At 43.3% G+C, this 288,358-nt stretch overlaps 2 protein-coding genes, 1 long non-coding RNA gene and 2 other non-coding genes across 8 annotated transcripts; 1 reads left to right on the forward strand and 4 right to left on the reverse strand.

Moving 5' to 3' along the window:
• The first annotated feature begins 18,815 nt into the window (after nucleotides 1-18,815).
• ACTR2 (actin related protein 2) lies at nucleotides 18,816-56,766 on the forward strand. The gene is made up of 9 exons (XM_061432816.1): nucleotides 18,816-19,166; nucleotides 26,121-26,231; nucleotides 31,697-31,912; nucleotides 35,286-35,358; nucleotides 38,855-38,991; nucleotides 40,282-40,431; nucleotides 43,596-43,741; nucleotides 51,697-51,829; nucleotides 55,173-56,766. The coding sequence occupies exons 1-9, from the start codon at nucleotides 19,119-19,121 to the stop codon at nucleotides 55,341-55,343; spliced, it is 1,185 nt and encodes a 394-aa protein (XP_061288800.1). The 5' UTR covers nucleotides 18,816-19,118; the 3' UTR covers nucleotides 55,344-56,766.
• Nucleotides 56,767-80,153: 23,387 nt separating this feature from the next.
• Nucleotides 80,154-85,054, reverse strand: LOC133257218 (uncharacterized). The gene is made up of 3 exons (XR_009739451.1): nucleotides 83,900-85,054; nucleotides 82,833-82,908; nucleotides 80,154-81,024 (listed from the first exon to the last, which is right to left on the reverse strand). It is a non-coding gene; the product is annotated as an uncharacterized LOC133257218 (long non-coding RNA).
• Nucleotides 85,055-101,891: 16,837 nt separating this feature from the next.
• SPRED2 (sprouty related EVH1 domain containing 2) lies at nucleotides 101,892-228,562 on the reverse strand. Of its 4 annotated transcripts, XM_061432812.1 has the most exons (8): nucleotides 228,471-228,562; nucleotides 224,743-225,413; nucleotides 210,008-210,184; nucleotides 136,641-136,818; nucleotides 127,859-128,027; nucleotides 125,228-125,292; nucleotides 107,411-107,560; nucleotides 101,892-105,215 (listed from the first exon to the last, which is right to left on the reverse strand). In XM_061432812.1, exons 2-8 carry the CDS (start codon nucleotides 224,766-224,768, stop codon nucleotides 104,550-104,552), a joined length of 1,431 nt encoding a protein of 476 aa, XP_061288796.1. In that variant the 5' UTR covers nucleotides 224,769-225,413; nucleotides 228,471-228,562; the 3' UTR covers nucleotides 101,892-104,549. The 4 variants fall into 4 exon arrangements, with proteins under 4 accessions (XP_061288796.1, XP_061288798.1, XP_061288797.1 ...); XM_061432814.1 differs by lacking the exon at nucleotides 210,008-210,184; XM_061432813.1 differs by lacking the exons at nucleotides 210,008-210,184; nucleotides 228,471-228,562 and having other exon boundaries at nucleotides 224,743-225,419.
• TRNAV-UAC (transfer RNA valine (anticodon UAC)) lies at nucleotides 114,442-114,514 on the reverse strand. Its single transcript has one exon. It is a non-coding gene; the product is annotated as a tRNA-Val (tRNA).
• Nucleotides 213,265-213,335, reverse strand: TRNAG-GCC (transfer RNA glycine (anticodon GCC)). Its single transcript has one exon. It is a non-coding gene; the product is annotated as a tRNA-Gly (tRNA).
• Nucleotides 228,563-288,358: the final 59,796 nt, after the last annotated feature.

A 288,358-nucleotide genomic window follows, 5' to 3' on the forward strand; every position in this document is an offset into this window, starting at 1 on the left:
TTCTTAGATCCACAACCCTAAAATGACTTACAAAGATATAGCTATATAGACACACACACACACACATACACAATCAGAGGAGGGTGGGAATTTGCCAGAGGGGATGTAAGGGACAGTTACCTAACTATTCATATCTATATCTCATCTCTACACTGTAATATAACTTCTGTGAAAGTAGAGACACAATACTATCCAAATGAGAAATTTTTAAAGTCTTCAAAAAATTTTTTTGCTCATTAGGCCAATTCTGACCCAATTCCAGTGATCATCCAGTCCCATGCAACTGGCTTCTAGTTGGGCTACCTAAACCAATGATGCTGCAAATGAGAGAGAATTACACTAATTGAATTAAACCCATCTGAGTGCTCCCTCTGCGACAGAGGATGAGATGGGTGGATGGCATCACTGACTCAATGGACTAGAGTTTGAGCAAAGTCCGGGAGTTAGTGAAGGACAGGGAAGCCTGGCATGCTGCAGTCCATGGGGTTACAAAGAGTCACACATGACTGAGAGAATGAACAAGTGCTCCCTAGAAACTGGGGATGGGCATCCACCCATACACCCTCTCAGGCCTTGTAGCTACTATATTATTTATAAGGAGTGGATGGATGTTGGTAGAATGAAAATCCTAAAGATGAAACTGAAGCCTATGACAGCAGAATTCAAATGTCAAGAGAAATTGCATCGTGTTGCAATGAGACTTTGCAGACATAATCATAGACCTGCTAACAGTCATCTGAAAAATCTTAAAGAAAAGATGAAATACCCAAAGACTAGACATATGTAGGCAGATGGTGGGGGATGGTGAGGGGTAGGTGGAGGATCAATTCTTGTCAACTAATATCGCAACTTTAAGACAGAGTCCTGAGTGTCAGTGAGACATTTTTAAATACTACAGTTCTTGATGACACATGTGACTGGATTGAAAGACTCCAAGTTACACTAAACAAGTCATCAGTAATTACAAGGTAATTGTGTAATGAACAGCTGTTGCTTTGGTTTCCCCAGCATCCATTCCCCATTCTTCTGGGAAAACACCATGCCAGAACATCCTGGAGAGCCACCTCTTGGTTCTCAATCGTGTAGTTGGAGCACCGGGCATGCTCCCTAAGTCAACAAGCAATTCCCTCCTCTCTGGACCAGCAACTGGTGCGAATCTGGCCAATCAGAATGTGGATCAAGGTTTTTTTTCTTTGACTCTTGTAGTAAAGAAGCTCTTTCTTTCCTTCAGGATTTGAAGCAGAAAAGATGTTGGAAAGAGATGCAGCCCTCTTTTGGGCATCACTTATCTGAGGGTACGGAAAAGGCAATGACATCCCACTTCAGTACTCTTGCTTGGAAAATCCCATGGATAGAGGAGCCTGGTAGGCTGTAGTCCATGGGGTCGCTAAGAGTCGGACACAACTGAGCGACTTCACTTTCACTTTTCACTTTCATGCGTTGGAGAAGGAAATGGCAACCTACTCCAGTATTCTTGCCTGGAGAATCTCAGGGACGGGGGAGCCTGGTGGGCTGCCGTCTACGGGGTCGCACAGGGTCGGACACAACTGAATCGACTTAGCAGCAGCAGCAGTATCTGAGGGTAGAGAAGGCAACAGGGGAGTCTGAAACTGCCTGGAGACTCTAGGTGGAGCCTGAGCATGATGCAGAGATAATGTTGTATGTATCATATCTAGCTATGTTGGGAAATTTATTTCTTTGAACTTTTCAGTTATAGGAGCTATGTTGACTATACTTTCTTATTTTTTGTGTTCTTGATGCTCTGGCATTTGGGGCCTTGATCCTGGAGAGACTTTCCTTCCTAGGGCTAGCTAATTCTTTACCTTGAGGTGATAAGACAGTGTCAACAGTTCTCCATCCTATATTATTCTGGGTTCAGAGTCAGTTGAAAAGAAGTCCTTTCCCATGACTCATTGTGAAGGCAAATTTGGCCAAATTACCTCAGATAGCAAATGATTCCCCTCCCCTCTCCCATACCCAGAGCGTGGCTTTGACATGCAAACCAAAGAAGCCAGAACCAACCTCTCCAATTATTTTCTTTTTTTTTTTCAATTTTTTTCCAATTATTTTCTTTATCAAACTCTCATGCGTGAAATCAGTATTCCCCCTGCCCTAAATCAATCCAGAGCCAGGACCAGCTAGAGACCATCCCAGAGCCCAGAACCTACTTCAATGAATCAAACTCTATAATTCTAAACTGAGTCAGTACCTACCCTATTTCACCCATTCTTCCCTATCAAAACCCTTTTAAAGGCTCTGGGCCACATTCACCCGCCTTGATCCTCTCTGCCCCCTGACCAGCCTTGGTCCTTCCCCAAATGGCCCTGTGTGATAGGCTGGCCCTCCTGTTTCTAAGGAACTATGAGTATAAACTTCTTTTATGACAATCATTTCCATGTGGGTATGTCTTAGCATACCTGACTAAAACAAGTCCAGGGTACATTTTTAAACAGAAGCCAATAAATTCCTTTATTTTTAAAAAGACAATTTGAGTTAGATTGCTTTTGTTACCAGTGTTCGTGGAAAATCGAATAACAATCAAGCTAAGAAGAAAAAAAGAGACAGAATTTTATTCGTGCTAAAATGAGACTTTTAACTCTGGAAACAGATTCTCTGGAGCTCTGAGAACTGGCCACTGGTCAGCAATTAAATACGCAGTTTTATACATTTTTGAGACAAATAATTTATGCAACATACTGACATTGTACACAAAGTTCATTTAAAAATGTTTTGGTCAGTTGTACAGGTACAGAGCAAGCCTTTGGTCAATGTGACCCCTGTATGGGATAAAAAAGAAATTTTAACCTTAAAATTATAATGCTGGTGTCAGAGGAAAGAGACCATTTTTCTCAAAGGTTGATTACATCCTTCTGTTTTGAGGTGGTCTGGTTAATGTAAAATGCAGATTCATACTATATGTTGGGAAAGGCCTACCACAAAGGGGGCATGTTATTTATTCTTTTCTTTGTGTCTTAGTTTGATTGCCCTACCACAGACAAATCTGTGATTTTACTTTAGCACTGTGTCAGAAAAAGTCCTAACTGATACAAATACTTTTATTATACTGCGGAGGCCTCCTGTGACTTTTTGGTTGTCCAACATACACCTATTTCCCCTTCTTTTGGTAACCTCACTCTGGTATCCGGTTAGAAATTCTTCCTGTTTTTAGTCCACGTGCAGCAAATGGGTACCTTGCGTCCATCAAGAGTTTAGCATGTGATCAGGACCAGCCAAGTGTTGGAATTCCATTCCTTGGTCACAGTGATTGATTCAGAGGAGGTAATTTGGCCAAATTTGCCTTCACAATGAGTCATGGGAAAGGACTTCTTTTCAACTGACTCTGAACCCAGAATAATATAGGATACAGAACTGTTGACACTGTCTTATCACCTCAAGGTAAAGGCTTGCCTGATACAAAGCCAGCACAAAAGAAATGTAACCAAAAGATGGGAAAAGAGAAGTTGAGTTCCGATGTCATTATTTGAGTTCCTGTCACATCATGCTTGAAGTTCACCCCTACACTTTCAGTTACATGAGTCAACTAATTCCAGATTCTTTAGTGACACCTTTGTCATTCTCAGCACAGGAAATTCCAAAGGCTTTAGGCTCCAAATATATGTTTTTATAAATCACAATTTCTGTTCTTCATCATTCAGTTACTCAGTCGTGTCCGACTCTGTGACCCCATGGACTGCAGCATGCCAAGCTTCCCTGTCTTTCACTATCTCCTGGAGTTTGCTCAAATTCATGCCCATTGAGTCGCTGATGCCATCCAACTATTTCGTCCTCTGTTTTCCCTTTCTCCTCCTGCCCTCAATCTTTCCCAGCATCAGAGTCTTTTCCAATGAGTCAGCTTTTCGCATCAGGTGGCCAAAGTATTGGAGCTTCAGCTTTAGCATCAGTCCTTCCAATGAATATTCAGGGTTGTTTTCTTTCAGGACTGACTGGTTTGATCTCCTTGCTGTCCGAGGGACTCTCAAGAGTCTTCACCAGCAGCACAGTTCGAAAGAATCGATTCTCCAGTGCTCAGCATTCTTTATGGTTCAACACTCACATCCATACATGACTACTGGAAAAAACACAGCTTTGACTATCCAAACCTTTGCCTTAAGTGGGACTTAAAGTGTATCTATAGTGCCTTATGTTTTAAAAGAAAGAATGAATTCATATATTGTTTGTGTAGTTAATTATTAACTAAAACCACAAAATAAAAAGTGTCAGCAGTATTTCATCAAAGAACTCAGACTTCAAATCAGACTTGGGTTTGAATCCTGATGTTCCTATCAAGCATGAAACTTTAAATAGTTAATTTTAACCCCCTTTAATCTCACTCCTCTCTCTTTTTAACTCTAAAGCATTTTAATTTTATTAATTTTTAGTGGAGTATAGTTGATTTACAGTGTTGTGTTAGTCTCTGTTATCAGTTATAACAGTGAATCAGTTATACATTCACGTATAATCACTTTTTTATTTTTATATTTAATTAGTTAATTTTTTTTTAGCCTCACCATGGAGCATCAGGAATCTTAGTCCCCCAACCAGGGAATTGAAACCATACCTCCTGCAGTGGAAGTGTGGAGTCTTAACACTGGACAGTCAGGGAAGTCCCATCTATGCTTTTTTAGAATTTAATCCCGTAAAGATAGTCTCACTTCTCTTGACTGTAAAATAGGTGATTATAGTACCTATCTCATAAGACTGTTATGAAGATTTAGTTAAATTAGATAATGTATTAAAAGGGCTAAGTATAGTGTATGGTGGAAAAGAGCTGCTCAATAAATAGTAGTAAGCTACTGTTCTTACAAAGAACGAAATTTTTAGTGTTTAATGTATTTAGACCTTTGATTCCTCTCAACTTCCAATAAATGGACTAGTGTTCATTTCCAGAAAAAGTATCATGCTGTGACATGCTTAGTGATCTCATTCAGTGCTTCCTAACTGAGTAATAAGTTATGCTTTGGGGTTGTACAAAGTTGATACTCACAAATCCCTAGTAAACTCTTTTCCTTGAGGTCCTCGAAATTTACAAAAATATCTATAATGCTTAACAAAGCCTTTTTCTACATCAGTGTCATTGTTAGACCAAATCAACACAGGAAAGCATCCTTGTACCAAAGTCTTAACCACAGAGCAATGATCAAGTCTTAAGAATGCTGAAACAGGTTTGAACAGGTCTGTTTCTCTGTGGCAACTTTATGTTCCAAGATGAAATCTAACACAGATCTTCAAAAGAAACTCAAGCTCTCTGTACTGTGTGATAAATGAAGGTGCCATATCATGAAAATTAAGTCAGAGGTCTCCAAGACAAGTTAGTCCACTTTAGCACACTTGGTTTCTCTGCCATTTTTGATGTCTGATCTATTATCAATGCTAACATTCTTCCAGGTGCCAACATGTCGAATTTCTCATTACAGTTCAAATTTGATTCAAGCGTAATTTGCACTTATCTATGAACTCCGGGAGTTGGTGATGGAAAGGGAGGCCTGGCGTGCTGCAATTCATGGGGTCGCAAAGAGTCAGACACGAATGAGCGACTGAACTGAACTGAAGTGTCAATTATCTATGTTTACCTGAACACACATAGAGTGATCACACTTCTAGAAATGTTAATAAAGGTTGTGGGGTGAACATGATGAATTTTATTCTGATAATAAAGGAGAAAAAAGAAACATGGGAAGGAGAATAAGGAACAAGTATATGACATGAGCCCATCTGATCATCTTAATGCTCACTCAATGAAAAAACAAAAGGGAAGATGAATTTCACTATTATAACTGATTTGCAAAAGCTACTACTAATAATGCCTTCTATAAATTAACAGAGTAGTACATTTATTGGGGACAAAAAAACAAATTGAACTCTATAAAATGAGAAAATTTTGAAAAGTCTGATCAGGATCACAAAATTAAACCTTCTAAGTGAAGACAAGAGCCCAGATATTCTCATTCATGGTTCAGGATGCTTTCCATTAGATTCATATTTCCATGATATAACTATATCCATTTAACTTCTCTGCACCTCTGTCTATTCATCCTTAAAAGAAGAGGGTGGGACTTCCCTGCTGGTCTAGTAGTTAAGAATCCACCTGCCAATGCAGAGGGCACAGGTTGGATCCCTGGTTGGGGAAGATTCCACATACCTCAGAGCAACTAGGCCTGTGCGCCCCAACTACTGAGCCAGTGCTCGACTACTGAAGCCCCAGAGCTGTACAGCCTTGCTCCGCAACGGGAGAAGCCATCACAATGAGAAGCCTGCAAACTGCAACTAGAGAACAATCCCCTCGCTGCAACTAGAGAAAGCCAGCATGCAGCAAAAGAAGGGCGTGGTAACAAGTTTGAAGGTAATCATGGGCATCTGAAGGGTGTTTTCAATGTTCTTCCAAAAACCAGCAATATTGTTATTTTGTATAATAGTGACACTGATTATTTCAGGGTGTGCCACAAGTTATTGGAACATGTGTCAGTCACAGAACTGAACACATAGAGGATGTGCTTTGTCTGGCAACAGCTCAGAGCAGTAGCCAAAATTTAAGCCACAAAGTGTACACCATGGGCTCCATGTGCTGGGAAGATTGGGAACCACTGGGCTAGACTATGATGTTGCTTTAGCAGTGGCAGAAAGAGAGTTACCTCCCTGCTCTCTCCTCTTGCTATCTACAGCTTCTCTAAAAGCCAGGACTAGCACATGAGTCAGGGGATGAACCCGGATGAGTCAGGGCTCATGGCTTCTTCTGAAGGTTGTAGGTAAAGACCTCAGCTGGACTCATAAAGACCAGAATTCAGATAAGATGAGATCCCAGGAGGGTAGAAGCAACAGCCCTAGGCCTCCAGGCCAACAAAGAGGCAGAACTCGAGCTTTGTCTTAGTAAGTCCTATTTTTATTTCCATAAAGTCACTTATTTTTTATTTCAGACTTTTTTGTTAAGCTTCAAGGCCCGAGCAGCTCATGCTGTTCTACAGGCTGCTTTTGGGGGATTTGGCGACGGAACCCATTCCTTTTTCATCCTTCATTAGAAATTTAAATCTATCACTGCCTCCACAAGCTTTGTGTTTCTTCTCTTTTCACTAGCAAATTATTAACATAAGATTTTAATCACAGTATGGAGGTAACAGAATATATATTAAAATATTTAGGTTCAAGATATATAAATTCTGAATTTAGTCACATTTAATACATTTTATGTATATAATTCAAATGATTCTGGAATTGAAACTTTTGCAATTCTGAGAGTTTTCTGTCAGTTAGTGATGATGGATCATTTGGAGGTTGGGAGCTTACATTTTGATGTTGGATACTAATGTCAGGCACTCTTTTCCCCCTAAATCACGTGAACAGAGAATTTCAATCCTACTTGGTTATTTTAACAACTTTTCAGTGGTGTTGGAGTCTTTTTAAAAAGTCATCTATTAATTAATTTAATTCGGTTTAATTCTGAGAGCAATGACAACCTCAAGCAACTACAGGAATGACTGACCCTCATAAACATAATGCCGAGCAAAAGAAGGCAAAAGATTATACAGTGTAATGATTCCATTTATACAAAGTCAAAACTAGGTGTGTGCTGTGTGCTCAGTTGTGGCCAACTCTTTTGCAACCCTATGGACGGTAGTCTGTCAGGCTCCTCTGTGAAATTTTCTGGGCAAGAATATGGAGCGGGTTGTCATTTCCTACCCCAGGGGATTTTCCCAACTCAGGGATCGAAACTGGGTCTCTTGTGTTTCCTGCATAGGCAGGCAGATTCTTTCCCACTGAGCCACCAGGAGACCATCCCCCACCCCCACCCCTGCAAACAGGCAAAATTAATCTTAGTAATGTTTTCCTTTAGAGTGGAGAAGTAGGGCAGTGACCGAAAGGAAGTGTAGGGGCATTTTCCGGGGTTCCTGAGATAGTGTAATTCCTGACCTTGATGTGGTTACTAGCTGTGTTTACTTAGTGATAGTCTTGAGCAGAAAAGTACCATTTGTGCACTTTTCCTTTTTTTTGGCTGAACCAGAGCTGAAACTTGAGCCCACTGGAGGGGAAGCACAGAGTCTTAACCATTGGACCACCAGCGAAGTCCTGTACCCTTTTCTATCTGTGTTATTATAGCTCAGTAGAATTTAGAATTTATTTTAAAGTCTACACATTTATTTAAACATTAATTTTTAATTTCATGGGAAATACATGAAAACATCCTCTGTAAAAAAAAAACAAAAAAAAAAAACTAGTATATTTTAGTTAGAGTAAGTGCTTTTTTTCCATGATCCAGCGGATGTTGGCAATTTGATCTCTGGTTCCTTTGCCTTTCCTCAAACCAGCTTAAACATCTGGAAGTTCACAGTTCACGTGTTGCTGAAGCCTGGCTTGGAGAATTTTGAGCATTACTTTACTAGCGTGTGAGATGAGTGCAATTGTGCAGTACTTTGAGCATTCTTTGGCATTGCCTTTCTTAGGGACTGGAATGAAAACTGAACTTTTCCAGTCCTGTGGCCACTGCTGAGTTTTCCAAATTTGCTGGCATCTTGAATGCGGCACTTTCACAGCATCATCTTCCAAGATTTGAAATAACCCAACTGGAATTCCATCACCTCCACTAGCTTTGTTCGTAGTGATGCTTTCTAAGGCCCACTTGACTTCACATTCCAGGATGTCTGGCTCTAGGTGAGTGATCACACTATCGTGATTATCTTGGTCGTGAAGCTCTTTTTTGTACAGTGCTTCTGTGTATTCTTGCCACCTCTTCTTAATATCTTCTGCTTCTGTTAGGTCCATACCATTTCTGTCCTTTATCAAGCCCATCTTTGCATGAAATGTTCCTTTGGTATCTCTAATTTTCTTGAAGAGATCTCTAGTCTTTCCCATTCTGTTGTTTTCCTCTATTTCTTTGCATTGATCGCTGAGGAAGGCTTTCTTGTCTCTCCTTGCTGTTCTTTGGAACTCTACATTCAGATGCTTGTATCTTTCCTTTTCTCCTTTGCTTTTCACTTCTCTTCTTTTCACAGCTATTTGTAAGGCCTCCCCAGACAGCCATTTTGCTTTTTTGCATTTCTTTTCCATGGGGATGTTCTTGATCCCTGTCTCCTGTACCCTGTTTAACTTATATGCAGAGTACACCATGAGAAACACTGGGCTGGAAAAAGCACAAGCTGGAGTCAAGATTGCCGGGAGAAATATCAATAACCTCAGATATGCAGATGATACCACCCTTATGGCAGAAAGTGAAGAGGAACTAAAAAGCCTCTTGATGAAAGTGAAAGAGGAGAGTGAAAAAGTTGGCTTAAAACTCAACATTCAGAAAACGAAGATCATGGCATCCGGTCCCATCACTTCATGGGAAATAGATGGGGAAACAGTGGAAACAGTGGCAGACTTTATTTTTTGAGCTCCAAAATCACTGCAGATGGTGACTGCAGCCATGAAATTAAAAGATGCTTACTTCTTGGAAGGAAAGTTATGACCAACCTAGATAGCATATTGAAAAGCAGAGACATTACTTTGCCAACAAAGGTTCGTCTAGTCAAGGCTATGGTTTTTCCAGTGGTCACGTATGGATGTGAGAGTTGGACTGTGAAGAAAGCTGAGTGCCGAAGAATTGATGCTTTTGAACTATGGTGCTGGAGAAGACTCTTGAGAGTCCCTTGGACTGCAAGGAAATCCAACCAGTCCATTCTAAAGGAGATCAGTCCTGGGTGTTCTTTGGAAGGACTGATGCTAAAGCTGAAACTCCAGTACTTTGGCCACCTCATGCAAAGAGTTGACTCATTGGAAAAGACTCTGATGCTGGGAGAGATTGGGGGCAGGAAGAGAAGGGGACAACAGAGGATGAGATGGCTGGATGGCATCACTGACTTGATGGACATGAGTTTGAGTAAACTCTGGGAGTTGGTGATGGACAGGGAGGCCTGGCATGCTGTGATTCATGGGGTCACAGAGTTGGACACAACTGAGCGACTGAACTGAACAAAACTGAAGTCCTTTTTGGTCCCTTTCAAATCTTATATTCTCCCAAGAGGATATTGGTTTATCCTTTTTACAGACATTATCTAAGTAAGGACATATAGAAAATATATAGTATCATTGTGTGTGTCTTTAAGTTCTGTGCTCTTTTAAAACTGTCTGGATTAATAGACTTCATATTGCCGCTTTCATTAGTACAGAGTATCAACACTATCTCTAAGAAACTTCTAATAATTGTCATTGCACTACACTGTATAAACAGAAGTTTTTATCATATATGTATGCTTACTTTTATATGTGTTCTATATGTGATATGTATTTTAATATTGATCTATTATACAACTTGTAATAAAACCTATACAACAAAAGAGTCATTGTATACCTGTCAGTTAGCAAGCCTCATGGACAGAATTAAACCTGGAGATAGAAGCATATAAGAATCAACAGTAAGTGGCTGGCATAACTTTCAAGGTAAGCAGAGCAAAGTTTGAACAGCAGTTTTGCCATTTACAGAAAAGTAAACTTGACTAGTTAATTTACTGAGCTTTAGTTTTCTCATTTGTAAAAATGGGACTGCTGCTGCTGCTGCTGCTAAATCGCTTCAGTCATGTCCAACTCCATGCGACCCCATAAACGGAAGCCCACCAGGCTCCCCCGTCCCTGGGATTATCCAGGCAAGAACACTGGAGTGGGTTGCCATTTCCTTCTCCAGTGCATGAAAGTGAAAAGTGAAAGTGAAGTCGCTCAGTCGTGTCCGACTCCTAGTGACCCCATGGACTGCAGCCTATCAGGCTCCTCCATCCATGGGATTTTCCAGGCAAGAGTACTGGAGTGGGTTGCCATTGCCTTCTCCAAAAAATGGGACTAACAATACCTATATATCAAGAGTGATGTGAGGACCAGGTGAGAAAATGCATTCAAGAGATTGAGCAGTTTGCTCAAGGAGAGAGCCTGGAAGCAGGGGGACCAGGTTTTAAATTCAAGTCTTTATGATGCTGGATCTTTATACCTTAACTTCTATACTATCCTGCCACTAAAATGGACCCCACGGCTAACTTCCTCAGTCTTATAATCTTAATACGTTAGAATATCCTCTCCCTAACTTAGGAAGAATACTAACATTTATTCATCCATCCATCCATCCATTCATTATTTTATTTATGTATGCCAGAAATCTCAGCTTTAATTGGTGATGCAAGGCTCACCATTTAGGGCCTGGGGTTTGCTCAATGACAGAATTAGAATACTTGATAGAAAGAACAGCCTTTGGATTGGAAGGAAGACTGACAGAATGGATGAGTTCAAGTTTTAGTCCACCATGAACATTAGGACAGTTTGCCCCTCAGTAAACTACTCTAATTTTTATCCTGAAAGTTAAAAAACCCTCACAAACATTTATTGAGATACACATGTACCATACAATTCACTTATTTAAAGTATATAATACTATACTGTATTATAGTCAATTATACCTCAATGAGGGCTTCCTGGTAGCTCAGCTGGTAAAGAATTTGCCTGCAATGTAGGAAATCCTGGTTTGATTTCTGGGTCAGGAAGATCCCCTGGAGAAGGGTTAGGCTACCCACTTCAGTGTTCTTGGGCTTCCCTGGTGGCTCAGATGGTAAAGAATCCACCTGCAATGCAGGAGACACGGGTTCAATCCCTGGGTTGGGAAGATCCCCTGAAGGAGGGCGTGGTAACCCACTCCAGCATTCTTGCCTGGAGAATTCCCATGAACAGAGGAGCCTGATAGCTACAGTCCATGGGGTCACAAAGAGTCAGACACAACTGAGCGACTAAGCAGTACAGCATATCTCAATGAAATTAGAAAAAAACACTATAAGAGTAGAGTTGTATAACCATCACCACAAGCAATATTAGAACATTTCATTATAGCAGAAGGAAACCTCATTCCCATTAGCACTCACTCCCCATTTCTCTACTTCTTCCCCACAAGCCACTAAGCTTAGACAATCTATCTTCTGTGTCTAAAGATTTGCCTAGTTGGATATTTCATATTAGTGGAATCACACAATATGTGACTTTTTGTCTCTGATTGCTTTTTTTAGTGCAATGTTTTCAAAGTTCACCCATGTTGTAGCATGTCGCAGTACTACCCTGCTTTTTTGGCTGAATAATAATCTATTATATGGACTTCCACTGCAGGGGCCACGGGTTTGATCCCTGGTGGGAGATTTAGGATCCCGTATCACACAGAGATTGGCCAAAAGAAAAAAAGAATGTTAAAAATTAAAAAATAAATAAAATGTCAAGTAAAACTGTAAGTCATATATACATAATGCCTATGAGAGGCTTCCCTGATGGCTCAGTTGGTAAAGAGTCTGCCTGCAATGTGGGAGACCCAGGATTGATCCCTGGGTGGGGAAGATCACCTGAAGAAGGAACTGGCAACCCACTCCAGAATTCTTGCCTGGAGAATTCCATGGACAGAGGAGCCTGGTAGGCTGCAGCCCATGGGGTCACAAAGAGTTGGACACAACTGAGTGACTAACACTTTCACTTTCACAATGTCTATGAGATTTGTTTTTTTGATTTAAAGAAACACTTAAGTAGTCTAGTTTCAAAACTGTAACTGTTTAACTTGAAAGCAAATGCAGTGGCTAATTAGGTAAAAACCTCTTAGCTTTGAAAATGAGAAATTGTGGGTCAGGCAAACTGTACTTGATTGTTTTTTGGTCCAATCTGGCAACAATAACTGATGGCTGCTTTAAACTCCCATCTGCTTAAGTGACAAGTTCCTGGGGAAATTCTGTAATAGGTCATTTGGGACCCCCAAAATCCAGTCAATATTCTTTTTTTATTTTTCTTTGAATGCCTTTTATTGGCTTCGAATAGAATCCAAACACATTTCTTTAGAGGTCTAACCTACTTATTTGTGCTCTTTCACCAAATGTTTGACTCTTGAGTATGTTTATATTTTTATTTTTAAATATAAATTTATTTATTTTAATTGGAGGCTAATTACTCAATATTCTTAACATCACTAAATATGGGACCCCCAGACATATTTCTTCAAATGTGACACAAGAGGAAGTACATACTGCTGCCTATGAAATACTTTTGCCAAAATAACTGAATCTTAATCTAATCATGCTTCTAGATCTAACTACCAGTTTACAAAAAATATGGAGGCTAATAGAACAAGAAAAATGATACTACATGTCAGCCAAATATAGAATGTTGGAAAATCCAGAAGACAAAACGGTCCAGTTTATTCACCCAAAATATAGTATAGAAAGGAGATGGGGAAGTAGTATAGACCAAAATAATCTTAAGAGACATATAAACCAAATAAATGATATGGATGTCCTCTTCCTGAGTTCTTCAGATACAGAATAAGATATAATAGACGTGGTAACACTATCAGTTTCCTAAATGAGAGGACACCTTTGGAAGGAATTAAAGTGTTACTCAAAACATTCCCAAGGTGACTTTGTGCTTATTAAATTAGAAACTGCAGATATAAATCACTGCATTTTTAAGGGAATCCAAGGAAATCATTCCTATCTATAAATTCTGGAGAGAAAATAATTAGGTTTTTTATTTTACTTTAATTACTAGGAGACAGTATTTTCCTTCTCAACTCAAGTAGGATACACATCAATGAGTAGGAGTGAATTTTAACAGTTATTGTATTACTCTATAACCACAAAAACATACTGACTCACTTCCATTTAAGCACAGAAGCTAAATAAGATCCAAGTGAAATGCTAGGAAAGTCATCTCCAACTGAGATGCCAACTAGAGGTTCAGGTTTTCATGGCAGTCCCAAAGTTCCCCTAAATCCTGAATGAATGAAACTTTGGAGTCAGTCACACCTGTAACTATTCCTGGTTCTGATAGTTTGGTGAATTTGGGCAGGTAACAATTATTAAAAACAACTCTGTGGAATTTACAAGGTATAATTTACAATTCTCAAATGTACAGTTTCATGATTTTCGTGAATTATACCATTGACTAACTATCACCAATTTCCATCACCCCATAAAGTTTTCTCCTGCCTATATTCAGCCAAACCTGCTCCCAGCCTGAGCGAACACTGATATGCTTCCTATATCTACACATCTGCTTTTTCTAGACATTTTATATAAATGGAATCATACAAAACAGAGTCTTTTGCAGCTGGTATATTTTTAAGTTTCATCCATGTTGTAGCATGTAGTTTCCTTTTAACTGCCAAACACTATTCTATTGTATGGATATACCAGTTTATTCATTCACAGATTCAAGGACATTGGAATTGTTTCTACTGTTCACCTATTATGAGCAATGCCACTACAAACATTGGTGTACACGTTTGTGAATACAATTTTTCATTTCTCTTGGGTATAGTATCTAGGAGTGGAATTGCTAGGTATAGTGACTTTATGTCTAACTTTTTGAAAAACTGCCAAACTGCTCTCCAAAGTTGCTGCACCATTGTACATTCCTACCAGTGATGTTTGGGGGTTCCAGTTTCTCCACATCTTTGCCAATAGGTGTTCTTTTCTCCTTTTGATTATAGACATTCTAGTAAGTATAAAGTGGTATCTCATAATCATTTCCCTAATGACTAATGACATTGAGCATCTTTTCACATGTATATCTCCATTAGTGAAATGTCTACTCAAATCTTTTGTCCACTTTTTGATTAGATAATGCATCTTCTTATTGTTATAAGTATTTTTAAATTTTTTTTAAAAAAGTTTATTTTTGGCTGTGCTGAAGCTTCATTGCTGCATGGGTTTTTCTCTTTTCTCTGCGTAGGTTTTTCCGTGGAGAGTGGGGGCTACTCTCTAGTTGGGTTGCGGTGCATGGGCTTCTCATTGAGGTGGCTTCTCTTGTTGTGGAGCACGGGCTCTAGGCACTCAGGCTTCCATAGTTGCAGCATGTGGGCTTAGCAGTTGCAGCTCCTGGGCTCTAGAGCACAGGCCCAATAGTTGTGGCACATGGGTTTCGTTGGTCCTCAGCATGTGGGACCATCTCTGATTGGGGGTCGAACCCATGCCTGCTGCATTGGCAGGCAGATTCTTTATCATTGAGCCACCAGGGAAGTCCCTAGGTATTCTGAATTTATTCTGGATACAAGTACTTTGTTGGCTATGTGATTTACATATATTTTCTTCTAGTCCGTGGCTAGTCTTTTTCTTAATACATGATTTAAAAGTGTTACTTTTTTACTAAGTATATAAATATATACTTATTTATATACTTATGTATATACTTATGTTTTTATATACTTATATTTTACTTATTTATATACTTATTTACTTATTTATACTTACACTTACTTATATACTTATATTTTACTAAGTATATATATATATTTTTTTTTATTAAGTATATCAGTTTTTTCTTTTATGGATCATGATTTTGGTGTCATATCTAGGTCATTTTTAACTCAACATCAAAAGATTTTTCCCCTTGTGATTCCCTGGGGGAAGTCCTCCCAATGTAGGGGCCTGGCTTTGATCCCTGTTTAGGGAACTAGATAGCACATGCATGTTGTAACAAAGATCCCAAGAGCCACAACTAAGACCCAGCACTGCCAAAATAAATAAAATTTTTTAAAAAAGATTTCTCTCCTGTTTTCTTCCAGAAATTGTGTACTTTTAGCTTTTTTACATTTTGGAGTACAATTCGTTTGAAGTAATTTTTATGTATTGTGTGAAGTAAGGATCAAAGTTCTTTTCCCACTATACATGGAAATTTGGGGCTTCCAGGTGTAAAGAATCCACCTGCCAATGCAGGAGATGCAAGAAACGTCGGTTTGAGCCCTGGGTCTGGAGGATCCCCTGGAATCGGAAATGCAACCCACTCTGGTATTCTTGCCTGGAAAATCCCATGGACAGAGGAGCCTGGTGGGTTACAGTCCATGGAGGCGCAAAGAGTTGGACACAACCGAGTGACTTGAGTAGCAGCAGCACACCTGTATGTTCAGTTATCTCAGCACTACTTGTGTAAAAAGAAAATGACTGTTTCCCCATTCAATTGTTTTAGCACATTTGTTGAAAATCAAATGACCATAAATGTTAGAGTTTATTTCTGGGCTGTCTTTTGTGTTCCATTGATCTATACATTTATCCTGTGCCAATACCACACTGTATTCATTATTGTAGCTTCATAGTAAGTTTTGAAGTCAGATAGTGGAAGTCTCAGAGAAGGAAATGGCAACCCATTCCAGTGTTCTTGCCTGGAGAATCCCAGGGACAGAGGAGCCTGGTGGGCTGCTGTCTCTGGGGTTGCACAGGTTGGACACGACTGAAGTGACTTAGCAGCAGCAGCAGCAGCAGCAGTGGAAGTCTGCCCCTTTCACTTTTCTTTTTCAAAACCGCTTTGGGTATTCTGGTTCCTTTGCATTTCCACATAAACTTTAGAATCCAACTTGTCAATTCTAAAAAGAGAAAGGACTGCTGGGGTTTTGATAGAGATTATATTGAATCTGTAGATCAATTTGAAGAGAGAACTGTCATCTTAACAAGTGTTCAATTTATGACAATGGTATACTTATTTACCTGGATCTTTGATTTCTCTCAGCAATGTTGTATAGTTTTCAGTGTATAGGTCTTGAATTACTTTCATTATATTTATTTGGATTTTTCTTATACTCTTGCAAATAAAATTGTTCTCTTTAATTTTTAGATTGTTCGCTGATGGCATATGTATTTATTTCTGTATGTAGATCTTGGTAGACTTTAACGCTCCCATTTTGTCATATGTAAAAAGGAAATACCTGCCTAGCAAGATTCTGTGCAGAATAATATACATAAAATTTCAGCAGAAGGCTAAAAATGAAACCCTCTTTCTCACTCACACACACATACACACACACACAATTCAATCACCTAAAATGTGAGGTCACATTATTTTGAGCAAAGTGAAATGATCAGGATGAGGCTGGTACAGAAGACAGTAGCATCACCAAGAGTATTATATCTGAATTTGCATAATCAAGGGGTTTTACTGCATTTTCATTAGTGTAGCAAATAGATGTTTGTTGATATTTTCTAACATCTGCATGTACTGATTTTATAATCAGAACAACAAATGCTACTTCTTAAAAAGTAAAAATTAGTAATCCATTACATTTCATAAAGAGGAAAAGTAAAAGGACACAGAAATGCTTGAATTCAATTTGCTGAGACCAATTAAATATACTTCCAGAAAAACTGCACAGTACTAGCACTCAGGCTACAAAAGTTGTTGGTTTTCTGTCGCTTAGTCATATCTGACTCTTTGGGACCCCATGAACTGCAGCACACCTGGCCACGACAGTAAGATGTGTAATTTATGAACCACTGCAAAGTTCAGCAGGCTGAGGTACCCCAATGACTACAGAAGCAGATGCAAGGAAGACAGATTTCCCTGTGGCCTTAACCCATCCTAAATTCTCAAACTTCCAACAACTATGGCAGTTTTATTTTGATTTTTTCCCCCCTCAAATTTTGGCTGTTCAGCTTGTGGGATCTCAATTCCCTGACCAGGGACTGAACCCCAGGCCACCACAGTGAAAGCACAGAATCCTAGCCACTAGACCACCACGGAACTCCCATATTTTGACCTATTTTAATATACTTGGTTTCCACTTGAAAACTATTGATAAAAGAACAGAGTGAAACTGAGAAGCAGTTTAGTATCAGATCAGATCAGTCGCTCAGTTGTGTCCGACTCTTTGCGACCCCATGAATCGCAGCACGCCAGGCCTCCCTGTCCATCACCGACTCCCGGAGTTCACTCAGACTCACGTCCATACAGTCAGTGATGCCATCCAGCCATCTCATCCTCTGTCGTCCCCTTCTCCTTCTGCCCCCAATCCCTCCCAGCATCAGAGTCTTTTCCAATGAGTCAACTCTTCGCATGAGGTGGCCAAAGTACTGGAGTTTCAGCTTTAGCATCATTCCTTCCAAAGAAATCCCAGGGCTGATCTCCTTCAATAAGGACTGGTTGGATCTCCTTGCAGTCCAAGGGACTCTCACGAGTCTTCTCCAACACCACACTTCAAAAGCATCAATTCTTCGGCGCTCAACCTTCTTCACAGTCCAACTCTCACATCCATACATGACCACAGGAAAAACCATAGCCTTGACTAGACGGACCTTTGTTGGCAAAGTAATGTCTCTGCTTTTCAATATGCTATCTAGGTTGGTCATAACTTTCCTTCCAAGGAGTAAGCGTCTTTTAATTTCATGGCTGCAGTCACCATCTGCAGTGATTTTGGAGCCCAGAAAAATAAAGTCTGACACTGTTTCCACTGTTTCCCCATCTATTTCCCATGAAGTCTAGTATAGACACATGAAATTGTGTCTATACTAGACTAAACAAGTATTTATTGTTACACTAGACACAGTCTAGTACAGACACATGAAATCGTGCATTTATACAGATCCCTCCGGTTCCAGTCCAACCCATCTCGTCCGGGATTGCCGTTAGTTAGGTGAGCCTCACTGCTCACCACTTACCTTTCAGCAGCACCATATTGCTTCACACCTCTACTGTACCTGTTTGAACCTAGGCTGTCAACTTTGAAATTGGGCAACCCTATTTTCAAATACGGCCCTGCCAACGAAGACTTACGTGATCTGGGCCTACCCCCGTCTATTTACATGTCTAGTTAATACACGTCTAGTATAGACACATGAAACAAGTAACAATAAATACTTGTTACACTCAACAATCATTTATTGTATGAATGACATTAATGTATTTAAAAATGCCATCATATTTGAGAGAAGTTCGGAAACCCCGAACTCCTTCGGAAACCCCGAACTCCTGCGAAGTCTTAGAAAGCAGGGCAAACCGCCTGGCAGCTCGGCTACCGTTATTGCCCACCGAAGTGTCGGGAACAAGACGCCCACAGGCAGAACCCGGAAGGGCGGCGACCCTAAAGGCGGAGCAGGCGCGGGAGCCGGGCTGGCGCCGTAGGTGGGGCCTCGGGCTCCTTTTTTCATTATTGGAGTGCACCACTGCCAGTCTCGGCCTCCTTCCTCCCGTCCCCGCCTCTTCCGCTCAGGCAGTTTGTTAGGTGGCGGGTGAAACCCGGCGGTTACTTCCGGTTGGGGGAGAAAAGTTAGGCCGAAGGCGGGGCCAGGAAGAGGGAGGAGGAGGAAGAGGAACGAGACGGACGGTGGGTCCTCTAGGTTGTTCGGCAGCGGCTGCGGCTCCGGCTCTCTTCCGGGAGGACGATGGACAGCCAGGGCAGGAAGGTGGTGGTGTGCGACAACGGCACCGGGGTAAGCGCTCGGCGGGGAGGCTGCAGCGGCCGTAGGCCGCGGCGCGGATGTGCGGGGAGCGCGCGGGCCTAAAGCGCCCGGAGCTGCACCCCTGGGCCCTCTGCCGCCCGAGCCGAGGGGCGCTGGCCAGCGCTTTCCACCCGCGTGGGTGTGGGGCTCGAGCGGGCTGGACTCCTTAGTAGCCCCGAGCTGGGCAGTCCCGCAGCTCGGGGTCAGGACGGCGGGCGAGGCCGGCGATGGATGGGGTTCCCACCTGCTACCGGGCCGGGGCCGGCCCAGCGCTCTAGCCGCAGGAATTTGGCTCGAGGGCTGGAGGGGTAAAAGGCTGGGCTTGTGCGTTGCGAAAGGGCTTCATTCTCCAGGGTCGCCGGTGTGTAAAAAGGAAAAAGACCAAGAGGCCTTGCTCTTCCTGTAGAGTTGAAGATACGGAACAGGAGGCAGGAAACGGGTTTAAAGAAAAAAGGGAAGTGCTGTCAGGCAATGAACCTCAGTCCTTTCGCAGTGTTTGAGGCTTTTGTTGTTTTGTTTTCTTGTTTTCTGAGAGGATGGAAGGCCAGATCGGTTGTGCATCATTTACTTTTTGTTCTCCATGCTGGATATTTGGCCCAGGTGCAGCCCCCCAGAGACCAGTATGTTTCCGTGGTTGATGTTGATCCTTTAAGGCCCAAGTATTAATTCTACTAACCTTAGGGGAGTTAATCAGTTTGGGTTACCCCTCCTCTTTTTTTCCCTTATTGGCAGGCTTATTGGTTAATGTTAGTATTTAAGATCCTAAAATGCAAATAATTGTAAAAATCAGAGTAAAACACTGATTTAGACATTATTTGAAAGTTGTTTCTTTCAGTCACCCCTCCCCCCAATTAAAAAATGTATTTTAGGCAGCGAAGTCATCAAATTAGAATACAGAACTCTTAGTTATTTTGGGTGAGTTGTGTGGTGATCACTTCCCCCTGCATTACAGCAATTTCTAACCATTTTGAAGCTGCAATATTTTGTCACTTTATCCCCTTCCTTCCATAAATGTAATATATGAATTAAAATAGATTTTGCATGAACTTCAAGTCACTTTGGAAACTGGATCGTTGAGGGGAGAAAAGAGTTGATATTCACCGCCATAATACTGCCTTTGATTGAATTTTTACAAGCAATGATTATACTAGCTTTATCTGAACTAAGTTGAAAATGGATGAGAGTAAGAAGAGTGTTATCATTTTTTTTGGTGGCTCAGATGTTAAAGTGTCTGTCTACAATGCGGGAGACCCGGGTTCAATCCCTGGGTTGGGAAGATCCCCTGGAGAAGGAAATGCCAATCCACTCCAGTACTATTGCCTGGAAAATCCCATGGACAGAGGAGCCTGGTAGGCTACAGTCCATGGGGTCCCAAAGAATTGGACACAACTGAGCGACTTCACTTTCACTTTGATACAAAACAGCATAGTACTTAAAAAGAGGCAGCTTCATCACCACAAAAACATTTAAAAATTTTATTTTCATTTATGTGTGTGTTCTTTATTAAAGTTATTTATGTGTCCACAAATGTGTATGTGTATGTGAAAGTTTTGAAGGGATTTGTGAGAAATTTATGTTCATCGTGGTTATCTGTGAGAGGAGGGATAAGAGTAAGGTCAGGTGGGAAGGACTTCATGACTCAGTAATTGGGAAAATGTTCTTTATTTTTTAACAAACCATTTAATGTTAAACTGTCTTTAAATGAAATTATAAATGTGTTCCTTTTACAGTTAAAACTCACTTTAAAGGTGCTTTTTAAAAAAAAATTGGCCTAATTCCCCCCTGTAGTCTCAAATTGACATCTAAATAAATGTAAATCTTTAAAAAATTGATACTAATGTATTTTTTTGTGACTATGCCAGTTTTTTTTTTTAGAAATTGAAGTCTGTTATATTTTAATGGATTCCTCCTCTTTGAAGGACAGTGAAACCAGTTTTTGTAGTATATGTTTTTTCATAATATTTAATTAAAAAAATTTTTTTTTTCTTGTTCTTAAACTTTTTTTTTTTGGCTTTGTGGCATGTGGGGATCTTAGTTCCCTGGCCAGGGACGGAACCCACGCCCCCTATAGTGGAAGCAAGTCCCGTAATTAGTTTTATGTTACTGTTTCATTAGCTTGTTAGAAAACTCATTGTATATCTGATTAGCCTTATGTCTAATCTATAATTTAAGAATCTTGTTCCTTAAGACAAAAGATAAGTTATTGTGACATAAGTAGAAAAGTGTAGTTAATTCAAACAAAACCTTGTGTAATATTTGGCATTGTATTTCTAGTTACTTTAAATATCCAAATTTTCTATAGGACATGATTGACTTCATGAAGAAGCTTCATGAAGAAAGCTCTGATGTAGTACGTAGTCAAGAATGCTTTGATATTTCTGAAAATTTAGAGAATTAGGAGCCACTTAGAGTCTGTATTTCTTATACTTCATAGTCCTCTTGATTTTATTTAGGTACTTGAAGGTCTAATGATTCTTCTGTGATTAAGAAGATACTAAAATTTAGTTTCTAAAAATTTATGAGAATAGTTGTTACTCTAAAGCAACTTGCCTCTTAACACATTTTTGGTTTTAAAATTATAGGCCATTTGAGAAGTTGATTTTTTTTTTTTTTTTAAGCCTCTCTGCTGCTGCTGCTGCTAAGTCACGTCAGTCGTGTCCGACTCTGTGCGACCCCATAGATGGCAGCCCACCAGGCTCCCCCATCCCTGGGATTCTCCAGGCAAGAACACTGGAGTGGGTTGCCATTTCCTTCTCCAGTGCATGAAAGTGAAAAGTGAAAGGGAATTCGCTCAGTCACGTCCGACTCCTAGCGACCCCATGGACTGCAGCCTACCAGGCTCCTCCGTCCATGGGATTTTCCAGGCAAGAGTACTGGAGTGGGGTGCCATTGCCTTCTCTGGCAGGCCCTAAATGGAAAGCCCTAAGGGTAGATGAGTTCTTACGATCACATGCCAGGTGGTGGTCCTGCTCTTCGACCTCTCCGGCTCCCAAGCTGACCAGTGCCTCTGTAGGGCCTCCTAGAGGAGGAAAGCTCATCGGATTCCAATACCTTATGCACTTCATCCTCATAACCATCCAAACCTAAAATGGAGCCTGTGTAAACCGCCACCTAAAATAAAGCTGGGGAAAGTGGCCAGAAAGGTGAAGATGTGGAGATCTGCTTCGGCTTAGGTGCCTTTCAGGGGTTGGGCCCAGGCCCCTGATATTGTGTATTTTTTGGCCAAACTTGGGTGATTTCATCAACATTGAGTTGGTTTACCTACAGTGAAGACTTCTGGAGCGCCTGCTGTGTGACTGTTATAATTTTTAGGGTCCAGTGATACAGAGTAGCTGGTAGTGTTAAGATAGTTACACTTTTTTTTTTTAAATTGTACTTACACAGTTCACATTTGTAGTTGATTACAGCTTGTTTTATCAGGCTTAAACAAATTTATATGTTGGATTTAGGAGTGTTTGAAGTAGAACCAAATCAAAAGTAGATGCTTTGGAATAAACAATAAATATTTTGGTGATCTAAGATCAGAGTAATCACTATGCAATTAAATTATTATATCAGTGCCATTTGTTTAAAATAATAAAGGAAAAATACAAATTAAATAAGCCCAAATGAAGCTTTATAAATCCCAGTTTGTTTTTTAAGGGGAGAAAGATACCTTTAGAGCAAATGTACAAGGGCTTTTTTTTTTTTCTTAAAAGAAAATTATATTGTTCATGTTCTTACCATTTGATGACTCAGTGGGAAGTAAGGGAGCCTGTTTAAACCACAGTGCTATGAAGAGGAAACTATATATGGTAAAGTCTGTTTCTTAAACACAGCCTTATTGCACACAGTGAGAGAACTAAGTCACGAGGTCTTAAAATGATTGAAGTGAGGGGAGGTATTTCAAGAATTAAAGTTATGCCAAACAAGTAGTTTAGAAAAGAATATTTTCTTTGTATATTATTACCTTATGGTTTAGATCTTAAAAAAAAAATACTGGCTTTTTTGCAAGAAAGGAAATGCCAGGTTGTCTGTTGGTTATATATGACTGAGAAATAGATCATTGTAATTATGTTCTTGTTATTTTAACTGCTAATGCCTTGACATCTGAAATAATGTGATATAGTGCAGCTATTGCCATTTTGACCAAACACTAGTTCCCTGTAGGAATTCTAGCACTGGATTACTGTGGCAGCATCTACTTCCAATAAGCTACTGCTTAATCAGAGTAAATAATCTCATTAATTAGTGATTGCTGTCTTTAATTTGAACTAAAAGCCAACTTTCCATTTTTTAAATAATTTTTAAAAATATTTATTTTTAAAAATATTTATTTTAATTAATGCATTTATTCGGTGGCACCAGGTTAGCTATGGCACATGGGAGCTTTAGTTGTGGCATGTGGAATCTAGTTTCCTGACCCCTGGTCTCCCTGCATTGGGAATGCGGAGTCTTAGCCACTGGACCTCCAGAGAAGTTCCTTCATCTTTTAATGAAGCACAGGATAGTAGTTTGGAGTTACTTTTATAGTTTTAGGAATTCTTAATTTTTGTCTTCTTACCTTAGGCACTTGGCAAATATGTTGTCCTGTGAAATATGCTCGAACAAGAATTTTACCTCCCCAGCCTCCTGACTGCCTGGGGGCGTGGGGGGGTGGGGGGATGGGACAGACACTTGACTTGGGCTCCATCCCAGGCTTCTCCTCCCACCTTCACCTAGTGTTAAGATTTCTCAGGTAAATCATTGGTTTGCATTTAATATGCTGAAATTGCCTTTACAAATGTGTAGATTCTTTTTTTTCATTCATTTTACAATTTTCTTAAGAATGTTTATACTCATGGACACTTTTGTCTCACCTAGTGTGTTTATCTGCTCATTATGTCACTACATAAAAATTTAATGTGTACATTGTATTTGCTGTTTATATTTGGAATATATGTATAAATTATGACTAAAGCTGATACTTGTCTGGTGGTCATGACAGATTTTATTTATGTAGAAATATGAATATAGTGGCATAATGAGAAGAGATTCTCTGGTCTTACATCTGATTTCAGTTCACATCAAGTGAGCTGGCTTTTGGCTTAAGGACTAGAGAGTTTGATTTAGAAGAGATGAGTGTAAGAGGTTTTTTCCTTTTAACTTGAATAGACTAGAAAATACTAAGTATTATTCTTTGTCTGCGGCAGTTGTCGCTCCAGCTCTTTCTGGGTCAGATTGATAAATTATTTGGGAAGATATTGTGGAAAAATGAACTAACACTTCTGAATTATGTTAAACACTTTTTTTTAGGGTGGGAAGTATATTGTTCTTTACTATCAACCACTATTCAAGTAGAAGTAGGTATGAGCAAGCAGGATATCTATTGCATATGCCATCATATCACACTAACTTCAGCCTTGGAAGGTAATCCAGAAAGAATCGTATCATAGTTTTAGGTTTTAGAAAACCTAGGTTCAGTGGCAAACTGAGCAGGACTAGGTTTTGTGGGTTTGGAAGAAAACCTATTTGAATGGTATATTTTATGTGAATTCTAAAATGTGAACATGAATGAGGGGATATGAACTCAGGTGGTATTGGAAATGTGCAATTTTTTAAATTTTAGACAGATTTTTTTCAGACTAGAGCTTCAGTCTGCTGAAGACATGATTTTAACATATTTTTTTAAAGTACTATTTTTAAAAAACTTGCAGTTATGAATGGCAGAATGTACTAGGCTATTTATAATTGAATGTGGTTCATCAACATCATTTCCAACAAGGTTATCTTTGAAATAGAAAAAATTTGTATTTTAGAGGGTTAGTCAGAAGTCAGTGAGTTTCAGGTTGTTGCTAACTTTTACCACCATCAAACAAAACAGTTCCTTGTATGTAACAGCTTTCTATCCACTTTCGTGTTATTTCTGTCATATGTCACATTCAGATATTGTTTTTCTCCTAAATTCTTCTAAGAGAATGTGGTGCCAAATCCATGGAACAATAGATTGTCTCAATTTTGAACATATTCTCTATATTAAAATAGTCATAATATTGTACTCTTGAGTCAGCAGCAAAACTTCATTTTTATTGATCAGTTAAATAATACGCACCTAGTTTGTGTCAGACTCTGTTCTAGGTGCTTGGGATTCATCAGTAGACACAAAAGTGTTTGCACAGTCTTCTGTACATTGCACAAAATCTTGTTAAGGGAATGGTAGAGGTTGATGACAGCTCCTCTCTCATATAGCTTCTTCCTCCCACCCTGAAGTTTTTAACTGCCTTCCTTGTAATGGCTGCTCTTAAAAATAAGGCTAAGCAGATTGTATTACTGATACAAGCATTAAAAACCCTAGGAGTCATTAAATCTCCTAGTGCATCCGTTTCTTATTCATAAAGTGGAAGTATTATTAGAATCAATGCTACATCCTCATTGGAGAAGTACACTATCTAAATATGAATTTATGTCACCTGGTATTACTAAATGTTTCTCTAAATATAAAAATGTAAATAGCCAAAAATGCCTAATAAATGTTTATTTTAACTTGATGCTGGTCCAGATGCCATTTGATTTTCCCATTTTGGGAAATGATGTTACTTAAGTGAATTGCCAGACATGAATGAAAGCCTGCTTTGGTTCTGTCCATTTTCTGACATTTCTTTTAAAACTCCTTAGCATTCTTTGAATGAATTTGTCCCTTCCTTGCTGTGCATCAAGGCAGCAGGTTCCAGCATGCACTGCTCAGCTTAGGTCCCTTGAGGCTTTCCCTAAGAGTTAACCAGTCAAGAAATGGGAACTCCAGTAGTCGGTCCATGAAGGAAACAAATGGAGGATATGATAGACCTGGTGATTACTTTGGGTAATTTGAAAGCACCAAAAGTTTAGAATATTATATAAATGCAAAGCAGTACTTTTCAGATGCAGTTGTTAAATGGATAATAGTGTAAATACTTTGACACTAACCCACTTTTTACTGTTCTTTTCCAGTTTGTGAAGTGTGGATATGCAGGCTCTAACTTTCCAGAACATATCTTCCCAGCTTTGGTTGGAAGACCTATTATCAGATCGACCACCAAAGTGGGAAACATTGAAATCAAGGTAATATTTTATTTATTGATAAATGAGGAGCAAAACCTACTGAAGTGTTCTTTGAATTAAGTAGTTTTAAGATGTTGATGCCTTGAAAAGCAAAGGAGGAGGGCCGAATTGCTTATATTTAAAATTTTTATCAACACGTGAAGAAAGGTACAGAAACTGAAAGTAATTTTGTCTGACTTTAAGTGTAGCCATTACTCTCTGAATACAATAAAAATAAGATTTTTATGTTGATGTGAATGCTGTATTAGGGACTTAAAGCCCTATAGTATAATTTTAAAAGAAATCAGCCTGGTATTTTTATGTCTTTCAATTTCATATATTTGTCATTCAGGGTTAGTGTCTCTTTGGGAGCTGAAACTTCTTCCATGTTCTCATGGCCTGATGCCCCTACATTTTTATATAGCTAGTCAGGAAAAACAGAGTGTGCATCTTATTGGTTCCTTTTTTCCCCAGTATAATAACTGATTTCCATAGTGTGCAGGAGGAAGCTGTGCAAGTCTTTATTTGACCTTGCATCTTTTATCTTAGGACAAGGAGAAGGGCGGGAATGTTGTCATCGCCTACGTACTGTTCTTAACATGAGATTGGACCTTAATAGATTTTTATCTTCTATTAAAGGAGGTGGAAATCAAAAGGGAGTTAACAATATTTTAGAAGGGGGGAAAAAAAAGAACAATCAAAATCAGTGGTTACCACTTGACTTAAAATCTTCAGATAGCCTAGGGATCAGGTTAGGTTATACGAAATGTAGTAGAATTTAGAAGCCGTTTTATGAATCATTTGTGAACAGACTAGCATCGTTGGTCATATCTGGACAGTCCTTGACAAGACTTCAGAGAGTGTGTTAGGTTCTAAGTTAAGGTACCCGTGGGATGTTTGTTTGAGGTGTCTAGAAAGCTGGTAATAGATAGTAGACATTTGCTGCTTAAGAGCTCTCTGCTGTTGGGACTAGAGGATTGAGTTACACGATGAATAAAAATACAAACTGAAACTTGGGTTCTGTGATAATGTTTTTAAAGACTTAAAAAAGTGAATGATTCTGGCCTCTGTTTTATTACAATCAGAAGGGATACTCAATATGAGAGTTTTTTGGTTTGGGGTTTTTTTTTTAGGGTCTTTTGGGAATTTTATAGAATCCCATATTCTCTTTTTGTTAACTCCTTTTGTTCTGATTGAATTCCATCTTAAATGAACTCAGCTAAAAATTTAGCTAGTAATAGTGATAAGGATAAAGTTTTTTAATAATGTTGAAAGTCACGTTTATTCAGTATCAGCCTTTTAAAGAAGAATGGTTTTTGAATATACTTTATGGATAATAACATTTTTGAGGTATTAAGCTACATCACATATAGCTATTTTTATTGTCCAGCATAGTCACAAATAATTACCTGTATTTTTCACTCCCACTTTTCTTGCTTTTTAAGGGGAAGTGATAGAAATGAGTCTAAGTGATACTCAAATGAGACATTTTTGCTAAGGAATTCCCCAGTAGCATTTGCTTGTATGGTTTGTCAGTCTGTTAAGTTGGTTTATTTCTGTTCAATCTGCTTAATCTTTTTAAGTCTTTCAAGTTAATTTGTTCTTCCAGTAGAAAACAGTGAAAGAAAAGAGAACTGTGTCAAATTTAACTTGACTACTAGAGCTTGGAAAATCACTCTACACACCCTTTACCTATTCAGCTAGACCTTTTCTGCTGTTTATTTTCCTTAATTAAGGTACTTAAATTCAGTAACAAATGAAAGAAATTTGACTTTTTTGGAATACCTATGCCTAGTGGATTGATTTATACTTTTTGTGTCTTGTTACCTAAAATGTGGTAGACTGAAAACTGGAAATTTAAATTGTTTAACGAGTTAACTTTCATTCAGGAGGTAATAACTGTCCGTGTTAATTTGGCCCTAATTATTAACTCCGTAAACTGTAGTAGTACTGCATCTGCCTCGACCTAATTTGTCTCTATTGCTTGTATGTTTAAAAATTTCAGTGAGGATTTTATTTAGGCCTTTTCTGACTCTCACTTCTACCTTCTCTCTCTTCACCTTTCTTGACCTGTTGAAGTAGAATAACAAAAAGATGGTAAGTGAGGTTACACACATGCTCTCTGTTTGTTTTCCACTTTTGCTTGGTGGGACAGTAGTTGTTGTTTTGTGTCCCTTTAGTATTGGGGAGGGGGGTGATTCCATATTTTAATTTCTAAGTACTTTGATTTTTAACCTTTTTCATTGCTTCAATTTGGTAGCAACTAATTAAGTCCTATACTCTCCTCATTGCATACAATGGACCAAACCAGAACTAATTACTAACATAGTTTTGAATTGTTTTCCTTGTGTTTTTTGTAGATGAATGTTACAATTAAAATGGAATGTAGTGTGCATTATGTTAGAAACCAAGTGGCTTTCTTTAGGATATGTGTGATCCAGAAAAGTGGGGTGAAGTTGTTGCACTTGGATCAATTCACTTTACTGACCACTGTTAAATTGAACATTGCTTGTCATAGCCTATATATGTATATATTTGCATCTGGTACAGTATCATATGTGTATTTAATAAACTAGGTAAGATTGTAATGTGCCAATGAACTATAAATAGTAAAGGAGAGAAAAAGAGATTGATTGGTTTCCTGTATTATCCTTATTTATGAGCAGATTTTACATTACCTGATTATAAATAAGAAAAAGGTCAAAGTCTTGTAAGACTTTTCCATTGACAGTGGATTTTACCTCTAAATAAAAACCATTGTGCCTTTTTCATTTGAACTAGAACTAGACACATCCCGGCAGTTGAGTCTTTTATTATATTTTTCTGTGATAGTCTTATGTTTTTCTATAGTAGATATTCTCATTTGTTTTTAATATTATTTGTAAGTAACTTTGACAGAGATAAATATCAGGCCTTTCTAGTGATAAGTATTTTAGCTAGTGACAGTAACTAGTTAAACTAGTGGCAAGTCTTCTTTTGAATAAAGAAAAACATGGAAAACTGGAAATTACTATATCTCTAAATAAAAGATCATACATTTGTCTTAAAATCCTAAGGAGAGTAAGAAAAGAGGGTACTTGCAGAGAACTCTTTAATGCTTTTTATGAAATTTCTTTCTTAGGAATTTAATTGTGGTTTTAGAGTATATTTGATCTGATTTCCAAGTTGTGGTGATATTGTTCAGAATGATTCTTGGCGTATCTCATCTACACTGCTTGCTTTTCATAAAATATAAATGCCTTTAAAATGGCATTTCAGACAGTTACTGTAATTTTTCATTTTTTCAGATAATAGGTGATGGTTTAGGCTTGAGGTCCAGTGATGAGGTGGGTGGTAAAAAAAAAAACAAAAAAACAAGGCCTGATCTGACCGCTTGTAATTTTGATCTTAAAGATGAAGGCAAGTTCCATAAAACTCTTAGCATTTTGGAGTTTGGGAAGTTGAAATGTTCTAGGGAAAACTATGTTTTAGGATTTTTTGGAATAAAATTTTAAATAAATTTTTGAATTAGGTAGCTTGAGTTACTCAAGAATGTTTGCACTAATTTGACAAGTTAACACTTGTTTTCTTTCCTTTTAAATGTCCTCTTTGTTTAGAGGGATGGTAAGATACTTGATGCCAGATGTTTCAGTTAATTCTTCATAGTATGTGTGCCCTAGAAGTAGACACATGACACTTTTGAGTTGGTATTAGATCAGACATATGTAGGCCCCTATTCTTGCATGGAATAAGAACTAAATAGTCAGATGTGATTAGACCAGATTTATACTAAATTTGTTGAAATATAGTTGTGAATATGTATCAGTGATATAAACCATCTTAATTATCTAATCTATTACTATCTTGTATAACACACAGAAAGATACATTCCAGAAAAAAGTAACTAACATTATATATTAAATTATATTGATGGCTGGAAGTCATATAGGTATTTGGAGATACAGATTCCTCCCCCTGACATTTTATTATGAAGTATTTGGAATACACAGCAAAGTTAAAGGAATTTTACCATGAAACCCATAGATCCATCACCTCGATTCTGACATTAATGTTTACTATACTGATATATCACATATTTATCGATTTATCCATCTGTCCATCAGTGTAGCTTGTCTTTCAATGTATTTGAAATTAACAGTATTCTTTTCCCTAAGTAATTCAACAAATGCATGTCATTTACTAGAGTTCTCTAATATAAGATTTTTAGTTTTTCATTTTTGTATCAGATAATTCTAAATAGTTAGTATTTAAGAAGTTTGAGTATTAAGGCATGGTATATTAATTTTACATGAAATTTAGTTGCAATAGAAACATTTTAGTGAATATTTCTAGCATCTGCTTTAACTTTGTTTTTCCTTTTTGTCGCTTTCAGTGGATTTTCCAGTGGTTTTTGTTTTTTGGTTGTTGTTGTCTTTAAATAGAGTTCTCACCCTGGTTTCTTTCTTATCTCTTTTTTAAAATCATTATTTAAAAAAATTTTAAAGTCATATATTTATTTAAACTTCTGTTTTAAAACATCTTAAGATCTTACAGCAAATAGTAGCTATTTTTGATACTAGCATTTTTTTAAATTCATCAATATATGTTTAAGTCAGGATCATTTAGTATTTTGACTAGCCAATTTTTAAAGTAAGTTTTAATTCTGAGACATCATTAGCCTTATACACATAAAATTTGACTTTTGAAATGTGGGTCATCTTAAGTATGTGCTCGTTGGAGACAAGACTTGTGAGTATTCTGCTTCCTGGGTGATAGCATAGTATACTTTAAGATTGGAAATGTTGCTTATGAGATAATTTTAAAGAAGAATTTCTTCTCTGTATCATAATTTTTTGTATCTCTACAAATTATCTTTCATCTTGGTGAGGCATATATTGAAGCTTAATTTCAGTTTTAATTGAGGCATATCTAGGTAGACGTTTGTGAAATTTACAAGTTTGTGGTGCATATATCCATTATTACAGTATAATAAAAATCATTTTATTTTTTGCTTCTCATTATGCTGTATGGTACTACACTTATCATTTTGATATTTAGTACAAAGAAATGTGCTGCATGCATTGAGCATTTTTCTACAAGTTTTTTTTCCCCCTGATGTGCTATCTCACATATCACAGGCCTTATTTTTTGAACATTTGAGCAAAAGAAAGAGATGAAACCTCATACAAACCCCTCCAAAATATGAAAATGTGGGGTTTATTTGTGCTAATACTCTTCTTTTGGAAACATATTTATTAAAGGTAAGGTCAATTTATTGATTTAAACCACATTGTACATAAAAACGTATTATTTATGATTAAGATTTGCAAGACATTGTTCATTAAAGGAGAGATCGACTTTTTAACTTGTGGAATGAAGAAATTTATCTGAAAGTGCCAGAAATATTAAAATTAATTATTCCCCAGTTTTCCAAAATATAAGGATAATTTTCTGATGGTATTTTATGCAAAAATTTGGTCTAAAGCTTTGATATTATAATTTTCTAGGATCTTATGGTTGGTGATGAGGCAAGTGAATTACGCTCGATGTTAGAAGTTAATTACCCTATGGAAAATGGCATAGTACGAAATTGGGATGACATGAAACACCTATGGGACTACACATTTGGACCAGAAAAACTTAACATAGATACCAGGAATTGTAAAATTCTACTCACAGAACCTCCTATGAACCCAACCAAAAACAGAGAGAAGATTGTAGAGGTAAGTTTTTAGATGGGTTGTGCATATATATGTTTCTGTGATGTGATATTAAAGCAAATTTTTTTGTTTTATCTTCCCTTGTTGTTGAGAATAAAGGAAATAAGAATAATTGTTACTTTCTCCCAGATCCTGTTTATTGAGCACCTAAGTATATGTTAGTCATTATAAGTAGAATATACCAGTAAACGAAGCCAAAATCCTGCTGCTATGGAATTTACCATCTAGCAGGGGAAAACAGACCAAAAAAAATGAATTAATTGAATGGTTTAGTAGAAGATACTAGATGCTGAAAGAGGGGTGGGAAAGAGTAAGGGAGATGGGGCATGAAGGAAGGCTGCGTTTTTCATAGGTTGTGGTAGTACGTATCTGTAAGGTGATATTTAAACGGAAGGAGTTAGCCAGTAACTAACTGGGGGAAAAGCATTCCAGGCAAAGGAGTAACCAGTGTAAAGGTCTTGAAATGGGAGCAAGTGTGGCATATTAGTCAACAAGGAAGCCAGTGTGGGAGAGCAACAGGAGATGAGGTGGGAGAAATAATGGGGCCAAATCATCTAGGGCCTTGTAGGTTCTTATAGGAAATTCGATTTAAACTCTGAGTGAAATGTAGGGCTGTTACAAGGAAGAGCTATTACAGATGGAGGTTTCTGTGGCTGCTGTGTTGAATGTAGAACATAAGGAGGCAAGGGTAGAAGAAAGACAAGTTTGGAGACTTTTTCAGTTATCTAGACACCCAGATAATGATGGTTAGGATTAGGGGTAATAGCAGAGAAGGTAATGATAAGTGGCCAGATTGTGGCTCTGTTTCGAAGGTAGGGCCAAAAAAAAAAATCCTGATTTCTTAAATACATGTGATAGAGAGGTAACTCTCAAAGTTTCACTTGAGCAAAGACAGAGTAGAACAGGATTTGGGAGGGAAATTGATCAGGAGTTCAGTTTTGGACATGTTAGGTTTTCGTTAGACATCCAAGCAAAAATGGTTATATATATAAGGTCAAGTTCAGGAGAAAAGTCTGAGACTGGAGGTATAAACTTGGGAGTCATGAGGATATAGATAATATAGTTAACCAAAGAAGTGATAGCAGACAGTGGGGGAATGCTGGGGGCCAGGGAGATGGGAGGGCTCGGGAAGAGAGGTGGAAACAGTAACGAGGTAGGCAGTTAAAGAGCAAAAAGTCTACATTCTTAGTACTTTAGATGGGTAACTTTGCAACAGTTATCTTTCATTGTGTTATATATGAGATAGGAAATTTTAATTACTTTGGATTTTATTAGCTTTCCAGATACTGCTTAATGTAAGTAAATGTTTTGTTTTACTCATTGACTATGTTGAGATGTTGATGGAAATTTTAGAAGAGATTTAAAATTTTTGTTTTTTCAAATTTTGAGATTGTGGTTTTAGCTACAGAATCCATATCATTTTTTATGGTTCATTTTTTTTCCCCCCTCCTAGCCACCCCTGAAACTATGAAAGATGGGCTTTATTGTATTTATATTTTAATTGTGCTTTATACTTTCTAAATGATTTATAGTTACTAATAGTTTGTAATGGATAAGTGGTCATTTATAATTGCTCTTTATTTTTAGCAATGCATTGCAAAAACAGAGTGTAGAGATATTTTTGTATTGAATCAAGAGGTTATGAGACAAGGAAACCTCTTTCAAAAAAATAATACAGTAGCAGAATGGAAACCAAGTTTTCTTTCAACTGAAAATTCAGGGAGATGGCATTTGCTATGTAGTGCATAACACCATATCTGCCATCCACTAACTAACTATTTGACTAGGACAGATATTTTTTTTAAACTGCAGAAATGACAAGAATTAGTTTTACTACACACTCTAAGGACTCTTCTTAGTTCAATGCTCTTTTTTACTTGTAAATACAAATTTGACTATGACTGATAATGCCCCATTTTAATCTCATTCAGAAAGTTGTTTCTGAACTACAAATACTTCTTAATGATCTTATGAATAAAAACAAATTTGACAGACTGTCAAGTTGATAAATGCAAATACAGTTGATAAATGCAAATGACCTTTGAACAACACAAGGTTAAGGGTGCCAATCCCCCTCAGTCAAAATTTGTGTAAAACTTTATAATTTGCCCTCTGTATCCCAGGTTCTGTATCCCTGGATTCAGCTGATCTCGGATCATGTGATGGTGTAGTATTTATTTATTAAAAAAAATCTTCAATTAAATGAACCTGCACAATTCAGAACAACCTGTGTTGTTCAAGGGTCAGCTATATACCATTTTCATCCCTGTAGCAGGGGGATAAAGGATGATGGAATAGAATACTAGTCAGAAAATTTAGTTGCTTAATTGATGAGTTTGTGTTTCAGAGTTGTAAAATTTATTTATTAGGATTTAAAAAAAATTTTTAATTTAGTTTTATTGAAGTATGGTTGATTTACAATGCTGTGTTAAGTTTCAGGTATACAGAATAGTGATTTAGAGGTTTTTTTGTTTTGTTTTGGCTATAGCATGTGGGATCTTAGTTCCCTGACCAGGGATCGTGCCCCCAGCAGTGGAAACACAGAGTTTTAACCACTGGACCACTATGGAATTCCCCAGAGTTGAAAAAATTTAAACTGAATATCATTCTCATTGTGATCGGTTGTAAAATTTCTAAATATCAGATGGTTCATAGTGGTAGTCTGCACTGCCAGTCAGTGAATGCTAACTGTGGATGACAGAGAAAATCCTACGGAATATTCCTGGCCAACCTGCGATATGGACAGTGAGCAGCATTGTGAGCAGAGAGGACGTGAAGGAGCTCCTCATCCCTGCAGTGGACCTCAGCACAGGGTGGAGCACAGACTCAGCAGCTAAGCAGCTTCTGAATCTGCCAGCATTCAAGAATTGTTTAGTTTTGTTTCCCTGCTGTACCGTTTATTACGTGGAGGTAGAGCCACAGTCTTGCTTGGCCCAGGTTGAGGGAAAGGGATGGGAAGGTTGGCAGTTAAGTAGTTTGTATAGTTTGTCTTTGAATTAAAAGACATTTCCCTTAAGGGACATGAGTTGAGAAGGTCTTGTTCAAAAACAGAACACTTTGTTTCACTCTTACCTGCCATTAGTTAAAAACTCTCAGAAATCTTTGCTTTGTAGAACTTAAGAAATGCTTGGGGACTCAGTGTGTATTTTAAAAAAAAAATCCGTCCTCAAAATTGGGGCTGCCTGACAGCAGGACTTTAGTAGAGGCAAGAAACAGCTGTAGAGAATGGAAGATTCTTTTGGGTCCTTTGATTCTATTTTGATCAGCTAATCCACTCTGGCCATCAAGAAAGCATATATTAATATATATATATTACATTATATGTATAATGTAATTTTAAAATACTAATGTTCTCCCTTTCCTTTTGCACTTTTAGGTAATGTTTGAAACTTACCAGTTTTCTGGTGTGTATGTAGCTATCCAGGCAGTCCTGACTTTGTATGCTCAAGGTAGGTGAAGCTTAACTTTCAGTATCATTAATTCAGCAAACATTTGTTACATGTATTTTATGTCAGAGGAATTTGATTTCTCAGGAAGTTTTAAGTCCCAGAAAGCTCAGTTTCATGTATTTATATTTATTCAAATACTCCACAGTTTGTCAAATAAAATATACACATTTTTATTTTCTTTACTAAACATTAATTAATTCAGCAAACATTTGTTACATGTATTTTATGTCAGAGGAATTTGATTTCTCAGAAAGTTTTAAGTCCCAGAAAGCTCAGTTTCATGTATTTATATTTATTCAAATACTCCACAGTTTGTCAAATAAAATATACACATTTTTATTTTCTTTACTAAACAATGAAGGACTTAAGAAACTTCTCAGTTTTTTTTAATAAGTAGGAAGTTTCTTCTTTTAGACTATTTAAGAAAATTTTTGAAGGAAGGAATGAACGTGGACTCTGTTCTCAGAATTGTCAAGAGTTTAAAAAAGCCAGAAAGGTTCATATAAAATTATCTTTGTCAAATACATAATAGATTAAATATAAAAGAAAAGACAGACGTTTGAGAGTACCTTCCCAACTTTGAAGTGGGTTGAATGGAGGGGACCTACTTTTCCTTTGTTTTCTTGGTACTGCCATTAGTAACTGCCTCTGTATCTGCTGGGAATAAAATAGTAGCCATGTAGGGAGAGCTCTGTATCCTGATGATCTTGTGGAGAACTTATGAGGCCATCAGATATGTGCTCAGAGCCTGTTGGGCACTTAAAATGTAAAGATCCCTCAAGAACTTACACTCTTAATGGGGGAAAGATTCAGAAATTGATTTAGCATGTCAGAGAAGGTTTCTGAAGGAGGTGACAACTAAATGTCAAGCCTTAGTACTTACGTGGTCTGTGACAGTACAGTCAACCCTTGAACAGTGCTGATTTGAACTGTATGACTCTGCTTATACATGGATATTTTTCAGTAGTAAATACTACAGTACTGCAAGGTCCATAGTTGGTTGAATCGGGATGCAAAGGGCCAGCTGTAAGTTATATGCAGGTTAACCCCCACATTGTTCAAGGGTCAGTTGTGTTAAGAAACAAATTTTAATATTATGGTGATCCATCTGATTCTACACATAGATGAGTAAAAATCACTTTGTCAAAATACATACTAGGTTTTAAAGCTGTCTTTACTACTTCATGTAGATACTAAGAAAATACCTGGGGAGAATTAAACTTTTAAAGAGGCTTTATTCATTCACCAAGTGTGTCATGAGCTTGGCGTTCTGTTTAGGACAGAGGATACGGCGGTGAGTCAGCTCCTCGATAAGCTACATGTGGTCTCCTTGCCCTTTCGTCCATTATAGCCAGGGTCTGAGGAGCTCGTGTTTGTCTGCATCTAGGAAATTGTGTTTCATTTTTTAAGTACATTTCAGAATTTATTTTAGAAAATACTTTGGAAAAATAGATATTAAAATTTTTGAATCTAAGCTTTGAAACTGGTGATTCCAGTTAGGGGGTGGAGATGGGACACTTCTGCTGAAATGAATTTTTGCTTTAATTAAATAAAATTGACCTTCACAGATATTTCTAGCAATATTCATAAATTTATTTCTGTCCAAGGAGAAGATATCCTCTCTTAACTCCTGATATTTAGCTGCTTTTGTTTAAATATTTAATTCTTAGTTTTGAGAAGTGATAATCCAGTAATTCTAATCAAAAGAACTCTTCAGCCGAAGAGAACTCTTCACCTTGCATAAAAACAAGGTGGCTAAAAGCTACCAGTTAAGTCAAAAGAGTAAGAAGCTACATTTGGAACCAGGAAAGGCTTTTGAATAAGAGAGGTGACATGGTGATTCAAGAAAGTGTATCTGACTGCATTTTGTGTACAGGATTGAGGGGAATAACTGGAATTATGGAGTGTGAGTTAGAGGTTAAAATGGTCAGGGAGGGTATGAATGAAAAGTTAAGAACTAGATTGAGCTTTAAAGAATCCTTCAGAATTGAAGGAGAAAGAGTGAGTAATCTAGTGTTAGTTGGTATTACTGGGAGCATTTTTGAATTAATGATACTGTGGATTCTTCTTTCTTGCAATAGAAAGTCTCTTGTTTAAAAGAAAGCAACCTTAAGAGGCAGCATATGATTTTTTTATGAAAATTGAAAAATCAGTCAAGGAAAAACAAATTATATGAACTTAGTAGGAGATGTTTTGAATAAATGTGTTCAGAGATAAATTAGATGTTTTGTGCATAAGAAAGAAGGAGAGAGTATTCAGGGATGGGACGGTGATAAAATAATAAGCTTAAGCAACTGTAGATAATACATACTCTGGTTAAAAGTATCATTAGACTTAAAAACTGCTAGAAAATGTGATTTAGAAATTTTTTTTTTCCTGAATTAACTCTGGCACAAAAGGTGAAACACTTTCAGTCATTTGTACTTTTATATATTTTTTTAAATTTCATTTTATTATTACTATTTTTGTTTTTGGCCATACTGCACTGCATGTGGGATCTTAATTCCACACCCCCCTGACCATGGATCAAACCCACATGTCCCCTACATTAGAAGCATGCAGGCTTAACCGCTGCACCATCAGGGAAGTCCCCATTTATACCGTTAAATAGCACATAGTGAGAAACAAAGAGACTTTCCAGGTGGCGCTAGTGATAAAGAACCCACCTGCCAGTGCAGAAGATATAACAGACGTGAGTTCCATCCCTGAGTCAGGAAGAGCCCCTGGAGGAGGCCATGGCAACCCACTCCAGTATTCTTGCCTGAAGAATCTCATGGACAGAGGAACCTCGTGGGCTACAGTCCATAGGGTCACAAATAGCTGGACACGACTGAAGCGACTAAGAACGCACGCACTCGCAAGAGAGAAGATAGCTTCTTTGCTGGTCTTTTTTTAAAAAGTTTAACTGACAGTGTCTTTCTTGATTTTGGTGAATAATTGAAGTGATTCTTTGGCTAGTTAAGATGAATTATTCTCAGATTTCTAGCTATTTTGTATGAACAGAAATTTTCCAAACAGCAGAGTTTTGAATATACTATATGACAAAAATAATAATAAAGAACTAGATTATTTTAGCAGATTCACTGTTAACTTGTGTAATTACCCTTCACAGTGGTTTTCATAAAAGTTATCTATGATACTTTAGAGAATTTGACTTCAGGGGAATTCAGGGATCAAGATTAAAGTTAGGATTAAAGACCATGTTGTATTTTTCAGTCCTCAGTCTGAGGGTCTGTTTCTTCCCATCACTGGGGGAGCACATGATTGGACTAAAGGTCTCACAGGAGGCATGTGAGAGAACACTGACTTCAGTGTCTGTGTGTTAGAAATAAACTGCAAAATAAGCAAATAAGAAAGAAGTGCTAGCTTTTAGACCATTTTGGTTGGTGATGTTTCTAATCAGAAGCCAGCATCTTTGAATATTGAAATACTTGAAATTTGCTGGCTTTGATTTCTGATTTGGCTTTTTGTTTACAACTTCATGATTCTTCTACAGGTTTATTAACTGGAGTCGTGGTGGACTCTGGAGATGGTGTGACTCACATTTGCCCAGTGTATGAAGGCTTTTCTCTCCCTCACCTTACCAGGAGACTGGATATTGCCGGGAGGGATATTACCAGATATCTTATCAAGGTAAGCAAAAGAGAATATCATGGAATTAGATTTTGTAAGTTTGTATATATATCTACTTAAAATTGAATGTATCACCTCAGGATTCTAGTGAATCTGCACCACCAGAGAAGTGGCCCAGTATTTTAAAATTCATATAAAAATCTGTATAAGATTCACACACATGATCTCTTGTGTACTAATGAGAGTTCATCATTACGTAATTATAATTTGCCTTTCCTGAGGAATGGGAAGAGAGGTATGTTAAAGGTGGAAGAAGACTCTTAAGACTTCCTTGAACAACTTGGGCAGCCTTTCAGCCGTAAAACCCTCTTTGAACAAGATGTATATTAAAATTTATTTGTGAATGAAATTAGTGATGCTATTCTTTAAAACATTGCTAGATACAGTATACATTTAAGGCCACTCTTTGGAAGCATGTGTGGTTTTTGTAATGTGGGGGGGGAAAGATTTAGAATATTGTCTGTACCAGAACTCTATAGTTAGTACATTCTCTCCAGGTCAGTGGTTCTCAATCAGGGATGATGCTACTCCTCCAGGGACACTTTGAAATGTCTGGAGACATTTTTGGTTGTTAACATCTTTGCAGGAAGGCTGCTAAACATTCTGCAATGAACAGGGCATCCCCCACAACAAAGGATTATAAGGTCCAATATGTCACTGGTACTACTGTGGGAAGACTGTTCTGGGTTGTGTTAAGTCTTCGTATTGACATTGGGTTAGTAATAAGATTGGTGATGAGAATTATACTATCATTCTAAGCCAGAATTCTGTTTGAGGGTGACTGCCAAAGGATTGTCCAAGAGTTTTCCTTTGACTGTAAACACAAAGATCAGAGGATTTGTAGTTTTTATGTGAAAAGTCTGATTTGTTTATGATGTATATCATGTGTGTTTTGTTTTTCCTGTCAGGTTGAATTCTCGTTTTTGTTTGTCTATTTAGCAAATACTATTGCCCCTCTTAATATGTGTCAGTCATATTTCACAGTTATGGCATTGACTGAGTAAATTGCAGATTATAGGAATCCAGTGCTAAAATATTATTTATTAATAGATATTTTGCCCATTTATTATTCATGAACTGTAAATTCTGTCACTCCCTATGAAACTTTTCTGTGAAAGTGAAATGTAAACTCTTACGGTGAGTAATATTCTCCTTTCTGAAATAGTAAGAGCTAAGGTTCTGCTGTCCATTGTATTTGGTATTGATGTGACATGCTTAGCATTAATCCCTTTTGTGGACTTGAACTCACTCAGATTAATTGTGGACTTAACTGCTGTTTTTTTGTACCAGCTGCTTCTGTTGCGGGGATATGCCTTCAACCATTCTGCTGATTTTGAAACGGTTCGCATGATTAAAGAAAAGTTGTGTTATGTGGGATATAATATTGAGCAAGAGCAGAAACTGGCCTTAGAAACCACAGTATTGGTTGAATCTTACACAGTAAGTATATCTGGTGTATGATATATATATATGGTTTTAAAGTGGGTGACAGTGACTGTTGGTGTGTGCTTAAGGAGGTTTTCTTGAAATCCAGTACTTTGGGTTTGGGTTGTTATAATTTGTATATATATGACCTTTAATGTCTTTCTACATTATGATACTATGATTTAATAAAGCAAGAATCATATATTGCTTTTCTACTTTAGGATACAGTTAGATATGAAATGTTATTTTGAGATTCTAGTACCTGGAATTGGAGAAGGCAATGGCACCCCACTCCAGTACTCTTGCCTGGAAAATCCCATGGACGGAGGAGGCTGGTAGGCTGCAGTCTATGGGGTCGCTAAGAGTCGGACACGACTGAGCGACTTCACTTTCACTTTTCACTTTCATGCATTGGAGAAGGAAATGGCAACCCACTCCAGTGTTCTTGCCTGGAGAATCCCAGGGACTGGGGAGCCTGGTGGGCTGCCGTCTATGGGGTTGCATAGAGTCAGACACGACTGAAGTGACTTAGCAGCAGCAGTACCTGGAGTAGCATTTTTCAGCATGGGTTTCACATAATGTTATTTCTCTGAGATGTTAGTAGATCGTGACAGAAATTAAAATGAAGGGTTACATTGTCAGATAAGTTTGGGAGAGAGTCAGTTTCACTTTATTAAAGGACTTCTCAGAACCTTTGATATGCTGAATTGTACATGATTACAGTATTCTTAGCATTTCATGGGACTGGTATTCTAAGATAGTTTGGAAAATGGTCTTCCTATAGAATTGCTTTAACAATTCAATAGGTGGCAGTCTTCCTGACTTAGTATTTTCTTAATGAGATGTTCATAACAAGTGTTAACTTGAAATTGTAACTAATGATTCTTAGAACCAAGTTATAATTTATATCAGAGGAGTTGAATTTTCAGTGTATTGCTGCCTTAAGTCTGTCATTTTCATCTGGGTATAAAGTGCTTCCATACTGTGTCTTTGATCTGCTACTGTTGTTTAGTCGCTGCTGCTGCTGCTGCTAAGTCGATTCAGTTGTGTCTGACTCTGTGCGACCCCATAGACGGCAGCCCACCAGGCTCCCTAGTCCCTGGGATTCTCCAGGCAAGAACACTGGAGTGGGTTGCCATTTCCTTCTCCAATGCATGAAAGTGAAAAGTGAAAGGGAAGTCGCTCAGTTGTGTCCGACTCTCAGCGACCCCATGGACTTCAGCCCACCAGGCTCCTCCACCCATGGGACTTTCCAGGCAAGAGTACTAAGTCATATCTAACTCTTTGCGACCCCATGGACGCCTGCCAGGCTCCTCTGTCCATGCCATTTCCCAGGCAAGAATACTGGAGTGGGTTGCCATTTCCTTCTCCAGGGGATCTTCCCAACCCAGGGGTTGAACCCTTGGCAGGCAGATTCTTTACCACTGAGCCACCAAAACTGAAATTGAGTGATAGGCAATAAAAGCAAGTATTCTTCCACCATTTAATTCATATAAAACAGAGCATATCATAAATATGTACAAAATAGTCACTTTAAAAATAATTTAAAATTTTTATAAGTTATGTTGTTTCATTTTAGAAGATAATGATCCAAATAGACAATAAATCAGTACTTTGCAACTCAATCATCTACAGATTTGCCCTAGGGATTCTTTCCTGAGGCCTTCTTGATAGTTCCCCTAGATTTATAATTTATTGTCTACCTGACTTTGGAAGAAAGTGTCATGAGACAGAGGATAAGGGAACTAGAAATATAAAACATATTTTATCTCTTCATTCTTGTCTCAGAATTTGAGGCAGGTTACAAAAGTATTTGTGACAAATAAACGGGGAACTGATGAAGAGGGAAAATAGTGGACAAATAGCGGATAGGATAAGGTTTGGTGCAGAGAAATTGGGAGGCATACAGTTTTAACAGTTCTGAAAGGTAAGTAGTTCCTAGGGTAGGTGGCCCCGGGCTGATCTCCAGCCAGAGCTTTGAGAAAAGCCACACTGTCCAGGTGTAGATGTTTTATGCTAGTGATACTCTGCCATGTGAAGTCTTCCCATATATCTTGGCTGAGTTCATGTGGTTTTTAAAGTCACTGGATGGTTGCGTTTATTTTGTTAAGGGTAAATTTTAAAAAATTTTTTTTATAAAGTTTATAAAAAGATAATCGTGGAGTTTTTGAAAGATGTGATTGTGTTGCACGTACTGTATACAGTTAGAGCAAACATGGAGTAAATGTCTTCAAGGACTTGCTTTGAGATACTTCGTCATGTTGGAAAGTGAGTTTGGGAATCTAAATATAGTTATTATAATTACATTATTTTAAACTGATACACTGTTAGAAATGTTAATGTAAAACTAATTCTGGTCTGTCACATAGAAATGTGTCAAATGCCAGTATATACCAGCATGCTTGTTACTTAGTCAATTCTGTGAATTGTGAGAGAGTTTTTGTTTAACATTTCTCATTTAATTAAACATAAACATGATGTAACTTAAGGGTTAACAGGGTCATATGTTAGTGGTATCTTACCAGTTGCTTAAATCTTGTTTTCTTAAAATTATATTTATCTACTTAAAAATTTAATAGAACCTAGTAAGTAGGATACAACAGAATTGCCTGCTAAAAAATAGATTAGCGTCCTTAAGCTTTTTTGATCATAAGATTTTCCTTGGATTAAATGATTTGATAGAAGTTTCACACATGATATAAAGTATTTGATGGCAAAAAAATAGTTCCCCAGAATAATTATTTGTTGAAAGAAATTTAAAATTTTTAATTGAATGTGTCTGTGCTACATGGTAAAAATCTCTATAAACTCAAAAATGTGTTAAAATGATAAAGAGAAGCAGCATTGACTCCGGCAAAAGTCCAGTTGCTGTGGGTGATCAGCACTTTCTGTAGTGCTCACTTGCACACACCTGTAGACATCACACATTTGTGTGTTGGTGACTCTTTAAGGAAATTCCTACTGTTTGGAAAGGCAGGACATATCATTTCAAAAGCAGAACAGAGCATGATAATAAAAACAGTTATTTTAATGTATTTTACTTTGTCTTTTTTCAAAAATGTATTTTGGGAGAAATATATTGCTAAGGATTTTGGTTATAAAACAGGCATACTAACATCTAAAGAATACTGGGAACTTTTAAAATCTTTTGCTGATACCTGATTGTTCTTGGTCTCTAGCTCCCAGATGGCCGCATTATCAAAGTCGGGGGAGAGAGGTTTGAAGCACCGGAAGCTCTGTTTCAGCCTCACTTGATCAATGTCGAGGGAGTAGGTGTTGCTGAATTGCTTTTTAACACAATCCAGGCGGCTGACATTGATACCAGGTACTTTAGAAATGGTTGTTTCAAAGTAGCTTATCAGAAATAGATGGAATATAAATAGCTAGAGTGACCAAGTTGTCTGTTGTCTCACCCGAGTTTTTGATAGGATGACACTGGTTGTTGAATGACACATATCATTGTGTCACAGATGCCCGTTTAAACTTATTTTGAAATAGTTTAAATGTTGCAAGTTTCCAGAATAGAAAGGAGGACTCCTGTACACTACCCAGTTTTCCATTTTTCTGATTTCAGCAATCTACGTGTTTGTGTGCTCTCCCTTTCTCTCTCTCCTATTCTCGAGTCATTTGAGAATAGGTTGAATATGTAAGTCCTCTTTACTCCTTAATGTTTACTTTGTGGCTCTTAGGAATGAGGCTGTTCTCTTAAAGCGGCAGTGCAGTTACTGAGTTCAGGGGATTGATTGCTGATGCACTTTTATCTGCCACCCTCATTTCAGTTCTGTTCTTTGTCCCAGTAATGTCCTTTATACAGTTTTTCTTTTTTCTGGTAAAGGGTCAGAACTGAGACCACACCTTGTATGTAGTTGTCATGTCTCTTAGTAACCTTTCATCTGTTGTAATTCCTCAGTCTTTCATGACATTGATATTTTTGCAGACTACAGTTTGGGTATGAATGTTTTCTCATGATTAAATTTAGATTGTGCCTTTTTGGCTGGAACACTACTTAAGTGATGTGTCCTTCTTAGGTTATCACATCCAGAAGTGATGTCAGTTTGCTCCTGTTTGGTGTTATTAGTGTTAAACTCTTAGTGAAGTTTCCTGTTTTCTCCATTGTATCAGTTCAGTTCAGTCGCTCAGTTGTGTCTGACTCTTTGCAACCCCATGGACTGCAGCACGCCAGGCCTCCCTGTCCATCACCAACTCCTGGAGTTTACTCAAACTCATGTCCATTGAGTCAGTGATGCCATACAACCATCTCATCCTCTGTCATCCCCTTCTCCTCCTGCCTTCAATCTTTGCCATATTCAGGGTCTTTTCAAGTGAGTAACTCTTCGCATCAGGTGGCCAAAGTATTGGAGTTTCATCTTCAACATCAGTCCTTTCAATGAACATTCAGAACTGATTTCCTTTAGGATGGACTGGTTGGATCTCCTTGCAGTCCAAGGGACTCTCAAGAGTCTTCTCCAACACCACAGTTCAAAAGCATCAATTCTTCGGTGCTCAGCTTTCTTCATAGTCCAACTCTCACATCCATACGTGACTACTGGAAAAACCATAGCCTTGACTAGACGGACATTTGTTGGAAAAGCAATGTCTCTGCTTTTGAATATGCTGTCTAGGTTGGTCATAACTTTTCTTCCAAGGAGCAAGCGTCTTTTAATTTCATGGCTGCAGTCACCATCTGCAGTGATTTTGGAGCCCCCAAAAATAAAGTCTGTCACTGTTTCCATTGTTTCCCCATCTATTTGCCATGAAGTGATGGGACCGGATGCCATGATCTTCGTTTTCTGAATGTTGAGCTTTAAGCCAACTATTTTACTCTCCTCTTTAACTTTCATCAAGAGGCTCTTTAGTTCTTCTTCACTTTCTGCCATAAGGGTGGTATCATCTGCATATCTGAGGTTATTGATATTTCTCCTGGCAATCTTGATTCCAGCTTGTGCTTCTTCCAGCCCAGCGTTTCTCATGATGTACTCTTCATAGAAGTTAAATAAGCAGGGTGACAGTATACAGCTTTGATGTACTCCTTTTCCTATTTGGAACCAGTCTGTTGTTCCATGTCCAGTTTTAACTGTTGCTTCCTGACCTGCCTACAGATTTCTCAGGAGGCAGGTCAGGTGGTCTGGTATTCCCATCTCTTTCAGAATTTTCTAGTTCATTGTGATCCACACAGTCAAAGGCTTTGGCATAGTCAATAAAGCAGAAATAGATGTTTTTCTGGAACTCTTGCTTTTTCGATGATCCAGTGGATGTTGGCTATTTGATCTCTGGTTCCTCTGCCTTTTCTAAAACCAGCTTGAACATCTGGAAGTTCACAGTTCACGTATTGTTGAAGCCTGGCTTGGAGAATTTTGAACATTACTTGGCTAGCGTGTGAGAGAGTGCAATTGTGTAGTAGTTTGAACATTCTTTGGCATTGCCTTTCTTAGGGATTGGAATGAAAACTGACCCTTTTCCAGTCCTGTGGCCATTGCTGAATTTTCCAAATTTGCTGGCATATTGAGTGCAGCACTTTCACAGCATCATCTTTTAGGATTTGAGATAGCTCAACTGAAATTCCATCAACCTCCACTAGCTTTGTTCATAGTGATGCTTCCTAAGGCCCACTTGACTTCACATTCCAGGATGTCTGGCTCTAGGTGAGTGATCACACCATTGTGTGATTATCTGGGTCATGAAGATCTTTTTTGTACAGTTTTTCTGTGTATTCTTGCCACCTCTTCTTAGTATCTTCTGCTTCTGTTAGGTCCATACCATTTCTGTCCTTTATTGAGCCCATCTTTGCATGAAATATTCCCTTGGTATCTCTCATTTTCTTGAAGAGATCTCTGGTCTTTTCCATTCTATTATTTTCCTCTGTTTCTTTGCACTGGTCACTGAGGAAGGCTTTCTTATCTCTCCTTGCTATTCTTTGGAACTCTGCATTCAAATGGGTATATCTTTCCTTTTCTCTTTCGCATTTCTTTTTCTTGGATGGTCTTGCTCCCTGTCTTCTAAACAGTGTCATAAACCACTGTCCATAGTTCATCAGGCACCCTGTCTATCAGATCTAGTCCCTTAAATCTATTTCTTACTTCCACTGTATAATCATTAGGGATTTGATTTAGGTCATACCTGAATGGTCTATTGGTTTTCCCTACTTTCTTCAATTTAAGTCTGAATTTGGTAGTAAGGAGTTCATGATCTGAGCCACAGTCAGCTCCTAGTCTTGTTTTTGCTGACTGTATAGAGCTTATCCATCTTTGGCTGCAAAGAATATAATCAGTCTGATTTCTGTATTGACCATCTGGTGATGTCCATGTGTAGAGTCTTCTCTTGTGTTGTTGGAAGAGGGTGTTTGCTACAACCAGTGCATTCTCTTGGCAGAACTCTATTAGCCTTTGCCCTGCTTCATTCTTTACTCCAAGTTCAAATTTGCCTGTTACTCCAGGTGTTTCTTGACTTCCTACTTTTGCATCCCAGTCCCCTATAATGAAAAGGACATCTATTTTGGGTGTTAATTCTAGAAGGTCTTGTAGGTCTTCATAGAACTGTTCAACTTCTTCAGCATTACTGGTCGGGGCATAGACTAGGATTACCATGATATTGACTGGTTTGCCTTGGAAATGAAGCGATCCTTCTGTCGTTTTTGAGACTGCATCCAAGTACTGCATTTCAAACTCTTGTTGACTATGATGGGTATGCCATTTCTCCTATGGGATTCTTGCCAACAGTAGTAGATATAATGGTCATCTGAGTTAAATTCACCCATTCCAGTCCATTTTAGTTCCCTGATTCCTAAAATGTTGACGTGCACTCTTGCCATCTCCTGTTTGATCACTTCCAGTTTCTCTTGATTCATGGACCTAACATTTCAGGTTCCTATGCAATATTGCTCTTTACAGCATTGGAACTTGCTTCCATCACCAGTCACATCCACAACTGGGTATTGTTTTTGCTTTGTCTCCATCTCTTCATTCTTTCTGGAGTTATTTCTCCACTGATCTCCAGTAGCATATTGGGCACCTACCAGCCTGGGGAGTTCATCTTTCAGTGTCCTATCTTTTTGCCTTTTCATACTATTCATGGGGTTCTCAAGGCAGGAATACTGGAGTGGTTTGCCATTTCCTTCTCCAGTGGACCACATTTTGTCAGAACCTTCCACCATGACCCATCTGTCTTGGGTGGCCCTACACGGCGTGGCTCACAGACAAGGCTGTGCTCCGTGTGATTAGATTGGTTAGTTTTCTGTGATTGTGGTTTTCAGTTTGTCTGCGCTCTAATGGAAAAGGATAAGAGGCTTATGAAAGCTTCCTGATGGGATAGACAGACTGAGGGGGATACTGCATCTTGTTCTGATGGGCGGGGCCATGCTCAGTAAATCTTTAATCCAATCTCCTGTTGATGGGTGGAGCTGTGTTCCCTCCCTGCTATTTACCTGGGCCAAACTATGGTGGAGGCAATGAAGATAATGCTGGCCTCCCTCAAAAGATCTCATGCATGTACTGCTACAGTCCGAGCCCCCAAGCCTGCAGCAGGCCACCACCAACCCACACCTTCGCCCGAGGCTCCTGGACACCCATAGGCAAGTCTCCTGCGGGGTCACTGTTCCTTTCTCCTGGGTCCTGGTGCACAAGATTCTGTTGAACCCTCCAAGAGTCTATTTCCCAGTCTTAACGTAAGTTCTGGCAGCTTTATGGTGGGGTTAATGGCGACCTCCTCCAAGAGGACTTATGCCATATCCACACCCAGAGCCCCTGTTCCTGCGGCAGACCACAGCTGACCCGTACCTCCACAGGAGATGCTCAAACACAGTTCTGTCTCAGTCTCGGTGAGGTCCCCAGGTCCTGTGTGCACAAGGTTTGAGCCCTCTGAGCGTCCTCTCCATTGTATAGGTTGTCTTTTTTTTTTCCTGATTTATAAGTAATTTGTGGGAAAGTATTTTCAATAGTGTCCAACTCTCTGCAACCCCATGGACTGTAGCCCGCCAAGCTCCTCTGTCCATGGAATTCTCTAGGCAAGAATACTGGAATGGGTAGCCATCCTTTTCTCGATCTTCCCAACCCAATGAATGAACCTGAGTCTCCTGCATTGCAGGCAGATTCTTTACCGTCTGAGCCACCAGAGAAGCCCGAAAATACTTTTGAGACTGTGTAAATCTCCTATTCTTCATCAGTTTCTGACTTCCACCCCTTTTATCATCAATTGATGGTTTTTGCCTAAATCCATTTTTATTGTGATGGTTGCAAAAAGATGATTTTTCTAATTCTGTCATTCCTTCTCTATCTATTAGTTGGCATTCTAGCATAAGGAACTGCCTTTCCTTCTCCCTTGTTTTTGTTAATTTTCAGTATGGACTTGCAATTTTATTCAGTGGATTATAGTTCTTATCCCTGCCTTATTTCATTTTGGTGCTGAATTGTTCCTGGTTTGGCCTGTGAGAGCCCCTGCAGCAGGCTTCTGTGTGCTTTGTCGTTTAGTTCCTAAGCCATGTCAGACTCGCTGGGACTCCATGGACTATAACCGGGCTCCTCTGTTGGTGGGATTCTCCAGGCAGGAACATTGGAGTGGGTTGTTGTTTCCTTCTCCAGGCGCTCTTCTTTGCACCTTCATCTCTTCTGAGCGTGTTCTATTTCATTCTGTTTTGTGGCACAGGATATTCCCAGTTCATCTTTAATTTTGGTTTCTGAAAAGGCTGTTAAAACTAAACAAAGAAAGGACACTCAGAAGTGTTACTCTCCCCACCCGTTGTCTTTCACCTTAGTGCTACTCCCTCTATTTCTTACTTTCTTACACAAGAGGTAGCATCTTGTGAATACTCTTTTGAACTTTGTTTTTTTCTCTTAATATATCTTAAACAATCTTATACCACTTCCTGTATGTTGTTATTGTTCTTTTTTCCAGTGTGTACATATAATGGCTTCTTCAGTGAATCCTGGTTATCTAGGTAGGGTCCATTATTTATGCTGACAGATAATGCTGCAATTAATAACCTTGTGCACACTGTATCTTTGTATTGTTGGGATATATGTCCTGAAAAAATGCCTGAGCGGGGAATAGTTGGGTCAAAAGGCGAATGCGTGTGTGGTTTTGTTATTGCTTAATTCCCTTCTCTTTCCTACAGTCATGTCTGAGGACACTACAGCTGTTCACAGAGTTTGTCAACATTTTACTTGCATGTCAGTCTAATGAATGAGAAATGATATCTCAATGTAATTTTAACTTGCATTTCTCTTAAGATTGAAGTTGCATATAGTTTTCTGTGTGTTGTATGCTAAGTTGCTTCAGTTGTGTCCAACTCTTTGCAACCCATTGGACTGGAGCCCCTCCGGCTCCTCTGTCCATGGGGATTCTCCAGGCAAAAATACTGGAGTGGGTTACCATGGCCGCCTCCGGGGGTCTTCCTAATATAGGGATTGAACCCAAGTCTTTTACGTCTCCGGCATTGGCAGGCAGGTTCTTTACCACTGGAGCCAACTGGAAAGCCCGATGGACCATTTTTATATCTTTTCTTGGTGAATTAATCTGTTTGTGGCTTTTGCCTGTTATCTGTAAGATTTTTGTAATTCTTTTTTCCTCTCAATTTTTAAAGAAGTTCATTTTATTTGAGCTCTGTGGTCCATTTGCAGATATTTTGTAATTTTTCATTTGTCTCTTCTGGTGTTTCTGGCCACATAAAATTTTGGTTTTATTTAGTTGTATAAGAAGATTTATAATCTTTTATTGCAGCTTGAGTTTGAGTCACAGAAAGCTCTCCTCTTCACCCAAGTTGAGAAATTCACTCAGAAACATTTTACTAAGCAAGTGTTTGCTTACTTCTTTATTTAACCCTAATGAAATAACTGCCAAGTTTTTGTGGGAGGGTGGGGAACAGGACAATAATGGTAATTAGTAAAAATAGCAATTGGCTTAGAACAAGCTATAAATCTAATGGAAGATGATCAGAAGTCTAATCTAGACTTCGTAATTATGATAAGTTCTCATAGTGGGGATTGGGTGGATGCTTTTGTCCCTTGATGTAATGATCACTAATAGCAAGATTATATATAAAGGTGCATACCTGTTGGTGGTGATTGAAGTTTTGGTGATGCTAAAGCACTGGAGTCAGGTTTGGTACCCTTTCCATGTTGCTAGCCTCGGAAAGTTGCAGCACTCAGATTTTGTTCTGCGTGTTCAGTGTATTGAAAGCATACATGTAGATGCTCACGGGCATATACCACATGTAGCTGTACTTCAGCTGCTTAGTTTATGTTACATTCATGCATGCATCTGCAATGAAATACAATACAAAACTTATGCTGCTGCTGCTGCTAAGTCACTTCAGTCGTGTCTGACTCTGTGTGACCCCGTAGACGGCAGCCCACCAGGCTCCCCAGTCCCTGGGATTCTCCAGGCAAGAACACTGGAGTGGGTTGCCATTTCCTTCTCCAATGCATGAAAGTGAAAAGTGAAAGTGAAGTCGCTCAGTCATGTCTGACCCTCAGCGACCCCATGGACTGCAGCCTACCAGGCTCCTCCATCCATGGGATTTTCCAGGCAGGAGTACTGGAGTGGGGTGCCACTGCCTTCTCCTAGAAGCTAGAATTACAATAGCCTGAGCTCTTGAGAACCTGAAAGGAAGTAAAACCGGGAAGTGAGTTTGAGTGAAGCCAAAATGGATACAACTTAGCTCCTGAGTTTTACTAAAAAAGCTCCTCCGACCCTCACTTAGATTATACTGTTAATACTTTTACTCCATCTGCACTTATTTTAGATTTGATTATCTGGTATCATGACCAACAGCATATTTAAGGAAGAAAGACAGGGCTGCTATTAGAAGCAAGCACATCAATCTAACCAAAAAGAATAGCCAGCGGCCTCAGAGCAGAGGAACAAAAGGGAAAACTACAAAAGGCAAATGGAAAAATTCAAAAGCTAGAAGTGGAGTCATGGTGGAATATAGTTTATTTTAGTAAACAACCACATCTAAGTGGCTCCGTGGAAGCACTATTACAGCCCAGCCCAAATACCGCTCCTTTGTTATGTGAACCAGTCGTTATTGAAAGACTTAATTACATTTGCAAGAAAATGTGTTATGTGCTTTAGGAGTATTGTCATCAAAATGGTAATAGATATTTTCTATATAAAGAGTTTGTTATCTGTTTATAGTAGTAATAGCAAGCATTCAGCCCTGCAGTTTACATGTTGAATTTTATTTAATTCTCCCAGCAACCTGAGGCTAATGTAAATAAAAGCAACTCTTGAAATACTGTTTTCCTAATCTGAAACCCCTAACGAATACCTGTTGTGTCTTCCTAGATCTGAGTTCTATAAGCACATTGTGCTTTCTGGAGGGTCTACTATGTACCCTGGTCTGCCATCCCGGTTGGAACGAGAGCTTAAACAGCTTTACTTAGAACGAGTATTGAAGGGTGATGTGGAAAAACTTTCTGTAAGTATCAGTCAATACTCCAACTGTTAGCATACTGTTAAAACCCTGTAAAATAGCTTGTGAATCTTGACAACCACCAGAGGGAGCAAGAAGTCTTCTAAACAAACGTCTACTGCAGCCCAGTGCAGCCTTGAAGAGTAGAAGTGGTTCAAGATGAGCTTTGTCCCAGCGTCCTAGTGCCAGCTGGCCTTTCTACTCAGTGAGCTGAGGCAGCCAGGTCCAGTGACACCTGTCGGTTCATCTGTAACCAGTAGCCTGAAGAACCTGCGGTACTGTGGAGGAAGGCTGTTGGGTTGTTTTTTTTTTTTTACTACGTCATCAACATTCAGTGCTACTCTTAGACTGTTTCATATTTCTGATTTAAAATTATTTTCTGGCTGTTTCTTGCGTATGTCTTTTATCTCCCCAATCACTGTCTCCAGTTCTTTTGCATCCGTGTCAACAATCATAGCTCTTAAAACAGACTTTAGATAGTTGTTGATACATAGAGTGGAAAGAAGTTTTTAAACCAGGGTGTAACAGTTGATGGTTATTTGACATTGATTTTTCTCTACAAACCCTGGAATGTGTGAAGTACAGTATCTGTACATACTACGTGCTCAGCTAGGAGTCATCTAATTCTAAGTTAATCTCTGAGGTTCACATGTACACCTGTGGTGGATTCATGTCAATGTAAGGCAAAACCACTACAATATTGTAAAGTAATTAGCCTCCAATTAAAATAAATAAATGTATATTTAAAAAAAGAAAAGCAGTTTAAAATAAAACATTTTAATTCTGTTTAAAAAAAACCTCTGAGGTTCATCTCACCAACTTTGGTCAGTTGTTTTAGATAATGAGATTACATCATACAGAGGGCTTTATATATTGGAGACACTATATTAGGACTTCCCTGATGCCTCAGATGGTAAAGTGTCTGTCTACAATACATCTTTCATTTGTGACTCAATTTATTGAAATTAAATTCTGTATGGACTCATACATTAAACCGATTAAAAGACTTAAAGGAGGCATGTTGTTGAAGTACTTCACTCGTCTGTCTGATGTTATTGAGTTATACATATAATTTAAAATCAGTCTTAGATGATTATTCAGCAAATACTACTTGAACTCCTTCTATGTGCCAAACACTTGTCTGGGCAAAACAGTGGTGAACAAAACAAAATCTCTACTTTTAGTCTATGAATAATACTTTGGTTAGTACTAAGCACTATGAGGAAAAGTCAGGTTAGGGGCTCGAAAGTGGTAGTGATTAGGGGAGATGGTGTGCTCCTTCAGGTAGAGTGATCAGAGAAGGAGCCCAGTGAGATAACTTTTGAACAAAGGCTGAAGGGAACGAGGAGCCTGACTCTGGGGGGAAGAATCTTCCAGGCAGTAACAGTCCTGAGTTACGGGGAGTGTGTAGGAGTGGCTGGAGCAGAGTAAGCAAGGGAGGGGACTAGGAGGTGAGCACAGAAAGGCAGTCAGGAGACTTCCGTGGTGTGGAGTTAAGACTCCACACTTCCACCGCAGGGGGTATGGGTTCGATCCCTGGTGGGGGAACTAATCCCACATGCCACATGGTACAACCAAAAAAAGAGGAAGGTAGTCAGGACGCAAGTCTTGTTCAGCCATGGTAAAGATTTTGGCTTTCCTTCTATTGAGATAGAATGAGATAGAGTCTTGGGAGGAACTTGAGCAGAGAAAGTAGTATCTGATTTGTTTAAAGGATCATTAAGTCTGATGTGGTGAGTACATGCTTGAGGAAAGGGAGGAAGAAAGGTGACCGTCTCAGGATGGGTTAGGAGGCTCTCAGAGGAGGGAGGAGCTGATGGATGTTTGTAAAATAAATGAGGAGGTGTGAAGTGTGTCTTAGAGAGTGGAAGAGAGAAGAGAAATGTCATGGGGTTGGCTGAGCATCTCTGAGGGGCCCAGTTGAGGTAAAGCTTAAAATGGATGTTGAATTTTTCTCACCCCACGCTCAGGTACTTGAGGGCAGGGGCAGAGCAGAGAGTTGATCACCTGAAATGGCATTCTGCCGAGCAAGGCAGAGAAGGACAGGGTCACTGAGGATGGTGTCAGGGCGTGGTGGAGAGAGTGCGCCCACGCGCCACCGAGCAGGTCTGAGGAGAATTCCTCCGCATGAGGCTCTGTAGACACCATGGGCCCAGAGAGTGGTGGCTGGAATGGTCCAGAAGGGCGAGTTTCTGAGGGTCTCTGGAATGGCAGTAGTGAAAAACAGCAGCCCGTTGCAACAGCTGCAGAGGCAGCGGTGTCCTCAAGGGTCAGCCAGGTTTCCCCAGGAGCAGGGTGGCCAGAGCACAGCCCAGGCCAGACCTGGCTGTTTGATAAATGGAGTTTTTGGGAACATGGCCAAGCGGACTCCTTTGTCACCTAATATGTTACCTGTTGTCACACACTGTCTCTGGCTGCATTTAGCTGTTGCCAGAGTAGACCCCACAGAGCTTCAGGTATTTATCCTCTGATCCCTGTAGAAAAAGTTTGCAGACCCCTGCCTAAGAGTGAAAAAGTAACTAGAACAGTTAGAACAGTAGGTTAGCCTCAGGATTAATCAGTAAACAGGTTTTTTCTATGTCATATATTATGACAGATCCTACAGTTCATGTATGTGACATAAAGACAGTTAAGATGACAGCTATTTTGAGTCTTTTTGCACGATTTGTGACTTTGTAAATAAAACTGCTACTTCATTTTAAGGTTTCTCTTGCATGTGTTGACTTACCATACAGAAGGAGGTCTCTCCTTGATGGCTACAGAGTGTAAAGCTTTTCCTGCTTGTCTTTAATTTTGTTTACTGTGTTCATTTTTTCCAACATCCTCATAATTTATCTTGACCATATTTGGCCTTGTTTATTCAAATATTCGTTTGAATTTGAAACAATAGAAAGTGAGCTTTGCTTATAAGAACTTAAATCTTTGTTGCCTGGGACTACGATCATAAGAGCATAAGACCTTGAAGGAAGTAAAAGTCCTCTTATCCCAACTCTTCACTTGATAGCTGGCTGGATGACTTGCCCATCAGTGAAACACCTGACACAGCCAGGACTCCGGTACTTGGGCTTTTAGTAGGGTGACCGTGGAATTCATTGTTCATATCAAGATGCTTTTGAGAGTGACAGGGGGTGCAGTTAACACTGGGGCCACAGGTGTAAGTAGGGAGCGTTCTAAACACACTGGGATGGATTTGCGATCTCCTGTGAGTGGGGCAAGTTACACAAGGTCTCTCTCTCCTTCACATGTATACATCACAGGAGCTTTGTGAGAATTTAAGAAAAAGTCATTTTCATAAGACAGAAAACACCATGCACGTGTGACATTTTACTATCTCCTCTTTCTCCTGTAGAAATTCAAGATCCGCATTGAAGACCCGCCCCGCAGGAAGCACATGGTTTTCCTGGGAGGTGCAGTTCTAGCGGACATCATGAAGGACAAAGACAACTTCTGGATGACCCGACAGGAATACCAAGAAAAGGGTGTTCGTGTGCTGGAGAAACTCGGGGTGACGGTTCGATAAACTGTGAAGCTGGTTCCCATCACGCCCTAACGTGCTTTCTTTTTTTCCATTACTGCCAGTCTTTGAACTCATTCAACTCCAGGACCTGGAAGAGGCCTGTCTGTCTGTGCCCCTTGACTGGAAAGGTCAGGTTTTATTCTGGTGTCTTGCGGAAGTTGTGTTAAGTTTGTGTTAGTGTGGGTAAATCTGACTGTTTAATTCTACCACTTCCCTGTGAACACAGGGAGAGGGCAAGGGTCCTGTCTGCTGCTTTGTTTCTTCTAAGTAGGCATTTAGATCATTCCTGTAGGCTTCCTATTTTCACTTTACTGCTCTAATGCTGCTAGTTTTAGTCTTTAGCACACTAGGTGGTATGCCTTTATTAGCATAAGAAAAACCTAACAGCATTTACATATTACTGGGGTGGGGGTGGTCAGGACTGGGTGGGCGGCTGCTGAGCCCTTTGTGGAGTTTCCTCTGTAGTGTGGTGCTTTCTACAGTTACTGCTGCAGCTTTAAGTACCTTAAAGCTTCTGGTGTTAACATTTTAGGGAAATGGTAGGCTCAGAACTAAACTGTTAGGGTGGGTTTTTGCGTGGAGGACAGGGGTAGTCTTTTGATATTCATTTTTTGATTTTTGAGCTTTTCTGCTCTAGGGTACGGGAGATGAACTTTATTTACAATACTTTGATTTGGCAGGTTTTCTTCTACTTTTGGTCTGCCTGGAACTGTTTCCATATGATGTAAAAAGCAGGTGTAGTGTCCCATTATTATGTGGTTTGGGGATTTTTCATTTGTTTTTTAAAATTAACCATGTCAGCTGGGATTAGACTCCCTAGAATCTATCAGTGGAAAAGTAACATTGAAAAAATGCTTTTGGAAATTCAAATTTCAGACAAAAAGTGCTTAAGAGCTGGTATTTTTTCTAAGTGCTTCTATTTATACCAGAAGCATTAAAGTAACCCAGTGCCAAGTACCATTCTTGAAAAATTCTTTTATATAACCGACCAGTGCTTATTTAATAAAAACAAGTAGATACATATAAATAATTACTGGCAGTAGGTTATAATTATTGGGTTAAAAATAACATTGAAATATGGGACTTTCTGCCAGTTGGGTAATTTTCACTAATTTTCTTTTGTTGTTGGTATGTTTTGATTTAAAACCTGAAAGTGGAGTAAAATATGACTATTTAAAATGTTGGCCCCCCAAAAATCAAGATTTAAATATGTACTTGTACTGAAAAAACTAATCATAACTACTAAATCTTAGCCATCTTAGGCTTGAAAGAAAAGTTGGTATTTTGTAAATGTTTGCAGACTTTCCTGTCAGAAAATCATATTTATGAATCTTGTCGGTATTGCTTGGTATCTGAAAAAAAATATCAAATAGTACCCAGACTTTAATTCCTTCTAAATTGAAAAATAAAGTTATAAGAGATTGTATCACTTCTGTTAATATTATGTATTTTTTTGTCTCTTTTACCTCAATTTGAACAAATAAAAGAAGTTTGCCTGCATGCTGGACATGCTTCAGTACACGTGAATAAGCCTGTGAATAATGTCTGTAAGATTTTAGGGATGTGGGTGTCAGAGTTACGCTGAAATTCTAAAATGTTCCTAAATTATGTACTTACCAGTCCCCCTAGACTTTTGAATACTGAGTTGTTAAAGGACATCAATGCAAAACTAGTATCTACCAGTTGTTTATTTCAGGTAAATGGATTGACTCCTGACCTTTGATCATCATTTTAAAATATGGAGATAGAAAACAACAAAGAATGGAATAGACTCTTAAATAAAACAGTGAAGACATTTGTCCCTTGAATGTAGAATTTGGTTTTAATTTTGTAATTTTGCTATCAAACATGACCGTTAAAATATTAATATATAGAGAGTGTAATTTTTTAATTACATTTTTAAATTTTCCTATTCTAAGGTGAAATAATGCATTTAGTATAGTGATTTGCGGGTGGGGTAGGGAAATATCATTAATTGGAGTTGTCAGGTATGAGCCCTTCAGAAATGAAAATGTTTTCTTTTTTAAAAGAGATGTGATTGATAGCTCTTGAAAACCATTGTCACTTAAATTCCCAATGATGTTTAAAATTCTTTTCTTTTAAAATTAGAATTGCCAGTGCCTTGACCTTCGAGAAGGGTTTCTTAGAAATAAGTCCTACATTTGAACTTTTTTCCTTAAAATGGTATTGGATGTTAACTTTTACACAGTTCTGAGCACTGTCAACAATATCTGGAAAGTATTTTGAGAGATCAATGGAAAGTCAAACATCCTGATTTTAACATAAATACACTTCTTTTTGATTGAGGGAAAAAATCAGGTTTTTCAAAGTACATTTGAATTTTGTCTTTGTTTTTCCTCTCGATAGTATTTCTCTTTGGTTTCATTTTCTTATTTTTATTCATATTTTCATTTTTGCTAACACAGGACAGATTGACAACTTTATGCTAGTTGTTAGGCCAAGTTCAGTTCACTGTCAAATTATTTGACAAAAAAGAACTTACCTTTTGAAATGATTTTAAATGCATAAGAAAAAAATAGAATAAGAGCAAGTCACAGCTAAAGCTCCATTAGAGACATTTTTCCCTCTAGGAGACTGTTTTGTCTCCTGGAAGATTTAAGGAGGCTTTGTCAGTGTTAGAAATGCTTAAGAGACCTATATGAACATGCCTCTTCTCATGCAGACTTTTAGGCATGTTGTTTTTAACAAAACAGCTAAAGACAGATGAAAATGTATTAAGCCAACCCTTTCTTACTTTTATACTAGCCTTTGAGGAGTACATGCAGGTGTTCTTGTTTCTCCTTCTCCATGAACTTGAATGCTTAAACCTCATGGCTCCCCTTCACTGCCAGAATTCCCAGGACATCCTCTGGTGTCTCCCATGCAGTCTCTTCCTGGTCACCTAAATTGTCATGTGACCTCTCTCTCCGTGTTACAGAGGAAGAAAATCTCAGGCCCTGTATTAGGTGTCATTGTGGATACAATGAATGTCTTGGTGCTCTTCACAGTTTTTTTTCCACCCACAAACTTTGTATAATTGAGTGTGGTGATTACTGCTAATTTTAGAACTTTTAGGAGGGTACCCAACTAAAAGTGAACTAGAAACTCAAGGATTGATTTTATCTCAATATTTAACATGCTGTCTAGCCTTGGACTTGTCCAACCACCCACAGTACCTGGGGTATTTGTAGGATCACTTTTTTCCTCCAGTTAAAATTTCTTGAACTATTAGAAGATTGAAAATGCTACATCCAAGGTAAGTGGAGGAGGTGGGAGAAGGACCTGGGAAAGTGTTAAGTAGTTCAGTTCAGTCGCTCAGTCATGTCCGACTCTTTGTGACCCCATGAATCGCAGCACGCCAGGCCTCCCTGTCCATCACCATCTCCTGGAGTTCACTCAAACTCACATCCATTGAGTTGGTGATGCCATCCAGCCATCTCATCCTCTGTCGTCCCCCTTTCCTCCTGCCCCCAATCCCTCCCAGCATCAGAGTCTTTTCCAGTGAGTCAACTCTTTGCATGAGGTGGCCAAAGTACTGGAGTTTGAGGTTTTAGCATCATTCCTTCCAAAGAACACCCAGGGCTGATCTCCTTTAGAATGGACTGGTTGGATCTCCTTGCAGTCCAAGGGACTCTCAAGAGTCTTCTCCAACACCACAGTTCAAAAGCATCAATTCTTCGGCGCTCAGCTTTCTTCACAGTCCAACTCTCGCATCCATACATGACCACAGGAAAAACCATAGCCTTGACTAGATGGACCTTTGTTGGCAAAGTAACGTCTGTGCTTTTCAATATGCTATCTAGGTTGTAAAGGCCAAATTACGGGCTTTTTAACCCCACCATATTGCAGTAACTTTAGCTATAGAATGAAAGTAGAATTGGGATGTAAATAAGGAAGCTCTTAGTTAGCATCAGCAGGGAATTGGTTCCAGGACACTACCCACGTGTCCCCCCAAGGCTGCCAGAGCCCCTTATATAAAATGGCATGGTATTTATGTGTAACCTATGTACATCCTCCTGTGTTCTGTAAATCATTCCTAGATTTTGTCTGATAATATAATGTGAAGGCTGGGTAAACAGTTGCTAGGCATGCAGCAAACTCAAGTTTTGCTTGTTGGATTTTTCTGGAATTTTTTTTCCTGAATACTTTCAATCTGCAGTTGATTGAATCCTCAGATGTGGAACCCGTTTTTTAGAGGGCCAAATGTAAGTTCCAGTGATTTTTTTTTTCACATTAAACTTAACGTTTTAAAAGCATCCTTAAGCATCTTGCTCTTCGTTGGTTAAATAACATACAAAGTTAAGGAAAAAGAAGATATTATATTTTCGTTTAAATCATCTTCACTGTAGCAATGACAAAAAAATAAATCTTATGCCTGCTGTATCTCAATTTTTGTTATGTGCAGATGTGAAATATTTTAACTGGCTAAAGTGAAAGTGTTAGTCACTCAGTCCGACTCTGTGACCTGTGGACTGTAGCCTGTGAGGCTCCTCTGTCTATGAAATTCTCAAGGCAAGAGTACAGGAGTGCCATTCAGAAATCTTCCTGACCCAGGGATCAAACCCTGGTCTGCATTACAGGCAGATTCTTTACCATCTGAGCCACTAGGGAAGCCCCATCTAACTGTAGAGGGAATCCAAATCCTCTTTCTCTTCCCTTGGGCAGAACAGAGTTTCTGGCCTGTCTTTCTCATACCTACTCTCAACTCCTACCCACTAGAGGAAAAGGGAAAGACTGGAAAGGACTCTGCAAATAATTTCCCCTGAAATAGATGAATTAGAGACTATTTTAACAAGGCTTGCATGAACTAGAAAGGTTTGGGATGTGCAGAAACCAATCAAGGATAAGGTACAGTTTTCAAGGCTAAGGTAGACCCCTGAGAACACTACTTTTTGCCATTAATATCAAGTTGTGCTTTTACCTGTTGAATGCTTTTTTTGTTGTTTAAGATGAGTAAAAAGGAAACTAGTCAGCTGCTTTGTACTTCCTTGAACAGAGGTTTGAAACAGGGCCCCAGCTCTCAAGAGTAAGAACTCCATGCATAAAAAAGTAATCACAAATATTCAAATGTAAAGGTATTAATACCAACTAAAGGTTGACATTTTAATTTGATCTTTTTTGTTAAATGAGTACCTTGATGTACAGGGGTGGTTGGAATTTTTATTATAGGTCTATCCTGCACAAGAAAATTTCCTGTCTATGGGAAATAAAATCAAAGGATTTCCTGAGTGAGAATTAGTTCTATTAACTTTTTATGTTTTCCTATTTCATGCCATCTTAGTGTTTGAAGTGTAAGAAATTTGGGCCTTCCTTTGCAGCTATGTGGATATCATATGATATCACTTATATGTAGAATCTTTTTTAAAAAAGATACAAGCAAACTTATTCACAAAACAGACTCACAGACTCTGAGGACAGCTTAGGGTTACAGGGGATGGGGAAAGTGGGAGGAAGCAGGCTAGATTGAGAATTTGAGATTGACAAGTACATACTGCTATGTTTAAAATAGATAACCAACGAGGAACTACTGGATTGCACAGGGACGGCTGCTCAATATTCTGTATTAACCTAAATGGGAAAGCAATTTGAAATAGATAAACTGTATATGTATAACTGAATTGCTTTATTGTATGTCTGAAACTAATACAACACTGTTAATCAATTATACTCCAATATAAAATAAAAATTAAAAAAAATTTGGGGCCTTAACTGAGGTTCAAATATTGAAAATAAGTTGATAATACACATTTGACCCCTTAATATGAAATCTTTGATATACCTCCAAATGTGTGTGTGCTTGTATATGTTTTCTTAGATCTATCTACATGTGAAAGCATCTGGCATTAGTTAAATCTAATAACTATTGACAAGAAATATAGGTTTAGAACCTAAAACTATTGTCTAGGTACAATTCAAAGGATTTTAACCAGTTAGGGAAGCTGTTTTGCTTGTTTTTACCTAGCAGCTCAGGTGGAATTTAATGTTTAAGTGTCCTGTAGAAAATGAAGTAACTAGGGTGTATTTACCTAAAATTTTTAAATATTCAAATTATTTGCCCCTCTATATCTTTCTGAAGTCAGAATCACATAGAGTATTTAAAAGTGCAGGTTTCTGGGCCCCACTCTGACATACTAAATTTGACTCTGGGATTTAAGTATTTGCTGGTTTCCCAGCTATGCTGGTGGTTCTGAGCCCTGCCAAAGCTCTCTCCCCCCTGCTGTAGGATATTAACAGGATATTTAACTCCCCGGGGCCCACACCTGCATGCCCTTGTCCTCCTCTTCTGAAAAATTCTAGCGCTTTCCACAAACAGGTTTAGAAGTGAACAAGCCCTGGAAGCCAACTGCCCTCCATCCACTGCCCCAAACATCCTCAGTTTAGGTGGTGATAATATGTTTCGCTCAAAATGCAAATACTTCTGGGCTGGTTAAAGCACATTTACACATTTGTGAGAGCTAAAAGGGAGTCCAGTAACTCAAACAGATGCCTAATGAAGATTAGCAGCTCTTTGTGATTTAAGTGGAGGGAAGGTCTGTAAGTTTGGCCTGAGTCTATTGGGGAAAGCAGGCAGGCTTCTGAGAAGAAGTCACGAGGGCAAGCTTGCTTTCCTGGAGCCTAGGTAGACAGATGCGACTTGGGTGCTGGAAGTGGTCAAATATCCAGTGCTTATTCCAAAATTACTGTTTTTAGAGATGGTTTCTCCTTGGCTTCTGACTTGCGTGGTTCCCAGCTCCCTGAACTCAAGTTAGTACAGCAGCTCTATGGATTGAAATGATTTGCAGTACAGTCAAGGAGCCCACCTACCACAGACTTAGTTTTACTCTGAAGAAGAAATCTGTTTCAAGTTCCATGCAACTAACATACAAGGGAAGGTGGAGGCAATGTGGAGACCAGCTGCACAGTCCCTGGAATTCTCCAGGCCAGAATACTGGAGTGGGGAGCCTATCCCTTCTCCAGAGGATCTTCCCAATCCAGGAATCAAACCAGGGTCTCCTGCATTGCAGGCCAATTCTTCACCAACCTGAGCTACCCAGGGAAGCCCTATATATAGTTGTTTCGGGTTTTGATTTTCTTCTTTTTCGAATGTAAGCTCAGTTTGTTACATAATTAGGAAGTTTGTGAAATTTTAATATGTTAATTGACAGCTACTAGAGAGAGAAACAAAAACTTACTCTTGCATTTGCTGTTTTTGGTGAGAACAGTTTTAGCCAGAGATTTGAATGGAGAGGAGACAGGAGGCCGTGTAGCTACTCTGTATCAGAATTAAGTAACCAGCTGCAGGTGAGTACCATGCACCAGAGAAACAAGCAACCAGCTGCAGGTGAGCGGGTGGTTAGTTTTAAGCGCAGGAACCGTCTTAGGAGTTTGGTGGACCCTCTGGGTGAATAGGAAGTGACTTATCTTCTGAACCTAATTCTTACATTGCCCATATTGGTAAGATTTAGCCTTTTCTGTGGATGGAGAGTGTGTGGTTGATGCTGGATGCATTTTCTTGTTTGCCTGCCTATCTCATTCCTACTGTTTTCACCATGATAGGTTCTCTTAAATTTAACATTTCACCCAAGAGCATACAGCAAGTATTGTTCAACCTTTTAAGCACCACGTCTGATAGTACAGTTAGCTAAAAATGCATATCAGATGTTTAGAAGCCTTGTTTGTTCTCAGTGTTGGCCCAAAGGTTGTCCAAATGTGGAAGTGTTGTTTATAAATGTCCAATAGTTATTTTAATGACTGCTATCAGTATATTTTCTTGGGACGTAAAAACTGATTGCAAAATTAAAAGGTTCCCCAAAGCAGAGTGCTTGCTGTTCACAATGTGGATTTGCTATTTGCCTTTTCTTGAACACAAGTGGAGGTGGTGCTTGGAAAACAGTCTTACGACTTTATGCTGCTATTCTTTTAAAATGGTGTGACAATTTCATGGTTGTCTTTTTTTAAGTTTTGAATAAGTCTATTCTCAGAAAAGAGTTGGCTGAAAATTATCTTTCTTTTCCATTTTATATATGTAGCATCCTTAGGCCTTAAACATGTTTCTGTTCATCCCATTCAAAAGAAGCCAAGATTTGTAGTGTCAGCCAGTGGAACTCTGCAAGGTCTTTTAAAAAAAATAAGAAAGTCTTCCTTGAGCATTCTAAATGAAAGTTCTGTTTTGTTGCATTTGTGGGTCTTTTGAACAAATATATGACAGGAAAGACTTATGTAATGAAATTCCCATGTGTTTAGAGTCTAGAGAGGCTTAGATTTATGGCCCTCCCTCCCCCATGTCTGCCATCAAATCATTGAGACTGGAAAACTTTTGAATACGGTCCCGATCACAAAAAAACCTTTGCTGTTCCCACATTCTATGAAGTGACACCTTAAACTCTTAGAACTCAAGCTTTGTTAACTGCCAAACGAAACCAAGTGCTGCTTCACTAGCTGATTGTTTTCAAAAGCTGGGGCCTTTCCCCATTCAATTTTAGTACAGTAATTACTTCCAAGAATATATCCTGTTTTCTTCAGGCTTGCAGCTTGTCTGCTGGAACAATTAGTTGTGAAGCAGACAGGGAAAGAGTTACATCTGCAAAAGGTAGGACAGGGTTAGGAGACGAAGAGGAGATAAGCCCCTCGTTTGTTTTTTTATTTTTTTGCAAAACCAATACAATATTGTAAAGTTAAAAAAAAAAAAAGCCCCTTGTTTTAACTCACAGCCGCCCACCCTGCAAGGAGAGGGCTGGCCAAGAACATCCATGCTGATTTACGAGGAGAAATGAGGAAACCTTTTACCCCAGATCTCCTGGATTTGTGACAGTGTCAGTGTAAAATGATTCCATTCAGACCAAGACAGAATTGCAAGTCTCCGAGGTGTTCCTTCCCCACACCTCCACTCTTCCTCTCCTAGCCTTTCTGGCGGACATTCAGGCTGGTGCTTCTCAAACTTTTGGGTGCCTGAGAACCTCTTGGGGAGCTAATGATGGCACAGATACCTGGCCCTCCTTCCAGAAATTGAGGTGACCCTCTCCAGAAGGGAACATTTGCTCTGAATCAGAAACCTGGGAAGTTTTGTTCAGAATTAAGCTACACCCTCAATGATAAAAATCTGGGCATTTTTCCTCTGAAAGCTTTCATTTAATCGAGAGTTTTCCAACAGAATGAAGATAAGGGCTGTCCAGTCTAGAACTTCGCCAACAGGGACTCTTGGATTTCTGATTAATCTCTGTCTTTTCTCCTCTCCCTACTATATGCCTTGAGAAACCCAGCTTCCTTTATTATTATATCTTAATTTTACTTACAAAGGAAAGCGTTGCCAGTCTCATCTGTTTCAAATGCCATTTGTTTGAAATTCCTTTTGGAAAAGGATCATGGTTTGCAGCCTTTCAGAGAACAAGAATACATCTTTAAAATTTTGGGGCCACTGGGCAGTATGCAAGATTTTAGTTCCCCTACCAGGGATTGAACCTCTGCCCGCTGCATTGGAAGCATGGAGTCTTAGCCACTGGACCACCAGGGAAGTCTTTGAACTTTTCAAGTTCTTTGGCTTTCTGTAAGCTGAGCCAACAGGGGTCTTCAGGCCCTACATTCGTTAATGGAGTCACACAGCAAGCATTAGCAACAAGGATGAAGTGGCGACACAAAGCTGTAATGGTCATCACCCATCACCCTTTCCTCAGCGCACACTAGGATCCAGGTGCGGTCCCTCAGGCACTTTACCAGCATTCTCTTGTAATTTAAGTCAGATTTATTACCTTCACTTTGCAGATAGGAAAACACGTAACAGATACAGTCACCGGAACAGGAGCTCAGAGCTAAGAAACTCGAGCATCTCTCTGACTGCACGACCTTGGCTTCAACACCACCCTGCAGCAGTTCCGCGTGATGGTCATCAAGTCAGCCTGTCTCTCCAAGCCTTGATGACCCCACCCCTCGGAGACCTTGGGAAAAAGCACTTGTCTCTTGTGTGCCTTTATTTAACCCAGGCCGATGAGTAAAGTGCCCCAGCCCGGACGGGGTGGTTGACATCCAAAGTGCCATTTAAAAAGCGCTTTGATATGAAGTGCTCCGTAAGAACTTGTTCTTCTGTTTATAGCAAACCATTCCCATGAAGAAAATTAAGTGGAGACTGGGAGTGAACAAGTGAGTGAGCGGTCGGCTGGGCAAAGGCATTTAGATCCGGAGGGGCTTGTCACACACACTTTGAGGATTTATCAAGCTCAAACTTTTTTGTGGGGCCGTGGGAAGGGGGGAGTCGTTGCCTAGCAGGTGTTCATTCTGGCCCTGAATTTAGATCAGAACTTGACAAATTCATCCATGGAGTTTTCAAAATCTCCACTCCCAACAGGAAGGCAAGAAATGGAAAGAATGTCAGTCAGTATGGTTAGCAGTGGCCCCTGGAATCCAAACGGCCCTTGAAAAGAACACTTGGGGAGGAGAAACATTTGAATCACTTAAATCTGCTGAGAAATTGCCCTGTGTGGAATGCTCGGGAGCGTGACGAGTGCATGAGCAAGCTCTCAGGGTGACTGTCACCCATGGGGGAACGACCTAATAAGAGGCCAGCCGTCTGTGGAGGCTAAACCATAGAAGAGATGTTGCCTTCTGGAGACCGTGACTCTGCTCCCATTCAGGGCTGCTGTGTGTCACTTAAAGTCAATTGCTCCCTGCATTCAAGGATGTCTCCCAGAGATCCCGGCAGTGCTGGTTAAGATGGCCATTACTGTTTTCAACCCCCTTTGGCCAAGAGCAGAGGGAGGAGTCTGGCTCTTGGTCTTCCTCGCTGCTGCAGGAAGCCTGCAGGAGGACGTGATTAGTGGTTAGCCTATCTCTAAAAGCCCTGGGGAGCCAGGGGTAGGAAGGAAGGAAGGAAGTTGTGTAGGATAAACAAAACAAAGCAAAACCAAAAAAAGCTGCAGGCAGAGTATTTCAGATGTGCAAGGATCTGTAATTCACATACTCATGGGACAGTTGAGGGTTAGGACCTGGGTTAAATGTTTTCATATGAAATGGAAATACCAGGAAAAAAGCAATGGAGAGGGTGGAGGGCCTGGCTTGGTTTAAAGAGGTCCTGGAAACAGATTCCTCTTATGCTTCTGAATCTTTAGATGCATCAAGTCCTATACAAAAATTGTTTAAAAGTGTATCTAGCAGATTTCACCACAAGGCCGTGTATATTGCTGGTCTGCCTTCAGTTTTCCATGACAGGATGAAATACACATTATTTGATTTAGTTGAAAATAACTGATCACTTTTTTAAAAAACTATGGTTTAAAAGAAGTGAATATATGAATAAAAAGTATGAAATGATCTCTCGAGTGCTCATCAAAACCCATTCCAAATGAAGGAGTCTCCAGCAGAAACTATTTTAGAGGAAGGGGACTGTTGCCTGGTGACCTTCACAATTCAGTACTTTTCTAATCAAAGATTCTTCAGGATTAATGCTGTGGGCAACACCTCAGAGATGTGGTTTTTTCGACATCTTAATGTTGAAAGATTTGGATAGAACCAGATAAACACCTTTAAAAAGTAGGAGTGGTGGGCATTTTAATAGGCTACTAAATTATCTCAATATAAAGGGTGCCAAGGATTATTAAGCCAAATGGTATGTTGCAATCGCAAATATCAGCCTAGTGCAGCTGTTCTGGTGAGAGGCTTGAGGGCCAGCTCGCATGGGAGCCAAAGCTTTTGCAAGTTTTGTACATGTATATGTGTTGAATTAATTTGAAGATCTGTCAAGTTGAACTTGACAGTGAACCAAAACAAGAAAACAACCAAAATCAACTCATGACAATGTTTGTTTCTGTTTGTGCAATATAAGCACATTTGAAAGTTCCTATGTACTGACTGTAGGAAACATTGTTTTTTCCTCACTGGATAGCATTCTTTTACCCTGTGTTAGTTACAGTCATTTAATCGTAAAGTTTGCATGTAAGTCTCAATTGTTGAAAACCCTCGAGCAGCATCTCCTAAATCAAACAGTGGAGGACATGAAGAAACTTCCCAAGGCATTCAAGAGAACTTGAAAGGAACTACGTGTCTGCAGGTGTCATCCTTTCTTCCCTTTTTAAGTAGCCCTCAAAACAGGTCTGAAGCCAGTGACATTTAAATCCACTTGTATTTGCATGAAAGTCACTGAGTGTTGAATTGGAAGAAGTTAAGTGTTCTGCAAGGGCTCTAACCTGGGTGAGAGACAGCCTAGGGTATTTCCCTAAGGGTATTTGGTGAAACCCAAGTCCCCACAAGATACCTTACGGCCCAGGTGTTCTGTGTGGTCCAGCGAGTTAGGGCATCACTGGCTGAGCCTCCCTTGCAGCATATTAGAATCTCAGGGAAGTCTAACAGGAAGGAAACGGGGGTGGACTTTTATCTACCCAGTGCAAAGTACCTCTCATAATCATTGCCTCCCTCTCACCTCCGCTCTCATTAATACAATGCAAAGCGCATTCTGGAAAACCCTGGTCATAGCCAGTAGCACAGATACAGTAGCAATAGTCACTCAGTCGTGTCCTACTCTTTGTGACTCCAAGGACTGTGGCCTGCCGGGCTCCTCTGTCCATGAAATTCTCCACGCAAGAATACTGGAGTGGGTCGCCAAAGGCTCTTCCTGACCCAAAGCTCAAACCTGTGTCTCCTGCATTGCAGGCAGATTCTTTATCGACTGAGCCCCAGGGAAGCAGCACAGACACAGTAGTTGTGGCCAAATCCCACATTTTTGGGCCCCTTCTCATCTGGAAGCAACAGATTTCCAGGTGCTTGAAACAGTTATTGCTTCCAGTCTCCTCAAAAAGTTCACTTTAGAACTAAGATTTGAGGAGTTTCCAGATTTTATTGTTCATATTCAAAATAAGCCTTGGAATGCCAGAACAAGAGAGAAGAAGGCAGTGACTGCAAAAGCAAGCACAGTAGACGAGAGCGCGTGAAGAAAGCCTAGCAGCTGGGCATTTTTCCTGGGTGGACTGTTGCCTCTCTGGTGCTGTATTTGGGGATGGTCATGATGCTTGTGGCCATCAAGCATCTTTGGAAATCTCTTCCCATATTTAGTGGCTTTTCTACATTGTAAGTGCTGCCTCCTTGAGACAGAGGTCACTAATGCCTCCCAGCCTTTCTTGCAGGGAGGGTCTGTCTATCAGACACTCCTTCTTAGTAAGCAGACCCCAGAAGAATAGTTTTTTGCCCAGGGGGTTGGATGCAGCACAGGACTGCACCAGAGCAACTCAAGGCATCTGGTCATAGATGTGGGCAGCAGAGGCTGTGTCTGGAAGGAGAGGTGGCAGGTGTCCCCTTAGTAATTGAGAGAGCTCCCAAGTATCCCTTAGTAATTTGTTTTCTGCTTAAACCATCCAGGGCAGGTTATGTTGTTTGCGGTTAAGACCCTAACTAATATACGTATACACAGGCGTGCTCAGTTGTTCAGTCATGTCTGACTCTTTGTGACCCCAGGGACTGTAGCCCACCAGGCTCCTCTGTCCATGGAATTTTCCAAGCAAAGGATACTGGAGTGGGTTGCCATTTCCTCCTCCAGGGAGTCTTCTGGACCCAGGGATTGAACCCACGTCTCCTGCATTGGCAGGTGGATTCCTTACCACTGAGCCACTTGAGAAGCCCATAGTATAGGTACTCTGTACCCCAAATGGCCAGGATGCAATTCTTTTTTTAATTTTATTTATTTATTTGGCTGCTCTGGGTCTTAGTTGTAGCATGTGGGATCTAGCTCCCTGACCAGGGATCAAACCTGGGCCCCCTGCACTGAGAGCTCAGAGTCTTAGCCACTGGACCACCGGGGAAGTCCCCAGGATGCAATTCTGTCTTATACTTTGCACTGAAGGACATGGAGGTATTTCCGAAACATTTAGTTCAGTAGGATAGAATGTGTTTATTCTTTCAAATGTCCGATACAAGAGCTCTGTGTACCATGCAGAGTAGAGGCTGGCTCAGAATTTGTCAAACTAAAGATGGCTTTCTATTTCAAGTGAGAGGCTCCACTCAGTCCTCCTCCATCTGGTAGAGTGAGCATCCGACTTAAGATTCTCATAGGAACGGAAGGTCAGAAGGAGAGCAGAGCGTGTACTCAGCTACGTCCTGCTGAGTTTGTTTTTTTCACCCTAGTAATACGGTGAGAGTAATAAAATCCCAAATAAATTTCCAGGAAATGTGGAGGAATTTATAAATGAACGTAAAGTAAGACAAGTTCATAGTAGGGCTTTCCCCCTTTCCTAGAAAAGCTGTGAGTCGAGTGAGGAGGCAGATGGTGAAGGATCAGAATTTTATTTGTGTCACCTCTGAAATTAAGCAGAAGTATTAGCAACTAAGAACGCCACACTGCAAAATATTTTCCTTGATGTCAGGGGACTGTAGAATTATTTAATCAAATAAAACCAAAGATTCAAAATTCGTTCTCTACTATATGGGCTTAGCTCTCTGCTGGCTACCGTAAGAAATACTGTTGTTCAGTCACTAAGTTGTGTCTAACTCTTTGTGACCCCCATGGACTGTAGACACCAGGCTCCTCTGTCCTCTATCTCCGGGGAGTTTGCTAAAATTCATGTCCTTTGCGTGCTATCTAGCCATCTCATCCTCTGCTGCTTCCTTCTCCTTTTGCCTTCAATCTTTCCCAGCATCAGGGTCTTTTCCAATGAGTCAGCTCTTTACATCAGGTGGCCAAAGTCTTGGAGCTTCCGCATCAGTCCTTCCTTGAATATGCAGGGTTGATTTCCTTTAGGATTGACTGGTTAGATCTCCTTGCAATCCAAGGAACTCTCAAGAGTCTTCTCCAGCACCACAATTCAAAAGCATTGTGGCAATATTTACTTTTTTCTGAACCATTTGAGAGGCATCGTGCCCTTTATCTCTTAATATCTCAGTGTGTATTTCCTAAGAACAGGATATTCTCTTACAGAGCCACTGTACGGCAATCAAACTCAAGAAATCTAACACTGTTACAGTAATTTTTTTCTCTTCTACACTCCATATACTTTGGCCACCTCATGCAAATAGTTGACTCATTGGAAAAGACTCTGATGCTGGGAGGGATTGGGGGCAAGAGGAGAAGGGGATGACAGAGGATGAGATAGCTGGATGGCATCACTGACTCGATGGACTGAGTCTGAGTGAACTCCGGGAGTTGGTGATGGACAGGGAGGCCTGGTGTGCTGCGATTCATGGGGTCGCAAAGAGTCGGACACGACTGAGCGACTGAACTGAACTGAACACTCCATATTTCAGTTTTATCAACTGGCCCAACAAACTTTCAGAACATGTCCCCCACCCCAGTGCAGAATCAAATCCCGCACCACCTACAGCATTTAGATGTCTTCTCCCTTGTTTCTTTACTCTGGAACCATTCCTCAGCTTTGACGTGGACATTGATATGTCTGAAGAACAGAAGCCAGTGATTTTCTATGATGTTTCAATTCAGGTTCATCAGATGTTTCCTTGTGACGAGGTTCAAGTTGTGTAACCTTGCCAAGTGACATAAGTCATTTTGGGTGATGTCTATCTGCTATGGTTCCTTTTGTTCACCTGATCAACGCGTGGGCAGGCTTCTCTATTGCAGAGTGACCGTTTTTGCCTTTTAACCAATAAGCCGTTTGTGGGGTGATATACCTTGTCTTCTAAGGGACTGGGACACTGCACTGATGGAGGAGGCTGCAGAGGGCAATTTTGAGAAGTGGCTTAAATTCTGACTGCCATTCGCTAGCCATGTGACCTTGGGCAAATCACCTAACCTTTCAGATCCACCTTTCCTCATCTGTAGAATGGAGTAAAAATATTTCCCTTCCAGTGTCATCAAGAAGATAAATACGTAAAGTGCTTGGTGCTCAGGAGGCCTTGCACAAACATTAGTGCACTTCTCATTTCCTACCTCCACCTTTTAAAGGTTACTGTAGAGCAGGTGGTTTGTTGATCCTATTCTTGTTTCCAGTGCTATGAAGGGACGTCAAGGACCAGCAAGTCATACAGTGCTATGCCTAAGGCGAGAGGCAGGAAACACCTTGCAATAGAGGCCCGATGGGAAACGTTGGAGCTGTCTTTGAAATGCCAGGAGCAGGGAGTGGAAGGGAAAGGAAAATGAAGTCACTCAGTCATGTCTGACTCTTTGCAGCTCCATGGACTGTAGCCTACGAGGCTCCTCCGTCCGTGGAATTTTCCAGGCAAGAGTATTGGAGTGGGTTGCCATTTCTTTATCCAGGGGATCTTCCCAACCCAGGGATTGAACCCAGGTCTCTAGCATTGCAGGCAGATGCTTCATCCTCTGAGTCACCAGGGAAGCCTCTAAAGCTAATATTGGTTCCCAAGTGAAGTGAAAGTCACTCAGTCATGTCCGACTCTTTGTGACCTCATGGACTGTATAGTCCATGGAATTCTCCAGGCCAGAATACTGGAGTGGGTAGTCTTTCCCTTTTCCAGGGGATCTTCTCAATCCAGGGATCCACTGCAGGGGGTGGAGGCAGCAACAAAACTGCTGTCTTGAGCTTGTGGTCACACTTGGCTGGAGAGGTGGCTGTCAGGAAAAGGGCCAATGGGACTCACGTTATGAGACTGACTTGGGCTCTAGGACTGCAGCTCAGCAACCTCAAGGACCCAAGGGTTCACTGCACACCCAGACCAGAATCTGTTCTGCCCCCACCCCAGCTGCATCCCCAGGAAAACCAACCTTCTCCTCTCAGCCTTCATTTCCTTATCTGTAGGATGAGGGGTTTGACCAGATCTGTTGCTCTCTGTCCAGGTTGGGTATTAGAACCAGGAGGGAAATTTTAAGAAAATGCCAGTTCCTGGGCCTATTCCTAGACCAATGAAATCAGAACCCAGACACATTGGAATTTTTCAAAAGTTCCCAGGTGATTCCGCTGTAAGCCAAATTTGAGAACCACAGGCCTCAATAATCTCACGTGTTCTTCCTTGCCTTCAGCATCTAGGAGTCATGAATGGAATATTCTGAGGAAGTGAATTTTCTGGTGAACTTAGAATTCATCACCGAAAATTCTTTCTTGTTTCTATTCCTTCTTTTGCAAATATTTCTAAAGTGGGTAAGTCTAACTAATTGTGAAGGTCCTTCTTACCTTGATGATTCTATGGCTACATGAGAAGAATATTCTGAAAAACTGGAGTTTTCTGGTTAACTTAGAATTGCACCAAAAATTTCTATTCATTTTTTAAAACTTTTCCGAAGTGTACAGTTTCCTGCCTAGGGAAGCAGCGACAATAACCTCCTGACATGAGGCTACTGCCTGCCCTTTCCCTAGCCAAGGCTGCTGCTGCTGCTGCTAAGTCGCTTCAGTCATGTCTGACTCTGTGCGACCCCATGGTCTGCAGCCCACCAGGCTCTTCCATCCACGGGATTTTCCAGGCAAGAGTACTGGAGTGGGGTGCCACTAATTGATGACACCTCCAACGTGCCTTAAAGGTCCTTCTCAACCTTAGGCAGCCACAAACGATCAATTTGCTGACTTGAGATGAAACCTGTCTGCCATTCTGGGTGTGGTGAATATAGCTCAATATTTCTTTCATAATGGGGAATCTTTCAGGGCTGCAAAGGTCACTTTCCAAATAGCCCTTCTTCCATTCCAATTCTTCCAAGTACATAGGACTATTGAACAGGTAATGTAGGGGACTGTGCTGAGGGTATACTGTGCTCACTCAATAAACTTTGGGTATAAACACATACAAATTTTTATAAAAGTATGCTTTGCTGCTATTTACATTTTTTTTCTCTTTTGAAATGTAGTTGATTTATAATGTTGTATTATTTTCTGACATACAGCAAATTGAATAAGATATATTCTTTTGCAGATTCTTTTCCATTACGGTTTATGACTGGATATTGAATATAGTTCTTTGTGCTATACAGAAGGACCTTGTTGTTTTTCTGTTTTATAAATTTGCATTTGCTTATCTCAAGCTTCTAATTTATCGCACCCACACAAGTTTCCCCTTTGGTAAATATAAGTTTGATTTCTATTTCTGTGCTTTTGTTTCTGTTTTGTAAATAATTTCATGTGTATCATATTTTAGATTCTACATATAAGTGATGTCACATGATATTTGTCTTTCTTGGTCTGACTTACTTTACTTAGCATGATAATCTATGGGTTCATCCATATTGCTGCAAATGGCATGATTTCATTCTTTCTTATGGCTGAGTAATATTCCATGATATATCCTCTGATATATGGAATATATCATCTTCCATTATATATCATCTTCTTTATGTACTTACATGTCTGGACATTTATGTTGCTTTCGTGTCTTGGCTATTGTGAATAGTGCTGCAATGAACATTGTGGTGTTTCTTTTAGAATTACAGTTTTTGTCTTTTCTAGATATCCAGGAGTGGGGTTGCTGGATCATCTGGTAACTTTATGTTTAGTTTTTTAAGGAACCTCCATACTGTTCTTAATAGTGGCAACCACAATTTACATTCCTACCAACAGTGCAGGAGGATTCTCTTTTTTCCATACCTTCTCCAGCATTTATTATTTGTATGCTTTTTAATGAAGGCTATTCTTGACTGGTGTGGGGTGATATCTCTCTATAGTTTTGATTTGCACTTGGTAGTGACGTTGCTCAGTTGTGTCCGACTCTTTGCGACCCCATGGACTGTAGCCTACCAGGCTCCTCCGTCCATGGGATTTTCCAGGCAAGAGTACTGGAGTGGGTTGCCATTTCCTGCTCCAGGGGATCTTCCCAACTCAGGGATTGAACCCTGTCTCCCACATTGTAGGCAGACGCTTTTACCGTCTGAGCCACCAGGGAAGGTTTGCATTTATCTAATAATTAACAATGTTGAGCACTTTTTCATATGCCTATTGGCCATCCATATGTCTTCTTTGGAGAAATGTCTATTTAGATCTGCTACCCTTTCTTAAATTGGGTTGTTTGGTTTATTTTGTTATTGAGTTATATGAACTGTTTGTACATTTTGGGAATTAAGCCCTTGTTGGTTGCATCATTTGCAAATATTTTCTCTCAGTCTGTAGGTTGTCTTTTCATTTCGTTTATGGTTTCCTTTGCTGTGCAAAAGCTTATACATTTGATTAGGTCTCATGGTTGGGAAGATTCCCTGGAGAAGGAAATGGCAACCCACTCCAGTACTCTTGCCTAGAAAATCCCATGGGCAGAGGGGCCTGGTAGGCTACAGTCCATGGGGTTGCAAAGAGTTGGACAAGACTGAGCAACTTCACTTTCTTTCTTATTTTTGCTTTTATTTCTATTGCTTTGGGAAACTGACCTAAGAAAACATTGGTATGATTTATGTTAATGTTTTTGCCTATGTTCTCTTCTGGTAATTTTATGGTATCGTGTCTTTAAGTCTTTAAGACATTTTGAGTTTCTTTTTGTGTATGGTGTTAGAGTGTGTTCTAACTTCATTGATTTACATGCAGCTGTCCAGCTTTCCCAAAAGCACTTGCCAAAGAGACTGTCTTTTCTCCATTGTATATTCTTGCCTCCTTTTTTGAAGATGAATTGACCATAGGTATAAGTTTGCCATTTTACTTACCTTGAATACAGAGAAGACAGTTCTGGGGAAATGGTGTAACAAATAGAGTACGAGCCAGGGTTCAAATTCTAATTCTGCCACTCATTAGTCAGGTCACTTTGGACCAGTTACCAAACCTCTCCTCTATAAAGTGTGGCTAACAATAGTATTCACCTCATAGGGTTATTGTGAAGCTTGAATGAAGTAGCAAAACTAACACATCCGGGGTCTGACATACAGGGAACACTCAACAAATGTTACCTATTTACCTTTGTTAGTACCATTCATGGAGGGTTTCAGTGAGTGAGTCATGATTAATAAAAATTGTGTAGAAGTATTATAGGTAGTAAAGATATTAGCAGTGGAGATAATAGAAGTACCCATGTTATGCCCCCAACACTAGCTGGTGGGAAGGACGTGTGAATCTGTGTCCATGAAGTGGATGCTTGTCGGTGAAGTCTTGGGTGGCAGTGACCCACATCTGGGATGTGGTCTCATAAGCCTGGGATAATCAGCAGAAGCTGTGGTGCTCCAGAGGTGGCATTTTTGGAAACTGGTGGATGTAGTCTTTGGTTGACCTGCCCATTGGCATCTGGGGATGAGGAGGAAGCTGGATGTCCCGCAGTGTTTGGGAGAATCTCACACAAGAAGAACTGTTTCACGTCTTATTTGACTTTTGAATATTCTCCCATATTAAACACTGCAAAGGTAAATCGGCAATACATAGAACATGATAATTCTGACAATAAGTTCTAAAAAGTTACTGAAAAGCCCAATAATTTAGAAGACCATCCCATAGAGAGAAACTTAAATGGAAGCAAGACCTTGTCTGGCAATGACGGTACGACTTATGCTGTACAGGTTGCTGACTCCATGCACTAAACATTTCTCTCTCTTTTTTTTTTTAAGATTTTCAGTATTTTCCCTTTTTAAAAGTGGTTAAGTTTTGGCTGTGTTGGGTCTTCATTGCTTTTCTCTAGTTGCGGTGGGTGGGGGCTACTCTTTGGCTGTGATGCACAGGCTTCTCACCGCGGTGCCTTCTCCTGTTGCTGAGCACAGGCTCTAGGGCACAAGGGCTTCAGCATGTGGCCTGGGGGCTCAGGAGTTGCGGCTCCCAGACTCTAGAGTATGGGCTCAATAGTTACAGTGCCCAGGCTTTGTTGCTCGATGGCATGTGGGATTTTCCCTGACCAGAGCTTGAACCTGTGACTGCTGCATTTGCAGGCGAATTCTTTACCACTGAGCCATCAGGGAAGCTCTCTTTTTTTTTTCTAATTTAATTAAAAAAATTTTTAAATAAATTGGTATGTATTTGGCTGCCTTATATCTTCATTGTATCATGTGAGGTCTTCTATTGTAGCACGCAAACTCTCTAGTTATGATGTGAAGGCTTAGTTGCTCTGTGGCATGAGATCTCAGTTCCCCAACCAGCGATCAAACCCACGTCCCTTGCATTGCAAGGCTAATTCTTAATCCTTGGACCATCAGGGAAGGCCCCGCATTAAGCATTTTTAACTACAAATTTTTCTGAAGAGGGTTTCAATGCAGTAAAGCAGTACTATGCAGTGAAATGAACTGAAACATGTAACAGAGATTTGAGATTTCTTTGAAAAGACCTCAAACCAGATAGAAATGAGCAGACTCGTGAAATGAAGCTCATGAATTTTGTTGTTGTTTTGAAAATCTTGTTATAATATTGCCATATATATATATATACACACACACACACACACATATGTATACACACACACACACACACACAGGTACACGATAAGAAATCTAGGTTGTAAGAATTTGACTTTCAAATTACTTTTCAGTTGGTTTATTCTTCTTCAACATCATTCTGATTCCTTCCCCAGAGGTCTTCCTATCACTTGGGCTTTTTTCAGTCCATCCTCTCATGGGATACAATCCCAAGTTCTTGTTAAATACTAGAGAGTCCATCACTATAGTGATATCCCTACTCATAAGGTAGGGAACCACTCTGATGCTGTACTGATAAAATAAGTCCCAGCTCACTTATGACTGAGTCTATAGCTGATCTTAGTATACTGTCTCCATTTTTAATTATAGTTATTTTATTCTTTCACTGATATACAGTTAAGTGTTCTCTGTTATTACATAGCCTAACAATCATTTTCCTTCTAATGTCCATTGATACCACTACCATTACATTTTCCTGTTTTTCTTACAGAAAGAACTTGTGATCTTCTTACGTCTCTTAAATCCAAACCCCTTCACTATCACTAGATACGAGAAAGTGGCTGCTTTATTGTGTGCCCCAGTATAGCCATACTTGAGCATGTATAGTTTGAAATATGTATTACTTAATTATACATTATCACCTGTTTATCTTTTATATCAGAGGAGTGGTTCTTGATGGAAGATGACTTTCCCCTCAGGGGACACTTGGCAATATCTGGAGAGTTTTTGGTTGTCATGATTGGGGGTAGAAGCTGGGGATGCTGCTGAACATTTACAAGCCTGGGATGAAGTACATGAGAGCACTTCAAGAGTTACATGACCCCACGTCAGCAATTCTCACATTAAAAACTGTGTTAAAGTTAGGGTATTACATTAATATTTTTTTAATGTGTATAGTTGGCTTATGGACTTTACTGGTGGCTCAGTGGTAAAGAACCTGCCTGCTAATGCAGAAGATGTGGGTTCGATCCCTGGGTTGGGAAGATCCCCTGGAGAAGGGAATGGCCACCCACTCCAGTATTCTTGCCTGGGAAACCCCAAGGACAGAGGAGCCTGGCAGGCTGCAGTCTGTGGGGTTGCAAAAGAGTTGGATGACTTAGAGACTAAACAGCAACAACAACAGTTGGCTTATATAATCCATGAATTTCATTTGGGATATTAAAAGGAGTTTACAAAATATTTGTTAAACAAGCACTAAACCACTGACCTAAATCAAAAAAAGTAGTAATCTAGGTAGACTTTGGATTTGCCATGCCCACAATTGCCCTTGAACTAGTTATGTAAATAATAAATGACTTTGAAAAGTTTTCTGTCCCTTAATCACGTTTGGAAGCCAGAGGTCAAATGTGAAACTCCAGTGTGTCTAAATGGCTGAGTACCCACCCCCGAGCTGTGTTCCTCAAGCGACTGTCACCAAGCACCTGACCATTTCCTCATGTCAGGAAACATTAGTTCAGCACTTGGTGGATCTCGTCTTCTCCCCTCCAATCTGACAATGAGTTTTGAGAGAACACTGAGGAGGGTCCAAGTCACCCACAGGGTTTGGTAGAAATACTTCAGTCAGCATCCAGCTCGGGCTTGCTATCACAGTCCGTAACCTTGAGCAGAAGGCAATGGCAACCCCACTCCAGTACTCTTGCCTGGAAAATCCCATGGACGGAGGAGCCTGGTGGGCTGCAGTCCATGGGGTCGCTAGGAGTTGGACACGACTGAGCGACTTCACTTTTCACTTTCATGCATCGGAGAAGGAAATGGCAACCCACTCCAGTGTTCTTGCCTGGAGAATCCCAGGGATGAGGGAGCCTGGTGGGCTGCCCTCTATGGGGTCGCACAGAGTTGGACACGACTGAAGCGACTTAGCAGCAGCAGCAGCAACCTAGAGCAACACAGCTGCCAGGAGGCAATAACGGCTTCCGCTCTGTGCCACAAATATCCTGAGAAGAATGTTTCAGAATTACTTAAAGGCGTGGCATTTCGTGTGGCTAAGATGTGGGAGAAGCGAGTTTGTATATAGTACCATTAGCACATTCCTTCCCAAGATGCATTGAGACGCTTTTGCTACAAATGGCGTAAAACAAATGGCATGGAAAATTCCAGAGTCTGCAAAGCAAAGTAGTGGTGAGCAGACTTCCAGCAGAGTAACTCAGCAGCACTTGGTCCCCGTGCCACCACTTACCGTTTTGTGTATCTTTGGACCCAGTCTATTCGTCTGTACCCTGACGGATGTCCTCCCTATGCAAGGGATGTGGAATACCTAGCAGATGTCTGGCACACAAAAAAATGTACCACAGACAGTTCTTGCTTCATCAATCCACTCAGGGCTGTACAGCACAGGAGGAAGATGGGGCCCCCAGTGTCAACACTGGATTTTGCTTTAAATGAATTACATCCACAGCAGCTTGGATAGCCCTGCAGGTAGCGGGGGCTCCTAGGCAGTAAGCCAGCCCTGAATGCTAAGCCACCTAGAGGCTACTTTCTCATTTAGGACTAGCTTTGGACCCTCAAACCATCTTTTTTTTTTTTTTTTGGTGTAGACCATTTTTAAAGTTTTTATTGAATTTGTTACAATATTGTATTATTGCTTCTGTTTTATGTTTTGGTTTTTGGGCTGTGAGGCATGTGGGATCTTAGCTCCCCAACCAGGGATGGAACCTACAACCCCTGCTTTGGAAGGCAAAGTCTTAAGGACCACCAGGGAAGTCTCTCAAACCATTTTAAGAGATACCACTTGATCATTATAAGCACTCGCTATGTGCTAGATTATACATCCATAATCTCATTTAATTCTCATGATAATCCAAAACAGAGGTGCTATTGTCCCTTTTCACAGATGGGGCAAGTGAGGCCCGAGGAGTAATAGGAATTGTCCTGGCTCACAGTGGTAGGGACCTCAGGATGAGGCAGGGCTGAGTCCAGGCATGACTCTTACCTGCTGCCTTTGCACCTGGTCAGGGCCTCATTCCTTCCTTCTGGGGAAATCACTGCCAAAAGCCAACTCTCACACCTCCTGGGAGGGGAATTTGTGGAGCTGGCCAGCCCTTCCCTGGGACTCCCAACTCACAGGGCCTCAGTCCTTTCCTCCAGCCTTGGCTCCCGGCGACCACATCTGCTTGGTGGAGAAACGGGTGGAGCCCAGAGAGCAGATTTATTGCATCTCCTGCGCCTTGGGCTCCATTCCAGCTGCACAGAATTGGAGAGGTGACAAGGATAAATGTGTTTGGCTCCGGGCTCCGTCACTGAGGATTTATTTAGCACCTGCAGTAATAAAAAATCACAACGCTGCAGCGTGCAAGGCATTGCACGGGCCTGCGGGAGGATGCTGAGGTGGGACACGGAGGAGCTTGCTTGCTTTCCAGCTGCTTGCAATCTAGAGACAGAACAGAGGTGGTTCCCGGAGAACCTCAGAGAGGGAGCGAGGTGGGGCGTCTCTGAGATGAGGAACTCGAGAGGCTGCGTGCTCTGAGGTCACGCGGTGACTGAGGAATGGGATGACAGCTGTAGAGTCTGTGACACTTATTTGAGTTTTTTTCCCTTTAAAACACACATGGAAAAAATTAAGAATACAGCTAATCTAAAAAGGAGGGAAAAACCACCCCAGAGCCCACTGCCCAGAGATAACTACCATCACCCTTGTGAAGAACAGACATCTCCCAGTCTCTTCTTTCTCTGTGTAGACGGATGTGAACTTGCCAGCAATGTGTCCGTATTTTACATACTGTTCAGGAACCTGCTTGTCTCCTTTAAGAGGCTCACCAGCTATTTAGTGCTTCCCTGCAAGGTGGCTACCTGCAGGGCATGGCAGAGGGGCACTTCCAGCTGGGCCTCCCAGCTGGGCCTCAGGAGATAGGCGGGAGGCAGGTGGTGAAGGCGATGCTTGGAAGAGGGAAAGATGAGCCTGGTGAGACGTGTGGAGAGCACAGAGATGCTGAAAGGAGCTGGTTCAGGTCTAGGGGACCTTGAAGGAGGCAGAAAGTATGTAGAAAGTATGCAGAAAGCAGTGTGCTTTGGGGTTCCTCCAAGAGATGGAGAATGCTGGCGAGCCTGGCTTTGTGGCAAAGAAAAGTCCCATCTCTGGGTTCTTTAGGTAAGCAAAGCAACCGGCAGTCCTCTCACATACCTTCAGATGGCACTTTGGGAGGAAGAAAGCATGAGACCAGTGTTTTCCAAATTGTGTTCCAGAGTACACAAATCCCACAAAAACAGTTCTCCAGAAAAGGGTTAAAAAAGGTTTGAGAAAAGAATCTAAAGTCACCCCACCTGGGAAAATCACAAGGCACAGATGCTTACCTCAGCCTTGGGAAGTAAGGAAACTGGCCTTAGCCAGGATTTCCCAAATGTATTTTCTCAGAACGGTGCTCACCATCTATGAGATTTCCCTCTTGCTCTGAGCCTAGTGATGGTAGAGAAGACACACCACAGAATACTGGGCTGGGAATCTCTCTCTCCATCAAGGTGGCTTCCTTACCGTCAGCAGGAAGTTCCAGGCCTCATGCAGGTGTTGGGTGTCCACGCTCCGGCCCCTGCAGGGCCCTACAAGGGCAGAAATTGACCATCTCAAAAGATCTCCTCTGGCTCTAATATTCTGTTTCTGAAATTTATACCAATCAAATCTCACTTGGAGAGAATCCATAGGAGGTATGGTAGCCTCGGCCATCAAATTTGTTGGTTAACTTCACTCATTTAATCAACAAATATTTCTTGAATTTCTGCTATGTGCCAGGAACTGTTCTAAGCATTGGAGATTCAGGAGGGAATCAGATAAGATCTTTTCCCTTATTGCTCTCATGAGGAAACAGGCTACAAATAAATAATAGCATCATATCTATATCTATCTATCTATCTATCTATCTATCTATAATCTAAATGTTATGAAGATAAAGTAGTGTAAGCATTGAATGTGAGACGGGGAGATGGAGAGGGGCCACTGTGTTAGATAAAGTGACCTGGGAAAGCTTTTCTGAAGTGGAAGTATAGAGCAGAGACCTACAGGAAGTCAAGGATGAAGCCAGGCATAGATTTCAAGGCAGAGCATTTCAGGCAGATGGCATAGCAAGTGCAAAGGTCCTGAGGCAGGAGCATGTCTGGGGAACACCAAGGAGGCCAGTGTGGCTTGAGGGAGTAAAAGAGGGGAAGGGTGGTAGGAGATGAGGTCAGAGAGACAGTGGGGGCAAGACCTTGTAGGACTGAGGATCACAGTGAGAACTCTGATTTTCTTCAGAGTGAGATGGGAAGCCACAGGAGGGATGGAGCAGGGGAGTAGTATGTGATACAAGGAAGAATTTCTATTCTCTCATGGGAGTAAACAATTTTCTAAATGGTGAGAGCCCACTCTCTACTTCTGAAATAGTAGAACTTATGAAAAGGAAATGAATTTTCATCTGATGACTGAAGATCTCACAAGGATTGGCTATTCATGCATTATACATCTACTGTGTGCCAAGATTTCTGCTGGGCCCCAGGGATACAAATGTAGTTGATATGACTTTTAGTTCCTGACTATTGATACAGAGCCATCATAATTACTTTGTCCTCCTTATTAAGTAGAACTCTGAGCTTCCACTGGCTATGGCAGCGAGGAGTTCACTTTCAGTCCTAGTTCAGGAGGCAGATGGTCTCCGTTTCCTCCATGGTTCTGTATGAATCCAGTAGCTCACAGCTGCCCGGAAGGGGAAGGGCCTCTGGTCTCTACTGTGTTGTGGATGATGCCAAGATGCTCACGGTCCAAGCCCAGTGGTCTTTTCAAAGGCAAGCACCCTATCCCTCAGTGCCAACCAGGGCTTCCAAGAGCATTCCCTTGGTTCCAGGATCACAGCTTGTAAAAACACAGTCTCCCTGGGATGCACTTCCTACTCTCAGCAATCAGGTCGTGAATGGATGCTTGATGGGTGTGTAAGGCACAGTTCCTTTCCGCAAGCCTCTTATAATCTTTGGTACAATAGACAAGCAAAGCAGCTGTGGCCAGGCTCTGTTGAGCAGTAGGATAGACTAGAGCCATTTTGCTTACAAAAAGAGTAAGACAAAGTAGACTATACAACCCATGTTCTTAAGTTGTTGCTTTTTTTATTTAGTGTAATGTTCAGTTTTTAATGTGACTGATAAACAAATGGGCTTCCCTGGTGGCTCAGATGCTAAAGAATCTGCCTGCATTGTGGGAGATCTGGGTTCGATTCCTGGGTCAGGAAGATCCCCTGGAGAAGGGATTGGCAACCCACTCCAGTATTCTTGCTTGGAGAATCCCATGGACAGAGGAGCCTGGTAGGCTATAGTCCAGGGGGTTGGAAAGAGTCAGACACGACTGAGCCACTAGCACTTTCACTTTCAATACAAAAATTACTCACTTATAGTTTTGTGCAGCAAAGGAAGGCGTACAACAGGCTGCTTCTGTTCCTGGAAATGGTGCTGAATTTCTTAAGACTGCAGAACAGAAACAGAAGTTTATCTTTTAGTTTTATTTTTTTTAATGTATTTATTTATAAATAAATATTTATTATTTAAAATAAACAGAAGTAATTTTTTAGTTTGCTTTTTATTTTTAAAAACACTTATGCACTGAGTCTTCATTGCAGCATGCAGGAGCTTTAGTGGTGGCATGTGAACTCTTAGTTGGGACATGTGGCATCTAGTTCCCTGACCAGAGATTGAACCTGGGCATCCTACGTTAGGAGCATGAAGTCTTAGCCACTGGACCACCAGGCAAGTCCCCCAGAAACAGAAGTTTATATTTTTACTTTTTCTTAGAGGAAGGACTTTCAGGGATCATTTTGATCAGGTGAGAAAACTGGGTTTGTCACTTAACCTTGTCAAATTACTTGACCTCTCTAAGCCTCAGTTTCCTCCTCTTTTGCTTTTATTCCAGAGAGTATTTACCACAAATCACAGTCAGTCTTTTACTAGAAACGATAATCAGCTGAATAGAATTTCCTCTGTGTCTTCGTGTATGTTGTGCTTTTGCTTCTTTCCCTAATTATTTAGGGAACATTTCTCTCTCCCTGGCTTCCCTGGTGGCTCAGAGGTTAAAGCGTCTGCCTCCAATGCGGGAGACCCGGGTTTGATCCCTGGGTTGGGAATATCCCCTGGAGAAGGAAATGGCAACCCACTCCAGTATTCTTGCCTGGAGAATCCCATGGATGGAGAAGCCTGGTAGACTACAGTCCATGGGGTCACAAAGAGTCTGACATGACTGAGCGACTTCACTTTCACTTTTCTCTCTCCAGCTCTCTTTTGTCTTCACTCTTTGGCCCTCCTTTTTTCTTTCTTTACCCCCTCTTAATTTGTTTACCAGTTTATCATGAAGGATACAGATGAACCACCAATGTGCAGTCTGAAAGGGTCCCAAAGGCAGGAGCTTCTGTCCCCTGGGAACTGGGGTGGCCCACCCTCCCCGCGTGGAGATGTGTTCACCTACCTGGGAGCACCAAGGTTGTTTCTAAGATCGCTTGAAACTCAGTGATGGGAAACAGGCTGGGGTAGGGTTGTACTGGGCCCCCCAAACTCACGTGGGCCCTCCTCTCAGCCTGGGAGGCCCCTTTTTTTCAGGAGGTAGAAATGCTGCAGTGACTTGTCATAATGGAGTTTGTCCTCTGTGGTGTAGGACTTTCAGAGAAGGGTGGATGGGGCAGCACTGCAGCACTAATGAAGTTGAGGAAGTGCTGGCTGCATAGGCCATGGACAGGGTAATTGAATTGGTGTCAGACACATAATGGCTTCAAGAGTCTTTTCTCTCTAATTGGTAAGAAGAGCCCTTCCCCTCACATCCTCTGTAAAAGCTCAAGGAGAAAAGGATGTCCACCCAGCTATACATCAACCCTGTCTATTGAGTGGGAGTTTTAGGAAACCATATGGAGAAGCACACTTTTAAAGAAGGCTTTGGAGACTGTTAACAGCACCCTGGGCAGGGCACAGGAAGAGGCAAATGAGTGTTTTCCAGAAGATGCTGCCAGGTGATAAAATATTAAAACCAATACCAACACTCGCTCTTCAAGGAATGGTCTTAATGATTCTGTCAGATATCTGGGCCCTGTGGTCAAATGGACATTGAGCTTTGTGCTTGATCAAAAATAGCTTTAATGGGTATCATGAATGGATGCCAAGAATGCTTAATGGGTGCCAGGCCCTGGGCTAAACAACTCTTACGCATGATCTCATTTAATCCTCACAACAATCCAGTGAGGGAGGCACTACTGTTACCCCATTTTACAGATGAGGAAACTGAGGTTTGCCCGAGATCACCATCTATGATGACATGAAGCTTGGCTTGAAATCTAGGATTGCAATCCAAAGCCAGTGTTTCCTTTCTTTGACAAAAAACTATCAGATCAGATCAGATCAGTCGCTCAGTCATGTCCGACTCTTTGTGACCCCATGAATCGCAGCACGCCAGGCCTCCCCGTCCATCACCAACTCCCGGAGTTCACTCAGACTCAGTCCATCGAGTCAGTGATGCCATCCAGCCATCTCATCCTCTGTCGTCCCCTTCTCCTCCTGCCCCTAATCCCTCCCAGCATCAGGGTCTTTTCCGATGAGTCAACTATAAGGGTGAGGAAAACCAAATGTACCTATATATGGTAAAAGATGGGCTTCCCTGGTGGCTCAGATGGTAAAGAATCTGCCTGCAATGTAGGAGACCCGGGTTTGATCCCTGAGTTGGGAAGATCCCCTAGAGAAGGGAATGGCAATCCACTCCAGTGTTCTTCCTTGGAGAATCCCATGGACAGAGGAGCCTGGCGGGCTACAGTCCATGGGGTCGCACAGAGTCGGACACGACTGAGTGACTAGCACTTTCACTTTCACATGGTAAAAGATAGGATGAAAGAGTTTACAATTAAAATTAGTTCTGTCTCCTCAGATCCCAGGGCACTGCAGCCACCACTACTGATTGGTTGTGTTGCCTTCCAGCTGTAGAGAAAACACACAAAGACGTGTACATGCTTGTGTGTCTAAAGGTGTGCGTGTGCAGTGGCCGTGTGCTTTCCTTACTGCACGCACTGGGCTTTCTTTCATTCAATACAGTGTTGGATGGCTTTATCGTTAGTGTGGAGACAGCCGCCTGGCCTTTAAATGGTTGCATAGTAGTTCATAACACGGATATATCCAAATTTAAGCAGTCTGCTCTTTAGAGACATTTAGGGCTTTCTAGATTTTTCTTGGTCTTTCTCAGGTAAATGCCCCTACTTGTGTGTGAGAGCAACGTTGTGCTTCTGATCACAAGAGCAAGATGACATCCTGGGATAGTTGGGGTCATTTTCAGATCACGGACGTGGCAAGTGCACTTATCTCTAGGGTGTTGCGGATGGCACCCAGGGGACACGCAGGCTCTTGGCTTTGGGACATCCCCTCTGTACTGCCCTCTCGGTTTGATAGTAACAGACACTGCCAGGTACCCCAGGGACACTTCTGCATGAGAACAAGAATGCTGAGTGCAGGGGATCCTCTCTCCAGCCACCATCTCATCCCATCACCCTTAGGCAGCAGAGGTCATCTGTTCTGCTGCCACCCCAGGCTGGTGGGGACGGTCACACCTCAGGGGGTGTAGGCTGAAGTAGAGAGAGGTGGAGCAGCTTGCCAAGGTCACACAGCAAACACGGTGGGGAGGCCTGAAGGGCAGGGCAGAGCAGGGTCTTCATCTCCTCATCCACTGCCCCCTCCACCACCTCCTCATGAATCAAGAAAGGCTGCTCAGCGGAGTTTTGCCTCTTCTCTAGGCCGTACTGAGGCTTGAGAAGCCCCTGAAGCCCCTCCGGAGACCAGAGGAGGATGTGCAAGAGCCATTAGAAGGGGAGGGGTCATCCTCTGGTCACCCTTTTGTCTTCCTTTCATTTGAGTGAAGCTGACTTTTTGTCTTATTTGAAAATTTCTCATAGAAACTGCTGCTGTCTTTGTATCAGTCAGGACAGTCTTTGGTGGTAAAAAAAAAAAAAAATCCAAAATTATATTGGCCAAATACCAAGATTTATTTTTTCTTATTCATCCAGTTTCTGACTCAGGCTGTTCCCCATGTCAGCTGTTCATTTTGTAGTGACTCAGTGACCCAATCTGCTTTCCCCTCATGGTTCTTCACCTTAGTGGGTGGCTTCTATGATTGCTCTGAAGGAGGGCTGTGCAGTGCTGTGGGTGTGTGGAGAGAACACAGGAGGGTCACGCTAAGAGCTGACTCTTAAATGTCTCTCTAGGTCATTTCCACTCATTGTCCATTGGCCAGATATAGGCAGGTGGCCACACCTAATTGCAAGATGAGGCAGTGGGGGGAGGGTGTTCCACGGGTCACCCTGACCAGTACATGTGTCTGTCAAGCCACAGCCTAGTGGGGCCAGGTGAATGTGGGTTGCATGAATAGGTCTGTGGTAACTATTGCTAATAACAGTAGAGTTGGTTAAGAATCTGCCCGCGATGCAGGAGACCCCGGTTCAATTCCTAGGTTGGGAAGATCCGCTGGAAAAGGGATAGGCTACCAACTCCAGTATTCTTGGCCTTCCCTTGTGGCCCAGCTGGTAAAGAATCTGCCTGCAATGCAGGAGACCTGGGTTCAATCCCTGGGTTGGGAAGATCCCCTGGAGAAGGGAAAGGCTACCCACTTCAGTATTCTGGCCTGGAGAATTCTACGGACTGTACAGTCCATGAGGTCTCAAAGAGTCGGACACAACTCAGCAACTTTCATTTCACTTGGGAACCAATATTAGCTTTTAGGGGCTACTCAATTGCTAGTTCTTCTGCAGAGGACTTTTATTTTTCTTAACTATCTTATTACCAAATAAAATACACATACAGAAAACCCACACAACAAATTAACCTTAGAATATTATTACAAGGCAAATATTTTTTTCTATATAAATTGAAATTTATTGTCAATTTTATGCCTTCAATATGGGTATTTCTTTTTAAAAAAATTTTATCAATGTATTTCTTTTTGGCTGTACTGAGTCTTCATTGCTGCTCGGGGGCATTCTCTAGTTGCTATGAGCAGGGGCTCCTCTTTGTTGCAGCGTGCAGGCTTCTCACTGCAGTGGCTTCTCCTGTTGCAGAGCGTCGGTTCTAGAGCCCGTTGGCTCCGGCAGTTGTGGCTCGCGGGTCTAGAGCACAGGCCCAGTAGTCGTGGTGCACAGACTTGGTTCCTCAGTGGCATGTGGGATCTTCTTGGATCAAGGCTCGAACCTGTGTCCCTTGCATTGGCAGGCAGATTCTTAACCTTTGGACCACCAGGAAAACCCTCAGATTGTGTTTATTTTCAACTGTGGTACACTAGCACATTTTCAAGGCTTAATACAATATCAGGTTGTGTTTTATATGTTAAGAGAAGCAAAGATAATATCATATTTTATGACACAAATACATTTTTAATCTTAACAACTCTTAATTGAAGTTAATTAAATAATGTTGATTATAATGTACTAATTTCTGCTGTACAGCAAAGTGACTCAGTTATATACGTACATACATTCTTTTGTAAATATTCTTTTTTCATTATGGTTTATCCCAGGAGATTAGACAGAGTTCCCTATACTACACAGTGGACCTTCTTTTTTATCCATTCTAAGTGTAATCATTTGCATCTACTAACCCCAAATTCCTAGTTCATCCTTCTCTCTCCCCTCTCCCTCTTGGTAACCTCAAGTCTGACCTCTACGTCTGTGAGTCTGTTTCTGTTTTGTAGCTAAGTTCATTTATGCCGTATTTTAGATTTTACATGTAAGTGATATCATACGGTATTTGTCTTTTTCTGACTTGCTTCACTTAGTCAGATAGTCCCTGGTTGCATCCATGTTTCTGCAGATGGCATTATTTTATTTTTTATAGCTGAATAGTATTCCATTGTGGGCTTCCCAGGTGGCACTAGTGGTAAAGACCTTGTCACCAATGCGGGAGACATGAGATGTGGGTTTGATCCCTGGGTTGGGAAGACCCCCTGGTGGAGGACATGGCAACCCACTCCAGTATTCTTGCCTGGAGAATCCCATGGACAGAGGAGTCTCTATCCATGGCGGTCTACAGTCCATGGGGTCTCAAAGAGTTGGACACGACTGAAGTGACTGGGCATGCACACATGCAGTGTTCCATTGTATGTGTGTACCACATCTTCTTGATCCATTCATCTGTTGATAGACATTTAGTTTGTTTCCATGTTTTGGCTACTGTGGGGATCGTGCTACTATGAACATTGGGGTGCATATATCTTTTTGAATTATAGCTTTGTCCAGGTATATGCTCAGGAGTAGGATTGCTGGGTCATAGGATACTTCTTTTTTTAGTTTTCTGAAGAACCTCCATACTATTTTCCATGGTGGTTTCACGAACTTACATTTCCACCAACAGTGTAGGTTTTCCCTTTTTTTCCACACCCTCTCTAGTATTTATTTGTAGACTTTTTAATAATGGCCATTCTGACTGGTGTGAAGTGGTACCTCACTATAGGTTTTATTTGCATTTGTCTAAAAATGAGTGAGGTTGAACATCTTTTCATGTGCCTACTGGTCATCCGTATGTCTCCTTTGGAGAAATGTCTATTATTAAGATTTTCCGATAAAGCAAATACGCTTGAAACTGCCTCTCAAGGTAAGAAATAAAAACTAACGGTAGAGTTAATTATTTTAACTTTTGGACTCAGCTCTCTGTTTTGTCCAACTTGAATCTAACGCAGATTTGGAAAAGTGAAGTTCTGAATTTCCGTAGTATGAGGCTCCAAGGGCTGCCTAATTTTGGCAGTGAACTTGCAGTGTGCCTGTGACTGAGGCCATGAAGAGGTCCTCCCCGCTCACAGTAAATGTGAGCGCGGGGCTGTGGGGTGCCTGGGCCTGCTGCTGCCAGACTCTCCCCTGGTGCCCTAACTGTGCCCTTGTTCCCAGGGTCAGCCTGCTTCTCGTGGCCCCAGTGGTCCCAGAGTGTCTGTCCAGAGAGGCCACCCCAACCATCCACTGTTCAGCCCTTCCTCCTCTGGGCCAAACTGCAGCCTGAAGGTCAGTCTGACCCTGGGGACTCCCAGTTCTGGGCAGAAGCCCCATCGCCCCTGCCAAAGTATGTGTCAGCCTCAGTGCAGCGCACCATGGTTTGGTGACTTTGCAAAGGCTGAATCCTAGAAAGACTGCGTGTTCCTGGTTGCCGGCTGCCCCGCCTTGGTGATGCTCGGCCGCCTCCCGGGAGCCCAAAGCACCTGCTGGGAGGCAGCAAGGGCAGGGCGCTCCCATCTCGCGCTGTCAACACATACTTCTAGGCTCAAGTCAGACCGGGAAAGCCTGGCTTTCTCCCATCCCCACACCCTGGTCCCCCTGCACCCATGGAGCAGCTGACCCAGTTTTTGATAGGAAAATGAGAATTTTTGTAGTTGGACGAGAGGAGCAGAAGTAAAGCCTCGCTGCCCTAACCTAGCCCAGACACGGCCCTCCTTCTGAGGAAGGGGCGAGGAACCTCTTCTCCCTGTCTTTCCAGAGTATTTGGAACAAACTCCCGAAATACCATGCAGCTGAGTGCAAACCTTGTTTGCTATCATCAGGAGGAGTGATGAATCATGCAAAACATGCAGTTTCTCTCGTCCAAAATACAGCATATACACTTACATCTAGTGTCATTTTACATGTGCAGGGTGTTTTTTTTTTAAATTCTTTTCTCTCTCTCTCTTTCTTTTTTTCCCCAAACCAAAAACACCAGCTGTAAAACCCACTGCTTCCTTCCCTGCCAAGTCTGCAGTGGTAGGAGGTGGCGGCAGCAGACAGCCAGGCCCCCTGCGCTCTGAGTCAGGCCTCCCTCTCAGTGGCTCGCTGCCTGCAAAACAAACTTAAAAGCTGATGAATGGCACTTAGGGGCCCGCAAGCATGCAGGGAGGCCTAAAATATTTGCAGAGGCGCACACTGTTCGTAGAATGAAAGGCCACTATGTAAATACCTGGGCCCCATCGAGTTGAGGCATCTTCAAAGTGGCTCCTACTCCTTGCATCAAGCCAGCAAAGAAGCAAAGACATTCATTCAAAAGCAGCATGCAGGAACCACACCACAACCTGGCCCCAGAGGGGAGAGTCAGAAAGGGACCACAGCCGCGGGTCCCGTGTTTCTCCTCCACTGCACACTGCACAGGATGGTTTTTGTGATGGCCTACAATGTCAGCTTTCAGGCCGAGCAGACATGATCAGTTTTCTCCCTTTTGGCAAGGAAAGGCTCTTTTGGAAGATGCTCAAAAGGCAACCACAGTTGCTAATGGAGCATGGTGAGCATGAGACAGAGGTAGCTATTACCCAGGCTTGACAAAAGAAGACAAAAACACGAGAAGGTTTTTGCATCAAGCCACAAATATAACTCCCAAAGACACCCAGGTGAGTGCAGGAGCAGACCAGACACACCTGATACCCCGCACAGCATTCCCTAAGATTCCCAGAAAGTCCCACACAAATATGAAACCTGGCAACAGCCCTATGACCAAAGAGGAGGCTGGGAGCCAAACTCCAGGCAGATTTTTCACTAACCACATTGTCCACTGGGATGCATTTAGAACATTCTTGGATTTCATACCACTTGGGTTGCCCCCTCTGAGCCAGAATGGGACAGACATCCCCCATGCAGGAAGGAAACAGTTTTGTTTTACTCAAATGGTGATCTTTTACCTGGGTAGGCAGGAATTATCTTCAAGGTCAAAGCCTAGTTTCATCCTCCTTTACTGCCTCTCTCTAAATGGCAAGGCGGCAGCACAGTGAGAGAGAAGGATGGCTGAAGGCATGTGTCATCTTCAGAGGTTTAATTGCTAGAGGAAGTAACGTCAACAGTGGTAAAACAAACAAAGCCAGGAAGGGTGCTAGGAATGGTTGCTCAAAGATCTGCAAGCTGCATTTGATTCTCCAGCCTAACCTAATCAGAGATCCTGAGAGCTGAGCAGAAGAGTAGCCCTAGTGTGGTGCAGAGACACCCCAGACAAGGCCCGCCAGCATGAGTGTTTGAGTCCAGCAGGCTTCGATTCCCGAGAGAAAACCGCCAGCACCCAAGAGGGAGGCTGAGGACACTGCATTTACCTCGTCAGATGGCCAAGACTGAATCTGAATAAAGGGCTCTCTTATGTGATGGAAAAATTCCAACAAGGGACCAATGGAAAGACATAGAGCCTGAAGGAGAGAAAAACTGTCCTAGAGACCCGAAGGCAGCAGACCTCTCTGAACATGACTGTTTTTGACTTTTCTACAAGAAACAGATGCTGATCTTAGATAAGGGCTGCAGTGTGTCCTCTGAGAGATGCAAGAAGATATGGTCTCAGTGGAACTAGCCGAAGAAGGAAACAGAAGGAACAAAACAGTCTGAGATATAAGAAGAGATACAATGAGAGCTGGCAAAAATAAGAAGATAATACAGTCCCCAAAAGAGCCAGAGTCAAAACTGCATTTGAAGAGGAAAAGGGCAGAATTAAGAAATAGCCTTTTAACCAAAGAGAGGAAGAGGCCACAACTTTCTGTTCTCAGGATCCCATTACAAAAATTATTGAAGACTTCAACAAGCTTCAGTTTGACTAGGGTATAGTTATTGATATGATTACATTAGAAACTGAAATTGAGAAATTAAAAGTATTTATTAAAACTTTATTTTAGATAATAAACCCTTTGCATGTTGACATAAATAACATTTTTAAAGAAAAATAACTACTTTCCAAATTAAAAAAATATTTTAGTGAGAAGAGAGTCATTGGCTTACATTTGCAAGTCTCTTTAACGTTTGACTTAATAGAAGAAATCTGTATTCTCATAGTTTTTAAAAAAATTGAGCTATAATTGACATATAACATTGTACTAGTTTCAGATGTACAACATCTGATTACGTATTTGTATATATTGTGAAAGGATCAATACAGTAAGTCCATCACCACATGTAGTTACATTTTTTTTTCTTGTGATGATGAGAACTATTACAGTTTACTTTCTTAGCAACATTCAAATATACAGTATAGATTATTAACTATAGTCACCATACTATACATTATTCCCAGGACTTATTTCATTATTGGAAGTTTGTCTCTTTTGACTCCCTTCACCCGTTTGGCCCTCTACACACTCCCTCCCTCAAGAAACCACCAATATGTCCTGTATTTATGAGATCATTTTTTTTCTTCCTTTCAGAATCCACATAGAAGTGAATTATATGTGCTTATCTTTCTCTGACTTATTTCACTTAGCATAATGCCCTCAAGATTCATCCATGTTGTCACAAATGGCAAGCTTTCTGTCTTTTAAATAATATTGAGTGATGTTCTAGTGTGTGTGTGTGTGTGTGTGTGTGTGTAGTTGGCTACCATAAATACTGTTCATAGAATGAACACCGGGTGCATATATCTTTCTGAGTTAGTGTTTTTCCTTCCCTTGGACAAACACCCAGAAGTGGAATTGCTGGATCTTATATTCTATTTTTAAGTTTCTGAGGAACCTCCATACTGTTTTCCATAGCAACTGCATCAATTTATATTTCCATGGTGCACAAGGGTTCCCTTTTCTCCACATCCGTGCCAGCACTTGTTATTTCTCGTCTGATTCCTAGCCCATTCTGTGATAGCCATTCTAACCAGGGTGAGGTGATATCTCATTGTGGTTTGGATTTGCAATTCCCTGATGCTTAATGTACTGTTAATATAATAAGCTCTGTTTCACGCACCTGTTGGCCATCTGTATGTCTTCTTCAGAAAGATGTCTATTTATTTCCTTTGTCCATTTTTAATAAATCGGATTGTTTGTGATTTTACTATTGAGTTGTATAAGTTCTTCATATATTTTGGATCTTAACCCCTTATCAGATATGTGATCTGTAAGTATTTTCTCCCATTCCATAGGTTTCCTGTTCACTTTGTTGATGGTTTCCTTTGTTGTGCAAAAGCTTTTTAGTTTGATGTAGTCCCACTTATTTTTGCTGCCTTTGCTTTTGGTGTCAAATCCAAAAAATTATCACCAAGACTAATGTCAAAGAACTTTTCACCCACGTGTTCTTCTAGAAGTTTTATGGTTTCATGTCTTACGTTCAAATTTTTAGTCCATTTTGACTTAATGTTTGTGTGTGGTATAAGCTAGTGGTCCAGCTTTATTCTTATCCATCTGGTTATCCAGTTTTCCCACCACCATTTGTTACAGAGACAATTCTTTCCCCATTTTACATTCTTGGCTCCTTTTCTGTAAATAAATTGACCATGTAAGTATGGGATTATTTTGGGGTTCTGTATTATAGTCCATTGATCCACATGTCTGAATTTATGCTGATGCCATGCTGTTTTTATTACTATAACATTGTAATACAGTTTGAAATCAGAGAGCCTCCAGTTTTGTTCTTCTTTCTCAAAACTGCTTTAGCTATTCAGGGTCTTTTGTGGTTCTACACAAATTTTATGATTGCTTGTACCATATCTATGAAAAAAGCCGTTGGAATTTTGATAGGGACTTATTAGGTCTTTAGATTGCTCTGGGTACTATGGACATTTTAACAATGTTAATTTTTCCAACCCATGAGCACAGAGTATCTTTCCATTTATTTGCATCTTCTCCAATTTATTTCCTCAATGTCTTGCAGTTTTCAGTGTATAGGTCTTTCACCTCCTTGGATAAATTTTATTCCTAGGCAGCTTATTCTTTTCACTGTGATTGTAAATGGGATTATTTTCTTAATTTGTCTTCCTGATAATTCATTATTAATGTCTAGAAATGCAGTAGTCATTTGTATACTGATTTCGTAGGGAATTTTTGCATCTATGTTTATCAGGCTTATTGTCCTGGAATTTTCTTGTGGTGTCCCTATCTGGTTTCAGTATTAGAGCACTGCTGATCTTATAAAATGAGTTTGTGTTTCCTCCTCTTTTATTTATAATTTTATTTAGGTTGTGCTGGGTCTCTGTTGCTGGGCAAGCTTTCTCTAGTTGCGGTGAGTAGGGCCACTCTCTAGTTGAGGGCTATGAGCCTCTCATCACCCTGGCCCCTCTTGCTGCAGAGCACAGGTTCTAGGTGTACGGATTCGGTAGTTGTGGTGCATGGGCTCAGTTGCTCCACAGCATGTAAGATCCTCCTGGACCAGGGATCAAACCCAAGCCTCCTGCATTGCCCAGGCAGATCCTTTACCGCTAAGCCAACAGGGAAGCCTTAGTTTTTATTTTTTAGGGGAAGAATTGGAGAAGGATTAGTATTAATGTTTCTTTCTCCTTCTTCCTTCCTCGCTGTGTAGCACAGCTTGTGGGATCTGTGTTCCTTGAGCAGGGATTGAACCCAGTCCATAGCACTGAAAGCACCAAGTCCTAATTACTGGACCACTAATGAATTCCCAATTCCATCTTGATAGGTTGCATGCTTCTAGAAATTTAGATTTTTTTCCCCTAGGTTATACAATGTGTTGGTGTATAATTATCCATAGTAGTTGCTTAAGACCCTTTGTGTTTCTGTGCTATTAGTTGTAAAGTCTCCTCATTTATTTCTGATTTTACTTACTTGAGTTCACTCTCTTGGTGAGTGTACCTAAAGGTTTGGCAGCTTCATCATTTTAAAGAACTTTAAAGCTTTTAGCTTTCTTAATCTTTTCTATTGCCTTTTAAGTCTTTGTTTCATTTCTTTCCACTCTGATCTTTACTATGTCCTTCCTTCTGCCAACTTTGGGCCTCATTTGCTCTTTTTTTTGTAGTTTCTTTTTTTAATTTTTATTTATTTTATTTATGGCTTCACTGGGTCTTTGTTGCTGTGTGTGGGCTTTCTTTAGTTGAGATGAGCAGGGGCTACTCTGCTATGGTGCTCTGACTTCTCATTGCTGTGGCATCTCTTGTTGCAGAGCACGGGCTCTAGGTGACCAGGCTTCAGTAGTTACAGCGCACAGGTTTAGTTGCCCCACGGCATGTGGGATCCCCCTGGACCAGGGATTGAACCCGTGTCTTCTGCATTGGCAGGTGGATTCTTTACCACTGAGCTACCAGGGAAGCCCTTGTAGTTTCTTGAAGTATAAATTAAGGTTGTCTATTTGAGCTATTTCTTGTTTCTTGAGGTAGGCATTTATTGCCAGAAGCTTCCCTCTTAGAACGGCTCTTGCTGCACCCCATACATTTTGGTTGGAGAAGGAATGACAACCCACTCCAGTATTCTTGCCTGGAGAATTCCAAAGACAGGGGAGCCTGGTGGGATTGCAAAGCCTGGTGGGATCGCACAGTTGGACATGACTGAGCACACAGCACTCATACATTTTGGTATGCTGTATTTCCATATTCACTTGTCTTGAGGTATTTTCTGATTTCTCTTTTGATTTCTTCTTTGATCATTGGTTGTTTGGTAGTATAATCTCCACATATTTGTGAATTTTCCAGCTTTATTACTGTAATTCATTCTTAGTTCATACCGTTATGGTTGAAAAAAATGTTTGCTATGATTTCAATCTTCTTAAATTTATTAAGACTTGTTTTATGGCCTAACATGATCTATACTGGGGAAAAAAATCCACACGTGCTTCAGAAGAACATGTATCCTGTTACTTTTGGATGGCATGTTCTATATTTTTCTGTTACATTCCCATGATCTGACATGTTGATTAAGGCTGTTTCCTTGTTCATTTTCTGTCTGGATGATCTATTCATTGAAGAAAGTGGAATATTAAAGTCCCCTATTGTTATTGTGTTGCTGTCTCTTTCACACTTTAGGTCTTATAATATTTGTTTTCTATATTTAGGTGTTCCTCCCAGGTGGCACTAGTGGTAACAAACCTGCCTGCCAGTGCAGGGGACACAAGAGATGTGGATTCGATCCCTGGGTCGGGAAGATCCCCTGGAGGAGGGCATGGCAACTCACTCCAGTGTTCTTGCCTGGAGAATCCTATGGACAAAGGAGCCTGGCAGACTATAGTCCACAGGGTTGCAAAAATCTGGACACGAATGAAGCGATTTAGCATGCACGAACCCTGGTGGTTCAGCTGGTAAAGAACCCATCTGCCATTGCAGGAGACACAAGAGACATGGGTTCGATCGTTAGGTCAGGAAGATCCCCTGGAGAAGGAAATGGCAACCCACTCCAGTATTCTTGCCTGGGAAATTCCATGGAAGAAGGAGCCTGGTGGGCTACCGTCCATGGGGTTGCAAAGGGTCAGACATGACTGAGCATGTGCGACACACACACACACACACACACATTTGATGCAAAAATATTTACAAATGTTATATCATCTTATAGGATCGACCCCTTTGTCATTATATAATGGTCTTCTTTGTTTATCGCTAGTCTTTGTTTTATTTATTTATTTAGCTACATCGGGTCTTAGTTGCGGCGCACAGGATCTTTGTTGCATCATGTTGTGCTGCCGGGCCCAGCAGCTGTGTTTCATGGACTCTCCAGTTGTGGCACATGGGCTCCAGAATGTGCGGTTCAGTAGTTGTAGATCATGGGCTCTGTTGCTCCATGGCATGTGGGATCTCAGTTCCTTGATCAGGGAAGCCGTGTCCCCTGCACTACAAGTTGGATTCTTAACCACTGAGCCACCAGGGAAGTCCTCTATAGTCTTTGTTTTAAAGTCTATTTTATCTGATATAAGAATAGATTATCCTAGCCTTTGATTTCCATATCATGGAATATACCCTTTTCCATTATTTCACTTTCAGTCTCTGTGTGTCCTTATATAAGAAGCGAATTTCTTATAGGCAGCACATAAGATGGGTCTACAGAGACACTTTATAATTAAAATGTCAAAAGTTGAAGACAAGAAGAGAATCTTAAAAGCAGAAAGAGGAAAACAACTTGTTGCACACAAGGAACTACTTCACGACTATCAGCTGACTTTCAGCAGAAACTTTGTGGCCCAGAAGGCAGTGGCCATGATATATTCAAAGAGCTCAAAGAAAAAATTTCCAACCAAGAATACTCCATGCCCAGAAATGTCCTTCAGATTTGAAGGAGGGATAAAGTTTTTCAGACAAAAAAAGTTAAAGGAGTTCATTGTCACTAAACTAGCACTATAAGAAATGTTAAAGAATGGGCACTAATTAGTAAAGAAAAACATATGAAACTATAAATCTCACAGGTAAAGATATCTATATAGTAAAATTCAGAATAATTGAATGCTGTAAAGATAGTAGATCACTTATAAAGCTAATATGAAGGTTAAAAGACAAAAGTAAAAATAACCATAATTACAATAATTAGTTAAGGAATACGCAAGATAAGGAGTAAAATATGAGAGCAAAAGCAGAAAACATAGTGTGGGGAGATTAAAAATGTCAGCTTTCAGAATATGTTCAAACTTATATTGTAATCACCTTAAGATAGACTGTTATAAATGGTTATATGTGTCATGGTAACCACAAAGCAAAAACCCATAGTAGACACGCAAAAGATAGTCTAACCATACCATGAAAGAAAATTATCAAGTCACAAAGGAAGAGAGCCAGAGATGAAAAAAGGGACAGAGAAACTACAAAACAGTCAGAAAACATCGAAATGGCAATAGACATATCAAATAATTACTTGAGATGGAAATGGACTAAATTCTCCAATCAGAAGGCACAGAATGGCTTTCGAGCAGTGTAGGTAGATGCACAGCTGTATTTTTGTTCCTCTCCAAAGAGAAATATATGTGCACATACACACATCTGTGTACAAATACACAGAAAAATCTAGAAGGATGCACAGAGCTTATTTTGGGTAGGACAGAGGAGTGTTATGGGTTGAATTGTGTCTCTTCCAAATTCATATGAAGCCCTGATCTCTTTCCTCAGAAAGTGAGCTTATTTGGGGATAGGTCTTTACAGAGATATAATCAAGTTAAAATTAGGCCACAGAGTGGACCTTAATCCATTAATGACCGATACCCTTAGACGTGCACGCGTGCTAAGTCACTTTAGTTGTATCTGACTCTTTGCTAACCTATGGACTGTAGCCCACCAGGCTCATCTGCCCATGGGATTCTCCAGGCAAGACTACTGGAGTGGACTGCCATGCCTGCTTCCAGGGGATCTTCCCATCCCAGGGATTGAACCTGCATCTCTTAAGTTTCCTGCATTGGCAGGTGTGTTCTTTACCACTAGCGCCACCTGGGAAGCCTCGATACCCTTATAAACAGGGGAAATTTGGACATAGAGATACACAGAGAGGGAAGATGACGTGAACAGGCCCACAGGAGATGCTCGTTTTTATACTTCTGTGGCCTATGACATTTTTATAACTGTGTATTAATTACTTTTATAATAATCAGAGCCCTCCTTCAAAACTAGGGGGAATAAAGAGATAAGACACAGTGAGAAGAAAAGCGTATGAAGCGTGACTGTCACATAACTGGCTTGTTTCCTCTTTATAAATTTACAGAGTATGTCACTTATTCTCCACCCTCTAATCCCAGCCGCACCCTGGTTCCAATACTGCCCTTGAAGGGGTCAACTTGCCTGCAAGGAACCGCTAACACTAGCAGCTTCTTTAGCTGCTGCTACTGCTGAGTCACTTTAGTCGTGTCCAACTCTGTGTGACCCCATAGATGGCAGCCCACCAGGCTCCCCCGTCCCTGGGATTCTCCAGGCGAGAACACTGGAGTGGGTTGCCGTTTCCTTCTCCAATGCATGAAAGTGAAAAGTCAAAGTGAAGTCGCTCAGTTGTGTCCGACCCTCAGCGATCCCATGGACTGCAGCCTACCAGGCTCCTCCGTCCATGGGATTTTCCAGGCAGGAGTACTGGAGTGGGGTGCCATTGACATGGCAAAACCCTGATTTGCAAGGTCACCTGGTATCTGGTGGTGCAAGATGTCACCACGGTCCTCTCCTTTCATTCCACCCATCTGGTTTGCACCTGAAGAGGTGGCTCAGACAGTAAAGGATTGCCTGCAATGCAGGAGATCTGGGTCTGAACCCTGAGTTGGGGAGATGCCCTGGAGAAGGGAATGGCAACCCACTCCAGTATTCTCGCCTGGAGAATTCCACAGATAGAGGAGCCTGGTGGGCTGCAGTCCATGGGATTGCAAAGAGTCGGTAATGACTGACTGACTAACACACACACACTCAAAGTGTGATATTTCTAACCAGCTAACCCCACAAATCAGAAAGCCCAGTGGGCCTGCTGTCAGAATACCTGCAGGCAGTTGCACACTTCTATAAGTTCTGGCCACTCTTTCACAAGGATGCACTGTGACAGCCTGCTCGAAAGCTGTGCTCAAATAACAAACCACCTCTAGTCCCTGGGCATCAGAATTCTTTACCAACACTCTCTTCCCTGGGAAGGTCTGATTTTCTGGGGGGTGCCCACCATGAAGAGTGAGTGGTAACTAGCAACGGGAGAGCAGTAGGAGAAACAGAGGCCCAGAAAATGAGGCCACTGACTCACACCCCAAATGCCACAGAAGGGGCCGGGGGTTCAGGAGGCAGTTGGTAAGGCAAGTTGTGTGCTCTGGCTCCTGAGGAATCAGCCAGCTCAGTGCCCTTCTGCAGCCATCACGAGGGCTGTGAAGGGGTCTGGGAGGGCCAGTCAGGAATCGAAACCTAGTTTAGTATTGCAGAGAGGTTAAGAAAAGGAAATCTCAGCACACGTATTTTGTAGGTCTAAATACTCACAAAATTCCATAATGGCTTCAGCCTCCTTTGCTTCAAAAGACGGTGTCCTTTCCAGTTGCTGGGGTTTCCCAGAGTTCCAGAACAGAGGAGAAGCTGAGGAAGGAAGGAGTACCCTGTATGCTGGGCATACAGGGGCACCTCCTGTATGCTGCGCTGTAATGACAGGCGAACTGTAATCACGGAGTCCCACGACGTGCTTTGGGTGTGTATTATCTCACTTGCTACACCTGCGGAGACCAAGGCTCAGAAGGGTGACATCACTTGCCCAAAGGCTAATGGCTAGTAACAGCAGAAAGACAGTCCAGGGACCAGTTCACGTGGTTTCTCTATCCCTGTGTCCTCACCTGTGAGGTAGAAACTCTATTCCACAAAGGGTTGAAGGAGATGGTGGATAAAGTGTGCCCAGCTCTGGCCGAGCACGTAGGGCACCAAACTAATCCTGTAGCAGCCTGATGGGCCCCAGGAAACAGGGAGGAGTAGGCAAGGCTCTTGCCTGGTGCCCATTTTTTAAGCCCACAAACGGGGAGGGGATGAGCAGAGCTATCAGTGAGGCCTGGCAAGGACCTGCAGTCAGTCAACCCAAGCTGGTTGGGTCATTGCCTCTTATGACTGCAGGTTACTTTAGTTCCTTACCCTTTCTTTCTTTTTAAAGAAAGTAGCTATTTTATTTCTCGGCTGCACTGTGGGACATGTAGGATCTTAGTTCCCCAACCAGGGATCAAACCCATGCCCCCGGCTTTGGGAGCACAGAGTCTTAACCACTGGACCGCCAGGGAAGTCCCAGTTACTTACCCTTTCTAAACCTCCGTTCCTCAGCTCCAAACAGAGATGCCAGGAGGGACATGCCTTGTGGGGTGGCATGAGGGCCAGGTGATCTTGAAACTCTGGATGTGTCTTCCAAGTTTTCTTTTTAAATCAGAGCAATTTATTCAGATTGTTATGAGTAAATGTATGCATATTGTCTCAGCAGATATTATTTTTCTTCTTGTCCTTCAGAGCATTCCCACCATTCCTTTACCATCAAACTTCTTGAAAACATGTTTTACATTTGATGTCCATGTTTCATGTCCTTCATGTTGACTTTTCACTCCCTATAATCTGGTTTGTGTGCCGCCTAGTTTATGTACGAACTCTCATGAAGTTCTCCAACGATCTCTTAATTACCAATCTTCATGGCTTCTTTCCCCTCACTTTCTAATTTCCAGCATCTCCTGTTGCTTTTCATCTTTGCCAGCAGTTTGGAAATGTCACGCCTTTCGGGAAGAGTTGAGACTAGGATGAAGGGGCCCCTCTACACATCTCTTTTTAAGGCCCCTACTTGGCTTTCCAGAGAATAAGCGGAAACGCTCTTCTGTGACCCTTAAAAGACCCCACACTTCATTTTCTCCAAGGTATTGTCACTGCATGTAACGTTTGAGCATCCAAAGAGCCCATTTAGAACTGAAAGTGGGCCAAATATCACTAAAATCGAACCACTCTGAGGAGACTAAGGATCTTGTAGTTTTAACAATTGAGTTCTGTGAGAAACTGTGTTCCAAACTTCACACACACACACACACACGCACACACACTCTAAAGGTTCAGCAGGAATCAGTTGAAAACAACTCAGAGGAAGTACAGCTGTTCCCTCTGAGGAGCACGCGTGGGGGAAGCCAGGCGAGGAGGAGGGGTGTTCCCCGGGTGGTGACATACAGCATTCTTTTCACTTGAGTCTTCTGAGCCCGAGGAGCTGCTGTCTCCCCTGGGGAATATGACATAACCAGAGGCGGGAAGGGCCTCACAAAAACAGACCGGTGTCCACACATCCTTCTCCAAAGGAAGCCCCTTCCCATCCTGTGTGCGAGAGCTCCCACGTCCGCAGAGACTCAAATGCCACCCTGTCTCCAGCCAGAGAAACAGCCCAAAGCCAGCGATCTGATAGGATGTGTTTATATTTACATGGTACATTTTAAAGCAATGGCTACATTGGTCATACATATTAGAAACCATAAAAAAAAGTTAAGAACTAAAATGTACATCATACACTTGTATATATATTTTTTTACACAGAGGTAAAAAGGCTTATTATAAAAAAATCAATACAACGGGGTTTTCAGTATACAGGTAAAGAATGAATTATGCTTCAGGCACTTTAATTTGTTAATGTGAGCAAATAGCTTCATAGTTGGGGTCAGGGGAAGCTTCCAAACAGAAAATCTTTTGGTTAATGTTTTGTTACCACAGATACAAAAATAAAATCTGAATAATTTCTCTCAGATGATTGACATTAAGTATGGCAAAGCGGACTGGGAAAATACTACACTGTTTGGCTGCAGTGTGGCAATTAGAGAGACATATTTACATAAAGTGTCCCCACGGCTGTCCTTGTGCCCTTAACCGCTGCCTTCTTCACAAACCAAAAAGGATGCGCGGCCTAAGATTCACTAGCGTTAACTCTTCAAAGGGGTGGAAAAGGACAAGGGGCGAAGGAAGATAGAAACAGATGATGGCTAGACAGACGTGGCAAACAAGAAGTGGCCAGAACAGGTGTGTTCTTATTGAAATAAATAGGGACACTTGAACTGAGGTCTAACAGAACATACATTAGTGTTGTGCTTTGTAGAGAGGAGACCTTGAGAAAGACCCTGAGGAGATGCCTCAGGATGGGGGTTGAGGTGGGAGAGAAGATGGTCTCTCAACAGCATCTGGAGGCTGGCTGAAGGTTTTCTAGATGTTCTCCAAGCTGGGAAGTGGTTCTTGTCTTGCACCACCAGATTAATAGATCTCTGCCCCTTTCCCAGACCGGAAGACCCAAACCAGTCACTCCAACAAACGAAAACACCTACCAAACAAACTCATAAGCACACTGGGTATTTACATGGATAATCTGAGGAAGAAATGCAGAGCACTCTCAGGTAAGCTGAGAACGTTCCCATGAAGGTAAGCATGGCCAGCACTTTCCCAATGATTGGCAGACTGGGAAAAAAGTCCCTTTCCTTGGAGACTGATGTCCTGTGTGCAGTAGAGAAGGGATGGTTGAGGGCGGGGAGTGGGGAGAGAGGAATGAGGCTGTGCGCTCAGCTGGCAGCAGCCACAGGAAGATCATGGCGGGAAGAACAGCCGGTGCAGACGAGCCTGTCCCCTGTGCTCTCCACGGTGTTCTGATTGTACAATGCGAGGTATAGGTAACCACTCTTCACTTTTTTTTTTTCCCTTTCTGCAGTAAGATTTGGCTATTCCTTGCACTATATTAGAAAAATACTCTTTTCCAGCTAATTAGAAGCCTCCTACGTGGCAAGGCGACAGGTGGACCCAGACTGCTGAACTAACCATCTGAGCAGTCAAAGTGGCAAGTCTGGGTTTGGGGTTGCAGGAGAAAGACACTTAGGCATTTGGAAGGATTTTTTATATATGGCCTTGTTTTTTCCCAAGTATAAACGAAGAATTTGGTGACGTGAAATTGAGTCCAAAATGAAAACAAAACGACAAACCCAAGAACAGAATGCAACCCACCACTCTTCAAATTGATGACATTTAAAATCCCCCAGTTAATAGAAAATAGCCACTGGGGGGAAAGAAAGCTCCTTTCAAGTTTTACTTACCACAATCTTAGTGTTTCTTAACCGGACCATGTTCGGGAGAACACTGGTTTGTTTGAAAGAGACTATTTGGTTTGCAAAACAATGAGCAAAATTTCTTACTTCATTAGCGTTTTCTTCTGGTATTGCTAAATTTTTACAAGTGGTGGTGACATAATTTTAAAAAGATCTACTACTTTAGGGTCAGTGGGGAGGCTCAGAGAAACCTGAAATCCCCTTTCTAGCCCTGGTCTGAGAGGATACAATGCAGTTTAAAGGATTTTCCTGATTCTCACAAGATTCTGAAGTTAAGGCTCAATTCTCAGTCATTTTAGGAGTGAATGTTTTGCATCAGTGAGTAACTGATAGATTTTGGGGGTGTTGGTCGAGAGAGAGACAAGATGATGGGCTCTAGACAGAAACTGCAGCTTACATGGGAAGTTTGGCTTTAGAAACGTTAAAGCGATCTCGTTTTGTGGTAGAATTTTGTTAACTAGATCACCTCCTATACATAGTAACTGACTGCAGGTTCAAAAATACATCTGGTAGGGTTTCACCATTCCGACAATCCATTACCACAGGAACTTGAGGAAGCAAGCTCGTTAGCAACAGGCAAGCTAGAACCAAGAGGAAGATGGCCTTTGGAGCTCTTGGGAAAAAAAACGACAAAACCCACCAAAAAATCAGCAGTTTCTGCTGCAGGCGCCTTGAAACTGGACAAGGTGGGCAGAAAGGACATGAAATCAACACCTGTATGAGATAGTTAGCTTGATTACAGATTGTTAATAATACAGGAGCGTCTAGGCAGAGGGTCCTTTTCTTAGAACACTGTGCGCGCGTGCCTGGGTGTGGCCGATGCAGAGTGGGCGGCGGGGGTGCTGCAGAGTCCACCAGGCAGGCTCCCCAGGCTGGAAAGGCGCCTTGGGTACCTGGGAGCTGGGGGAGAGATGAGAAGATGTAGAAGACGAGTCCCCTTGGGGCTGTGGACGCGAGAGGGTTGGGAGGGAAACCGAGTCACACGGCCGCTTTGTGCTTCCCTCCGCAGCACCTGCACATCACTCCGCAGTGGTAGCAGGCTCGCAGAGGCAGGTAACAGCACATACAGGGGGCCAAGAAAGACAAGGCAATAAGAGCCATCCACCGGAGGCAAAACTTCTCGTCGCTGGTATCGCACGAGCACGGGTCTGTATAGTCCCCCTCGGGGTCCGACATACAGTGATAGAGCATGCTGTCTGCACACCACATACAGCTCACCCGGCGGATGCAAGTTCTCACGGAGTCGGGGGCGTCCTGACAGTGGCCCCTCCGGTTCTCTTCGTGGTTGAACATGTCCCGGCAGTACTCGCACCGGGAGCGCTCCCCGTCCTCTTTCCGCCTCCGGGACTTGCCCCGGGAGGGCTGGGTCTTGATCACGCTGCCCCCACGCCCTTTGGGGTCCTCGCCGAGGCCAAAGTCTGACGAGTCCACGTAAGGGTAGTTGTAATCGTGCTTGGGCACCTCGCCCTTGGCGAAGCGCACGTAGGAGTCCGCGTCCTCCGTGTGGTCCAGGTATTTGCCCCTCACCGGGGCATGCCGGTAATCCTCGTAGCCGGTCATCCAGATCTTCTCCCGGGGGTTGATGCGCACGATCTCCTCGTCGTCGTCCGGGAAGCTCACCTGGCGGTAGGGTCTTGGCATCGGCTGCCCCAGGAAAAAGGAGACGTTACTTTATCGCAGCAGCTAAACAAACCAATCTTCAAATAATGCATCCTTCACCTTGGCAAAGGGCAATTCTTGAAGAAACAGACCCATCCTGTACTTAACAGCTTGCGGGCCAAAGATGTATTTCAAATTGTCTCAATCCCTTCCTGGGTCAGGAAATCATCTTAATGGGTCGAGACCGGCATTTCCCCCCTTTCTGTTGCAGTTTTGCCATAGATGTGGGTAGGTATACACACTGTGAGAATAAAGTTTGAAATTCCAGAAGCTGAACATGCCCAGATCAAAAGCAGACCTGAGATGTCCCTAGAATATGCTTATCTCCCTTCTTGTGACCTCCCATCACTAAGGTGATGGTGACTGGCACCATGATTTCTAACAGCTTAGTTTCACCTGTTTTTGTCGGCCATCATCTCTCAAGACTTTTTTTTTTCCCCAGAGAAGCAGAAGATCTCTGGAGTGCATTGACCATTATGAGGTAAGTACATTTGTTATCTGTGTGTACTTAACAACTGCATACTAGTCCATGATATAGAATGTGTATCTCACTGTGGGTCATGTTCAAAAAAGCAAAAGTGGATACCAGGGACTATGAAGGCTCATAGGTGCCTTGTAATCTGGTTGGGGAGATAAGATGCTCAAATACACAGAAGGTAAGAGTACAAGTTCCAGAGGCCAATAGTGTTTGAATCCTGCCAGGATCTCACAGGTGGTGAGTGGCAGAGTGGAATCTGAACCTGGGATGGCTGGACCCAGAGCCACACTGTCTAGACTTCAAACCTAACCTGCATTCTCCCTTAGGATGAAATTGTTATCCCTGTGGTTGGCCTCCTACAGTTTGCATCAGTGCCTTGTCCAGAGTGGCAGGTGCTGAATACAGTTATTGAGTGGATCCAGGTAAGCCTGCCTTGCACAGGGCATCCCAGTTGTGGCAGACAATGACACTGCCCACCTTAGAAGCCCTCTGAGCATGAAGGCTTTTTAAGAAGTGAGAAGCATGGCTCTGACTGGAATTCAGACTATAGAATTTACTAGCAAGTCGCTAAGCCTCAGACTTCGCTTCCCTGATGATCAAACTGCATAGGGCTATTGTGAGAACAAAGAGAAAGAATCTAAACGGTGTAAGCGCAGGCTCTGTCACACAGGATGCACATGATAACTGTTGCCAATATTGTCATTATAGTATTATCCTAGAATTTAGCACATACTAATTAAATTTACCCATCACTTCCCACCAGACTGTGAGCTCCTTGAGGGCAAGGGCCACGTCTCACAGGCTTTGTCCTAATTCCTGCCAGATTCTTGCCGTCAGAGTTTCCCCAGCTTTGGAAAATACAATCCTGCAGTATTTCAAAACAAAGTTTGGGAGCTGACACAGTCTTTGCTATTAATTTATTTCGAAAGAGAGTCAAAAAGTCAATTCCCATCTATTGCTACCATACTGTGATTTTAAAAAGAACGTTTTCATGCCAAAATATTAGGAAGCACACACCCAATAAAACAATTTTGAAAAAAAGAGTCATATAAATCTAGCTTTATGTTATAAAACCTCAGTGCCTCGTGCTTTTTCTCTTTTCAAAGCACACTGGTGGCCACATCACCCACATGGGCACCAGTCCACGCCCCACAGTTTGCGAACTTGTTCCAAAAAACAGCCGCTGGGTAAATATTTGTTATATTACTGAATTCCAGCTACAGCTCCCCAAAGAAGCTGGGGCCTACAGCCCGTGATGCCAGGCCTTCGGCCCAAACATACAGTATTCTGTGGTACCAATCGTGGTTCTGTGCTTTCATACCCTTTGGACAGAGGAATGCAGGAGGCAGGGTAGCATCCTGGGTGAGCAGAGTCTGCCATCTAAATCTTGTTCCACCAGGGACCCTCTCCCTAAGTCTCAGCCTCCTCATCTATCAACTGGGGATGCAGAAGACCTGCTTCTGGGTAATTTGTGAGCATTAAAGGAGATAAATCACATGAAGGGTTTGGCAAGGTGCCTGGCACACAGAAAACCCTTGAGTGAGGGTGAGTTGCCTGTACCACCTCCAATATGGGATGGGGGAACAGAGTAGGAGAACAGAAGAGGCCTCGGCTCGGGCATGCGGCTGAAGGGAGGGCAGGGCAGCTGTTTCAGATCAGAAGGTCACCCCTGTGACCTCCAAGGAACAGGATCCCCGCTCACCTGCTCGAGGTGATAGTGGTCCGTGGGGTATGGGTCGTGGAGGTGACCCAGGGTATAAACCTTCCGGTGCTCACAGGATGTGGGGGAGGAGATTGTGCGAGTAGGTTGTTCCCTCTTCTGAGACGAATTAGAAGAACTGTCTGTAGCTGTCTGTGTAGAAGGAGGTAACCATGAGTTAATTAAAAACAAAAACAAAAACCAAGTCCGCCCCAAAACTAACACACCGTCTACCCCCACTTGTGGCGTCTCGCTGGACTTCCCGAAATCTTGAGTTTATCCTGGCCGTGGGAGGCAGGAGGACCCCTGAAGGGCCTAGTTGTCTAAACACGACAGGCAGAGAAACCCAGCCACCAGCCCCTGGAAAGTTGCGTTTGTTTTCTCAACTGTGGGAGCAGCGACCGGCTCTGGGGCAGGGCTCACCACACCAGGCCACTCGCGGGTGCGTTCCGGTTTGATCAAGAATGGTCTCTCGTTAGTGGCCCTGGTTAAGGTCCTTGGGCAAGCAGAGGAAATGCAAACAAGCCAAAAATCAAACCCATATGTTTCTTTGTGGGGTTAAGCCCAGCCTGAGAAAGTCTCAGAGATAAGGATACCTGAGGGGTATCATGGGTACTGGCTTTCCAGGAAGAAATTTTGTAATCTTTGGCTTGGAGGCAAGCCTGAGGGTCACTGTCTCTGGAGGGTGAGAACAGAGCTGTTTTCCCAGTAGAGGTGACGAGTTCAGATTGGAGCCTCCATGAAGGTATCTTAGGAAGGTGATCATATATCAGAATAGACTGTGGCTGTGGGCAGAGCACGGGCCCCACTGTCTCCCAGAACACCTCGGGTGCTTCACACCCCCCAGGTGATCCCAGGTGTGATGGTCACTGTCCACAACCTTGGGGCCCAGCAGCCACATGCTCAGAGAAGGCTCTGTCAAATGCAGCTGGGTCAACTGCCTTGAAAACCAGGGCCCCTGTGAATCCTATCCTCACTCCACTCCACCTTCTACTTCCTTAGAGTAATGGACCCTTCTTCTCCTTTTTTTTTTTCACAAATGAAAAGATTTTCCTTGATATTGAGGTGTCCTATTTCTGGTAAATATCTAGAAACTCCTTAGTTGTTGCTTCTCATCCTTATATCCCCCTTACCCCATATGCTTATTTATATCCTTTTATTTTACTGTTTTTTGTTAGTGTCATCGATCCTTTCCAGGGCAAGGCAAGGTTAAAACAAATAGACTTATAAGAGTTATTCTCCTCCCCTCCACTACGTTCACTTATACAGTAATAAATGCTCAGGAAAATAGGAGTATAAGTGTTCAGGAAAAAGAAAAGACACTCAGGGACTTCTCTGGTGGTTCAGTGGTTAAGACTCTGTGCTTCCACTGCAAGGGGTGTGGGTTCGATCCCTGGTTGGGGAACTAAGATCCCACATGCTGTACAGTGTGGCCAAAAAAGAAAAGATACCCGCATTTCCACTGTGCAGCACAACTGACATTAATTTTTAAAGCTTGGTGGACATGTGCAGCATGCTTTTGGAAACCCAGCCCTCCTGGATTTTTAATTCTGTTTGGTTTGTGTGATGTGGGGGTGATGCCTATTTCCAATCCCACAATCTAGTGGCTAATTCAGATATGGACACACACTTCTCCCCTGAGGCAATCCAGAGAGACTTCTGATGGACAGGTCAGAAAAGATACTTGTCTCTACCTAGTTAAGAGCTAAGGGTCCTGTAAGCCTAGAATCCTGGTGAAGGTACAGGGAAAGAAAGAACCTGAGGATGGAGTGAAGCAAAAAACCAAGGGAAGAAGGATCCCACAGATACCACTTGAGCTTCTGGATCCAGCCAAGCCTGAATCCTGATCCACCCTAGGCTGTCCCATAGAGAGGAGCCAATTCCCTTCGGTAATTTAACCCAGAATGCACTGGGTTCATCCGTTGGGTGCACTTTCTTTTTTGTCACTGCCGATCCCTTTTCTGGGGCAGCCTTCCACCTGCACCACATTCCTGGCCTCTCTCTTGTCCCTTTCAGTCCTCTCCACAGCAGGTAGAGTGGAACAGGGTGTTCAGAGCCTGCTACTTCTCTCCTCTGCTTCTTGGGAGCCACCCAACTGGCAAACAGCATGTGCTGGCAACCTTGCTTGGGACTGTGTGGTCTCCTTGGAAGGTTGAGGGCCCACCCACTGTGGGGAGGGTATGGAGACCCAGCACATGAGTGCCTGGTAGGGCAGGTCTGTCTAATCTCAGGGTCCAGTCCTGGGATGTCCACTTCCTGCAGATGTAAGCTGGGACTCACATCATCAGTAATAAAGGGTCTCTTCACTTTTTTTCTCAATTGGTTTAGAACCCTGATAGGAAAGAGTTGCTACTTACCCCTCAAATCCTGGAAACTGAAAGAGACCAAACTGAGACACACAGAATTTTTACTTCCTTTCAAATTCAGGTCCGTCCTCTCTCACCCACCCTCTTTCCTTATGTGTTTGGAGGTACTGCTGCCCTCTTTAACACATGAGTGGTTGCAAGTTGACAGTACAACAAAGCATACAACCCTTCACAGTCTCACACTATGTGAAGGCTTATGATGCGCCAGGCACTGGCTACACGGGACTCCACCAGTGCAGGTAAAATACTGTCTCCACGTCATACACAGGAACACAGACACCTGAAGAAATTCGGGATCCTGCCAACTATGGCAAGCAACCACTGGCAGAGCAGGACTGAAACGCAGCCCCCGTCCGCCAAGCCCAGGGGGATCTCCGTGCAGCGCACTGCGGCTTATCAAGCCCAGGAGAGCCACCTGCCCTGTGTTCATCTTGTGAGCTTAACACAAGTACAACGCTTCCGAGTAAGACGACGTGCCCTGATTTATACAGACCCAGGTGGTAATGGGTGGTGTCTCAGAATACAAAGGTTTCTACAGATCTCAGTAAATACTTTCTGAATGAGTAGATAAGGGCCTTTCTGTATGATTCAAATCCAAGGGTTAAACTCTTATCCAATACCCACGTGACAGCCACATCTTAGGTTAGAAGCTACCTCAGCATTAAACACGGTAATACGCACTTGGCATTTAGTTCTCAGAAACCCAGTTCACACATCACAGTCACCTCTGTGTTAGTCACCTGTTTACCTCAATCCACCCTGTTTTCTGTGACCTGTGTCCAGGTTAACAATGTATGGAAAGTCATTCTGAGAAATGAGGCATACCCAGTACTTCCTAGTCATCTTCAGCCAATCCGATGCCTCCTTCTGATGCTCCCAGCCTTCCTCCCCAGCCTGGACCAGCCTCTTCCCATTGCAGAGTCAAGTGCAAAGTTTCCTGGACCATTTTCTGACAATTCAGAGAACGTGAGACTGAGAAAGGCCTTTCGACATCTCCTAATCTGATGACAAATCTCTACAGAGGAGCTGGGAGGCCAGAAGACTGAGGCGGGCTATCAGTTCACTGCCTCGCTCGCCTGACTGCTCTGAGCTAAAGCATGCAGAAGAGGCTCCATCGGAAGCTGAGGCTTATTCCATATCTGTGATATCAGATAAATCTTGTCAAGAGGCAAGTGTCTACCAGCAAAAGGAATGTATTATTAGGCTATTTCCAAGAAAAGGCAAGAGGGAAAACCTTTCACCATACGCACCTCTGGACGAATGCCCCTGTTCTCTACTTGTGGAAAAAAGCAGCCACTGGACTGTGCACATACGCACCTCAACAAGCCAGATTCTAGAACATGCCTGCCACTTGTGCGCACAAGCTCATGACACCCACCCACCTACTAATCCGAGAGCTTCACCTTCAACCTGGAAATACTGGCTGCTGTTTTCAACTCGCCTTCCTGGTGGGGCGGGGGAAATCTCTGAAGTGCTGTAGGTGTGAGCTCAAGAAGAACAAAAGCAGAGGTCCTCTGTGCTTGGGGACCTCAGCCTGCTTAGTGGGCTGGCTTTGGTGCAGGCTTCCTGAGTCAGAGCGGTGAGAAACAGCCTTTGATGTCACCCACTGTGAACACGGCCAGACACTGCCATGGGGTGCCACCTACTTGTGGGAGGTCCTGGGCAACGTGAAAGTGTGAGCACAACCACTGCTACCTCCGTGTGTGCTGCCAGAAAACCTTGCCTCTGGGTCCGGGTGTGACTCCAGCTCAGTGTCAAAGCCTGCTATTAAAGATGTGTCCGATTAAGAGGCCTGTAACCTAATACGAAGCACCGAACAACAGAAATGCAAGGGAATGTCATAATGCTAAATATCATGGTCTCAATCCAGGCAGACTAGATTTGAATCAATTCTCTGCTAATTCTAAGTTGTCTGATTTTGGACAAGGTGACCTCTAACTCCAGTTTTCACATCTGTAAAATGGAGCTAAAATTGTCCTCAGGGTAACTGTAAAAACAAAATGAGATTAATCGTTTCCATTTTCTAAACAGTTACTACTGATTTTATAAAAAATCAGTGATCCTGTGATCCGGTCCCCTTGCTTAACTCCTTATAAAAGTTCAAGTGTTTTATCCAGTGATTCTCTGGGTTTTTCTAAGCAAATTCCTATCACCCACAAAAGACAGTCTGGTCTCCTTTCCAATATTTGTAACTGCTTGTTTATTGTATCTTTGCCAAGGTTTCCAGCATGATGTGGAAAAACAGAATGGCTCTTGCTGTCTTGAACTTGACTTTGATGGGACAACTTCTAACAATTCTCTATTGTATATAACGTTTCCAGATAACTGGAGTGGCTATAAAGTTCCAAAGTCTCTCTGTATTCAAGATTGCAAAGTGTGTGTGCTCAGTCGTGTCCAACTCTTTGTGACCGTATGGACTGTAGCCCACCAGACCCCTCTGTCCATGGAATTCTCTTTTCAACCCAGGGGCCAAACCTGCGTCTCCCTGCACTGGCGGTGGATTCTTTATCGTTGAGCCACTGGGGAAGCCCAGATTGCTATGGATTGTCACCAGAATGTACTGGATGTAATCAGATGGTTCTTCTGTGTCTATTGAGATGACTATGGTCTTTCACCTTTGTCTCATTAATATAAGCTTTTTTAATATTAACTGTCTTTGCATGCCTGGGATATCTACTTTACTGGTCTTTTATTAAGTTTGTTTTACAAATATTTCATGTGATTTGGTAACATTTTACTTTAAAACTTTACATCTACATTCATAAGTGAGTTTGACTCCGGTTTTTCTCTACTTGAATTCTTCTTGCCCATTTTTACAGCAGGGTTATGCAAGTCCTACAAATTGAGCTAGGCAGTGTTCCACTGTTTTCTGTATTTTGGGGAGTTCTTTCTTTTTTTAAAATAATTGAAGTATAGATGAATTACAATATTGTGTTAGTTTCATGTGTACAGCAAAGTGATTCAGACACATATATATTTTGTCAGATTATTTTCCATTATAGGTTATCAAAAAATATTGACTATGGTTCCTTGTGCTACAAAGTATATCCTTCTCGCTTATCTATTTTATGTATGGGAGTTATGTTTTTAACCACCTAAATTTAGTCCTCCTTTTAAGGGGTATACCTTTGACTACATTTTCAAATTTTTCTATGGTTATAGAAAAACATGTATTTTGAGTAGTAAGTTTTGCGTGGCCTGGTTCTAAAGCCCTCTAACAAGGCAGTAAGACAAGACTTTAACAAGGAAACACAGGAGGCTGAGAAAAGAAAGGGAAGGGAGGTGGAAGCAAGAGTCAGAGGGTACAGACATGAAAGAGTGGGTGCCGGGAACCTCCATGTAATAAAGAGAGATGCGACCAGCCCGGCCAAGTCCACACTGGTAGCAGAAACACTGGAAGGCTGGCAACCATTCATTTTCTTCTCCTTCTTGGGGATGGAGACAAATGGGATGAATGCCACCTCCAGAGAGGCAAGCACACAAGTCCAGCCACCTCATCCTCCCTGTGTCCTCAGAAGCACATGAGCTGTTGTGAACACACAGCGGGCGGAGCCGAGCCTGCTCCGAGCAGCTGCTTCTGGAGGGTGACAGGCCTACGTGTTTTGAATAAGGCACAGAAAATAAAGTGAAGGCACTGCTTAAGAAGCCAATCTGCGTCATCCAGGAATCATACAGAAACGTTAAGCAAAAATAGCACTTCTCGGAGAGAACTGGGGAACCTTGACTCCAGGCCAGGCGAGGACGTATGTCTCGGGATAGTTGTTGAAGCTCTGTGGGCCTCTGTCCTCGGGTGTAAAGTAAGGAGTTGCCCTGGATGATCTCCAAGGTTTCTTTGAGCTCTGAAAATTGTATGTGTGATCCTTCTGCCTTCCTCCTCAGAACGTTACAGAGGAGTTTGGCTAAGACTATTGCTTAGTTGATGAAGAGCCACAGGATGTGTGTCAACTGCTGCTGCTGCTGCTAAGTCGCTTCAGTCGTGTCCAACTCTGTGCGACCCCATAGACGGCAGCCCACCAGGCCTTGTCGTCCCTGGGATTCTCCAGGCAAGAACACTGGAGTGGGTTGCCATTTCCTCCTCCAATGCATGAAAGTGAAAAGTGAAAGTGAAGTCATTCAGTTGTGTCTGACTCTTAGTGACCCCATGGACTGCAGCCTGGTAGTCCTCCGTCCTACCAGGCTCCTCCGTCCATGGGATTTTCCAGGCAGGAGTACTGGACTGGGTTGCCATTGCCTTCTACAGCTCAATAAAAAAACAAGAAGTTATCGCCACAGGGGAAAGAAAAGCTGCAGGACTGATTCAGATTAATAAAAGCAGGACTCTGCCCGGTCTTATAGGAGAAGGCAATGGCACCCCACTCCAGTACTCTTGCATGGAAAATCCCATGGACGGAGGAGCCTGGTGGGCTGCAGTCCATGGGGTCGCTAAGAGTCGTACACAGCTAAGCGACTTCACTTTGACTTTTCACTTTCATGCATTGGAGGAGGAAATGGCAACCCACTCCAGTGTTCTTGCCTGGAGAATCCCAGGGATGGGGGAGCCTGGTGGGCTTCCGTCTATGGGGTCACACAGAGTCGGACACGACTGAAGCCACTTAGCAGCAGCAGCAGCCCTGTCTTATAGATGATTTATTTATTTATTTTTTGGCCTCCTGGCTTGGGGGATCTTAGTTCCCTGACCAGGGATTGAACCTGGGCCCTCTGCAGTGTAAGCGCAGAATCCTAACCACTGGATCACCAGGGAATTCCAGATAGTTTGAATTTTTAAAGATGGCTAACTTGTAGTTCGGAGAAGGCAATGGCACCCCACTCCAGTACTCTTGCCTGGAAAATCCCATGGACAGAGGAGCCTGGTGGGCTTCAGTCCATGGGGTTGCTAATTGACTTTTCACTTTCATGCACTGGAGAAGGAAATGGCAACCCACTCCAGTGTTCTTGCCTGGAGAATCCCAGGGACAGGGGAGCTTGGTGGGCTGCCGTCTATGGGGTCGCACAGAGTCGGACACGACTGAAGTGACTTAGCAGCAACTAGTAGTTATGACCCTAATTTGTGTTATTTTTATTGCAGCTTACCACCAAAATGTAGTTCAGCCACTGATGCCACCAAAGCAATATTCAGAATTCTTCCTATTGCAAGGGTTTCCATTTTATTTATACACATGAGCATTTGAAATTGAAAGTGTGAAAGTGTTAGTAGCTCAGCCGTGTGCAAACCTTTTCGACCCCTCATGGACTCTAGCCTACCAGGCTCCTCTGTCCCTGGAATTCTCCAGGTAAGAATATTGGAGTGGGTAGCCATTCCCTTCTCCAGAGGGTCTTCCCAACCCAGGGACTGAACCCTGGTCTCCTGCATTGCCGGCAGATTCTTCACCGTCTCCACCTTGGATGGGGAGGTGGCACTGATCACATGGAACTCTGGGCAGCTATTGCCTCTCAGGAGACAGTAAAGTGGATGGATGCGGGTGTCAAGAGGCTGCTAGCTCAGGTGATCTGGGGTTGAACAAAGCAAGCCTTTCCACTCAGTAGCTATTAGAATGGCAGGCCTATCTATGGTCAATCCTTTTTCCCTCTGGTAAATAGAACGTCCCCCATTCTGTCAACAGGTCTTTGGGAACAGACAGCACTGGCTCACCTGTCCTCAGGGCTTACACTGGTTCCAGGTGTTCTCTTTCGAAGAGGCAAGTAGAGCAGGAAACTGGGCTAGCTAGCAGGCAGTGTGGTCTGAGAGGGGCAGCTGGTGGGGGGAGAGGAGATGACTCTGTCCTAGACTCTAAGACATTATCCCATCCAGGACCCAGAGGAAAAAGTGGGCATTTGTCAATTGTGAAACAAAACCAACAAAACCAAAATTCCCACACATTAAAAAAAAAAAGTTTTATGTTTCTAAATTTTGAAGTTAGGTAAAATATTGACATGAAAGGAAAGGACTCTCAAACCCACAGCTTAGTTTCACTGGCAGGGCTGTGAGCAGGAAGTGGGTTTTGGGTAACCTTGAGCATGTACTCTGCATGAATTAATAAAATGGAAATAGTAGTATATTACTATCCACAGCTTAAACAGATGAGATGGTACATGTGTAAGCAAAGACAGACACAAGCTGGTGGGCTAGCAAAGTGCCTCTGCCCTTCCTGAGATTGGGAGCATTTCAAAGCTTTTGTTTGAGCCTTAGACATTTCAATGCTTTAATTTAGCCACTATAGGTATTACATGTTGAATAAAAGATCCTCCTCTTACTATGCAATGTGAGCTTGATAATTATTGGCATTCAGAAGATAAAGCAGCTCTCATCTGTCTTCTGAGAACTTCCATGCCATCCTATGCAGGGCTGGGTCTTAGCCAGCAGCATTTATGGGACGCTGTTCCCTGGTGTCAGTCACAAAGCATAGCTGTTTTTCCCCCCAAAACATTTTTGCTTTTCTTAAGACACCACCATAGATTAGTTTTACTAGTTAAACTTTGTAGAATTAATTTACATTTGCAACCTATTTTCTCCTTTACTTATTCTCTCCCTACCCCACTCTATCCCAGTCCCTTAATTCCAAGGGTAGAAACAAGTTTTGACCAACTGATTTTCTAAAATGAGACTGGGGCTCCCAGGAGGGCAGCAGAACCCCACATCGCACTGAAGAGTCAGCTGAGGTTTGGAGCCAACGCACTAGTTGCAAAGTCCATTTTAGGTGGCTTTTTGGCAATGATGAGAATATGGTATATTTAATACATGTGAAATCTACTGAAACTTATTGAATAAATATTTCCCTTTCTCAACGTTCTCTGAAAGGCAGCAAGCAGATCTGGAGTTTGCATTCTAGGTGAACAAAGGATGGAGCTGGGTACAAGTTGCTTCACCTCTTCAAGTCTTGGTAACTTTATCTGCAGAAATGGAAGTGTCAAAAATGTTTAGAATCCCAGCCTCTCCCCAGCCTCTGAACTCTGCCTAAGCAGGAGTCACATATCCCCTTTCCAGACTTCCCTGGTGGTACGGTGGATAGGAATCCACCTGCCAATTCAGGAGACACAGGTTCTATCCCTGGTCTGGGAAGATGCCACATGTGGAGCAGCCAAGCCCATGCGCTGCACCTAGAGCCTGTGCTCTGCAACGAGAGAAGCTGGAGCACTACAAGGAAGAGGAGTCCCCCGAGGTGCGACCAGAGAAAGCCCAAGTGCAGCAATGAAGACCCAGTGCAAAGAGAAAAATTAAAAAAATAAGTAACTAACCGCCCCCACCCCCCACCGAAATCCCCGTAGAAAAACAGAAAACAAACCCCATTTAGTACAAAATTGGTAGATTTGCCTTTGGATTTCATGTGTGTTGGGGACGGATTAAGTGGAAAACTCGAGAAAAGGAAAGTTCTGTGGCATTCTGCACTCTTCTGCTTCTGTTAAGTAAAAGCTTGACATTTACAAAATTCCACAAATTTATTTTTTCTACTTAATCAAGAATGAAAATAACCACTACTTGCAAAGACTCAAAAGCTCACCTAGGACAAAAAAAAAAAAAAAAAACAACCCTGCTGCTTCACACTTTGGTTTCAACTAGTTCTAGTCATCGGAGAAGGCGATGGCACCCCACTCCAGTACTCTTGCCTGGAAAATCCCATGGACGGAGAAGCCTGGTAGGCTGCAGTACATGGGGTCGCTGAGGGTCGGACACGACTGAGCGACTTCACTTTCACTCTTCACTTTCATGCATTGGAGAAGGAAATGGCAACCCACTCCAGTGTTCTTGCCTGGAGAATCCCAGGGACGGGGGAGCCTGGTGGGCTGCCGTCTATGGGGTCACACAGAGTTGGACACAACTGAAGCGACTTAGCAGCAGCAGCAGTAGCAGTTCTAGTCATGCTTTAGAAACACCTGGGGTGGGCAGAAGGGGTTGGAGATGTCATTAGGAGCAAGTGCTCTGAAGAGCCAGAAAGTAATCAGATGCAGCTGGTAATAAACAGGATGTCACCAGTTCAAGCATAGGGCACAAGGAAGAACTACATTTTCCAGTCTCAGCAAACATGTGGCTAAAAGCTGATGATGCTGTAAAAGACATTTTTCCTACACGAAGGAGGACTGCCTACCTGAGAAATTAAAGGATGATGAGACAATGCAAATATAACCAGCCTTTCTTAACTGGGTTCTAGGAGAGAATTCCAACCCATACAAGATGCTGTGAATGACTCTTCCCAATGCCGCAAAGGACCGTACACAGTTAGTGCTATTCTGGGTGCACAGAAGAGAAGATAATTCATTACAGATGATGGATGCTGTAAAGTGAGGAATCCCTATGGAGAAGGGCTGCCCAAATCCAGCAGCTATCCTGAGGTGAGAGAATAAACCGAAACCTTTTTTAGGGTATGCCTTCCTATTGCTATTCTGGGGACTTTGGGGCTGTAACACTTGCTCAGGCTTCAAGTCTGTCATATGGATGTGCCACATGGGGCACTGGTCACATATTTATTCTCTTATCTCTTCTCCCCTTTCCAACTTGGGTCCAAGAGAACCTAAAACTTCACTCTTGTATAAGGACGATGTATAAAAAATAGGACAGCTGAAAAACCATAAATATAATTATTCAACAGAGGAAGAGAAAAATGGTAGTGATGAATGGGAACGCTGAGGAGATGGTGTTCACTGCTCCTCTGCTGTGAACTAGCTGTGTCATCTCAGGCAGGTCCTCCATCTGACACGGAGTGGCTTCCATGACTGTGTCTACAAAATGGGGCCAATCTTACTTTGTCTGCCAGAAGGAAGGAGGCTGACTTATCTGATGTGAACTCAAAATCCCTTTCAATTCCAAGACCTAGAATTCTGAGGAGCTGGCATGTCTACAGCTGTTCTTGCCTCCCCGCAAGCCAAACGTTTCCAGCTAACTCACATCAGTTCTCTTACTTTTCATGTGTCATTAGGACACACTGCTTCCTAACACAAGGCAGAAAAAACAGTGGGGAGGAGCAGAACACCGAGAGCACAGAACTCAACCTCTGCTGTGTATCTTCAGTCCCTTTAGCCCCCAGAAGGGAAAATCAGGGCTTCTGTAGCTAATCAGGATTACTGGATTCTCCCTTCTCCCTTGACTACATGCCCCCCCTTTCCTGAGAAAACTCCCTCTCATTTTCCTTTTTAAAAAAGTCTCCAAATGGCCATCATCAAAAAATCTACAAACAATAAATGCTGGAGAGGGTGTGGAGAAAAGTGAACCTTTTTGTACCGTCGATGGGAATGTAAATTGATAAAGCTACTATGGCAGTTCCTTAAAAAATGAATAATAAAACTACCATATGACCCAGGAATCCCAGCTCTCAGCATATACCCTGAGAAAACAATAACTGAAAATGACACACATACCCCAGTGTTCATTGCAGTACTGTTTACAACAGTTAGGACACGGAGCAACCTACATGTCCATCGACAGATGAAGGGATAAAGAAGCTGTAGTACATATAGACGATGGAACATTACTCAGCCATAAAAAGGAACACATTTGAGTCAGTTAAAGTGAGGTGGATGAACCTAGAGCCTGTTATACAGAGTGAAGCAAGCCAGAAAGAGAAAAACACATATTGTATATTAAGGCATATATATGGAATCTAGAAATATGGTACTGATGAACCTATTTACAAGGCAGGAATACATACAGAGACACAGAGAACAGACTTGTGGGCACAGCGGGGAGAGGAGAGGGTGGGACGAATCGAGAGAGTGGCGCTGAAACATACGTCACCATATGTAAAACAGAGAGCGAGCAGGAAGCTGCTGTGTACCACAGGGAGCTCAAGCAATGCCCTGTGACAACCCAGAGGGGTGGCAGGGGGGTTCAGGAGGGAAGGGACATATGTATACTTTTGGCTGATTCATGATGTTATAAAGCAATTATCCTCCAATTGAAAATAAATTAAAAAAATCAGTACATGTGTATCACTTAATACCTCAAATAGCAGTCTTGCCCCTCTCCAAGTGAGACAGCTTCTCACGCCCCAGAGAAATAAACCCAATTCTTGTGGTTCTGTCTTCTTGCATTTCTCTCCATCTTTTCAATGGCATCTTATTATACTCCTCATTCTTGATTTGCAGATTGGGATATTATTTAAGACCTTCTTATTATGGAAGATGAGGACTTAGCTATTTTATACACCCCCAAGTATCTTTCTATAAAGCAAATATTTCCCTAATCCCCCAGCTTTAGAGCCAGAATCCAGCCACTCAGCACAATGACAGCTGAGGCACCGACAGCACTTGACCACAGATTCTCAGTGAGCCTGCTCTGAAGTCCGTGTGCCCTGCAGCTGCATTCTCCCAAGATGGTATTAAAATTCTCCCTGTCTAGCTATGAAGATGCTAGTAACATTCAGAAGTGATTTTAGAGCTCTGTGGCAGTAAAGAAACCACCAGGTTTCAATGGACCAAAGCCTACAAAATAGGAATTTAGAAAATTGTTCATTAAATGACCATAAAACCCAGAGCCTCTCTAGTTCTATACAGTCCATTTTCTCTACTCATTCTCTTCCCATCTTCATTGAGCCCCTTCCCCAAGGGCTCCAAACCCTCTGGCCCCAGAGGCTTCAACTGAAGGGATCTGGGTGGCCAGCCCCAGGCTGCGGAGCGAATCAGCTTGGCCCCTCCAAGGCACCACACTGCTCATCTCTCAAGTTCATGGGGGCCTTCTCCACAAGATACACTAGAGCACGTCTCCCCCACAAGACAAAAGCAATGAGAGGGAACAGAACTGAAGGTCCTTCCATGCTGTCCCTCTCAAGGATCCTGGTTCTGAAGAGAGAAAGCCGTCTGCCAGGGGCACGGATGGGAGTATGCTGACTCTCAGTGATGCCTCCAAATGCCCACTGCAGACTGCTAGCCTTTGTTGTCACTGCTTTATATTCTTTGCATGACTCATAAATCTGCATCACGTGACTCAGGCATCGGAATCCACGCACCGCCACCCCCCCCCCCCCACCTCATCCATATTTAATGCTTAGCCAGCTAGGTATTTCTGTTCACCTGGATGGATTACAGTAACTGAGGTCTGCCAGGGAGGAGAGATGATGGGGCTGGATGGGAGGTGACAAGGAGCATTAACAGCCAAAGGGTGAGACTGGGTGGTGATGCTCAAACCTCGCCTCCTAGCTGTGGACGCAACAGAAAACACGGCAAGAAAAATATGACATAAAGCTACTGAAAATCCCTCAAAACCACCAACTGAAATGGCAACCCACTCCAGTATTGCCTGGGAAATGCCATGGACAGAGGAGCCCGGCAGGCTATAGTCCATGGGGTCGCAATGAGTTGGACACGACTGAAATGACTAAGTATGCAGGATAACAAGCCAATGAACACTTTGGCCATAAGATGCAAAGAGCCGACTCATTGGAACACATGGATGCATGTTATATGTTGGAGGATGATGTGGAGGAGGGGGCAACCCCAACCCCCTCTGGTGGAGAAGTTGTTGGGCTTGGGAGCTCAAAAAGCATGGGCTGATGCTTTTTGAAAGCCGACTCTTTCCCTGATATGGGGAAAGACTGAGGGCAAGAGGAGAAAGGGGTGGCAGAGGATGAAATGGTTAGATAGCATCACTCACTTAATGGACATGAGTTTGAGCAAATTCTTGGAGATAGTGAAGTCAGAGAAGTCTGATGTGCTACAGTCCATGGGGTTGCAAAGTGCTGGACATGACTTAGCAACTGAATAACAACAATGAATGAAATATGAAACCCTGTGATTGTTATACAGTATATTGGGGTTCAGATCACCCATTTATTGAGCACCTATACAGCCAAGCTTTATAGGGTTACAGAGACTATAACGATGAATAATCTGCTTTGAGCTAAGTAAAGTTACTTGTTCAGCAGATAAAATGTGCAAGTCAAAAAAGAAGCAGGTTTTTAAGTAGCAAGAGAGGGATAAACAAGAATGCTATAGAATTTGAAAGAAGAGAAAACAATCATAATTGGTTGAGGGTGAAACAGTAAGACACATGGATGGATAAACAGTCCAAGACCCAGAAAATCAGAGCAGTTGCTAATCTGGAGTCTCTGGTGGTGGCTCCGTCGGCAAAGATGTGGACACACACCAGGCTGGTGGCAGGAGGGGCGTGGGAGGACTGTAAAGGCAACTAGCAACGCATGGGCAGTTACGTGTGTGTCTGCACGAGCGTTCACACATGCTGAGCTGGATGCTAATTTCACGTGGAGGACTTGCAACATGGTTCTACCATCCTGAGAAGACAGGCTGGTTTAGGGGCTGGGAGTCAGGAAACTGTGAGCAGAGACAGCCATGCTTTTTGAGCACTCAAGCCCAGCAACTTCTCGACCAGGGGGGTTTGGGGTTGCCCCCTCCTCCACGTCATCCTCCAACATATAACATGCATCCCTGTGTTGTTCAGTGTCCTATTTTCCTCCTGGTCCCAAGGAATGCCTTGGAATAGAGGGAACCCTTGGCTCCAGCAGCACAAACAGAGATCTCCTTCTGGTTCCTTCCTCTGAAGGTTTTCTCCTATACACACTATTCTCTTAGAAATTCTCCTTCTGGCTCATCGTAAGTTGTAAGAGGGTCTATCACCACTTACACTCTTTCTAAATGAGTTCAAAGTCCTAATCCCTGTCTTACCCACATCAGCTTTGCTGCTGCTGCTAAGTCACTTCAGTCGTGTCCGACTCTGTGTGACCCCATAGAGGGCAGCCCACCAGGCTCCGCCATCCCTGGGATTCTCCAGGCAAGAACACTGGCGTGGGTTGCCATTTCCTTCTCCAATGCATGAAAGTGAAAAGTCAAAGTGAAGTCACTCAGTCATGTCCGACCCTCAGCGACCCCATGGACTGCAGTCCACCAGGCTCCTCCGTCCATGGGATTTTCTAGGCAAAAGTACTGGAGTGGGGTGCCACTGCCTTCTCCGACCGACATCAGCTTTAGAATGCAACAAACCTCGGGAAGCTGTAGCCTCTATAGGTGTTAACCTGGCTGCTCACTTCCACGGCTCCAGCTTTTAGAGACATCCCTGACTTCTTAGGACAAAAAGTCTCATGACAGGGAACTTGTGAACAAACAGGAAACCTGGTGTGTCAGCCCCTGACGACCCTCCCAGCCTTACACGGGATGTTGCTAATGGTCACTGGCCTCGTGGCTGGGCTTGTCTTGGGGAAGGGAGGTACTGTTATTAAAAGGCCCCTGTGTGTAAACAAGTGGAATGAAGGTAAGGACTGTGTATGGCAGGACCCACAGGGAATACAATGAAGCCGGCTTCTCCCGCCATGAGTTTCCAAGTGCCAGGAAACAGCAGGGCAGTTCCTACATGTCCTTCCAGGCGTTTGGCACTACCCTGAACAGCACGTCGATTCCCTGTGGATTAAAGGACAAAGCCAGCAGGGATGCCGGCTTCTAGGGCCCCAGTCCCTCTTGCCCGCTCCCGCTTCCATAAATCACGCTGGCAGGTAGCTGGGAAGCAGCTGTGGATGACAGGGTTGCTCTGGAGCACAGGAAGCCACCTTTTAACCCGCCTGCTGTTGTTTGTCTCTCAAACGTGACAAAGGAACAGATGTAAGCAACATGCCAACTGTTGAGAGGATCTGCTTGGAGCGCTATAGGAAGCCTGCTCAGAGTGCATCACACCAGCCGCTCCACGGAGGCACAACTGAGTTCATTTCCTGACGCTCAGCCCCCAACTGCCACCGACAAGCACTCTCTGCTCATGCCAGGTTGGGGTCTGCAATGCTTAGACTACTCACCACGTACAGCCTGCTGCCGCCTTCACCCCACGCCCCGAAGCCCCTTCCCAGCCCTGTTCCAACACCATCGAAGTCCAGCCTCAGCTCCCAGGGGTCTTCTCTGACCCCCAGGCCCCATCCTGGGCCAGAGCATTTAACAGTCTGTGCCGGTTTCTAAGCCTCTCACAGGGCCATATCCTCCCTGTCCAAACCACCTGGTTACCTCCATGAGGGATGGAGGCGGGTTCACCCACCTCTGTCTTCCCAGAGTTGCGTTTTTTAAATCACTAGTTGCAGGATGAATGGGTCAGGAATCATGTTTACAGGATTGCAACTAATATTTAAAATACTAAATTAAAAAACAGCTTATAAAAGATACTTTTGGGACAACTAAGGAATTATTGGGGAACTATTAGGGGATATTATGAAATTCCTATTAATTTTCTTAGGTCCAGTTACGATGTTGTGTAGGAGAATATCTCGGAGAAGGCAATGGCACCCCACTCCAGTACTCTTGCCTGAAAAATCCCATGGACAGAGGAGCCTGGTAGGCTGCAGTCCATGGGGTCGCTAAGAGTCGGACACGACTGAAGCGACTTCACTTTGACTTTTCACTTTCATGCATTGGAGAAGGAAATGGCAACCCACTCCAGTGTTCTTGCCTGGAGAATCCCAGGAACGGGAGAGCCTGGTGGGCTGCCCTCTATGGGGTCGCACAGAGTTGGACACGACTGAAGTGACTTAGCAGCAGAAGAATATCTTATTCTTTAAGAGATGCATGCTCAAGTTATTTAGAGGTGACTTACTTTCAACTGGATCAACAGAAAAAATACCTGTGTGCAAGCTGACACAGAGATAAGGCAAATAGGGTAAAACATTATCACTGCCGACTCTAGATACAGAGTCTACAGGCTTTCACTGTACTAGGCTTTAAATTTTCCTGTGTGCTTGAAAAGTTTAATAATGAAACAGAAGAAAATAAAAAAGAAGAGGGAAAAATCAGAATGCAGGGCATGAAATATGATCTGGTTTGGGGTGTCTACTGGATGTGTATCCTAGGTGACAATTTAAATGTATTTCCTCCTTTGCATCAAGGCCCAGACTCTGAAATGCTGCCCTGCAGTTCCTCACTGCCCCAAGCACATGGCAGGTGCACTCTGAACTGTTTAACTTCTAGAAGCACAGAATTTTAGTGAAGGGGCAAGCTGAGAAATCATTTAGTCTCCAGTTACATCCCATTAACGCCAGCTATGTCAAAATATCCAAGCCATTTCCTGCCTTAGCACATTTGGCCCTAACCTCAACTCAGCCTTCAGGACTCTTATCAGATATTTAATCACTCATCAGGAAGGCTGCTCCCCTGCCCCCTCCATGCCAGGGAGGTGGTTAGTGGAAGACTCTAAGAGTAGGGTGCCAGTTGTTGCAGCGTGCCGGGGACTGAAGTATGTCTTCTGTGGGACTAAGGACTTTCAGTGCTAAAATTAGGACAGTCCCAGGCAAACCAGGTTGGCTGTTCACCCTAAATGTGAAGGAAGACTGGGAGAGGGCCTTGAACAGATCCAGGAAGGTGGACACCATATGCCTTGTAGCATCATGGGAACACGAGCGGCTAGAACAAATTCAGGGCAGCGAAATTAAGACGAGACAGAGATCTCCCTGACAACATCCCAACAGCAGCAACAAATGCCAAACTGCCAAGTGTCTCTCATGCCCCTAAACAGAACCTCTGATTATTCACCAACTCATGTGGAAAGCAAAAGACCATGGGAACTTACTGTAAAAACGTCATCATCACCAAGCTCAGCCTCATTGTGGATGGTGGAAGATGATGTTGTGGAGCCTAAAAAAGACACAAAAACCACAAAAAAGTGTTTCCAAAGAGGATAAGTCAAAGCCACTCATTTAAAGAAACCACATCCTACTCCTTTCATATGTGGATCACCAGCAGAAATGTTACTTGGGAATTAAATGCTTTAATTTTAAAATATAATTTATTTATTCATTTATGGCTGCACTGGGTCTTTTTTACTACATGTGGACTTTCTCTAGCTGTGGCAAGCAGGGGCCTATTCTTTGTTGCGATGCATGGGCTTCTCACTGGTGGCTTTTCCTGTGCAACACAGACTCTACGTGTGGGTTTCAGCAGTTGTGGTGCTCGGGCTCAGATGCTCCACGGCACGTGGAATCTTCCTGGACCAGGGATAGAACCTGTGTCCCTTGCATTATCAGGCACATTCTTAACCACTGTACCACTAGGGAAGTCCTTACACACTTTTAACTTGCTCTTCTTTAATTGATTCTAGCCAGCATGTTTCCTAAATGAACTTTGCTTACTGTTGTTCCCAAATCGATCCCTCAAACGTCCTCACTGATCAGTAGAGAACAGGCACATGGAGAGGCGCCGAGGAGGTGGTGCTCAGAGAGCCTACCCCCAGCTCTGAAGGACCCCCTGACCGCTAAGCACTGGACGGAGAAGCCCAGGTTAGACCTGCCACAATTGCACTGTGAAACTGGACTTGGATCTCTGGGCTTTTCATTTACCCACAAAGGGACATGAACTAAAGAGCTAGTACGGTCGCCTCCTCTTCTGAAATTTAGACACTATAAACCCCAGACTGTGGGAGAAGCCACCTTCTAAACTGGTACCTGGGCAAAAAGGCTTTTTTCTTGCAGTACTGGCAGTGAGTTTTGCAGGTCAACATTTAGGATAATGTCAAAAAAACACAAAAACCCAGTTTATTCTATCAGGGAATGAAATGGTTATTTACAGTTCAACTGATTTATTTGTTCATTTCTTTCTTCATTCTGGTAGGCAAATCATGTAACTTCTTCCTTTTTCTCCTAATAGCACCCCATTTATGTGGATCAAATTAACTAACCCTGTTAATGGCCAAAAAGGGAAAACATGCTTAAATTTGCATAAGTGATAGAGTACCAAAAAAGAAATTCAGTCTGTATCATCTCCTTTTTCTTGGTTAGGCCTTATGAAATGCACATTTAGAGAGTATTTTGCTATTAACATAAAATTGAACTCAAAAGACTTGATCAGAAAGGGATGAGAAATATTTAAATTCCCAATGAAGGCTCAGAGGAGAAAAAACAAGTTCCATAATACCATGTGTGCAGTTTCTATTGCTCTGAGACTCTTAGATCTCTACTATTTGAGTCACTCTAGTCCATCAATGTTTAAAGCAAGTTTGATAGAACAGAGCTAGGTAGAATGTATGAGAAAAAATTAAGAGAACCAAATTTTGTGTGTGGCTTCAGTGATTAAGCACATGGATATAGTACAAACTTCTCTCAGTAACACAGGAGTGGGCTTCCCTGATAGGCCAGTGGCTAAGACTCTGTGCTCCCAATGCAGCAGGGCCGGGTTTGATCCCTGGTAAGGGAACTAAATCCTACATGCTGCAACTAAGACACAACACAGCCAAATAAATAAATAAAATAATACAGGAGCTATTTTCTCATCTAAACATTTAAAAGCTATGTTTAATAATAAGATTTTAAATATTATGCACTTGTGTCAGACTTATGGTGTACACACTGGTTTCTACTCATTTTGTCCACCCGCCGTGGTTGTAGTTCTCAGATTCATTGTTCCAGCTAGAATTGTCTCCCTGATGATTTTAAGAGATTTTTTTTTGAGACCTGCTTTTCTCTCCTCCCCCAAATGAAGAAAATGACTTTAGAAAACATTTCTCTCTTATACACATGAAATACATATTCTTTTGTGATGAATCTAACCAATTCTGAATATGGCTTTACTGTGCCTTGCTTGATACTTCTTTGTTCACAGGTTGGCTATGACACCTTGAAACCTCTGATTTGATAACTGAATGTGTCGAAATGGAGAATTTGTGTGTTTGCATCTGTGGACACTCGAAAAGCCCCTGAGAACTGACTGCCCGAGAGCCTTTCAGGCCATGATTAAATGCCACACAGTGTCCACCAGCTGCTTACTCACAGACTAAGGAGTCACAGATTCCTTCTCCTATCCCCTGGGCCCTCGTTACACAACAGTGGGAAGGCCTACAGCCTCTTCTGGGCCCATTAGAATCCATTCTCCACCTCTGGACCAAGACAGGTTGCACCCAAGCTTTTTTCTCAGGAAAAGGTGAAATATATCAAAAAGGCATTTACATGGATGTCAGAACTTGTCTTTCTGGAGCAGTCTAAAAAACCAGTTGGAATCACTCATTATTCTGAAATCCATTTCCTTCTCCGCTGCACTGTCACTTAGAATATTTTTCTCCTTGGATGTTCCTACAGTTTTGGCCTCAACCAACCTGGCCTCTAGCCCTCCTGCAAATAATCCACAAATATGTGATGGCAGACAACTGGGATTAAAAAGAACCTGGAAACTTCCCACAGACCCACTGAGAATGCAGTGATCAATTCAATACCTTCTATTAGGTCTTCGATTGCTTTCCTCACTCCCCTGTCAAAGGCTCGAGCGTCAGCAGGGCTTTGGAAAGTAAGTCCAAACTTCCTATTGTCGACCTTCCAATGATGAAAGGTTGGGTTGGCTTTGGTGTAGACCAAGTCCTTTCTCACATAGCATTCCAATACCACCTGGAGGATTGAAACACACAGGTGGGTTACTTTTTAAATAGTCACGATGCTGGCTGGTTACAAAAATCTAACTAGGAATGACTGTTTTTGATGGCAACTGATGACCCCCCCTGCCCACTGCCTTCGTGCATCTGTGAAGGCTTCTTAGAAGAAGGCTTTCCCTGCCTCTGTTGAGCATCCACTCATTGCTGCTCCCCCCATCCCCACCTTGGTGGTCCTTGCTGTATTGCTCCGCTCCTTAACCACGCTCTACATTTCTCCAGCCCCTAGCTGGGGGTGGAGGGGTGGAGTGGGGTGGAGTGGGGCTCTAAGCTGAGGCCCAGTCTTGGGGCTTTGCTCTATTCTAGGCTGACTGCTTTTCCCTCAGGGCCTTTGTATTCATGACTCTCAATCCTCCTTCTCTTGTCCTAATGCCCTTTCTCAGTGACCTCAAATTCAACAAGCTGGGAAAATAACTAACTTGCTCTGAAATTGCTGCCCTTAGTTTCCTATGCCAGCTTCTTATCTAGCAATGCCAACCTCTGTTAATTTTCTCTGGCTTGAATCTCCATGGTTTCCTTTTGCCTCTTCTGCTTGTTCTATCCCCTGTTTATGTTAAACACCAAGTACATTTCATTTTCCCTTCAGTATATTTTGTATCAACCCTGGTTCAATTGCTACCACCCTGATCTAAGGTCTCTAATAAACCTTTTATCTGGATTATTAGAACATTCTAGCAATCTAGTCTCAGAACTGCCTTTTCACTAGGCTATGACTTGGAGGAGATTGTCTCAGACCTTTGATCTTTTTATCTCTAAAGCGGAAGTAACACCAACATTATCAATGAGAACATATACACGAACATGCTCTGCAAATACTTAACAGTGAGGAACCTGAAGGGTTGTACGTACTTACCAGGATATTGCATCATGTTTTTCTACTCTTTTACTTCAGTTTTTATCACCTTCACAATTTAGTACTTGATTTCATATTATTTTCTAAGAGTTTCATGTGCTTTAGTCTTGTTCCTTTAACTAGACTGTAAAAAGATCAAGATGTCTTATAAAATAACTCCCTCTATGTACAGAGTGCTACTGCTGGCAAAGATATCAGAGTTCAATATTACAGAATAAAAGAGGCATTGAAATCATGTGAATGTAAACTCTATTCTTTATTCATGGATAGCTCCAAAATACCAACAATATTTATTTCTATAGTTTCATTATGTATATATCAGATGATTTCACTAAGTTTTACCAGCTTTGATCTTGTTCAGCAAAGTTCTACATTTAATGAGATACTATTACTTTTAGACTAAGTGAAAGAGTGAAATTAATAAAAATTAGAGAATATCTTTAAATGAATAAAATTTCAAGAATACATCTAAGCAAACAGGAATTAAGTATTGCCTAATAAATGTTCTCTAACTTAATAGATGAGAATAATAGTCAAACTGGCCTATCCAAGCATCGCAAGCAGTTAACTTTATTCCATTGTGTTGAAGGAAGACAATGGTCCCCTCACACAGTTCTATTTATGATTAAATTGCTTATTATGGCCATTTTCCCCTAAGAATAGCGCAATGATTAAATGTCAGCCCAGCCCCATTCCAAATTGGGGAAATCCAAATAACCAAGGCTTTAGCTAACAAATGTTATCTATTTTAGAATTTAATAGTCTCAATGCAAAATCTCAAAATAAACTTTTTTGTAAAAACAAACATTTCCAGTTTCTCCATATTTTTATGGCGAAAAAGTTAGTCTTTCGTTGACATTTTCTGAGTTTAAGATTATCCCAAAGGTACATTTTCCTAGAGAAGTGTAATAAATTCTTAGAAAAGTAAAGTTTAGCCACCTAAACTATGTGGGAAGAGGGATGGGGAAGAGACCAGATACCATCTCTTTATCCTCTTAAATCTCTTTATCCTCTTCAACAAAATTATATCATTATATATCTATGTAAGTTTAATGACAAAAATGATAACATTCAAATGCTGTAATCTTCATAACAGGTATAACCCCTTAGTGAAGTTTTGGCATAATAGGTATTAATCCTCTAAAATGAAGTTTGGGAATTTGACTAAAACTTGAGAAAGGGTTTTAAAAATGGCTTTTTCAATGAGAGGCATGGGGAGAAAAATAAGTGATTATATATTCTTGTTGAAGGTATTTCATCCCTCATTTGATGCCTTCTGAACTGTATCTGTTGCATTTGACAATAAAAAATTACATTAATCTTCACCTGAATTCATAGAGTTGGCTTTATTTTAGAGCACCTGCTTTCATTAAAATCTAAGCACATGCAAGAAAATGCAAATACAGTTCCTAATAAGCACTCTTGGATGGGAGAGAGGTTTTTAACAAAATTTCTTTGTTTTGTCCCTTCCAGCAAATATCATTTTGCTGTTTCACAATCTGTGATGAAAGTAAATAACCTTCTAGATGATGAACCAAACAATACATTTTGTGAAACTTGTGGTCATTTAGTTGGATTAAAATGAAATAGTCACTGGTGTTCCTTTATTTTTTTCTTCCATTTTTAAAAATCTTACTAGCCTGTGAAGTGGAGAAGGAAATGACAACCCACTCCAGTATTCTTGCCTAGAGAATCCTGTGGACAGAGGAGCCTGGTGGGCTGCCGTCTATGGGGTCACACAGAATTGGACACGACTGAAGCGACTTAGCATGCATGCATGCACTGGAGAAGGAAATAGCAACCAACTCTAGTGTTCTTGCCTGGAGAATCCCAGGGACGGAGGAGCCTGGTGGGCTACTGTCTATGGGGTCACACAGAGTCAGACACGACTGAAGCGACTTAGCAGAAGCAGCCTGCGAAGGGGCCTTCCCAGGCGGCGCTAGTGGTAAAGAACCCGCCTGCAGGTGCAGGCGACACAGGAATCACGGGTTTGATCCCTGGGTCAGGAAGATCCCCTGGAGAAGGGCATGGCAACCCACTCCAGTATTCTTGCCTAGAGAATCCCCATGGACAGAGGAGCCTGGAGGGCTACACTCTATAGGGTCTCAAAAAGAATCCATACTGTAGAAGGTTCAATATAGCGGAGTCCATGAAGGTTCCATTCTTGCTCAGCTCTCTGTCTGTCCCCTCGACACCTCTCTACCTCCAGAGCTGCCCACTGACAGTATGGGCACTATCTTAGTTCCCTTCCTGCAGCTTCTTTATGTACTCACATAAGTTTGTGTGTGTGAGTCTGTTTAAATGTAGCCACACCTATACACTGGTCTTCAATTTGCCTTTTCCTCAAAAATATGTCTCAGAGATACAGGAAGGTAAAAAAGGACTCTGTTTAGTGGCTGCGTAATATTCCTCAGAACAGATATATGAGAATTGTTTTGCCATTCTCCATACTAATGGGCATTCAAGGTCATTTCTAACTAGTCACTTAAAGACAACGCTGAAATGAACATTCTTGAACATGTTCTCAAAGTTTGGTATTTGGGCTCTTGGGAGCCTTCCCTCTACAACCCCAGGTCCTTTCAAGGGGTTCAGGATGGCACAACTATTTTCATATATTAACACATTTTTGCTTTTCCATTGTGCTGCCAGCTCTGCTAATGCTGCAAAAGGAACGGTGGGTAAAACTGTTGTGCTGAGGCTCAATCAAAGCCAGGCAGTGGCACCAAATAGTACCAAAGCCACCGTATTCACCACTGGCACACACAGTGGAAAAAAGCCAGTTTTATGTAGGGTTGTCCTTGATGAACCAGTTAAAAATGACTGAAATCATGACCCAAGAATACACATCTTTCATTTTGTGTGATGAAATGGATGTACATGTAACTGGATTCTCCTATCTGTGTCCACACTTGATCTGCTGTAATATGTTGCTTTGGTTGAAGCAGAAGAAACTCAGGCTTTGCACAAATGCACAGTTGGAAAGGGAAGAGTATCTCTCACAGCCTTTTTACTTCCGCTGTGTATGGAAGAGTTATGACTATCTCAAGGAAAACGTGCGTAACTGCTGCCGTTGGGAGTTGAACTAACTGCTTTTCTCATGAATCATCGGGTTTACTTGAAAGAGCAACCTACAGATGAACTATGGTTATTCAGACTTGGGTACTTTTTTTGAAGATGAACACAGTGAACCTGTCACCTCAAGGAAAGCAAGGAGGTATTTTTTGACAATAATAAAATTTGAACTTTCAAGTGAAAATTAGAATTTTGGACAGCTTGGCAATACTTAAAAAGACTTTTCTAATGATATTAGTGGTGATATTAAGAAATGTGATTTTTTTTTGATACTGTAGACTTAAGTGTATCAACATTTGGAAGATCTGTGTAACTCAGTAAACCATTATTTTCCAAATGACCAATGCATGATGTTACAAAATCAGGAATGAGTAAAAGATTGATGCAAAGAGAAAGGTGAATCAGTGGATTTTAATGTAATAAGAGTCTGAAAAGGTTTCAGAGTCTGCATTTAAGAAACTACTACAAACTGAGTTTTGGTTTAGATCGAAGTGTTAATATATCAGTAATGATCTGAAAAGGCTATTAAAATAGTTCTACATCTTCCAACTGCATATCTGTGTGAGGCTGGATTTTCTTCATATACTTCAGTCAAAACAACATATTACAACAGACTGAAAGCAAGAGTAGATATTAGAATCCAGCTATCTTCTACTAGGTTAGATATTAAAGAGCTCTGCAGAAATGCAAAGCAATGCTATTCTTCTAATCATTTTTTTTTTTCCTGGAAAATAGCTATATAGTTATTTGCCAGAAACAATGTCATTTATGCTAACCCTACTGTTTAAGATTTTTAACAATTTCAGTTTTAATTGCTAGTGTGGTAAATAGTAGTAGCTTATAGCCTATCAGACAAAAGCATTTTAGCGTCCTCAATAAATTTTTAGAAAGTAAAAGGATTCTGAGGCCAAAAATGTCTGAGAACTGCAGCTATCTATAAAGCTTGGTAAGTCTATTTCCATAGGATAGGGTTTAGATGTAGAATTGCCAAGTGAAAAGGAATACACATTTAAAATTAATATCCTGCCAAATTGCCTTTCAAATAGTTTTGCCAGCTGGAACTCCCACTAAATGTGTGTGGGAGTGCTCACAGACCTGCACTGGAATGATCAACCTTTTAGATTCTGTGATTAATCTTCATAAGGTAGTTTCTCATAGGATTCATTTAAGAAGTAAAAGCATCTAATCCATCAAAATAAGATTCAACTCAGCAATTTTTAATTTGCATATAACTTCTCAGGAAAACTTGACTGTCTCCAACTTAGAAAAAGTAACAACTGTGTGAATGAATACTTGGAACACAGACTTTTCCCATAGAAACAATGGCATCAACACAAGTTCACAGGTGTCAACACAAAATTCAAATAACAATAACAAAAACCAATGTGCTGAATTCTAGAACTGCACTACCTTGGAAAATCTATTGACAACACGGTTTCTACCAGAGACAGTACTTCATGTTCTGGTTGGAATACCAAGAACTCTGATACTATCCATTCTCTGTATTTCCAAAATGATCTCCACCTTCTCCTTGCCTTTCCACTGCTGAGGGCGGGGGTGGGGGGGTGGGGAGTGTCCTTCAACAACCTGTCCTGTTTGCACAGCTTCCAGGAGTATTCATACCCTCCAGTGGGCAGAAGTGCTGCATTATGGAAGCTGGAGGCCAAAGAATGAGTCATCATTTGACCAAAAGCGTGTGTGTGTGTGTGTGTGTGTGTGTTAGGAGTCCAGAATTTACCAGCACGTGAAACTGGAAAGTTTCATGTGAAACGGGGAAGTGAGGGATGGAAAGATGAAAGAGCACACCTAGGTGTGCGGGGGTCTGACTTAACTAGTGACAAAATTTATAAAAGTCCCAAAGTGTAGAGTCACAGAACGTAAAGGGGACAAGACGAGGGAGGGAGTGATGGAGAAACACAACAGGAGGGGATGAAGCATACAGTCCTTGTGCAACAGCCAACACACAACAGAAGCTGGTCCACAGCCAGGACTGCCTTCTTCCCATGCCGAGCTGGAATGGAGGGACCAAGATTTAGCTTCACAATGAAATGGTCCAAGAGCTGTCTCTAATGATTACATGCCCAAAGACTGGGGAAGTGGATTCTTTCCTGGAGCACTGAGTTTCCCACTACAAACTGGAAATAATAGTGTCCTTCTCCTTTAGAATGTGGCAGGAATGTAACTGAGATTATTTACATAAAGGGCTTCAAACGAAACTGTAGAACTTTACAATAATTATGTTCAAGCCAGTGATAAGAAACAAGTTTATAAATGTATCTATAAAATGAAGGGGCTGAATTATTAATAGACAATCTAAAGGCTATTTCAGGTTGACATATTCTAATGACAAACCACAGAAATACCAGGAAAAAACAGACCTAAAAATATATAACTGTTCAGGTTAGATAATCTGCTAACATAAAAGTAGTTAACAATAAAAATAAAAAGGAAAAAGTGAAAAAAATTTTTCTATCAAAATTTTTGTAGGAAAACAACACCAACTAAAATAAAAAAGGCAAGCAACAGATTATAAAAATATCTGCAGTAAAAATGGCAGATGAAGATGATTATCTTTGTTATACTTGGAGGGCATACATATCAAGGAGAATAGTCAGGCCCCAAAAAGTAAATATGCAAAGGACATTGTCAGATAATTCACAGTGTTTAACAGAAAAACATTTGCTCTTATTGCTCATCAAAAATAAGATACCACAGTTATCCTAATCAAATTGGTAAAGATTTAAAATATCTGAGAAAATTCTCATATATGGTGGTAACAGCTCTTTGTATAAGTATCAAAAACCATAAAAATTTGACCTCCCCGCAGATTATTACAAGTAGACAGCAAGTGTGGAAAATGCAGGTAGATAAATACAGGGGTAAGGGGGAGGGAGACAATCTTAATATTTGACACTAAGGAGATCATCAAATAAACAACAGAACATCAACCTGATACCAGCAACATGGAAAATTTCTGATGAGATATATAAAACTGTTTATGAGCTCTGATTACAGCTAGGTAAAAGTAAAAATATGCACAAAGGGGAAAAACTATACCAAAGGGTTAAAGGTGGCTGTGCACATGTGACTTTGGCTCAGTTTGGGTTCAGGGTGTTAGTCACTCAGTCGTGTCCGACTCTGTGAACCCATGGACTGTAGCCCGCCAGGCCCCTCTGTCCATGGAATTCTCCAGGCAAGAACACTGGAGTGGGTAGCCATTCCCTTCTCCAGGGGATCTTCCCGACTGAGGGATCAAACCTGGGGTCAGGTGAGAGGGAATCAAACACTCGTTTCAGGTTCCCTGATGGGACCCAGAACAAGTAGTCTTTCTGAATCTTAGTTTCTTCAGATATAACTATACAGGCTGCTGTAAGGATACAGTGATGTACCTTAACTGAAGGGCTAGCTTTGTCCTTAGCCCCTAAGGAAATGCTGGATAAAGGGTATTTTACTTTTTTTGGGTTAGTGTATAATGCCTTTATTGTGAATATCTAATAAACGAGAATGTTTTAACTATTTGACTATTATGTAAGGAATTTCTTGAATGGCCACATTTCTTAAAATATTCTCCCTTTAAATTTTTGTTTCATTTTCAGAAATGAATCAAGTGTGAAAACACCATTTCTATTAATCCATATATAATGTTTAGAAATTGTTCTGCCTTATTTATTTTGAAACCTTTATAAACCCTAAGAAGTGGTGGCAAAAGAAGATTAAATTTGTATACCTAGCACATAAAACTCAATAGATGCCACTGTTAAGGGTCTCAAATGTACCAGGTATATTCCTGTGGTGTCTTTGTATTTTTCTCTGTTGGGGTCCTGCACATTTTGAATCAATGGTTGGCTGTGGAGTATACATTCCAGGATCAAATATACAGAGGACCATGTTCTTCCAGGTCCAAGGCCACCAATTAAAAATAGACTTAGACACTCAATTTCCCTTCATATCATAGATTCCTTCGTAACAGAACTGGACATTGAATTCCTTCATGAAAATGTATGTTATAAACTACCAATGCCCCCATCCTTTGAGATCATGAGTACTCTCCAAAGTGCATATTTTTTAGCATACAGAATTATCACAGAAGTGTAATGCCACTGCTTTCCATTACTTTCTTTCCCCAAATATGTTTTATTCATTAGCTGATGAAATAGAAGCTGCAGTATCTTTAGGATAAACATTAATTTAGAGGTAACAAAATTATCAGGACGACACTTCCTCCTTGCCTTCTACCTCTCACCAGCCCAACCTTGATGGCATGCCCCATGAATAAACCCAACCGTTTAAAAAAACTCTGACTTCACAGATTACTACAATGTGATTCATAATAAAGAACACACTTCTGTTTCGAACATCTTGTTAGAGTAAGAGAAAGACAGCTTAATTAATCGAAGACGCAAATAAGACCGCCTAATGCACCACTTCTAAGCATTATATGGTGTGTAGTAGAAAGTGACTTCACTGGAAAGCCTGGGTTAGGTTTTGCAATTTGGTACCAGCTCTGGGAGTTCTATCTTTGGAAGCTCTTGCAAGATTTTGAAGTCAGAGAAAGAAGGGGAAAAATACCTACAGGAAAAGGGCTATGGTTTAACATCAAGAAATCAGTCGTTACTATGTAACCCACGCGTTGACGTCTGCCATTACCAGTTTGTCTTTCTGTCGTTCACCATGGATGAGAAAGCCGCTTCGTCCATTGCCTTCGGGGTGCATGACCTTACAGACCCCCACGCGACTGATCCCGCCTCCTTCCTGTGGGAACCATCCCCCGCTGGAGTCATCTCTGGTCATAACCACAGCCTTGACACGCACAATATAGCTGTCACTAAAACGACAACAAGAAGAACGGGGCATGACAATGGTCTGGAGCTGAAGGATGTGTTTCACAGAGCAAGGCTACCACAGCCAGCTTTTTTGGGACTCATCAAAAGAAAATCTATGCCTGGCAGCAACCTTAAAAGGTAACCCATGTCAATGCTCAGGGAAAAACCCAAACTCTTAAACTCAGTATAAAATTTAAGTTAAAAAGGAAAGATGCCCGGTTGTTAAAAAATATTTGTGAGTCTTTGAGGATGTATGCAAGCATAACATTCTCCAGTTTCGGAAGTATTAACAATAAAACGAAAGAACTGCTATCTACAGTTTAGTATCTTTAAGTTAGGAAAGACAAATCTATTAACATAAGAGGACATTATGGTTTCAACCCTTAAAACTTGGTTTATAATGAATGACCATGGTTTAACATTTTATAAAGCTAATAATCTGATTTAGCATAAGAAGAGAATAACCCACTCCCAAATCACAAATTCACCATGGGATCATTTATACAGGTGGGAAAATATTTCAATTCCAATATCCTTTATACATGTGAAGCCTTTTGTTTACGACTTTATTTTTTCCAGTCTAAACTTCAATTTCGCAATAAGTTCTTCTGCACATTGGCCAAAAATCCTCTTTCTCCTCCAGAGACCAACTCTAGCTTCTTTTCATTCTCCATCACTTTTGGGGAAATTTACAAGGCTATTGAATTCTCTCCTGCTGTTTTCTTTCTTGTTATAACATTCCTTTTTTTTTTAATCCTTCAAACATATATTCCCAACTTCTATATGTGAGGTGGGTACCAGGTTCTAAGGAAACAAAAATGCAGAGTAACACAGAACCCTCTTTCTACCCTCCCAGATCCAGTGCTCAGAGCCTGACCAAGCGCCCTGCAATCTGCCAGAGACCACTCAGACCACCCCTCTGCACCTCACTCACCCCTACAGGCAAAGCCACCCAGGTTCCCCACCACCCCCTGCAGCTTATCCACTACTGTGACCCAACTCCCCTCCCATGGTGCCCCTGGGACTCCAGAGCCAACATCCCTTTTGCTTCCTCAATCCTCCCTTTCACACTTGTTTTTACTGTGGTAAAACACATATAACGGAACATTTACCATTTGAGCCATTTTAAGTGTATCACTTCGTGGCATTAAGCACATTTGCACTGTTCTGTGGCCATCACCAGAACATCAACCATCCATTTCCATAACTTTTTTCATGGAAACTCAGACTGTGCCCATTCGACAGTAACTCCCCATTCTCCTCTCTCCCAACCTCTGACAACCATCATCCTACTCCTCATCTCTATGAATCTGACTACTCCAGGTATCTCATATAAGTTCCTTTCACTTAAAAAAAAAATTCTTTATTATAATTTGGCTACACTGGGTATTAGTTGCGGCAGGCGGGATTTAGCTCCCTGTGCAGGGATTGAACCCGGGCGCCCTGCATTGGCAGCATGGAGTCTTAACCACTGGACCACCAGGTAAGTCCCTCCTTTCACTTTCTTAACAGAAATGAAAATGTGCTCTGGCTGAGTCACGTGGCCCATTCACGTGGCTGCCTTCCTTCCCCGCTGAGCCTAGATGATGGGTGGGGGTATTCACCTCTACTGCAGGCTACAGGGCTCCCTCCAGTTCCTCTGAAGCTCACTAGTCTGACCATGGACTGCCCCCCGCCCTGCATTTCTTCAATCTTCTTCAGATCTCTGGTCTTGTCCCCTCGTTCCTTGGAGATATTAGCAAGTGGGCTGACTATCCCTCCATCTCTTCATCATGACCTCTGGTATGGTTCTTCATAATTGAGTTATTCACACCTAGGATCCTTCCAAGCCGCTGACCTCTCAGTTTCTGGAACTCTTCTCCTTCAATATCCTTGTCTTAGCCACTCATGCCTAGGTCACTCTCTTGACCTTGTCAGTCTTCAGCATCCTACACCCCAGCCACAATTTCTCAACAGTGCAGTTCACTCTCTCTAGATTGATCTCTCTTTTCCTTTTTTCATTCCAATCTGTCACCCCACTGGGGCCAACGATCTCTTGTGCCCTACTCTCTGCACACTCATATTCTCACTTGATTCTTTATCCAATTTAAATTCCACGGTCTGCTGTGACGCTCTCATGCAAAACCTAAACGTGTTTGCCTTCTCTTTGCTCAGTGAAGTTGCCTGGTGAAGTCCTACCATCCACTTAACTCCATACCTGCCCTCAGGCTGCAGCACATAGAGGGAAACACCGCACTCTTCTCTGCTCATAGGTCTAGTTTTGACCACTAAACCCGAGTGTGTCTACCCAGCATCCTGCTACATTTCCCTGATCCATCCCCAAGAAAACTGCTTCACATGTTCTCTTGCCCTCGCTCTCTCAGATGATGGAAGAGCTTGCTTTCATTTTACTAAGAAAATAGACCTATTCTGAAGAGACCCTGCACTGGCACCCAAGAGCATGCCTACTACTCGGTACCAGTATTTGCTGCCTCTCCCCCTTTAACTGTGGCTAAACCATCCCTGATCCAAGCTAGGGCTAACAACAACAATTAAATATTTCCTATTGCTAACAGTGCCCTAGTTCACATCTCTACACCCAGACCTCTTCCCTAGGTTCCTGATGAGTAATGCCAACTGCCCATGAGATTTCTCTGCTTTTGCATCTAGCAGGCACCCCAATTAACACATTTTAAGATTGAACTCGTGATTCCCGACGCCTCTGATCCTGTTGGTTCTTCCTTTGAAATATGTCCAGAACATTTCTCCGGCAATTACAACAGCCTTCTAACTGGTCTCTTTACTTCCACTTTTGCCCAGCTTTCTAAACATGTCGAAAGGTAACTCAGATTAAGACAGTCTATTCAAACCCTCCCATAGCTTCTTATATTACTCTGAGTAAAAGTCAAAACCTAGGGCTTATCTTACTCCCCTCCTTGCTCCACCCCACTTCAGTCCTGCTGTCCTTGGTAGTCCTCCATATTACACACTCTACCCCAGGGTGTGTATTTGCCGTTTCCTTCACTTCTAACCCCTTTTCCCACTCTTCTCTCCACACACCAACCAGGCTCATCTCCTTTCATTCCCATCTCTGTCCAAGGTTATTCCATCAGAGAAGACTTCTCTGTCCGCTATGTATAAAGGAGCACCCTCCACCCCTATCTTAAACCTTCTCATCGTGTTTTGTCTCTGTTGTTGTTCAGTCACTCAGTTGTGTCCGATGCTCTGTGACCACATGGACTGCAGCATGCCAGGCTTCCCTGTCCTTCACCATCTCCCAGAGCTTGCTCAAACTCATGTCCATTGAGTTGGTGATGCCATCCAACCATCTCATCCTCTGCCGTTCCCTCCTCCCTTTTGTCTAAAGTGAAGTCGCTCAGTCGTGTCCGACTCTTTGTGAGCCCTTCTATGTGTTACTAAATCAACATCTGCCTATTTGTCAGCCCATTCTGCCCAATTAGAATGTAAACCCTACATGGGCAGGGACTCTGCCCTTCTTGTTTCCTGCTGTATCCTGAGAACATAGAGTGACGTCTGATACGTACTGGGTTGTGAAATGATAGAATTAAACTGACAATATTTGTAAACAGGCTCAAAAAAAAAAATTTGTAGCTAACAAAATCCCCGAGAAAATACAGTGTTCAATACTCATTTGCTTATGAGCCACAACAGCTTAACTGGGATACGCTAAAGATTTCCTTTTTATTAATAGGAACACTGAATTTCAAAACTCACAAGGCTTCTATCATTAATCCATTTACCTCCGGATTCCACATACATATTACTTTAGATCAGAGAGATTAAGAACATTTGTTTAGTTACATACAATTTGAAAATATGCTCCTCTTCCTTCCCCATTTATTCTAGAAAAATTAGGGGTTTCCAGGATGTGTCATTCTCCAGTATGAAACAGCTTTCTCAAATCTTCTATGAACATATTGCGGGTTCATCCCAACAGGAAATGGCCAAGGTGAGTAACAGAAACTTTCTATACCTTTTGCTGAAGCACGCTTTTACTTATTTGGTTGCAGCTGTGTGCTTTTCTCCCTTCCTTTGAAGGGATTAAGTAAACATGAAAAAGGGAAGTTTGCATTACTTATGTTAGTGCCATCAACTTATTTCCAAAAAGTATTAAAAAAAAAAATTATTCATCAAAAAAACACCCCAATCCTGCCTTCCAGAGTGGAGGGGCGGTGCATTTTGGCCTTTGCTTGTGGTCTGCAGCATTTTCTTTGCTGCCCTGACTTCTCTGATGCCCCTTCCCAAGGGCAGACCTCTCTGTGATGTGCTGTGTATGTTGGGGGTGAGGTGGGGCAAAAGCCCCCATCTCCTCTGGCAACAACCCTAACAGCCAGCATTAACTGAGGCAACTGGCTATTTAAAACAAGGCAGGGGGATAAAGTGCTGCAGTAAAAGCTGTGAAGGATGTCTGGATAACCCAGCTGCATGGCCGCACGCCAGCTGCTTCCTATCTGTGGTGTATTTACGTTATCCAGGCCCTCACCCCACCCGGAACAGAGAGGACAATGAACTCTCCTACCAGAAAGGTATAAAGAAGGTACACTGCCTTCCCACCTTCCCTGCCGCCTTCTGGAAAGAATTAAACAACATGTTTAGACCAGATGTGGGGTTTATTTGGGGGGCAGGGGGATGCAGCAGGAAAGGCAAAAGCAGATTCATTTCTTCATTTGTACAAGGAAAAAGCTGCTGGTATGCTTAAGAAATTTTCCCCAAAACGCTATTGTCAAAAACAACCACCACCTCGTGCTTCTGAAAGTTTCAGCTATTTAAACCAGTGTAACTGATGAGGACCTGCTGAAGTTCCAGGCATGGGTCCAAACACCGACTGAATGGAGCCCTAGTGTCTGAACTTGAGTTAAACTGACCGTAAGAATCAATGTCATTACACAGAGAAGGAGAAATACAGTATGACAATCCTTATACGTGGAATCTAAAAAGAAACGATACAAAGGAACTTACAGAACAGAAAGAAACTCACAGACTTTCTCACTCACAGAAAGAGAACCAACTTACGATTGCCGGGGGTCTGGGTGGGGGGAAGGGATAGTTAGGGAGTTGTGGATGGACGTGTACACGCTGCTATATTTAAAATGGATAACCCACAGGATGTACTGTGTAGCACATGGAACTCTGCTCAGTGTTATGTGGCAGCCTGCATGGAAGGGGAGTTTGGGGGAGAAGGGATACACGGACATGTATGGCTGAGTCCCTTCGCTGTTCACCTGAAACTATCACAACATTGTTAATTGGCCGTACCCCAAAACAAACAAACAAAAAGTCATTACAAATGGTGTTTGACCACCACCCAAACACCACCATATTCTTTAGGTGCATTTTGAGTAATACTGGCTTTTCCAGATTGGGCTGGGGATCTGACCAAAGGTGGTTCCTTTAATGACTAAGCTTTATGGTCCCCACAGGTGGCCTTATTTGTAAAAACAGGACTTGCTGTCTTGTGATCACTCAACATGGAGCAGACATAGGTGACATCCTTTGGCAGGATGCTGCTGCTGCTGCTAAGTCACTTCAGTCGTGTCTGACTCTGTGAGACCCCATAGATGGCAGCCCACCAGGCTCCCCCGTCCCTGGGATTCTCCAGGCAAGAACACTGGAGTGGGTTGCCATTTCCTTCTCCAATGCATGAAAGTGAAAACTGAAAGTGAAGCCGCTCAGTCGTGTCCGACTCTAATCGACCCCATGGACTGCAGCCTACCACGCTCCTCTGTCCATGGATTTTCCAGGCAAGAGTACTAGAGTGGGGTGCCATTGCCTTCTCCATTGGTAGGATGGGGAGGGATAGAAAGAACAAATTCAAAGCTAAATTATTTTGGGGTGCTGATTCCCAGGTGGTACAAGTAGTTTTGGATTGCGGGCCTTTATGTTCTAATAAGTTCTCCTCAGAAGAAAAGCAGGCCTTGTCTGGACCATATTACAGAAGTAAACAAAGGAATTGTAGGAAATGGTGATGAGGCATCATCCTGTCTGTAAACAATGTTTAGAGCCAGACAGGTCAGCACTGCTTTGGCCTCCACAGTAGTTGAAGAAGATTCTTTTTTGAGCTTCAGTTACCTCATTTGCAAAAAACAAAGAGAGGATACCTCGCTGGGATGTCCTGAGGGTTAAAAGCAGTAATAGAGGTCAAGTGCCTGACATGAGAAGTTTGGTCATTGTAGCCATCGTAATTATTTTTGCTGAAAGGCTGACTTTTAACTACAAATCAGGTCCTTTAATGGAGAAGGAAATGCAAATCCACTCCAGTATTCTTGCCTGGAGAATGGACAGAGGAGCCTGGCAGGCTACAGTCCACGGGGTTGCACGCGCGTGCGCGCGCACACACACACACACACACACACACGCACACACACTTTACAGTCCATGGGGTTGCGTGCACCCGTGCACACACACACACCCTTTAAAAACCATCCTCCTGGGAATTCCCTGGCAGTCCAGTGGTTAGGAGTTTGCATTTTCACTGCTGAGGGCCGGGGTTCAATCCCTGGTCGGGGAACTAATATCACCGTGCTCTGTGGCCAAAAACACAACAAACAAAAACAGAATAAAAGTAAATTCTCTCAAAAAGATCAGCCTTCCTAACCACAAAGGACTGGGTTTCCTGACTGCCTGCCTTTTTCAGCTGTCAGAGAACAAACAGAGTGACAGGGAAGTTGTCAGACCTTGGACAACAGGAGGAAACCCCAAGTGGACCTCCAGCAATTATTAATGCAATATTGCAAGGCAGCTTTATGAAGAACAGGTTCGAGCCTTTATTTCAGGCACACCTGTAGAGAATCATTCCATCTGCCATCTGGGAACTGGCCCTCTGCTCTGACCCCGCCCCGATCGTCTTCAGAGATGGAGCCTGGAACTTTTACATCCTCCATAAATACTCCCCGCCCCCCCTCCTTAGCCCGCTCTTATCTGATTACAGGGCTCCTTTATCTCTCCATTATGCTAAACATACATTCACTTCCTCCTGGCCCTCTTTCCCATCCTTCTCCACTTCACCAGACCTTGAGAGGGATTAGCAAGGATCTCGCCTCTCAGGCTCCCTCTTGGCCCCAGCACAACCCCTAGCCGCCCGCTGAGCCAAATATAACACCAGGTCCTGGGCGGGGCGGGGGGTGGGTGGTGGATGGGTTGGGGCGGGTGCGGCGGGCACTCTTCATTGCAATCAGCCCCCCAACCATACCAACCTCCAGTCTTCCTTGTGCTTATAGATTTAGAAAAGCTCTGAGTTCACCAAATTGTGTATATATATAAAGTATTAGGTATATGTATAAAATATAGGTGCATAAAATATATATCTTGTCATCTTTTTAAAAAGAATCAACAGACTATGTCAGCAGGATCAAATGAGCTAAGAAGCCAAAGGTATGGTTCATATTCTATTTAAGTGGGTGGTTCTTGAGTTCTATTAAGTATCAACTACTTAAGAATTTTTTTAAAGTACTGTGCTGGTTTTAGAAATGTATATAATCCATACTTTACAGGCAAGGAAAGCTGTACATAACGGAGTTTTATGCATGGTGATAATGTGGTTTTTCAGCTCTATTCAAACCCCTGGAGGTAGAACACGTGCTCACCTGCTTCAGTTCAGTTTAGTTGCTCACTCATGTCCGACTCTTTGTGACCCCATGGACTGCAGCACGCCAGGCCTCCCTGTCCATCACCAACTCCCAGAGTTTACCCAAACTCATGTCCAATAAGCTGGTGATACCATCCAACCATCTCATCCTCTGCTGTCCCCTTTTCCACTCGTCTTCAATCTTTCCCAGCATCAGGGTCTTTTCAAATAAGTTAGTTCTTCACATCAGGTGGCCAAAGTATTGGAGTTTCAGCTTCAACATCAGTTCTTCCAATGAACATTCAGGACTGATTTCCTTTAGGATGGACTGGTTGGATCTCCTTGCAGTCCAAGGGACTCTCAAGAGTCTTCTCCAACACCACAGTTCAAAAGCATCAATTCTTCGGTGCTCAGCTTTCTTCACAGTCCAACTCTCACATCCATACATGACTACTGGAAAAACCATAGCCTTGACTAGATGGACCTTTGTTGGCAAGTAATGTCTCTGCTTTTGAATATGCTGTCTAGGTTGGTCATGACTTTTCTTCCGAGGAACAAGCGTCTTTTCATTTCATGGCTGCAGTCACCATCTACAGTGATTTTGGAGCCCCCCAAAATAAAGTCAGCCACTGTTTCCACTGTTTCTCCATCTATTTGCCATGAAGTATTGGGACTGGGTGTCTGCTTACTGTCTAAATTTGTATTGTTAGGCCATTACAGGCAACAGTGATAAGAAAAGCAGCTACAGATGTAAGACCTGCAGGAGCCATTTCTGGTGAAGGCACCAGCTCTCCTCTCAAATACTAATGAGCAGCCACTAAGAAGCAGAGGACTTTTCTGAACATTAAGGAAGAGGATGGTTTACGTGAAATTAGAGTTGGGGGAGCTAAAACATGAGCTAAGATCACTGAAGAAAAAGGCTTCCTCAGTTACTTAACATCCATGAAATCAGCCGTGAGGTACACTTGATGGAGTTGTCTTGGAAACCGCCCTACCCCATTATTTGCTAGTAAAACAATCCTTGTACCTCCAACAGGTACCAACACTGTACTTTAGGATGACGCCAGGGCCCTCTGCCAGGGCATCAGATTTACCCAGAGAAGAAAGCAGGCTCTTCATCCAATCTTCGTTGTGTCCCTGCATTTCTGAGACGTTGTAGCTCATCTTATCTAATCCCCAGAAGATTATAGCAGTGCTTTTCCATCTTTTATCTTTGTGATCCATTTATGTATTTTTAAAATGGCATGTAATGAGTTTTTAGAATGGAACCCCAATATATATGATACCTGGAAGGTGGTGGTGGTGGGTGCTTGCCTTGCAATGACAAGGGGATATAACCTTCATCCAGGAATTAATTAAGCTGAAAGCGAGAGGTTCCTGCTTATACTGTGGAGTGTGAATAGGTTTTCCTCCTTTACTAGTGCTGGGCTCAGGATCTGGGGAGTGAAGACAATTAGAAAATATTTTAGGGATTCCCACTTTATTTTTTGGCAGGCGGCTTGCAGGATCTTAGTTCCCCCATGAGGGATTTGAACTCCAGGGCATGGCAGCGAAAACAAGGCGTCCCAACCACTGGAAGTGAAAGTGGAAGAGTTGTGTCCGACTCTTTGTGACCCCATGGACTATACAGTCCATGGAATTCTCCAGGCCAAAATACTGGAGTGGGGAGCCTTTTCCTTCTCCAGGGGATCTTCCCAACTCGGGGATCAAACCCTGGTCTCCTGTGTTGCGGGTGGATTCTTTACCAGCTGAGCCACCAGGGAAGCTCAAGAATACTGGAGTGGGTAGCCTATCCCTTCTCCAGTGGATCTTCCTGACCCAGAGCTCGAACTGGGATCTCCTGCATTGCAGGCAGATTCTTTACCAGCTGAGCTACCAGGGAAGCCCCTCCTAACCACTGGACTGCCAGGGAATTCCCTAGGAATCCCTACATTAATCTTGCATCATACGCAGTGAGTTCTGCTGTCCCGCAAGGCCACTGGAGCCCTCCTGTCCAAGTTCCACCCTGACACTGAGGGGGAGGTATGGGCGTGCCCCTTCTCACCCTCACGTGCCCCATGTAAGTCAGCATCTTTGTTGTTCTTGCTACCTAGCTACCCTGAAGCATATAAATAGACCTCCTCACCCACACACTTTTTTCTAGTGCACATATAAGGGGTCATTTTCTCTATTATTATAAAAGGCATCGCCACACAATTGACACTTGAAATAGGAATGATTCTTAAATTTAATAATTTATAAATTATTCTTTAGAACCAATCTGAGCAAGCTGAACTTTATTAGACATGGGCCTCTAGTATTTTACTTTCCTACTGAAATTTTAATACTAGTGTTTCAGTGATTCAAAATAAATGCCAATGCCTTTGCTTACAATATTATCTGCAGTTTTCTCCTTTACGTTACAATGTACTATGAAGAGATGTGTTTTCCAGTCTCCAAGTGCTACCTGACACTTTCAGGCCACGAGAGCCAGAGAAATACATGCACCGAACATCCCTGACATGTGAGGCTGAACACACACCCAGAGGATGTCCACAGGCATGGACTCTGCCGGCTGCCCCCAGTAGAGGGTAGCTGCTGCTCACATGATCCATCATGGCCAAGAAAAGGAAACGAAGCCAAGACACAAAGGAACAAAGATCAGGGCTAGAAGTTAAACATATGATCTTGACAGAGGCTTAAGAGGCCTGGGAAGAAATAGTTGAGGAAATTCCAGAGACAATTAGGGGTCCTCTGACATCCCTGAGGCCTGGAAACACTGACCATGGAGCACTCTGATGAGCTAGAAACACTTACAGCTGGCTGAAGCAAGCTAGAGCTTCTGGTGGCCCCCATTCCCTCGCCTCAGTAACACCGCCAATTTCAAGGGCAAACCTTTCCACACTGTGAATGGGAGGTGATGATGCACACGGCAGTGCCCAGGTGTGCTGGAGGTGACCTCATAAAACACTGGTTTTGGGGCTTCCTTCTCAGCAAGATTTACAAAGTAGTATCAGAATCGCTCCACTGTACTGTCTTTAAAACACAATTTAAAATTTAACCTCTAAGCTTTTATCACCTGCAGTTTGAGGATGCATACAGCCTCCACAGAGAAAGAGTGATTCAGCTAGATTCTATTTCTGTGGCTCTTGACTTTTTGTTTCTTTTGGAAAAATCTTACCCAAACCTTTTGATTTTACTTATTTAACATATCCAATGCCTTAAGGATGGAGCTATAGTTCTTTTTTTTTTCTTCAGCCAAAAAACCTTTCCTGCCTACATTTAAATTCAGAAACCACAAGAATACTAACTCTATAATATCCATAATGACAGACCACTTCTAACTGGGGCACAATAAAGATAAAGGCATTAGGGCTGTTATGCTGTTAATGTACAACGTAAAACCATAACACTGGGCAGTTTCAAACCTGGGCAATGAAGCGTTGGCTGAAGTAAATCTTAGCACCCAAAAGGCAATTTTAGGAGTTGTGTCCAAGACAGATTTTTTAATGGCTCTTTGGCATCTCTCCCTGTGTCAATATAACTTTCCTGAGTGACTACCTCTTGAGGTGAGTAATGCTCCCTGCTAGAAGACAGGCCTGGCTGAGGTCAAGTCTGGAGAAGATGGGGCAGGACAGGAGTGGTCGTTCATCATCAGAAATGAACAATCAATGAAGAAAGTAATCATTTTTTCTTGAAATTTGAAAATGGCTTGCTCTAATCTCTACTAGTAGAAGAAATCCTAATTTCCCCACCCTTGCAGGTCCAGGCAACTAGAGACTTCTGGTACCCCATAGATCCTAGGTGGATTATCTGCTTGACCGACCACTGGGACCTCTGTATCCTTATCTGTCAAGGATCTATGCATGCATGCTAAGTCTCTTCAGTTGTGTCCGACTCTGTGACCCCATGGACTGTGGCCTGTCAGGCTCCTCAGTCCATGGATTCTCCAGGCAAGAATACTGGAATACTGGAGTGGGTTGTCATGCCCTCCTCAAGGGATCTTCCCAACCCAGGGATCAAATCCTCTTACGTCTGCTGCATTGGGAGGCAGTTTCTTCACCACGAGTGCCACAAGGGAATCCCTTCAAGTATCTCAATTCAATTCAGTCGCTCAGTAGTGTCCGACTCTTTGTGACCCCATGAATTGCAGCACGCCAGGCCTCCCTGTCCATCACCAACTCCCAGAGTTCACTGAGACTCACGTCCATCGAGTTGGTGATGCCATCCAGCCATCTCATCCTGTCATCCCCTTTCCCCCTGCCCCCAATCCCTCCCAGCATCAGAGTCTTTTCCAATGAGTCAACTCTTCACATGAGGTGGCCAAAGTACTGGAGTTTCAGCTTTAGCATCATTCCTTCCAAAGAACACCCAGGGCTGATCTGCTTTAGAGTGGACTGGTTGGATTTCCTTGCAGTCCAAGGGACTCTCAAGAGTCTTCTCCAACACCACAGTTCAAAAGCATCAATTCTTCGGTGCTCAGCCTTCTTCACAGTTCAACTCTCGCATCCATACATGACCACAGGAAAAACCATAGCCTTGACTAGATGGACCTTTGTTGGCAAAGTAATGTCTCTGCTTTTGAATATGCTATCTAGGTTGGTCATAACTTTCCTTCCAAGGAGTAAGTGTCTTTTAATTTCATGGCTGCAATCACCATCTGCAGTGATTCTGGAGCCTCAAAAAATAAAGTCTGACACTGTTTCCACTGTTTCCCCATCTACTTCCCATGAAGTGATGGGACCAGATGCCGTGATCTTCGTTTTCTGAATGTTGAGCTTCAAGCCAACTTTTTACTCTCCTCTTTCACTCTCATCAAGAGGCTTTTTAGTTCCTCTTCACTTTCTGCCATAAGGGTGGTGTCATCTGCATATCTGAGGTTATTGATATTTCTCCCGGCACTCTGGATTCCAGCTTGTGCTTCTTCCAGCCCAGCGTTTCTCACACTGCAGGTAATACCTGCTGCTCTGGATGCATTTTATTGTTTTCTAAGACTTTTTCTTTGTTAATGCGGACCATTCTTTTTTTTTTCCCTAAATCTTTATTGAATTTGTTACAATATTGCTTCTGTTTTTATGTTTTGTTTTTTTGGCCCTGGGGCATGTGGGATCTTAATACACTGACCAGGGATTGATCCCACATCCCCTGTCCTGAAAGGCAAAGTATTAACCACTAGATTGCCAGAGAAGTCCCTGGGATGGATTTTAAATTATTTTTGATTTTAAAATACTGGCTCTAGGAAAGTAACTCATACTACCCTCCTCCATCAACAAAAATTTTTAGAATTGGAAGTAAATATAATACAACTAAAGCTTTTTTTTTTTTAATGTACAATTCCACTGAATTCAAAAAAGTTAAAAATTTTTTAGTAAAGACTTTTTAAAAACCCAGCATCAAACAATTCTCTGGGATGTCACATTGCAAAATACAATTATACTAGCATGAGGGGGATAATTCTGATTTAAGCTCTTTCAAAGCAAGTCTCCTTCACCAGGCAAGGCTGTCAGACCCACCTGAATGTGTCCCCAATCTGCCTAGACTTCTCATTCCTTTTCTCATTCTGGGTACATTCAGGAACCACATAGGCTGTAGACAGTTATTGAAATAAAAATCTTGTTATTTCAATATATATATATATAATATATAATTATTATATCAATGTAGTTTTGTTTTGCTTTTTTAATAGGTAGATCTAATGATTGTCTTATTTTTTCCCAAAATTTTAAACTTTTTATTTTGTATTGAGATATAGCTGATTCCTTGGTGGCTCAGACAGTAAAGAATCTGCCTGCAAATGCAGGAGACTTGGGTTCAGTCCCTGGGTAGGGAAGATCCCCTGAAGAAGGTAATGGCTACCCACTCCAGTATTCCTGCCTGGAGAATTCCATGGACAGAGGATCCTGGCAGGCTACAGTTCATTGGGTTGCAAAGAGTCAGACACGACTGAGCAACTAACTAGCCAATTAACAATGCTGTGGTAGTTTCACAGAAAAGGGAGTCTGCCATACATCTACATGTATCCATTTTCCCCCAAACCACCTCCTATCTAGGCTGGCATATAACATTGAGCAGAGTTCTATGTGCTATCCAGGAGATCCTTATTGGTTATCCATTTTAAATATAGCAGTGTGTCCATGACCTTCCCAAAGTCCCTATTTTAATGTTAATTCTATCATAGGCTTATACACAGATTCTCTAACATGGCTAACATGGATATCTTAAGACCACCTAAAACATTTTAGGAAATTATAGTAAAATTTTATCACAACAGTTCATTAACATTCAAGGCAATCAATGGTGATTTCTGAGTTATTCTCAAAAATCGTTAAAACATGAACAATTCTGACATGAATATTCCACTTTAAAAAATGAAATTTATTTTATTCAAACCAGAATAGAATGACTCTACTTACAGACTAAAATGGTTCTGTCCTAAAGGGTGAGTTTCAGGGTGATCACACAGTGCTAAGTGGGGAGAGAGTTCTGGCAGGCAAGAGGCCAAAGTCTGAATCTAGGTTTATGATTTTGCTTTTATTGTCTGCTGCTTCACTGAGCCTGGAGTTCAGTGGAGTTCATAATTAATCAAGATCAAAGGATTACCAACTTGAAACAAACAAAATGACCCGCTGCTGAAGAACCCTTTCTTCTCCTACTTTTTTCTCCGAAAGCAATAATTTTCTTTGACTTTCCCTCTGTTTTACACACCCTTCCAAAAATGGTATTTACGATCCACATTTAAACCCCCAAAGGCCAGCTAATGGAAATGTTAGGTTACTAAACAAAATTAACTCACCACATTAAAGTACACATGTAATAGAAAAATTGGTGCTTCAAAACACAAATGGCAAAGGGAGTTGTTTCAAGTTAATAATCTCCAATTCAGGTCTTTAAATTGCAGCCCTTGAACTTCCGTGCCTGACTTTCTCAAAAATCTTCGCTTTCTTTCTCAACAAATTAGAGAAAACAAAAAGGAAGAGAGAGCTTAATGACTGCATGCTGAAACGGTTAGGGAGAAAGCTCACAATATCGGCAACTTACTTTGAAATGCATAAAAAATAACACGGCATCTTGGATGGACCAAGGGAGGGAGGAGGGATGGATGGACAGATTATGTTGTGATAAAGAAGTAACAGTAAAATGCTGGTTGTAGGCTGTTGTATTGACTGTATACTTCTTTCAACTTTTCTGAACACTTGAAGACATAGGAGAGAGAGAAAATTTATAGTGTTCTATCCCACGGACAGAGGAGCTTATCAGGCTACAGTCCATGGGGTTGCAAAGAGTCGGACATGACCGAGCGACTAACACTTCATTCTAGATGGTGATCAACACTAAACGTAGAAGATGCTGATAATGGTAATGAAAAATCTGGTTACTTCTCCTCACGCTATCCAGGACACATTTCCTGTTTTTTCACCTGCCACCTACCACTGTCGCTCTGTCGTGTCTGACTCTTTGTGACCCCATGGACTGTAGCCTATCAGGCTCCTCTGTCCATGGGATTTTCCAGGCAAGAGTGCTGGAGTGGATTGCCATTTCCTTCTCCAGGGGACCTTCCCAACCCAGGAATCGAACCCGGGTCTCCTGCATTGCTGGCAGACGCTTTACCATCTGAGCCACCAGGGAAGCCCCACTCCAAAGCAAACCATGGCCAAAAGGTTGTGCTCAGTCGTGTCCTCTTTCAACCCTATAGGCTGAGCCCGCCAGGCTCCTCTGTCCACGGGATTCTCCAGACAAGAATACTGGAGCGGGTTGCCATGCCCTTCTCTGGGGGATATTCCAGACCCAGTGATCAAACCTGCGTGTCTTGTGTCTCCTGCACTGTGGCAGATTCCTTACCCACTGAGTCACCTGGGAACCCTGGCCAAAAGGTTAGGAAACTACTTTATCAACCTATGGTAGTACGAAATTCTAAACCTACAAAATCTCTTACAAGTCAGCCCTTAATAAGACCTGTTTTCAAAAGGAGGTGATAATTTAACCCACAGGGAAGAAAATCAGCATGTTCTGTTAGTGACAGGCAGATTGGATTATGATTCATTGAACATGGACACCGTTTCAGGAGGCAAGAATTACCAATTCATTTAACTCCTTTTCTCCTAAATTCTGCCACCTCCCTCATCAGAGATGAAAAACCGAACAAACAAAAGCACAAGTGAAGCATTTGTTCTCCCTAAAGAATTCTAGATCCCTTCCTTTCCCAGATGTGTAGAGGTGGGCCTGCAGGGGCAGTTCAGGTCTTCAATTATCACTAGTCAAGAGCCACACGAGTTAGTTACACACCTTTAAAGCAAGAAAGAATCATTGAAACCATCTGTTTCAGATCCCTCACTTAGATGGAAAAATTAAAGTCCAGACTGGAGAAGGGACTAGTTTAAGGTTACTGGCATTAGGGACAGATAAAGGACTAAGATCCAATCACTAAACAATCCCTACCCCAGACCTCTTACGCTTTGTTTTAAAGAGGTCCAGAATTATGGCACAGGTCTCGTATCTCAGCTAGGTTGTCTAGAGTATTTAAGAGAAGTTTTTCTCATGGGTCTCTTAAAATACACAACTGACCGTTAAAAACATCAAAGAGAAAACAAGAGGTATCACTAATAGCATCGCCACGTGCAGAAAGGGCAGAGCTGGTGGGCAGGACTGTGAAGTCCTCCTTGGTTTGGCAGTTTCTCACCAACAGAGGCAATTTTTGTTTTGGGATCTACATGGCGTAACTAGTGCCCTAAACAAAAATGACCTCTTTTCCCTCCTGGCTGAGACCGTTCAGATTCTACCACCGAGTCCCAATTTCTCATGTATTGTTATAAAATGAGGGGGAGGGGCCCCATGACCTTTGAAGGTCCCTTTTCATCTTTGGCCTCTTTTTAACTTTGCATTAAAAAAAAAACACATAGCCGAGGACTTCCCTGGTAGTCCAGTAGTTAAGACCCTACGCTTCCACCTAGGCGGGGGCGGGGTGGGGGGTGGGGGGGGCCTCGGGTTCCTGATTGCTGGTCAGGGAATTAAGATCCCACATGTCAACAGGTGTGGCCACAAAATAAATAAATAAACAAAATGAAGTGTTTAAAAATAAAAATAAAGTGTGTCTTTAAAAAGCAAAACAAACAAAAAATACATGGCTGTAAAGTCATGTCAGAGGGGTTAGGAAATATTCTACAAAAGCGTATCAGAAAACTTTCAGCAGTAAAATGCAACTGAAAACATCTTTCGAAGTGAAGAAAAAGTCTGAAACCACAAAGATCTGAAACCATGACAGATGAACAGATATGTTTTCTCACTGCAAGTGATATTATGCAATTATAAAGTTCCCAGGAACAAACCTGGTTTATTGAAGTACTACAAAAAAGCAAGAAAATGATGAAAATTGAGTTTTAATAAGTTTAATAAGATCTTTGGGTTTCCCTGGTGGCTCAGATGGTAAAGAATCCACCTGCAGTTCAGGACACCTGGGTTCGATCCCTGGGTTGGGAAGATCCCCTGGAGGAGGGCATGGCAACCCACTCCAGTATTCTTGCCTGGAGAATCCCCATGAGCAGAGGAGCCTGGCGGGCTACAGACCATGTGGTTGAAAAGAGTCAGACACAACTGAGCAACTAAGCACACACAAAATAAGATCTTCGAACAAAACAGGCGAAATCTAGCCATCTAGCTGGGTTTACACATCCATGGATGTGAGATTTTCCTTAGCCACATGGAGGAAAATCTCCAAAACATACTTATGGAGCCAATTCAGGCAAGGAAGAGAAGAGGGATCTGCCTCTCTTTTCCCAAATGGTTCTTCCTACAGGCTTTATCGTTTGACCCAAGACAGTTGCTCCGGTACAAATTTTTCTACTTTCAGAGAGAAAGGGGGACAATGTTAAGAAAAGGTAATGAAGCAACTGCATAGCTTAAAGATAGAGCGAGACATTTACTTGTAGACCTCTGACAAACACTGTGTACTTCACATTTCACATTGGGGCCCGGCTGCTTCAATGTCACAAATGAGTTCCGGCCCAAAAGTTTTCTTGTAAATTAGCTGTTTGAAACTAGAAAACATATTTTCCCCACAGAACAACATAAAATGGTGAGCAGCAGGATTCCCAAGTCAGTGCTTGAAAGCCTAATCAATTCCTAAAATACTTGAATCACAGACCCATTCCCAAATGGTTTTCACTACTCACTGACAGTCTCCTTAACAGACACCTCTTTCCCTCCTTGGGTGGAAACAGCCAGTTCTACTTGGCTCTGGCTGGGTTTTGCCAAGAGTTTTCCTACCTGGGTGTGGGGTAGGGGAGACAGGACAAGCGAGGACAAACTCCTAAACTCCAGAGGTAGGCCTCCTTTTGGAGCCTTGGACTTTGGCACTACTTGAATAGCTCAAAACAGAGCAGCCTGACAGTCACCTGCTAATAAGGTTGAGGAATCTTTACACCAAGCTTCCCTGATGGCTCAGAGGGTAAAGAATCCGCCTGCAATGAGGGAGACCTGGGTTCGATCCCTGGGTTGGGAAGATAACCTGGGGGAGGGCATCACAACCCACCCCAGTACTTTCTACCATCTGAGCCACCAGGGAAGCCCCTGCTCCAGTATTCTTGCCTGGAGAATCTCCATGGACGGAGAAGCCTGTTGGGCTACAGTCCATGGGGTTGCAAAGATTCAGACGTAACTGAGCAGCTACGCAGCAGCAGCAAGCAAGCAGACAAACCAAACAGAAAGCACTTAAGTGATCTGGACTCCCAAGGACTGGTTTCAATGCAGTGTGACAACCATAACAGTACCAATGCTTTAGGAATGTAAACAAGTGTCACCGTTTTTTTTCTTTTACAATGGCAATGGCAGCAATTAATTAGAAAGGCAGAAACCAGGCAAGGCTCACAGGGTCATCACGCAGTAGCCACCCTTGGCTAGTCCTTGACTTACACACAGAGGGACAGGATTTGATCTATGAGGGCAATTTCCTTCTGAGATATTATAAAACAGAGCCATGCTTTTGGTACATGTGCTTCCGTGAAGTTTCTTTCCTGCCATAAAAAGAATTGGGAGGTAAGGAGAATGTGTAGGCCAACTACCTACCAAGATGGTCCACAGTTTAACACCATCTCCTTAAAATACGGTTTCATTTGTAGGAGAGTATTCTAGTTTGAATTCAGAAAGAACTTCCAAGAAACACTAGGGCTAATGAGGAAGACTGACAGCCATTTGATTTTAAGACTTAGGATCTTCACAGAAAATGAGAGCTTTGGAGGCTAATAAGCTGCTGACCTTGGACTTTCTTCCTGGCTATCACCAACACACTTACTCCAGGGAGCCCAACCAAGCTCTTGGTCACGCATTCAGCAGTACCTAAAAACTACTGCCCAAGGCAAGTCAACCCAGCAGCCAGGGCCAACTTCTCCCAGCAGAGAGCTTTACAGGTAAGGTGGCAGTCTGGGTGGCCCAACAGATGCAATCACAACACCATGAAGCCGTGCTGCAGGCTGTCGTCTAGTATCAGGAGAGAGGATGAAAGGGCTCCTGTCCTAACGTCTCATCAGGAAGAACTACCCAGAGTCCAGCTCATTCACCAGCGTGTTTCAGCCACCGCCCAGGACTAAGCTCATCCCTAGGGATGTCATGATCCCTGACGGAAGCATAAATACCCCATCTGGGACTGAAAACTGCTCCATATCAAGCCATTTCCCACAGTGAGAAACTCAGGATATGGGAGCTCTTGAGCAAACTGAAAAGGGTGATTGGACATGATGATACCTTTTCTTGTGCTTGTACACAAGGAATTAGCCCTCACATTTATTGAAAGTCAAATCCTATTTCAAAGGGCAATTAATTTCACATCCATGTTCACTGAAGCATTATTCACAATAGCCAAGAGGTGGGAACTACCTCAATGTTTATCAGGGGATAATGGGTAAAGAAAACACATTCAGCAGAATATTTTTCAGCTTTAAAAAGGGAAGAAATCCCATCATATGTTACAACATGGATGAACTCTGAGGATATTATGCTAAGTGAAATAAGTCAGTTACAAAGAGACAAATACTGCATGATTCCACTTTTAAACTCCAGTAAAGTAGTGAAACTCAGAGAAACAGAAAACAGAATGGAGGCTGTGAAGAGCTGGGGTAGGGGGATATGGGAGTTGTTTAATGGTTACAGTTTCAGTGTTTCAAGATGCAAAGGTTTCAGAGATGTGCTGTACAATAATGTACATACAGTAACATGAACACACTGGACACTTAAAAATGGTTTAGATGGTAAATTTTATGTTTTTTTTGCCCCTTCCACACACAGAAAGTCATTTAGCTTGAGAAATAAAAAGGGGGCTCTTGAAGTAGGTATACTCAAAAATGACCTGAAATTCATAAATTTGGGGTTTTGGCTAAAGAACATTTCTGTTGTCCTCACATTACCACTGTTTAAAAAACCCCTACAAACTCTCCCCTAATTATGAAAGTAGTATATATCCGTTGTGCAAACTACACATATTATAAGCATGCTTTTAATCTAAGAAATATTCTTCTGTACCATGAGGAGAGATTAACAAAGGGTCATGAAAAACACAAACATTTCCTTCGTAATTGGCTTCCCTGAGTCAAAAAATAGCTTTTCTTTCAAAATCCTCTCAAAGAAGAACGGAAGTTAAGCATAGCAGGCTTTCCCCTAGTTGGTAACTCTTAACGAATTCCCCTAATCCTTGGCCAATTATGTTCTAATAGAAAGCTTGTCGTGTTTACCAAATGAGCGACAGAATCCCTAAAAACTATTTCTTATGATGAGTACCTTTTTATTTCTTCTATTCCAACCTCAGTTTTTCAAATTATTTAAAACCTACATACACACGCACAGATGCATTTTTAACGATTCCATTTCTTTAACATGGGGGCTAGTGATGTTTTTTTAAATATTTTTCAAAGCAGAAAGAGGGGCTGTTTTATTTTTCTTTGGAATGAGCTCCTGCCAGATTTTGCACACTGCAGTTCTTTGGCAATGTGATGAGAACACATGCCCACCCACAGACACTAATTTTGCTCCTCACCCTTCCCAAGCAGCCTCTATGACACATGCTGTCTGCGCTCCATTTGATGGAATTCAAGAGGCCCAGTCAAACAGCAGGCCCTGTGGGGCCAGAGCAATGGCAGGCACCCCATCTCTTCCACGGGATGGGCACAAGGAATGAGTGTTTAAAAGAAAGCCACAAAACAGCCAAATCCAACTTGGACATCTCCAATCTGAGTATCTTTACAATTCTATGAATTAACACTAAAAATGAACAGTCATCTTTGGGGCTGAAATCTGGAAAGAGAGAGTATCTTGCTGTGGTTCTCTGCAAAGAGCTCTGTGAAGATAATGCAGAGAACTCCCCGGGCTTCGCTCAGAATGTGCATAAGGAAGGCAGCCTGTCCCGCGGGCCAGGAGCTTTCTCTGAGGGCTGAAGTGCCATCCAGGTGCCAAGGCATGTGCTTGCTCTTTGGTGATCATTAGCCATGAAGAAATGCTGGAGGACTTCCCTGGCAGTTCAGTAGTTAAGACTCTGTGCCGCCAATGCAGGGGGCATGGGTTTGATCCCTGGTTGGGGAACTAAGACCCCCATCTGCTGCATGGTGTGGCCAAACAACACAAATATTAAAAACAAAAAAATTAATTAAAAAAAAAAATTCTGGTGATTTAGAATCCAATTACGAATGGGCATAGCTTCTGTAACTGTCCCTTCTCTATCCTAAGTCAATCTGGGCATAGATGACAAGGCAAACAGGCTATCAGCAAACTTATACCTGGAAGAATGCTCAGGATTATTAAGAGTCCATGCTGGTCTGATAAGAGTGGTCATCCACCCCATTCACATGTCCTTAAGAGCAGGGTTGATGCCATAAGCCTGTTCTGTATTTGTCTCTGGCTTTACTGAGCCACACAGAAAAGTTGGTATTTCCAGATAAACGATACAAGATTTATCTACAAGTGCTAGTAATCCCAGAGAAGGCGATGGCACCCCACTCCAGTACTCTTGCCTGGAAAATCCCATGGACAGAAGAGCCTAGTAGGCTGCAGTCCATGGGTTCGCAAAGAGTCAGACACGACTGAGCGACTTCACTTTCACTTTTCACTTTCATGCATTGGAGAAGGAAACGGCAACCCACTCCAGTGTTCCTGCCTGGAGAATCCCAGAGACGGGGAAGCCTGGTGGGCTGCCGTCTATGGGGTCGCACAGAGTTGGACATGACTGAAGCGACTTAGCACCAGCAGCAGCAGCTAGTAATCCCACCCACTGTGAGGGCAGAGTTGCCATAAACCCCGGATGTGGGGAGGACAGTGTAACAGCAGAACAGTGAGCAAAGGACAACAGGAAATGGACAACAGGCAGATCCAGCCTTCCCCTGGGGCCACAGTTATAACCCGACATCCATAAATCATTCACCAAGCACCGCAAGAGCAGACTGTAGGCTCACTAAACAAGTCTTTCTAAATACAAATAAGGATTTTAATTTGATAGATAATCTATAGTATTTTTAAATGGTTACTGAGCTCATTATAGCTTTGAGTCATTAGAATATAATTTTAATAGATGCTCCATCTAGTCAAGGCTATGGTTTTTCCAGAGGTCATGTATGGATGTGAGAGTTGGACTGTGAAGAAGGCTGAGTGCCGAAGAATTGATGCTTTTGAACTGTGGTGTTGGAGAAGACTCTTGAGAGTCCCTTGGACTGCAAGGAGATCCAACCAGTCCATTCTGAAGGAGATCAGCCCTGGAATTTCTTTGGAAGGAATGATGCTAAGGCTGAAACTCCAGTACTTTGGCCACCTCATGTGAAGAGTTGACTCATTGGAAAAGACTCTGATGCTGGAAGGGATTGGGGGGCAGGAGGAAAAGGGGACAACAGAGGACAAGATGGCTGGATGACATCACTGACTCGATGGACCTGAGTCTGAGTGAACTCCGGGAGTTGGTGATGGACAGGGAGGCCTGGCGTGCTGTGATTCAGGGGGTTGCAAAGAGTCGGACACGGCTGAACGACTGAACTGAACTGAACTGAAAAAGGGGAGGGGTTTTTAAAACTCAAAGATTGGGAAAGATTGCCCCTGCTGTTTACTAATCAGTGTCACTTGAACATCCATGATACTATAAACTTTGAGAATTCACTTTCCTTGACTGCCACTCCCCTCAAGGAAGAAGGGGGAAAAAAATTCTTTGTCCAAGGCTACCGATCTACTTGGCTCAGAAAACACAGCCACCAAAACTATCAAATGAATTTTTCAGTAGGGCAGTTCTTTCTCTGATATGAGAGCCATCCAAGAAAAGATAGATTCATAAGAATCAGAAGGGAAGAGCTAAAAGTTGCTTCTATACAGAACAATTAGTGGCTCTGGAATATGGACTCTTAATAAGCCCAGGAGGAAACTGTTGCCTGTAATGACGGATCTCCACTGAAGAGGGAATGAAAGCAAGGATGGGGCTGGGCCCAGATCACAGCCTTTTAAAATTTAACATCACCCAGCACAGAGCTCCGAACAAGGGCGGCATCTCATTCAATATCTATTAATCGCTTCCACGTTGAATGATGGGAGACCCTAGGTACCAACTGTGCTCTGTATCCCCCCTCCCTCAAAAGGGAGAGAAGGCATCTGAAAACCAGGTGGCCACTTTGAACTGTGGCTCATGGGGCTTAACATCCCAGGGGCTCCCAAGAGCTGCCAGAACCTGTAGCGATGACTATCACCACGGATGGTAGAGATCAATATGCCATGAGGGTAAAAAGTAACTGACGTCAAAAGAAGTCTACGCTGCCTTGAAATAACATGGACAAGACCTGAGTTAGTCTCAACTGCACCAGTCACAGGAGAACAAGACCTTTTCACAGACATAGAAAAACACTAATAAATCAAGAACTGTAAATGTTTTCATACAGTTGCCTGAAATACTTTCTGTAGGCCTCAAGGGGGGAAAAAGAAAAAAGATATCAAAGTCTAAGATTTTAGCAAAATCAGGACAAATTAGCTAATCTCTCCTTAATTCACATTAAGTCACATTATTTTTCTGAAGACTTTTGATAAAACGAGCTCTGGGCTGAGTGTAGCATCCCACCAAGGCTTGGAGAGACAACCCTGCTCACTATTAAATGGCAAAACTCAGGCTTCAGCTCAAGCTACATTTTTAAAGAAGAGTTTCTTCCATAACTTCAAAAAAAAAAGTTAATGAGGAGGAATGAAAAGGACTCTCACTTTGAATCTGAAGTATTTTTTAATATCACCAAGTGCTATTATTAAATACTCACTATATATGCATGTGTAGACATACACATAAAAATAAGCAGTACAGATGTGGGCAGGAAAATTCTTAGCAAAACCCCCACATATTTCAAATACTGTTCTTCCTCATTATTGTCCTCACCATAATTAGCATGTTACAGCCTGACAGGTGGCTTTCATTTATAGAAGACAAATTTAATAAAATTTGGAGATGGTCCTGTCTCCAGAAACAAACTGGCCATTCTAAAAAAAGCGTACCCCTTAATCTACAAAGGGCTTCCCTGGTGGCTCAGTGGTAAAGAATACCCCTACCAATGAAGGAGACACAGGTTCGATCCTTAGATTGGGAAGATCCCCTAGAGAAGGAAATGTCAACCCACTCCAATATTCTTGCCTGGAGAATTTCATGGACAGAGGAGCCTGGCAGGCTACAGTTCATGGGGTCGAAAAGAGTTGGACACAACAGAATGACTAAACAACAACTAATCTATAAAACAAACAGAAACACACGGAGCAGACCCATTTCGTGCTGGTTCACCTTATCATCCCAATTTCTGAGTGTATTAAGATAAGTAAATCTAATACATTTACTGACAGTTTAAAGTACACATACCTCAAGGAAAACAAGTCATTATTACGAGCTTTACAAGAAAGGGGAAGAGAAAAAAAGACTGCCTTTTTTTCCAGCTTGGTAACCCCAGATCTGTTTAACACTCTCCAAGTGATAACAGAATTTACCACCACAGACAGGGCTGCTCTACAAATACTAAATCTTAGGCAAATTTGTGGGCAGTTGTGTTTCGGGTCCTGACCCAGTCATTCTGGACAGACAGACCAGAAAAGTATAAATAGTACTGCTATAAACTAACCATAGCATCTGTCCCCAACAAGTAGGATACAAAAAGTATTTTTATAAAATATGAGGAGACGCTGAATGGACTGTCAACACAGATAGGAATGTTTAATACACTCAAATAAACAAGATATGTGCCTTAACTAGCCAGGCATTGTTTAAATTTAGTGAGTGAAGAGAGGGTCAGACAGGCGACACAGCCTCCCAATTATGCAGAACAATCCTTCAGATCATGTGAAAGCTATAATTAAATGTTGGTACCAATCTCCTCCACTCTTTCTCCCACCTAGAAGTTAATGCATGAATTCAGTATGAGCAAATTTTAATTTGCAAAAAAAGAATTCACTTAGTAGAGGAATCAAGCTTTCTGGCACTAAGTCATCCATCTTGGAGGAGAAGAAAAAGCACAATATTAAAAACAAAAATCCAACACAATAAATACAATAGTTTTATCATTAGACTACCTCCTTAGTGCATCTTCTCTTTATTCTTCTGTGTGTTTGTTTTAAGCTACCCTACTCCCAGCCTTAAAAGGTATATACCACCTCTGCTGTTTCCTAGGCAGTATCATTTAAGGCTTACTAAAAGGTTTGGGTTAACACCATTTCTATCTGAACATGCAAGGAGAAATTTGTTTCCAGAAAGGGAGATGAGTGGATAAGACATCTGTGTCGATTAAAAGAACAGTGGTTACCTGTCTGTCCTTGCACGTGGGCACACACACACACACAAACACACACACACACACACTTTAGTTACTTAAAATCAGAATAATTCCCCCTCCCTTAAAAAATGTTAAAAGCAGACGCCAGGAAGGTTAGGCAGAGGAGAAACCACAAGAAAATAAAGTTCATGTAAACAGTAAGCACATACCTGGCGGGTGATGCCATTTCCTCTACATTGTAGAGTCCAAGTGCTGGATATTAGCATTATTGCTACTACAGTGCTTCCGATAAAAATGGATCAGCTCTTGTGGACCTGAGAACCAGCTGGCTGCTTGAGAAGTGGTTTCCCCCATATATGATTCAGTCTCCTTGACAAATACACTGCATCGCACTGGATGAGTCATCCGAGGGTTAGTCCGCATTTTATAGGCCTGTTGTGTCATTACTCACATTCAACATCCTGCTTCTCAAAAGTGGAAGCTGGAAGCCTGACAGCTGACAGATGCTTTTTCCAATTAAAATATTGTTTAAAAAAAACATTCCTGTAAGTTACGACGATCAATCATGGATGATACTGTGAAATGACCAGGGGAGTAACTGGCAGAGCTCAATGCCCAAGACTACAGTCTAGAGAACCACAGTATATACGTTGTTTACCTGCCCCATCCCCGAATAATTTTGTTCGGGACTGAGAACAAAGACCCCTCCCCTCCTCTTTTAAGTTGTCAGTGAAATTAGCACAGGCATTTTGGTTCTTATGTTGTATGGTTACCAAGTTGCAGGAGCTTTGTGGAAAAAAAAAAAAAAAGGTACATGTCAGAATTTTGTCCCTGGGATAATGCTGTTAGGTGGGTAGTGGCGCTGTGTTTACAAAATGTCTAAAGAAAAAGTATGCTTGGGATGAAATGCTATAATATCTGAGACTCGTTATGAAATAGTTTTGGCCCCCAAAAAGGGAAGTTTAAAGAAATGTGACAAAATCTTGATTACTGTTGCATCTGTTTCGTGAGTATATGGGAATTGTCTCCATTATTCTCTCTTCTTTTGAGTACCTTTGACACTTTGCATAACAAAAGGTTTTCAAAAACTAAAAAAGAAATTCAGTTCCCGTGGTCTAACAGTACTGACATTTTTCTAGTTAGTATGAACTCACCATACATGTCAATGGGGGCATCATATGTGGCCCGGTGGGTGTGGGGGCTCCCAGCTGGAAGGCATGATACACGTGTCCTGAGGCCACTGTGAGGGCTGCTCCCATCCCCTGAACCAATGCCTGGTGTCTTCACCTCCCAAGCCTGTCTGGTGGCTGTTCCTCACGCCTTCTTTGAGGATATAAGCCCCAGCTTCGTTGTGAGCTCAATGTGGACATTACGAGGGAGAGGTGACCTGCCAGCTTCCTTATATGGTTCTGGAAAGTCTCCAGTTGAGGTTATATAAGTCTGATTTGAGTCCTCTCACACCAACCAGGTGGCACAACGTTTGCACAACTTACTTTATACTCAAATTGGATTACTTAAACCACCGGAAGGAGGAAGAGAGCTTTGATTTTATGGCCAGGAAAAAACCATATATGGAAGCTCCAGTGTATGTTACAGGCAATCACTCTTGAAACTAGATGTTGTTTAAAAAAACATCTGTGTCGCTAGGTACGTTCTCAAAGTGTGACAAGTCATCACAGGACACTGGAAAGACAGAGGTCCTAGGATAGGAAAGGAGGAAGGATCAGGCCGAGGCTCCCACCTCAGTTGATAGCCAACCCAGTCCTCAAGGGACTGGGCCCAAGAGGGCTGCAAACCGGCTGCAAACGGTCATGATGGCCCCCATACCACATCACGTGACCCTCACAAATCCAAATGTTCAGAACCGTGTGGCCCGGAACTGAAGCCTTTCTAGTTTTGAGATTCTTTCCTCAATTAGACTGTAAGCTACAGGCTTATCAAAAGGTCCCCTTGATTAAAAACAACCTTTCACATACTTGCAAAGTAAAACTGACCTTAGCGCAACAGGTAAAAATGGGAGGGGGTGGAATTAACTTCCAGCCTAATCTGAGTTTCCATGAGTAGTGAATAAATAAATCCATAGTTCATTAAAGAACTATACAATTCATATTTCATTAATTAAAAATATAAGAATAATAACAGTAATAATGTAAATACAAAGAATGAGAATATGACAAATATGGTAAAATGTTAACAAATGGAGATTTGGATATAAAGGAGTTCTTCATACTATCCATTTCACACTTAGAGAAAAGTTGCAAGTTTCAAAATAAAGTTAAACACAGAAACACAAGAAAATATATAACCCTTGTTACCAAAAGATGTTTATGGATTTAATAACCACCATAGTTTTGCTGCTGCTCCCCTCCCCTATTAAAAGAAAAAAAAACTTAGACCTAAATGTAAACATTAGGAAGGGTTTCCCTGGTGGCTCAGTGGTAAACAACCTGCCTGTCAAGGCAGAAGATGCAGGTTCAATCCCTGGGTCAGGAAGATCCCCCACAAGAAGGAAATGGCAACTCACTCCAGTATTCTTGCCTGGGAAATTCCATGCACAGAGGAGTGTGGCGGGCTACAGTCCAAGGGGCTGCAAAGGGTCGGACACAACTTAGTGACTCCACAACAACAATGAACGTTGGGAAAGCCTCTGAATTAGGACCCTTCACTGGGTCTTCCTTGCAGACAATTTAATAATAGGCTCCAAAACCAAAGTGAAAGCTAAACAACCCCCCCAAGCACACATTTTGGGAAGAAAGCATTCTATATCCTCTAGAATATTATTTGCTTGTTTAGTCTTGCACCTCACAAACTGATTTGACTGCAGGAACCCCTCACCCATTTCTATCATTAAGAGTTGAAGAAAGCACTTTGGGAACTACTGCTGTAGATCATGGGTTACAGAATGCTTCCCCCCTCCCAATCTTTAAGTCTTCTTCAGAACTTACCTCACTTGTAACAACAAAATAGATGTCCAGACTTGATTTCTGTGCTTTATAATGGAGATTTCTATTTGGCTGACTTCCTGGTGGCTCAGACGGTAAAGAATCTGCCTGCAATGTGGGAGATGCCAGTACAGTCCCTGAGTCGGGAAGATCCCCTGGAGAAGGGAATGGCAACCCACTCTAGTATTCCTGCCTGGAGAGTCCCATGGACAGAGGAGCCTGGTGAGCTACAGTCCATGGGGTTGCAAAGAGTTGTACACGCCTGAGTGACTAACACATACACACACATGCTGATGATTGCTGGAGGTTTCCCGACCACCCAACGGTGCCCTTGCCACCGTCCGTGCCAGTTGAGGACCCTGCACCTGTGCAGGGCAGGCTGATGGCTCACACTGGATGTTGGTGTTTCTGTTAAGAGGGGGCAGTCCCTGGGCAAGAACATCTGAAGGAGCAGCGTGGGCCCAGCTCCACTTCACCTTACTCATTATCAGTACTGGGCCTTGGAATGTGAAAGCCAGCCTGGAAATCTTTGACTTCTTAATCCCCTAGGTCTTCACACATTCATCTCTTAGCACTGATTTTGGGGTGTTAAAAAGCAGAACTCGCTGGGAAGAACATTTTAATTCTTGCAATATATTAAATTATATAAGAGTTGTAGCAATTATCTGATGTATGTATGGGGGGGGTGGTGGTAGCTAAAGTACAAATACTGGTTAATGTTAAGATTTAAAAGCATAAAAGTAAATGTGAATGTCAATGATGTAGATACCAAAGACTGTGTGTGTAGTGGTAAAGAACTTGAAAGTGAAAGTGAAAGTCGCTCAGTTGTGTCTGACTCTTTGGGACCCCATGGGCTATGCAGTCCATGGAATTCTCCAGGCCAGAATACGGGAGTGGGTAGCCTTTCCCTTCTCCAGGGGATCTTCCCAACCCAGGGATCAAACCCAGGTCTCCCGCATTGCAGGCGGATTCTTTAGCAGCTGAGCCACAAGGGAAGCCCAAGAAAACTGGAGTGGGTAGCCTATCCCTTCTCCAGGGGATCTTCCTGGCCCAGAAATTGAACCAGGATCTCCTGCATTGCAGGTAGATTCTTTACTAACTGAGATATCAGGAAGCTTGAGCCTGGAGTTAAATTATCTTGGTTCAAAATCCTGTATGGCCCTTACTTATGTAACTTCTCTAAGCCTTTTCTTCTTTGTAAAATGTGCATAATACTATTAACAACCTCAGAGAAGCATTCTGAATGGGATAAATGTGATCATACACAGTAAGTACTTAGCATATGGCCCGGCCACTTACAGAGCATTCGTTCATTGATGCAAACAATGATGAGGATGTCTGCAAGTTTTATGAACCTAGACTGTCAGGGGCAGGCACATCGTGGCCAGTCACCACACTGGTCTGGTCACCTATCATCTGTGGCCGCTTCAGAGGTATAAATGCAGAGCTGAGTGGTTGTGACAGAAACCATATGGTCCCCAGAGCTGAAAATAGTTACTATCCAGACCTTTACAGAGAAGGTTTTTCGACCCCCTGGTGACCACCATTTGGGTGGATAAAGAACCAGGTCTTCTCCCTATAGAAGTTTTGGTCATTGCTCCCTTATTCTGCTTAATATCTCAATTTAGAACCAGATGCATGAGTATTATTTATCTGGTCCACATGAGCCGTGTAGCTCATGCTTTCCTTAAATGTAGAACACTCACCATAGCACTCTGTCTCATGGCGGGTGGGGAAATCTACAGAGCCTGAGGTTGTCTGCTGGTCTTTCCTGCCTCCCCTCCTTCCTGACCTCCCCTATTTCAGAGTCCAGTGACCCCAGCTGATGTGAGTCCACAGCTGTAATTCTCCTCCCCCAAGTCACATCTGTGCATTATGTTGAAACCACATGTGTCCCCAGAGCCTCAGGCAAGAGGTGAAAGATGATCTGGAAGAGGCATTCAGGAAGCTGTGCCAACAGAAATGAAGGGTGCTTTCAAGAGAGCTGGACAGCCATGGGCGGGATTTATACTGCCTGAGGGGCCTTCAGAAATGGGGGGCTGCTCCAACATGGCCGCTGCCCGCAGGAGTCCAGGAAGGAGACTGTGGACCAACCCAGAAAAATGAAGAATACGCCTCAAAGGCAGGTCCCAAGATGTATCACTGCATCCATCGTGCTATTTTCTTTGGCAGGAATGCTTGTTTATTTGGGGAAAATAAACCCACAGCATTAATGGATAACACAGGTGAAGGGACTCTTGGGACTGGTCTCTGGGAGAGGAAATTTGAACAAAAGAAACCATTCACACTGCTTTCAGTTAGTTATCTTATTAAAAAAAAAACAAAAAACAAAAAACAGTCGTAGCCAGCTGCTGGGACAGAGACTGTATCTGGGGTGCACTTTAGAGTCTTTCTGGAGGTCACTTGCCTTCCTGGCAAACATCAACATCCCTATGAGGCCAGTCCAATAGAAAACGGCCTATGTTACATACTAAAGTGAAGGATGACGGCTGGGCCGGGGCTGGTCAAGGAAGAGAAGGGAGGCAGACGGTTTCTGTTGTTACATCTTGAGAGCAGCAGTTCAGAGATGGCACACAAAGCGATGTATATCCCTTGAAGCCAAGTCAGTGTTCAGCTGTGTTCTTTAAAGTGTAACTGTCTAGCACAGGGGTAAAGTAAGACTCTCCAAAGCTCATGGTTAATTTAGGGATGTCTTTGCTAAGAGCCGGAAGATCTGCAATGATTAAACACATATGAGCTATTAACCTAAGTAGATTTTTTTTTTTTAAAGAGACCACATGATGTGAAAACCTTTCAGAGCTGGGCTTATGGATTCAGAAGTGAAGTGAAGTCGCTCAGTCGTGTCCGACTCTTTGCAACCCCATGGACTGTAGCCCACTAGGCTCCTCCGTCCATGGGATTTTCCAGGCATGAATACTGGAGTGGGTTACCATTTCTTTCTCCAGGGGATCTTCCCGACCCAGAGATCGAACCCAGGTCTCCAGCATTGTAGGCAGACGCTTTACCGTCTGAGCTACCAGGGAAGCCCTATGGATTCAGCCAGGTATCTTCAGGGAAAGGCAACAGCAACTCACATTTACCCAGTGCCCATTTGAGGTGGGGTGCTATATGACTATATCAACACAGCCACAATTTTTGTTCCTGGCCTGTGTGGAGAAAAGAGGGATGAGTGACTAGGTCGACTTAGGTTAGATAGTCTGAGTTTTTTCAGAACAAGATGTTCTACAAACAAGACTGATAAAAGAAGAAGGACTCTGAAATACATCAGAAATATGGCAACGTCACCCTGGAAAATTACTAAAGGAGCCATGGACTTGATGAGCAAGGAATACATAAAAGCATTCTGGGTCTGGGTCCATGGTAGGGTCACAGGCCAGGCGTCCATCAGATCATGTTACCTTCCAGACTGGACTAACAGGGCAACAGGACTTGGCCTCAGAGATCTGGGCTGGAGACAGAAGCCACACTTCCAGGGGTGGAACTTTAAGTTCAGGGGATGAAGTCGCCTCAAGATGTAGAAAGACACACATACATACATACATACATACATACTCTCTCTCTCTCTCAACACACACAGGAGTGCCTAAGGGGTAACTATCTAGTGAACTTGACATCCGCCAGGCTGAACAGTGAGGTAGGTCTATGCTTGAAATCTCTGCTTAGGCTTCCCTGGTGGCTCAGATGTAAAGAATCCACGTACAATGCAAGAGACCTGGGTTCAATCTCTGGGTCAGGAAGATCCCCTGGAGAAGAGAATGGCTACCCACTCCAGTATTCTGGCCTGAAAAATCCCATGGACAGAGAGGCCTGGCGGGCTACAAGTCCATGTGGTCACAAAAAGTCAGATACGACTGAGCAACTAACACTTTTTCACTTCTTCACTTCATGCTTGAAATCCGCTTAACACTTGAGGCTTATTCCTCAAGGTACACTTGTGTCATGAGGATCACAGCACAGACTGAACATACTGGACCCAAATCTCCATCAGTTCAGCTCGGCCCACCCTGCTGTTTTCCTAACTTGCAGCCAGAATTAGATGCGAAGCCGCTCAAACATTGTATAGTTTCAGGGATAGTCTTCAGACTTGAGACTAACCACTCACCCTGATTGCTGCTGGTCACCAAAAAATTATCCAAGACAATGGTAGCCACCTGTTAGTCAGATGGCTCTACAGATATTTGGCTATGGAAACAGAAATCTTTTCTGGGAACTCCTAACAGTAACTTTTTAATCATCCGCCTATGTACATAGCACACATGCATGAAACCCTGCAAATTTATTCTATTGGGAAGCAGTAGCTTGGGCCACAAGTAGGTTCCCTTGTGGCTCAGCTGGTAAAGAATATGCCTGCAATGTGGGAGACCTGGGTTCGATCCCTGGGTTGGGAAGATCCCCTGGAGAAGGGACAGGCTACCCACTCCAGTATTCTGGCCTGGAGAATTCCATGGACTGCATAGTCCATGGGATCGCAAAGAGTCGGACACGACTGAGCGACTTTCACTTCACTTCACAGCTTGGGCCTGACTTTACCATTAGTTGTATGACCTCAGGATGCAGAGAGCCTTCCTTGTGTAGAAAACCCAGGGCTTAAACTACTTTAGTCTCTCAAACTCCCAAGTTGTACAGAGAATGGACTGATAACAAGAAAATTGCCCAGTGATGCAGAGAAGACAGGGGAGTGGAGAGCTGGGCCATGCCAGAGGATCAAGACTGAGGACCTGGGGGCACAGCTATGTTCCTGACCCTGGATTTCAGAGGCCAGCTTAAACTAACCCACTTGTTTAAAGGATGTGAATCTCATGCCAAAGCTAGAACTGACTTTTCCTTACCAACATTAGTCAACAATAGCAGCTAATGTCAACATTAGCCACGCTTGTGTTATAGGCAGGTGCTGAGCCTTACAATCTCACAGAACTTTTAACCACAGACAGACTGGAGAGGGAACAGCCTAGCATACCTTCTTCTCCATCTTCGTGGCTATCAGTACCACAGTGACAGCATCTCTCTAGGATTTGCATGTTACCTTTGCCATTAGACTTGAGATGCCTAAGTTTTTTTCCCCCCTTTTTTTTTTTTTAACTTTTGTAGCTCAGCATATGGCAAATGGTAAACCCTTGGCAGATTGAATTTCTTTCATTCATTCAACAGACACATTATCCTTTATTGCTTAATAGAGGGTGGAGATGAAGATAATAGAAAGGGAAGAAATGACAGAAAGGTGGTGACAAACTCTTGAAATGAGTATTTTTTTCTTCATTACAGAAGTATTAGGTTTACTGCAGAGCATTTAGGGAATACGAAGAAAAATATTCACCTGAGTGACATCTCGGTGGTAGAACTTAAGAGCGTTACCTGCGTCTAAAGTTATGTGATGCATGTTTACTAATTTAAAGTATTCTTTGCCACTACCTGAATCCTGTTAATAAATAATTGGGAAATAGTATTTTCCTGTTTTTCTATTTATTCATTTCTGATGTAAAAAACACAAAAGATAATGTGTGCAGGGCTTAGCCAGATTTTTTTCCCCCCGTTTTAGTTCAGCATCCCCAAAGGGCAAGTAAGTAATTTACGGGTTTAGCACCTTATAAGCCTTAGAGGTGCTAGTGCTAAAGGATCTGCCTGCCAATGCTGGAGACATAAGAGATATGGGTTCAAACCCTGGGTCGGGAAGATCCCCTGGAGGAGGGCATAGCAGCCCACTCCAGTATTCTTGCCTGGAGAATCCTCATGGACAGAGAAGCCTAGCGGGCTACAGTCCAAAGGATCACAGAGTTGAACATGACTGAGCGACTTGGCATGCACACAAGCCTTAGATGTTAACTAAAAACCAGAAGAGCAGTCTAGAATTCTAAAATGAGTCTCAGAGGTATCTACTTCTACACCAACCACATTTGACAGAGGAGGCAACTAAGACCAGTGGCCATGTTTCTTATGCAGATATAGCCGTACCAGCAGGAAAGCAATGGGCCTGAGACCTGTGACACCCAGCCCATCACTCCCTACTGAGAATTACCTACCTGGCTGAACCCCAAACCATCCCTACATTCTGTCACACTGTTAACTTCTGGTTTTTGAAAAGCATCCAGATGATTCCAAAACAAGAAAAGCAGATGACAGTGTCCAGAATATGTCCCTGCACTAGAATCCTCAGGTGGCAGGTTAAGTAAATCACCATCAGGTTAGCTAAAGTCACTCATTATTCTGTAAAGTGCTTCTGATTATTTAAAAACCGGGCCAGTGAACCTGAGTTGGGGCTTGCTGGTCAAGGTACTGCAACTATCAGATAAAGACTACAGATCACTGCCACAGGCACCCACTTCTCGAGGTCTATGAAGGGAAGGCACAGGTGGTGAGCACACAACTTGCTTCAGGTGTCTCCCTTTCCCAGGAACCCCAAGAGTGGTCACGATAAAACCCGCTGGAAGAGGGGAGGAAAGAACTCAAAGAATTTCACCAAACAAAGGACCTTGCTCTGGGTGGAGCTAGTTAAGGTGAAGGTGGCTTCTAGGGAACTCTCACATATTCACGGTTAACCTTCCAAATTCAACCTGCTCAGCCAGAGAACAGAAGCAAGAGGCTGGGTATATTTAAAGACAGAAGAGGCTCTCCCTCTGGAGGGAACACAGCCCCAGTGTCGGCAGGGATCTGGGGACCCTTCGTCCACGTGTGTCTCCTGGTCCACTGCTCCCCTTGATGTGACTCTGGTATTTAAAGACGCAGTACAGGGACTTCCCTGGTGGTCCAGCAGCTGGGACTCTGCGCTTCCACTGCAGGGGGTACCGGTTCCATTCCTTGTAGGGAAACTAAGATCCCACATGCCATGTGGCATGGCCAAAAAATGAAATAAAAAAATAAAGATGCAGTACACATTCATCTCTCAACATGGACTCTAAATGCTAGCCGACCACCTCATTTCCTGCTCCATCGTAAAAACAGTGGTCCTAAAAACAAACAAACAAACAAACAAACAAAAACACACGAAACAAAGCAGTGGTCCTTCTTCCTAAGGCTGGAGGGAGGAGGCAAAAGATTGCATGCTGGCCTCCTATAGAACTGTCAAGGGTACTTATGACCACGAGTGATTCTCATCATGTGTAAAGCTCAACTCAGAGGAGGAAGAGACCTGTGGGAGAGATAACATGCCCCTGATCGAACCTCAACTTGACCGGCACCCACCCCTAGCACGGTACTCAGTATGGCACTCACCGGAGGAAGAGCAGGGACAGAGGAGGACTTACTCACTCTCTTCACTTGGTTGCCATTTAAAAGGACAGCCTTCAAGTCTTATTAAAACAAGTATCGGATGGCTAAGATGGAACAGTGAGGGGGAATGGACAATGAATGCGGGTCCCACCTATTTTATAAATGAAAAACCAGAAAGTAAGCCCCAAACGCACACACTAGAATAAAATATAAAAGGTATGTTTGTGGCAGAGCCAAGAATAGGTCCTGCGTGTCCTTGAATTTCATCTTTCAGAGTGCTTTTGAACAAGGTTTGTTCCTATGTGTTCTTTGTTTGAAGTCACCCCAAATATCCTCTCTGCTCCTCTTTCTCCACTCAACAGGGAGAAAACTGTTCCATGGACTTCATTTGTTTGTTTCCTTCGGGCCCTGAGGAATTGTCTCTGCTACGGAGAATGTGCAGGATATGAAGAGCAAGTCTTAACATTAGAACATTCCACATTATGAGGGTGGGACCAGTTCAGCTCAGAGGGATTCTGCTGCCACTGAATAGAAGCTGAAAATAAACACAAACATAGACAACACGGTGCACAGGATGCCAACGTTTGCAAAAGATTACACCCAGAGAGACTAGAACAGGAAGGGAAGCCACGCCCACCCTCCCCAGCTCTACCCACCACGCCTCCTCCTTGGAAGACAGCCGCTAACTGTGCAGGAGGACACAGGCAGCCCACTTTCCCTGTCCCCTACATTTCAACTTTGGATCTTGTCAGCTTGGTTTATATTTCAGCATGAGGAAGGGGGAATGCCTGTGGGCCGCCGAATAGCACCAAATATTTATAATCTACTGCTGAGCAAGGCATCATGGGAAGAACATGGCACACATTCCCTGGGCTGGCCAGAGCTTCACTGGCCGATTTCACAACAGACCTGGCCTGTTTAAGTAAGGGTAATCTGTAAAACAGATTAGCCAGGGCATAGTAAGTAATCAATTTATCTGCACAATGTTAAGTATAGATGTATCTATTCTTTTTGACTTAGTTAACTCTTCTGCTTAGGTAACATATTCATGATTCATAAATCAAACTATAAAAAGGTATTCTACCATGACATCCCATCTGTCCTATTCCTTCTTCCACCCAACAAACCTGTAGTAACCACCTTTTAAAAGTTGTGTATCCTTCCAGGGTTTACGCAAATTTATCTTTTCTTACCCTTTCTCACAAAAAAGGTAGCATGTCATTCACATGTTCTGGATTTTGCTTTTTATCCACTGGAGATCTCTCCACATGGGAACAGAGACAACTGATTCATTCCCTTTTTACATTTGAACAATATCTACTATAAGGATGCACCATGGTTTACTTAACTGGTCCCTTATTAACGAACATTTAGGCTCTTCTGAACCTTTTGCCCTTGAAAACAATCTTGTGATGAACAACTTTATATATCAGAGTTGCCTTTATACACTAAGATGCCTACTTACTGCTCTGTAACTATCTGACCATGGTATAGAGATAGAAAGAAGATCTTACAACTGCAAATCCATCTGAAATCAAGACAAAGCCCCTCTAAAGCAAAAACACACACATTATGGAAGTATATAAAAGGACATTTTGATTTGGTATGATACATATAGACTCCATCCATCTTTATAGAAGGAGTGAGATGGAATTCAATTATTATTTAAAAGCTTGCTCGTTCTACATTCTTTTCCTTCTCCTGCTCACCAACCCCCACCCAAAGCCTCACCATTCATTCATTCTAGAGGCTAACCATTCTAACAGCATTCTATCTCACAGACCCTGTGCCCAAGCAATGACTATGAGGTGTCTGGTGCTACCTGAGAGAGCAGAGAACAACCCTGTCTGTCCCTGGTCATTATCTGAACCCAAACGCAAAGGTCCAGCTGGAGATGCAGGCACAGAGCTATCTGCACCCCTGGGGATGGCTGGAGGCTGCTCCTTGCATCAGAGCCTACATCCCAGGTAAACCCCCCCAAAGTCAACAGCAAACGGGACCCCTCAGCAGAGCCCAGAGAGGGCCCAAGGGGCAGTCTGAGCCCTTTCCAGACACCGCCTCCAGCACAGAAGCAGGAAATTCTAAGCTGTTCATGGAGCTGACTCATAATCCTCTTTTCACAAGCATCCTGAAGGTTCTATTCTAAGTTTACCAAAGGGAACATGCCTTCAGGAAGCAGCAGAGCAGCACAAAAGTGGTTGCGGCTGGGCCCTCAATGAGCATTTCCTCCATGACAGGTCAAGGTCCCACCAGAAGGGCTAAGAAAAGTACCGAAGAGACCAAATGCCATTTACACCTTCTTGCAGAGGTCACACGCATCATTACCTGTGTTTGCACACAGTGATGGCTTAATTACCCCAGGGTTATGGTCAAACATTAAAAATGAATTATGCTTCTTTGGGCCCTAATTGGAACAAACCAAATGTATAAGAGTATTTTTAAAATAAATGGGGAAAAAAAAAACTGAACATGGATTTGCTATTACATGAAATTACATAATTACTGTTAATTTTCTTGGGTGTGACGATAAGTATTATGGTTATATTTTTAGGTCATTATTTCTTAGAGATACATATTGGAAGATTTATGGATGAAATGATGCATGAAATTTGCTTTAAAATACCCCACCCCACCTTATTGCACACCCCCCCCCCAACAAAAGTGTGTGATGAATGACTGCTGAGTCGTGAGTACATGGTGTCCATTATACAGCCTTCTTTATCTTTGAGATTATGTAAATCACTTTATAAGAAAACAGTTGTTATAATAGCTAAATTCCACTGAGACCTCACTACTGATGAGACCAGGCAGCTCAACCCCTAGGGGTGATAGGCTGGTCACCCCTTTTGGGTGACCACACAAAAGCAAGTCAACTCAGTAAATACCCATAACAGAAGAGTCTTTTTCCTGTCAAGTAAGACATGGTTCTCAAACCCGGCTGCACGTTGGGAGTTCTGTGGGTTTTGTCTTTTTCTTGGTAATTGTTTGAGGGCATGATATGGTTTGGATTTCTTGATTTTTTTTCAGTTACTTAGGCAATTCTAATGGACAAGCAAAGTTTGAAAATCTTTGCTCCAGAAACCTGACAGAGTGGCTAAGGAAAAAGAAGTAAACGTGAGAGGACGGGACAGCTGGCTGCTCTCTGCTTGAGTCTGCCTGTGACCCCCACCCCCACCTTAGTCTACTCAGTTGGCTCTCCAGGGCCCCCAAGTTTGGGGTCTGGGCCAAGCTTCCCTGAATTACTGGTGCAATTAAAGATGACACTAAAGCTATATAGTTAAAACAAAACAAAACAAAACAGGGACTTGGCAAATAGATAAAAACCAGAAGCTGGGCCTACTTTAAATCCAGACAAGCAAGGACCTGTTATCTGGCTTGCAGTTCACAGGCAGTGTTCCACTGACTGTACGCCCTCACCCACCCAGCATTAAGGGCCAACGTGTGTCCTGCTGATGCCAGACTGTGTTTGTTACAGAAAAGCTTCTGTGGCTGGTTGGTCTTAGGCAGCTTAATGGGTGAGAGCTGCTGGGCGATGGAGCCCTAACAGCTGGCCTTATTCAAAGCAGAGAGGAAGTGGCAATTCTCCTCTTGGGAGTGTGAGCCTCACCTCACAGAGGGACTGGGGAAATTCTCCTGCAACAGGTGGCATATTCTGCTCTACAACTATGGGCCTGTGCCCACATTCCTGTGGCAATGGGGTTCATTCTGGTGTCATTCTCAGGGCCCTGGGAGAGGTGGGGGGCTTCCATCTGTGGATGCTCCTCATGGATGGGAACCCTCTGACCCTCCCTCATGACTACCCTGAAGTATTCTCTCTTTACACAGGACAGGCAACGCGATGACATCATCATCAGCCTGGCCATCGGCAAGCAGAGCAAATTCCAAAGCCTATTTCCACAGCCACATCCTCCAAGATAAAGTGCACACGGCACCACGCACTCTCACCTGTAGGAAATCATCCAAAGGCTTCTGGTGGCCCAGCCTTCCTGGATGAACCTGTGAGTCACCATGAGCCTTAGGATACAAAACCCTTGAACTTTTCTTCTATTGCTTCACGGGAACATGCAGCTGTCCTCTGCCCTGGTGAACCTCAGCTGAGAGCCACTCTCCAGCTGCTCCATGGAGCCCGGAAGGAGAGAGGAGTCCTTCTCATATGCCCAGCTTTAGAGTCCCGGTGAAGAACACCAAGCTGAGGACCCTCACCTACAGAAACACACACGCACACACAGGCACACACTCACACCCTCAGATTTGAATTCTGTTTATCACAAAGGGTAAACAGAACTGGAAGACAAGTCAACCCAGGGCCAAAGCCAGACTTTGGCTTCTACTCCTTGGATGCGGGACACCTCCTGCTCCCAGCCAGCTCCATCAGAAGCTACACAAGTACCAAAGGCAAGGCCAACTCAGCTGGTAGTTAATACAGTGGGTGTGTGTGCATGTGTGCTAAGTATCTTCAGTTGTATTCAACTCTTTGCGACCCTATGGACTGTAAGCCACCAGGCTCCTCTGTCCAAGGGACTCTCCAGGCAAGAATACTGGAGTGGGTTGCCATGCCCTCCTCCAGGGGTCTTCCTGACCCAGGGGTTGAACTTGCCTCTCCTGTGTCTTCTGCATTGGCAGGTGGGTTCTCTACCACTAGTGCTACCTGGGAAGCCCACAGTAGCTGTAAGTAAGACTAATTTTTACTTCCAAAACACAGCCTGACAGGTCTTAGTCAACACTGCCCACTCACCCTCAAACCCCTGCCTTTAAAGTTTTGTCCTAGAAGACTCTTGCTATTGTTTCAAAGATGCTGTCCCCGGCCAAAGCTGCCTGGAATCCTTCTTCTGAAACTACCTTCATGGCTAGTCTTATAATAAATGAGCCATTAAAAAAAAAAAGAGCAATCTTTACTTTTTGGCTAAGCACGATTTCTTAACTTATTAGATCCATCCACTAAAGCTTATTCTTGACTTACTCACCAAACTTAGCTCTGATGAACTTAAGGCCATTTCCAAAATCTACCTGCCTTAACAACAGAAATATTTAATATCATCATCTTTTTTTTTTTCTTCTGAAGAGTTCCAAAAAGGTTTCTGAAAATGTTTCAAGAATTGGGTGGGAGATGGAGATGGGTATGGAGGCTCCTGATCACAGCTTTGAAAGATAAATGCCAAGTACTAAGGTATATACTCAGATACAAAACTATATGCTCTGATACAATTGCATTATAATAACCAAAAACTCAAGCTATATGCTCATATCTTATGGTACATTTTATGTGATTAAAGTCCATTATGCAGCATCAAATGGCATTGTCATTGTTGTTCGGTCGCTCAGTCGTGTCCGACTCTTTGCAACCCCATGAACTGCAACACATCAGACTTACCTGTCCTTCAGTATCTTCCGAAGTTTGCAAATGGCATTAATAGTAATCATAATGAAATGTTAGTTGACACTGACCTGACGTGCCAAGGACACTGTGCCTCTGTGTGTCCTCTTGAAACCCCACAGCAGTTATCTGAAACAGGGCCTGTGAGGATCCACCCTTTACTGGTGGGGAGACTGCCACCCAGAGAATGGAGAACCCAGCCTATGAAGCCACAGAGCAGCAGAACCAAAAGAGTGGTCTGACTCTGGAGCATACAGCTCTCAACCCCTGGGCGCACTGCCAAACCTCACCCAGTCAGCAGCCACAGCAGAGCCAGCAGTGGCAGGGCACCCTGGAGAGGCAAAGAGAACATCTATCAAGGCGGTCCTGGGCCTTCCACCACGACACATGGGGAGGAGGTTGTGTAGCACATAGCATTTCAAAGACCAGGTGAGCAGCTGTCCTCCCAGCAAAGATCAGAAGCACCCACGATATTCAATTCTCAGCCCGGCTAGTTCAGCAACCCAGGACTGAACCCTCCCCTGGTGTCTTGCCCCAGCCTACACCAGTGATGGGTAGATAACCAACCAATGCTTGTACAGAATGGAGCAACGCATCCATGGGCTGGTCTGGGCGGTGCTGAGAGACACCCTATGGTTAAACACTTGGAGCTCGAGTCGCACAGTCCAAGCTGCTCTCCCTGCCCCATCGATTTCTAGCTGAGTTCTCAGACAACTTATTTCATCTTTCTAAACTGCATTTTCTCCATCTGTAAAATGGAGAGACAATGGCACCTACTCTGGGGTATCTTAAAGTCTGCGATGCCAATTAAGTGTACGTGTAATAAAGAGCATCACACCAGAGTAAGCACTTAATAAATGCTGCTGCTGCCGTTAAGTCGCTTCAGTCGTGTCCGACTATGTGCGACCCCATAGACGGCAGGCTCCCCCGTCCCTGGGATTCTCCAGGCAAGAACACTGGAGTGGGTTGCCATTTCCTTCTCCAATGCATGAAAGTGAAAAGTGAAAGTGAAGTCGCTCAGTCGTGTCCAACTCCTAGTGACCCCAGGGACTTCAGCCCACCAGGCTCCTCCGTCCATGGGATTTTCCAGGCAAGAGTACTGGAGTGGGGTGCCATTGCCTTTTCCGTAATAATAAATGCTAGTTCTCAGCAAAGGTTCAGTATACGACAGACAGTGCGGACTGAAGATGTAATAATCACAGAGTACCTTGGGGCAGGGTTCTCCTCCCCACTCCACTGGTTAGCACCAGTGCCCAAGCAGAGAAATTCGACTGTGTCATATCCTTTGGCAAATGATAACTATACAATCCATCAGGTTCTTCCTGGACCTCTGAAGTCAACCTGAAACTCCTCCCTGTAACAGGGAATTACTTGGGGCTTTCAAACACCAGTGGAATTTCCCCCTTTTCTCTTGAAAGGCCATCCTGACATTAGGAGGTTGGCTGTGGTTCTGTACTTCTCAAAGCAGGGGTTTCCTAAGCTTCACATCTACTTCGCGTTTTCCCAAGATATGTTACATTTGAATAACCACTCTAAAGGTGGTAGGGAGTGGGGGAGTGTTACAGACCTGGGGACTGGTCTAAAATAGTGGCTTCCCAGGCCCATCTGGAGGGTTCCTGGGCTGGCAGCTACTGGAGCCTGAACTGGGGGTACAGGAACAACCTAAACAAGAGAATGAAATGAAAAAACAAGCCCCCTGGACCTCACCACGCCTTCCAGGTCCCAAGATGACAGAGAGGAAGAGCTGTGAATTTGGGGGGAAAAAAAAAAAAAGGCTTCTTCCCAGAAGCCTAAGGAGAAAAAAGTCAGTGAGGAGGGGTGCTTTTGAAAGGATTTTTAAAAATTCCTGCTGCTGCTTATTAAGCTGTTAACACTCTACCTGGAAGAAGGGTGTCTCACCCACAGCCCTGAGCGATCTTAGGTTAGGGCTGGTCACCGCTCAGCCATGCCACCAGGGAGAGGAGCTTCTAGGACTTGTATTCACCTCGAAGCCCCACCTGGCAGCTGACCTTACAGCACCATCCTATAGATTGTAATGTGAGCCCCACATGTGATTGAAGTTTTTCTAGCAGTCACGTTAAAAAAGCAATGAAACCGTGGCAAAACTCATTATTAGAAAATAGAGATGACATAATCCAGTATATCTAAAATATTTTCGTTTCGACACTCATCAGGACGAAAGAATTACCAACGAGGTATTTTACATTTTTTTTCTTGGTGCTAAGGCTTCAAAATCCAATGTGTATTTTACACTCACAGCCCGGGTTGGGTTCACACCAGCTCTGTTTCAAGTGCACAGCAGCCCAGGTGGACAGCAGCTAAGGCAGTGCGGGTCTAGAGCAGTGGGGCTGTTCCCGATCTGGTCACCGGAATTGCCAAGGGGGAGGGGGCGGCGCCTGGTGCAAAACATGACACCCCAACCCCACCTGGGAAGAGCTCAGCCAAAGGCCCTGGCTGTCCTCCAAGTTCCGCTGCGGCGCAAGGCGCCACCCACACAGCCTGGTCCCCACGGCCTCTTCCCTCTGAAAGAATTATACAAGGCTTCCATTTAAAATAGACCCACCAGTGGCTAGCTTGGGACTGGTAAGCACAAAAAACAGGGAGACCAAAGACAGTCTCCCAGAGGTGGACTCACTGGGCTGAGGAGTAAGGTGCCCAGGCCTACTGAACCAAGCTGGTCTAATTTGTCTACTGGGTCTGAGCTTGGCCCCAAGCTTCAGCACGACTCTTCTCTTTTTCTTTGAGTAGTCATGAACACCGTGTATACCTCATCTGTGAAAGGAAGAGGAAAGGCGGAAGATGATGCAAGAATACATTATGGTCCTCTGAGGGGTACTTTCAACACTTCAAGGGGGCAGAGATATTTCTAGAGCTATTATTCTGCAGTGGATATACAGCAGGGGATTTACTATCTGTTTGTTTTTTACATTTATTTATTTGGCTGTGCCGGGTCTCAGTTGGGATGTTAGTTGCGACATGTAGGATCTAGTTCCCTGACCAGGGTTTGAACCTCGGCCCCTAGCATTGGGAGCATAGTGTTAGTGAGTGGACCACCAGGGAAATCCAAGCAGGGCATTTAAATGCCCTCAGACAGGGCTCTATGCAGCTGTCATTTTATCTCCTGAGGACCCTGGCCAGAAAGAGGCCACCTTTAACCTGGTGGAGGTGCGCTGACCATGCCCATCAACATCCCCTGCAGGTTCCACCATCACCTGGGCTTCCAGAGCACAGGGCTAAGCTTTTCTGGTTTAGCCTTACTTGCTGGGAAGCCTAAATCGAGATCCTTCAAAGGAAAAGCCTGACACACCGGGTATGGAAAAGTTCTCTTATCATTTGGAGAAAATAATTTAGGGCTGGGTAGATAAACATGTACAGGAAATACTTCTATAGAGGTCTTGATCCTCTGAAGATTAATAACCCACAGAACTGGAGACCAGCCTCAAACTTGGAGGAAATAGGCAAGTTATAAAAACAGGAAGAACGGGAAGTTTATTTTTGGATGAATATTTGTTCTAGTGAAGCTCTCGATCCTGACAAAAACCTTGATCTGCAGGTCATTTGCTGTGGTGGAGCAGCTGCAGCGTGTGTTTCCACAAGCTGTCCCACCAGAGATTTCCGGGTCTTTCTGGAAAGGGCCTCGCCCCACTCCTGCAAAACATCTGCCTCGCTGCCACCACTCAGGGCCTCTTTCCTCCCACATTCCTGCTAGAAAGCCTGGCCATCGCCACCAGACCCCTCTGCTTCTGTCCCGAGGGCTCGAAGCTGGCCCATCTCCCCCCAAGTGTTCCTCTGGGCTTCTGCCATGTCTGTTCCTATGTGATATGATCAGCCTTCCTCCACGACTGCCAGCCCGCCTGGCCCCACCAGCCTCTCCGTTTCTCAGTCTATAACCCCTGTCACCATACCTTCCATGGCTCCTGGTTGCTTTGAGAAGAAAAGCCAAATCTCTTCCAGTTTGATAAGAGAGAGCTCTACAGAGTCTGGTCCAGCCCATCTTTACAGCCCTAACTCTCTATGTAGGCCTGGGATTTGTGGGACCCTCGAAAATGGAAATTAATTTGTAGGACCTTTGTTCGAAAATTATTAAGGATTTTACAATGGCAAGAGCAGAGCATTAAATTGTGGTGGGGACCTTGTAAGCTGAAGTGCCATGCGATGGCAATGGCTGCACATCCATGAGGCGGGCCCCCACCAACCCGCCTCCCTCAGACCCACCCCAGCAGGCAGTGGGCATGGCCACCACTAAGAACCCTTCTCACCCTCCTCACCCTCACTGCCCAGCATCCCTCCCCTCCATCCTCTCAGGTAACCAGTTCAGAGGCCCCTTCCACTGGTTCACGGTATGGTTTAATCTACCTGTCTCTCCTTCACATCTGAGTTAGGCCAAGAGTCCCAGGGCTTCACGTTCATTGCTTAGCCATTTCTGCGCCCTTCCCTCCCACCTTTCCAAAACAAAACTTGGTACACACATTAGAAAAGAAAGTGAAGTGGCTCAGTTGTGTCCGATTCTCTGTGACCCCATGGACTGTGTACCCTGACACACTCCTCCGCCCATGGGATTTTCCAGGCAAGAATACTGGAGTGGGTTGCCATTTCCTTCTCCAGGGGATCTTCCCGATCCAGGAATTGAACCTGGGTCTCCTGCACTGCAGGCAGACTCTTTACCATCTGAGCCACCAGAGAAGCTAGGTCTCTACAAATTTCTACTAAATAGCCACTAGGAATACTGCCCTCTGCCTCTAACAGCCAATTACAAAGCCTCCTACGACCTTGCCAAGTGACCTGTTAAAGGAATAATTTTTAAAAAATTCCCTCAAGATTTGCTTTTCCATAAGAGATGCCCAGGTTCTCCAGAGAAATAATCACACGAGTTTTGAGGATGTCTGAACAGGAACTTCCATTAACCACCAGTTATGAAACCTACTGGCTGGACACCAAGGCTGCACACACTGACTTTGGCAGTAGCTTCACAAGTGGCCCAGCTGGCACAGAGTCAGAAATCTCACCACCCTGCTGGCTGCAGCCAGCTCTGGGGGTGGGGGTGGGGTGGGGGTGGGGGTAGGAATGGAAGAGGGACAGGAAACAGGAGAGCCAGGATACCCTCCCACCTCTCAAGGGGAGAGGGAGCCATGTTTAATTTAATGCCCTATAAACTATGAATGGGAAGTTAAGTTCAAAACAAGAAACTTGGGTTCTCACCTAAAAGCTTGAAATGGTTTCTTGTTTCCATTAACATGATGAACTTCTCAGGGAAAATGCTTATGGGCCCTTAAGTTCCTTTTGAGTGAAGAAGCAGAATGAGACAAGGGACAGAAAAGAGGGACAATGATCACCACTACCCCTTAAAGGTTGACCCAATATTTTATTCTTTAAAGAAGAAAAATATTGGAAATCCCAAACAGCTTTCTACATATTCAGGCGAGGTAGATTTTTCCAGCAATTGTCATCTGATCATTCTTATGGGAGATGGTGAGGCTGAGGAAGGGAAGGATATTATATCAGAAAGCACAGGTATTAACTATATGTGCCCTCTGGTATTAAAAGATCTTCAAGGAACCTCCTCTCCCAATAAGTCACTCAGTAAGAATAATCATAGTAACAGCAGCAGCTATGATTGATGAGCAGGTTAATCATGGGGTGAGGGCTGGACCAGTTGTTCTCAGTCACATCTTTCCTGGCATTGAGATCATCTATACTTTCCTCATTTATTGGTTCCCCTGTTTATTGTGCAGCTCCCTCTTAAGAATGGAAGGTTACCTCTGATTACCCAAGACCCCAGCCCAGTAAGGTCTTAACATCATCATGGATTTATCAAGAGGATATCTCCTTCCTTACAGTCTGGTTCCCAGTTTAGAGAGAAATCAAGGCTCATGGTGTGTGTCTAAGGAAGGACATTGCAGGTTTTGACTCTTCGGATGTCACTCTGTGGGTGTTGAGCACTTCGTTGTTTCAGAAATTTCAGGCCTCCCATCTGTTACAACACCCCCTCAAGAGCCCCGCTTTCCCTGCCATGCAAACATTTCCCACTGTTGGCTCTTTAAGAGGTACATTTTTTTTTTTAACCTGAAGCTGATTTCAATATTAAAGAAAAATAACTTGATTGTGAAGTATTCAGCAAATACTCTGAATATCTAAAACCCCTATATGTGGAATCTAGAAAAATGATATAGATGAACTTATTTGCAAATAAGAGAGACCCAGATATAGAGAACAAACTTAGGGATATTACAGGGGTAAGGTGGAGTGGGATGAATTGGGAGACTGGGACTGACATATATACACTACTATATATAAAATAGATAACAAGAACCTCCTGTATAGCACACAGAACTATACTCAAGGCTCTGTGATGACCTAAATGGGAAGGAAATCTAAAAAAGAGGGGATGTATGTTCATGTATAGCTGATTCACTTTGTTGCACTGCAGAAACACAACATTGTAAAGCAACTATACTCAATAAATTTTTAAAAAAAATAATACAATAAAATAAAGCCTCTAAGTGGGGTCTGGGGGGCCCTCCACTGTGATGGGGTAATTTTGTGGGGAAGTATCCTAAAAAGGGTTAGGGTTAGGGTTAGTTCTGTAGGGGGGGTTATGTGGTCATTCACTGCTGGTTTCCCCAGCTGTCAGTAAAGAATGCAGGAGATGGGAGTTACAAATGGCTACCAGAAGAGTCTCCTCCTTAGTCTATGCTCCAGCCTCTTGGCTGTACTTTTTGTGTAAGGAATATAGACACCATTCTCCAGCTATGACCACGGAAAAAGCAGTGGGAACTCCCTCCATTAGAGGCTTCTGAGTTTTTTATCTAATAATTTATAATCTTCATCAATTATTTTTCACACAAAATGATGGCAAGCATACTTAGTTCTCAGTTTACTGAACGGAAAGTATCAGCTAAATATACTCAATTCTGATATGAGTGAGTGAAAAATAATGCAAAAATTGCAAATATACTGGGTAAGTGCTTCCAAATTATATTTGAAATAAATAGGACTTAAGCTGGAAAGGTTGGGTAATACTGCACATGTAAACTCCAGAGTGAAGATACTATAGCATTTAGTTAACCAAAATTAGAAATATTAAAGTAATGAGCCCTATGAAACACAGACTGCAGAGTTGTTTCCAATTCAGGATCTGTCTAGACTAAAATACTGGGCTGGAGGAAGCACAAGCTGGAATCAAGATTGCCGGGAGAAATATCAATAACCTCAGATATGCAGATGACACCACCCTTATGGCAGAAAGTGAAGAAAAACTAAAAAGCCTCTTGATGAAAGTGAAAGAGGAGAGTGAAAAAGTTGGCTTAAAGCTCAACATTCAGAAAACGAAGATCATGGCATCCGGTCCCATCACTTCATGGGAAATAGATGGGGAAACAGTGGAAACAGTGGCAGACTTTATTTTTTGGGGCTCCAAAATCTCTGCAGATGGTGACTGCAGCCATGAAATTAAAAGACACTTACTCCTTGGAAGGAACATTATGAGCAACCTAGACAGCATATTCAAAAGCAGAGACTTTACTTTGTCAACAAAGGTCCGTCTAGTCAAGGCTATGGTTTTTCCAGTGGTCATGTATGGATGTGAGAGATGGACTATAAAGAAAGCTGAGTGCAGAAGAATTGATGCTTTTCAACTGTGATGTTGGAGAAGACTCTTGAGAGTGCCTTGGACTGCAAGGAGATCCAACCAGTCCATCCTAAAGGAGATCAGTCCTGGGTGTTCATTGGAAGGACTGATATTGAAGCTGAAACTCCAATACTTTGGCCACCTGATGTGAAGAGCTGACTCATTTGAAAAAACCCTGATGCTGGGAAAGACTGAGGGCAGGAGGAGAAGGGACGACAGAGGATGAGATGATTGGATGGCATCACCGACTCGATGGACATGGGTTTGGGTAGACTCTGGGAGTTGGTGATGGATAGGGAAGCCTGGTGTGCTGCAGTACATGGGGTCGCAAAGAGTCGGACACGACTGAGCGACTGAACTGATACTGACTGACTAAAAATGCAAATTTTAACCTAAACATATAAGTTTAGGTAAAAAGGGAATCTACAAACACTGAAAAACTAGGGAGAGCAAACATCTAAAAGCCACCCTGAGTTAGCAATCAGGCTGGTGTCAAGGCCAAGGTTAGTGCATTAGCCAGCCTTACCCAGGAGCCGTGTGCAGGCCCGTGTATTTTAACACTGTGTGTTTGGAGGGGAGAGGTTTAACCTGAGTCAATCCAGAGCATACCAAACTGAATCTGAGCCCTTGAGGCAAGGATCTCCCATGATGAGATCCTAATGGCAAGGATGAGGTAATGCCAGCCCAGGGCGCCTTGAGGGCGGGCCGTACCATCCCCACATCTGCCTCCCATCCGTTCTGGGAGGTGCTCAGATTAGCCAAGGTCCTGGCCACGGACTTGTGACTCCATTTCTGGAGACTTGTCAAACAGTGAGGACCTTCATGAACAGCTCTGCAGTCTACCTTGGTGAGGGTGTCTGGGAGGGCCTAGTGTCCCTCACTGGAGGGTTTATCATGTGCTCTTAGGGGCTGTTATCAGTGGCAGAGGAAGTCCCTCCGTTTCCTCTGCAGACTCTACCAGCACAGACAAGGGGTCAAAACGAGGGTGGAGGGAGAGGTGGTGAGAAAGTAATTTTCCCCTTACATACACATACTCTCTCCTGGTGTGTCCTTGGTTATTTCCTAGGTCCCCAAAACAAAACCCAAACTCTTGAGCATGTGGTCCAATATTACAAATTTCTGTACTTTTATCATGTATTGAGAATATGTTATTATAAATTTAATCATATGATCTTCCTCAGTCTAGCGCCCAGCCCATGCTCCCCCACTGTGTCCCTGGCTGAGAGGTAAACTGCTATCCTGAGCAACCACGCAAGCCACCAATTCAACCAGTGTTCACAAGCAGTGCAGGCCAATCGTCTAGGGATCTGTCTCTGGTGGGGGAGGGGGACACGAGACCCCACATTTCTAACAGCTCCTCAGGGATGTTGGCCCTGTGGAGCGAGCTGTGGGCACCAGCACCTGGCCATCCTGACTGGCCAGCTGTTCCCTCGCTCCACCTTCTCAGGCCCCTGTCCCTCTTTCCTCTGATGGGTGAAAAGGCCCTTTGCCACAGAGCTGTGCCCCAGCGTCAGGAATTCACCTGGCAATTCTCCCTTCTTCTTGCCCCAGCAGATGCCTCATCCCCTTTCCAGGGGCAGCAATACAAAGATAGATTAGTCTTTTTTTTTTTTAAAGGGAACATCTTGCCTTGGGAAGCACAGTCTTTCCCTTGAAACTTAAAAGATTCTGAAGACACCCTACTTTTACAATTAAGAATAATTCTGCTATTTTATTTCCCTCTTACCTCCTTAAAGTGTGTTAAGGGGCAGGAGGGAGACTCATACTTTGAACTTTTGGGAAGGAAGAGGACAAGGAAACACGTAGATTTTTTGAAAACATTAACATAGGGTTCAACTTCAAACTTTGTTTTAGCCTAAACACCTCAGTCTCCATAAGTATCTAAAACTTTGTCAAATAACAGATTTCTAGATTTGAAAGCAAAACAAATCCCTCCCCATCAACAAACACCTAAAAAGAAATGGAGATTTTGTGTTTCTGCCTCAGGGGTGAGGAATACCAGTGCCCTCTCATTGTTCAATTAATGTGACAAAACAAACAATTATCAAGAAACTTTGGCAGGGTTCTCAGCAAGGTACAAGTTCAGACAATGGCTGAAGGCATTTCTTTCAGGTACAGAAATGGAGCTGCTCAAACTTGAATGAGGTCTAAGAAGCTATCAGCTATGCACAGATTTTGAAGGAGCTGGAAATCTTGCAGGGGCAAAACTGCATAAGTTTAACAAAAATGTAGTACATGTTTAATATCTGGAAAGTAAAGCAAGTTTGTTGAAGAAATATTTTAAGCAAGCAAAAAAGATATATTCTACCTGTGATCCACCACCTAGAGAACACTACTGCTGACAAAGCAACCTGCAATCAAGAGTCTTAGTTGGACAAAGCCGGGTATCCTGATTCCCTGGTGACTCAGTGGTTAAGAATCCAACTGCCAAAGCAGGAGATGGGGGCTCAATCCTTGGGTCAGGAAGTTCCCCTGGAGAAGAAAATGGCAACCCACTCTAGTATTCTTGCCTGGAGAATTCCATGGACAGAGGAGCCTGGTGGGCTACAGTCCAGGGGGTTGCAAAGAGTTGGATACAACTGAGTAACTTGCACACACACACGTCTGATGGTCTGGGGAGAGGAACCAAAATCACCTTCAGAGAGAATGACTGGTGAGCCAGACTTGACAAAAAAAAAAAAGGAAAAGGAGAAGTGTTTCCTGAAATAACCAAAGCTGCACCTGGACCCAGCCCTTCACCACAAGATCATGCAGCAAAACTGAAAGAACGCTATCTCCAGAGGTCACTGACTCTGCTATGGAAATCCCCACCCCAGTCTCCGGATGGGGGGAAGGTGTTTCCTCTACTGGAGGTCAGTGGCAGTCCTGGCCATGGCAGGGGCTGGAGAGAAGCAGCACTAACATGGTCTAACATGGCCAATACAGTGGCCTGTGGAGGGCAGCAATGACATAATTGTCAAGAGGGGCAGTAAAGGGCTGGAATGGGGGGACACCTGTAGAGATGCACGGGTTCTACAACCCTGACTCTGAGTTCACATCCAGACTCTGTCAAAAACTGTGGGGACTGTGGGCAAATTACTCCGTCTCTGTAAAAGAAGGTGGAGCACTGAAGAATTGATGCTTTTGAACTGGTGCCAGAAAAGAGTCCTGACAGTCCCTTGGATTGCAAGATCAAGCCAGTCAATCCTAAAGGAAATCAACCCTGAACATTCATTGGAAGGACTGAAGCTGAATCTCCAATACTTTGGCCACCTGATGCGAAGAGCTGACTCATTGGAAAAGACTCTGATGCTGGGAAAGACTGAAGGCAAAAGGAGAAGAGGGTGGCAGAGAATGAGATGGTTGGATGGCATCAATAACTCAACCGATATGAATTTAAGCAAACTCTAGGAGATGGTGAAAGACAGGGAAGCCTGGCGTGCTGTAGTCCATGGGGTCGAAAAGAGTCAGACACGACTTAGCGACTAAAGACAAACAAATGCCTTTCCAAAGAGGGATGTGACAACAGAAATTATTTGAATAAAGATGAACTTAGTGATATATATCACCAAGTTTCTTTCCAGAAAGGGTACACCAAATTCTACTTCCAGCAGCAGTGTATGAAAAATGCCCCCTCACTAAAGCCATGCCAGTATTAAAAATATTTTTCTATATGATAATTAATAACCATTGAAAGGGCTATAGTTTCATTTGCATTACTTTATTAGTTGGGGAATAACTGCTATAAAACTGCTACTATGTTTCCACTGCATTACTTTAGTAATATGTTGGGATGACTATTTTGTTTCATGTTTAACCAACTTTATTGTTCTCTTTTAGCCAGTTAGCTTAGCATTTTTTAAAATATTAAGTTGTCTATTTTTCTACTGGTTTTCTTAGTGTCTCTTTTTATAATTTCCTGAATTCTTCAGAGTTTATATTAATTCTATATATCACAAGCGAGGCAAATTTTTTTTTTTTTGCTTTTTATGTCCGTTAAATTGTCTTGTGATATCACACAAACCCAAGTTTGGAGATGTATCACTGAGTTTCTGTGTAATTTCTTCCAATACTTCTATTTGTGGGCAATCATTCTTCCCTTAAAGATGAGTTAAACATCTACCTATGAGTTCTTCTAGTTTACTATTTTAAGGTTTTCATTTTTTAAATATTTACTTCATAGTTTTGAGATAAAATGTGAGGTGAGGCTCTACGTTCTAAGGAAATCATAAAACCCATGGTACAATGGAGTTATGTTGAAATGGGGAAATTGTTAAGAAATTACAGCCACAGGATCGAAATGGGATTTACATGGGACCTACTCTCAGTAATTAGCTCATTAAAAAACTGTATTTGACAATAAATAGGATTAATCAGAACACGCCAGGGACACTCAGTCCTCCTCCTTCCCAGCCCTGTGCTTCCTCAATGTGGTCTGGATTGTTGGGAGCTGAAGGAAAAGGCTGAGGGATAAAAGCAGAGGGCAGCACAATGAGATGGGTGGGTTGGGGATGATCCATCAGGCCCTTCCGATCCCAGAACTCAAAGGATGAAAGATGCTACTTTTATTAAATAGTAGAAAATAAGGAACCATGAGGAGCCGGTTAGGAGTTTAAAACCAATTTCTCCTTTGCCTCCTTCTCAAAAGGCAAAAGATCACGGAACTAGCTACTGCTGCTGCTAAGTCGCTTCAGTCGTGTCCAACTCTGTGCGACCCCATAGACGGCAGCCCACCAGGCTCCCCCATCCCTGGGATTCTCTAGGCAAGAACACTGGAGTGGGTTGCCATTTCCTTCTCCAATGCATGAAAGTGAAAAGCAAAAGTGAAGTCGCTCAATCATGTCCGACTCTTAGCGACCCCATGGACTACAGCCTACCAGGCTCCTCTGTCCATGGGATTTTCCAGGCAAGAGTACTGGAGTGGGGTGCCATTGCCTTCTCCACAGAACTAGCTATTAACTAGGTATTTTTCTTATACAAAGTTATTGGTACAGAGATCAAAACAATGTAGCATCATGTTATCCAAAATAACACTGAGGACAGCATTCAGCCACCTCTTGGCTGCCTGCACAGAGATGCAGTACTGTTGCGGGGAGCACAGTACGTGGGGAATGGTCACCTCTCCCCAACCTGCCCCTCCACCCGGGCCTCCAACCCCAAATCCAGAGCTGCAGACTACAGTTTTACTAAATACCTGTTTGTTGAACAATCATAGTTTTGGCCTTTGTGATAATCATAATAAAGGGATTTACCAGATATAAAAGAGACTTTGATGTCTCCTGGTCTGTGGCCCCCTTCTCCAAACAACCACCTCAAATATCCTCTCATACTGGGGAGCATATGGACTAGTCTTTTTGAAGAAGTCATTCATTCATTCAACAACTGTCATTGCCAATTGACAGGCTACTCCTGATAAAGGGAGAAGAAAGCCATGGTGCAGGCAGAAAGATCTGGGATCCAGACTTCAGCTCCCGCATTACCAGCTGGGGGATCTTTGTAAACTACAAAATTTCTGAACCTGGGTGCCTCCTCTCTAAAATGGGCTTAAAACCACACAAGTAAAGGTTGCTGTGAGGACTACTTAAGGAGGTGGGAGAAGTACCCAGGCAAGAAAACTGTAAAATGAAAATCAATAGTGACTGTTACCTGTGGGGGCTGTGGGGGTGGGGGGTTGGGGGGAGGGCAGGGCGGGAAAAGCTTTCCCTGTGTCATATGCATCTGTGGACAAGACGGCTCCTGAGATGTAAATTTTTTAAAGTCCAGCAAATAATTTAAATTCTCATTTCCTCCCAGGTAGCTAATCTGCTAAAAATAGACCAACCACAGCTCAACAACTAAACAATTACAAATCATTAGGTTCGGAAAGACAAGTCCGCAGATGAATCCCGGCTTTTAACATTCACAGGCGTCTGGCAAAGTGCGCTGCTTTTAGAGGTGGGTCACGGTTGGGAGGTGGCTGCTGGCACCCTGCACAGGCTTCTCTGTTGGGAAGCCGCTGTGAATGGACACGAACAGGGCTTAATGGACCTTCTGTTTTAAAGCAGCCTCAATAAACCCCTGAGCTGAGGACTACCTTTGAGCCAAATCTGACGGCGGATCACACACTATCTGAAGACTGGTTTCTTATCAGTATGTTTCATAGACACTCATCAAACCCTCACCTGACCCACTTGAACCTGAGGAGAGAAGTGCACTCCCCTGCAGTTTACTGAATGCCCGTGGGGGTGGGGCTCCTCCCTCTGTGCCTTCTGTCCATTTCTGATACTGGGCTTGCCAGGAGCCCTGAGCTGTCTGGCTTATTACCTCCTGGCACATCAAGCCCGGTTCTGACCACAGTGAGACTCAAAGAAGGTGGAAGGGATAGTCCTTTTATAGGAATTAAAAAAAACTTTTTTAAACCACTACGTTTTCATATGATGTTACTTCCATGTCTTATTTTAGGTAACTTTATGCCAATCCAAGTGATGTTTATTTTCTAAACGAGGAAAATGAGACTGCTTCAGGTTGGTGTTGACTCTAGCCACAAGGGGTCCAGAGATGGCTGGTGACCAAGACTTGCCACATCTTTCAACTTCCCTCTATCACCAGATCCTCCTAAGGGGTCCAGCCCACTGGCCGCTCATCCACGTGCCCCTCCTCAACTTCCTTAATTTCATCCTAGGTTTTTGTCCAACCTGGGATCTAAGTATCCAGTGTTGCCCCATCTGCGGCCCCATTCCCCGCGCCTCCAAGCTCTTCTCTCACCAACTTTAATCCTCCACCGATTTCATCAATCACTCATCCCAGCCCAACCATCCCTCAAGGACACTCCCCAGTTTTCCTCCAACAACTGCATCCCTAAGACAGAAGTCGGAAACCTCTGCCACTGGACTCACCCCATCTTTAGCTGCCACCCTAAGTGTCCCATGTTGGCGCTTCCTGTCCTCCCAGCCGGTCCTTACCACCATCTCTCATAGGCTCCCACAGGGGTCTGGCTGATCTCTCTGCCTCTGACCTCAAGTCCATCTTGCACATCACTCCCAATTCCACTTGAAGCAAGTCATTTAGCCTTGCTAAACTTTCAGTTTCCCCACTGGTAGTAGGGGGCATGGATAACACCTTCATAAAGGGCTGTTATGAGGTTGCGAGACATTAGAGGTTGTCAGGCACCTGGCATCAAACTCAAATGTCTCTGCCTTACAGTCTTGCAGCAATCCCTTTACACCTTGTGAAAAACCATCCATGGCTCCCTATGGCTTACAGAGGAGTGAGTTCCGCATTCAAGGTGTTTTCTTCCATCTGCCCCAAACCACTGTTTTTAAATCTTACCTTTCATACTAGTCCTTTTCGCCTCAAATGTCTTGGCCAATACCTGCTCTGTCTTAAGAGGCCAACGGTTTGAGATTTGGAATCAGACTGTCTTGGGTTCAAATTTCCATTCTAAACACTTACGAGCTTCCTTGGGCAAATTACTGAAGTGCTCCAGGTCTTAGGTTTTTGGTTTTTTAAAAATATTTACTTATCTATTTATTTACTTGGACGCTCCAGGTCTTGGTTGCGTCACACTCAATCTTCAGTCTTCGCTGCAGTATACGGGACCTTCAGCTGTAGCATGAGGGACCTTTAGTTGGTTCATATGAACTCTTGGTTGTGGCACATGGGATCTAGTTCCCTGACCAGGTATAGAACCTGGGCCCCCTACACCGGGAGTATGGAGTCTTAGCCACTGGACCACCAGGGAAGTCCCTTGGCTTTAGTTTGTTCACAGGAAAGAAGCTGCTCTGAGGATTACATGGGATAACAAAGGTGAGGCCTCAGTCAAGCGCCTGGAGTGCAGGGAGCACTCAGTAAGCACTGACTACTCCTTCGGAGTCCTATCCATCCTCTTGCTCTGCAATCTGAACATGTGTTAAATACTTTGACCTACAATACCTCTTTCTCTGCACAGCTAAGCCTGTACTGCAAGGCTCAACCCAGATGTGACCTTCTCCATGAGGGGTTTACCTGAAACCCACCCATCTAATCTCCTTCCCCTTCTGAAAACCTACAGCAAGTGGCCTTACTCTCGGGCCCTTCACGGTGAAAGCTCCTGAGTGTCTGCCCCACTGTAAGATGCCCTGGACTTGGCTGATGACATTTACGGACAGGCCCCGTGCCTGATTCATCTTTGTGTTCGCCACACAGTCCTGCGTAGGGCAGAACGTTGGTAAATATTTGCTGAGCGAAAGAACAAATTTTTGGAGGAAAGGCAAGAGAGAGTTCCAAGCTTTGAAGACTAAGGACCCAGCACCATGGTGTAACTGAGCAACAGGACAGAGATGAATTTGTCCCGGGACACACCGGAGAAGTAAAGAAAGTTTTATTCCAAAGGAGCACTCAAGCCAAACTACACAAAGTAAAATGAAGTCAGCCTCCTCCTGTCTACTGCAAGTGAAGCCTAGCTGCCCCTACCAGAGCCAAGAGTGGCCGCCATTTTAAACAAATAAGTCATGCTGCCTCTGGGCACAAACAGCCCTCCAGGCTTCAATCCTGAGGGGAGGGGACTTATATATCCTGTGCTTGAAAAACTAGATTTTGGATCCCAAGAGGCTATTCTAAACTTCTACCAGGCATGTCTGCTTAGCAGTTCACTCCTTAAAAGCCTGTGCTGGTAACAAGTACAGCTGCATTCTTAATCACTTACACCCCACAACCAACTAAAGATAGCTTGAGGAGGTCTGCCATATGCCAAATTCTTCTTTTAAATAAGAACACAAGAACCGTTCATGCAAGAAAAATTCAGTCATGGCCGTAAGAAAAGGGAAAGACTTGGCTTTTCTTTGTTTTGAATGAAATACTGACAGAGAAAAATTTTGATATAGAAACAGATGCTCACTATATCCTGATCCTCCATTCGCCAGACTTATGTGATCTACACGGCCTGGCCTATGAGACCCTCACCCCAGCACGGATGGAAACCCTGAAGATGACCCAGGCCGGCCAGAAGTCAGCCAGCAGCAATACCAAGTAATAGACCCAGGCCTCGTAGCCACCCTCTTGAACAAATAAGATACATTAACTCTTCTTGGCAACCGGCATAGGTGGTTTAGGACATCTTTCTTTTCCTTTTTATCCAAATACTACCAATCTATCAAGGCAAAATTGAATCCCCTTCTCTTCTGTGAAGCTTCTCTCAAGTGCCTAAAACCAAGGTAAAAGTCTGACATAGAGGGGTGGGATGGGACGGGAGGTGGGAAGGAGGTTCAAGAGGCAGGGGACATCTGTAAACCTATGGCTGATTCATGTTAATGTTTGGCAGAAACCAACACAAAACTGTAAAGCAATTATCCTTCAGTTAAAAATAAATAAATTTTTAAAAAAGAGATAAATCTCCCCTTTCTCCCATCAAATTTCTACAATGTTTTTGGCACTTTTTTGACCTTTGTTCACAAAACAAGGTAACGTAATTATATTTAATTCAGACTCTGACCTTTCTAACCAGATTGCCAGCTTCTTGAGGATGGGACTCTTAGTTAGACTTCTTCAGACATGGCACTTCCTCCAAAGCATGTGAGAGGGTTATCTGCAGCCTCAGAGGATATACAGGTGCAAACACTTTTCCAGTGAAACCACTGATGCACAGCCCTTCTGCCATCAGTTTTAGTGATTATCCACTGACTTTCTCAGGCTTAGCTCTCTTACATCACCTTCCACAATTTCACTCCTCACTCCTCCTTAAATAGTATATGACATTTTAATTAAATCAAGATTTGGGGGTACAGTGGTATGATTATTGGCTTCAATGGTGGCTCAGATGGTTAAGAATCTGCCTGCAAAGCAGGAGACCTGGGTTTGATCTGTGGGTCGGGAAGATCCCTTGAGAAGGAAATGGCAAACTCCAGTATTCTTGCCTGGAGAAATCCTTGGACAGAGGAGCCTGGGAGGCCCCAAGCCATGGGGGTCACAGAGTCAGACATGACTGAGCAACTGACACTTTTACTTTAGTATGATTATATAAATATTTAAAGTGGACCTTGTAAAATGTGATGGTTATGTTTTCTTTCTTATAAGCTTTGTTTTATTCCTACATTAAAAACGGGCCTTCTTTTAAAATGGTTGCTTACTTTTCAGTGTATCGATTACTATTTTATCTACACCCTGGGCCAGAGCTGAAAAATGTGCTCTCAATAGGATCAAAAGCATTTCTGCTCCAAGTGCCACCCCTTCTGGGACCATCCATCCTGCACCATGCCCTCTGGACTGGCTGCATGGCTGCAGCTTCTTTCCTCTATTTCTGTTCTGTGCTGGATTTCTGGATTGTGTGGTGTTCTCTTTCTTTCTCCCAAGCCCTGATGGAATGGCTTTCACTCCCAGTTTTTGGTTCAGGACTGCATTGGAACCCTAGCCTTTAGAATTCTGTAGCAGAAACTGCCATCTATCCCACCCCCAACTTTGCACCACCCACCCAGCAGGCAGTCTGCTTTAAGCTTTCTCTGCTAAGCCAACATTCACACACTGGCATTTCATCTTGCAAGATTTGGTTGCTATCTCTCTGGGAGGTTTCTGGGTTCATACTGTTTTCATTCCTCAATGTCATCTTATTAGGGTTTTGGGAAGAAGCAGATATATAAATACATACACTTGTTCAGTTTACTATGTTTAACCAGAAGTCAAGGACTGAATGTTTACAAATAGAATTACAAGGTCAGTCACCATGTATTATACCATTTTTTCTTTTCCCTTCTAGCATCAAGTACAAATATTCATAAGTACTGGGAGCTCAAGAAGTATTTGCCAGTAATGGTGGGTCAATAATTTAATTAAATCAATGCTGACATTTAGACCACTCACTGATTATAAATGGTAAAGCAATCAGGATATTAAAACATAAATATCCATTCATTTTCTTAGGTAACTTTAAAGGTATATGTAGCAACTTGACCACTACTGGGAGCACCTGGGAGAAGGCAATGGCACCCCACTCCAGTACTCTTGCCTGGAAAATCCCATGGATGGAGGAGCCTGGTAGGCTGCAGTCCCTGAGGTCGCTAAGAGTCGGACACGACTGAGCGACTTCACTTTGACTTTTCACTTTCATGCATTGGAGAAGGAAATGGCAACCCACTCCAGTGTTCTTGCCTGGAGAATCCCAGGGACGGGGGAGCCTGGTGGGCTGCAGTTTATGTGGTCGCACAGAGTTGGACACAACTGAAGCGACTTAGCAGCAGCAGTAGCAGCAGGAGTACCTCACCTTCCAACATGGTAAAAAGACTTCTTTGCAATACAACAAAGCAAAAAATCTTTAAGAATAATATGTTTATTTTGTTATTTGGGGGCTTCCCTGGTAACCCAGCTGGTAAAGAATCTGCCTGCAATGCAGGAGATCCCAGTTTGATTCCTGGGGTGGGAAGATCCACTGGAGAAGGGATAGGCTACCCACTCCAGTATTCTTGGGTTTCCCTGGTGGTTCAGCTGGTAAAGAATCTGCCTGCAATGTGGAATTGCAGAATTCCATGGACTATTCCATGGGGTCACAGAGTCCGACAGACTGACTTTCCTTTTTGTTATTTTACTTTTTGCCCAAACAGTCATGAATAAATACCAATTGTTGGCAGAACGCCAAAGTTCTTTGCATTCAAGATAAAGTCATTCATTAATTTAACAACCACTTAAGACTCTACCGTACTGAAATTCAGGTACTTTCTAGGTGACACTAGTATACTCTAGAGAAGACAAATGTGGTTCCTGCGCATGTACAGGCAGACTGACCATGAACATATAAATCAATAGACAGTGGTACCTCCTACCCAGATTTAAAGTTGGACTACTGAGTGAATGGTGTGTCATTTGTCAGTGACAGGGAGAAGGGGGTGAATGGGCTGCCCAGCTCCAGAAGAGTGGAAGGTCTATTTTGGACATTTAAATTTAGATGCATCTTAGACATCCATGTAGCGATACCGACACAAATCTGGAGCTCTGGGAATCGCCAGCCTGGAGGAATCAACCTGAGTCATCTGTGCACAGAATGGTACATAAAGCCATTAGACGAGATGGCACCTGGGGGTGGGGGCGCATTCCGGCACCTAAGGAGATGAAGCCTTAGTAATAAACACATAGTAATTCCCATCAGAGTTCACTACGCAATCACAGCATCTTAAGACAAAGTAGATGTTAAGTGTACACCTATATGAGTGTCTGAATTAGAGCAATGTAATTCCACAAAGCGGCTGCATCTGAAGTTATTAAGATCAACAGGCAAGGTATAGATACGCAAAAAAATCATAATTAAGGTTTTTACTTTGCAAGACGGCAGAAAATTTGTGCCAGTATTAACCAAAAAAGGGTTAGATGCTGATGAGCACATTTGGTCAAACTGAGAAACAGAAATGAATCTACCATGTTTGGGGCATTTTATACCTCTGCCAAAGAATTTATCGGCACAATCCTTACTTTTAACCAACACTGAACCAACTAGCATTTGATTTACATCCAAAATCCCAAATACATCCCCAGAAGCCAAATATAAAGCATCAGACTTCACTCAAGGTCCACAGTGAATCCTGAAACGTCCAAGTTTCAAGAAGCAGCTATACTTGGCAGTACTGTTTGTCATGTACAAACCAAACAATGGCCCTCCTAAGGAAACAACTATTTCCAGAAAGGATAAAGTACAGGAGGGGGCTTCCATGGTAGCTTAGAGTTAAGACTCTGCCTGCAATGCAGGAGACCCAGGTTCCATACATGGGTCAGGAAGATCCCCAGGAGAAGGGAATACTCACTCCAGTATTCTTGCCTAGAAATTTTCATGGACAGAGGAGCCTGGCTACTCAAAATTTGGTCCAAAGCACAGCCTGCAGCAGTATCAGGAAAACTTAACACATCATTGACTGGAGACATTATATATGGCTTTTACTACTAGAACATTATTGTATATGTCTTTTGCTACAGGGACGTTATTGATCAGAGATACAATTAACATCACCATGGAAAGCTGTTAGAGCTTAAAACTGATCAAGGGTTTATTATACAACTTATGATTGTTGTTATCATTCACATTTTGTGCCATTAGATTTTTGTTCCAACCTTGTGTATATTATAAATGAAAGTATAATACTGTAAAATTTTCAAGTGACACATTATGAAATTTCTCATTTCTACAAGAGCCCTCCTTTGTCCTTTCTACAAGGACAAAGATCACCTTGTCCGCTATCAGGTAAAATAAAAGAATATATTTTAAAGGAAATAATACCCACAGGATTAAAAAAAAAAAAAAAAAGCTGCCAGAAAGCACAATCTGCTTATCCGGGGGAAAGCACACAGTATACTTGTAATAGATGTTCTGTTCCCTGCACAGAGGTGCCTGCTATACTGCCTATCACACTCTAACGAATTATTACAATGCTTTAGTAAGATATACACAACGTTTCAAATAAATACATTACATGCAAAAAAAGTTGTTGATATTCAAACAGGGGTGCTTCAATATTCGCTTACAAAACAAATCACCGGCCCTAGGCATTAGTTTCTGCAAAATCCCCCAGTCAACATCAGAAATACAGGCTTGCAGCCTGCTGAATTGGAACTTATAGCTCAACAAGATCCCCCCACCAGGTGACTCACACACACTTTCATGCCCTGGTCTAAAAGGCCTGGACCTCAAGGCACTTGCTCGCACTATGCTGGTCAGACCAGTAATTAGGTGAATATGATATTTAAACACTTTATTCCAGAAGCAGCAGCATTGTCAGTTTGAAAAAAAAGGTACATTCATGCTCATTATATTCCCCTTTAAGAGTTCTAAGGATTGTGTGTAGGCAGGCAACCATGTAAAATAAAGTTAAAAGCTGTAATCACATATACTCACAAAGTTAACCACATATATTAAATATATTAATGAATTACAGGGGAACTAAGTAAGCACAAGTATATACAACATATCTTTAACCAAACCAAGTTGTTCCAAAAGTTTGTCTCTTATTGGACAGCTGAACAGTCTCAGTAAAGACAGTTTTCTTGGGGATTTTTCTCAAGGAGCATGTACAATTTAACATTAGATGCTCATTCCTACTGGATCTCATTCACTCATTTGGCAGATCTTGCTTAACCAGGCACTAAATGCAGCAACAAACAAAATAGGCAAACTGCCCACTGTCTTCCTGGAACTAAACCCTAGGGTACACAGATAAGAGTGGACCTGGGGTCTCTGGAGTTGGAGAGTCAACAATCCCCTCCACCACACACACAAGTCTGGGACACAAGATCTAGGAGAAGCCACTGAGCAGCAAAGAGTACAAGTGTAGGTCTACAAAACTGCGCGTTCAGTTCAGTGGCTCAGTTGTGTCCGACTCTGTGACCCCATGAATGGCAGCACGCCAGGCCTCCCTGTCCATCACCAACCCCTGGAGTTCACCCAAACTCATGTCCATCGAGTCGGTGATGCCATCCAGCCATCTCATCCTCTGTTGTCCCCTTCTCCTCCTGCCCCCAATCCCTTCCAGCATCAGGGTCTTTTCCAGTGAGTCAACTCTTCGCATGAGGTGGCCAAAGTACTGGAGTTTCAGCTTCAGCACTGGTTTCTTGCAAATGCAGGCACGACAGTCATCCCACTTACAGGTCCCCAACTTGGACATCAGCCTTTTCCTTCTGCCAAACAAATCTCTCCTTCCCTCCCCAACAACTGGCCTGGAAACCTTTCTTGGTTTCATTGCCCACTTCCCTCCCATCTTTGGTGCAGTATTTACACAATGTTATAAATATGATTAGAAACGATGGGGATGACAATGGCAGCTTGCTAACGTTTACCACGCATTTTCTTCCGTGCCAGGTGATCTATTGATATTTAACTGTACCTCCATCAGCCCACTTTCCAGAAGAGGAAATTAAGGCTCAGAGTTTATGTAACTACTCTAGGTCACCTGACTAACAAATGGCCGAATCAGGACTCAAACTGCCTTCTTACAGCACATCTCAGTTCGGTGGAGGAAAGTACAGAATTGACATAAAAATATTGATAGAGAAAGCTGTTTCTCAGGGAGTTACTGAAATATCCTTCTCATCTTTCCTTTTATCACTAAAATAGATAGCAGTTAACAAGGGCCAGTGCTGTAAATTCCCATTTTCCTCCTTGCTTAGTTCTTTTATTCTGACTCGAAAGTATTCCAAGCTAAAATGTTAAAAAATGATTCTTTTTTTCCCTTCATCATGAATTCGTTACAAATGCCAAGTAAATGTGAATGATTGTCCAAAGGAGCAGGATGAAAACTCCCCCACCCAATTAAGTCCAATACACACACCTGAACTTAATGGGCCTTCAACACCCCCAGAAGATTAATCAGCACCCGTTGGGCTCTGCTGAACACAAAGGCGATTTTGTGGGAGGAATGCTGGGAGCAATCCTCTTTTCTGTGATTACACCTCATTTTATAACAATGTTCAGACATTTGGTTTGTGCAAGTATAGTAATTACATTTCTCACTTTGAACTAATTTAAGCAGCTACATCTGAGCTCCTCCACAAGTCCTCACACTCATTGGCCCTCCTCCTCCTACCCGGATCCCGCCTGTCTGAAAAGACCTCTTTGCCCAGGGACCGTCCTCACTTTCTTGCAGGGGCTTTTTGTGCTTCAAAACTAATTCTGCAAGCTGACCCCTACAATGGGCAGCAACCCCCCAAATACACACACACCCTTTCTTCCTGGCACTCATTTGGATGATCCCCGTGGGGACAGAAAGCCACCAAGCCGCCCAGACTTCCCTGCTATCCCACTGTGTCACCTGGGGCTCCACTTCCTAGGAGCCTTAGTGTCCCCATCTGTTAAATGGCATTTCCGGCCTAGATGTTGTTGATGGACACTCTTTGGAGCTCCTGATGCTACCCCGAGGTTGGAAGAGCAACAGCCCAGAGGTGGATGCCAGCCCTTCCAAGCCCAGGCAAAACGCCCGGAGCCACAAACACCATCCCAGAGGCAGTAAATCCCTCAGCTTGTGCCCCATAGAGAAAACATGAGAAAGTACGCTTCCTAATCCTGCTCACCCAAAGCTCCACCCACACACTTTGCAGTCCTTCAACCTCCTTAGAATTCACTCTCCGTGGCGGTCAAGAATAATTAATCAAAATGTTCAAAATGCAGAAAGCAACACCAGTGTCCACCTCCTCCTCCTCCCCTAAATCGAAGAGCCTAGTTTTGCAAAGTGAAACCCACATTTTTATCTGTGCACCCACTCTTGTCTCAAAGATATCAAAGAGCTTTTAGAGAGGCAGTGACGATGGGACGGGCTAAGTGGTCGTGGAGACCAAATTCACCACTACACCCTCTGTGCACCACACCTGAAATGTCCTGACTTTTTATCTCTGGGGAGGGTCTTTTCTATTGAGGTCAGGGGCAGATGGCAACAGACTTCAGGGTGTGTTTTTATTTCCCTTTCCTTCTGCTTGACAAACCAGCCCTCCGGGCTGCAGGTGTGACAGGTCAGAAATAGTTAACATCAAGTTCTCCTTTGCTGGGAGCGAACCTGTTCCACCAGAATGGCCAGATAAGGGGAGCCGCCACTTCCTTAGAGATAAGATCCGCCCGTTCTGCACTCAGACCTGAGTGAGGCAGGGCCCGCCACCAGCCACTCGCCCGCCCACCCACCGCTCAAGCGCGCTTCTGCTCCAAGTCACTGGACACTACCTGGGGCGGTGGAAAGTTGAATCTCTCTCTCAAATGGGGCATTCTTAATTCATGGTTAACTGTCCCACAATGCAGTCTCTGACCTCACAGCTAATGCTAACAATGAAAAACTCCCAAATCACAATGACTTCTTAACAACAAATGGCTCCCCCTCGGTGTGTGTGCCTGCACACTCGAGTCTGTGTGGTGGGGAGGTGGGCAATTAACATCTATGCCTAAATTCGAGGGAAACATTGTCTGCAGTGAAAACCCATCCAATGAGAATCTTTAGAGACATTTAAATTCTCCTTGTTCAGTAAAGATTCAGTGAGAGGGGGTTTGATTGACCCTGAAGCTGTGTGGCCACAGATGCAGGAGAAAAGCTAGTAAAATCAAAGAGGTGGGTGTACGGCACACAAAGCTTCTCTCTGATGCAGGCTGAGCGAAGGGATGCTGCTTATTTCAAGTAATTTTATGCTGAACCTTTTTTAAAAAAATATTTCTTGGCCATGCAGCGTGGCATGTGGGATCTTAGTTCTCTGACCAGGGACCGAACCCGTGCCTGCTGCGTTGGAAGCACAGTCTTAAGCATGGGACCACCAGGGAAGTTTCCATGGTGAGTACTGCCGTACACAAGATTGTCACACACACCTGAACGCACGTGCTCTGCAAATCTAGCTGTTGGTGTCTGTTTTGCTTAAATCAAAAGATCAACTTGAATTTGGATCCTGCTGTCCTTTTACCTGTGAAGACACTGTATCGGCTCAAGCTTCACCTGGGGAGCACAGGTAACTCCCTAGAACTCCAGTTCCAGAACAAGTCTCCCTTTGGCTCTTGGCAGTGTTTTAAATCTTAAAATACTACTACTAACACAAAACGGTATGACGCCCCGGTCGTAATTTTACTCTCCAGAACGAACAATAAAAATATCAAAAGTTGGGCGAGGAAGCAGAGCAGGAAAAAAAAAAAAAGAATGTTATCAGAACGTTATGACATAGCCCACGTGTGGAGGGTAACTCCCCAGCATGCCATCACCCCAGGCCAGGCCTCTGTTCCTCCCCTTTCCTACTTCTTTCTCAGAGTCCCTTAGGGTATCTTACACCATCACAAATCCTTGGCAAAGTCTAGAATCTTGGTAGTCAACAAACCAAATGGGTGAGGGGCACTAGATCCCCCATGCGCACTTCGACAGGATTTATCTGTCTCTGTTTTCAGCTCGAGAGAGTTCCTCACAAATCCAGTCTCTTGGGTCCCTTCTCCTGTCTCGATGGGGCTGTTTATCAGACAGGCATGATCTGTCCCTTCTGTTTACACCTTGCGTGCGTGCTCAGTCGCTTCAATCGTGTCTGACTCTTTGCGACCCTATGGACTGTAACCCTGCCACATTCCTCTGTCCACGGGATTCTCCAGACAGGAATACTGGAGTGGGTTGCCATGTCCTCCTCCAGGGGATTTTCCTGACCCAGGGGTCGAACCCATATCTCTTATGTCTCCTGCATTGGCAGGCAGGGTTCTTTAACACTAGCACCACCGAGGAAGCCCATAAAAGGTATGTGTGCACGTGTGCTGAGTCGCTTCAGTCGTGTCCGACTCTTTGCGACCCTATGACTGAGCCAGCCAGGCTCTTCTATCCAAAGGATTCTCCAGGTAAAAATACGGGAGTGGGTTGCCATGACCTCCTCCAGGGGATCTTCCCGACCTAGAGATTGAACCTGAATCTCCAACACTGGCAGGCAGACTGTTTACCACTGAACCACCTAGGAAGAGAACTGGTGGTAGAGCTGCAAATTGCTCAGCCAGCCCTAAAGTCCCCTTCCAAGGCTTTTGTGTACAAAATCCCAATCTCCAGTCCCAGGAATCTGTCAGATTTTCTGGAGTTTTCCTTCAGCCTATAAATATTGCCCCAATGCTGGCTTTCATCATAACCCTCATCCTTTAATCCATACCCTACGGAACAGCAGGAGACTCAAGTTTAATCCCTGGGTCGGGAAGATCCCCTGGAGAAGGAAGTGGCAAGCCACTTCAGTATCCTTGCCTGGGAAATCCCACGGACAGAGGAGCCTGGCGGGCTACAGTCCATGGAGTCACAAGAATCACACACGACTGAGTGACTAAACCACCACCAGGCAATTAACAGTGATTTCAAAATCGTAGACGCCAATTACAGAGCACCTCTTCATGGACTCTTAGGAACATACGTCATCTGACTTAATACTTACAACAGCCTAGGAAAGGAGATATTATGGTTTCTCTTTTCCTTGAGGTTTTGAATGGTTCAGGTGATTTACCCCTGGTCACATGGCTAATAAGTAACAGAGAGGAGGTGACATCAGGCCTGCCTCAGTCTAGAAGGGCGCTGATACAAGGAGGCCCCTGGGGCTACTGAACGCCTGGAATACAGCTGGTCCAAATGACGTGCTCTACAAGTGTAAAATATACACTGCCTTTCAAAGGTGTTGTACCCAAAATGCAAAATATCTCAATAACAATTTTTATTATTGATTACATACATATTGAAACAACTATTTAGACAGGTTGAGTTAAATAAATAAAATATATTAAAATTAATCTCACCTATTTTTTTTTAAACACACTGCTCCCAGACCATTTAATGTCACTTATGCAGTTCCTGAGGTATTTGCATTGTACAGCACTTGTCTAAATCCTCCAGTCTTTACTGAGAAGTCCTACTGCCTCCCTGCTTTCCTGCAGTAATGCAGCTCTTTAGTAGTTTACACGTTGTACACTATTTTAAAAAGAACAGACTCTGTGGTGGTCCAGTGGCTAAGAGTCTGTGCTCCCAACGCAGAGGGCCTGAGTACAATCCCTGGTTAGGAAACCAGATCCCGCATGCTGCCACTAAGAGTTTGAATGCCGCAACTAAAGATTTCACTTGCAGCTGAGACCTGGCACAGTCAAATATATAAACAAAAATATTAAAAAAAATAAATCCACCTCAACAGTCTTACCTCCAGTAATAAAAACTTTGTTTCCTGATGAAGACTTCAAGAATAATTTTTAATGCAAAGAAAAAAGAAGTATAAATTCACATACAGATGTCAAAGAATCTGCAAGCAGCCTAGACAGGGCTGTCCCCCGTCCCTACAATGCCAGGATCTCCAACATGGTCTTGGCATTTGGTCAAACCTCCTTCTCAGGCGGTCTCCCTTTTAAAATTTAACTCAATTTTCAACTTTTTAATTTTGTATTGGAGTAGAGCCGATTAAACAAACAATGTTCTGACAGTTTCAGGTGAACAGCAAAGGGGCTCAGCCACACATATACACACATGAATCTGTTCTCCCCCAGCCTCCCCTCCCATCCAGTGCTCGGGCAGTCTCCCTTTTATCGCTATTTGCACTCACCATCTTGGTTCTTGACCTCAATAGATGAAAATGGTTCTCAAATCATATCAAAAGGGGACCTAGCTTTTTGCTCCTAAGGATGAGAATTTCATAGATGAGAAGGTAGGGAAAAGATGTCGGGCACTGAATCTACAGTAAAAATCAGAAGGAGCTATGGCCCATACCTTTCCCTGGGGGGAGTGGGTCTCAGGGCAGTGCACCTGGCTGGCTGGCATCTGGAAGGGGTCCAGAGGCTGCCTGCTCTGGCTGCCTTCACTGTGGAACGCCTATCTGCTGAAGTTCCTGACCTACTGCAACTGCTAACCCGAAGTGTTCGTTCTCTCTCAGGGTTTTCCATTTTTATGTTATGATCATCAACATCAGCTGTAGCAGATAGCCTTTTTTCAACTGCTTGCACTCCATGTACCAGGCACTGTGCTGAGCACGCAACCCAGGTTATCTCACTTAATCCTCTGAGGAATGACTCAGCTCCAGGCCCAGGCAAGACTCACCCAACACAGCAGGCTCTACAAGCCAGCCACACGGAGGGACACTGAGTCTCCCTGCCCTCCTTCCCCAGCATTTCTAGGGTAACCCCATGGCATCCAAACCACCCAGCAGCAGGCTCTACAAGCCACACAGAGGGAGACTGAGTCTCCCTGCCCTCCTTCCCCAGCATTTCTAGGGTACCCCAGCGACGTGCAAGCCACCCAACAGCGGGCTCTACAAGCCACACAGAGGGAGACTGAGTCTCCCTGCCCTCCTTCCCCAGCATTTCTAGGGTACCCCAGCAACGTGCAAGCCACCCAAGAGCAGGCTCTATAAGCCACATGGAGGGAGACTGGGTCTCCCTGCCCTCCTTCCCCAGCGTTCCTAGGGTACCCCAGCGGCATGCAAGCAGGTAGCCTGATTTGGTCAGCTGCCAAAGTGCTGACACGGTATCATTTAATTGTTACTTTAATTACGTGCTTTCAAACAGCACTCTCACATGACGACCTGTCAAATGGCACTTTACCTGTGCACTGGACCGGGCCACACAGGCATAAGCTAAGCAAAGTTAACTGGCCTGAAGGAACTTGTAAAACTAAATTACAACAGGGGACAAAAGTTAGGGATGGAGTGTCGGCTTAAACAGCTCACTTCCTTGTCTTAATTGGCTTCCATCTTGGTGTTAATTGACTTTGGAGTTAAGAGCCTTTCATACAAATGGAGGGAAGCTGACCTTTGGAGCGCTGGTGACTTGTTGAGTAAATATGTCTTTATGGACTTCATAAAATGCAGATAGTGTAAACACACACTCAGGAACTATTAAAAGCACTGGGTGGCTGGAGTAAGGCACAAAGGTGGCCTTTAAGATTCCTGAGTACTCCGTAGTTGGACGTTTCAGAAAACGAACATCCAGGATGTAATTACAATTTAGGGAATAGATTTCAAACTCTGGCTTGCAGGCAGAGGATTCACTTAGGGAGCTTTTCAAAAATACAGATTCTCCGGGCCACATGCCCAGAGAGGCTGATCCAGGAGGTCTGGGGTAGCCTGCTGACATCTGTATTCTAACAAGCTCTCCAGACTACCAACTCTGAGTAGATGGCCCAGGACCAGCTTTGAAAAACTACGATTTCAGTGCTATAAGCAGTTCACTCACCTTCTCACCTGTTCTTCCTTACTCCCACTAAAGAATACCAGCTGGGGAACACAGAAGACCAGAGTCCTTCATTCAGGAGCGGAGGGATCTTCTGAAGCAGGAGGGAACTCCCTTTCTCCCCCTGCCCATTATCCAAGAGCAATAACTGACCCCAGCAAGTTCTCAGGCTGACACCAGGAGAGCCTTCTTTATGCCTCTGAATGGGAAAGAGATCAGCTCCCCTAGAACAGCTGAAACCCATCCACAAAGTCAAGGGTGCACATTCAGCACAGGGAGCCACATTTTCCACATATACAGCCCGATCTCTCTACACTGACCACAGCCCCCATGTCAGGGAGACGTCAACATGCACAGCATCCATGAGCCTGAGGCAGCTGGAGAAACACCTCCAGTTCTGGATCCCTGTTTTATAAGGAGACTGGGACGGTGTCTGGGCAGCAGAAGCTCTCCTCATGTATCAGTGGGGAGACAGAACAGCAGAGAGCTGGCTGTCGTGGCCACAGAGGACAGTAGTTCCATAGATGAGCTGCTGACGATCAGGGCCACATATCCATGTCACCTGGCACGAGGGCCCCTTATCTTGGAAGTATCTGGGCAGAGGGAGAAGGGCCATCTGGGGCAGCAGAACATCTGGGGCAGAGGGAGAAGGGCCATCTGGGGCAGCAGAACAGCACCTACTTACCAGCCCTGCATTAGTAAGATCTCCACAGACCCTGCGTTTCCATCCCCGGGGTGGGGTGGGGGTTGGGGGTTGAGGGTGGAGTGCTCTCACATGAGCAAATATGCCCTCAATCATGAGTAACCCTTTCCCCAAAGCTTATCAAAGTGGTTCATGACAGCATTTGCTTTTTTCCTACTCAACATGGAGAGTGCCAAAACGTGGTGACACGTTTGACAAGACCAGAAAGTGTCAAATCTACAAACAGTTCATAAAGGACTATAGATTTCCAACAACCAAAGTGATGAACCGCAGGTAAAATAGATTTGGTATTTTTATTGCAAAATTCACGAAAGCTGTAGAAGAAGTTGCTAATATTCCCACTCGAGGCATATGCCATTTCAGAACCTCTAAGGACCCAGTTTCCACCCATGGGCTACTAGCAAAACGACTTAAAGAGGAAAACAGCACGTCTTACATAAACAAGAGCCTAACACGTTCAAAGGGAGAGTTGTTTTTCTCACCGGCATGGCCTCAGCACACATTCGTTCTCGTGCATTTGCTTAAATTAAGTGATTATGAATTTCGCCTGCCAGGTTTTGACTCCTCGTTTCCAAACAGAGGAAAAGCAGAAGAGCCAACATGCCTCTTTGGTTCTTTACACTTTTTTTTTGTGCTGTCGTCCCATATGGTTGTCACCACTGAGGCTCTGGACACGAAGTGCTCGCCCATGGGTGCTTCCCTGGTTATTATTGTGCCAGCCTCCCCGTGATCCTGATCTCCTGCCTGGGAAGGGCTCATCACCCACAGCACTCGCACCCAAGGCCAGCTCCGCTGTAAGCTCTCCTGCAAGGCCGTCTGGACCTTGAAAGCTTTCTGGGAGGTTCCAACCCTTTCTCAAGACTCATTAGTTTAGGCAGAAATACACTCACTCACTGGAAGAACCTTTAGGCGATACACAAACTTTAGCACCATTGGCCTCATCTCAAAGTCCATCTTGCCTCCAACGTCTTGAGCGGAGCTGTTTTTTGCGGTTGAGGGAGGCAGAAGAGGGGAGCCTAGGGGACTAGGCACAGATTGACAAGAACTGGAAACCTACAGATAAGGATGTGAAATTGATTTGATGTCTGAGGCCCTCCAGCCCACGCAGTTGTGCTCAGACGGCCATTTTTTCCAGAAAGAAGTCTTTGAGACTTCTTACGAAGTCATGAGTTGACTTGGTCCCATTTAAAATAAATAAATAACCTGTTCTAGTGGTAGCAAAATATGCACAAGGTAAAATTTACCATTGGACCCATTTTTAAGTGTATGGTTCAGTGACATTAAGTACATATGTTCACACCGTTGTGCAAGACTCTCCCGTTTTTAAGAGTGCCCTTCACACTTTCTCCTAAGATATTAAAACACTTTTTCAACCTCTCCCACATTTGCATCCTGTGCCACAGTTTCAGATGACAAGCTACAATCTTAATACCTGGCATCAGTTTTGTTAGCAACATCTGTTTTAAGTCAATGTATTTTTCAGTTCTAGGTAAAGCATATGATTCTATATCTGTTTTCCTTTAAATTCAAACAGATGCCGGTCTTATAAAAACAAAAGGTTTGTCAAAAATCAAATTCAAGAACTATTCTTGTTTCCTGTAAAATAACTGGCCCCATTCTACCCGCCCCCTAAAAGACAAAATAAAAAAACACTCCTGTATTTACTACTTAATTAAAATAGCTAAATTCATATCCTAAAGGCATCTGTATTACATCACTAAGGAAAACTTTTGAAAAAAATTATTAGGGCTTTTAAAGTTTCAGTCAAACTTTTTAAAAAGTTAATAAAAAACAGTCATAATTTTGGACAGCTGTAGGTGATTTTTTGGTGTGTTTTAGAGTGTTTTTCGTTAAAAAAAAAAAAAAAGGCCTCTTGAATCAACAATTAGAATTTATTTTGCATTGTCTCTTATGGTTTCACTTTACATGTAACATCAATTTGGTATCTTCCTCCCTAAGAGATGATTTACTAACGTGAATGAGATGGAATCATGAAGAAAGAGTGGGAAGGAAAACAGCAATGGTCCCCTCCCCTGATAAGGATGTGTGTGACTTGAATTCCCTTCTGTATGACAGATGACTCAGGTAAATGACTCAGGGGCAGTGATACGGGAACTTTTTTTTTTAGCTACAACTGACATTTAACATTATATTAGTTTCAGGTGTACAACATGATTTGCTATTTGTATATACCTAAAAAATGATCACCACAATAAAGTCTGGTTAACACCCATCACCCAGGGGGATCTTTCAAAAGAGGAAGGCTTGGGTGGTGCCATCTTTGTTGGTCATAGCCCTCTAGGTTTGGTGGGTGTTTCCCTCTTCCAAATCTTGATTAGTCTAAGACACAGTATAATCTAGATTTTTTTGAAATATTGACACAGGGTGTGAGGGTGAAATTCTAATTCAGTTGGTCTAGGGAGGAGAAAGGTGAAAGTGGAAAGACAGACAGATGTTGTGTCCTAGAAAGCATGCCAAACCAACCTGGATATGTTCCTCCTGCGGCCTCTTGTTAAAACTGATAAACTGCCCTTGTTAGGACAGTCTGGGGAGGAGTTCTGGTTCAGGCTGCGGGCATGGGTGGATTGGACACAGTGGTCTCTTCTCCTGGTCACTGCTGCACTGCTCCATGTGGAACAAGAGGATTGTGGAAGGAGGGATCTGTGGGCAAATCATTTATAAGCAAACCGCCCTGATGGTTTGGATGATCCAAAAGCAATGTGATGTGGAACCTGAAACCCCACAAAGCAATCTTTAGGCTCACAAGAGATCCTTTACTCTATGAATAAGGATGCCCAGCTGATGGAGACTAAAGGGGGAGAGTGTAGAATACCAAGAGAAGGAAATTTTTTAAGTACACGTTATCCATCTGACACAAGCAGTATGAATCTTGTTATCCAAGAGGAGCCCTAACTGAGAACTATAGTTCCAAAGCAGGACTGGGAAATGGATCGTCTCATCATGGCAAGGTGGCACGTGCTTCCCAGCATGTGTGTTTGACTGTGGGCTCTTGGGGAGAGCATGTCTTGCTTTGGAGATTTTTATTCTTCCTCAAGCCTAGGTTTCTACACGGTTATAACACTTAGTAGCTATCTCATTTGGTAAAGAGAATAATCCCAATTTTATCAGAGTTAACCTGTGGGGCAGCGGCCTTACAAAAATTAAAATAAACATGCTACCGTAAAAAATACTCATTATATGACTAGCTCGTCAACTCTTCCCTCCCTCTCTTTGCTGTAACAGGCACCTGTTGGCTTAGAAATGTCCGGAGTTCTCACTCTAGTGCGCCAAAACTGGCGCCCTTCCCATGCTGCTATCCGCCAATCCCCCACCCCCACCCCTGAGACCTGCATATCAAATATTACTTCCTGCTGTCTATGACCGCATCGCCTTGGCAGTTAACCTCAAAAGCAAACACATGGGGAGGAGAGAAGTCCCTGGAGCTGGGGAGGAAGGACAAGCCTCAGGGAAGTTTCAGACATTTTTGCTAGTGCCCAGGTGCAAAAACCTTGGTCACGTGTATTTCAACGTCTCATCAAAGGCCTCATCTTTTCTTCCCCGGGATGGAGAGCTGAATGAAACACTCCTCTGCCTCCACTCCCTACCCTCCTGTTCTTGAAACACACATATGGGACCCCCCTACCACCCAAAGGTGAACCACACAGGAACAGTGTCTGGCAGCTCACCTATTCTCCACGTGTTCAGGGGTTGACCGAGGCTGGCACTCTGTTCAATGTTGATGGTTCCTCGGCAACACGGGCTACGTTTATTTAAACTGAACAAGTTATAATCATCTTTTTCTGGTGTCCAGGGAGTTCAATGGTTCAGGGTAACAACTGTCATGAATGTCTGACACAACACCAAAACAGGACTGGAGCCAAGGGCAGATGACATCTGCTTACCTACATATCCCAAGGAACCAACTAGCTGTGTGACCCTGGGTTCATCACTCGACCTCTTTGGATTGCAAGAAGGGAGATGGCATTTTCCTAAGCTGCTCTCCAGCTCTACAATTTTATGGTCCAGTTGCAACCATTTTACTTTACTGAGAAAGGGCGATGTACTCTCCACTTCACAAGGGCAATTTCAACTGAGCAGTGCTGTGTTCCTGCAGGAGGAACAATACTAAAAAAAAAAAAAAAAAGTTTAAACTATATTTAAAAAAAAATAGTAAAAATACAAGAAGTAGTAAAAACAACAACAACAACAAAAAGAAAAACCCCAAACCCTCACTTGATTTCTTACTAGCCTGAAAGTTTGATCTACAAAGTAGGTTGGTTAACTTTGCTTTGAATTTCACAGCTTCCCTATCTTCCAATAAACATAACAACCTCTTCGGAACAAAGATTTCCTAGAGCGGTGCCTGCTGCAGTTCATTACAGCCAGAAGGAAAGCCCTGCCCAGATCCGATGGGGTAAGAGCTCTTAGGGGCCTCTCTGACTCCAGCCTAGCCCGTAGCCTCCAACTAATTGGAATTTACCGACAGTACATCACTTTATCATTTCTTTGATTCAGAACTTTAAACAGCACCATTCCACCTAAAGCACGAAAGTTCAAAGATGGATTTTGATAGCCTGGCATGCAATACGCCTAAAATTTAGCCTCACCTACCCGGACCAGCTCTTTCTCTGAGTTCCCCCCGCATACACCCAGGGGTGGGATTTCCTTGTCTGTGGAAGAAACCTTTGGACGCCGGATGCCTCCTCTCCAACCTGCCTGACCTGCCCCCTTCCCCACTATCACCACCACCATCCTTATCTGAGTCCGCTACAACTCAAGAGTCCCCTGGATGAAAGTGAACTTTCCCCTTGGCTAGTGCAGCAAGAGGTACTTTAACTTCTTTGCATTTGTCTCTATTTTTAAAAAGAATATTATACTTATAAAAGTTTTCTTAAAACAGGGACTCTGGGGCTTCCCTGGTGGCTCAGTGGTAGAGAATCCACTGAATGCGCCACAACTACTGAGCCTGTGCTCTAGAGCCCAGGAGCTGCAACTACCGAGCCCCTGCGCCCTGGAGCCTGTGTTCCACAACAAGACACGCCGCCACAAGAACCCCACGTGCCACAACTGGAGAGTAGCCCTCGACTGCCACAACTAGAGAAAAGCAGCGACGAAGACCCAGCACAGCCAAAAATAAACAAATACAATTAGTTTTTTTAAAAAAGAACTCTCCTTACAATACTGGAACTACAAGAGTTCTTCAGTATTATTACTATTCAATCCCTTTATTTTAGAGACGAGAAAGCCAAGTCCGGAGAGACCACCTGACATCTTGGGCACATTGGTGGCAAAGAAGTGAAGGGGACCGAAGTTTCCCAACTCCCAGAACTTGCTGCACAAAGCAAACTGCTCCCCATCTGCTCTGCTACTTGGTATCCGTTCAAAAGCTTCTCCTGTTGGGTGTATCCTTTTTTCCCACAATAGAGTCCTGTGCTGCACAACGCAGGTGTTCAATAAATGCAAGGAAGCTGGAAGACAGAAGACAAGCTCCCCTAGGCCCTCCTCCTTATGAGAAGACCCAACTCTGTACCAAGTCTCTGTGGGGGAAAGTCCTGACTCATTTTCAACTCCCCCCACCCACCTCCAACTAACGCCCTCTGCTTTCCTTCAGACCTTCCACCCAATCCTCAATCCGCCCGGAGTATAAACACACCCTCTGCATATGCATCCCACGTGAATGTCCATGGAATTCTCCAGGCCAGAATACTGGAGTGGGTAGTCTTTTTCTTCTCCAGGGGATCTTCCCAACCCAGGGATCGAACCCAGGTCTCCTGCTTGGCAGGCAGATTCTTTACCACTGAGCCACCTGGGAAGCCCCCTGAATGACCACACTCATGTCCTTACATACAGAATGAGGGGCACAGCAATGATTCCCAATTAAGTGTAAGTATGCAAAGGCAGAAAAACTAAGGGACCAGCCCTCTTCCTCTAGAGATTATAGCCGTATTTTTTAACAACTGTGAGTTGAGAAAAATATGACAAACATCCACCATGAATTCAATAGTATTTTATTGAGGTTATATTTTATTATTGTATAAATGCAACGGCATACATTGAAAGAGTAATACATGTATGTGGGTGATGTTATATACATATTTGCTTCACAAACAACACTTGAAGTGCTTATGGGTCCCCAGCCACTTGGGAAACTGCTGGGTAGAGGCATTGGTTCAAGACTTCAGAGGTGATGCCTAAATGCTGGGCGTGCATGTTAGTCACTCAGTCGTGTCCAACTCTTTGCGATCCCATGGGCTGTAGACTGCCAGGCTCCTCTGTCCATGGGATTCTCCAGGCAAGAATACTGTAGTGGGTTGCCACTCCCTTCTCCAGGGGATCTTCCTGACCCAGGGATCGAACCCAGATCTCCTGCACAGCAGGCAGATTATTTACCATCTGAGCCACCAGAGAAGCCCCTCAATGCTGGGGAAGGACCTTGGGTCTCTTATCACCTTCCTCTGACATCTGCCAATGGGCCAATGAAGATACCACCAGAGAGGGGCCACGGTCCGCTCACTTCAGAGCTCTCATTCCATCTCCCTTCTTGTTGTATTTACTACTCTCACAGGCAGTGGCATTTCCAGCACTTCTTTTTTGGGGGAGAAGGGTCTTATTCTAGTCCTCCGGTCTATTCTTGGCTTTCCTGGCAATGCTGCCTCAGGTAGAAAGCCACTTTCAGTTTCTCCCCAGGAATTATCTCTAAAGAGAAAGCGCTGACAAGTGATGGATAATTTGCATTTTAACCCTATTCAAATTTGGGTAAATGGTTTAATATGCATGCTAATATTCTATCATTATTCCAATTAAGGAAACTATTATGTTAAAGTGTTTAATCAGGAGAATTAGGGAGAACTCCAGACACCTAAAATTAACCTCTAATAGTCTTGACATTCATTTTATTTAAGTGCAATTTGCTAAGCTATAAGCAACTCCTTGCCTAAGACTTCTGTTTAGGCACGTGGGGATTCCTGATAAGACCTAACAGCAATTCATTTCCTAACTAGATTGCTGTCTAAAAGAATAAACTAAAAGGGCTGCAATTTAAATACAATCAAGTCCCCAAGCAGTCACATTCCAGAAGACTTAAACATCATCATCTTGATCCCCAGGAACAACAATGCTATTCGCATCAGAAACAACACAACCACTTCCTCTTTCTCTGACCTTCTCGGTTTAATTACTTCCTGTGATTTCTTCTAGGGCTGAGTGTGCTTGCTCCCAGGGCGGCTGGCTTTCCATAGGAGACCGATTTGTCTGGAAGGTGCAGAATGCCAGCTGACAGACATTATACACAAAGTGCTGGGACTTCCTATTCCTCTTTCAGTGATGGATTTCTTGGGCTGTCTGGCATTCACCAAGAACTTTTTTTTTTAAGTAGTAAGAAAAGAAAAAATTCTTCCAGCACCTTACCATCTAAAGATCAAGCTATGCCTCAAAGCTGAAAGTCCTGCCAACAATGGGTAAAGGCAGGCCCTTGATAATATCTCTCTGCATGGAAACACCACCTTCTTGACCAATGAGCTTCTTCAGCAAGTTCCAAATGCCAAGTATGTGAGGTTGCCTCTGAAGACACAAACCTGGCAGCTGGGAGCTCACCGTCATCACAAAGACAGGCTCTTGCTACTCAAACAGGGGTCCTTGGATCTGCACCAGCAGCATCGGGAAGTTGGTTAAAATTGCAGCATCTCAGGCCTTCCCGAACCAGAATCCTCATTTTATAAGATTCCCATGCACATTCAGGTTTAATCCTCTTCTCAAAATAGCTAGGCTAAAACCAGGTCTTAATGAACAGCAAGCTTCGTTAACTATTTTGCTCACACACACTCCATCAAGGGCAAGGTGGCTGGTTGTGTTTCCAAAAGCGGTCTCTGTAGAACTGCTCTTTGTATCAGTACAGAAAATGCCATCTCTGTGGGTACTGGTTCTCTGCTCCACAGAGCTGAACAGGCGAGCGAGGAAGAAATGTCACCTCACTGTCCTGAGGCATTTATGGGATCCTGTGCATGCATGCTAAGTCACTTCAGCTGTGACCAACTCTATGCAACCCTGTGGACTGTAGCCCATCAGGCTCCTCTGTCCAGGGAGCTTTCCAGGCAAGAATACTAGAGTAAGTTGCCATTTCCTACTCCAGGGGATCTTCCCGACCCATAGATCGAACCTGGGTCTCCTGTACTACGGGTGGACTCTTTACCATTTGAGCCACTAAGGAAGCCCTTTACAGAGTTCTAATTTCATCTGCTCAATGGTAATATAAGTCAAACTGTACATGTAACAGATTCTTTGCCAAAACTGAGGCTCTATGCAGTTGTTCATAGTTGTTCTACAGACACGAGATGTGAAGTCAAAGGACCTGGGTAAAAATAACAAATCCTGCTCTGTGACCTCAGACAAGATACTTAACCTGGCTGAATCTTTTCTTCGCCTGCAGCTGTGGACACTGTTGATTCATGGACATAATCCATCCACATGTGAGTGCATGAGTGTATTTGTATGAACACACAACACACACTCACCCTAGAAATGACTCAAGAACTTGTTAGGGGATCTGGGAAGGGTGTGGAGCTCCTCTAAAGCTTTGGACAAGGAGTTCCCTATACCCCAAATCTGGGAATCCCAACGCCTGCAGCTTGAGGGGTAACTCTGCAGAGGACGAAGAGGGCAAACACCTCTGGTGGCCAATCAGTCCATCATCCAGATAACTCTGGTGTTACGCCCTTAAGGCACAAGGAAATGCCTAGCACCCTAGAATGTAAGCTCCCCGAGGGCAGAGGCTCCCTCTGAGCCACAGCTGGGGTCCTGTCTGGCAGGAAGGTGGCTGGACACTGTGTGAAGTAAGTGAAGGGCACTCTGCAGCCAGTCACTCCCTCTCCTCCAGTCTCACCCTAACTACTATTTATTTTATCCAATAAATAATTTATACATGGCTTTTCAATTAGTGGCCAAGAATTTTCTAAAGTGAAGTTCCTTAGATTCAGAGAATACTACATTTCCAATGGACACCTGTCATCTGATATCCACTACTTTTCCTTAGGATAAAAAGACATGTAAGAACAGAACTGGTTCACAAACAGCAGACTCCTAATCTGAAATCTGTGCATGCGTGCTCAGTCATGTATGACTCTTTGCGACCCCATGGCTCCTCTGTTCATGCAATTTTCCAGGCAAGAATAGTGGAGCGGGTTGCTTTTCCTCCTCCAGAGGATCTTCCCAACCCAGGGATCGAACCTGCGTCTCCTGTGTGTCCACCATTGGCAGGCAGATTCTTTACCACTGTGCCACCCGGGAAGCCTGAAACTTGTTGACCCACAGTCTAACGAGAAGACAAGCATTAGCCTTCAGGGCCAGAAGTAGCATTAGGCCAGGGCACACCATCCAGGCACAGCAGACCTGTTTCAGAATTTTGAGCCTGAGAAAAATCCCAGATTTTGATTTAACCTATTAAACAAAGAAGAGACATTTAATTACTCTGTTTAAGACTGTATTTACACTTATTCAGCTTTAAGAGTTCTACAAAAAAATGAGTAAACATATTGGGATATAGATGATTAAATCTCTGGCCGAGCATCCACTTTATTCCCTGGATGGAAATATAAACACAAACACCAATATGGCACACAAATAGACAAAACAAGCCATAAGCCAGCTTACTCCTAAGAGAACTCTCAGCCTCATCCATTCCCCCCACAAGCCTACCGATGCTTTGTTTTAGAAAGAATTTGAACGCTGTTGATAATATGAGTTCTAGACCAGACAGGGGTGGCAAGAGAGCGAAGGATGCTACTACAAAGGTAAGTAAACTGACAGTAAGCATCAGAAGAGGAAAGAAGTAGAGAATGACCCCAAAGCCCACGTTTCCTGCACCACCAGAATTGGCAGCCTGCCCCTCTGAATAGTTTTTAAAAACAAACAACTTCAAGTCTTTCTGGATGTACATACAATATGAATAATCATTTAATTTTTTATATAAGGTCAAACTTTTTCAATTAATGAACATTTAATCAATCAATGAATGTTTGCAGAAAGCCTACTATGGGCTTAGCACTCTGCCTGAAGATGGGTGTACAGGTCAATAAGCTATTATTTCCACACCTGGAAGGGCAGATGGGCCAAGCTTCTGGGTGCATTCTCAGGGTGGGATGCAAATACAAAATAAACAGTGTTATCTGAAAAATCAATACTGGAGGCCAGAGCCAAAGCAATGAGAAAAAAAAGTAAGAGGAATAAACAGTGAAAATGAAAGACAAGGATGAACCAGGAAGGACAATTTTAACAACTCAGCCTGATAATTAAGTTTTAAGCACTTATGAATGGACCACAGGAAATATATCTAAGATTGGAACTGCAATTTGAAAAATCGTTATTTTTACAAAGAGGAGGAGCCAAACCCATACATTTTGAAGGTGCTCATATTGTTTTATCTCTTCAATCACAACTGCAAATGCCCTGCTAAATGCCAGGATGAAGTAAAAATTTGTTTCTTCACCTGTATGCTCTTGTGTGTGCTTAGCTGCTCAGTCCTGTCCAACTCTTTGCAACCCTGTGGATTATAGCCCGCCAGACTTTACTGTTCATGGGATTCTCTGGGCAAGAATACTGGAGTGGGGTAGCCATTCCTTTCTCCAGGGAATCTTCCCAACCCAGGGATCAAACGCAGGTCTCCTGCATTGCAGGTGGATTCTTTATTGTCTGTATGCTCTTGGGGCAATCCACATAGAAATTCTGTTTTAAAATAAATATTCAGCTGTCCTTTGAAAGTAGCATAAATAACATAAGCAGGATTTGCTATCATGTGTGCAACATACCCCAAGTGAACATACTGTTGACAAAGATTACCTTAGAAATGAGTAATTACAAAACAGTTGGTCCTTAACTTAGCCAAGTCCTATGCCAGTTAATATCAAGCATTTTACTAAGATCCTGGCCTGACTTCCTTCCCCTGACAGGGACCCCATCAAGCTGTGGTAACCGTCTTGCATGCCTACCATGGCAGGCACGCAGAAAACACATTTTGCTTCACAGAGCATGCTGCCCACCAGTGCAAAATATTCCTTCTACTCCAGTGACTAAAAGCCCTTAGACAATGCCTTAAAAAATACTGATCAAAAAGAAACATTTACAATAGTTAACAAGTTTATCAATATGACTGGGTCTTTAAAAAAAAAAAATAAAGGCAGTCCAATTTACTTAAGAGAAAACAAGCCAAAACAAACAGCCAAATGCAAAAACTTCCTGCTCTGCCTCTATTATCATCTTGTTCAAGTTTCTGAGGATTTTGCTGTTAGATTGTATATTTGTGTTCCACCCCATAACATAGGAACTCTGCCAACAGTGGCGCTCATCGGCACAGCTGTCTCCAACTTCAAGTGTTAAGACTCCACGAGAACCCTGTAGCTATTGCAAATTGTTAATATTTTGATCTCGGCAGACACTATCCTAAAGAGGCAGAAAACCAGGCTTATTGAGTTTAGACTCTTCCACTTCCCAGTTCCCACAACAGTGATTGGAATCAAAACGGTTTTGACTTTTCCATCCCAGATCACCAACACCAGATAGTTCTGCAACCAGTTTCCACAAGACACGTCAAGGGCTACAGGTAAAACATGGGAGTTTCTCAGAAGGAGGCTTATGCACACCCTAAGTTAACCAAATACAACAATTATAATTATTGCGTTTGTCAGCAGGGACAAAACAACATTTTAAAATAATCAGATTTGTTTTTTTTTAACTTAATAGATCTTTATTAAAAGCAACCACAATGTGCCTGATGATATTAGGCCAACAAGTAGAAAACTAGGCAACAGAAGTAACCCTGAATCCCAAAGCTCATATTTTGGGACAGATGTAGCTGTGTATAACAACCCAACTCTAAATGGTGATAACTGTCATACAGTGTGGAGGGAAAATGCTATAACGAGTCCACGATTTTTCCTTAGGGAGTGAGGGAGGGGGAAGTCCGGGAGGACCTCAGAAGAGGAATGACTCAGGGCCAGTAGTAGGGGAATGAGCAGAATTTCACATGTTGGAGAAGGAAAAGAAGAACATTCTGGAGTAAACAGCATGAGCGAGTGGACCATTCAGAAGAACAGTTTTAATATTGATACTGATCCACTTTTTATATATGTTATTAGTTAAAGGGATCAGAAAGCAGAGGGAATTAGGTACAGCTGGAAAGGAAGTAGCATCTGTTAAGATCCCTGTGGAAACAAACTCAGCAGATGGAGGTTAGTGAACGCCCACCACCTACCAAGACTATAACCTTGCAGTAGGCTTTTAATTTTATACAATGACAATGTCCTGGCTTATAAGTTGTTAAAGGTCTTTCCAAGTTTTTTGTTTTGTTTTGCTTTCAAGATTTTCTAAGGAAGAGACCAAGATTTTCTAGGGAAGAGATCAAGATTCCAATTCTTAGTGGACTCCAGGATTCTATTCTGGTAGAGCAGAAACACACCTACTTTTTTAAGGCTAAGGCAAAGAGAAGGGATCAATACTTGTTCCACTGTGTCTAATTTTCATAACTACTTACTTCAATAACTATACAGCTAACATTCCAGTAATAATCAACTCTGAATTCACATTCCTTCCATTATCTTAAGGTGTAACAAGCCCAAGTTTACTTAAATTCACTTTAATACAGTATGTGCCTCATAGCATTTTCAGGGAAGATAAGGGAAGTGAAAAAAGTTATGGCAATGACAGGATGTCACTAATTCAGAAGAATTAGGGACAGTATGACTGGCAGAAACGGTCTGAGCTTTGAAGTCAGAATGACTAAGGCTGGCCACCCTCTGCCCTTCTGAGATAGCACCTTGTGGTGCTTGAAAACACAGTCCTTCCTGAGACAGCCTACTAGGGTTATTTAACCTCTCTGGGTCTTGATTTCACCCCCCCATAAATGGAGGTAATAAAACCATATGTGCTTCCCTGGAGGCTCAGTGGTAAAGAAGCCGTCTGCCTATGCAGGAGACACGAGTTCGATCCCCAGGTTGAGAAGATCCCCTGGAGAAGGAAATGGCAACTCACTCCAGTATTCTTGCCTGGAGAATCCTGTGGACAGAGAAGTCAGGCAAGCTACAGTCCATGGGGTGGCTAAAGAGTCAGACATGACTGAGCGACTAAACAACAAACAAAACCATATACAGCACAGAATTGTTGAAAAAACTAAAGGAGTAAAGTGCTATAAAAAATATTTGCTGTCTTCAGTAAGTAATGTAAGCTTCCTCGTGGGTTAAATGTGGTAACACCTCCCTCACATGGTTATTTGAAAGTGAGACTGTAAAAAACCTCTCGGTGTCCAGCGATGAGCCGACACCAGAAACCTGTGTTATTCCTAGTGTGTGCTGTAAGCTTTACACAGGCTAGCTCATTTAATTCCCACAGCAACTCCGCGAAATCAGTAGTTTTTATTCCCATTTTATTCACTCAGATAAAAGCAAAGTGAGATACATCAGTAACTTGCCTTGGATCAGAAGGTGACCAAATGGCTAAGCCTTGAGCCATATGTTACAAATGCATTTAAAGCAGGATCTTTGGCCTTCGGCTGAAATAACCAGTTAGACATTTTTCAGTCAGTTGAGACTGAGAGTAAAGACATCAGGGAATTATTCTTAATTTTGTGAAGTGTAATCATTGTCTTGTGGTTTCACATAAGAGTATGCTTATCTTTTGGAAAGTAAGCTCAAGTAATTGAATATAAGAGTTCTAATGTCTAATTTCTTTGAAATGGTTCAGCAAAAAATATTTAAGCTTTTTAAGTTTTTTTCCAAATGGGAAACCTTTCAACATTAGGGAAAGTATGAGTGAGGGTGGAGTTATAAATCCATCCTCAGCAAGATGTGTGTTTCCAAGAAGAGTTCATCAACAAAATAGAAAGCTGAACGGTAGCTGAGTGGCTCTTGAGTTACTGCTCCTTGAGAAGAGTTTCTTCATTTTGTCTGCAAATTTCCAAATCATTTATAGCCATGATCCAGTGATTTAAAGATACAGACGAAACACACATGATTTAAAAAATTTTTTTCCATTTCCTCTGTACAAAAGGTCACTTTCAATAATTTATTGAGTTATTTTAATTATCTTTAATTTTTAATTTAATTATCTTTAATTTTCACTTACTGAAAAAGTCTGTAGAGTTATAAATCTTAACATGCATTTCTGTCTGGAGAGGGACAGAGGGTCAGGCTACTTTTTATACTGAAGCTATTGTTTAGGACCATCAGCAAAAAGAGCTTTACTAAATTTATAAGCATATATTCATTACAGAGGAATTTTAAAATGACAGAAAAAAAGAATATTAGAAGACAAAACATATATTTTTTAAAATTAAGCACAATTTTACCACTTGCAAGGTTTTGATTTATTGCTAAATGTAATATATTTAAATACCTGTATTGTTTAATAAAAACCTTAAATATATGTGGGCTGTCAGGAAGATCTATTTTACCTAAGACACAAATATATCTCCCTTTAGTTTCCAGTTTGATGTCACTTCCTTATAACACACCTTGCCTACTTCCAAAAGGTATCTGAGGAAGCTCAAACATAAAAACCATTAGAACAGAAAACAGATTGAAATGCATACAGAGGAGTGGGAAATAAATCTAGCAAAAACCTAAGCTAATATGGCTACCATAACCAAGCAAAAATTTTAGCTCTGAGCTTGAGACGGTGGTAGTAAATAATAAAACAAAACAGAAAACCAATCACAGCATGCCCTGTAAGTCTGAAAGAAACGTTCTTCTGGGCACCAGCATTTAAAAGGAATTTTTCAGATGGGCCAGTACATAAGAACGATGAACAATATAATGGACAGTGTCCACAAATGGGCAGTTTATACAGCCCATGCAGCCCATTTTTTTACCAGGCATTTCTTGTCTCATGACAAGGTCACTGCATTAAAAGTAATTCAGAAAAGGCCATTTTTGCAGCAGGCTAAGGCGCCACAGCTTTCTGATTCTCTAACTGAAACCAGAACCTATCCTCAAATATCCATTGTCTTAACTGGGCTTCTGACAGCGGTAGGGACAGCCAGTTCCATGCCAAACTGCTCTGAAAGCCTGGAAGAGAAATATTTATTTCTTGCTGGTGATTCCACCTGAAATCCCTTTGCTTTGGATATCAGATGGGATAGGATACAAAGCTGACCTGCCCTAGAAAGGAAGCGGCCAGGCCAGCATCCTTGAGCAAAGGAGGCAAGGAACCCCAATCTAGGGTGATGAACCAATCAATCTCCAACAAGCCCTGAGCATGGCAACCTTCCCTTCCTGCTACTACTGCTATTTGTGTGTGCAGGGACAAACAAGGACCCATAAAAATACCTGTTTATTATTAATAATCATGTCCAAAAGGAGGCAAGGCCCAGAAGCATATTCCTTACCCCACCCCATATTTCAGCCCTAGAAGGGCAACATTTTTCATTTTACCATTTCAAGATACAGTCTATGAAGGCCAAGCAAAGGTCTAACATAGAAAGACCAACAGATGTGGTGGGACATGGGACATGCACACCAGGTAAGATCCTCTCGGGCTACTTATGGGACAGGTGTCCTAAATCGGGTGTCTGGCAGACTAGTGGTTACTGCAGCCAAAGCTCCCTGGGGACCCAGAGAAAGGAAATTCCCTTTCCCAAACACCAACTCTCCCAACACCCCCTCCCGCCCAGCCGGGCGACAGCAGACGCCAAAGGACAACGGGGCACTAAAAAACAAAAAAAAAAAAGTGAGTAGATGCTTACAGCACAGCATTCTATCACCTGCTGCAAGACAAGCCCTCCCCGCCGGCCAGCCCTGAGTCACTTCCCCTCTCTGCATCGGGTCTCAATGCTCGCGGGGGCAAAAGACCCGGGGCCTCTGGCGCTGGATACCTGCAGCCCCCAAGTCGGCGCAGACACACGCTGGGCCTCCCTCTAGGCAAGTTCCCGTGGCTGCCGACCCGCTCTCTGCGCCCCAGCCGGCGCCGCCGCTACCTTGGCTAATGGCAGCTCTGAATGAAAGGAGCCGAGACAGGCTCCGGATTTATGAATGTGCAGGGGAGGAGGGAGGGATATCATGTGACAATAAAGGAGAGCGTCTTATTCACAAAAAAAAAAGTGGCTGTGGCGGGCACAGTCACGGAGCAGCGGCGGCCGCCGCGATGCGGTGACCGCTCGGACCCGAGGCCGACGATCTCAGGCACCCGGCCCGGCAGCCCAACCTCTAGTCGCACCCGCGATTGGAAACGCCTCGGGCGGTGGCAGAAGAAAGGCAAAGCCGCCTCGGCGGCCGCAGGTTCACGAAAAGCTGCACCTCGGCCAGGGGCTGAAGGAAGGCACGGGTCCCGCGAGGGGAGGTGGGGCCGCCGGACAGCCCCTCCAGCGAAGAGCCCTGAGCTTTGTTCGCCTCGGGCCCGCGGGCCGGGCACGCACTCCTGTGCACGCGCGCACACACAGATATACACAAAGATATACACAGAGACACACAGAGATATACACACAAGGGCCCCGCAGCGCGCTGCCCCGCAGGCTCCCGCCCTCCCCCGCCGCACATCCTCGGATCCGCCCCCCGAGCAGCCCAGACCCCGCGGGGCGCCTGTCCCCGGCTGGCCAACTCGTGCACACACACGCACACGCGCCGCGGGGCCCCAGGGCTGCTCCAGCACGCCGGCCCGCGCAGGGACCCGGGTGCACGCAGACCCTAGCGCAACCCGCGCCCAGTCCTCCCTTAGCTCCGCAGTGTTTTTTATGAATGAAAATGTGGTATGCAAATGAGAGCGATTCAAGAAAACGACATGGCGGAGTCTGGGCCCCAGTGGGCTTCCGAAGGGACCGCGGGGCTAGCGGAGGGGGCGGGAGAGTCACAAAAGTCACCGGGTCAAAACCCACCGACCCCTGGAAGCCGGAGCGGGGATGTCAGGTGTTCCGCTCCCGCCGCCGAGGATCTCGAGAGGAGGGGTGATTTGAGTCCCCGGAGAGGGATCGGGGACCGCCCGGAGGTCACCCGCGCGCCCTTGGCCCCTGCAGCGGCCACCAGCCCGCCGACCCAACACGCGCCCCCTCCAGCCTGCAGCAGTTTTCGCCCCCTCCTCACTTCATCAACTAGGGGGGAAATCTCGTGTCCCACACCCCACAGACCAGCGAGTCACTGCACCCCAAGCCAAGTTCACCCAAACAGCGTCCCCGCCCGCGTCCTCAGCCCCGGCCCCCACGCTGCCCTCGCGGGGCACCCTCGTCCCACCCCCGCGGCCAAACTTACTCGTCCGGGTGTGTTTCTTCGGTCATTTTCTTGTTCACCTAGACGCCTGTCCCGCGGCGGGCAGCTTTGCTCCCTTCATCTTCCTGTCCGCTCATCCTCCCCCCCACCCCCCTTCTTCACATCTCCGGAGATCGCCTGATTTGGTTGGGGGGAGCTGCTAGAGATGAAGGGGGCGCCGCAGAAGCCAGAAGGGGAAGCAGGGCGACGGGAGCGTGGGGTGAGGTCTGGGAGAAGGGGTGCACAGGCAAGCTTCGCGGGGAGTGAGCGCCGCAGGGCCGAGGGGCAAAGGCGGGCGGGGGCTCCGAGGGCTCGGGAGCGGGCGGAGCGGGGAGATTTGGGCAGGGGACGGCGGTAGGGGAGAGGAGGAGAAAAACAAGCGCGCGGTGGAGCGGCGGGGACTGCTGAGAGCAGGAGAAGAGGGCCGGCCGCGGGCGGGGGCTCGGCCCGGGGTTGCCCCAAGGGGGCCGGGCCAATCACGGTTCCGGGGAGCGCTCGGCGGCCAGGGGAGGTGCGCCCGGAAGGCGGTGCAGGGCGCCCCGTCCGAGCCCCATCTCTCGACTCTACCGATTTACTCCATATTGGATTCTCACCACCGCCAACAGGAGGAGGAAGTAGGGCGGAAGCGATGACGTCTTCCCAGCGGCCAGAGGTGGTGGAGTGCAAAAAGCTTCCTACTTGCGACCGAAAAAAAAAAAAGGAGGAAAAAAAAAAAAAAACAACTTTGTCCGGCCTACTGAGCATGCCCGACTTCCTTCCCTCCGTCCCCCGCCCCCCCCCCCCCCAAGTCCCTCCAGGCTTCCACTCCCCGAGGAGCCCCGGAGCGGAGTTGTTTGCGCCGCGTTTAACTCCGGATCCTCCCGCGTTAGCGCTCCGGGTTTTAAGATGCCCGAGAGGAGGGAGGAGGTGGCAGCGGGGGACTCGCACACATCTGGCCTCCGGTTGGTTCCCTCCCTCCTCCCAAACCCCTGGATTAAAAATCGGAGGGAAGAGGAGGAGGGGGAAGACGGTGAGCTCTGGGGGTGGCCGGAGGGTTGCTGGCCTTCGGAAGACCAACTAACCCCACCTTGGGTCGGGAGGGTGGGAGCGGAACAGGTGCATTTGCCAAGATTCTGAATGGCAGAGGCTTTTCAGTTTCTCGTAAATCTCGGGATCTCTTTTCTTGGTAGGGGCTTGGGCGTTTTTAAGGAATCATTATTTGTACATTGAAAAAAAAAAAATCCAACAGAAGCCAGGAGCGTTTGCATTCCAGTAGAAATGAAGGACTTTCCCAGGTTAAAATGCAAATCCAAATATGTTTTTTAAATTATTAAGTAAATCTCAAGTTGGTGGAGAATGGTCCTTGTCTTAGGCCCTTGAATGCCAGTTTCTGGCCCAGAGGTTGCCAGCCCCATGGGCTTCGGCACAGTGAGGTGGGGACCCCTGCTCCCGCTCTATCTCCCCTTTGTTTTTAAATTATTTTCCTAACCTGGCCTGGGACCGTGCCCAGGATAGGCCCGCACTTTTTAACACAGCACTGTCTAGGCAAAGGGCAAGCAACCTGCACAACTGTGCCAGGGTCTTTGCTTGGCTTGATGCTCTGCTGTTGCAGTTTTGAAATTCTTTATGGTGTTTAAACTGGGGGCTTCACACTGCTACTTTGCAGGGGTCCCAGAAATTCCATCGCCAGTGAATATTTCCTTCTGGGGTTTAGCTAGGGAGCAAGAGATATAGTCCCTGTTCCTTCCTGCTCTCCGAGCACTTTTATGTTCTCCTGAATGTCCCAAGACACTACACAAAAAATTTTAACTTAATGGCAATCACTGAACCAATTAAGAGAAGACTAAATATATGCCTCAAATGTTGCATAGGTAAAGGGTATATGTATGCATTTGGAGAGTCACAGTACTCTGAAGAAAGTTAAGAGTTTTCACCTTGAGTCAAGGGAAAACTAGTGGTTTACCCTAGGCTTTGTGTTTAATCTTAACCATGATCTTTGTGGACACAGATTGGGGTTAAACCCAATCAACCACTCTATGCTAAGTGCTGGTATGTGGTGGTAAAAAGGGCACTAGACAGGGGAGGAACACCTAGGTTCTGGTTTCCTCCTAGTAGCCCCAAGACCCTGAGTGAGGCTTTTAGCAATTCTTCAGTTTCTTTATAAAACAAGGATACCAAGGCCACACTTGTCTTTCTCAGTCTTTGAGACCACTGAGGGTCTATGAGAAAGCACTGAACAAAGCAAGACCTCATTGGCATCTAAATCCCCATAAGGTGAAGGCATCTACCCAGTTCTCACCTTTGCCCATTTGTTGCTTTTCTTAGCAATGTTTGAAAGAAGTCGTATTCAGTCATTCCTGAACTTCAGGAACATGGACATTTGTCTTGTCAGAAATATCCACCCAATGGGCGTCACCCTCTAGTTCAGAGTACTCAAATGACAAGGTTACAGGTGAGATGATTATTTTCTGCAGGTAGGCAAGCTGAATCGGTGTCATTACAACTCATTCATCCATCTCCCTGCTAATAACAGTGAATGACTGGCCCAACCCAGGAGCAAAAGAAAACATTCCAAGGTCCAAGAGTCACCAAGTCCCAACTTGGATGTTCTGCTGCCAGACTCCAGCAGGTCCTTAAGTTCTCTGAGCCTCACACTATCCTGTATTAACAAGGTAATATCCACAACATAGCGTTGTTGGAGGATTAAATGGCTATAAAATGAAGGCACTGTGTTAAGCACACTGCAAATACGAGATTAACGGCAACCCTTTCTTCCCTTTAGCCAGTGGATTATCAAATGCTCTCTCTTTCACTCCTGGTCCTTTATGTTCCTCTAAAGAAAACCTTCCAATTTTTGCCTTGTTCATTACGCAAAAGGAATCTTTTTGATGAAAATGTCCCAAGCAGGTCACCCCTCCCGCATCAATCGCTAACTATGACTGGCAGCTCCGAGAATAAATGGCGGTATTGAGTGAATAACTCAGATGTTTATTGATCGGAATACCAGGGTGTTATCAAAGCCTACTGGATAGTTACCATAATTGGGGATACCACGGATTCAGAGTTTTAATGACATTGCTGAAAAGAGCTAAATACCCACATCCCTGTCTCGCCCCGACAAACAGCAAAACAAGGGGCAGGCAACCCAAGGGTGTCTCGTACAGGGTGTCAAAAGTAATGTCGATCTGCTCACACTTCAGGGTAACTCAGCGGAGTCTCCCGTAGGAACCCCAGCTACTCGCCTCCGAACCCGAGTCCGGGGCGGAGGAGCACCCGCTACCGAGTCCTCCGGGCTGGCCGCCGGGAAAGCCCGGAACCCGAGAGACCCTAGGCGGCCTCGGGACGGGCATGCTCAGTAGACCCGCGTGCTAGTTTCAATCGGAAGCCGGCCTCGGCCCCCGCCCCCTCCCGCCCCGCACGGGCGTGGGGAGAAGCGGACATTTTCTCCTCCACAATCCGCTCTCTCTTGTCCTTCGCCCCCTTTCTGCGTCCTCCCACTTTTCGCCCGTCTGGGTCCGACTGGGCGCTGGTGTAGATCTCTCGGGAGTGGGCTGGTGATAGTGACTCCCTTCGCCCTCCCCCAGGGTTAGGGGGGTTGCAGGGTAGGGGGTGGTTGGGGAGGACTCCACTGTGCCCTAAGGTGGTTTGTGCCGCCCGACCGCGGCCCTCAGGAGCCCCCCCACTGCCGCAGCGCCCCCCACTCCCCGCCCCGCGAGGCGTGCGCAGCTGCGCCCCGCCTGTCCTCATCTCACCCTCATCCTGCCCCTTCGGTATTTCTCAATGACCGGCGCTCGGAGGACACTTCCGACCCGGGAGGGAGCGGGTATCATTAGCGCCAGCTTTATCAGTTCCTTCCGGTCTGCCAGGAGCCCAGCCTTGCGCGCAGCTTGGCCGCGCCCTGGGCTCTCGGGTGCCTTTATTTTTCTGTTTAAACAAGCAGTCGTGTGTGCCTGGGTGTGCCAAACGAATGTGCAGCCCGGCTGCTCCGCCCTCCCCCGCACCAGACCCGCCGGCCGGAATGGAAACCCAAGCTCTCTCGAAAAGAAGGGGATGATGCAAACTTAGAAACTGACCCGGCGTCCGGGAACGATGCCCCTGCGGGGCGCGGCGTCCCAATCCCAGCATGAATGGCTGGAGCCCGATTGCATAATCGGCGCTGTATAAATAGCCGACGGGCGGGCCGCTGACGCGCTTGCTGGTCCCGTTATCGTGAATACTTCATTCCCGATGCTTTCACTCCCGGGTCATTTTCCCTTTCAGCTGCAAGGCTGGGATTTTAAATAGCAGAGATGAAAGGCTCTCATTCCTGCCTCCCTGCTCCCTTGAGGTCATGTATTATGAATGAAACCTCGCTGCTTCCTGATGGCTCACTTCAGGTAGGGGAGAGACTAAGTCAAGGCAGCGGTCCACCGAACCTCGTGTGTGTATGTGTGTGTGAAAAGGCAGCGGTCCACCGAGCCTCGTGTGTGTGTGTGTGTGTCCCGGAGGGAGAGAAAGCAAGAATAAATGATTGACAGGGCTGGGCAACCGTCTCATCGAGAAAACGTAACCGCTGATGGTTTGCCTCTGGAGTTTCAGTTTACAACTCTACAGCCTCATTGTAAGATAGATTATGCAAAGGGTCTTTTCGGCTGTGGCTGCTCACTCGCCTTCGGCCTCCGAGAAGTGCTGTTTCAGTCGGAGGAGCTGGTTCCCTTTCTCGGAGGCAGCAGACATCCCTGACTGTAAAAGCCCTGGGGACCTCTGAGGTCTAGAAGAAAAGCAGTGCCACGGGTTAGTTTAGCCACTCTCTTGTTTCTTAGAAGCTTCTGCTATGTCCAAAGATGAGGAAGTGCAAAAACTTATTCCTCCCAACTGTATTTCACAAATACATGGTTGTTTTAAAAATGATAGTGTGCCGAGGGTTTTTGTTTTTTTCTTTTTAACCCTTTCTCTTAAACACCAAGTTTCGACTTATTTTCTCAAAATAAATGACTGGTTCTTCACCAATGCATTTCCGGTAAGTGAAAGGCAGTGGCCTGGTCATTATTTTTCAAACCAGAGGCTTATTGCTCCAACCTGGATTTAAAATGCCAGGTCCTTTGTGACGCTTTGGGATTATAGGAGACCATGAACCCAGGGTCCTGCCCTCCAAGGTTTTCTGTAAGGTGAGGCAACAGTCCTATACAGAAAACATTAGGGCAATGGCTGATGCCTTTAAAACATGAGGTAAGCAGGAGAGAAAGCAGAGGTCAGGGAAAGGAAGGCTCCCCAGAAGAAGGGGTGTCTGAGCCACATCCTGAAGGAAGGCGAGACAGTGTAGATAACTGACAGCCCAGTGAACCCAGAAGCCCCAAGGTGTGACAGGGTGGGGAGCCAGGGTAACAGAAAGGCTGAGAAGGATGGGTCTGGGAGGCAACAGAGGTCATGCTAAAGGAGGTTAGACTATCTTGAAGTCTTGGAATCTTTTGTAGCAGGTTCACAGACATAGAGACATTGGGCATCCATTGTCTGGGGGTTTGGAAACTGATAGCCCCACGGTCAGATAAGGCTCCAGATAAATTCTATTTATGCATACCTTTTTTCAAAAAAAAAAAAAAGAATCTAACAGTTTAAAATCAGACCGCTTCACATAAAAATCAAGATTTTTGGCTCCTCTTAAAAAATACTCCAAAGATGCAGGGACTATGAGTGCCAAATTCTTATTTGGTAACAGTTGACTCTTGGTGAATGAATGGTGGCTGGCCCGTCTGTCAGGCTTCTGGCTCCAGTAGGCATTTAAGTTTTTTACTCTGACATAAAAGAATCCTTTATGACTACATCAAGGCCCCACTCTGTGACCCAAAGTAGGCCGAGCTTGGCAATAAGTACACAGCGTTTTACATGAGGATCTCCTGGCCTCTTGGAAGGAAAGATACCAATCTTCAATCTCCTACTCCAGGACTATTATAAATTAGGCCATATAATAAAATAGATTAGAGTGAGCTCAGTCAGAGCCCAGTGGCAGGGAAGCAATGAGGCCTCTAAAACAACACAGCCCCAGCCCAGACTCTGCTTCTGGGAAACTCAACCCAAGATCTCTGCCAACAGGGCAGCTGAGGTTCAAGTGATCTACTGGAAAACTCCCCAAATGGAATAATGTTTGTACCCCAAACTTATGGAGCAGCATATATAAGTTTCATAAGACATTTTAAGCAGGGAATGCTAAACTCAGATTTACACTTTTAATAGATTACTCCAGGCATGGAGAATGGTTTGCAGGAAGCAAAGGATAGTTAGGGAGAAATTTTCTTCTTCCATGACAGAAATAATAATTCATGGCAAAGCACAGTGGCATTGGCCATGGAGATGGAAAATAATTCCAAAGACACAAGTGGGATGGAAATGAGTTGGCTTTCTGACCTATTAGATATGGAGACTAATGGAAAGGTCTGGGATAGTTTATAAGTTGTTGACTTGGGAAATTGGATGTATCTTAGTGTCTTTAACATGATTAGGATAAAAGGAGAAGGGCTTGGTCACCAATAGACAGTTGTTACCACTCAACTCTGAGACCAACTAAGTATGTCGGGGATTGAAGGATATAAAGGGAAGCTAGAACATAGAAAAGCAGAACCTCGAGATAGAAATGGAGGGACAGTTCCCTGAGGACATCATTTGAGCAACTGGAGTCAACCCTGCCTCAAACTTGAGGATGATCTGGACTTTTTAGATCAATTGGGCTTCTGTCACTTCCAGCCAAAATAATTCTAACTACCAAAATAGAAAGCCATATTTAGGAGAGTGAAAAAGATTGAGAGGAACTAAGGAATGGAACATAAGGGAATTTTAGAATGTATGTTTGCAATTTCACGTAGGGACATCTGGGGTCAGTGCCAGGGAGTTTCACAGAGATTCTGACTTAATAGAACAGACTTCTCCCAGGAAGTTAGTCAACATTTTATGAGTTGTACCAGCCTCTCTTTTTGGCCTCAGCTTCCCATTGTCACCACCCTATTTCACATCACCAGTTCCGTTCTCATTCTTAACCTTATGCCTCATTTTTCTGCCTTTATTCCCCAGTCCCTTTCTTCTGTAAAGCTTATAACTGAGAAAGGATGTTTCATAATGTAAAAGAACATAAACTTGTAGAATTGGAAGAAAATGAAAGATCATATGTTTGTAGCAACTGTGGCTCCAATAAACCAAACATTCTACCCAAGCTTTTTGGAATGGGTAAAAGGAAAAGAAGAAAACAAAATTCAGTAAGATATGGTCCCTTTATCAGTTAGCTTTTGCTGTGTAACAAACCACCGCGAGGGACTTCCCCCGCTGTTCACCGGTTAAGTCTTTCTGCTTCCACTACAGGGGGTGCCAACTTGATCCTTGGTGGTGGAACTAAGATCCCGCATGCAGGACAGCGTGGCCAAAAATCAAATAAACATTTTATTATCTCATGAGTCTCCAGTTTTTCGACAGGGTGACTGCTCTAACCTCAGCCAGCTTAGCTAGGGCTGGATGAGCCAGGAAGGGCTCTCCTGTATCTGGTGATTGGCAGGCTGACTAGTCTAGCCTGAGCTGGAGGAGCTCATCTCTGCTCCACTCGATCTGTTATCCTCTAGAAGGCCTGCCCAGACTAGATCACATGGTGGGGGTGGCAGGGTTCCCAGATCAGCAAGAGGGCAAATCCCAAAGTGCATGCATTTTTCAAGCCTCTACTTGCATCACATTTATTAATACTGTCTCATTAGCCAGAGAAGTCACACAGCCAACCCAGAGTCAAAAGTCAAGACCCAGGGAAATAGACTCTCCTTCCTGAAGAGAAGAGGAGTGGAGTCACATGGCAAGGGATGTGCATACAAGGATGGGGGGAATCTGTAACCTTTTTATAGTCTACTTCAATCTCTAGCCCAAATTTCACAATTAGAGAAGGATATTTATAATAATAATATACATTGATTACACATATGGTTTATAATGATTTATACAAGTATATGATAAATGTATTAGAAAATATACAACTAAATAAATATTTTTAATATAAGTATTATATGTCTACATATAGGTATCCTATTTATGTATAGGAGTACTATTGATAGAATTAACCTCTGCCTTTACAATCATTGATTTATGGCTAAGTGACTAAGAGTGCTTAATATTTAATAGATTTGTGCATGCTATAAAACTCTTCTCAATAATTTAGCAAATAAAGAGAGACCTTATGAACTTATGCTTTTCCCTTCTTCCTCACATGAAAAGCCTGTCTCTGATACGTCTTTCTTCTTAAAATAGGTATATCCCTAAAGAGATCTAGACAATTGAAATGTTTGTTAAAAAAAGCAAAAACACCAAAACACATATAAAAAACACTAGGGAAATTTTATTTAAGGTTACTATAGTTGGAATAATCTGGCAAAGCAAAATCATCCCTTAATTTGTTCATTATATTAACTCAGATTTTGTGCATCATTTTGGAACTAAAGCAAAGCTCACTTGTATACTTTTTTGATGGTGGAAGAGGTGGTACTCTTGATGGGAAAGTGATGATGGAAAGTTGAGAGGTAGTGGTGAAGGTAGTGTGATGGTGGTGGAATTGATGGTAGTGGAGGTGATTATGATGATTATAGAAACCATGGTGGTGGAAGGATCTGAAATAAAAACCTTCAGTTTGCTGTAAGTTTCCCTGTTGACCTCTCGCCAGATCCCAGATGTACAGACAGCTGAGCAAAGGCACCAAAGAAAGGGACAAAAAAACAGTTAAGTCAGAGAAGAGAAGCAGATAAAGGATAGGATAAGATGCCCGGTAGGCCAGGCAATTTCCCATGATGCCAGGAGAGGAAACCAAATACTCTACGCCTCAGTCGAGTATTACTTGCTCCAGGGAGGCGTCTGTCCCCTCCTCTTAGCTGGGCTGGGTGCTCCTCCGTTTCGTGCTCTCATCATCTTCTGTCCTAGAGCTCTTTACAGCTTTTGTAATTTGATATCTGCTTGTCTCCCAAGCTCATGGAGAGCAGAGAACACATCTTTTTCTCTCTTATCCAGTAGTCACTCTGGCTACAATTGTTGTTGTTTAGTCGCTCAGTCATGTCCAACTCTTTGCGACCCCATGGACTGCAGCAAGCCAGGCTACCCTGTCTTTCACCATCTCCCAGAGCTTGCTCAAACTCATGTCCATTGAGTCAGTTATACCATCCAACCATCTCCTCTGTCGTCCCCTTCTCCTCGGGCCCTCAATCTTTCCCAGCATCAAGGTGTTTTCTAATGAGCGGGTACCCTGTAATACTTACTGAGTAAGTGAATGACACATCATCATGTCTTGCCTTCTTTCTTTTCCTCTAAAAGTGCATTTTGCTCTGTGGCATCAGAGAAAATGCCCTTCTGAGTGACTCCTTGTGTGTTGCTGGCCTAGCTTTCTGGTTTCAGATAGGGGCTGGGAAGGTCCACAGTTGAACAGTAGTATATTAATAAAATCATGGAGTACTCAAGTTGAAAGAACATTAAAGAACCACCTGGTTTAAGATGAGGAAACAGGAAATCAGATAAGCCAAGGGACTCCATTAAGACCACACAGATAGTCAGGGTCACATCCAAAATCATACCTCAGGAACTCAAAGTCCAAATTCCATAACTAAGGTGCCTTTGTTGGAATAATACAGGATGTACCCTTGGCATTACTTCTAGTTATGGTGATGGAAGGCATTGTTGCTTACTGATGTGGAAGCTCATTCCTGAAGGGGAAAATGAAAAGTTGCTTTTGGCTTTCCAAAAACTACTCAGGGAGCTGAACATTTTTATCTTGCATTTTTGCTCATGTTAAATTCTACTGAGCACTGCTGGTCTAGGGCAGTGATGGTAATCCCTTTCTCTAGTTCTTGGTTTAGGGATGGCTATGGTTTCTTCTTTTAACTGGGTGGGTTTTTTTTTTTTTTTTTCCTGTTCTTCCTTACACTGAACTGTCACAGGGTGACCAGTAAAATGAAAGGTGTCTGCTAGGGAAATTCTGGGAGAGATTTGAATCTATGAACAAAAGAGAGATATGTGGTTAGAGGGAGTGCTCCCCTCTACCAGTGATGTTCAGCGCTCCCAGGAGGTGAAAACCAAAACAGTCAAAGAAGAGCTGACCAAGAATCCTGAAGTTGTTGAGCTCCTGAGTTAACCAGACTTGGAACTCACCTACCTCTGGACTCTAGGTTATGTGTAAGAGTACATCCTTGTTATTTAAGCCACTTTTTACCAGTGCACATGAGATGGTTGGATGGCATCACTGGCTCAATGGACATGAGTTTGAATAAACTCTGGGAGTTGGTGATGACAGGGAGGCCTGGTGTGCTTCAGTCCATGGGGTCACAAAGAGTTGGACACAACTGAGCAACTGAACTGAACTGATAGGTTGTGTGCTCTTAACATGTGGTGGTTTGTTCCCTTGTTATTTGTGATTATAAAAGTAAGCCCTGTTCATTGTACAAATATTTGAAGTGTAAAAAAATATTGCAAGGGAAATAACATTTCAATAATCCTACCTCCTTGGTATAACCCCTGTTAATACTCTGAATGTGTATCTTTATAGACTTTTTTCCTTTATATAGTATATATTTGAATAAAATACAATATGTATTTTAAAACATCCTGTATCATTTTTGTTTCACAATTAACAATAAATAATCTGTAAGCAAATTTACATCATCGTTTGCATTGGAATTCTCATTTCACACCAGTTAACACAATGATAAACATCACAAAAAGAACAAACATTATCATCAGCAACATCATCATAAATCTTTTAATAGCCTGGACTTGAAGGTTCTGCCTGAAGTCTGTCTTCTAGTTCTGGACTCAAATTTTAACCATTAACCTTTTATCCAACACCAAACAGCTTAGCGGATTCCCCAGTGGCTCAGATGGTAAAGGATGAGCAGAAAAACCATCAGATACTCCAACATATCAAACCTGATATTTTTGGTTAGCAGATCTTTTAAAATGCTGGTAGCAGATTAAATGTGTTCATTTTTATCTCAGTGCTTGCTCTCCCATAGCTGTATAATCTCTACTTTCCTATCTCTTCTTCCTCATTTCCATTCCCTCCTACACCTACCATAGTCTAGCTTTTGTTCTCACCACTTCACACAAGCTGCTCTGAGGCTTATTGTTGTTGTTGGTCCCCAAGGGCTCAGTGGTAAAGAATCCACCTGTAGTGTAGAAGCTGCAGGAAAGGCAAGTTTAATCTCTGCTTTGGGAAGATCCCCTGGAGAAGGAAATGGAGAGCAGCCTGGCAGGCTACAGTCCACCAGGCCTCGAAAGAATCGGACATGATCTAGCAACTAAACAACAACAACAAAACTTCACCCAAGCTGCTCTGGGGTTAGATCTCTTTATCTGATTGCTAAATCTGGTGATCTTTCTTCAGTATTGATTGGTAACCTAACCTAGCTGACCACTTCCACCTTCTTAAAACTCTTCCTCCAACAGCTTCCACGCGGTCAACTTCTGATTCCTCTTTACTCCTCTGTTACTGAGCAGCTAAGCGTTATTGTAAGAGTATGCAGTAATGTTAGTAATGCTGGCATCTACTGAGAGCTTCCCAAGTGCCAGGCAATGTTTTAAATTTTAAACTACAACTCAATTTCACCAAAGCAGGAGCTAAAAAACTGTTTCTTAACAATAAATATTTTCTTAAAAGTAAATAGTTTTGGCTCTGCCAGCCCTGTGATCTATGTCACAACCATTAATCTCAGCCAGTATAGCTCGGATAGTGACCACAGACAGTACATAAATGAATGGGTGTGGCTGTGTTCCAAGAAAACTTTATCTACAAAACAGGTGACTCAGTTTGGTGCAGGGACTGTAGTTTGCCAAACTCTGCTCTAAAATCTAAGTTATGCCATAGCAGGAGTTTTTTTCTGTTTTGATGTATGATAGATAGTTAGGAAATATTTGCTGAATGAATACTTTCCTTCTAAGAGAGGAACTATGTATTTTAATCTCCATTTTACAAATAAGGATGCGGAAGCACTGAAGTTAAATAACTTGCCCAAAGTCACCAACTGGTATGTGACAAATCCAGGATCTAAACCCACACAAGTCTGACGTCAAAGCTTGGGCTTTTAATCACCTACTCTAGAGCGGTGGCTTAGAGGAGAAGATGGGCAGCTATTCTCATGGGAGTCCAGAGTTCTTTTAGTTGGATCTTGAAGAATGAAGAAGAATTCAGCAGGAGGAAGGAGAGTGGAAAGGGGGAGGCTTTTCGTGCTCAAGATGTAAAAACTGTAAGCATACAAAAACAGATACGTTAAGTGTTATTTGCTCAATTGTGTGCGACTCTTTTCAGCCCTATGGACTGTAACTCTCCAGGCTCCTCTGTTCGTGGAATTCTCCAGGCAAGAATACTGGAGTGGGTAGTTATTCCCTTCTCCAGGGGATCTTCTCAACCCAGGGATCAAACCCTGATCTCTTGCTTTTTGGGCAAATTCTTTACCATCTAAGCCACCGGGGAAGCCCATACAAAAAATGGATGCCTGATATAAAAAGAACTGGCAGCCAAGGAAGAAATTGCTTAGGGAATGCATTCACTTTTCAGTAATTCACATGTCCAGACACAGGGTTTAAGGTGGAAAGTGGTACTGCTGCTGCTGCTGCTGCGTCACTTCAGTCGTGTTCGACTCTGTGCGACCCCATGGACGGCAGCCTACCAGGCTCCCCGTCCCTGGGATTCTCCAGGCAAGAACACTGGAGTGGGTTGCCATTTCCTTCTCCAATGCATGAAAGTGAAAAGTGAAAGTGAAGTCGCTCAGCCGTGTCCGACTCTTAGCGACCCCGTGGACTGCAGCCTACCAGGCTCCTCCGTCCGTGGGATTTTCCAGGCAAGAGTACTGGAGTAGGGTGCTATTGCCTTCTCCGGGAAAGTGGTACAGATGAGGCTAAAGAAGCATGCTGAAGGGCCTGATATGACATGTGAACAAATTTGGATTTGGATTTGGAGGCAGGTGGGCTACAAAAGTGTTTTGAGCCTGAGAAAGAATGACCATATTTGCATTTTAGGTCAGTTTTAAAATTACATTTTATTTTAAAATTAGATGATACATGACTATTGTACCACATTCAAAAGCTGAAAAGGTCTTCCCTTTGCCCGCCTCCAGCCATGCAGTTCACTGTCCCAGAGGCACCCACGGTTTCCAGTTAGAAAGATAACTTTCACTGTAGTGGGAAGAATCGATTGGGTCGGGGTGAACTGGATGTTTTATTAATTTAGTTAATTAGTAAAGTTACCAGTAAATTGATTTAGTTTTTCTCCTTAGGGTGGATGATAATGATAAAAGGTTGAGGAAGACTGCCCGACACTTTTATAAATCGTTTTATAAATTGCTCCTCTGTTAAATCTTCTTCAAACGACTCAAGTTGTGTGCATCTGTGTCTGCCCATGCACTAAATTGCTAATGGAGATTGGGCTAGAATGGTGGATAGTTATCCACATGGTGCATAATCATGATGAAGGGACTTCCCTGACAGACCAGTGGCTAAGATCCCACACTGCCAAATGTAGGGAGCCTGAATTGGATCTCTAGTCAGGTAACGAGACTCTGCATGCCACAATTAAAGATACTATTTGCCACAACTAAGACCTGGCACAACCAAGTAAATAAATCTATATATTTTTAAAATAGCAAGTAACTTCTTGGTAGTAAGCGCGAACTGGTGGGATTAGAATCCTGGCCCTGCTGAGTGACCTTTAACCTCTCTGTGCTCTTGCAAAATGGGGATAATAATGGTACATACCTGCTAGAGGTTGGGAAAATCTGACCCAGGGTATGTTATCTATTATTTGAGGAAGGGGTTTTTGGAGAGGGTGGAAGAAAAAAGCTTTTGCAGTAGGAATGAGGAACATGGAGAGTGCCAACACCACTTCCCATGCCCATAGGCATGGGATAATGAATAGTATCAGTTCTAGAATTCAACAGAGGAAGAAAGTTCCTCAGGGAATACAGTCACTATGCTGTTAAGGAAAGAACTAAAGGGTTAAAAGGTGAAAAGAAATTTATTTATAATTGAATGGAGATTCTGGGGCACAGAGGAAAAGGCCTGAGAAAGGAGAGGGCAGAAGTGGGAAAGAAAATCCAGAGCAGAGTGGCAGATTAGAGATTAGGATAAGGGAGAAGAGACCCGGCTGGAGGCAGGGCCACTGCCTGTGACGGCTCTGGGCTGAGCAGAGCAGGGAGTGGACAACTATGGTCGTTTCTAACCAGCTGCCTATTTTTGTAGAGCCCACCAGCTGAGAATGGTTTCTACATTTGTAAAATTACAATCAAGAATAGTATTTCATGATGCAGGAAAATGATATGGAATTTAATGTCAGTATTTATAAACAAAGTTTTATTGGATCACAGCCATGATGATTCATTTACATATGGTCTATGGCTGCCTTCATACTCCAGGAGTAGGACTGAGTAGTTTACACAAAGACCAAATGGCCCACATAGCTAAAAGTATTTACTATCTGGCCCTTTACAGAAAGTTTGTCAGCCCTTGCTCTGGTAGGTCATTCATAGTCCCTAATAAGAATGACAACCCCTGGAATTGTGCAACACAGGGCCTTGGCCCTAGGAGCACTCATTTTGGATGGTGGTTAAAGATAACAGTGAGGAAAGGCCTGGATGAAATTGTAAGGCCTCAAGGCTCTTTTTGAAATGTGGGTTCAAGGTTGTTTCGTCAGAACAAAGCAAGACTGTCGGCCTGGATTCAAGCCACCAGCTCTTGGATGGTGAGGAGACAGGTGTGGTAGACACAACTGGTGGCCCACACAATTTCCATTTCTCCCATTGTTCCTTGCAAACAGAAGCATGATTTTATCAAGATGGTAATGTGTCCTATTAAAAATAATCATCTCAAATAAGGAAAGTGCTCAAAGAAGGATGGGTACATGTCAAAAGGACACAGAATTCAGCTTAAAGGGGCCCGTGATGGCAAACCTGCAACAATTTGAGCATCAAAATATGTAAAGACAGTTGTTGACTTTAACTCATTGAATAGACTAGGAATCCATGAGTTGAGACTGAAACAAACAAATAAATGGAGGAGGAAGAAAAGTTGGTCTATATAATATATACTGCTAAGTCACTTCAGTCGTCTCCGACTCTGTGCGACCCTAGAGATGGCAGCCCACCAGGTTCTCCCGTCCCTGGGATTCTCCAGGCAAGAACACTGGAGTGGGTTGCCATTTCCTTCTCCAATGCATGAAAGTGAAAAGTGAAAGTGAAGTCGCTCAGTCGTGTCCAACCCTCAGCGACCCCATGGACTGCAGCCCTCCAGGCTCCTCCGTCCATGGGATTTTCCAGGCAAGAGTACTGGAGTGGGTTGCCATTGCCTTCTCTGATATAATATATAGTAAAAAGAAAAGTAATGAATTCCAGAATTAGAAAATCATGATTTTGCAGTCACCTTAAAATTATTTCAGGCAAGATCAATGAAAGCTAAAATCAGCAGATGAAAATTTGATGAGAAACATGACATTTATAGGATTCCCAGGTGGTGCGGTGGTAAAGAATTCACTTGCTGATGCAGGAGATGCAAGAGATGCAGGTTCAATCCCTGGGTTGGGAGGATCCCTTGAAGAAGGAAATGGGAACCCACTTCAGTATTCTCACCTGAAAAATTCCATGGACACAGGAGCCTAGCAGGTTAGAGTCCACGGGGTTGCAAAAAGTCAGACACTACTGAGCTCACACACAGCAGCACAACATTGATTGGAGTTGCCAAGCAGCTTCCCCACATTCTTATTAATTTAATTTAAGGGGAAAATAATAACTTTGTAGAAGGGAAATCTGACCAATTTCATTTTACTCCCTTAACCAAGTGATCACCTCCTAAAATGATGCCCCGAGGAGGACATCATATCATTTCTGTAGGATTCTAGTCAAAAATATGTAAGCAGAATCGCGAGAAAACAGAAAAACCCAAATACAGTTTTACAAGTAATTGCCCTATGATTTTCAAAAATGTCAATGATATGAAAGATGACAGTTTGAGGAACTTTCTAGATTAAAGCAGACTAAAGCCACATGACCACAAAATGCAATGTTTGATTCTGGGTTGGTTTCCTGGACTGGAAAATATATTTTTCTTTGTGATAAAGCCCGGGAGTGAGACAACTGGCAAAAATTATAGTTTAAATAATAACATTGGATCAATGTTAATATTTTGATTTTGATGATTATACTATGGTTATGTAAGAGAAGATCCTTATTTTAAGGAAGTACATACTAAAGTATGTAATAGTAAATATGTATGAGAGAGAAAATGATAAAGTAAATGTGAATGTTTTTTTTTAATGATTATTTTTTTTTAATTGGAAGATAATTGCTTTACAATATTGTGCTGGTTTCTGCCCTATATCAACATGAATCAGCCACAGGCATAGACAGGTAATTTCTCCTAAATTGCAGATCACATATCCAGCTACCTACTGTAAACCTATGTCTGTGGTCCACAATCACTTCAACAGTTACAAAGATGAACACACACACACACACACACACACACACACATATACACACACACAAGATTCTCTTTCTCCTGCTCTCTCTCTTCTTCTAACCACCATCCAGATACTTTCCCAAGTCAGAAACTCAGGCGTCATCCTCTCCTCTTCCTATTTTCTCACCCCTGATATGTGATTAGTCATCCAGGTCTTGATGACTGTATTTCCTAAATAGTTTCTGAATCCATTTCCTCCTCTTCATTCTCATTAACCGGATAGATGCCTCATCATCTCTCATGGTATTTTTTTTATTAACCTTCTAAACAATCTCCCTGCCTCTGTCCTTTGCTCCCCTAACATACTGTTGTCCATTATCCTTCTAAAATGTAAATATGATCACTATGCCTTCTTATTTTAAAAGTTCCTGTCAATTAACTGTTTACGATAATAGCTGCCCCTTGGTCCCAAACTCCTAGTGTGGTATGACAGTGCTCACAGATTAACCTTTGTCTCTTGGCTGCCTTCAGCGCCACATCTCAGAAGGACGGTTGACTGCCCTGGCTGGTCTGTTATATTCTTAGGAGAAGACTTTTCCTGCTGCTGCTACTGCTGCTAAGTCGCTCCAGTCATGTCCGACCCTGTGCGACCCCATAGACGGCAGCCCACCAGGCTCCGCTGTCCCTGGGATTCTCCAGACAAGAACACTGGAGTGGGTTGCCATTTCCTTCTCCAATGCATGAAAGTGAAAAGTGAAAGTGAAGTCGCTCAGTCGTGTCCAACTCCCAGCGACCCCATGGACTGCAGCCCACCAGGCTCCTCCACCCGTGGGATTTTCCAGGCAAGGAGTGGGTTGCCATTGCTTCAGTAAACCAGTGGTCTCCCCTTGCTCCAGTGCTCTATTACTCACAGCAAGTTGTAACTCACTTTATTCCATGTCAGATGACCTGATGACCTACATTTTTATTTATAGCAAAAATAAATTTCATGTATCAATTGAAATGAGATGTTGGAGCCACATGTGTGATGGTGAGAGTTGAGCATTGCCTGAATCCAGCGAACGTCATTCATATAGGTGATGTTTTAATCTCATGTGTGCTGGCCCACGTAGGTGAGCCCTATAACACACCCTGGCTCTGCACTGTGGGTCTCCTGTTGTGTTGACTGTTTTTGAGTTAAGCAAGCCTAGAGTCCTGGGACTGACTCCTCCATTTCCTGAAGCCAGCTTCTGGGACTTGAGTAGGATGGAGAGTCAGTAACAGAGCTGGAAATGAAATTATTCAACTTTGGAGATGCCAGCGATGAGCTTTATCCTTTAATAACCTTTCCTGCTCGGTTCCTAGAAAAATACTTTTTTTTTTTCCCCCAAATCCAAATGAAATGGACCCATTAAAACCTTCCCTCACCCGGGCAGATTTAGACATTCCTCCTAGGAGAGCCCTTGGTACTGACCACCCTATAATGCAATTACATATTTGCATGTCCATTTCTCTGCTTCTTGTTTCCCACATCTGGACACAAATCTTACTCCTTTTAGTATGTCCTCCATGAGCATATGTTCCCTAAGTAAAGCTTGACATGTAAGGAATAATCAAAATGTGTGTGTTGACTAAATGAATGGGTGGTTCTTCTAGGTTCCAAGTGGAGTGTGATGGAGAGGATTGGGACTTGGTTACCACTGCCAGTTAGTTCTTCCACTAACTAACTTTGTGATGACCATCTTCTTCCAATAGCTCCTTCCCCGCATTGATGAAGTGGACACAATAACACCCACCTGGCAAGAGTTGTTTTGAAAATTAAAAGTTACTAATTATTTACTCATTCACTTGTAGGGATAAATTCTATTCTTGAATAGAGTTCAAGAATAGAATTCAAGAATTCACTATGTTAGGTACCAGAGGTATAGCATTCTCGTTACCTCATAAAGCTTTTCAATTTAGCAAGAAAGGCAAATTCAGTGTTAGTCACTCAGTCGTGTCTGACTCTTTGTGACCCCATGGACTGTAGATCACTAGGCTCCTCTGTCCATGGAATTCTTCAGGCAAGAATACTGGAGTGGGTTGCCATTCCCTTCTCCAGGGGATCTTCCTGACCCAGGGATTGAAGCTGGGTCTTCCACATTGCAGGCAGATTCTTTACTGTCTGAGCCACCTGGGAAGTTCAGATAATTAAACAAATATCTACAACAAACTATAGTGAGAATTATAACGGGGAAAGACTAAGACACCATGGGAAAATAGAACAGGAGGTGTGATTAGTCCAGGAGTTAGGAAAGACCTATCCAAATAGTGTAAAACATTGGTAAAGTACAATACTCATGTCAGATAAGATAGTGGTATAGATGACACTGCCTTTGACATAGGAGGCAGGCATCACATTGCGAAGTAAGGCTTCCTGGAGAAGATGGAACCTTTTGTTGAGCTGAATCCAACTTCCTCTGAGGTTGCTGACTCATCTTTATCAGAAAGGCGTGCTCTTTGAATTGAGTTTCCGGGATCAAAGATGGATTTGCCTTCATCTGTCTACTCCAATTGCCTTGTGGCTCTAAAAACCAAACCCTTAAGTTAATGAAGAATGTAAACCACAGAGACAGGGCTGCTGAAGGGACTTTGGAGGGGCCGGTGATGTTTGTAGGCCAGGCAGCAGTGTGACACTTGACTTCTGCCTGCAAATGCATCCAGAGTCTGACTGCCTCAGACCACTTCTGTAACCCCCTGGTCCAGGCCACCGTTACCCATCACTGGGATGTCTGTAAAACTTCTAAAATGGTCTTCCTGTTTTTACCTGTGCCTTCCTATCATCTGCCTCCACACGTATGCCAATGCTAAAGTTTTTTGTTCCTTCCTTTAGGCACATTAACTTGAAGAAGACCAGCTGTTTGTAAGGAAAGGATGGCTTGGATGAAAGAATATGGAAGGAATTACGCTCACTTGCAGGATGAGGAAATGCAGGTAAGTGGTGTCTGCTGACTTCACAGTGGGAACCTGTGGTAGGTAAATAAACAAGACTGAATAAGCCTTCCGCAGCTATGTTTGTATGAAAGTGGTTTTAGATAAGCCTCTGCTCCTTCATCCTTTTCCAGACTCCCCTCCTCCACATTTCCCACACATTCCCTGTTTCCTGGCTGCAAACATCCCATCTCTCTGCCCCCTCATCTCCTTTTCCTGACTCACCCTTCACAGTCTCCCAGCAAAGCCCAATATCCTCTTGTCTGTCAAAGCCAGCCCCAGACAATCATCATGATGTCCCAGATTCAAGGAAGGAGCCAGTGCCCTATGGTCAGCTTCCAAGGGCACAGAACTAAAATGCTAGACATTCAGTGCGGGTTTGCTGTGAGGGCAGTTGACCTGACCCAGGGCTTCAGATAGGAACACATCTTCCAAGGATGATCTGTTTCAGATCCTGGCATTGTTCAAATGCCAACAAGGTAAGGAATGGAGATGTCTTCTGTTCCAACACCTCTATTTTTTGCTCCTCAATTTTTTTTTCTGAATTTTAAAAAATTTATAATAAAGTTAAATGGAAAAGCAATGAAATCCATGGATTCTTCAACTAGATTAACAGTTGTTAGCATTTGCTTTCCTTTTCTATCCTCTTTTCTTCTTTCATACTTGAGATTGTCTATTCTCTATCTATCTGTTTATCTATCTAAAGTTGGGGAGGAAAAATTTTTCCTCTACTCTTCTTGATTCTTTGGTTGGTCTAATAATCAAATCAATGTAAGACAGATTAACAGGAGGAAAATGAATTTAATTATATACACATGGGACCCCCCCATAAGAATCTGAGACCTGAGGGCAAGAGTGGTTGTAAGCTTAGATGCCACCCTGAGATAAGTAATGGGATAGGGGCCTGGGACTTCAAAGGGGAGGGGGTAAGTTTCAGGACAGCAAGAAGAGCAGATGTTTGGCAATTAGGTGGTTGCCCTGCCAAACAAATGGGTTTCCCAGGTGGTACTAGTGGTACAGAACCCTCCTGGCAGTGCTGGAGACATAAGAGATGCAGGTTCGATCCCTGGGTCAGAAAGATCCCCTGGGGGTGGGCATGACAACCCACTCCAGTATTCTTCCCTGAGAATCTCACAGACAGAGGAGCCTGGTGGGATACAGTCCATAGGGTCACAAAGAATCAGACACAACTGAAACGACTTTAGCATGCACACATGCTGGACAGATAGGTCATTTAGATGAAAGTTATCTCTGGTAATAGCTGTCTCTGAGCCAGGCCTTCTATCTAAATTCTTTTAGGCAGTTAAGGGGAGGTAAAAAGTTCTTCCTTCGTCTTTTGGGTATCCATTATCTTCAGCTCAGAATAATTCGCATGGTGAAATGGCGCATTTCGGGGAGGCTTGTTCTGAACCCCTTCACTATCCACATACACATACATGGTAAACCTTTTGAAAGTTAATTGAAGACAACTTGATACTTCACTGCAAACACTTCATCATGCTTTTTCAAAAGGTTAAAGACATTTTCTTATAAAACACAATCTCATTATCACATCCACAAAATCTAAAATTAGTGAAATATTATTATCTGAAAGTCCCAAGTTTTCCAATTGCCCCAGAAATATCTTTAAAAGTCTTTCCCATTCCATGCCCCTCACCTTCAACCCAATCAAGGATCAGCTGTTGCATTGTTTTGCACTGGTTTGTCACAGCTCTTTGGTTTCCTTTCATTTAGAACAGTCTCCTCACCTGTTGTTCTTGTTTGTCTTTCACAACATTGACATTTTTAGAGAGTCCAGACCAGTTGTCCTTTTGAATGGCTTAAACCTGGACTTGCCAGAGTGTTTCCTTGAGATCAGGCACTCTGGATAAATATTTTTTGGCAAGAACATAACATGGATATTTCAGGGATTTTCCATTGCAAGTCCTCAGGAGGTGTATATCAATTTGCCCTGTTATTGGTGATGCTAATTTTGACGGCTTAGTTTTGGTGGTGCCCATCAGATAGTTCTGTTGTAAAGGTACTTTTTACCCTTTGTCAGTAATGAAGAATAAAAGAGAAGTAATACTCTGAGACCAAGAAATATCCTGTTCTCCAAACATTTTACCCAGTGGCTTAGCAACTACTGATAATCTTTGCCCAAAGCATTTATTATTTCATCAGTGGTTGGAAAATGGTAATCTTCTGATTATTTCATTCCTTCTACACTTATTATCTATCATTTATTTGTTGGAAAAAAAGCATCCCATCCCACCTTTTAAAAATGTGTAACTCTGAGTTCTAGATTCCTTTTCCTTTTGTTCAATGTTGTAATCCTTTATTATCACCGTTTTTAATGTTCAGATTTGGTCCATAGAGCCATTATCTTTAATATTTGATTATTCATATTGACTTCTAAGATTATTATTCTAGGGCAAACAGTTTTCTGTTGCTTTGTATTTTGTTTTTGTTTTTTTGGAGTAGGGTTTGGGATTAGATTCTGGACCAGAAATTTGAAGCTCTAATTAGGATTCCATGTTCTGAGATGTGTAGCCATTTGAAGAATTTCTAGTTGGCTTAAACCACATGTGCTCATGAAATATGAATCAGAAAAAAAGAAACTAATTTATTTAGTCAGAAAAGATGAAGTCATAGAGGGGTCACCAGAAACCACCATTTTCATTACACCATGAAATTAATTGGACATGGAACAACAGACTGGTTCCAAATAGGAAAAGGAGTATGTCAAGGGTGTATATTGTCACCCTGCTTATTTAACTTCTATGCAGAGTACATCATGAGAAACACTGGACCGGAAGAAACACAAGCTGGGATCAAGATTGCCGGGAGAAATATCAATAACCTCAGATATGCAGATGACACCACCCCTATGGCAGAAAGTGAAGAGGAACTAAAAAGCCTCATGATGAAAGTGAAAGTGGAGAGTGAAAAAGTTGGCTTAATGCTCAACATTCAGAAAACGAAGATCATGGCATCCGGTCCCATCACTTCATGGGAAATAGATGGGGAAACAGTGGAAACAGTGTCAGACTTTATTTTTTTGGGCTCCAAAATCACTGCAGATGGTGACAGCAACCATGAAATTAAAAGATGCTTACTCCTTGGAAGGAGAGTTATGTCCAACCTAGATAGCATATTGAAAAGCAGAGACATTACTTTGCCAACGAAGGTCCGTCTAGTCAAGGCTATGGTTTTTCCTGTGGTCACATATGGATGTGAGAGTTGGACTGTGAAGAAGGCTGAGCACCAAAGAATTGATGTTTTTGAAGTGTGGTGTTGGAGAAGACTCTCGAGAGTCCCTTGGACTGCAAGGAGATCCAACCAGTCCATTCTGAAGGAGATCAGTCCAGGGTGTTCATTGGAAGGACTGACGCTAAGGCTGAAATTCCAGTACTTTGGCCACCTGATGCGAAGAGTTGACTCATTGGAAAAGACTCTGATGCTGGGAGGGATTGAGGGCAGGAGGAGAAGGGGACGACAGAGGATGAGATGGCTGGATGGCATCATTGACTCGATGGACATGAGTCTGAGTGAACTCCATGAGTTGGTGATGGACAGGGAGGCCTGGCGTGCTGTGATTCATGGGGTCGCAAAGAGTCGGACACGACTGAGTGACTGACCTGATCTGATCTGATAGCTACAAAGTCCTCTTTGGATGAACCTTATTGTCTCTCATAAGTCTGACATTGCCCTGGAGGGTTTTAGACTAAAAGAAAATGTTCTCTCAGTTCAGTTCAGTCGCTCAGTCGTGTCCGACTCTTTGCGACCCCATGAATCACAGCACACCAGGCCTCCCTGTCCATCACCAACTCCCGGAGTTCACTCAGACTTATGTCTATCGAGTCAGTGATGCCATCCAGCCATCTCATCCTCTGTCGTCCCCTTCTCCTCCTGCCCCCAATCCCTCCCAGCATCAGAGTCTTTTCCAATGAGTCAGCTCTTCACATGAGGTGGCCAAAGTACTGGAGTTTCAGCTTCAGCATCATTCCCTCCAAAGAAATCCCAGGGCTGATCTCACTCAGAATGGATTGGTTGGATCTCCTTGCAGTCCAAGGGACTCTCAAGAGTCTTCTCCAACACCACAGTTCAAAAGAATCAATTCTTCATGCTCAGCCTTCTTCACAGTCCAACTCTCACATCCATACATGACCACAGGAAAAACCATAGCCTTGACTAGATGGACCTTTGTTGGCAAAGTAACGTCCCTGCTTTTCAATATGCTATCTAGGTTGGTCATAACTTTCCTTCCAAGGAGTAAGCGTCTTTTAATTTCACGGTTGCAGTCACCATCTGTAGTGATTTTTGAGCCCCCCAAAATAAAGTCTGACACTGTTTCCACTGTTTGCCCATCTATTTCCCATAAAGTGATGGGACCGGATGCCATGATCTTCGTTTTCTGAATGTTGAGCTTTAAGCCAACTTTTTCACTCTCCACTTTCACTTTCATCAAGAGGCTTTTTAGTTCCTCTTCACTTTCTGCCATAAGGGTGGTGTCATCTGCATATCTGAGGTTATTGATATTTCTCCTGGCAATCTTGATTCCAGCTTGTGCTTCTTCCAGTCCAGCGTTTCTCATGATGTACTCTGCATATAAGTTAAATAAGCAAGGTGACAATATACAGCCTTGATGTACTCCTTTTCCTATTTGGAACCAGTCTGTTGTTCCATGTCCAGTTCTAACTGTTGCTTCCTGACCTGCATACAGATTTCTCAAGAGGCAGGTCAGGTGGTCTGGTATTCCCATCTCTTTCAGAATTTTCCACAGTTTAATGTGATCCACACAGTCAAAGGCTTTGGCATAGTCAATAAAGCAGAAATAGATGTTTTTCTGGAACTCTCTTGCTTTTTCCATGATCCAGTGGATGTTGGCAATTTGATCTCTGGTTCCTCTGCTTTTTCTAAAACCAGCTTGAACATCAGGAAGTTCACGGTTCACATATTGCTGAAGCCTGGCCTGGAGAATTTTGAGCATTACTTTACTAGCATGTGAGATGAGTGCAATTGTGCGGTCGTTTGAGCATTCTTTGGCATTGCCTTTCTTTGGGATTGGAATGAAAACTGACCTTTTCCAGTCCTGTGGCCACTGCTGAGTCTTCCAAATTTGCTGGCATATTGAGTGCAGCACTTTCACAGCATCATCTTTCAGGATTTGGAATAGCTCAAGTGGAGTTCTATCACCTCCACTAGCTTTGTTTGTAGTGATGCTTTCTAAGGCCCACTTGACTTCACATTCCAGGATGTCTAGCTCTAGGTCAGTGATCACACCATCGTGATTAGCTGGTTCAAATCCCAGGTCTTTCTCAGCTGTGTGACTTAACCTTTCTCATCTCTTTCCTAAAGCAGATAATGAGAATACATGTATCCTCTATTTTTGGAAAGTTTGCTTTTATGCCCCTTCAATTTTATAAAAGTACCTGTTTTCTATAACTGCAAGAAATCTGAAGAGGGTTTTCATTTTTCAGACAAAAAGGTAAAAAGTGAAAAAGGCATTCAACACTGGTTTTGCTGGAGCCAACGTAGAGGCAAGGCACCTCAAACAACAACAGTGAAACCACCAAGCTCCTTTCCTGGGAACCACTCTCAGCATCTCAGTATCCAGCCCCACTGCTTTTAGTTGTATCTGTGAGCATCTGTGCTTTATCTCCATTTACTCTATGTATCTGTTAGCAAGATGCATCCTAAGGTAATTGCTTCTTTGCTTTACACCATTTCGACTTACAAAAGGTTTCACAGGAACACTCTCCTTTTAGAGAGTGGGGGAAATCTACACTGTTAACCTCACTCTAAAGATTTTGTCATGATTAAGAGCGATGTAGCTTTAGTGCTTGTAAGTAGTAGGAACTCAGGGCAAGTCATGCCTTTCAAAAGAGAAGTAGAGAAGGGAACTAAGTTGGGTTGCATGAATGGCTAAAAGCCTGTGGTGTAATAGCTAAACAAATGTAAATGAGTTGGCTGTGTCAAGGTAGAGATGCTCTGAAACCATTTCCTCTGCTCACAGATGCCTGTAGCAAACGCATCTCACATACATGCTCCGTGGAATACAGGCTCGATGGAGCAGGGATTTCCATCTGTTTTATTCACTGTTTTGCTCCCAGTGTGTAAAACATAGTAGGTGGCTTATTCAGTTCAGTTCAGTCACTCAGTCGTGTCCGACTCTTTGCGACCCCATGGACTCAGCACTCCAGGCCTCCCTGTCCATCACCAACACCTAGAGTTTACTCAAACTCATGTCCATTGAGTTGATGATGCCATCCGACCATCTCATCCTCTGTCATCCCCTTCTCCTCCTGCCTTCAATATAAAGGTGGCTTATTATATATCTTTTGAATGAATGAATAAGTGAATGAGTGAATCAGCATAGCTTACGAGATAAAATAGTTACGTACTGCTTATGTAAAGAAAGCAGAGTGCCAAAGAAACGATGCCTTAGAACTGTGGTGCTGGAGAACACTTCTGAAAGTTCCCTGGACAGCAAGGAGATCAGCAAGAATATCAAACCAGTCAATCTGAAGGGAAATCAACCCTGAATACTCTTTGGAAGGACTGATGCTGAAGCTGAAGCTCCAGTATTTTGGTCCCTGATGCTGGGAAAGATTGAGGGCAGAAGGAGAAGAGGGTATCAGAAGATGAGATGGCTGGATGGCATCACCAATTCTATGGACATGAACTTGGGCAAACTTTGGGAGATGGTGAGGGACAGGGAGGCCTGGCGTGCTGCAGTCAATGGGGTCACAAAGGGTTGGATACAACTGGGCGATTGAACGACAATAGCTGCTTGTGTAACTCCAAAGTGTTAGCCTGTATCCTTCTCCCCCTTTTCTAGAGTTGGATTCCTATGACATAAAGTAGTGTATCAGTTTGCTACCACCACAGTTATGCTGTCTAACTAATTATCCTGAAGCTCAAACAATGGTCCTTTATTTGCATGCTCATAGGTCTATAGGTTGGCTTGGCTTAACTGAGCTAGGCTGGCTTTTCACTCTGGGATCCAAGCACCAGGTTGGATTCAACTGTGTTTCATGTGCCTCTCATCCTCCTTGGACCAGTGGCTACCTGGGGCATGTGGTCTGTTCTCTGTTTCTCTTTCTGGGGCGCAAGATGCAGGGAATGGGTGTTTGTGTGGGGAATGCACATAGTCTCTCTAAGTTGACATTTAGCTTTTCCCATCATTCTCCTGACAATTTCAGTGGATGATTTTATTTTATTTTTAATTAGTGGAAAATGGCTTTACTTACAATTTTGTGTTGGTTTCTGCTGTACAACAATGCGAATCAGTCATATTTACGTATATATATCCCTTCCCTCTTAAGTCTCCCTCCCCTCCCCCCATCCCACTCTCTAGGTCATCACAGGGCACCAGACTGGGCTCCCTGTGCTATTTAGCAACTTCCCAAGAGTCGGACACAACTTAGTGACTAAACCACCAACACTACTATCTGTTTTGCACATTATAGTATATATATGTCAGTGCTACTTTCCCAATTTGTCCCACCCTCACCTTCCCTTGCTGTGTCCACAAGTCTGTTCCCTACTAGGATCATCAGCACCATTTTTCTAGATTCCTTATATATGCAATAACACATGTTTGTTTTTCTTTTTCTGACTTACTGCACTCTGTATAAGAGACTCTAGGTTCATCCACCTCACTACAACTGACTCAAATTCATTTCATTTTATGGCTGAGTAATATTCCATTGTATAAATGTAGGTGGGTGATTTTGGATCTCCTAGATACGTATACACACACTTCACATTCCCCTCTTATAGACAAGCAGGAATTCTCAGAGGTAATACAAGATCCCAGGGTTAAGAAAGGAGCCAGGTACCTCTGAATGGACACTTTCTTACCTCCTGAACTTTCTGGAAGGGACTTGACTAAATTCTGAGCCAAGAGCTCTTGTTCTCAGTTTTGAGGTGGGTAAGAACCGAGAGCAATTTATTCCCCAAGTTATGCATGTATAATAAATCATGGCAGGGTAAAGAAAAAACAGTGTAATCACAACAAAACTTTACAGAGCTCCTTCAGCCCCCTATCCCATCTCCAGCTTCCTCATGCTGCCCACACCTGCATCTCACAACAGATGACTTTATAGGGAAAGCTGTAAAGCTGTGGCCCTGAAAAGGCAGCAGACAACACTCCTTTTGTAGGAGATCCTGCAACCTACCTCTGTATCCCTAATCTACCCTCTTTCCTGCATCCCCACTCACCTTGGCTTTCTTTTCTAGAGCTTAATCCCCCTTTCTGTAAAGTTTAATTCTTTTTGAGTATTTTTCTTTTGCTCTTGGAATGGACCTTGGGGAGAATTCAGTGCATCTTCTACACTTTATAGATGAGAAAACCAAGGTCCAGAGAAGGTGGGTGTCACACTAAACCGGGAATTCCAGCCTCTGGTTTCCCTTTGGCACTCTTTCCTTTGTATGGGATTGCTTCTCCTCTGCTCAAAGCAAGTAAAAAGAAATAGAGAGCTCTGATCTACTATAGAAGAGCTCCGCTCTATACAAAATGGGGTATAAATGCTAGGCATCAATGTTGGGATGAGCTGCAGGAAACGGCTTTTATCAATATTTCCTTTTCACATTCATCTTGACTAAAATTAAGGGCATCTGTAGGTCATATAATCCCCCCTCCCTTTTTTTCTGGTGGCATAATCCAAGTGAAATGCATTTCTCTTGGCACATGAAGGGCTTTCTCCTTCAGTTTGGAGCTCTGCTCCTGGTAGCTGCAAGCAAAGCAGATTGTCTTCCCTTTCAGATTGAAACTCCCTGGTGAACAGGCGCTTGGCTTGGCTTGCAGAAGAAAGCGCCCCCTCAGGAACCTCTCCCTCGTCTAAGCTGTGCTTGAAATGCTACCAAGAGGGATAGTCACTAATATTTATTGAGTATTTACTATGTGCAAGGTACTGTTCTAAGGATGTCATGTGTATTAATTCATTTAGCCTACCAACCATCCCATGAGAGTCGGTACTATTAATGTTAAACCCTTTTTAGGGACAAGGAAAACTAGGCAGAGAAAGGTTAAGTAACTTGCATAAAGTCTTTCACTGGTAATTAGAGGTAGAAGTAGGATCTAAACCCAGTTGTCTGTTTTGTGGCTTAACAGTTTAATTGTAAGATGAGCAGCTTTGGCTTTTTTCAGAGGCTTACAGCAGCAGCTATGGCAGACTCAAGCTCTTGAGGTTTCAAGCTATGAATATGTGAACTGAAGTCACAGTCAATTTGCATTTCTGGATTTAGGAACAGCTAGTGGCTCAGCGGTAAAGAATCCACCTGCCAACGCAGGAGACGCAGGAGACCTGGATTCAATCCCAGGATCAGGAAGGTCCCCTGGAGAAGGAAATGGCAACCCACTCCAATAGTCTTGCCTGGGAAATCCCATGGACAGAGAAGCTTGGCGGGCTACAGTCCAGGAGGTCTCAAAAGAGTCAGACACAACTGAGGGACTGAGGATGCATGTGTACATTATTTATGAACTAACTGACCAACCAACAGTCAGGCCCCCGTGGAAGCAGGATGAGAGCAGAACCGGGATTTGCATGTAGTTACCGTGAGGCCTAACTCCTTTTTCAGACAATCTCTCTGGAAGGGAGGCCTCAAACTGTGGATCCCTAGCGTGGCCTTGAAAAGGCAGCAGACAGCCCTCCTTTTGTAGGCACCTCCCAAAATAACTCTCAACAGGATATGGCTCGTTATATTAGTTCTGTAGTTTTATTTTCCAAATGATGCTTGTCTTTGAAGCTTGGCTGGGGAAGCTGTAGCTAAGATTAAATGAAGTTCAATGTTTTATGACAATACTTCTTTAAATTTGCACATGACTTAAAGATATATATATATTTCATATTATATTTATTTATATAATATATATTTTAATCTCTTAAAACCTGTGACATAAAATATTGGACGGTTTCCATCCTGTCATTCATTTTCCACTTTTGATATCAACACTGAGTGCCTCTTGTTGTCAAGCACTTCACTGGAGCTTGGGAAAACATACTGAGCAGAAACCAACCAGCCTCTGATCTCAAGGATCTCACAGGTAAGTGTGCCAGGCAGCCATGAGATGGGCTAAGGAGGCATGCTAGGAGCATGTGCACTGAAGCAGTTTGGTATAGTTCTGGCAGGTCAGGGAAGGAAAACTTAAGCCAAGATGGAGGAGCAGCAGGTGCAAAAGCCCTGGACTATGTCCAGGATCAAGGACTTGGCCAGGGAGGCTGAGCAGAGCCAGGCAGGAGAGGGCAGTGGCAGGGGCAACCAGAGAGGCAACAAGCACCAGATCCCATGGCTTTTCATTTATTTCCTTTTAATTTGGCTGCCCCGGGTCTTAGCTGTGGCATGTGGGATCTAGTTCCCTGACCAGGGACTGAGCTCGGGCTCCCTACATTGGTAGCTTGGGGTCTTAGTCACTGAACCACCAGGGAAGTACCCTCACCTTTTTTTTTTACATGGCTTTTACAAATTGTAGTATCCAGGCACTACCCATAAAGGTTCTGATTCAGTCGGAGGAGGGACTAGGTAGGTATACTGGTTGTTTTCTTTTTTTAGGGTCCCTCAGCTAAAGCAGCCAGAGTTGACAATCCTTAGTCCAAGGTAATTTCATCTTTAACCTAAGGGCCATGCTCAGATTGACTCTTTGTGACCCCATGGACTGTAGCCTGCCAGGCTCCTCTGTTCATGAAATTCTCTCAGCAAGAATACTGAAGTGGGGTGCCATTTCCTACTCCAGGGGATCTTCCTGACCCAGGGATCGAATGCACGTTTCTTATGTCTCCTGCATTGACAGGTGGATTCTTTACCACTTGTGCCACCTGGGAAGCTACTTAATTGTTGACAGCAGGGGATAACATGATTCAGATATATGTCTTATGTCCCTAGAATGTCTGCACATACATATACCCAGTGAAGAAAAAAGGAAGCCTTAGAAAATGTACTTAAATAGCTTTCAACTTTACAAAAAACACTTTTTTTAAGATGAAGAAATAGAAGCCACATTAGACATGCATTTCCCCCCCACCTAATTCTACTTAGGTATTTGTTAGACTCTCTGGCTTTAGAAATTTGAATTCAAATAGAGTGGTGCAAATTTTCAAGTCTTCAAAAAATTTCCCCTTGTCCTCAGAAAACTCTCATCTTAAAGCATGAAGCTCCTTCCTTTAAAGTGAAAACTTTGTGCTCACCTAGGCTCTATACAGGCTTCCATGGTGGCTTAATGGTAAAGAATCTGTCAGCCATACAGGAGGCTTGGGTTTGATCCCTGGGTCAGGAAGATCCCCTGGAGAAGGAAATGGCACCCCGCTCCAGTATTCTTACCTGAAAATCCCATGCACAGAGGAGCCTGGCAAGCTCCAGTCCATGGGGTCACAAAAGAATCGGACACAACTTAGTGACTAAAGAACAAGAAGGCGCTCTATATTTTTAAAAACATTTCCATAAAAGAACCACAGTTCTTGATAATTATTCTGATTTGAATACTTTTGTTGCAATAGGGAATTTGTGATACTAGAATTCATGTGATATCTTTCCAAATAAATTGCCTTCCAAATAAATCGGTTTGTTGATATTGAAAGTGTTTCCATAATAATATTTCATCTGATTCTTATGTGGAAATTGAGGAGCAAAGACATGAATGACCCTTTCAAGGTCAAACAGACGTGAATAGCCCAGCCAGAACTAAGTCTCAGTTCTCCTGCATTCTATCTTCCTGGCACTTTTTTTCTCTCTGGGAAAAAATAACTGGGAAATATGATCTCATAAATCAGGACTTTTCAGAAGATTTGGGCCATGTGATTTTCAAGGTGCAAATTATTTCCATTTCACCTTTGTTCACTGGGTTCCCTGTTTTCCCATTAGATAGTCAGCTCCGTGAGGGCAGGTCCAGTGTGTATCTTGTTGTTGTTGTTCAGTCGCCCAGTCATGTCCAACTCTTTGTGACACCATGAACTGCAGCACGCCAGGCCTCTCCCTCACCATCTTCTGAAGTTTGCCCAAGTGCATGTCTGTTGCATCAGTGATGCCATCTAGCCATCTCATCCTCTGAGGCCCTTGTCTCCTTCTGTCCTCGATCTTTCCCAGCATCAGAAATGTGTTATCTTATGTACCAATATACCCTCCCCCCCCCCCTACAAATATCTAGCAGATAAGTAGGCAGTCAATAAAAATGTGTTACTCATCTTGGAAATTTTTGGAGGACAAGAACTACAACTGTTGTCTTTACTTTGTCTAATATCCCCATATGTGGCCTCTGGGACTTAGTAAATTCTTAACTAGTTAGCCTCCTGAATTAATCCAAACTTTAAAAAGATAGGACATCGGCATCTCTTCTATTTTTAGGGTAACCTACCATCCTCCTTTGCTCAGAAGCATCCCACTTTCATCACGGAAAAGTTCTGAATTCAAGGAAAACTTTCAATCACAAGAAGACCAGGATACCTGGTCACCCTAATTAGACACAACATAAGATTTTTCACCTGTAAAAATATACCTTTTGACCTAGTGGTTCTCCAAATGTGATTCCCTGGATGGACAGTGCTAGTATCTCCTTCAAATCTGTAGGAAACAGGCAACTTTTGAGGTCCTTCTGAATTCAAAATTACTAGGGTAGGCCCAGCAATCTGAATTTTAACAAGCTCCCCAGGTAACTCTGAAGGTCTTTCCTGTAGTTCAAACAGTAAAGAATCTGCCTGAAATGCAGGAAGCCCGGGTTTGATCCCTGGTTCAGGAAGATCCCCTGGAGATGGGAATGGCAACCAACTCCAGTATTCTTGCCTGGAAAATTCCGTGGACAGAGGAGCCTGGTGGGCTACAGTCCGTGGGATTGCAAAGAGTTGGACACGACTGAGCAACTAACAGTACTACACTACCAGGTAACTCTAATGCCAGATAAAGTCCGTCAAGCTACGTATTGTTTGATCAGGCAGGAGTGTAAATAGGTCTGAAAGCAGACCACTAAGACAATCCCACTCTGTCTCTCTTTGGCTTTAACTTTCTTTGGTTGCTTCAAATCCTCTAATTCTGGCTAAGCTTGCTTTCCATTGAAGTGGTAAAGAAGGCGTGGGTGGGTGCCTGTTGACACACCCTGTGGCTTCAAAACTTGGAAGACTTGGTTTACAATAAGGTTGTTTCCAAGCCACACTGGTTTCAGCAGCAGCTTCACGTTTCTCTTACTAGGCACAGTGGGTAGAGCAAAGGAAAGCAATTATTTCCATACAGGAGTGAGCAAGAATGTGCCAGGTATAGGTTCAGGAACCAGAGGACAGTAGTAATACTTCAGAATAGTGTCTTTTGGAAAGGATACGATTTTGGATAGGTTCATGATTTTCTCCCTTGTTTATATCACCAGATGTGTATCACACAAGACTGGGCCAGACCCAACATGTACTCCCACATCCTCCAGTTATTCAAATTCCTGAAACATCAATGAATCCAGCCAGGCATTTTGTTGGTCAATCAGCCAGGCATTTTGTTGGTTTCTGTAACACTGGACACTTCAGATAGGATTCCTAGGTACACAGATACCTTAGACTCCCAAGGGAGATAAGGAGGAACAAAAGGCACCTGAATGGTTTATCCTTTTTCCAGATAGGGAAACTAAGTGGCTAAGTGACTTGCCTGGATGACTTCAGAAGGGACATCAGAGCCAGGAAGAGAAGTCAGGGCCTTGAGGCTTCGGCACGCAGCTGGGGCCATTCTTGCTGATAGGCATTCATCTTTAAAGACCCGAGGATGGGGAGCTTTTCTGAATGACTTATCAGACAGATGGCTTCCAGCCGTGGAACTCACTCTGGATGGCTGTCAAGGATTAACGTTCTATTTGCAGGTCTCCCTCATGAAGTATGTTTTGTTGTTACTGTTGTTTTTTAAAACTTGCTTCTTAACATGGCTCCTTCCTGGTTTGGTTTGTCTGGAGAATGGCGTTCATCTACTTCTCTCTGGGGTGTTAGACCACAAAGGTGTGAGCACCATGCCAGAACATAAACCTGTGGACAGTGCCAGCCAAAACCAGTTTCTGACTCACCAAGAAACGATGTGCTGGGACTCCATAAGATGCCAGGATATTTTTCTAGAGCAATGTCTTGACCGAATGACCTTGCAAAACTACCTCCTTGCCGTCTCCGTTTTCTCACCCTGCTGTCGTTCCTTTAACTAGGGCTGAGTAAAATATCCTCTCAAGTTGATCTCCAAATTTATACAAACTAAAGATAGTAAGGGGTAACACAAATAGTGTTTATTAAGTGCCAAGATCTCTCTCTGGTGGCTCAGATGGTAAAGAATCTGCTTGCAATGCGGGAGATGTGGGTTTGATCCCTGGGTTGGGAAGATCCCCTGGAGGAGAGCATGGCAACCCACTTCAGTATTCTTACCTGGAGAATCCTCATGGACAAAGGAGCCTGGTAGGCTACAATCCATAGGATCACAAAGAGTCAGACACGACCAATCAACCAAGCACACAACACAAGATCTCTCCAAGGTGCCTTACATATATTATTAACTAACTCGTACAGTTGCCCTCTCAGGTAGGTACTATTATTACCCCCATTTTGCAGATGAGGAAAACTGAAGCACAGAGAGGTTAGATTCCTTGCTCAGGATCACACAGCTAATGAACAGATAATTTGATTCCAGACTTTGTGCTCTCAATTGCTTCCCCCAGGATTATACAGGGTAAATTAAGCTGATCTTCCAATCTTCTCCACTGCAACTAGATCTACAATGCTATCAATCTGATTGCAGCAAACATTTCACTTGGATTCCATAGGCCAGATACAGGTGAAGTTATATACTAATAACTAGAACATGAGCTGTTTGAGGACTTTCAAGTCCTCCTTGTAGACCTAACACCTCACTCATAGCAAAAGCTCACTAAGTGTTCACAAAAGCATTTGGAAAACTATAAGATCTTTTTAAGATTTTTTCACAAATTCTCATAGGTACCCATATCTCGATACCAATCCAGACAACCTCATCAGCGTCTCTACTGCTTCCTTCTTTCTCTCTTTTTATATATCACGCATGCTTTGTACAGATACTCTTCAGCCCACAGAGCTTTGCCAATTATTCCTCAGTCAGTCCTTCAGGCAGCCCAAGCAGGATGTACCCAGCTGCAGTGCCTGACAATTCCCGGCTTGCTCACCGGCTCACTCTCTTCAGCCCTTTCCCCTCCCCCTTTTCAGCAAGTATTAATAGAACACATTTCCACACTACCAGCTTGGCCTAGTCAGTGCTTAAAAAAAATAATCAAAAACTTTTAAATGCTTTTCAGTGGTTACAGAACAATAAAGTCAGTTAAAAGGAACACCAATGGGGACTTCCCTGGTGGTCCAGTGGTTAAGAACCCGTCTTCCAATATAGGGGACAAGGATCCCATTCTTGGTTGGGGAACTAAGATCCCACATTCCGTGGGGTAACTAACCCATGTGCCACAACTAGAGAAGCCTGTGCACTATAATAAAGCCCAGCTCAATCAAGATTTAAAACAATATATATATATTTTCAAATAAAGGAGTACCAGTGGTGTTAGTTCACTGAAAGTGAAAGTCACTCAGTGGTGTCTGACTCTTTGTGACCCCATGGACTATACAGTCCATGGAATTCTCCAGGCCAGTATACTGGAGTGGGTAGCCTTTCCCTTCTCCAGGAGATCTACCCAACCCAGGTCTCCCGCATTGCAGGCAGATTCTTTACCGGCTGAGCCACAGCGGAAGCCCAAGAATACTGGAGTGGGCAGCCTATCCCTTCTCCGGCGAATCTTCCTGACCCAGGGATTGAACCAGGGTCTCCTGCATTGCAGGTGGATTCTTTACTAACTGAACTATCAGGGAAGCCCATTAGTTGGCAATGATTTGAATTATGATGAACACACAACTTTCATAGCATTAAGAAAGTGATTCTTCTATTAGCATGATTTCTCCAGGAGGTGCTTGGGAAGTGAGCCTCAGCCAGTAACCTGCGGGAGACAGCACATGACACACAGGTAGGCCTGGGATCTTCAAGACTTAACAGTGTCAGCCAGTGGAGATCAGTCTTCTTGTTTAGTTTCTGTTTTCTTTTGTTTTGTTTGTTTCTATGAGATCAGTTTTTAAAAATATCTATTTATTTATTTGGCCACATGACATGTGGGATCATAGTTCACCAACCGGGAATCAAACCCACGCACTCTGCAGTGGAAGGTCAAAGTCCTTAGGAATTCCCTATTTTTTATTGTTAGTTTTATTAAGTTTTTATTAAGTTAGTTTTATTAAGTTAGTTAAGTGATGCTAATTAAGTTAGTTTAACTAATTAAGTTAGTTTCTACATAGTGTACTTTGTAGTGACTGGATATTTGCAACATTATTAAATGAAATGATACATTATGAAATGATTATGAAATATACATTATGAAATGATCACCAAGAAGTCTAGCAACTGTCTTCATACAAAGTTACTACATTATTATCGACCATATTTCTTATGCTGTAGACTATACCCCCATGACTTTTTTATAACTGGAGATTTGTCCCTCCTAATCCCCTTCACCTGTTTTGCACCCTTTCCCACCTGAGACCTGAGTCTTAGCTAGAAGGCTGAAGCTGTCCCAGGTGGCTTTCTAGGTATGATCTTAAGGCCTCATGCAGCTGAGTCTGTCTCATCCAGACTTGCCTCCAGTTTCCTTCAGCCCGTCAACCACATGTGGCTTATGCCGCCCTCTGCCTTCCTGGTTTCTGCCTGCCTGTTTGGTGGCAGCCCTGAGGCTTCCGCTAGAGATCTCCAGGGGCTTCCCAAGGGGTGCTAGTGGTAAAGAACCCACCTGCCAATACAGGAGACTTAAGGGACATGAGTTCAATCCCTGGGTTGGGAAGATCCCCTGAAGGAGGGCATGTCAACCCACTCCAGTATTCTTGCCTGGAGAATCCCACGGACAGAGGAGCCTGGCGGGCTACAGTCCATGGGGTTGCAAAGAGTTGAACATGACTGAGTGACTAAGCACAGCAAAATGAGATCTCCAGTCCTCTGACTGGATCTCTGATTGGAGGCTTTGGTTCCAATGTATATATCACCACAATCTTAGATTTACATATGCTAATTTGTGACAGCCAACAGTTGTATAGCTACTTGTCTCGGGAAGTTTTGTAAGCACAAAGTTATGTTTCCTCAGACCAGTGCAGCAGTCCTAAATAGTTTATAAAACACAGGTTGCAGAGCCCCAACGTCAGTTTCTGATTCAATCTGTCCCAGGTGGAGCCCAATAATCTGCATTTCTAACAGGTTCAGATGCTGATCCAGGTGCCACGCTTAGAGAACCTCTCTGTAGAGCATCAGATAGCCTGCAGGTGGGCTTGTTAGAAATGCTCTTGTGCAACATGGGAAGGGCGTTAGATAATGTTCTCCTTTCTCCTTTTTTTAATTGAGGTTAGTTGATTTACTGGCTTCCGCGGTGGCACTAGTGGTAAAGAATCTGCCTGCCCATGCAGGAGACACATGTGATGCGGGTTCCATCCCTGGATTGGGAAGATCCCCTGGAGTAGGAAATGGCGACCCACTCCAGTATTCTTGCCTGGAGAATTCCATGGACAGAGGAGCCTGGTGGGCTACAGTCCATGGAGTCACCAAGAATTAAATACAACTGAGCACACAGCACACAGCACAGTTGATTTACAATGTTGCGTCAGTGGATAATTTTTTCTTAATAGAAGAAAGGCTGAAAGGCACTCTTCATCCTAGCTCTCTACAAGCTTTGACAGATGATACCGTCTGAGAGTTGGAAAGTCAGATGGTTCTTACAGGCCTTTGTAGTGGACTTCAAAATAGAGGAGGGGCAAGGGGAAAGCACCAGCATTGGTGACTGCCCGCTGTGTGCCAGGCACTGTACTGAGCACTTTGCCTCCATAATAATCGCAGGGGCTCAACCACCCAGAGTGGTTGGTGTTATGCTTCCATTTTGCAGATGAGGAAACCATGGGCTAGAGGGCAGAGGCTCTACAGCAGAGCTTCCCAATTGATCTGCTGGAATGAGTTGTGGATGCTGAGCTATTGATCTCCGCAGACCCAGTGGTGCCAGGATGGAGGCTGAGGGGCCTGGAACACCACGCCCGTCACCACCCGGGAGAACACAGCCTCCTCCCCATGCTCTACCAGTTCACTGCAGGGAGCCCCGGCCACAGAACCGACCCTCGGTGAACCCAGATTTAGAGGCAGACCATGCTCCTGTGACCTCCAACCCTCAGAGCACCGGAGGGCAGGGCAAGACTTACGGGGGCATCTCGGGAGCCTGCTCATGGCCAAAGGCAAAGAGAGTTCTGAGATGGAACCTTTTCAGGATTAAGGCTGAGGCATTAAACTGGTAAAAACTTCTCAGGTAACTCTGAGAAAAATGGACACCTTTTTTGTAAGAAAAAGAAAGTTCTCTGATATTTGTGCACTACAGTCTTAGGGTAAAACTAAGAGAAAGAGGAGAGAAAGCGGTCCTGGGCCATCCCAGCTCCCCAGAGCTGCCATCAGTAAGGTCAGAAGATGGCCAGACCATGTCCTTGGTGAGCAGTGGAAGAATCAGAGATTTATGACCCATATTTTCTTGGTCTCTTGATTGGATGATTGGAGCTTCCTATGATTTGTCTGCTGGCTGAATAACTATTCAGCACAAGGCCCAAATGCCATAGGCAGACTCCAGCAGAACCAATGGCTACATATGTTGAAGGAAAGTTTGAGTAACTCTAATGACTTTCATGCATTGGAGAAGGAAATGGCAACCCACTCCAGTGTTCTTGCCTGGAGAATCCCAGGGACGGGGAAGCCTGGTGGGCTGCCGTCTGTGGGGTCACACAGAGTCGGACACGACTGAAGCAACTTTGCAGCAGCAGCAGCAGCAGCAATGACTTCTGGCTGCTGAGAGCATTGATTTTTTTTCTTTTTTAAATGTACTTATAATTACTAAGATCCAAAACAGCCTTGGATTATAGAGCACAATGTGTATACTATTAGTTCTTTAGGCAACTCTGGACATATTCTGCCTTCAGAGGGGGCCAGTTCCTACATTAGTTAATATATTAGGAGCTTCTAGTTCAAGCCAAAGGTTTCCATTGGTATGACTTCAGGACAACTGCTGCTTCTATTCGTTCCCAAGGGAAAGGCAACTTTCAGGGAGATAGCCTCATGTCTCCATAAAGGTTTGGGGAGACAGTTCAGGGAGTTCTGCAGCCTCTTTTTTTTGTTCTGAGCATGATCTGTGATCTTCTGGCACCTTCTCTCTTTCCCTAGGAAGTTTCGTTCTTAAAACCTCCCACCAGCTCATGCTGTGGGGATGGAGGGCATTTTCTATGGAGACTAATCATTCCTTGTGTTTGTGGAGGGTGATCCAGACTTTCGTATAACAGAGAACACTAAAAGTTATTATTATTTTTTTTGGAGGCTGCTCCTGCTTTTATAAATGAAGAACTGAGGCCTAGGGAAGTTAAATAGTTATCTAAAATGTCACAGCCAGCAAGAGGCAGGGTCAATGATGATAAATCAGGGTCTCTGTCAGGACACTAGACTAATCTATTTATGGGTAGGGGATTTAGGCTCCATGAAGTCCATGGAGGGAAGCTCTTATTAAGTTCATTTGGTGTGTTACTTCTCTGCTGTCTTCATATATAGGATTGGAGTAGGGAGACAAGAACACACTCTAATGAGAGTGTTGGGAGAACAATCATAACTCCTATGTCCTTTCATGAGGCTGAAGTCTAGAAGGCTGTGGAAAGGTGCCCCTTCCCCATCTTTCTCCTAATTCAGAAACTAGATCAAGAAACCAGAGCTAATGGAATCAACATAAAATAGATACTCTCTTTCACTAGTCTAAATTAGTCCAGCTAAAGAAATATTTGAGAAAGATAATACCAGGGAGACTAAGATATGTATGTAATTAAAATTAAAAAATACATAGGGACTTCCCTGGTGGTCCAGTGGGCTAAGACTCTGCCCTCCCAATACAGGGGTCCCAGGTTCGATCCCTTGTCAGGGAACTGGATCCCACCTGCTGCAACTAAGACCCAGTGCAGCCAAATAAATACATAAATAAAAACAAATATTTTAAAATACATAAAGAATATAAAGATTGTGCCTGAATGACCTGATTTTTTCTGAGGTTACGCTTAGCTGAAAGGCAACTGTATATACCAGATCTGGGAAAATAAGGCTGCAAGACCCGAAAAGCTCTTGTTTTGACCCATATATACAGGCCATAGGACTGGCACTGGTTACACAGATATATCCTAGGGAAGAGTGGAGAGAATTTTACAGCCTCCCATTATGTCATTCTGAAAGGATTTACAGGACATGTACCATGTGTCAGAGTTAGTACACCCACCACTGAAGCCTGTAGGCCCCGTCTCTGTGAGTTCTTGGTCCAGCAGAGAGATAAGACTATAGGCTGGAGGGGAGGGGGGCGCAGACACTGACAGTTCAGCCTGGGTTGAGGGTGATTAGGGCACCACCTGAGCAAGGCCACTGTGCTCTCATTCTACCTGCGGCCACCAAGTCTTAGTGCTGATAATAAATGGAATATTGCCTGCAATCTAGCAGCCATCAGATTGCAACCACTCCCTAACGTGAGCACTGAGAAAACTCTGGATGTGAAAATAGAGGATATTGGCTCCAGATAGCTGGCTGAGGTGCATGTCAAAGGAATGGTTTCAGTGAGCCCAGACTCTTGTATTTTCCCATACATAGAATGATGCTAAAGTCCTTAGCTTGAGACATCTGGTTTTCTTTGATTAACAATATTTTTTTGACATTCAGACTATTTGCCCTTTGTTTCAAAACTATATATCCTGGCTTACCCGCCCCTGCCGCCCCCCGCTCCACCCCCCACCTCCTCAGAGCAGTTCTCTTAGGCTTACTTGAGATGCTACCTCTTGGGCTCAAAGCCCTAAAAATTCCCACCAAATATAACATAATTCAACTTTTAGGTTGTGAATTTATTTTTAAGTCGAAACTGACATGGTCTCAGAGGCATCACCCCGTTTTAGGTAACTGATCCCTTTGTGGATTTGTTCGTCTCTGTAAATGGATTTCAGATTCCTAAAGAAGTTCAGTTGGGTGACAGAAGTCAGTAGACTTTACAGCGACACCCGCTGCCACACTCATAATTCCATTCATTGCTTCAGGGATCACATTTTCATAGTCAAATGTCAGTAGATCTGGTCTGATATCTGAAGATGAATTTGAAATCAATAGCAGTCTATTATCCACTCTTAGAAGTGTGGTTTTAGGCATTGTTGACTAAAAGGAGTTGTTTAAAGCAATCTCCATCCAAAATCTCTTTAATAAAAACATCTGACATTTATCCATCACTTACTTTGTGATACACTGTGTGTGTGTGTGTGTTAGCACATTGAATCCTCCCCACAACCCATGGATGGGTCCTATTATTATCTTCAATTTATGGGTGAATAACTGAAGCTGAGAGTAAATGATTAGCCCAAGATCACCCAAGGGAGCAGTGGCTTAGTAGGGATTTGTAACTCCTATACCCATGCTTTGAATCCAAGCAGCTTAATCACTGCATTAAACTGAGTCTTTACCTGAAATAATGCAATACCCAAGGCAATTTTCTGTTTCAGGCCTTTTGAAGATGTGGGAGGGGCTCCTTAATCTTAGAGAAGTGGATAGTTTGAGGAAATTATGTTTAGGGTAATATTGATAATTCTCACATATCCTTTTATTTAAAAGATGACTTTATTTACAAAGACTCTTAATGAGGGGAAGGGATTCATCCCTAATACCCAAGGAGAGAGGACCACAGGCTAACGCCTGTGCCTCTGCGTGGTGGCAGCAGCAATGGCGTGGAGAATGGTTTCCCCATCTGTGCAGGGGGAGGGGTCGTTGTATTTTCCCGTTAGGATTCTGGTGAGGCTCAAATGAGATGATGTCTGTCAAGTTTCTAGCACTGTGCTCAACAATTAACACTGCTACTCAAGGTTTTAGAGGGAGAGAGAAGTAGTTTGACTAAATAATCCAAAGTATTTTTAAAAACTAATTAATTTATTTTTTGGTTGCACTGTGCAGCATGCTGGATCTTAGAGCCCTATTCAGGGATCAAACTGTGCCCCCTGCATGGGGAGCACAGGGTCTTAACCCCTGGATCACCAGGGACATCCTTGCAAGTATTTATTTTTTATTAAGATAAGTGGGCATGATAGGACTAGAATGAAAACATTGCATATATTTTAAGAGATAGATCAAACATCAAAGATGTGTGATGCCAGTTATGAGGGCGCTTCAGGATCTGCCTCAGACATCTATCTGTTGGGACTGTTTCAAAGATAGTGGCTGTGTTGCTAGGCCCTCAAAAGTTTTTTCCTCTTTGTTGCCTCCTGCACCCAGAAAAGGGGCCCCCCTATGACTTCCCTTGAGATATAAATGATGCCTCTGAGATCCGGGGAAGAGGGTCTAAGTGGCCCATTACAAGTTTGTTGTTTCCCCCCAAAACTCCCTTGTGTTTACTGAACCCAGGAAGGCTGTGGGGAAGGTTGGTCTTCTAGGTACCATCTAGAAGGGGAATGCAGTGGGGCCAAGGGATGATTTCTATGAAGCATGGCAAGCCCGGGGAATCTTGATAACTTCCCTTCTGTGTTGCCTAACCCCTTTCTGCATCCCTTAGAGATTAGCAGTAAAACCCATCCACCACCCTTGTGAAGGAAGCTGACCTAATACCATTATTTCCTGTTTTCATCTCTGAGGCCAGGAAAGGTTGTACTATTCCTCACAATCACACAAAAAGTTCGGAGGTGACCTAGAGGTTCAAGCACATGTCTTCCTGATCTTGGGTGGCCTTGGCCTGCAGTGCTTGAAGCAGGATTTCCTAACCACCAGACCAGTGACCAATGACAAGGCCCTGGCCTTGATGGCTTTTCAGAAAAATGAATTTCCACAAAGAAATGGAACATAGTGAAACAAGTAAAGTGTTTATTACAGGGAAAAGGAGTACATGTGGATGGACACATGGGCAGGCTCAGAAAAAGAGTCATGATCTTGTGGTAGTTTGAATCATTTATATGGGGCATTTCTTTGGGGTTTCCTTGGCCAATCATCTTGCTTTGTCTGGTTCTGAGTCTGTATTTGTTTTATCTGAAGGTCCTTCCATGTGTGTGCATGTATCTCTTAGCCAAGATGGATTCTAGCGAAGAGGCCTATCAGTAGGTTGACATCACTCCCCCTTTCACCTCCAAAGAGCCTTCCTGCGCATGCAGAGCTGGGGAGGCCTCCTTGACTCTGAGAATGAGATATATGTGGTCTCTTGTTGGGGCAGGGCTCGGCTCCTCCTCCTCTATCTTGCAGTATCTGTCCACAGGGACAAACACCTGCAGCTCAGCCCAGGACCCATCTATCTCCTGCATCATCCCAGTGTGTATTCTTGTCCACCTGCATCTCAACAAGGGCCCTTCTGGAGGTCGTGGTTGGGAGACCCAGATGCAGAGCTAAGGGACGGGTGCTCCAATCCCAGCTTCACTGGTGAAGCTAGAGTGGCCATGGAACATTTCATGTCCCTGTTAAAACTTTAGTCCCACCCTTGTAAATTAAATGAGATGATCTCTGCAAAGGCTGAGCACAGGGCCTGGCGATGGGAAAACCCTCAACAGATGTTGGCTCTTCACATTCCTTCTTCTAAGTAATTCAAAGGAGTACATTTAGAAATTTAAGGGGAGAAACCTGCCAGTTTTTTGCATTCACATCCAGACAACGACGACCTTCTTACCTCATTCAGAAATTGCATAGAGGGACTTCCCTGGTGACGTTATGGTTAGAAATCTACCTGCTGATGTAGGGGACATGGGTTCATTTCCTGGTCTGGGAAGATTCCACATGCCATGGAGCAACTGAGACCATGCCATGACTACTAAGCCCATGCACCTAGAACCTGTACTCCACAACAAAAGAAGCCACCGCAATGAGAAGCCCCCACACTGCAACTAGAGAGTAGTCCACACTCACCGCAGCTAGAAAAAGCCTGTGCAAAGCAGCAAAGACCCAGATAGTAAATCAATTAGGTTCAATTTTTTAAAAGTTGCACGGAACTGTCCTTATTCAGCACCATCCCCATGTAAAAGCTGACATGTTTCTGTAGCATAAGAGGTCCTGGTAAACTTTTAGCATTGACACTTAGGTTAGGGAGGCTGGGATTCTTGATACATCTTTAAAACCAGTAGGGGTGGCATTTTCACCAAGAAAAGGGAAATTGGCTGTATAGCAGCCTCGAGCCCTCTTAAATGAGATTCCCATGTTGAAGAATTACTGGAGTCAATTGTGGTGTGGGGTTCCACACACGGGCCGTCTCACTGAAGAAGAACTAGTTTGTAGGGAGGTAGTTCATTTACCTGGTGGATCCAAAGGAGCAGAAAATTCTCCTTGCCTACCATTCCTGGGAAGGATGTCTGCCCCAGGGATCCAGGAGGAGACTGTTAAAGAAAAAAGAAAAAGTACTCAGTGATGCTTAAAGATGGTGAGGCAGACTTTCTTCAGTTCCACCATGACAGTCATAGGGACCACTGCAATGGGGTTTTATAGGTGGGGAGAGAGATTGGGCTTAACTCAAAATACAGCACGGGCAAATGGGAATTTACAGCCAGGGAGCAGAATGGAGGTCAGTGGATGAAAATTTACTAATGGGAAACATCAAGGATGATGGGGATTCTGGCTAAATGACCTCATAGGACTCTTGCTGAAGATAGACCAGGGTGACCAGGCATCACCTGGGGATGGGAGAAGATGAGGGGCCCCATAAGATGTTGAGGCCCATTCCAGACCCATCCCAGAACCTAGACAAGGGTGGTATTGCTGCCCTACAGAAGAGGAATGTTTTAAGGTTACCATTTCCTTCCCCAGGGGATCTTCCCAACCTAGGGATCGAATCCAGGTCTCCTGCATTGCATCCCAAGGAGGGTTCTGGTTAAACTTGACTTAGCAGGGTTCCTGCCAAAACTGGATGTTACAAGGAAGTGCACAGTTCAGGATCGTGACTAAGGTTCAGACAAGCACAGAATCTTTGTCCAGGTTGTAGCTTTCACATTCCCCTGTGCCTGCCAACTATTGGACTTCCGGGATGTCTCTAACTTTTGTTGGTAAAGGAAGTCGTTGTCCTGGAGAGAATATCGGTCAGGTTTACAAACACCCAGATATGTGTGGGGGAGGAGAGGCCTCCTGTACAGTAAGGAGTCCTTGTCTCACTGGGAGAGTTTACACCCCAGGAGTAAATGAAACCCAGTGAAGAGAAAAGTCCGTGACTGGCTAAAGGGGAAGCTTGCATCTGACCCAAGTAGCCTGGAACATCACTTGGATTTCCTCGAGGAGGCTGAAAACAGTTGCTGTCCATTATTTCTTTTGTCATGAAACCCTCTAGAGAAAGAGAGAGTTGGATTTTCATTAGCCCTCAAACCCCTTACCGGGATGAGATTCTGTGCCTGGAGATGCCCGGTGCCCAGGCTCAGGTGTGCTGAGTATACAGGCTCAGGGAGGCTGCCTTGCATCCCCAGCCTGCCTGGGCTTTCCTCTTACTGGCAGGACAAATGGATAGAACACCACCTGGTTTCTCCTATTAATAATTTCATTTATTATCCAAGAGATGAGTGATGATCTCTACTTATAAGAGGCTGATTTGGGAGAAAACTTGGGATGGAGGATGCCAGTTTAACTCTTTTCTGACCAGCACACACTTAACAAGATGCCAAGATCCTACCCTGTCTTTCCCCCTCCCCATTTCCGGCCCAGGCTAGTTGGAGGAAGAAGTCTACAAAGCCGGATTATTTTTAGCCTTTGAGGCGAGGCTGATCCACCCCTCCCCTCCCCCTTTCCTTTGAAATGTAGTCCTTTTCTTGTTTCCAGCCCAGCTAGGGAGAGTTCTCTCCCAAACCTGTCCTTGAGCAAAGAGAGCTCAAAGCTGTGCCATCAGCAGGAAGTCCAGGACCCCGGGAATTCCGAGGTACAGCGGACCCGCCAGTAGGAAGCGTTTAAAGGAACTGAAGTAACCGTGCTTCTGGCGGTTAGGATTTAAGTCATAAGTCAGTTTGAACATCAAAGCTGTTTAGGCAGCATCCCATAGAATATTTGGAGGGGAGAGAGAGACAGAAAGAGAGAGAGAGAAGGAGAAAGAGAGAGAGACAAAAGAATCGGCACGGAAGCACTCAGGTAAACACAGAAATATCATTTCTATGATAAAAAAAGAATGCCCCACACCACAGTTTCAGTTACTTAAAAAAGAAGGAAGTATGTCTTTAAAAAGTTATTAAGAAATATTTCAAACATATGAAAAGTGCAGAGTATATTATAACTCATGAATATGAACTCCTAACATCCTGACATCAATTAGGACCATTGACATTTAAAAAAATTTTTCAGGAATCAAAAGTATATAAATAGCAATTGCCCTCTTAAGCTCACCCCTTACTTCCCTACCCCATCTGAGGGGCTGTGTATCTCTCTAGTCCACAAGAGTCCCAAAGTAGTTCCAAAGCAGTAAAAGAAAAGGCAACTTGTAAATTAGCCATTGCTGTTAGAAAACATGGGCTTCCCCGGTGGCTTGGATGGTAAAGAATCCGCCTGCAATGCAGGAGACCTGGATTCGATCCCTAGGTTGGGAGGGTCCCCTGGGGAAGGAAATGGTAACCTTAAAACATTCCTCTTCTGTAGGGCAGCAATACCACCCTTGTCTAGGTTCTGGGATGGGTCTGGAATGGGCCTCAACAATGACAGGAGAGAAACCCAGGACCCCAAGGAGTGAGGTGTCTGTAGCTGCCCCTGTGTACATGCAGGGGCAGAAATTGGGAAGGAAGGATGTGACTCTCTCTTGCACCCCAGCCCCAACCCCTCCAAACAGGGGACCCTAGCATAGATGGGCTGCTGCCTGCACGCTTGTTGTGTGACTGCCTCTGTGAATGAACGAATGCACGCCCAGACCCTGCCCACAGTGCAGTCTAGGCCCTGAACTCCATCCTAATCGATCTTAATCAGTAAAAACTTCTTTAGAGGGGATTCATCTTGTTAAGGGCTTCCCTTGTGGCTCAGATGGTAAAGAATCTGCCTGCAGTGCGGGAGGCCTGGGTTGGATCCCTGGGTAGGGAAGATCCCATGGAGGAGGGCATGGCAACCCACTCCAGTATTCTTGCCTGGAGAATCCCCATGGACAGAGGAGCCCGGCAGGCTACAGCCCATGGAGTCGCAAAGAGTATCTAAGCAACTAAGTAACTGAGCAACTAAGCACAGTACATCTTGTTACTTAATGTAGTGAATGGAGTGATCTATAGAACTTCCTCACTAAGGAAAATCTTTTTAAAATTTTTTAGCCACGCTGTGTGCCATGTGGGATTTTAGTTCCCCAACTAGGGGTCAAAGCTGTGTCCCCTGCAGTGGAAGTGTAGAGTCTTCAGCACTGGACTGCTAGGAAAATCTACTAAGGTTCTTTAAAGAGTTTAATTGGGCAGTAGGGTTTTCATTAATATACAATAGAAAGTTTTAGCTAGGAGGATCTCTTTCTCTTTCTCTCTCTTTCTCACACACACACAGCAAAGAAAGAAAAGTATTAGAACCTGAAGTCAAACAATGCTTGTGTGCTTCAGTCGTGTCTGATTCTTTGTGACCCTATGGGCTATAGCCTGCCAGGTTCCTCTGCCCATGGAATTCTCTAGGCAAGAATACTGGAGTGGGTTGCCATTCCCAAACCCAGAGGCAAGAACCCACGCATCTTCCGCCTGCCATGGTTTTTATGAGCTCACTGGCTCTGCTGAGGGGCACAGCTAGGGCTGCAGGAAAGAGGTTTTAAAACCCCCAGAGATGCCAGCTTTTTGGTTGGGATTCAAAGCCAGGTTTCAGTAACACCAAATTCTAACCCTTGCTTCCCAATGTTCTAAGGGATGGCATCAATTTTTCCCCAGGAGTCCAGGCTGGACAGAGGGTAAGTGGTGGGAGGCCTGGGGTGGTGAAGAGCTATCTGGACCCAGTAGAAATGGACTTTATGCAGTGACTCTTGGCTGAATGGTCATCATGAGATCGGATGCTGAGTGGGTGTCAGGCTGTGTGTTTACTCACTGAATCCTTGTAACAAACCCGTGAAGTAGGAACTATTGAACCCTCGTGTACAGATGAGGAAACTGAGACCCAGAAAGCTTAAGTAACTTGTCCAAGGTCACACAAAAGAAAGTGGTGGGCCTGAGGTTCTTTCCCAGGCTGAGGATTCCACACGTCACGTCTTTTTTTTTTTTTTTTTAAAGTTGGGGTCGCAAAAGAGTCAGACGTGACTTAGTGACTAAACAACAATAATTTACATACAGTAAAATTTACCCTTTTTAGTGGTATACAATTCTATGAGCAGTTTACAGCTGTGTGCAACAAATGCATACAGTCGTAGACCTACCACCACAACCAACCTTTAGAGTGGCTGTGTCACCCTCAAACATTCCCTGGCCCGCCTTGTAGTCAGTCCCCTCCTTCCATTCACCAGTGGCTCTGGGCATCCAATAATCTGTTTTCTGCCCATTTTGCCTTTTCCAGAATAAATGGAACCATATAGCCCTTTGGAATTGGCTTGTTTGACTTAGCAAAGTACATGTGAGATTCCTTCTTCTGTTGCTGCATACACCTGCTGTTGGTTCCTTTTTTTTTTTTTTTGAATAAGTACTATACCAGTACATTGTATGGATGTACCACATTGGTTTCCATTCACTAGTTGAAGAATATTTGGGGTACCCAGTTTGGGGGTTTAGGAATAAAGATGCATAAACATATGTGTACAGGTTTTCTTGTGAGTGGAAATTTTCATTTCTCTTGAGTAAACACTTACGAGTGGGATTTGCGCAGCTCATGATTCTAGCCAGACTCCAAGATGCTCTAGGACTTGATATCCAGGCTCCTGGAGATGCTATAGCCCCTGCTGCAAGGGAGAAGGCAGGGAGCAAAAATTTTCTTTTGATCATACCTTCCAAAAACCTCCAAAATATTTTTTTTGTTTTAGTCTTTATACTTTTTTATATGGAAAAATGATAATGTTATAATCACAACAAAGTCTTAAGATTAAAATGTGACTTTTAGGTCTGTGATGAGTATGGAAAACTAAATGCTACTCTTTTTTTCTTCACTATTTTTAATCTTATTTCTCATATCCCAGACAAAACTCAACCTCCCTCCCTGCCCATGACATACATATTGCTAGATGTTTCCTATGTCGTTTCGAAAGGCATTATGGTCAGATTCAGGTATCAGACGGAAGATATAGATGAAGTTTTCCTCCCCTCCTTGCTTGAGAATTCTGCTCTTTCCTTTCAGGTTTATTTTAACTCTATTCCCATTCTCCCCCACTTCTCTACCCCTCTCCCTAATTCTCACGCATCATCTGCCTCAGAAGAGAAGCTAGATTCTCAATCGAAGCCTCTTTGCTATATTTGGTTAAAAATCTCTGTATCAAGTTGAGGACACTTAGATGTCAGGCAAACCACGTCACCCCACGTTGTGTCCTGATGTGTGTGCGCAAGAAGTGTGTGAAACATCCCACTTCTGATGAAACCGCTCTTCCCGTTTTTACATGGTGACTCAGTGGCCCTCCCACAAGATGGGTTCTAGTGAACTGACAAAATGAAACTTGGTGAGAAGAATTCACTTGCCATGCCTTCTCGGTGTGGGTAGATGGATCATTTTCTCCTCTTTCTTCGGGCTGGGTGTGCCAAGAACCTGTCTCAGAGTTAATGCCTGCTTGGTTATGATAGAAAGGTTCACATTTGAGAAAAACGTGAGCAAGGATGGAGGAAACCCACTCCGCTGTGCCCTACGGAGCCATTTTCAGAAGTCCAGTGATATCTTGGAAGGTTCCTGAGCGCCTTAGCCTAGGTTCTTCCAAAAGCAGAAGTGGAGTGAAAGTTGCTCAGTCATGTCCGACTCTTCGTGACCCCATGGACTATACAGTATATGGAATTCTCCAGGCCAGAATACTGGAGTGGGTAGCCTTTCCCTTCTCCAGGGGATCTTCCCAACCCAGGGATCGAACCCAGGTTTCCCAGATTGCAGGTAGATTCTTTACCAGCTGAGCCACCAGGGAAGCTCAAGAATACTGGGGTGGGTAGCCTATCCCTTCTCCAGTGGATCTTCCCGACCCAGGAATCGAACTGGGGTCTCCAGCATTGCAGGCAGATTCTTTACCAACTGAGCTACCAGGGAAGCCCTTCCAAAAGCAGAGCTTGATGGGAATGCTTATACGTGAGTTCTTTGTTTGAGAGTGAAACAGAAGGTGGGAGAGGCAGCTAAGGAATGAGTTACTGAATTGGCTGTCTCCTGAGAGGCTTTGTGAAATACAAGGCAGGAACATCGGGGGTGGGGGAAGAGAGGATGAAGAAACAGGTATCTCCTGCTTCCATGTGCTAGAGGGCAACCCACGGACCTCCATACCGCCACCCTCCCCTGGTCTGTGGCAGCATGTGGGGAAAGCCATCCCTGCATAGGTCTGTAGGCTGCACAATGCCACTTCAGCCACTGCCGGAGTTGGTTGAGCTTCAAGCTCTTGCTGAGTAAACAGCAAAGCTTTTTGGAGCTTCCTGCAACCTGGATCCAGCCTTTGTCTTCCTAGAACCCTGGCTGTAAACCTCTAGTTGCCCCCACGAGCTGGCAGGAAGGGTGGCCATGGAATTTCTATCTGGGAGAGGCCTGGGGGCAGCCATCTGGTAGGTCTTGAAACCGTGTTTCCAGAGTACATGTTGCTTTTACTTAGACTGTATGTTTATTGGGGGTGGTTGTAGGATAGCTGGGAAGGGAGGGTCTGAGCTCTGGACACCGCTGCCAGGGTGAGGTCTTTTTGAGTGAGTTCTGCCTGTGTTCTTAGAGCCCGCAAGGCTTTTCATGCCCAACCTCTTCACAGAACCGTGCAGAGTACTTGCTTGGCTGAGCTTTTCCTTTTCTCGTCCAGTGTGCCCACTCCCTCACTGGGGAGAAGGTGAGGGCGAGCAAAGGAGAAACCCTCCCCCAGTACAGTTGTGAGCTGCAAATGAGGTGCTGGCTGCCAAGCCTTCAGGGAAATATCTTCAACCTCCAAAGTTCGTGACTCCCAGGTTCCAGGCGGTGCGGTCCAAGCACAACAGTGAGAGCTGGCGGTGAGGCAGTGTCTTCTGGTGCCAAGCATTTGCCTCAGGGAGCTGTGGCGGGCACATGCGTCATCATTCTCAGTCACCCTTCAGACCTGAAGGAAAGGCGACCTCTGTGTATGTGATCTGTGATCCTCTATGCGTGTCTCGACTTGAAAAGCAGTTGTGAACTACCATGTGTCTAACGTCCTCAGGGATTGTCTCTGTAACCTCGGTTTTGCTTCTGGCAAACATCTTGTTTTCATTCCTAATTTGTTTTAGCTTTCTTTCTTTCTTTCTTTTCTTTTTTTGAGAGCCCTAGGTTTTTTGATTTGCTTTAATTATTTTATTTTATTTTTTTGTCTGCACTGCACAGCATGCAGGATCTTACCAGGGATTGAACTCACACCCCCTGCAGTGGAAGCTGACCTTTTAACCACTAGGCTGCCAAGGACGTCCCCCCAGTTAGCTTTGACTCGAGGAAGGGTCCGGGCAGAATATTGAAGATAATCGCCTTGATTTCTTTGCTCAGTGGTTTTGCTCACCTGTCTGTCCCCTTCATTCTCCCTCCCTGTCCCAGCTCCTGCCATCAATTTGTCTACATTCTTCAAGCTCCAAATCCTCCAGTTGTCTGTGGTCTGTCTGCTCCGGCTCCCAGAGGTCACTTTCTCTTCCGAAAGCGTGGCCCTTTTCTGATCATCTGTCATGGTAATGCATAACTTCTGCCTGATGATACCTCTGGTCTTACACTTTATCTTTTCAGGTATTTTTGCCTTATCTTTATCCATACCTCCCCAAATTCTCCCTTCTCTCTGGTAGATGGTATACTCCTTGAATTTGTATCCTCCACAGGGCCTGGTCTAGTGTCTTTGACACCATAGGATCAATAAATGCTTCTTGAATCAACAGCAACAAAAAATAGATAAAAGGACTTGAGGAAATTGTGGATGCTCTAATGGTTTTATCCTTGCTGGATCTTAAACATGTTAGGGAAATTGACTGCTCTTCAGCCCTATCTCCAGGATCCAAATAGTGACCACTTTGTACCAGTGTTTTCCAAGGTTGCTTGCTAGCATCTTCCTTCCTTCCCTAAATATGAACTAAATACCATTCCTGACAGCAGTTATCAACAGTACAGGCTTCAGAAAGAGACCTCCTTGTTCAGATGCTGGCTCTGCTTCTCTGCTGTGTGACCTTGGACAGAGTGACTTAAACTTTCTGAGCTTCTCTTCCCTCATTTATAAAGTGGAAATAATAAGGGTTGTTTGGCAGGTGCGATGAGGTAATGCATATATAGCATTTGGCAAGGACCACGTGGCAGGTACTCAGAGGACTATGACTTGGGGCCTGTCCTTAGGGAATCACTGTTCCACAGGAAAATGCACACTAACATCATGGGGTGTCTTAAGCTGGGCACCCTGAAGCTGGGCTGGGATCCTGGGTTTGAGTGCAAGTAGAAAATCCTTGCCTGGAAAAGCCCAGGGACGTCCATGGGGTCTCAAAGAGTAGGACACGACTGACAAATTTCACTTTCACTTTTTACTTTCATGCATTGGAGAAGGAAATGGCAACCCACTCCAGTGTTCTTGCCTGGAGAATCCCAGGGACGGGGGAGCCTGGTGGGAGGCCGTCTATGGGGTCACACAGAGTCGGACATGACTGAAGCGACTTAGCAGCAGCAGCAGCAGTTTATTTGGGAGGTGATTCCAGAAAGCACCGGGAAGGAAGTAGGGAAGTGAGAGAATACAGGATACTTTATTTATTTTTAATATTAATTAATTTATTTCACTGCACTGTGTCTTAGTTGCAGCCTGAGGGCTCTTTAGTTACGGCATGGGAGATCCAGTTTCCTAATCAAGGTTTGAACCCAGGCCCCCTGTATGGAGAGCACAGAGCCTTAGCCACAGGACCACCAGGGAAGTCCGCAGTACAGGATACTTTAATAAACAGGTTACCCCTACGGGCATCAGGAGCTCAGTCCTGCTGGGCAAGGGCCGAAAGCACAGCTCAGAGTTGTCCCTGCCTCTCTTTAAGGGCAAAAAGCTGGGGTGTTCTTCACCATCCCCTGTTATTCATTGCTTGGGGGTTGCTCCCAATGGCTTCCCTCCTTGGTGCTTTCAGACTGCTCTCCACCAGCAGTCAAAGAGAGCTTTCAGGCCAGGAGGCCTGCAGAAGAGAGCCTGGGCTCAGAGGTCCTCACCCCCGTGGGACCATGTGCTGGGGGCTATGATGAAAGCAATTGTGACGAATTTACTCCTGTTAGTCACAATAGCTGGTGGAGAAAGCTAATAAACCTTGTTGGAGTGGTCCAAGGGGGAAGGTTTAGGTCTGATGCCCACGCCTCTGATGAGAACCTTGCTGCCTCTGCAAAGAATTGGTTGTGCTGGGGTGAAGCTCAAATCTCAGCCTCCGCCGGCTCTTCCGGCACTGAAGGTCAGCTCTGGGAACGCAGAGACTGCCATAGGAACTCTAGAGAAGCACTGAGTACTCATGGTCTCCGCAAGAGCTGGCGGCCCTGCAGAGTCACAGCCTGGGAAGGAAAAGAGTGAGCTGATTGGTTCCAAGAGGAGACTGCTGCTTCCGGCCCCTCCCTCAGCTTTTACAACCTGAGATAACAGAGGAAAAGGGAAAAGATCTGTAAAAACACAGCACTTTAGAAGGAAAGGTATTGCAATTTTGCCTTTATACGTTCCTCATTTAGGTCTGTCTTTCCCCCTGATATTCTCCAGAACCTATCGTTCAAAGGAAAGGGGCTGTGAGCAGAGCTGGAGAGAATTCAAGAAATGTTCCTTAATCCACTGGAGGGCTTCAGTGGGCCCAGTGGGACTCACAGCAAGTCTAATTTATAGGCATAGCCAGACTAGGAGGTGTGAGACAGAGTGACTTAAAGGTGCCTCGCGGGCACCCTTGGGTTCACAGATCCTTGCACCCTGTGCTCACTCCCACATCTGATCCTTCCTGGTCCATTTAAAGCTGTAGTGGCAGTTTTGTGCCTGTGGTGATGACTTTTTCTGTATTCATCATTGCTTCTATCAGAATGTGTCCTGAGGTGAATGTGTTTCCCCAAAGTCCATATCTACCCAGAACTTCAGCATGTGATCCTCTTAAAAACATTTTTCAAAAATTTATTTATCATTTTATTCTTGGCTGCACTGGGTCCTCATTGCTGCACCCTGGCTTTCTCTATTTGCAGTGCACGGGCAAGATGAGATCATACTAAATAAGAGTGGGCTTAATCCTATACCACTACTGTCCAGTAAGGAGAGGGAGATTTGAACAAAGAGACACAGATCCACAGGGAAGAGGCTGTGAGAAAGCAGAGACAGAGACTGCAGGGGTGAAGTTCCCAGCCAAGGAATGCCAAGGGCTGCTGGCAACCATTAGACACAGGGAAGAGGGAGCTGTCAGAGGGAGTAGACACCTTGCTTTTTGACTTGTAGCCTCCAGAACTGTAAGACAATAAATGTCTGTTGTTCTGAGACACCCAGGGGTGCCACTTGGTTATGGCAGCCTTAAGAAACTACTACAGAGGCCTGGCGCTCTGCAGTCTGTGGGGTCGCAGAGTCGGACATGACTGAGCGACTGAACTGAACTGAGGAAACTATACTACAGAGTATAAGCCACTTGGGGGCAGTGGTAATGTTTTACCCACCTGTGCCCCTGACAGTGTTTAGTTCAAAGCATGTTGGTTGATCCAAGATGTTAAAGGAACTTCTTGAAAAGTATATATTACTGGAAGGTATGGCTTTTTAGAGCCTGACTACTGTTGCAGCTGCAGAAATGAGGGTGTCAGACGCTGAGATGGGGCAGTGAGGCAGTGGGCAGGTGCCTCCTGGAAGGACTGGACAATACTAGGGAGGGCAGTTAGGGGGAACCAAGGCTTCCTTCATCTGCTTCCCAGTTTTGGTGAGAGCTGGCCTGATTTCAGGGCCCTCGTGTCTAATTATGTGGGTTCAAAAAGGCTCAGACACCCCTCTGGGAGGAGGCCAAATCTTCAGGAATCCAAGATCTTGACTGTGGCTTCCTCCACCTGAGCTCCAAAGGACCAGGTATCATGGGGGTGGGGTGGAGAGATGGGAAGATGGTTTGGGCTTGAAGTCAATTCAGCAGCCTGTCATTCTCTTTCACCCTCTGTGAGAGAGGATCAGACAGTCACTGCACGGCTCTAAGTTCTTGGCAGCACTGTTTAGGAGAGCAAGATTTTGGAAATGACCCAAATGTCTGACAATTGATGATGGGTTCCATAAAGTATGGTTTAGCCAGATTCTGGAATTCTATTCTGCCATTAACAATGTCACGGATGATTGTCTATTGACATGATAAAAGGGTGTAATATACGGAAAACACATACACGCATGTAATATGTTACATATCTGAGACATGTATGACACATGCATGCAGGTATAGGAAAAGATCCATGAGAAAATAAGAAAAATGTCTGACTGGTGAGATTATGGATGACTTCTCTGCAATGGGCAATATTGTTTGTCATATGAAACTAAAGTTGTTGGGGCTTTCCTGGTGGCTCAGCAGTAGAGAATCTGCCTGCCAGTGCAGGAGACACGGGTTTGATCCCTGATTCAGGAAGATCCCATGTGCCTTGGAGCAACTAAGCCCGTGAACCACAACTACTGAGCCTGTGCTCTAGAGCCTGGGAGCCAGCCACAGCTACTGAAGCCTGCGTACCCTAGAGCCCATGCTTCACAACAAGAGGAGCTGCAGCAGTGAGAAGCCTATGCACTGCAACGAGAGAGTAGCTCCCACTGGCCGCAACTGGATGAAAGCCCTCATGGCAATGAAGGCCCAGCACAGCCAAAACCAAATAAATAAAATTATTTTTTAAAAAACCCCTAAAATTCTTAGTTTTAAAAAAATGCCCCTGCAGTATTCCGCAGGATGAGTCATGAGCGTCTTCCCTCCTCCCCTATCAGAATTTACTTTTCTGCATTTCTTTGCCCAGGTTTGGGCTCTCTTTCTCTCTCTCTCAGTGAGTCAACTGACAGCTGTGACAGCAGCACAGAGGTGAGCTCATTACCGGGGGAGGCGGGAGGTCTGGGCCGCAGGTCCTGGCAGCCCCTTGGGAGTCACTTCCTAGGTGCTGCAGGACCTGAGGTTACCTGTGATGGTCCTGCCACATCATGCAGGACGGTGGCGGCTTCCCTGACCTCGACTTCCCTATATCATCCAACTTCATGTCTGCCTTTCATTTTCTCTATTAAATATAGTCTTCCTTGAAATCCCAAATCCCACAGCTTGTCTCTAAATATTGATTTTATTTTATTAATTAAAAATTTTTTTATTTGGCTGAGTTGGGTCTTAGTTTTGGCACTCTGGATCTTTAGTTGTAAAATGTGAGCTTTTAGTTGTGGCATATGGGATTTAGTTCCCTGACCAGGGATCAAACCCAGGGCTCTGCATTGGGAGGGTGAAGTCTTAGCCACTGGGCTACCAATGTTGTTAGTTGCTCAGTCATGTCTGACTCTGTGACCCTGTGGACTGTAGCCTGTCAGGCTACTCTGTCCATGGAATTCTCCAGGAAAGAATACTGGAGTGGGTGGCCGTTCCCTTCTCCAGGGAATCTTCCTGACCCAGGGATAGCAAGGAAGTCCCTAAATATTGATTTAAAAAATTTACAATATTCTACTCTAGTTCAACTCAGCCAGTATTTATTTTACTGCTTACTTTGTGTCAGTCATGGAGTTAAACTGCTGGGGAGCAAGGATTACTGAGATAAGGGTCTACCCTCAAGGAGGAACTGTGGCCAATGCAACACTGAGGTGCCAGGCGTGTTGCTGAGGACTTCATAAGCAGTCTCACTTTTAAGTTAATCTATACCAACAACCTTCAGGGGAGCACTAATATTTTTATGGTACAGATGAAAATTAAGGTATGTATTTAATAGCAAGATGGGAATTTAAATCCAGTTCTGTTTGACTCTATTATAACTACTACCCTATTCTAACTACCTTGTGGTCTCCAGAGTTTTCCACTGTACAGGGCTCAGTTGGCAGTAAGTCATAGTTTACTCAACTAGAGTCAGCCCTTCATACCTGTGGGTTCTGCATATATGGATTCAACCAACTATATGGGTCAAAAAAAAAAAAATATATATATATATATATATATATATATATTTTAATTGCAGAATGTTCCAAAAAGTAAAACTTGAATTTGCCACACATCAGTAACGGTTTACATAGATTTACACTATGCTTGGCCGCTTAGATGTGTCTGACTCTGCGACTCCATGGACTGTAGCATGCCAGGCTCCTCTGTCCATGGACTTTTCCAGGCAAGAATATTGGAGTGTGTTGCTATTTCCTTCTCCAGGGTATCTTCCCCACCCAGGGATCGAGCAGGAGTCTCTTGAGTCTCCTGCATTGGCAGGCAGATTTTTACCACCTGGGAAGCTCACATTGTATTTACAACTATTTATATAGTATTTGCATTATAATAGGTAGTACGGGTAATACAGGAATGACTTAAAGTATACAGGAGGATACGTGTAGGTTATAGGGAAATATCATGCAGTTTTACAAGGGGCACTTGAGCATCCATGGATTTTAGTGTCTTGGTAGGGGAGTTGGGGGTCAGGGGGTGTGGGGGAGAGTCCTGGAACCAATACCCTGTGGATACTGAGGGACAACTGTATTCCTTATTTGAACAACTGTATACTTTTAAGTATTTCCACCCTTATAAGGAGACACTGATATAATCATTTTCATGTAGCTTTTGCTGACCTTTAAAAAATTTGCATATACACATTATGTATGCATGAGAAGAAAGACTGGAAGTAAATACATTAAACATTTAATAACAATTACACATAGGGAGTGTGATTGGGGGCATAGCCACTTTAAAAAATACTTTATTTTTAGAGCAGTTTTAAATGAATAGCAGGAAGACAGGAGGAGGAGGGGATGACAGAAGATGAGGTGGTTGGATGGCATTACCGACCCGATGAACATGAGTTTGAGCAAGCTCTGGTGATGGACAGGGAAGCCTGGTGTGCTACAGTCTATGGGGTCGCAAAGAGCCAGACATGACTAAGTGAATGAACCGAACTGAACTAAATGAATAGCAAAACTGAGGGGGAGATGCAGATACTGCTTATCCATTCCCTCCCCCATATCTCTAGGCTCTCTCACCATCAACATCTCCCACCAGAGAGGTACATTTGTTACAATTAATGACACATTATTACCAACCAGAGCTCGTAGTTGACATTAGGGTTTACTCTTGGTGTTGTACATTCTAAGGATTTTGACAAGTGTATAATGATAGGTACCTAGCATTACAGTATCATGCAGAGTATATTCACTGCCCTGAAAATCCTCAGGGCTCTCTATTCATCCTTCCCTCTTCACAACCCCTGACAACCACTGATCTTTTTACTACCTTCGTAGCTTTACCTTTCTTCAGAATGTCATATAGTTGGAATCACACAGTAGGTAGCCTTTCCTGATTGGCTTCTTTCACTTAGTAAAATGCATTAAAAGTTCATCTGTGTCTTTTCATGGCTTGATAGCTAACTTCTTTTCAGTACTAATTAATATTCCATTGTCTGGATGTACTACAGTTTATTTATCTGTTCACCTGTTGAAGGGCATCTTGGTTGCTTCCAAGTGTTGGCAATTATGAATAAAGCTGCTATAAACATCAGTGTACAGGGTTTTGTGTGGACATAAGTTTTTAACTCATTTGGATAAATATCAAGGGATGAAATTGCAGGATCATATGGTGAGAATATAACTTTGTAAGAAACTCACAAGCTGTCTTCTGAAGTGGCTATACCATTTTGCATTCCTACCAGCAATGAATGAGAGTTCATGTTGCTCCAGATCCCTGGGTGCTGTTAGCAATTTGAATTTGTGCCCCGGTGGGGCTTCTCTGGTGGCTCAGATGGTAAAGAATTTGCCTGCAATGGGGGAGATGTGGGTTCAATCCTTGGGTCAGGAAGATCCCCTGGAGAAGGGAATGATTTCTCCAAGTATTCTTGTCCTGAGAATCTCAAAGACAGAGGAGCCTGGCAGGCTACAGTCCACGTGGCCACAAAGACTCTGACATGACTGAGTGCCTAAGTACACACACACGCACATTCTAATAGGTATGCAGTGGTATTCATTGCTGCTTTAATCTGCAATTCCCTATTGACATATGATGTTGAGCATCTTTTAATATGCTTATTTTCCATCTACAAATCTTTGATGAGGTGTCTGTTCAGGTCTTTGGCCCATTGTTTAATCAGGTTGTTCATTTTCTTATTGTTGAATTGTAAGAGTTCTTTGTATATTTTGGATATCAGCCCTCTATTAGATGTGTCTTTTGAAAATATTTTCTCTCAGGTTGTGGCTTATGTTCTCATTCTCTTGAGAATTTTCACTTTTTACTTTACACATTTTAGTATTGTTTGAGTTTTTTTCTCAAAGGGCAATTTTTTTTTTATAAAAGTTTTTTTTTTAAACACTGCCTTTCAATGCATTACAAATAAAGTAGGATTTATCAGTAATATAACTGCTTTTAGGAGGATTCCTCGACAAAACAAAGATTTCCCGTAACCAATGAGCTTACTTTCTCTGGCCTTGCGAAGAGGAGAGAGTAGCAAGCATGGTGATATCTTCCACTGGAGGTAATGAACTTTCTAATAGCTGTGTGTGGTTATGACTGTGCCATAAATTTCAGAGTTTAATGACTATATTATGCATTTACATGTCTGATAGAAGCTTGGATAAACAGGAGAGTCTCTGCCTCCCTGAAAAGAAATCCTAATGAATTGGATTCCCTTTGGCTAAAGGAAAAAAAACAAAACAAAACTGGAGCCAGCTGTCTCAGCTAGAGAGAGCAAAGAGGAAGTTTAAAAAAGAGAGAGCGCAGCGGAAGCCAGAAGAAGACACTTGCCAGAAGGTATACTTCTTCAGCTGATGGACTTTTGTGGTCTGTAGAGGATGAGGCTCCACGTTTATGGTCAAGGACCTAGGGTCCCAGACAAGCTCCACAGTAAAGTGACGGTATGACTTGAACAAGATGCTAATTTTTTACTTTTTTTGATCCCTCCTTTCCTTATTTTGGAAAATGCAGGTGCTCATAGTATTAACGACCTCACAAGGTTGTTATGAGAATAAACAACGCTTCATTTTCAAAGTAATTTGGAAAGAAGTGCTTGTTCTGATATGCTATCCAAACGTTCCTTGGGTATTTAGACAAAATCGTGTTTGAATGCCTACTGTGTGCAAACACTGGGCATAACAAGAACAACAGTGCTTGGCATTTAACCTCAAGAACCTGTTCAGTCCAGTCAGTTCAGTTCAGTCGCTCAGTTGTATCCGACTCTTTGCGACCCCATGAATCACAGCACGCCAGGCCTCCCTGTCCATCACCAACTCCCGGAGTTCACTCAAACTCACGTCCATTGAGTTGGTGATGCCATCCAGCCATCTCATCCTCTGCCGTCCCCTTCTCCTCCTGCCCCCAATCCCTCCCAGCATCAGAGTCTTTTCCAATGAGTTAACTCTTCGCATGAGGTGGCCAAAGTATTGGAGTTTCAGCTTCAGCATCATTCCTTCCAATGAACACCCAGGACTGATCTCCTTTAGGATGGACTGGTTGGATCTCCTTGCAGTCCAAGGGACTCTCAAGAGTCTTCTCCAACACCACAGTTCAAAAGCATCAGTTCTTCTGTGCTCATCTTTCTCCAACAAAGGTCTGTCTAGTCAAGAACCTGTTAGGCAATGTGAAAAGTGAAATATGTGAAAGGATCACCAGACTACTGTTGCGCTGGAACTTATACCAGGCAATCTGCTCTTTGAACATGGGGTCATCTGTGTTGTCCATGATTATAAGAAGGCTCTTCATGTCTTACAAAGTAGATTTCAGGCTCCTTGAGGCTAGGGCCATGGCTTCTTTTCCCTCCTACAGAAACATATATAGTGTTGAGTGAATCATATCTATTACCATGTGGAGGGCTGTCTCTGGACTAGGCTCTTGTTGAGATCTTTTAGATATATTTTATTTTTATTTAAAAAACTTTAAAAGCCCACTGAATTGCACACTTTTTTATTTTTTAAACTTAATGAATTATTTATTTCTGCTTGCATCAGGTCTTAGTTGTGGCCCCATGGTATGTGGGATCCTAGTTCCCAGACTTGAGAATGAACCCTTGTGCCCTGCATTGAAAGGTGTATTCTCAACCACTGGACCACTGGGGAAGTAGGCTCCTTGAAGGTATCCCATGGACTATAGCCCACCAGACTCCTCTGTCCATGGAACTCTTCAGGGAAGAATACTGGAGTGGGTTGCCATTTCCTACTCTAGGGGATCTTCCCGACCCAGGGATTGAACCCGGGTCCCCTGCATTGCAGGCAGATTCTTTACCAGGGGATAAGGCCATGACTTCTTTCCCCTCCTACAGCAACACGTATTGTGTCAAGCAAGCCTTATCTATAACCTTGCATGGAGGCTCTCTCTAGACTAGGTTCTGTGTTGAGATGTTTTAGTTGTATTTTTAGATAAATTGTATGTGATCTTTCTGAAGAAGGAAATAGCAACCTGCTCCAGTATTCTTGCCTGGAGAATTTCACGGACAAAGAAGCCTGGTAGGCTACAGTCTGTGGGGTCCCAAAGAGTTGGACATGACTGAACTATCACTATGTGATCTTTAAAACAACTCTATGAGACAAGTAATAGGGTTATTTCAATCTTCCAGTGAGAAAACGGAGGCACAGAACAGTTAAAGAGCTGTCAAGCGGCCTCTCAGCTGGTGAGTGGTGGAGTCAGAATTTGAACCTCGAATAATCTACCTTCACAGCCTATATTCTTAGCTGCTGTGCTGAAGCTCTGGAAACGTGGTAACTGGTTGCTAAATTCATCTAGGGTCTAAAGTAGAGAACTTGGTGTTGCGTTTAAGAGAAGGCATGAGGTGAAGTACTGGAGAGCCCAGAGTTGTGAGAGGGAGACTTTGAGCTCTTATCCTGGTCCTGGGGCTGGCGGGGTTGGGAGGGGAGGGGGTGTTCCTATAGATTGACATTTTCCTGGTTCTGCACTATGAGAACCAGGAATACTTTCTCTCGTTTGGAAACAGCCAATTAAAGATGCCTGGACTTCCCTGGTGGTTCAGTGGATAAGAATCTGCCTGCCAATGCAGGGAATATGGGTTTGATCCCTGGTCCGGGAATGCTCCACATGCCATGGAGCCACTAAGCCTATACTGTGCCACAAATACTGAACCACAAATACTGAAATGACTGAGGGGAATAAACACCCCAACTCCTCTCTCTTGTACCTGCTCATTTCGGGCCACTCACATAAGTTTCACCCAACCAGATGCCAGAGAGCGGGAGAGCCAGCTCATGTATTTATAGCAGTCAGCAATCTGAACACAGAGTAGAGAAAGGGGCTGGACGGTCAAATGGAGAACACCCAGTGCCTGTGTGCACAGAAGTGAGTAGAAGCTGCTCTAAAAATAACCAAGAGGCTCTCAACGGGGAAGTATCTAAATGAATGGTGACACATCCACTCTAGGGAACATGGTGCAGCAGTCACAAGGATGGAAGAGATCAATAAATATTGGTATGGATGGATCACTGAGATGTATCCTTGAATGGTGAAGCAGATTGCAGAAAGATACTTGGAGTGGATGGTGTGTTTATCTCTCTCTCTCTCTCTCTCTCTCTCTCTCACACACACACACACTCACACACTATGATAAATCTATTAAATGCTCTTAAGTCTACTGTTTATTATGGTGTATGGTGTATATGTATATACACATGCATAAGGTCTGGAATGGACTTCCCTGGTGGCTCAGATGGTAAAGTGTCTGCCTACAATGCAGGAGGCCTGGGTTCAATCCCTGGGTCAGGAAGATCTCCTGGAGAAGGAAATGGCAACCCACTCCAGTATTCTTGCCTGGAAAAACCCATGGACCGAGGAGCCTGATAGGCTACAGTCCAAATGATAATAGTAGACTGCACCAGAGTGTAGGAAGAGGCTGGGGGGTCAAAGGGAACTTTAGTTGTGGTAGACACCGGTGGTGGTCATTTCCTACCCTCTTCCATTCTTTCATGCTAATAATTCAAATTTTGTTCAAGTATTAAAGGGCAACACTGTACTCAGGGAAGGCAGGTCCAGGCATGGCTGATCTAAGTCAAGTACACTTAGACCAGTTCTCTTTCCCTGTGATTTATTTAGTGGTAGGCATGCTACCTAGTCTGCTGGTGACTTCTACCAGTACTTTTTTCTCTAATAACAAAGAGAAAATGTAGTGGACAAAGAGTCTGCCTTTGCACTTCCTTTCTGTCTTAGAGTGGTGTTGTTTGAAAATGTGATGCTTGGAGCCATGGCAACCCTCTTATGACCATGAGGCAGAGACTTGGAAAATGGTGGAGTTCATTCTGGCATACAGACATCTTGGTGTTTTAAAGCAGATATTTTTCTTCTTCAAACTTCTTGTGGCTTGAGATATTTAAATGCCTTTATTGCTTAACCCACTGTTAGGCAGGCATTCTGATACAATTAAATACATCCTAACTAAGGCAGTGGGCTTCCCAGGTGGCTCAGTGGTAAAAAATCCATCTGCCAATGCAGGAGATGCAAAAGACGCAGGCTCAGTCCCTGGGTCAGGAAAATCCCCTGAAGTAGGAACTGGCAATCCACTCCAGCATTCTTACCTGGAAAATCCCATGGACAGAGGAGCCTGGCAGGCTACAGCCCATGGGTTGCAAAGAGTTGAACATGACCAACTGACTGAGCACGCAGCCAACCAATGCAGTAGCTTAATCTGAACTAGCTTAAGTATTTTCTTAGGAGAATTTATTCCTATGCTGCTGATGTAATTGAGCATTTGTTTGTGAAGCTCCCTCAGGGGTTGTGCTTCATCTCCAGAATGGATCTGGCTCACCTACTGGCTTCCCGGGGCTCTCTCCACCCTTCGGGTCCTTGTTTGTCTCGTCCTCTGGACTGCTTTGATTGGTGGTACACGTGGACAATAGTTTAGGAATAAACCCTCTGTTCCCTCCTGAAGCCACTTCATCCCCTGCACCCTCTCAGATTGGGGGGGTCCTTCCCACATAACTCTCTGCAGGGCAGGAGGCTGCTGTTCAGTAACCAAAGAGATCTGGGGAGACTGGAAAGGTGCAGGGCCGGAAAGGCCATTAGGACCAGGCCTAAAGCTGAGAACCCCGTGTCTGGGCAGGCTTCCTTTGTTCCGCACCTAGGCCAGCTTATGTATGTTATAA

The sequence above is a fragment of the Bos javanicus genome, chromosome 11, assembly GCF_032452875.1.
Source record: "Bos javanicus breed banteng chromosome 11, ARS-OSU_banteng_1.0, whole genome shotgun sequence".
NCBI classification, from domain to species: Eukaryota; Metazoa; Chordata; class Mammalia; order Artiodactyla; family Bovidae; genus Bos; species Bos javanicus.

What these genes read in the sequence shown, in the direction of transcription:
- ACTR2 (XM_061432816.1), top strand. Translation starts at nt 19,119, where the DNA reads ATGGACAGCCAGGGCAGGAAGGTGGTGGTGTGCGACAACGGCACCGGG. An exon ending in TGTGCGACAACGGCACCGGG is followed by an intron (nt 19,167 to 26,120) that starts GTAAGCGCTCGG and finishes GTTCTTTTCCAG; the next exon opens with TTTGTGAAGTGTGGATATGC. An exon ending in TTACCAGATATCTTATCAAG is followed by an intron (nt 38,992 to 40,281) that starts GTAAGCAAAAGA and finishes TTTTTGTACCAG; the next exon opens with CTGCTTCTGTTGCGGGGATA.
- SPRED2 (XM_061432812.1), bottom strand. Translation starts at nt 224,768, where the DNA reads ATGACCGAAGAAACACACCCGGACGA. An exon ending in AATCGAAGACCTAATAGAAG is followed by an intron (nt 125,293 to 127,858) that starts GTATTGAATTGA and finishes TGTCTTTTTTAG; the next exon opens with GCTCCACAACATCATCTTCC. An exon ending in ACCACTATCACCTCGAGCAG is followed by an intron (nt 105,216 to 107,410) that starts GTGAGCGGGGAT and finishes TTCCTGGGGCAG; the next exon opens with CCGATGCCAAGACCCTACCG.